This window comes from Apostichopus japonicus, chromosome 22 (genome assembly GCF_037975245.1).
Source record: "Apostichopus japonicus isolate 1M-3 chromosome 22, ASM3797524v1, whole genome shotgun sequence".
In the NCBI taxonomy this organism is placed as follows: Eukaryota; Metazoa; Echinodermata; class Holothuroidea; order Aspidochirotida; family Stichopodidae; genus Apostichopus; species Apostichopus japonicus.
Window position 1 is genome coordinate 8,063,040 of NC_092582.1, and position 259,461 is coordinate 8,322,500.

General features: G+C 36.9%; 5 protein-coding genes across 14 annotated transcripts in view; 4 read left to right on the top strand and 1 right to left on the bottom strand.

Moving 5' to 3' along the window:
• The first annotated feature begins 46,338 nt into the window (after positions 1-46,338).
• LOC139963361 (potassium channel subfamily T member 2-like) lies at positions 46,339-194,105 on the top strand. Of its 7 annotated transcripts, XM_071964035.1 has the most exons (32): positions 105,934-106,270; positions 120,274-120,813; positions 141,483-141,562; positions 142,217-142,316; positions 151,330-151,380; positions 151,966-152,052; positions 155,087-155,195; positions 156,909-156,983; positions 158,694-158,777; positions 162,331-162,425; positions 166,464-166,653; positions 167,263-167,427; positions 168,376-168,512; positions 169,178-169,241; positions 170,028-170,136; positions 170,416-170,524; positions 172,686-172,832; positions 173,957-174,213; positions 174,788-174,916; positions 175,405-175,555; positions 176,825-176,962; positions 177,642-177,747; positions 178,516-178,688; positions 179,019-179,090; positions 180,018-180,152; positions 181,264-181,375; positions 182,048-182,233; positions 182,724-182,852; positions 183,580-183,700; positions 187,054-187,110; positions 188,534-188,624; positions 189,371-194,105. In XM_071964035.1, exons 2-32 carry the CDS (start codon positions 120,734-120,736, stop codon positions 189,528-189,530), a joined length of 3,699 nt encoding a protein of 1,232 aa, XP_071820136.1. In that variant the 5' UTR covers positions 105,934-106,270; positions 120,274-120,733; the 3' UTR covers positions 189,531-194,105. The 7 variants fall into 7 exon arrangements, with proteins under 7 accessions (XP_071820133.1, XP_071820134.1, XP_071820137.1 ...); XM_071964032.1 differs by lacking the exons at positions 105,934-106,270; positions 120,274-120,813 and adding an exon at positions 46,339-46,628; XM_071964033.1 differs by lacking the exons at positions 105,934-106,270; positions 120,274-120,813 and adding an exon at positions 46,339-46,628 and having other exon boundaries at positions 174,797-174,916.
• Positions 193,017-227,415, bottom strand: LOC139963363 (uncharacterized). 2 transcript variants are annotated; one of them, XM_071964043.1, is made up of 7 exons: positions 227,257-227,415; positions 226,185-226,387; positions 224,506-224,677; positions 200,841-200,969; positions 200,322-200,489; positions 198,986-199,147; positions 193,017-196,137 (listed from the first exon to the last, which is right to left on the bottom strand). In XM_071964043.1, exons 2-7 carry the CDS (start codon positions 226,368-226,370, stop codon positions 195,998-196,000), a joined length of 957 nt encoding a protein of 318 aa, XP_071820144.1. In that variant the 5' UTR covers positions 226,371-226,387; positions 227,257-227,415; the 3' UTR covers positions 193,017-195,997. The 2 variants fall into 2 exon arrangements, with proteins under 2 accessions (XP_071820144.1, XP_071820145.1); XM_071964044.1 differs by lacking the exon at positions 227,257-227,415 and adding an exon at positions 226,953-226,974.
• Positions 196,508-218,235, top strand: LOC139963362 (putative D-/L-hydantoinase subunit A). Of its 3 annotated transcripts, XM_071964040.1 has the most exons (13): positions 196,508-198,092; positions 204,550-205,705; positions 209,752-209,932; positions 210,452-210,783; positions 211,141-211,358; positions 212,185-212,267; positions 212,791-212,984; positions 213,358-213,573; positions 214,095-214,205; positions 214,613-214,771; positions 215,312-215,483; positions 216,863-217,078; positions 218,063-218,235. In XM_071964040.1, exons 3-12 carry the CDS (start codon positions 209,767-209,769, stop codon positions 217,027-217,029), a joined length of 1,818 nt encoding a protein of 605 aa, XP_071820141.1. In that variant the 5' UTR covers positions 196,508-198,092; positions 204,550-205,705; positions 209,752-209,766; the 3' UTR covers positions 217,030-217,078; positions 218,063-218,235. The 3 variants fall into 3 exon arrangements, with proteins under 3 accessions (XP_071820141.1, XP_071820143.1, XP_071820142.1); XM_071964042.1 differs by lacking the exons at positions 196,508-198,092; positions 204,550-205,705 and adding an exon at positions 208,452-208,725; XM_071964041.1 differs by lacking the exons at positions 196,508-198,092; positions 204,550-205,705 and adding an exon at positions 208,786-209,359.
• Positions 227,416-229,490: 2,075 nt separating the features above from the next.
• On the top strand, positions 229,491-242,991 carry LOC139963365 (eEF1A lysine and N-terminal methyltransferase-like). The gene is made up of 13 exons (XM_071964045.1): positions 229,491-229,735; positions 230,638-230,843; positions 231,698-231,926; positions 233,109-233,317; positions 234,219-234,339; positions 235,218-235,339; positions 236,200-236,340; positions 237,386-237,572; positions 238,046-238,238; positions 238,994-239,223; positions 239,636-239,786; positions 240,591-240,716; positions 242,207-242,991. The coding sequence occupies exons 2-13, from the start codon at positions 230,752-230,754 to the stop codon at positions 242,497-242,499; spliced, it is 2,094 nt and encodes a 697-aa protein (XP_071820146.1). The 5' UTR covers positions 229,491-229,735; positions 230,638-230,751; the 3' UTR covers positions 242,500-242,991.
• Positions 242,992-247,120: 4,129 nt separating this feature from the next.
• The window catches only part of LOC139963592 (limulus clotting factor C-like), a 25,370-nt gene continuing 13,029 nt past the window's right edge, over positions 247,121-259,461 (top strand). The window contains exon 1 of the mRNA XM_071964478.1: positions 247,121-247,621. Within this exon, the coding sequence (XP_071820579.1) occupies positions 247,540-247,621 (82 nt within the window). The 5' untranslated portion in view covers positions 247,121-247,539. The remainder of the gene's footprint in view (positions 247,622-259,461) is intronic.

The window sequence follows — 259,461 nt, forward strand, 5'->3', positions numbered from 1 at the left end:
AATTAGACGCTGATTTCAAGTATAATTTGTATATATGTATGATGATTTGTAAATAAATACACTAGGGAAACCATTTCCACGGTCAATAAATAGCTATTACCGATCTGCTATAGGCAGTAGCAGTGATTACGTCATCTATCCCTCGTGTCGAAGCTATACAATCGCCATAGGAGAGTTGTTTACGTGTAGATGATGTCCCAATCCTACGTGTTAGGGTTATATGCCTTCGTCTGGTCGCATTTTTGTTCCTTCTAGTCCAAGCAGGCTCGAATGAGCATCATTACGCGTAGATTGCGTTCATAGGGGACGAATTAGACGCTGATTTCGGGGATAATTTGTATATATGTATGATGATTTGTAAATAAATACACTAGGGAAACCATTTCCACCGTCAATAAATAGCTATTACCGATCTGCTATAGGCAGTAGCAGTGATTACGTCATCTATCCCACGTGTCGAAGCTATACAATCGCCATAGGAGAGTTGTTTACGTGTAGATGATGTCGCAATCCTACGTGTTAGGGGTATATGTCTTCGTCTGGTCGCATTTTTGTTCCTTCTAGTCCAAGCAGGCTCGAATGAGTATCATTACGCGTAGATTGCGTCCATAGGGGACGAATTAGACGCTGATTTCAAGTATAATTAAGTATAATTAAGACGGAGTGTATAGCCTATTGGTTAACGCCGGCGTCTCCCAGTCATGAGATCCCCGGTTCGATTCCCCGCCGACAGCAAGGTGTGTCGTCTGGCAAGGGTGTTGTTCAATAAACAACTTCCCGACATGGACGTTAAATGGATGTGTGCCGAGAGATTGGCTTCGGTCAGCTTGCGAGTCTATAAGCCTCCATGGCTTCTTTCGCGAGTTCCTGCTTGTGGGAAGATCACATATACATACATACATACATACATACATAATTTGTATATATGTATGATGATTTGTAAATAAATACACTAGGGAAACCATTTCCACGGTCAATAAATAGCTATTACCGATCTGCTATAGGCAGTAGCAGTGATTACGTCATCTATCCCTCGTGTCGAAGCTATACAATCGCCATAGGAGAGTTGTTTACGTGTAGATGATGTCCCAATCCTACGTGTTAGGGTTATATGCCTTCGTCTGGTCGCATTTTTGTTCCTTCTAGTCCAAGCAGGCTCGAATGAGCATCATTACGCGTAGATTGCGTTCATAGGGGACGAATTAGACGCTGATTTCGGGGATAATTTGTATATATGTGTGATGGTTTGTAAATAAATACACTAGGGAAACCATTTCCACGGTCAATAAATAGCTATTACCGATCTGCTATAGGCAGTAGCAGTGATTACGTCATCTATCCCACGTGTCGAAGCTATACAATCGCCATAGGAGAGTTCTTTACGTGTAGATGATGTCGCAATCCTACGTGTTAGGGGTATATGTCTTCGTCTGGTCGCATTTTTGTTCCTTCTAGTCCAAGCAGGCTCGAATGAGTATCATTACGCGTAGATTGCGTCCATAGGGGACGAATTAGACGCTGATTTCAAGTATAATTTGTATATATGTATGATGATTTGTAAATAAATACACTAGGGAAACCATTTCCACGGTCAATAAATAGCTATTACCGATCTGCTATAGGCAGTAGCAGTGATTACGTCATCTATCCCACGTGTCGAAGCTATACAATCGCCATAGGAGAGTTCTTTACGTGTAGATGATGTCGCAATCCTACGTGTTAGGGGTATATGTCTTCGTCTGTTCGCATTTTTGTTCCTTCTAGTCCAAGCAGGCTCGAATGAGCATCATTACACGTAGATTACGTTCATACGGGACGAATTAGACGCTGATTCCGGGCATAATTTGTATATATGTGTGATGATTTGTAAATAAATACACTAGGGAAACCATTTCCACGGTCAATAAATAGCTATTACCGATCTGCTATAGGCAGTAGCAGTGATTACGTCATCTATCCCACGTGTCGAAGCTATACAATCGCCATAGGAGAGTTGTTTACGTGTAGATGATGTCGCAATCCTACGTGTTAGGGGTATATGTCTTCGTCTGTTCGCATTTTTGTTCCTTCTAGTCCAAGCAGGCTCGAATGAGCATCATTACGCGTAGATTGCGTTCATACGGGACGAATTAGACGCTGATTCCGGGCATAATTTGTATATATGTGTGATGATTTGTAAATAAATACACTAGGGAAACCATTTCCACGGTCAATAAATAGCTATTACCGATCTGCTATAGGCAGTAGCAGTGATTACGTCATCTATCCCACGTGTCGAAGCTATACCATCGCCATAGGAGAGTTGTTTACGTGTAGATGATGTCGCAATCCTACGTGTTAGGGGTATATGTCTTCGTCTGGTCGCATTTTTGTTCCTTCTAGTCCAAGCAGGCTCGAATGAGTATCATTACGCGTAGATTGCGTCCATAGGGGACGAATTAGACGCTGATTTCAAGTATAATTTGTATATATGTATGATGATTTGTAAATAAATACACTAGGGAAACCATTTCCACGGTCAATAAATAGCTATTACCGATCTGCTATAGGCAGTAGCAGTGATTACGTCATCTATCCCACGTGTCGAAGCTATACAATCGCCATAGGAGAGTTGTTTACGTGTAGATGATGTCGCAATCCTACGTGTTAGGGGTATATGTCTTCGTCTGTTTGCATTTTTGTTCCTTCTAGTCCAAGCAGGCTCGAACGAGCATCATTACGCGTAGATTGCGTTCATACGGGACGAATTAGACGCTGATTCCGGGCATAATTTGTATATATGTGTGATGATTTGTAAATAAATACACTAGGGAAACCATTTCCACGGTCAATAAATAGCTATTACCGATCTGCTATAAGCAGTAACAGTGATTACGTCATCTATCCCACGTGTTGAAGCTATACAATCGCCATAGGAGAGTTGTTTACGTGTAGATGATGTCGCAATCCTACGTGTTAGGGGTATATGTCTTCGTCTGTTCGCATTTTTGTTCCTTCTAGTCCAAGCAGGCTCGAATGAGCATCATTACGCGTAGAATGGGACCATAGGGGACGAATTAGACGCTGATTTCGGGGATAATTTGTATATATGTATGATGATTTGTAAATAAATACACTAGGGAAACCATTTCCACGGTCAATAAATAGCTATTACCGATCTGCTATAGGGGGTGGCAGTGAATACGTCATCTATCCCACGTGTCGAAGCTATACAATCGCCATAGGAGAGTTCTTTACGTGTAGATGATGTCGCAATCCTACGTGTTAGGGGTATATGTCTTCGTCTGGTCGCATTTTTGTTCCTTCTAGTCCAAGCAGGCTCGAATGAGTATCATTACGCGTAGATTGCGTCCATAGGGGACGAATTAGACGCTGATTTCAAGTATAATTTGTATATATGTATGATGATTTGTAAATAAATACACTAGGGAAACCATTTCCACGGTCAATAAATAGCTATTACCGATCTGCTATAGGCAGTAGCAGTGATTACGTCATCTATCCCTCGTGTCGAAGCTATACAATCGCCATAGGAGAGTTGTTTACGTGTAGATGATGTCCCAATCCTACGTGTTAGGGTTATATGCCTTCGTCTGGTCGCATTTTTGTTCCTTCTAGTCCAAGCAGGCTCGAATGAGCATCATTACGCGTAGATTGCGTTCATAGGGGACGAATTAGACGCTGATTTCGGGGATAATTTGTATATATGTATGATGATTTGTAAATAAATACACTAGGGAAACCATTTCCACCGTCAATAAATAGCTATTACCGATCTGCTATAGGCAGTAGCAGTGATTACGTCATCTATCCCACGTGTCGAAGCTATACAATCGCCATAGGAGAGTTGTTTACGTGTAGATGATGTCGCAATCCTACGTGTTAGGGGTATATGTCTTCGTCTGGTCGCATTTTTGTTCCTTCTAGTCCAAGCAGGCTCGAATGAGTATCATTACGCGTAGATTGCGTCCATAGGGGACGAATTAGACGCTGATTTCAAGTATAATTAAGTATAATTAAGACGGAGTGTATAGCCTATTGGTTAACGCCGGCGTCTCCCAGTCATGAGATCCCCGGTTCGATTCCCCGCCGACAGCAAGGTGTGTCGTCTGGCAAGGGTGTTGTTCAATAAACAACTTCCCGACATGGACGTTAAATGGATGTGTGCCGAGAGATTGGCTTCGGTCAGCTTTCGAGTCTATAAGCCTCCATGGCTTCTTTCGCGAGTTCCTACTTGTGGGAAGATCACATATACATACATACATACATACATAATTTGTATATATGTATGATGATTTGTAAATAAATACACTAGGGAAACCATTTCCACGGTCAATAAATAGCTATTACCGATCTGCTATAGGCAGTAGCAGTGATTACGTCATCTATCCCTCGTGTCGAAGCTATACAATCGCCATAGGAGAGTTGTTTACGTGTAGATGATGTCCCAATCCTACGTGTTAGGGTTATATGCCTTCGTCTGGTCGCATTTTTGTTCCTTCTAGTCCAAGCAGGCTCGAATGAGCATCATTACGCGTAGATTGCGTTCATAGGGGACGAATTAGACGCTGATTTCGGGGATAATTTGTATATATGTGTGATGGTTTGTAAATAAATACACTAGGGAAACCATTTCCACGGTCAATAAATAGCTATTACCGATCTGCTATAGGCAGTAGCAGTGATTACGTCATCTATCCCACGTGTCGAAGCTATACAATCGCCATAGGAGAGTTCTTTACGTGTAGATGATGTCGCAATCCTACGTGTTAGGGGTATATGTCTTCGTCTGGTCGCATTTTTGTTCCTTCTAGTCCAAGCAGGCTCGAATGAGTATCATTACGCGTAGATTGCGTCCATAGGGGACGAATTAGACGCTGATTTCAAGTATAATTTGTATATATGTATGATGATTTGTAAATAAATACACTAGGGAAACCATTTCCACGGTCAATAAATAGCTATTACCGATCTGCTATAGGCAGTAGCAGTGATTACGTCATCTATCCCACGTGTCGAAGCTATACAATCGCCATAGGAGAGTTCTTTACGTGTAGATGATGTCGCAATCCTACGTGTGAGGGGTATATGTCTTCGTCTGGTCGCATTTTTGTTCCTTCTAGTCCAAGCAGGCTCGAATGAGCATCATTACGCGTAGAATGGGACCATAGGGGACGAATTAGACGCTGATTTCGGGGATAATTTGTATATATGTATGATGATTTGTAAATAAATACATTAGGGAAACCATTTCCACGGTCAATAAATAGCTATTACCGATCTGCTATAGGCAGTAGCAGTGATTACGTCATCTATCCCACGTGTCGAAGCTATACAATCGCCATAGGAGAGTTGTTTACGTGTAGATGATGTCGCAATCCTACGTGTTAGGGGTATATGTCTTCGTCTGGTCGCATTTTTGTTCCTTCTAGTCCAAGCAGGCTCGAATGAGCATCATTACACGTAGATTACGTTCATACGGGACGAATTAGACGCTGATTCCGGGCATAATTTGTATATATGTGTGATGATTTGTAAATAAATACACTAGGGAAACCATTTCCACGGTCAATAAATAGCTATTACCGATCTGCTATAGGCAGTAGCAGTGATTACGTCATCTATCCCACGTGTCGAAGCTATACAATCGCCATAGGAGAGTTGTTTACGTGTAGATGATGTCGCAATCCTACGTGTTAGGGGTATATGTCTTCGTCTGTTCGCATTTTTGTTCCTTCTAGTCCAAGCAGGCTCGAATGAGCATCATTACGCGTAGATTGCGTTCATACGGGACGAATTAGACGCTGATTCCGGGCATAATTTGTATATATGTGTGATGATTTGTAAATAAATACACTAGGGAAACCATTTCCACGGTCAATAAATAGCTATTACCGATCTGCTATAGGCAGTAGCAGTGATTACGTCATCTATCCCACGTGTCGAAGCTATACCATCGCCATAGGAGAGTTGTTTACGTGTAGATGATGTCGCAATCCTACGTGTTAGGGGTATATGTCTTCGTCTGGTCGCATTTTTGTTCCTTCTAGTCCAAGCAGGCTCGAATGAGTATCATTACGCGTAGATTGCGTCCATAGGGGACGAATTAGACGCTGATTTCAAGTATAATTTGTATATATGTATGATGATTTGTAAATAAATACACTAGGGAAACCATTTCCACGGTCAATAAATAGCTATTACCGATCTGCTATAGGCAGTAGCAGTGATTACGTCATCTATCCCACGTGTCGAAGCTATACAATCGCCATAGGAGAGTTGTTTACGTGTAGATGATGTCGCAATCCTACGTGTTAGGGGTATATGTCTTCGTCTGTTTGCATTTTTGTTCCTTCTAGTCCAAGCAGGCTCGAACGAGCATCATTACGCGTAGATTGCGTTCATACGGGACGAATTAGACGCTGATTCCGGGCATAATTTGTATATATGTGTGATGATTTGTAAATAAATACACTAGGGAAACCATTTCCACGGTCAATAAATAGCTATTACCGATCTGCTATAAGCAGTAACAGTGATTACGTCATCTATCCCACGTGTTGAAGCTATACAATCGCCATAGGAGAGTTGTTTACGTGTAGATGATGTCGCAATCCTACGTGTTAGGGGTATATGTCTTCGTCTGTTCGCATTTTTGTTCCTTCTAGTCCAAGCAGGCTCGAATGAGCATCATTACGCGTAGAATGGGACCATAGGGGACGAATTAGACGCTGATTTCGGGGATAATTTGTATATATGTATGATGATTTGTAAATAAATACACTAGGGAAACCATTTCCACGGTCAATAAATAGCTATTACCGATCTGCTATAGGCAGTAGCAGTGATTACGTCATCTATCCCACGTGTCGAAGCTATACAATCGCCATAGGAGAGTTCTTTACGTGTAGATGATGTCGCAATCCTACGTGTTAGGGGTATATGTCTTCGTCTGGTCGCATTTTTGTTCCTTCTAGTCCAAGCAGGCTCGAATGAGTATCATTACGCGTAGATTGCGTCCATAGGGGACGAATTAGACGCTGATTTCAAGTATAATTTGTATATATGTATGATGATTTGTAAATAAATACACTAGGGAAACCATTTCCACGGTCAATAAATAGCTATTACCGATCTGCTATAGGCAGTAGCAGTGATTACGTCATCTATCCCTCGTGTCGAAGCTATACAATCGCCATAGGAGAGTTGTTTACGTGTAGATGATGTCCCAATCCTACGTGTTAGGGTTATATGCCTTCGTCTGGTCGCATTTTTGTTCCTTCTAGTCCAAGCAGGCTCGAATGAGCATCATTACGCGTAGATTGCGTTCATAGGGGACGAATTAGACGCTGATTTCGGGGATAATTTGTATATATGTATGATGATTTGTAAATAAATACACTAGGGAAACCATTTCCACCGTCAATAAATAGCTATTACCGATCTGCTATAGGCAGTAGCAGTGATTACGTCATCTATCCCACGTGTCGAAGCTATACAATCGCCATAGGAGAGTTGTTTACGTGTAGATGATGTCGCAATCCTACGTGTTAGGGGTATATGTCTTCGTCTGGTCGCATTTTTGTTCCTTCTAGTCCAAGCAGGCTCGAATGAGTATCATTACGCGTAGATTGCGTCCATAGGGGACGAATTAGACGCTGATTTCAAGTATAATTAAGTATAATTAAGGCGGAGTGTATAGCCTATTGGTTAACGCCGGCGTCTCCCAGTCATGAGATCCCCGGTTCGATTCCCCGCCGACAGCAAGGTGTGTCGTCTGGCAAGGGTGTTGTTCAATAAACAACTTCCCGACATGGACGTTAAATGGATGTGTGCCGAGAGATTGGCTTCGGTCAGCTTTCGAGTCTATAAGCCTCCATGGCTTCTTTCGCGAGTTCCTACTTGTGGGAAGATCACATATACATACATACATACATACATAATTTGTATATATGTATGATGATTTGTAAATAAATACACTAGGGAAACCATTTCCACGGTCAATAAATAGCTATTACCGATCTGCTATAGGCAGTAGCAGTGATTACGTCATCTATCCCTCGTGTCGAAGCTATACAATCGCCATAGGAGAGTTGTTTACGTGTAGATGATGTCCCAATCCTACGTGTTAGGGTTATATGCCTTCGTCTGGTCGCATTTTTGTTCCTTCTAGTCCAAGCAGGCTCGAATGAGCATCATTACGCGTAGATTGCGTTCATAGGGGACGAATTAGACGCTGATTTCGGGGATAATTTGTATATATGTGTGATGGTTTGTAAATAAATACACTAGGGAAACCATTTCCACGGTCAATAAATAGCTATTACCGATCTGCTATAGGCAGTAGCAGTGATTACGTCATCTATCCCACGTGTCGAAGCTATACAATCGCCATAGGAGAGTTCTTTACGTGTAGATGATGTCGCAATCCTACGTGTTAGGGGTATATGTCTTCGTCTGGTCGCATTTTTGTTCCTTCTAGTCCAAGCAGGCTCGAATGAGTATCATTACGCGTAGATTGCGTCCATAGGGGACGAATTAGACGCTGATTTCAAGTATAATTTGTATATATGTATGATGATTTGTAAATAAATACACTAGGGAAACCATTTCCACGGTCAATAAATAGCTATTACCGATCTGCTATAGGCAGTAGCAGTGATTACGTCATCTATCCCACGTGTCGAAGCTATACAATCGCCATAGGAGAGTTCTTTACGTGTAGATGATGTCGCAATCCTACGTGTGAGGGGTATATGTCTTCGTCTGGTCGCATTTTTGTTCCTTCTAGTCCAAGCAGGCTCGAATGAGCATCATTACGCGTAGAATGGGACCATAGGGGACGAATTAGACGCTGATTTCGGGGATAATTTGTATATATGTATGATGATTTGTAAATAAATACATTAGGGAAACCATTTCCACGGTCAATAAATAGCTATTACCGATCTGCTATAGGCAGTAGCAGTGATTACGTCATCTATCCCACGTGTCGAAGCTATACAATCGCCATAGGAGAGTTGTTTACGTGTAGATGATGTCGCAATCCTACGTGTTAGGGGTATATGTCTTCGTCTGGTCGCATTTTTGTTCCTTCTAGTCCAAGCAGGCTCGAATGAGTATCATTACGCGTAGATTGCGTCCATAGGGGACGAATTAGACGCTGATTTCAAGTATAATTTGTATATATGTATGATGATTTGTAAATAAATACACTAGGGAAACCATTTCCACGGTCAATAAATAGCTATTACCGATCTGCTATAGGCAGTAGCAGTGATTACGTCATCTATCCCACGTGTCGAAGCTATACAATCGCCATAGGAGAGTTGTTTACGTGTAGATGATGTCGCAATCCTACGTGTTAGGGGTATATGTCTTCGTCTGTTCGCATTTTTGTTCCTTCTAGTCCAAGCAGGCTCGAACGAGCATCATTACGCGTAGATTGCGTTCATACGGGACGAATTAGACGCTGAATCCGGGCATAATTTGTATATATGTGTGATGATTTGTAAATAAATACACTAGGGAAACCATTTCCACGGTCAATAAATAGCTATTACCGATCTGCTATGAGCAGTAGCAGTGATTACGTCATCTATCCCACGTGTTGAAGCTATACAATCGCCATAGGAGAGTTGTTTACGTGTAGATGATGTCGCAATCCTACGTGTTAGGGGTATATGTCTTCGTCTGTTCGCATTTTTGTTCCTTCTAGTCCAAGCAGGCTCGAATGATTATCATTGCGCGTAGATTGCGTTCATAGGGGACGAATTAGACGCTGATTTCGGGGATAATTTGTATATATGTGTGATGATTTGTAAATAAATACACTAGGGAAACCATTTCCACGGTCAATAAATAGCTATTACCGATCTGCTATAAGCAGTAACAGTGATTACGTCATCTATCCCACGTGTTGAAGCTATACAATCGCCATAGGAGAGTTGTTTACGTGTAGATGATGTCGCAATCCTACGTGTTAGGGGTATATGTCTTCGTCTGTTCGCATTTTTGTTCCTTCTAGTCCAAGCAGGCTCGAATGAGCATCATTACGCGTAGAATGGGACCATAGGGGACGAATTAGACGCTGATTTCGGGGATAATTTGTATATATGTATGATGATTTGTAAATAAATACACTAGGGAAACCATTTCCACGGTCAATAAATAGCTATTACCGATCTGCTATAGGCAGTAGCAGTGATTACGTCATCTATCCCACGTGTCGAAGCTATACAATCGCCATAGGAGAGTTGTTTACGTGTAGATGATGTCGCAATCCTACGTGTTAGGGGTATATGTCTTCGTCTGGTCGCATTTTTGTTCCTTCTAGTCCAAGCAGGCTCGAATGAGTATCATTACGCGTAGATTGCGTCCATAGGGGACGAATTAGACGCTGATTTCAAGTATAATTTGTATATATGTATGATGATTTGTAAATAAATACACTAGGGAAACCATTTCCACGGTCAATAAATAGCTATTACCGATCTGCTATAGGCAGTAGCAGTGATTACGTCATCTATCCCTCGTGTCGAAGCTATACAATCGCCATAGGAGAGTTGTTTACGTGTAGATGATGTCCCAATCCTACGTGTTAGGGTTATATGCCTTCGTCTGGTCGCATTTTTGTTCCTTCTAGTCCAAGCAGGCTCGAATGAGCATCATTACGCGTAGATTGCGTTCATAGGGGACGAATTAGACGCTGATTTCAAGTATAATTTGTATATATGTATGATGATTTGTAAATAAATACACTAGGGAAACCATTTCCACCGTCAATAAATAGCTATTACCGATCTGCTATAGGCAGTAGCAGTGATTACGTCATCTATCCCACGTGTCGAAGCTATACAATCGCCATAGGAGAGTTGTTTACGTGTAGATGATGTCGCAATCCTACGTGTTAGGGGTATATGTCTTCGTCTGGTCGCATTTTTGTTCCTTCTAGTCCAAGCAGGCTCGAATGAGTATCATTACGCGTAGATTGCGTCCATAGGGGACGAATTAGACGCTGATTTCAAGTATAATTAAGTATAATTAAGACGGAGTGTATAGCCTATTGGTTAACGCCGGCGTCTCCCAGTCATGAGATCCCCTGTTCGATTCCCCGCCGACAGCAAGGTGTGTCGTCTGGCAAGGGTGTTGTTCAATAAACAACTTCCCGACATGGACGTTAAATGGATGTGTGCCGAGAGATTGGCTTCGGTCAGCTTGCGAGTCTATAAGCCTCCATGGCTTCTTTCGCGAGTTCCTGCTTGTGGGAAGATCACATATACATACATACATACATACATACATAATTTGTATATATGTATGATGATTTGTAAATAAATACACTAGGGAAACCATTTCCACGGTCAATAAATAGCTATTACCGATCTGCTATAGGCAGTAGCAGTGATTACGTCATCTATCCCTCGTGTCGAAGCTATACAATCGCCATAGGAGAGTTGTTTACGTGTAGATGATGTCCCAATCCTACGTGTTAGGGTTATATGCCTTCGTCTGGTCGCATTTTTGTTCCTTCTAGTCCAAGCAGGCTCGAATGAGCATCATTACGCGTAGATTGCGTTCATAGGGGACGAATTAGACGCTGATTTCGGGGATAATTTGTATATATGTGTGATGGTTTGTAAATAAATACACTAGGGAAACCATTTCCACGGTCAATAAATAGCTATTACCGATCTGCTATAGGCAGTAGCAGTGATTACGTCATCTATCCCACGTGTCGAAGCTATACAATCGCCATAGGAGAGTTGTTTACGTGTAGATGATGTCGCAATCCTACGTGTTAGGGGTATATGTCTTCGTCTGTTCGCATTTTTGTTCCTTCTAGTCCAAGCAGGCTCGAATGAGCATCATTACACGTAGATTACGTTCATACGGGACGAATTAGACGCTGATTCCGGGCATAATTTGTATATATGTATGATGATTTGTAAATAAATACACTAGGGAAACCATTTCCACGGTCAATAAATAGCTATTACCGATCTGCTATAGGCAGTAGCAGTGATTACGTCATCTATCCCACGTGTCGAAGCTATACAATCGCCATAGGAGAGTTGTTTACGTGTAGATGATGTCGCAATCCTACGTGTTAGGGGTATATGTCTTCGTCTGTTCGCATTTTTGTTCCTTCTAGTCCAAGCAGGCTCGAACGAGCATCATTACGCGTAGATTGCGTTCATACGGGACGAATTAGACGCTGATTCCGGGGATAATTTGTATATATGTGTGATGATTTGTAAATAAATACACTAGGGAAACCATTTCCACGGTCAATAAATAGCTATTACCGATCTGCTATAAGCAGTAGCAGTGATTACGTCATCTATCCCACGTGTTGAAGCTATACAATCGCCATAGGAGAGTTGTTTACGTGTAGATGATGTCGCAATCCTACGTGTTAGGGGTATATGTCTTCGTCTGGTCGCATTTTTGTAGTTCCTTCTAGTCCAAGCAGGCTCGAATGAGCATCATTACGCGTAGAATGGGACCATAGGGGACGAATTAGACGCTGACTTCGGGGATAATTTGTATATATGTATGATGATTTGTAAATAAATACACTAAGGAAACCATTTCCACGGTCAATAAATAGCTATTACCGATCTGCTATAGGCAGTAGCAGTGATTACGTCATCTATCCCACGTGTCGAAGCTATACAATCGCCATAGGAGAGTTGTTTACGTGTAGATGATGTCGCAATCCTACGTGTTAGGGGTATATGTCTTCGTCTGTTCGCATTTTTGTTCCTTCTAGTCCAAGCAGGCTCGAATGATTATCATTGCGCGTAGATTGCGTTCATAGGGGACGAATTAGACGCTGATTTCGGGGATAATTTGTATATATGTATGATGATTTGTAAATAAATACACTAGGGAAACCATTTCCACGGTCAATAAATAGCTATTACCGATCTGCTATAGGCAGTAGCAGTGATTACGTCATCTATCCCACGTGTCGAAGCTATACAATCGCCATAGGAGAGTTCTTTACGTGTAGATGATGTCGCATTCCTACGTGTTAGGGGTATATGTCTTCGTCTGGTCGCATTTTTGTTCCTTCTAGTCCAAGCAGGCTCGAATGAGTATCATTACGCGTAGATTGCGTCCATAGGGGACGAATTAGACGCTGATTTCGGGGATAATTTGTATATATGTATGATGATTTGTAAATAAATACACTAGGGAAACCATTTCCACGGTCAATAAATAGCTATTACCGATCTGCTATAGGCAGTAGCAGTGATTACGTCATCTATCCCTCGTGTCGAAGCTATACAATCGCCATAGGAGAGTTGTTTACGTGTAGATGATGTCCCAATCCTACGTGTTAGGGTTATATGCCTTCGTCTGGTCGCATTTTTGTTCCTTCTAGTCCAAGCAGGCTCGAATGAGCATCATTACGCGTAGATTGCGTTCATAGGGGACGAATTAGACGCTGATTTCAAGTATAATTTGTATATATGTATGATGATTTGTAAATAAATACACTAGGGAAACCATTTCCACCGTCAATAAATAGCTATTACCGATCTGCTATAGGCAGTAGCAGTGATTACGTCATCTATCCCACGTGTCGAAGCTATACAATCGCCATAGGAGAGTTGTTTACGTGTAGATGATGTCGCAATCCTACGTGTTAGGGGTATATGTCTTCGTCTGGTCGCATTTTTGTTCCTTCTAGTCCAAGCAGGCTCGAATGAGTATCATTACGCGTAGATTGCGTCCATAGGGGACGAATTAGACGCTGATTTCAAGTATAATTAAGTATAATTAAGACGGAGTGTATAGCCTATTGGTTAACGCCGGCGTCTCCCAGTCATGAGATCCCCGGTTCGATTCCCCGCCGACAGCAAGGTGTGTCGTCTGGCAAGGGTGTTGTTCAATAAACAACTTCCCGACATGGACGTTAAATGGATGTGTGCCGAGAGATTGGCTTCGGTCAGCTTGCGAGTCTATAAGCCTCCATGGCTTCTTTCGCGAGTTCCTGCTTGTGGGAAGATCACATATACATACATACATACATACATACATAATTTGTATATATGTATGATGATTTGTAAATAAATACACTAGGGAAACCATTTCCACGGTCAATAAATAGCTATTACCGATCTGCTATAGGCAGTAGCAGTGATTACGTCATCTATCCCTCGTGTCGAAGCTATACAATCGCCATAGGAGAGTTGTTTACGTGTAGATGATGTCCCAATCCTACGTGTTAGGGTTATATGCCTTCGTCTGGTCGCATTTTTGTTCCTTCTAGTCCAAGCAGGCTCGAATGAGCATCATTACGCGTAGATTGCGTTCATAGGGGACGAATTAGACGCTGATTTCGGGGATAATTTGTATATATGTGTGATGGTTTGTAAATAAATACACTAGGGAAACCATTTCCACGGTCAATAAATAGCTATTACCGATCTGCTATAGGCAGTAGCAGTGATTACGTCATCTATCCCACGTGTCGAAGCTATACAATCGCCATAGGAGAGTTGTTTACGTGTAGATGATGTCGCAATCCTACGTGTTAGGGGTATATGTCTTCGTCTGTTCGCATTTTTGTTCCTTCTAGTCCAAGCAGGCTCGAATGAGCATCATTACACGTAGATTACGTTCATAGGGGACGAATTAGACGCTGATTCCGGGCATAATTTGTATATATGTGTGATGATTTGTAAATAAATACACTAGGGAAACCATTTCCACGGTCAATAAATAGCTATTACCGATCTGCTATAGGCAGTAGCAGTGATTACGTCATCTATCCCACGTGTCGAAGCTATACAATCGCCATAGGAGAGTTGTTTACGTGTAGATGATGTCGCAATCCTACGTGTTAGGGGTATATGTCTTCGTCTGGTCGCATTTTTGTTCCTTCTAGTCCAAGCAGGCTCGAATGAGTATCATTACGCGTAGATTGCGTCCATAGGGGACGAATTAGACGCTGATTCCGGGCATAATTTGTATATATGTGTGATGATTTGTAAATAAATACACTAGGGAAACCATTTCCACGGTCAATAAATAGCTATTACCGATCTGCTATAGGCAGTAGCAGTGATTACGTCATCTATCCCACGTGTCGAAGCTATACAATCGCCATAGGAGAGTTGTTTACGTGTAGATGATGTCGCAATCCTACGTGTTAGGGGTATATGTCTTCGTCTGGTCGCATTTTTGTTCCTTCTAGTCCAAGCAGGCTCGAATGAGTATCATTACGCGTAGATTGCGTCCATAGGGGACGAATTAGACGCTGATTTCAAGTATAATTTGTATATATGTGTGATGATTTGTAAATAAATACACTAGGGAAACCATTTCCACGGTCAATAAATAGCTATTACCGATCTGCTATAAGCAGTAGCAGTGATTACGTCATCTATCCCACGTGTCGAAGCTATACAATCGCCATAGGAGAGTTGTTTACGTGTAGATGATGTCCCAATCCTACGTGTTAGGGTTATATGCCTTCGTCTGGTCGCATTTTTGTTCCTTCTAGTCCAAGCAGGCTCGAATGAGCATCATTACGCGTAGATTGCGTTCATAGGGGACGAATTAGACGCTGATATCGGGGATAATTTGTATATATGTATGATGATTTGTAAATAAATACACTAGGGAAACCATTTCCACGGTCAATAAATAGCTATTACCGATCTGCTATAGGCAGTAGCAGTGATTACGTCATCTATCCCACGTGTCGAAGCTATACAATCGCCATAGGAGAGTTGTTTACGTGTAGATGATGTCGCAATCCTACGTGTTAGGGGTATATGTCTTCGTCTGGTCGCATTTTTGTTCCTTCTAGTCCAAGCAGGCTCGAATGAGTATCATTACGCGTAGATTGCGTCCATAGGGGACGAATTAGACGCTGATTCCGGGCATAATTTGTATATATGTGTGATGATTTGTAAATAAATACACTAGGGAAACCATTTCCACGGTCAATAAATAGCTATTACCGATCTGCTATAAGCAGTAGCAGTGATTACGTCATCTATCCCACGTGTTGAAGCTATACAATCGCCATAGGAGAGTTGTTTACGTGTAGATGATGTCGCAATCCTACGTGTTAGGGGTATATGTCTTCGTCTGGTCGCATTTTTGTTCCTTCTAGTCCAAGCAGGCTCGAATGATTATCATTACGCGTAGATTGCGTCCATAGGGGACGAATTAGACGCTGATTTCAAGTATAATTTGATTTCAAGTAAAACCAAATCCCCAGTACAGCCATCATCGGTACTTTCGACGTCACTTCTCTGTACACTAACATCCCTCATGCTGAAGGTATCGCAGCCACGTGTGCAGCCCTGTCTAAGAAGGTCCACCCTTGTCCACCCATCTCTGACATCAAAGCTCTCATGCAACAGGTTCTCACCAAAAACAACTTCACGTTCATGGACAAGCATTACCTTCAAAGACACGGGACTGCCATGGGAACCAGGATGGCTCCTTCCTTTGCATGTCTGTTTATGTCTAGCCTTGAAGAACGCATGCTCAGTACGGCTCCCTGCCGTCCCCTTATCTGGTGGCGCTACATTGATGACATCTTCTTCATTTGGACCAGTGATGAGGATAGCCTGCTCACCTTCATCCATCACATCAATTCTTTCCACAGCACCATCAAATTCACCTCTGATTACTCTCACCAACAGGTTAACTTTCTCGATGTGACTGTTCGCAAGGAACACGGTTCTCTCTCTACAGACTTATACACCAAGCCCACAGACACACACCAGTATCTCCATTCTTCAAGCTGCCATCCCCGTCACTGCAAGTCTGGAATTGCCTACAGTCAAGCACTTCGTCTTCGTCGCATTTGCTCTAACAATTCCTCTTTCATTCGCCATACAGATGCTTTGGAAAAACACCTTATTGCCAGGGGCCATAGTGCCAGAAGGGTGCGTGAAGCCATTCAGAGAGTCCGCTCCCTTTCCAGATCATCTACTTTGGCAGTGAAGGACAAAAAGGGACGAGATTGCGACAACAAGCTGCCCCTGGTTGTTACTTTCCACCCAAATCTTCCTCCCCTTCAGAAAATCACCTCTAACAACCACAACATTCTCCTCACTTCAGATAGACTCCAACGAGCCGTCCCTGAAAAACCCATCATCGCCTACAGACGACCACGCAACCTACGAGACCTTCTTGTACGTGCTGCTGTTCCACCTCTTACTTCTAACCCCACACCCATTCAGCATGGTACCTTCAAATGTGATCGTACTTCGAGATGCATCGTCTGCAGCCACCACATTGTTGAATCCAATTCCATCACCAGCCACAGCATGCAACTCACACACAAGACTAAGGGTCACATCACTTGCACTACCACCAATGTCATCTATCTGATCTCTTGTAGAGTTTGCGGCATCCAGTATGTTGGCGAAACCAAAACCACCCTCAAGAAGCGATTCTATGGTCACAGATCCACAGTCAACACCATGAAGACTGAGACCCCAGTTGGAGAACATTTTAACCTTCCCAACCATACCATTAACGACATGTCCCTACAGGGGATTGAATCCTTAGGTAGCCGTCCTGACCTAGTACGAATCAGCAGAGAGAGGCTCTGGATGCAACGCCTTCGTACCATTCAACCTCATGGGCTGAACATTCAGGAAGGACATGACTAACTTTCCTCTGTTCCCTACTCCTTCTCCCCTTTCTCCCTCCCCCCCCCCCCCTTTCACTCTTCTTCTCACAGCTCTCTTCCCCTCCATTTTTCTTCACACCTTTCTGTCTTTGTCCCTCTCCAGTTTATTCCTTACCCTGTGCCTTTAATCCTCTCTTTGTCCCTCCACAGTTTATCTCCTTCCTCTCCTCTTCTCCTGTTGCTTTCTACTTATAATCCCCTTTCATCCATCCCATTGTGTTCACCGTGCTCATTAACCTGTCTGTATTCTGTGCGTGTTTTTGTCCCCTCTGTTACTGTAACTTGTCATTTAGCCTCTGAAGAAGATCCTGCTAGGATCGAAACGTCAGGCCAACTTTCTTTTACACAAGTATAATTTGTATATATGTATGATGATTTGTAAATAAATACACTAGGGAAACCATTTCCACGGTCAATAAATAGCTATTACCGATCTGCTATAGGCAGTAGCAGTGATTACGTCATCTATCCCACGTGTCGAAGCTATACAATCGCCATAGGAGAGTTGTTTACGTGTAGATGATGTCGCAATCCTACGTGTTAGGGGTATATGTCTTCGTCTGGTCGCATTTTTGTTCCTTCTAGTCCAAGCAGGCTCGAATGAGTATCATTACGCGTAGATTGCGTCCATAGGGGACGAATTAGACGCTGATTTCGGGGATAATTTGTATATATGTATGATGATTTGTAAATAAATACACTAGGGAAACCATTTCCACGGTCAATAAATAGCTATTACCGATCTGCTATAGGCAGTAGCAGTGATTACGTCATCTATCCCTCGTGTCGAAGCTATACAATCGCCATAGGAGAGTTGTTTACGTGTAGATGATGTCCCAATCCTACGTGTTAGGGTTATATGCCTTCGTCTGGTCGCATTTTTGTTCCTTCTAGTCCAAGCAGGCTCGAATGAGCATCATTACGCGTAGATTGCGTTCATAGGGGACGAATTAGACGCTGATTTCGGGGATAATTTGTATATATGTATGATGATTTGTAAATAAATACACTAGGGAAACCATTTCCACGGTCAATAAATAGCTATTACCGATCTGCTATAGGCAGTAGCAGTGATTACGTCATCTATCCCACGTGTCGAAGCTATACAATCGCCATAGGAGAGTTGTTTACGTGTAGATGATGTCGCAATCCTACGTGTTAGGGGTATATGTCTTCGTCTGGTCGCATTTTTGTTCCTTCTAGTCCAAGCAGGCTCGAATGAGTATCATTACGCGTAGATTGCGTCCATAGGGGACGAATTAGACGCTGATTTCAAGTATAATTAAGTATAATTAAGGCGGAGTGTATAGCCTATTGGTTAACGCCGGCGTCTCCTAGTCATGAGATCCCCGGTTCGATTCCCCGCCGACAGCAAGGTGTGTCGTCTGGCAAGGGTGTTGTTCAATAAACAACTTCCCGACATGGACGTTAAATGGATGTGTGCCGAGAGATTGGCTTCGGTCAGCTTGCGAGTCTATAAGCCTCCATGGCTTCTTTCGCGAGTTCCTGCTTGTGGGAAGATCACATATACATACATACATACATACATAATTTGTATATATGTATGATGATTTGTAAATAAATACACTAGGGAAACCATTTCCACGCTCAATAAATAGCTATTACCGATCTGCTATAGGCAGTAGCAGTGATTACGTCATCTATCCCACGTGTCGAAGCTATACAATCGCCATAGGAGAGTTGTTTACGTGTAGATGATGTCGCAATCCTACGTGTTAGGGTTATATGCCTTCGTCTGGTCGCATTTTTGTTCCTTCTAGTCCAAGCAGGCTCGAATGAGCATCATTACGCGTAGATTGCGTTCATAGGGGACGAATTAGACGCTGATTTCGGGGATAATTTGTATATATGTGTGATGGTTTGTAAATAAATACACTAGGGAAACCATTTCCACGGTCAATAAATAGCTATTACCGATCTGCTATAGGCAGTAGCAGTGATTACGTCATCTATCCCACGTGTCGAAGCTATACAATCGCCATAGGAGAGTTGTTTACGTGTAGATGATGTCGCAATCCTACGTGTTAGGGGTATATGTCTTCGTCTGGTCTCATTTTTGTTCCTTCTAGTCCAAGCAGGCTCGAATGAGCATCATTACACGTAGATTACGTCCATAGGGGACGAATTAGACGCTGATTTCAAGTATAATTTGTATATATGTGTGATGATTTGTAAATAAATACACTAGGGAAACCATTTCCACGGTCAATAAATAGCTATTACCGATCTGCTATAAGCAGTAGCAGTGATTACGTCATCTATCCCACGTGTCGAAGCTATACAATCGCCATAGGAGAGTTGTTTACGTGTAGATGATGTCCCAATCCTACGTGTTAGGGTTATATGCCTTCGTCTGGTCGCATTTTTGTTCCTTCTAGTCCAAGCAGGCTCGAATGAGCATCATTACGCGTAGATTGCGTTCATAGGGGACGAATTAGACGCTGATATCGGGGATAATTTGTATATATGTATGATGATTTGTAAATAAATACACTAGGGAAACCATTTCCACGGTCAATAAATAGCTATTACCGATCTGCTATAGGCAGTAGCAGTGATTACGTCATCTATCCCACGTGTCGAAGCTATACAATCGCCATAGGAGAGTTGTTTACGTGTAGATGATGTCGCAATCCTACGTGTTAGGGGTATATGTCTTCGTCTGGTCGCATTTTTGTTCCTTCTAGTCCAAGCAGGCTCGAATGAGTATCATTACGCGTAGATTGCGTCCATAGGGGACGAATTAGACGCTGATTCCGGGCATAATTTGTATATATGTGTGATGATTTGTAAATAAATACACTAGGGAAACCATTTCCACGGTCAATAAATAGCTATTACCGATCTGCTATAAGCAGTAGCAGTGATTACGTCATCTATCCCACGTGTTGAAGCTATACAATCGCCATAGGAGAGTTGTTTACGTGTAGATGATGTCGCAATCCTACGTGTTAGGGGTATATGTCTTCGTCTGGTCGCATTTTTGTTCCTTCTAGTCCAAGCAGGCTCGAATGATTATCATTACGCGTAGATTGCGTCCATAGGGGACGAATTAGACGCTGATTTCAAGTATAATTTGATTTCAAGTAAAACCAAATCCCCAGTACAGCCATCATCGGTACTTTCGACGTCACTTCTCTGTACACTAACATCCCTCATGCTGAAGGTATCGCAGCCACGTGTGCAGCCCTGTCTAAGAAGGTCCACCCTTGTCCACCCATCTCTGACATCAAAGCTCTCATGCAACAGGTTCTCACCAAAAACAACTTCACGTTCATGGACAAGCATTACCTTCAAAGACACGGGACTGCCATGGGAACCAGGATGGCTCCTTCCTTTGCATGTCTGTTTATGTCTAGCCTTGAAGAACGCATGCTCAGTACGGCTCCCTGCCGTCCCCTTATCTGGTGGCGCTACATTGATGACATCTTCTTCATTTGGACCAGTGATGAGGATAGCCTGCTCACCTTCATCCATCACATCAATTCTTTCCACAGCACCATCAAATTCACCTCTGATTACTCTCACCAACAGGTTAACTTTCTCGATGTGACTGTTCGCAAGGAACACGGTTCTCTCTCTACAGACTTATACACCAAGCCCACAGACACACACCAGTATCTCCATTCTTCAAGCTGCCATCCCCGTCACTGCAAGTCTGGAATTGCCTACAGTCAAGCACTTCGTCTTCGTCGCATTTGCTCTAACAATTCCTCTTTCATTCGCCATACAGATGCTTTGGAAAAACACCTTATTGCCAGGGGCCATAGTGCCAGAAGGGTGCGTGAAGCCATTCAGAGAGTCCGCTCCCTTTCCAGATCATCTACTTTGGCAGTGAAGGACAAAAAGGGACGAGATTGCGACAACAAGCTGCCCCTGGTTGTTACTTTCCACCCAAATCTTCCTCCCCTTCAGAAAATCACCTCTAACAACCACAACATTCTCCTCACTTCAGATAGACTCCAACGAGCCGTCCCTGAAAAACCCATCATCGCCTACAGACGACCACGCAACCTACGAGACCTTCTTGTACGTGCTGCTGTTCCACCTCTTACTTCTAACCCCACACCCATTCAGCATGGTACCTTCAAATGTGATCGTACTTCGAGATGCATCGTCTGCAGCCACCACATTGTTGAATCCAATTCCATCACCAGCCACAGCATGCAACTCACACACAAGACTAAGGGTCACATCACTTGCACTACCACCAATGTCATCTATCTGATCTCTTGTAGAGTTTGCGGCATCCAGTATGTTGGCGAAACCAAAACCACCCTCAAGAAGCGATTCTATGGTCACAGATCCACAGTCAACACCATGAAGACTGAGACCCCAGTTGGAGAACATTTTAACCTTCCCAACCATACCATTAACGACATGTCCCTACAGGGGATTGAATCCTTAGGTAGCCGTCCTGACCTAGTACGAATCAGCAGAGAGAGGCTCTGGATGCAACGCCTTCGTACCATTCAACCTCATGGGCTGAACATTCAGGAAGGACATGACTAACTTTCCTCTGTTCCCTACTCCTTCTCCCCTTTCTCCCTCCCCCCCCCCCCCCTTTCACTCTTCTTCTCACAGCTCTCTTCCCCTCCATTTTTCTTCACACCTTTCTGTCTTTGTCCCTCTCCAGTTTATTCCTTACCCTGTGCCTTTAATCCTCTCTTTGTCCCTCCACAGTTTATCTCCTTCCTCTCCTCTTCTCCTGTTGCTTTCTACTTATAATCCCCTTTCATCCATCCCATTGTGTTCACCGTGCTCATTAACCTGTCTGTATTCTGTGCGTGTTTTTGTCCCCTCTGTTACTGTAACTTGTCATTTAGCCTCTGAAGAAGATCCTGCTAGGATCGAAACGTCAGGCCAACTTTCTTTTACACAAGTATAATTTGTATATATGTATGATGATTTGTAAATAAATACACTAGGGAAACCATTTCCACGGTCAATAAATAGCTATTACCGATCTGCTATAGGCAGTAGCAGTGATTACGTCATCTATCCCACGTGTCGAAGCTATACAATCGCCATAGGAGAGTTGTTTACGTGTAGATGATGTCGCAATCCTACGTGTTAGGGGTATATGTCTTCGTCTGGTCGCATTTTTGTTCCTTCTAGTCCAAGCAGGCTCGAATGAGTATCATTACGCGTAGATTGCGTCCATAGGGGACGAATTAGACGCTGATTTCGGGGATAATTTGTATATATGTATGATGATTTGTAAATAAATACACTAGGGAAACCATTTCCACGGTCAATAAATAGCTATTACCGATCTGCTATAGGCAGTAGCAGTGATTACGTCATCTATCCCTCGTGTCGAAGCTATACAATCGCCATAGGAGAGTTGTTTACGTGTAGATGATGTCCCAATCCTACGTGTTAGGGTTATATGCCTTCGTCTGGTCGCATTTTTGTTCCTTCTAGTCCAAGCAGGCTCGAATGAGCATCATTACGCGTAGATTGCGTTCATAGGGGACGAATTAGACGCTGATTTCGGGGATAATTTGTATATATGTATGATGATTTGTAAATAAATACACTAGGGAAACCATTTCCACGGTCAATAAATAGCTATTACCGATCTGCTATAGGCAGTAGCAGTGATTACGTCATCTATCCCACGTGTCGAAGCTATACAATCGCCATAGGAGAGTTGTTTACGTGTAGATGATGTCGCAATCCTACGTGTTAGGGGTATATGTCTTCGTCTGGTCGCATTTTTGTTCCTTCTAGTCCAAGCAGGCTCGAATGAGTATCATTACGCGTAGATTGCGTCCATAGGGGACGAATTAGACGCTGATTTCAAGTATAATTAAGTATAATTAAGGCGGAGTGTATAGCCTATTGGTTAACGCCGGCGTCTCCTAGTCATGAGATCCCCGGTTCGATTCCCCGCCGACAGCAAGGTGTGTCGTCTGGCAAGGGTGTTGTTCAATAAACAACTTCCCGACATGGACGTTAAATGGATGTGTGCCGAGAGATTGGCTTCGGTCAGCTTGCGAGTCTATAAGCCTCCATGGCTTCTTTCGCGAGTTCCTGCTTGTGGGAAGATCACATATACATACATACATACATACATAATTTGTATATATGTATGATGATTTGTAAATAAATACACTAGGGAAACCATTTCCACGCTCAATAAATAGCTATTACCGATCTGCTATAGGCAGTAGCAGTGATTACGTCATCTATCCCACGTGTCGAAGCTATACAATCGCCATAGGAGAGTTGTTTACGTGTAGATGATGTCGCAATCCTACGTGTTAGGGTTATATGCCTTCGTCTGGTCGCATTTTTGTTCCTTCTAGTCCAAGCAGGCTCGAATGAGCATCATTACGCGTAGATTGCGTTCATAGGGGACGAATTAGACGCTGATTTCGGGGATAATTTGTATATATGTGTGATGGTTTGTAAATAAATACACTAGGGAAACCATTTCCACGGTCAATAAATAGCTATTACCGATCTGCTATAGGCAGTAGCAGTGATTACGTCATCTATCCCACGTGTCGAAGCTATACAATCGCCATAGGAGAGTTGTTTACGTGTAGATGATGTCGCAATCCTACGTGTTAGGGGTATATGTCTTCGTCTGGTCTCATTTTTGTTCCTTCTAGTCCAAGCAGGCTCGAATGAGCATCATTACACGTAGATTACGTCCATAGGGGACGAATTAGACGCTGATTTCAAGTATAATTTGTATATATGTGTGATGATTTGTAAATAAATACACTAGGGAAACCATTTCCACGGTCAATAAATAGCTATTACCGATCTGCTATAGGCAGTAGCAGTGATTACGTCATCTATCCCACGTGTCGAAGCTATACAATCGCCATAGGAGAGTTGTTTACGTGTAGATGATGTCCCAATCCTACGTGTTAGGGTTATATGCCTTCGTCTGGTCGCATTTTTGTTCCTTCTAGTCCAAGCAGGCTCGAATGAGCATCATTACGCGTAGATTGCGTTCATAGGGGACGAATTAGACGCTGATTTCGGGGATAATTTGTATATATGTATGATGATTTGTAAATAAATACACTAGGGAAACCATTTCCACGGTCAATAAATAGCTATTACCGATCTGCTATAAGCAGTAGCAGTGATTACGTCATCTATCCCACGTGTCGAAGCTATACAATCGCCATAGGAGAGTTGTTTACGTGTAGATGATGTCCCAATCCTACGTGTTAGGGTTATATGCCTTCGTCTGGTCGCATTTTTGTTCCTTCTAGTCCAAGCAGGCTCGAATGAGCATCATTACGCGTAGATTGCGTTCATAGGGGACGAATTAGACGCTGATTTCGGGGATAATTTGTATATATGTATGATGATTTGTAAATAAATACACTAGGGAAACCATTTCCACGGTCAATAAATAGCTATTACCGATCTGCTATAGGCAGTAGCAGTGATTACGTCATCTATCCCACGTGTCGAAGCTATACAATCGCCATAGGAGAGTTGTTTACGTGTAGATGATGTCGCAATCCTACGTGTTAGGGGTATATGTCTTCGTCTGGTCGCATTTTTGTTCCTTCTAGTCCAAGCAGGCTCGAATGAGTATCATTACGCGTAGATTGCGTCCATAGGGGTCGAATTAGACGCTGATTCCGGGCATAATTTGTATATATGTGTGATGATTTGTAAATAAATACACTAGGGAAACCATTTCCACGGTCAATAAATAGCTATTACCGATCTGCTATAGGCAGTAGCAGTGATTACGTCATCTATCCCACGTGTTGAAGCTATACAATCGCCATAGGAGAGTTGTTTACGTGTAGATGATGTCGCAATCCTACGTGTTAGGGGTATATGTCTTCGTCTGGTCGCATTTTTGTTCCTTCTAGTCCAAGCAGGCTCGAATGATTATCATTACGCGTAGATTGCGTCCATAGGGGACGAATTAGACGCTGATTTCAAGTATAATTTGTATATATGTATGATGATTTGTAAATAAATACACTAGGGAAACCATTTCCACGGTCAATAAATAGCTATTACCGATCTGCTATAGGCAGTAGCAGTGATTACGTCATCTATCCCACGTGTCGAAGCTATACAATCGCCATAGGAGAGTTGTTTACGTGTAGATGATGTCGCAATCCTACGTGTTAGGGGTATATGTCTTCGTCTGGTCGCATTTTTGTTCCTTCTAGTCCAAGCAGGCTCGAATGAGTATCATTACGCGTAGATTGCGTCCATAGGGGACGAATTAGACGCTGATTTCAAGTATAATTTGTATATATGTATGATGATTTGTAAATAAATACACTAGGGAAACCATTTCCACGGTCAATAAATAGCTATTACCGATCTGCTATAGGCAGTAGCAGTGATTACGTCATCTATCCCTCGTGTCGAAGCTATACAATCGCCATAGGAGAGTTGTTTACGTGTAGATGATGTCCCAATCCTACGTGTTAGGGTTATATGCCTTCGTCTGGTCGCATTTTTGTTCCTTCTAGTCCAAGCAGGCTCGAATGAGCATCATTACGCGTAGATTGCGTTCATAGGGGACGAATTAGACGCTGATTTCGGGGATAATTTGTATATATGTATGATGATTTGTAAATAAATACACTAGGGAAACCATTTCCACGGTCAATAAATAGCTATTACCGATCTGCTATAGGCAGTAGCAGTGATTACGTCATCTATCCCACGTGTCGAAGCTATACAATCGCCATAGGAGAGTTGTTTACGTGTAGATGATGTCGCAATCCTACGTGTTAGGGGTATATGTCTTCGTCTGGTCGCATTTTTGTTCCTTCTAGTCCAAGCAGGCTCGAATGAGTATCATTACGCGTAGATTGCGTCCATAGGGGACGAATTAGACGCTGATTTCAAGTATAATTAAGTATAATTAAGGCGGAGTGTATAGCCTATTGGTTAACGCCGGCGTCTCCTAGTCATGAGATCCCCGGTTCGATTCCCCGCCGACAGCAAGGTGTGTCGTCTGGCAAGGGTGTTGTTCAATAAACAACTTCCCGACATGGACGTTAAATGGATGTGTGCCGAGAGATTGGCTTCGGTCAGCTTGCGAGTATATAAGCCTCCATGGCTTCTTTCGCGAGTTCCTGCTTGTGGGAAGATCACATATACATACATACATACATACATAATTTGTATATATGTATGATGATTTGTAAATAAATACACTAGGGAAACCATTTCCACGGTCAATAAATAGCTATTACCGATCTGCTATAGGCAGTAGCAGTGATTACGTCATCTATCCCTCGTGTCGAAGCTATACAATCGCCATAGGAGAGTTGTTTACGTGTAGATGATGTCCCAATCCTACGTGTTAGGGTTATATGCCTTCGTCTGGTCGCATTTTTGTTCCTTCTAGTCCAAGCAGGCTCGAATGAGCATCATTACGCGTAGATTGCGTTCATAGGGGACGAATTAGACGCTGATTTCGGGGATAATTTGTATATATGTGTGATGGTTTGTAAATAAATACACTAGGGAAACCATTTCCACGGTCAATAAATAGCTATTACCGATCTGCTATAGGCAGTAGCAGTGATTACGTCATCTATCCCACGTGTCGAAGCTATACAATCGCCATAGGAGAGTTGTTTACGTGTAGATGATGTCGCAATCCTACGTGTTAGGGGTATATGTCTTCGTCTGGTCGCATTTTTGTTCCTTCTAGTCCAAGCAGGCTCGAATGAGCATCATTACACGTAGATTACGTCCATAGGGGACGAATTAGACGCTGATTTCAAGTATAATTTGTATATATGTGTGATGATTTGTAAATAAATACACTAGGGAAACCATTTCCACGGTCAATAAATAGCTATTACCGATCTGCTATAGGCAGTAGCAGTGATTACGTCATCTATCCCACGTGTCGAAGCTATACAATCGCCATAGGAGAGTTGTTTACGTGTAGATGATGTCCCAATCCTACGTGTTAGGGTTATATGCCTTCGTCTGGTCGCATTTTTGTTCCTTCTAGTCCAAGCAGGCTCGAATGAGCATCATTACGCGTAGATTGCGTTCATAGGGGACGAATTAGACGCTGATTTCGGGGATAATTTGTATATATGTATGATGATTTGTAAATAAATACACTAGGGAAACCATTTCCACGGTCAATAAATAGCTATTACCGATCTGCTATAGGCAGTAGCAGTGATTACGTCATCTATCCCACGTGTCGAAGCTATACAATCGCCATAGGAGAGTTGTTTACGTGTAGATGATGTCGCAATCCTACGTGTTAGGGGTATATGTCTTCGTCTGGTCGCATTTTTGTTCCTTCTAGTCCAAGCAGGCTCGAATGAGTATCATTACGCGTAGATTGCGTCCATAGGGGACGAATTAGACGCTGATTCCGGGCATAATTTGTATATATGTGTGATGATTTGTAAATAAATACACTAGGGAAACCATTTCCACGGTCAATAAATAGCTATTACCGATCTGCTATAAGCAGTAGCAGTGATTACGTCATCTATCCCACGTGTTGAAGCTATACAATCGCCATAGGAGAGTTGTTTACGTGTAGATGATGTCGCAATCCTACGTGTTAGGGGTATATGTCTTCGTCTGGTCGCATTTTTGTTCCTTCTAGTCCAAGCAGGCTCGAATGAGCATCATTACGCGTAGAATGGGACCATAGGGGACGAATTAGACGCTGATTTCGGGGATAATTTGTATATATGTATGATGATTTGTAAATAAATACACTAGGGAAACCATTTCCACGGTCAATAAATAGCTATTACCGATCTGCTATAGGCAGTAGCAGTGATTACGTCATCTATCCCACGTGTCGAAGCTATACAATCGCCATAGGAGAGTTGTTTACGTGTAGATGATGTCGCAATCCTACGTGTTAGGGGTATATGTCTTCGTCTGTTCGCATTTTTGTTCCTTCTAGTCCAAGCAGGCTCGAATGATTATCATTACGCGTAGATTGCGTCCATAGGGGACGAATTAGACGCTGATTTCAAGTATAATTTGTATATATGTATGATGATTTGTAAATAAATACACTAGGGAAACCATTTCCACGGTCAATAAATAGCTATTACCGATCTGCTATAGGCAGTAGCAGTGATTACGTCATCTATCCCACGTGTCGAAGCTATACAATCGCCATAGGAGAGTTGTTTACGTGTAGATGATGTCGCAATCCTACGTGTTAGGGGTATATGTCTTCGTCTGGTCGCATTTTTGTTCCTTCTAGTCCAAGCAGGCTCGAATGAGCATCATTACACGTAGATTACGTCCATAGGGGACGAATTAGACGCTGATTTCAAGTATAATTTGTATATATGTGTGATGATTTGTAAATAAATACACTAGGGAAACCATTTCCACGGTCAATAAATAGCTATTACCGATCTGCTATAGGCAGTAGCAGTGATTACGTCATCTATCCCACGTGTCGAAGCTATACAATCGCCATAGGAGAGTTGTTTACGTGTAGATGATGTCCCAATCCTACGTGTTAGGGTTATATGCCTTCGTCTGGTCGCATTTTTGTTCCTTCTAGTCCAAGCAGGCTCGAATGAGCATCATTACGCGTAGATTGCGTTCATAGGGGACGAATTAGACGCTGATTTCGGGGATAATTTGTATATATGTATGATGATTTGTAAATAAATACACTAGGGAAACCATTTCCACGCTCAATAAATAGCTATTACCGATCTGCTATAGGCAGTAGCAGTGATTACGTCATCTATCCCACGTGTCGAAGCTATACAATCGCCATAGGAGAGTTGTTTACGTGTAGATGATGTCGCAATCCTACGTGTTAGGGGTATATGTCTTCGTCTGTTCGCATTTTTGTTCCTTCTAGTCCAAGCAGGCTCGAATGAGCATCATTACGCGTAGATTGCGTTCATAGGGGACGAATTAGACGCTGATTTCGGGGATAATTTGTATATATGTATGATGATTTGTAAATAAATACACTAGGGAAACCATTTCCACGGTCAATAAATAGCTATTACCGATCTGCTATAGGCAGTAGCAGTGATTACGTCATCTATCCCACGTGTCGAAGCTATACAATCGCCATAGGAGAGTTGTTTACGTGTAGATGATGTCGCAATCCTACGTGTTAGGGGTATATGTCTTCGTCTGGTCGCATTTTTGTTCCTTCTAGTCCAAGCAGGCTCGAATGAGTATCATTACGCGTAGATTGCGTCCATAGGGGACGAATTAGACGCTGATTTCAAGTATAATTTGTATATATGTATGATGATTTGTAAATAAATACACTAGGGAAACCATTTCCACGGTCAATAAATAGCTATTACCGATCTGCTATAGGCAGTAGCAGTGATTACGTCATCTATCCCTCGTGTCGAAGCTATACAATCGCCATAGGAGAGTTGTTTACGTGTAGATGATGTCCCAATCCTACGTGTTAGGGTTATATGCCTTCGTCTGGTCGCATTTTTGTTCCTTCTAGTCCAAGCAGGCTCGAATGAGCATCATTACGCGTAGATTGCGTTCATAGGGGACGAATTAGACGCTGATTTCGGGGATAATTTGTATATATGTGTGATGGTTTGTAAATAAATACACTAGGGAAACCATTTCCACGGTCAATAAATAGCTATTACCGATCTGCTATAGGCAGTAGCAGTGATTACGTCATCTATCCCACGTGTCGAAGCTATACAATCGCCATAGGAGAGTTGTTTACGTGTAGATGATGTCCCAATCCTACGTGTTAGGGGTATATGTCTTCGTCTGGTCGCATTTTTGTTCCTTCTAGTCCAAGCAGGCTCGAATGAGTATCATTACGCGTAGATTGCGTCCATAGGGGACGAATTAGACGCTGATTTCAAGTATAATTTGTATATATGTATGATGATTTGTAAATAAATACACTAGGGAAACCATTTCCACGGTCAATAAATAGCTATTACCGATCTGCTATAGGCAGTAGCAGTGATTACGTCATCTATCCCACGTGTCGAAGCTATACAATCGCCATAGGAGAGTTGTTTACGTGTAGATGATGTCGCAATCCTACGTGTTAGGGGTATATGTCTTCGTCTGTTCGCATTTTTGTTCCTTCTAGTCCAAGCAGGCTCGAATGAGCATCATTACGCGTAGATTGCGTTCATACGGGACGAATTAGACGCTGATTCCGGGCATAATTTGTATATATGTGTGATGATTTGTAAATAAATACACTAGGGAAACCATTTCCACGGTCAATAAATAGCTATTACCGATCTGCTATAAGCAGTAGCAGTGATTACGTCATCTATCCCACGTGTTGAAGCTATACAATCGCCATAGGAGAGTTGTTTACGTGTAGATGATGTCGCAATCCTACGTGTTAGGGGTATATGTCTTCGTCTGTTCGCATTTTTGTTCCTTCTAGTCCAAGCAGGCTCGAATGAGCATCATTACGCGTAGATTGCGTTCATAGGGGACGAATTAGACGCTGATTTCGGGGATAATTTGTATATATGTATGATGATTTGTAAATAAATACACTAGGGAAACCATTTCCACGGTCAATAAATAGCTATTACCGATCTGCTATAAGCAGTAGCAGTGATTACGTCATCTATCCCTCGTGTCGAAGCTATACAATCGCCATAGGAGAGTTGTTTACGTGTAGATGATGTCGCAATCCTACGTGTTAGGGTTATATGCCTTCGTCTGGTCGCATTTTTGTTCCTTCTAGTCCAAGCAGGCTCGAATGAGCATCATTACGCGTAGATTGCGTTCATAGGGGACGAATTAGACGCTGATTTCGGGGATAATTTGTATATATGTATGATGATTTGTAAATAAATACACTAGGGAAACCATTTCCACGGTCAATAAATAGCTATTACCGATCTGCTATAGGCAGTAGCAGTGATTACGTCATCTATCCCACGTGTCGAAGCTATACAATCGCCATAGGAGAGTTCTTTACGTGTAGATGATGTCGCAATCCTACGTGTTAGGGGTATATGTCTTCGTCTGGTCGCATTTTTGTTCCTTCTAGTCCAAGCAGCCTCGAATGAGTATCATTACGCGTAGATTGCGTCCATAGGGGACGAATTAGACGCTGATTTCAAGTATAATTTGTATATATGTATGATGATTTGTAAATAAATACACTAGGGAAACCATTTCCACGGTCAATAAATAGCTATTACCGATCTGCTATAGGCAGTAGCAGTGATTACGTCATCTATCCCTCGTGTCGAAGCTATACAATCGCCATAGGAGAGTTGTTTACGTGTAGATGATGTCCCAATCCTACGTGTTAGGGTTATATGCCTTCGTCTGGTCGCATTTTTGTTCCTTCTAGTCCAAGCAGGCTCGAATGAGCATCATTACGCGTAGATTGCGTTCATAGGGGACGAATTAGACGCTGATTTCGGGGATAATTTGCATATATGTGTGATGCCATCATGTTTGTAAATAAGTACACTAGGGAAACCATTTCCACGGTCAATAAATAGCTATTACCGATCTGCTATAGGCAGTAGCAGTGATTACGTCATCTATCCCACGTGTCGAAGCTATACAATTGCCATAGGAGAGTTGTTTACGTGTAGATAATGTCGCAATCCTACGTGTTAGGGGTATATGTCTTCTTTTTGTCGCATTTTTGTTCCTTCTAGTCCAAGCAGGCTCGAATGAGTATCATTACGCGTAGATTGCGTCCATAGGGGACGAATTAGACGCTGATTTCAAGTATAATTTGTATATATGTATGATGATTTGTAAATAAATACACTAGGGAAACCATTTCCACGGTCAATAAATAGCTATTACCGATCTGCTATAGGCAGTAGCAGTGATTACGTCATCTATCCCTCGTGTCGAAGCTATACAATCGCCATAGGAGAGTTGTTTACGTGTAGATAATGTCGCAATCCTACGTGTTAGGGGTATATGTCTTCGTCTGTTCGCATTTTTGTTCCTTCTAGTCCAAGCAGGCTCGAATGAGCATCATTACGCGTAGATTGCGTTCATACGGGACGAATTAGACGCTGATTCCGGGCATAATTTGTATATATGTGTGATGATTTGTAAATAAATACACTAGGGAAACCATTTCCACGGTCAATAAATAGCTATTACCGATCTGCTATAGGCAGTAGCAGTGATTACGTCATCTATCCCTCGTGTCGAAGCTATACAATCGCCATAGGAGAGTTGTTTACGTGTAGATGATGTCGGAATCCTACGTGTTAGGGGTATATGTCTTCGTCTGTTCGCATTTTTGTTCCTTCTAGTCCAAGCAGGCTCGAATGAGCATCATTACGCGTAGATTGCGTTCATAGGGGACGAATTAGACGCTGATTTCGGGGATAATTTGTATATATGTGTGATGCCATCATGTTTGCAAATAAGTACACTAGGGAAACCATTTCCACGGTCAATAAATAGCTATTACCGATCTGCTATAGGCAGTAGCAGTGATTACGTCATCTATCCCACGTGTCGAAGCTATACAATCCCCATAGGAGAGTTGTTTACGTGTAGATGATGTCGCAATCCTACGTGTTAGGGGTATATGTCTTCGTCTGGTCGCATTTTTGTTCCTTCTAGTCCAAACAGGCTCGAATGAGTATCATTACGCGTAGATTGCGTCCATAGGGGACGAATTAGACGCTGATTTCAAGTATAATTTGTATATATGTATTATGATTTGTAAATAAATACACTAGGGAAACCATTTCCACGGTCAATAAATAGCTATTACCGATCTGCTATAGGCAGTAGCAGTGATTACGTCATCTATCCCTCGTGTCGAAGCTATACAATCGCCATAGGAGAGTTGTTTACGTGTAGATGATGCCGCAATCCTACGTGTTAGGGGTATATGTCTTCGTCTGGTCGCATTTTTGTTCCTTCTAGTCCAAGCAGACTCGAATGAGTATCATTACGCGTAGATTGCGTTCATAGGGGACGATTTAGACGCTGATTTCGGGGATAATTTGTATATATGTGTGATGATTTATAAATAAATACACTAGGGAAACCATTTCCACGGTCAATAAATAGCTATTACCGATCTGCTATAAGCAGTAGCAGTGGTTACGTCATCTATCCCACGTGTCGAAGCTATACAATCGCCATAGGAGAGTTGTTTACGTGTAGATGATGTCGCAATCCTACGTGTTAGGGGTATATGTCTTCGTCTGTTCGGATTTTTGTTCCTTCTAGTCCAAGCAGGCTCGAATGAGCATCATTACGCGTAGAATGGGACCATAGGGGACGAATTAGACGCTGATTTCGGGGATAATTTGTATATATGTATGATGATTTGTAAATAAATACACTAGGGAAACCATTTCCACGGTCAATAAATAGCTATTACCGATCTGCTATAGACAGTAGCAGTGATTACGTCATCTATCCCACGTGTCGAAGCTATACAATCGCCATAGGAGAGTTGTTTACGTGTAGATGATGTCGCAATCCTACGTGTTAGGGGTATATGTCTTCGTCTGTTCGCATTTTTGTTCCTTCTAGTCCAAGCAGGCTCGAATGAGCATCATTACGCGTAGATTGCGTTCATAGGGGACGAATTAGACGCTAATTCCGGGCATAATTTGTATATATGTGTGATGCCATCATGTTTGTAAATAAGTACACTAGGGAAACCATTTCCACGGTCAATAAATAGCTATTACCGATCTGCTATAGGCAGTAGCAGTGATTACGTCATCTATCCCACGTGTCGAAGCTATACAATCCCCATAGGAGAGTTGTTTACGTGTAGATGATGTCGCAATCCTACGTGTTAGGGGTATATGTCTTCGTCTGGTCGCATTTTTGTTCCTTCTAGTCCAAGCAGGCTCGAATGAGCATCATTACGCGTAGATTGCGTTCATAGGGGACGAATTAGACGCTGATTTCGGGGATAATTTGTATATATGTGTGATGCCATCATGTTTGTAAATAAGTACACTAGGGAAACCATTTCCACGGTCAATAAATAGCTATTACCGATCTGCTATAGGCAGTAGCAGTGATTACGTCATCTATCCCACGTGTCGAAGCTATACAATCGCCATAGGAGAGTTGTTTACGTGTAGATGATGTCGCAATCCTACGTGTTAGGGGTATATGTCTTCGTCTGGTCGCATTTTTGTTCCTTCTAGTCCAAGCAGGCTCGAATGAGTATCATTACGCGTAGATTGCGTCCATAGGGGACGAATTAGACGCTGATTTCAAGTATAATTTGTATATATGTATGATGATTTGTAAATAAATACACTAGGGAAACCATTTCCACGGTCAATAAATAGCTATTACCGATCTGCTATAGGCAGTAGCAGTGATTACGTCATCTATCCCTCGTGTCGAAGCTATACAATCGCCATAGGAGAGTTGTTTACGTGTAGATAATGTCGCAATCCTACGTGTTAGGGGTATATGTCTTCGTCTGTTCGCATTTTTGTTCCTTCTAGTCCAAGCAGGCTCGAATGAGCATCATTACGCGTAGATTGCGTTCATACGGGACGAATTAGACGCTGATTCCGGGCATAATTTGTATATATGTGTGATGATTTATAAATAAATACACTAGGGAAACCATTTCCACGGTCAATAAATAGCTATTACCGATCTGCTATAAGCAGTAGCAGTGGTTACGTCATCTATCCCACGTGTCGAAGCTATACAATCGCCATAGGAGAGTTGTTTACGTGTAGATGATGTCGCAATCCTACGTGTTAGGGGTATATGTCTTCGTCTGTTCGCATTTTTGTTCCTTCTAGTCCAAGCAGGCTCGAATGAGCATCATTACGCGTAGAATGGGACCATAGGGGACGAATTAGACGCTGATTTCGGGGATAATTTGTATATATGTATGATGATTTGTAAATAAATACACTAGGGAAACCATTTCCACGGTCAATAAATAGCTATTACCGATCTGCTATAGGCAGTAGCAGTGATTACGTCATCTATCCCACGTGTCGAAGCTATACAATCGCCATAGGAGAGTTGTTTACGTGTAGATGATGTCGCAATCCTACGTGTTAGGGGTATATGTCTTCGTCTGTTCGCATTTTTGTTCCTTCTAGTCCAAGCAGGCTCGAATGAGCATCATTACGCGTAGATTGCGTTCATAGGGGACGAATTAGACGCTAATTCCGGGCATAATTTGTATATATGTGTGATGCCATCATGTTTGTAAATAAGTACACTAGGGAAACCATTTCCACGGTCAATAAATAGCTATTACCGATCTGCTATAGGCAGTAGCAGTGATTACGTCATCTATCCCACGTGTCGAAGCTATACAATCCCCATAGGAGAGTTGTTTACGTGTAGATGATGTCGCAATCCTACGTGTTAGGGGTATATGTCTTCGTCTGGTCGCATTTTTGTTCCTTCTAGTCCAAGCAGGCTCGAATGAGCATCATTACGCGTAGATTGCGTTCATACGGGACGAATTAGACGCTGATTTCGGGGATAATTTGTATATATGTGTGATGCCATCATGTTTGTAAATAAGTACACTAGGGAAACCATTTCCACGGTCAATAAATAGCTATTACCGATCTGCTATAGGCAGTAGCAGTGATTACGTCATCTATCCCACGTGTCGAAGCTATACAATCGCCATAGGAGAGTTGTTTACGTGTAGATGATGTCGCAATCCTACGTGTTAGGGGTATATGTCTTCGTCTGGTCGCATTTTTGTTCCTTCTAGTCCAAGCAGGCTCGAATGAGTATCATTACGCGTAGATTGCGTCCATAGGGGACGAATTAGACGCTGATTTCAAGTATAATTTGTATATATGTATGATGATTTGTAAATAAATACACTAGGGAAACCATTTCCACGGTCAATAAATAGCTATTACCGATCTGCTATAGGCAGTAGCAGTGATTACGTCATCTATCCCTCGTGTCGAAGCTATACAATCGCCATAGGAGAGTTGTTTACGTGTAGATAATGTCGCAATCCTACGTGTTAGGGGTATATGTCTTCGTCTGTTCGCATTTTTGTTCCTTCTAGTCCAAGCAGGCTCGAATGAGCATCATTACGCGTAGATTGCGTTCATACGGGACGAATTAGACGCTGATTCCGGGCATAATTTGTATATATGTGTGATGATTTGTAAATAAATACACTAGGGAAACCATTTCCACGGTCAATAAATAGCTATTACCGATCTGCTATAGGCAATTGCAGTGATTACGTCATCTATCCCACGTGTCGAAGCTATACAATCGCCATAGGAGAGTTGTTTACGTGTAGATGATGTCGCAATCCTACGTGTTAGGGGTATATGTCTTCGTCTGTTCGCATTTTTGTTCCTTCTAGTCCAAGCAGGCTCGAATGAGCATCATTACGCGTAGATTGCGTTCATACGGGACGAATTAGACGCTGATTCCGGGCATAATTTGTATATATGTGTGATGATTTATAAATAAATACACTAGGGAAACCATTTCCACGGTCAATAAATAGCTATTACCGATCTGCTATAAGCAGTAGCAGTGGTTACGTCATCTATCCCACGTGTCGAAGCTATACAATCGCCATAGGAGAGTTGTTTACGTGTAGATGATGTCGCAATCCTACGTGTTAGGGGTATATGTCTTCGTCTGTTCGCATTTTTGTTCCTTCTAGTCCAAGCAGGCTCGAATGAGCATCATTACGCGTAGAATGGGACCATAGGGGACGAATTAGACGCTGATTTCGGGAATAATTTGTATATATGTATGATGATTTGTAAATAAATACACTAGGGAAACCATTTCCACGGTCAATAAATAGCTATTACCGATCTGCTATAGGCAGTAGCAGTGATTACGTCATCTATCCCACGTGTCGAAGCTATACAATCGCCATAGGAGAGTTGTTTACGTGTAGATGATGTCGCAATCCTACGTGTTAGGGGTATATGTCTTCGTCTGGTCGCATTTTTGTTCCTTCTAGTCCAAGCAGGCTCGAATGAGTATCATTACGCGTAGATTGCGTCCATAGGGGACGAATTAGACGCTGATTTCAAGTATAATTTGTATATATGTATGATGATTTGTAAATAAATACACTAGGGAAACCATTTCCACGGTCAATAAATAGCTATTACCGATCTGCTATAGGCAGTAGCAGTGATTACGTCATCTATCCCTCGTGTCGAAGCTATACAATCGCCATAGGAGAGTTGTTTACGTGTAGATAATGTCGCAATCCTACGTGTTAGGGGTATATGTCTTCGTCTGTTCGCATTTTTGTTCCTTCTAGTCCAAGCAGGCTCGAATGAGTATCATTACGCGTAGATTGCGTCCATAGGGGACGAATTAGACGCTGATTTCAAGTATAATTTGTATATATGTATGATGATTTGTAAATAAATACACTAGGGAAACCATTTCCACGGTCAATAAATAGCTATTACCGATCTGCTATAGGCAGTAGCAGTGATTACGTCATCTATCCCTCGTGTCGAAGCTATACAATCGCCATAGGAGAGTTGTTTACGTGTAGATAATGTCGCAATCCTACGTGTTAGGGGTATATGTCTTCGTCTGTTCGCATTTTTGTTCCTTCTAGTCCAAGCAGGCTCGAATGAGCATCATTACGCGTAGATTGCGTTCATACGGGACGAATTAGACGCTGATTCCGGGCATAATTTGTATATATGTGTGATGATTTGTAAATAAATACACTAGGGAAACCATTTCCACGGTCAATAAATAGCTATTACCGATCTGCTATAGGCAATTGCAGTGATTACGTCATCTATCCCACGTGTCGAAGCTATACAATCGCCATAGGAGAGTTGTTTACGTGTAGATGATGTCGCAATCCTACGTGTTAGGGGTATATGTCTTCGTCTGTTCGCATTTTTGTTCCTTCTAGTCCAAGCAGGCTCGAATGAGCATCATTACGCGTAGATTGCGTTCATACGGGACGAATTAGACGCTGATTCCGGGCATAATTTGTATATATGTGTGATGATTTATAAATAAATACACTAGGGAAACCATTTCCACGGTCAATAAATAGCTATTACCGATCTGCTATAAGCAGTAGCAGTGGTTACGTCATCTATCCCACGTGTCGAAGCTATACAATCGCCATAGGAGAGTTGTTTACGTGTAGATGATGTCGCAATCCTACGTGTTAGGGGTATATGTCTTCGTCTGTTCGCATTTTTGTTCCTTCTAGTCCAAGCAGGCTCGAATGAGCATCATTACGCGTAGAATGGGACCATAGGGGACGAATTAGACGCTGATTTCGGGGATAATTTGTATATATGTATGATGATTTGTAAATAAATACACTAGGGAAACCATTTCCACGGTCAATAAATAGCTATTACCGATCTGCTATAGGCAGTAGCAGTGATTACGTCATCTATCCCACGTGTCGAAGCTATACAATCGCCATAGGAGAGTTGTTTACGTGTAGATGATGTCGCAATCCTACGTGTTAGGGGTATATGTCTTCGTCTGGTCGCATTTTTGTTCCTTCTAGTCCAAGCAGGCTCGAATGAGTATCATTACGCGTAGATTGCGTCCATAGGGGACGAATTAGACGCTGATTTCAAGTATAATTTGTATATATGTATGATGATTTGTAAATAAATACACTAGGGAAACCATTTCCACGGTCAATAAATAGCTATTACCGATCTGCTATAGGCAGTAGCAGTGATTACGTCATCTATCCCTCGTGTCGAAGCTATACAATCGCCATAGGAGAGTTGTTTACGTGTAGATAATGTCGCAATCCTACGTGTTAGGGGTATATGTCTTCGTCTGTTCGCATTTTTGTTCCTTCTAGTCCAAGCAGGCTCGAATGAGCATCATTACGCGTAGATTGCGTTCATACGGGACGAATTAGACGCTGATTCCGGGCATAATTTGTATATATGTGTGATGATTTGTAAATAAATACACTAGGGAAACCATTTCCACGGTCAATAAATAGCTATTACCGATCTGCTATAGGCAATTGCAGTGATTACGTCATCTATCCCACGTGTCGAAGCTATACAATCGCCATAGGAGAGTTGTTTACGTGTAGATGATGTCGCAATCCTACGTGTTAGGGGTATATGTCTTCGTCTGTTCGCATTTTTGTTCCTTCTAGTCCAAGCAGGCTCGAATGAGCATCATTACGCGTAGATTGCGTTCATACGGGACGAATTAGACGCTGATTCCGGGCATAATTTGTATATATGTGTGATGATTTATAAATAAATACACTAGGGAAACCATTTCCACGGTCAATAAATAGCTATTACCGATCTGCTATAAGCAGTAGCAGTGGTTACGTCATCTATCCCACGTGTCGAAGCTATACAATCGCCATAGGAGAGTTGTTTACGTGTAGATGATGTCGCAATCCTACGTGTTAGGGGTATATGTCTTCGTCTGTTCGCATTTTTGTTCCTTCTAGTCCAAGCAGGCTCGAATGAGCATCATTACGCGTAGAATGGGACCATAGGGGACGAATTAGACGCTGATTTCGGGGATAATTTGTATATATGTATGATGATTTGTAAATAAATACACTAGGGAAACCATTTCCACGGTCAATAAATAGCTATTACCGATCTGCTATAGGCAGTAGCAGTGATTACGTCATCTATCCCACGTGTCGAAGCTATACAATCGCCATAGGAGAGTTGTTTACGTGTAGATGATGTCGCAATCCTACGTGTTAGGGGTATATGTCTTCGTCTGTTCGCATTTTTGTTCCTTCTAGTCCAAGCAGGCTCGAATGAGCATCATTACGCGTAGATTGCGTTCATAGGGGACGAATTAGACGCTAATTCCGGGCATAATTTGTATATATGTGTGATGCCATCATGTTTGTAAATAAGTACACTAGGGAAACCATTTCCACGGTCAATAAATAGCTATTACCGATCTGCTATAGGCAGTAGCAGTGATTACGTCATCTATCCCACGTGTCGAAGCTATACAATCCCCATAGGAGAGTTGTTTACGTGTAGATGATGTCGCAATCCTACGTGTTAGGGGTATATGTCTTCGTCTGGTCGCATTTTTGTTCCTTCTAGTCCAAGCAGGCTCGAATGAGCATCATTACGCGTAGATTGCGTTCATAGGGGACGAATTAGACGCTGATTTCGGGGATAATTTGTATATATGTGTGATGCCATCATGTTTGTAAATAAGTACACTAGGGAAACCATTTCCACGGTCAATAAATAGCTATTACCGATCTGCTATAGGCAGTAGCAGTGATTACGTCATCTATCCCACGTGTCGAAGCTATACAATCGCCATAGGAGAGTTGTTTACGTGTAGATGATGTCGCAATCCTACGTGTTAGGGGTATATGTCTTCGTCTGGTCGCATTTTTGTTCCTTCTAGTCCAAGCAGGCTCGAATGAGTATCATTACGCGTAGATTGCGTCCATAGGGGACGAATTAGACGCTGATTTCAAGTATAATTTGTATATATGTATGATGATTTGTAAATAAATACACTAGGGAAACCATTTCCACGGTCAATAAATAGCTATTACCGATCTGCTATAGGCAGTAGCAGTGATTACGTCATCTATCCCTCGTGTCGAAGCTATACAATCGCCATAGGAGAGTTGTTTACGTGTAGATAATGTCGCAATCCTACGTGTTAGGGGTATATGTCTTCGTCTGTTCGCATTTTTGTTCCTTCTAGTCCAAGCAGGCTCGAATGAGCATCATTACGCGTAGATTGCGTTCATACGGGACGAATTAGACGCTGATTCCGGGCATAATTTGTATATATGTGTGATGATTTGTAAATAAATACACTAGGGAAACCATTTCCACGGTCAATAAATAGCTATTACCGATCTGCTATAGGCAATTGCAGTGATTACGTCATCTATCCCACGTGTCGAAGCTATACAATCGCCATAGGAGAGTTGTTTACGTGTAGATGATGTCGCAATCCTACGTGTTAGGGGTATATGTCTTCGTCTGTTCGCATTTTTGTTCCTTCTAGTCCAAGCAGGCTCGAATGAGCATCATTACGCGTAGATTGCGTTCATACGGGACGAATTAGACGCTGATTCCGGGCATAATTTGTATATATGTGTGATGATTTGTAAATAAATACACTAGGGAAACCATTTCCACGGTCAATAAATAGCTATTACCGATCTGCTATAGGCAGTAGCAGTGATTACGTCATCTATCCCTCGTGTCGAAGCTATACAATCGCCATAGGAGAGTTGTTTACGTGTAGATGATGTCGCAATCCTACGTGTTAGGGGTATATGTCTTCGTCTGTTCGCATTTTTGTTCCTTCTAGTCCAAGCAGGCTCGAATGAGCATCATTACGCGTAGATTGCGTTCATAGGGGACGAATTAGACGCTGATTTCGGGGATAATTTGTATATATGTGTGATGCCATCATGTTTGTAAATAAGTACACTAGGGAAACCATTTCCACGGTCAATAAATAGCTATTATCCATCTGCTATAGGCAGTAGCAGTGGTTACGTCATCTATCCCACGTGTCGAAGCTATACAATCGCCATAGGAGAGTTGTTTACGTGTAGATGATGTCGCAATCCTACGTGTTAGGGGTATATGTCTTCGTCTGGTCGCATTTTTGTTCCTTCTAGTCCAAACAGGCTCGAATGAGTATCATTACGCGTAGATTGCGTCCATAGGGGACGAATTAGACGCTGATTTCAAGTATAATTTGTATATATGTATTATGATTTGTAAATAAATACACTAGGGAAACCATTTCCACGGTCAATAAATAGCTATTACCGATCTGCTATAGGCAGTAGCAGTGATTACGTCATCTATCCCTCGTGTCGAAGCTATACAATCGCCATAGGAGAGTTGTTTACGTGTAGATGATGTCCCAATCCTACGTGTTAGGGGTATATGTCTTCGTCTGGTCGCATTTTTGTTCCTTCTAGTCCAAGCAGACTCGAATGAGTATCATTACGCGTAGATTGCGTTCATAGGGGACGAATTAGACGCTGATTTCGGGGATAATTTGTATATATGTGTGATGATTTATAAATAAATACACTAGGGAAACCATTTCCACGGTCAATAAATAGCTATTACCGATCTGCTATAAGCAGTAGCAGTGGTTACGTCATCTATCCCACGTGTCGAAGCTATACAATCGCCATAGGAGAGTTGTTTACGTGTAGATGATGTCGCAATCCTACGTGTTAGGGGTATATGTCTTCGTCTGTTCGCATTTTTGTTCCTTCTAGTCCAAGCAGGCTCGAATGAGCATCATTACGCGTAGATTGCGCTCATAGGGGACGAATTAGACGCTGATTTCGGGGATAATTTGTATATATGTGTGATGGTTTGTAAATAAATACACTAGGGAAACCATTTCCACGGTCAATAAATAGCTATTACCGATCTGCTATAGGCAGTAGCAGTGATTACGTCATCTATCCCACGTGTCGAAGCTATACAATCGCCATAGGAGAGTTGTTTACGTGTAGATAATGTCGCAATCCTACGTGTTAGGGGTATATGTCTTCGTCTGTTCGCATTTTTGTTCCTTCTAGTCCAAGCAGACTCGAATGAGTATCATTACGCGTAGATTGCGTTCATAGGGGACGAATTAGACGCTGATTTCGGGGATAATTTGTATATATGTGTGATGATTTATAAATAAATACACTAGGGAAACCATTTCCACGGTCAATAAATAGCTATTACCGATCTGCTATAGGCAGTAGCAGTGATTACGTCATCTATCCCACGTGTCGAAGCTATACAATCGCCATAGGAGAGTTGTTTACGTGTAGATGATGTCGCAATCCTACGTGGTAGGGGTATATGTCTTCGTCTGTTCGCATTTTTGTTCCTTCTAGTCCAAGCAGGCTCGAATGAGTATCATTACGCGTAGATTGCGTTCATACGGGACGAATTAGACGCTGATTTCGGGGATAATTTGTATATATGTATGATGATTTGTAATAAATACACTAGGGAAACCATTTCCACGGTCAATAAATAGCTATTACCGATCTGCTATAGGCAGTAGCAGTGATTACGTCATCTATCCCACGTGTCGAAGCTATACAATCGCCATAGGAGAGTTGTTTACGTGTAGATGATGTCGCAATCCTACGTGTTAGGGGTATATGTCTTCGTCTGTTCGCATTTTTGTTCCTTCTAGTCCAAGCAGGCTCGAATGAGCATCATTACGCGTAGATTGCGTTCATAGGGGACGAATTAGAGGCTGATTTCGGGGATAATTTGTATATATGTATGATGATTTGTAAATACACTAGGGAAACCATTTCCACGGTCAATAAATAGCTATTACCGATCTGTTATAGGCAACTGCAGTGATTACGTCATCTATCCTTCGTGTCGAAGCTATACAATCGCCATAGGAGAGTTGTTTACGTGTAGATGATGTCGCAATCCTACGTGTTAGCAGCGACGTAGCCAGGAATTTGAAAGGGGGGGGGGGGTCAATTTTTGCGATTGATATAGATTTGCAAAGTTGTAGGCACGACTATCTGAGCGGAGCGCCACCATCGGTTGGCGCGGAGCGTACAAGAAAATTTTTGATTTTACCAACCCACCAGATGGCCAGAAACGGCCCTTCCCGAGTGTTCATTCTGGTTCCCCGGCCTCTTGCTAACTTGAGACACCTCATTCAATATCACTTTTAAACCCCAAAAACAAACGAGTTAAATAGTACGTAGTTCAATACTACATAGTGTATTAAAATTAGCAAGGTACACGTACAGAGTAGTCTTACTTTTCAACTTCTGATACTTGTAGATACAAAGATAGGCCAGAAATGTCTTTGATACAACTATAGCCAGTATCTTTGATACAACTGTAGCTAGTAAATGTTTAAGTTAGCCTAATAAGAGACGGCGAGAGCTATCCGACGATTGCCATCTAATGCAAATTTCTCAACTGTTTTCTCAACTGAAATATTATCTGCGTAAACAGGTTCTTAACTACATGTTAAAAAACTGACAAGATCGGATCCTAGTCTTTTTTGGCGGGTAGAGTGTTGAATGAAACGGCACGCGATAGAAATGACAGCCTAGATGACAGAAGAAAAGGTCACCTAATTTAGCCATATTCTTGCTACGTTCATTTCAATAGTTTTTCCTGTCTATAGACTCTTAAACTCGTCCAGCAAGCTTATCGATTTGAATTATGGGTGTTTTTTTAAAACAAGATATCTTGGCCAAAAAAAATGTAGGCCCGGGCCAACAGTGCTACATACTGGCTACGCCCCTAATCATATGATATCATTATCATCAGATTTTGTTTCCTGTTTGAATTCCTTTACATTTTCTTTTACATATTATATTAGAAAGACAAACATAGTGCTCTTTTACAATATTTCCAGTAGGATGATTCTTGTTTATTGTCCAATGTCTGGACTTTAATACACTTGACGAACTTAACTGATGGACAATATAAACTTTCATATTTTGTAATATAGCCAGATATGCAGTGGCCTAAAAACAAATATCGTTACCGCAGTGTATTAGCTGTGTAATACTTATTATAGGAAGTGCGTATCACGTACGATTGCTAGCTTAGCTTCATAACATGCTGTTCGTGCAACAACTTAGGACGACTCATAGAACGACGTTGTCGACGTTACAGTTCGTGACATTCCATAGAGTGCGGTTAGGTAGGCAATATGTATTTTATAACGCAGTGGCCAACTGTAGGCTTGTAATTGGCTGTAAGCTAAATTTATCTACTTGCATCTGCCAAACTAAGTAAGTAGTTGAATCAGTAGGCGTGAATGTTACTACGATTACAATCAAGTTAACGGAGCTGACGAGTATTCAAGATCAAAAGAGCACTGACAAAATACCATGCTAAAAAACGACAGTTTAAAAAAAAAATATCGACACTGAAAGTGGGGGGGGGGGGCGGTCGCTCCCCCTGCTCCCCCTGGCTACGTCCCTGCATGTTAGGGTATATATGCCTTCGTCTGGTCGCATTTTTGTACCTTTTAGTCCAAGCAGGCTCGAGTGAGCATCATAGCGTGTAGATTGCGTTCATAGGGGACGAATTAGTCACTGATTTCGGGGATAATTTGTATATATGTATGATGGTTTGTAAATAAATACACTTGGGAAACCATTTCCAGGGTCAATAAATAGCTATTACCGATCTGATATAGACAATTGCAGTGATTACGTCATATATTCCTCGTGTCAAAGCTATACAGTCGCCGTAAGGGAGTGTTCTACGTGTATTACTTGTAAGCTCTGATGAATTTTATTCTTGATAAAACAGATTACAGAGTTTAAGACACATTGGTCTCTCACTCCAATCCCTCTTATAAATGGGCTCAACCGTCACTGAATTCTATTGTAATTTTTCTTCTCAAGTCAGCCCCGCAATAAAGACCCTTTGGACAATGGGCAAGGACAATAACAACACGGCGTCCAAAGATCTGTTCATTAACACTTCGCTTCTATCATTTAAAATCAAGAACAAAGTACGTTACCATAAAAGGATTTAAAACGACTTCACGTGGGTTTGCTACCCTGCACAAATATAACTGTAGTCACTCAATTTCCGCCATTCAGGGGAATCCCGCAAAAGGAACGGGATTTCCCCTTTTCTCGATCCCCACGCACTTTTACGAAGGAGCGCCATCGTTTCAATTACTGTCAAAACTGATAACGCCGTTACCAACGTACTCTGAAACTCACGCTGTACGGTTAGAAACATTATACGCTACTGATTTGTTGAAGCTGTTTGATTGCCTACCAAAGACGTAAATGTATTCTATCACTATCTAGCTGTCGGACAAACCAGTTCTGCAGTGAAGAGGCTGTTTAGCAGAAACACATTCCGTTTACGTTCGTCGTTGCAAGTCATTATTTTGGGAAATCAGAAGTGAAAATGGTTGATGATTGTGATACGGTACCACCATTGCCGCCTCGGTTTCGGTTCAGAGATTTGGTTTTAGGAGATACATTTGCCGAAAACGAAGACAGGTAGGAAATAATCTTCTTAATTCTGGTTGCTAGCCTAGGCCTTACGTCATACTACCACTGAATCTTAACTGAGTGGACAAGTGACCGTGTCTTAAATTGTTCACATCAGAGTATTCACGAAAAGGATGCATGGTAAGTGTTTAAACAGGTTCTTTCCAATTCCACAATGGTAATTTTCGTAACTTCATAATATTTCACATAAGTCATAGGTTACATTTCTGCTTTAAAAACATTATGAAACATGCTGGTAGCTATTTTGATATCCTAGATTTACAAGGCCTAACGTTAGATCATTCAGATAAAACTTAATTACAGCCTACCACCATATACAACTGGAACAGTGGAAGTAACTTTTACTAGACCTACTGTAGGCCTAAGTTAAAGTGTTAATTGTAACATAGGCCTAGGCCAGCAATGCGAGGGCAAATGACTATGAACTCCTTTAGGCTACGTGTGGATAGTTCAGGACCAAGCTATTTGTGTAGTGAACTTTTTGAATGATATGTTCCTAGCTAGGTGTACTTTAAAGGTTAAGATCAGAACGTAATTTTCAAGTGACACATTGTCTTTGTTTAGGTGGTAATGATAACTGTTTACTTTGGTACATATGGTTGCCATTGAAAATCTATGTCTCTCTTGTGATGTTTTTTCAATGTTGATGTTAAACTTCTCTGTTTAACTTCTGCTTGTACTTCTTTGCATTGGAAACTTCATTAATAATTTTGGGAATATATCACATTTACTCACTTATGATTAATTGTTATTGTTGCCATTTTTGTTGAAGTTGTTAATTTGCCATTAAGAAAGTACACAGCTATTGCACCCAGTTGGGACAATTTTTTCCTATACTTTAGTGTTACTGTATGTTCCGCTTCATAGCACTTTTATTGTCAGTACGAGCGGTATGAATAGCAGATCAAGGAGTACAGGGAGTACAGTTTAGAGAGGTATTAGCATTTGGAAATTGTCCCAACTGGCTGCAGGCTATTAATTGCCTTAAAATTTTGGATGTTATTATGATTTGTTATTATTACATCAGATTAGTGTCGATGGCATTCAAATCCCTTGTGACAGTAGTATGAGTGGATAGCAACAGCCATGTTATGTACAGTATTATATAGTCAGCAGGAATTTTGCAGTTAATTGCCAAATATTTGGCCTAGCAACCATTATGATAACCATTCACAGTATCTAACTTAGAACTCACTTGGATTAAAAGTTAAAAAGAGAGACCGAAGTGAAACTTCTAATATCTGACAGGGAATTTGTTCACAAATTGCATTGAGTCAAACTTAATAAAAGAATATTCATCATGTAGGATTTCAGTGCTATGGCCGAGTGGATAAAGGCGATGGCATTTGAAGCAATGAGGCTTAGCAATCGGAAGGTTCCAGGTTTGATAACTGGCCGGGTTATATAAGGTGGGTTTTTCATCCAAGAGCAATCTACAGTTTTCCCATCTGAATGACTTTCTAAAATTAAAAAGATTCCAAATTTGGGTTCAAATGTTGAATTGGAAGCCACCTGGCGTGTGAGCTGAAATCCATAAGCCCTTGCGGGTTTCTCCCACATTTGTGGCCGCTTAATCGTCGTAAAAATAACTGCTGATTTTAAGATAAGAGTCAAACTTAATGAAAGAATTTTTATCATGTAGTATTTCAATAAGAGTTATGTAATGACAAGAAGACGGTTATAGATGATACAGAGACATCTGAACAGCTGATGTGGATTTAATTAACATAATGAGAAGTACTTTTCACATTGTTTTGCTCCTTTCCACGACACATGACAATTTGTAATGAAGAAACATATATAGTTGACCTATAGGGTCAATTGTACACATGGGACTATACCAAATGTCAACATGTTGTTGCTAGGATACTGATCTCTGGAAAAGTTCTTGGTGGCAACAAAACTCCAAAAGTTTGAACTTTGAAATAAGAATAGCTCTGTGTTGCAAACCTGCTCTACAGTACGTAACACTTGAGTTTATGGATAAATGACAGAGATTAATGGTTAATCTTGACTTATCTCATAACATAGTAAATTGTATTAGTAAGTAAATAAAAAGAGAACCCTGATTCTTGTGATGTAAGGTCTAATGTATTCATATATGTATGTATTTTAGAACCTCCTGTAGCTCAGGCACTGCAGGCAAAGAAGCCTCATTGGCTTATCAAAGCCGCAAGCTGACCGAAGTCAGTCTCTTACATTCATATTTAACATCCATGATTATGAATTGTCAATTGTCAACAACTCTGTAACTGGACGACATATATTAATTTTGGAGTGACTCGAACTCGGGACCTTATGATTGAAAGGCACCGGCGTTAACCACTGAGCTAACACTCTTGAATGACTACTGTACTGCACTTACTCAAAGCTGCCTGGCAAATGGAGATTTTAAAATTTCAAACTGTGGTTTTCAAAAAGGAACTACTTTTGGATATGTGATTTTCTTGTTTTTTTCTTCCACAAACTCTGTAGCATGTTTTCTTTTCATTACAATCCTTGTTGTAACCTACCTGTGCAGTTAATGTTTCAAGAGTTTGGACAGCATGATGTTTACTATTAAAGTTCTTCTATATCAACTGATCTACCCGTGTTTGTATGTTAATCAATCAAAATGTACTTAAATGTATTACTGCCTGGGGTTCAAATTACTTTAAAGCCACTAACAGTCATGAATCTGTCAGGTCTATTTTTGTTGTTGTTGTTGAGCATCTCACTGTAGTATCCTACAGTACACTATTATAAGTGAGTCTAGAGGGCAAGTTCACTTTATCTGACTAGCATTAGAAATCTTGGGAACAGAAGGGAGGGAGAGTGGGGGGGGGGGGTTTATTGCAGTATATTTAGGTCAAACATTAGCCACATTATTGGGGAAAAGTTATGATTCCTTTTTGCCTTTTGACTACGCTTTGACCTGCTGGAGTTTATCATGGCATCTATTGTATGCACTAGCTTTTCATCCTAATTTAGAGAGCTAGGCCTTTGTTTTTATACTGTACATAAATGTCCCAGTTTACAGGAGGTCAATGAGTCTTGGGAGAGTCTACCACTCTTTCATAACCTGAAGCTAGTACTCCTAAAGATAGTAAATAAAGATAAATTTTATTTTAGCCAACACAAGGATTTAAAACTTTCTCTGTTTTTGAAGCAAATACAGTAATTGTGACTGACTCACAAACACTTTAGCTCTGTCCCGCAGGAAATTTTTTAACTTGGGCAATTATGTCAACATGAGATTATGACCTACTTGACACTGTCTTGTGGAAGCAGGCTTGATTGATCTAACTTGTCGGAATAACAGGCTTCTGTTTGTCTTAGAGCTACGGTAGTCCGCTGTTAAAAAAGTGAATAATTTATCCAGTACGTACAGTACTGCATAACAAAATGCAATGCAAAATGATGGAGTTGCTGTACAATTGTAAAGATGTAAAACAGTTTGTTTTACACAGGAACCTTAATAAGACACAAAATACAGACTGCAAAGCAAAGTTTGAACATTAAATTATTTGCTGTGTAACGACGCCGAAACATTGTTTATAAACATATTCTTCCAGTTTATTAAATATGTCATGATTGTTGTTGTTATATATCACAGAGTGTAATAAAAAAAGGCTCTAAGTGTAAGTATCAGAGAATTGCACAAGCTGATCGCATTTACTGTACAGGAGACCAGTAAGTACTGTAGTACTGTTGCCATTTAATATATAACAATATATGTATTTAATGCACAAAAGGCTGCAAATTTGTTCTTTTCTAAAAAGCCAAGGGGGGACATCCAGACCCAGTGAGGCACATGAGGTTGCCTCCCCTGTGAAAAAAAGAAGAAATAAGAAAGTTGATGAGAAATATTCAGAGTTAAATGAGAACCAAATAATATGCAAGTACTTACCTTGTCTGATGATACAGTGACCTGTTATTTCCTTGGCATTTGTAAGATTGTTATGACTTACCCTGACAAATGATACAGTGGCGTTTGGTCTTCAAAATTGGGTACATTGCTAATCAGAAGAATAATCAATTAATAATTACTGCTGATCAATTTGGTAAAAACTATTTCATCCCTTGCCCAATTATATTAAACTCAGTTTTTGATGTACTGATGACACAATAGTGATCATAAATATATTCACCACTAGTCGTGTGCACCATGGTGACAAACTGACAGATAAGTACTGTAACAGTAAACAGTAAACAAAATTGGTTTGGTAATATTATATGCAGAGTTCCATCATACAAAGTCTGTACGTTCACAAAACTTAAATGGTGGTAAATAAAGTAAAATGCTTGTTAAAGTTTTGCCAGCATATTGAGTTACTCAGTATTCATTACTTGATTTTCTAGTTTATTTTGAAGTTATACTGAATGTTCTTCAAAGTATCATGGAATATATACATTTCTTGTGAGGTCTGTCAGCATCAGCTGTGCATCTTACAAAGCTGCTATTAATTTTGTAATTGAACCCTGCCAATCCCACACACACACACACCGATCTCCTTAAAACAACCCGGGTTAAAGAACCCAAAATAAGTTGGAAATTTCACCCTTTTTTTTGTGAGAACCATCCATGAAATTTATGTATAGGTTTTCAGCTTCCTGATCGACATTCAGAATGAAAAGTGGAAAGAAAAAATCTGATGCGTTCCCTGTGATTATGATCCATGGTCGTATCACAACTCAAAATGACATGCACAGTATCGCAGGCAATTATGAGGGTTGACATACGTGCTTGTGAGATTTCTGCATGTTTCTTGCATTAATGGACGATTGCACGTTTACATCAGTTTAAAAATTTACTACAGGTTTGATACTTTTCAGGGAGGAATTATGTCCTAGATTTACCAAAGTACTTTTGAGGTTCACATTCATTTTGTTAGTTCATGAATTTAAGTATTCAGAGAATGTGCGCATAATTTGAACCAATTTGAAGAGACAAAGGTTTTTAATATCATTTGAATTTTTAAAGTTCCATTACTGTACATAAACAAACTATAATATGTGTATCATGTCCTTGATTATACTTCTTAATTTCTGCATATAGAACAGCTATGAGAAGAAATAATGGAATTTATTTTTAAAAAAAAGAGAGAGAGAAATTAAAAAGGGAGTAAAACATTCAGAAGCATAATAAGGCTGGTAACAACTTGAATATACTCAACCTTTAAGATATTCCTCTTCAAACTGAATATTTATATTCTAACTGATATATTCCTATTTCTATGTACATGTCTTTTGTGTAACATCATTTTGGTGAAATTTCTCTCTCTCTGTTTAATGTCGAAATATGTGAGGATATTCACCTTACAATAATGGAATTGCCATTCTCCTTTGAATACCTTTATATTTTGCAGTTTTTTTTCTAGTCTTTACGATAGGCCCACAGGCATTTTATAATTCTCTATTAGTAGTACAGAAGTTGCAGTTCTTACTGTAGCTGAGCTGGTTCTCTTTACCATTAAATATTGCTCAAATGCTCATTTCTTTTCCTTACCTTGCTATATGTTTTTGTATCCTTAGGATAATCGAACACAGCTCTTAGCTTCCCAGAATAAATCTCTCCCTACATATGATGATAAGTTTGATCTACATATATGCAGATCCATCTACCTACCAAACCCTTATTTGTGCCATCAATCACACACTGCCGTGTGTCTCCTTTCATCTTTGGTCGTACGGCTACAAGGTGGATATTTCGGTGTACTTTGTGTCGGTATATTTGAGATTTCCCGACATTTAATTGCTACCGCTGACAACTCTATGAGATCTTTAGTTTCTCTATTAAATCATGCAGTACTGTTCTTACCAGGGCAGGTCTCATGATTCATTGATATCTACATAGACCACTCTACCTTTTTGCTTTAACAAGCTTGTCGTTTCCATGGTAATGCCATGACTTTGTTTTCTTTAGGTAGTTGTGCTGTGCAGTGCTTTACAGTTTGTTTATTTCAACTGTTACAATAGAAATTGATTTTGGTACTTTGTATAGTCTTATTTTAATGAGCTCCATTTTATAGGACAAATCAATTTTCTATTGTGAGGGTTGCAAATTGTCTATATCATGGGTAAACATGATAATTTTGCATAGAGTATATGTATAGCTACCTGCTGTGCTCATTTACATTGTGTACATGTATATATACAGGTTCACTTTTCAAAGTAGTGTAGTTGCACAATATGTGTATGCGGAGGGAATAATTTATCTGATTAGTATCACATAGCTAAATGCTACATTTAGAAGGGTTTTAAGTGGCCAGACCAAATGCAAAGACGTTTAAAAAGTGCTTGTTTCTCAGAAAACAAAAATATTTAAAGTATTTTGGTGTAAGTAAAGTTAAAGTTGAAGGTTTACAGTCTTGTTCAAGTCTAAGACCCTCTCACATGACTTAAAAACAATTAACCCCTGGTCCTTGGTAACTTGTCACACCCACTCACCAAAGTGTGCACAATTAAAACAATCCCTCCTGGGGCATTACAGTGCACCACATCTACGTGTCCCCTGTGGGACTTCCCATAGGGTGCAGCCACAAACTGCACAAGCAACTATACAGTATTTGCAAGTAACTCCCCAAGTCCCTATAGATACACCTGGATGAACCCAAGGACACAATGTAATGATCTGGCCAGCACTCTAACCTGCAAACCTTAGATAACAAGTCCACTGTCTTAAAAGGTCCATGTTGCATTTATCTGGAATTTTTAGCATTCCTTTGTCACTTACATTCATTTACATATCACTAACTTGCGATTGAGGAAAGAGAGATTACTGTGATAGAATTTTTACCTGGTGAACCCTAATTGGCGAGTAAACCTTTTCGTAAAAATTGACAATTTTTTGTCCCAAACAGTTACAGTATGCATGCACACCACAAAATCAACCAACCAAATCATCTCTATCACGTGACATCAGACAATAACAAACCCCTGTTTCGCTCATTTTATACGTACATTGATGTACTAGGAATATATACTAGTAGTTCAGTAACTGAGCTATGCGTTTTCCATTTCCTTTACACATAACAATATCTGCTAATCAAAACCTTGAAAAATAAGTTCTAAATAGACGAATACAAGTATTCACTATGCATATTGAAGCTTTTGTTAACACGAACGAGCTAGCTCTAGAGCCTAACATGGGCAAATCATAGGTATATTATTTGCAGCTTGTACGTACTATTAGTGTACTAATGAGTAACGTTAGTTGGTGTATTACATGTTCATGAAAAGAATCAATCATGGCAAATAGAAAGGCATATTAATACAATAAATAATAGACTAGACATATATGCTATAGTCCTAAGGAATTTGGGCCTTCGATGTAATCCATGGTTTGTTCCAAACATTTTGGTATCTGTCCTCCAAATTGACCAATCAGTTTGTGGGTATTTTCTGTCACGTCTGATTCATGATTGACAACATGTTATAGCATGGTCAGTAAATACCCACTTTGTGCTTAATTGGACTTTCCATAAACTAATGATGGCTTTATTCATGATTTCTTTGTTTATATTGCAAATTTTGTTGAGTTAGGTTTCATTTTACATTTTGAAGGGATAAATGAAAAGCCGGTATGTTTTGGTAATTTAACAGATTTTCAAAGCAATATGCAAGCTCTTTTTATAACGTTCGTATAGGACTATGATGCACTGCACTGTACTATATCGTTCGCACACTGGTATAGTATATGGCACAGTCAGTAATCCAGATATACTACTGCACGTATTGCGCAGAACTGAGGCAACCCAACGTGACCTGTATGCATGAAATGCATATAGAGAGAACTTTCTAGGCTTGGCTAATCATTGGATAATAGCCATTTTGCTGAAGAAAATGTTCATCTTTTTTGCTCAATTTTGTAAGATCCAGATGTTTTTTGAGCTAAATATGTCATGTTTGGAGTAGCGTAAAGATCACAAACTTCAACATTGCTACACAAAATGTGAACATTAAGGTTTGTGAAATGCTAGTCAAACTTAGAGTAATTTGACATAAAAAAGAAAAAAAAAAGAAACGAAGAAACACTCCAAAACCAAAAAATCAATAATAACAATTAACAAGTTTATATGAACATTTAACTATTAAGCTTAACACTAAAAAAAAGATCTATCAGGTTGTCTAATGTTCTCAATAACTTTTCGCTATGCATTTGTGTGTTAAGTACCTTGAAAATGCTACGAGCATCCATAGAAGTAATTATATCCTGCAGTACCTTCAAGTTCATGTATTTCTTTTCCTTATCATAAATCTTAACTAAATATCATACAAAACACTCATAATTAAACCCAGCTTAGAGCTTCATAGATGAGGGATACACCACTTGTGGAGTTGTGACAGTTATGAATCAAGTTTTTGCATTAATGTTACAAGTACAACCTTTTCTCAAAATGTTCTTGTTTTTAACAATCCTTTTCAACTCTTGTTTCAAGTGGCTTGATTCACACAGCTAACTCCTTGAGCAGTTCTCCTTGAAACTAAGTGCGATGATAACCTTCCCGTGGAGACGTGGAATTATAGAATCATTCATGTCTATCTATACAGACAATCAAGGAAAGGTATATGAAGTTACTTTATATAAGTGAAACGCTTAGTACCAGCTGACAACCTGTCCTATGGATTAGATTTAAGAAGGGATTAGATTTAAGAAGGGATTAAAACTAAAACTTTTACATTCTCATTACAGCGTTATAAAAATGTTGGCTTGATCTGTTTGAGGATCATCAGAGTCCTATGAAAGAGTCTAAACATTAGATTCCCATTTAAAAATAAATTGAAAATATCATCAAACAGAAGTAAAGAAAATTAGAATTTGAGAGGAAATTTTTTTGAAATCAATGTCCATGTGGACAACTATGACATTGACCGAGCCACTCTTGTTAGCTTGAACATCTTCAAATTTATTACAAAATGATATCAGCGGGCATTGTGTTAAAACTTAAATCTGGGAAATCGTAACATCCCCCACAGCATACTGTAGCTTAGTATTTGTGACAAAGAGTCTGTCCCAAAACTACATGTTACCATGACGATACAATTTCAAGGTTACATATGACAATTACGGAACATAGCTTCAAATTGGCTCCGGCCATCTTTGCTGACTGTCAAGTACTGCAGCTTGCCACATTGCCCTTCTTAAATGTGCAAAATATGCTAGCTGTGTCCTCATCATTACTACAATTAAAGTTTTACAAAGTAAAGTCTTGAACAATCATTGCTCTCTCTTTTACGCTGGTTGCCCAATCTCCCTGAAGGTATCCCATCGTACTGCAGTCTGAACAGTGTTAAACCTTTCATGCACAGTGAGGGCACCTCATATTTGTCATGTTTAAAGATGAATTAATGTTCACTTACCAAATAATTTAAATAAAACCTTTTATCCTTGATAAAACTTACATAAATGGCATTATTATACAAGGACACTCTGTTATAAATGTCACATTGGCCTTTACATGGGGGAATAAATGAGTTAAACCTACAGTATGTTAACTGCCTCTTAGGGTTGGGAATTTTGCTTGCCAAAAAATACCAAAGGTAAATAACGGTGCTGTGTACAAACAAAAAAATAAGGAAAAGGGCAAAAATCTTTTAAATTGTGTTGTAGCAAACTTGCTTCATTTTGTCTAGTATGCTTTGGAATGCTAATACTCCCTGCTATACAGTGTAGTAAATACTGTGCACATCAAACTTTCAAAATATATTTGCAACAAATTGTCACCATATATATTACATACAATAGCCCACATCAATAGGGTAAGTATTACTCAAAAGTGGGTGGGCGAAACATATTTGTTGGGTCTCTGAATTTGTCCACATGTCAAAAGTGATCTAGTCTTCAGAGCTTGCCACCACAGATAGATAAGGCTATATTTTTACATTTTGAGCATGGATTTTGAGGTGCTCATGCTGGAGAGAGGGGGGGGGGGTCAGTCTCCATTAAAGATCCTTGGTTGTGGACATAAATGTTTGCAGAGCCCTGTTAGCCTAGCTAGCTACAATATGATTATCTTTGGTGAAGTAACTGAAAAGTGGATGCATGACTGTATTTATATGCTGTACTGTAGCTCTTATATGTAAGCCTTTGCATTGCACAAGTTATGGAATATATTGGTAGAATAAGATGCATTTACAGTACAGCAGATGTGATCCCGCCAGCTAAAACTGCCCATGGATTAACTAATCATCAAAGTTGGTTACATAAAGTAGTCAGTTTAACATATAGTATATACTGCACACATGTATTATAAAGTAGTAAGTAAAGCATACAGTATGTTGCACAAATAGCATCATAAAGTAGTCAGGTAAACACAGTATATACTGCATAGTGCACACATAGGATCATAAAGTAGTCAGGTAAACATACATATACTGCACACATATCATCATAAAGTACAGTAGTCAGTTAAACAGATATAGTATATATACTGCACACATAGCATCATTAAGTAGTCAGTTAAACGTATATAGTATACTGCTCACATAGCATAATAAAGTAGTCAGTAAAGCATACAGTATATGTTGCACACATAGCAGAATGTGTTTATTGTGCAGTTCAAATCTGTTTCCTTGGCTTAATTCATCTCTTAGCCATGACAAAAGAATCTAATTTGTAGTAGACATATTAAAACAATTATAAGGTATAATTTGCTAGCTACTAGAATATTACAGACTAGAAGCAGTGTACATGGGAACGGTTGTATATCTCGTCATGCATGAAAATTGAGTTTCTGCCCTTTGGATGGATACTCCGAGGCTGAGGTGTAAACAGATCATTGTAAACTGTTAGTTTACAAAGAAAATGGGAATAATTGTTAATATTTTAATATCTTAGTGGCAATAAAACATAATTAATGGAGAGCTGTATCTCACATGACATTATGCAGTATATTATATATTTCTTATAACAATATACAATTTTTTCATAGCTCTTGCATTTTAGTCCTCCATTTACATGAAAATCTGCATAAATATGAAGTCTTTTATTTAAATCACGTCTGGAGAAGAAAGGTTTAGGCTTTCACGGAGTGACATTGATTTAATTTGCAATTCATCTCGTTGCAGCTTTGCAGTCGGCAAGATTGACATCTGTATGTTTGCGTATCTCTTTTAGCTTGAAGCAACCGTACTCATGTCCCGTTTGACTGACAAGAGGTTTAGAGAAAGGGTTACAACGATCGATGAATCCATCTTCATCTGAATGACATTACATGGCAATGTTAATATGATCATGTTTGTAAATGTCACAGACTTTAAACTCGTTTTGAAATAAAAGTGTATAAATGTATATCAGACACATCCAAGTCGGATGTGGCCAACAATGTAGATCTTCTGTGTAAAAATAATAGAGAAAACAAGGCTGTTATGATGTACAAGAATATCTTGAGTTTATAAGTTCATACTTTGCTTCATACTTGCTTAACAATTATAAAGTAAATTGTTAGGCTCTCTGTCTTCTAGTCAGTTTTGTCGTAATTGACTTTGTTGTAACTGAAGACATTATTAACGGTCCTTGCAAAACCCCAGGATTCTTTTTTGTATATCGAAATGGAACACTATGGATCACTCTTATACGGACTTTGAAAATTGTGAGGGGGACGTACACAGATTGCAAAGTCGGCAATGACTATAAGGAGGGTTGCAAAGTCGGTAATTACTATATAACGCAAATTCGGTATTTACTATTACTGTTCGATTTGTCCAACACGGCAGCAAACAGAAACGTACTCAAAGCCAAAGTCAAAGTGATTAATCAGGTCACACATCCGGAGTCTATGCATGCGAAGTTCTTCAATACTGCCCTCGTTACCTTTCGGGGAAACATTTCAAACTGTAGTTTTGATTTAAGTATCTACACATGAATTTGGCAAAATTATGCATTTAATTCTGATGCATTATACACTATATAAAGTATGATCTGCTTTACAATGTGGTCAATATATTGTACGGTCACAATTAAAGGCATTGAAGACTCGCCCCACACCGTGTGCGGCCATCTGTAAAAGTTAACTTCTCGTTGCTTGCAAGTGACGTTTTGTTCGTGTCGCTACAAAATGCTGACAGTAATGAAACGTGATACCTTGTTATCTTTAGCTGGACCTGAGATGTCCATCTGCATTGTTTGTACACTGTGCTGTGGGTATTGACCGCAGCTATATGTACTGACCGTACACTAGTGTCTAATTACCGACGGTAGCAAGCTGTGTATGTTTTTTCTGGGATCGATGGTGGTGTCTAACACTTCTGTTACACCTCATTCGAAACTAGGTCAGAATACCGGCATTAGACATTTCTTCACACCCTTTAATGTTTCAGAGGCACCGAATACGTACATTCATTGACCATTCAGCAATATTGTAACACTTATGCCTACATGGTATTAATCTTCAAACTTTGCAATCCTGGTAAGATGTTCTATATTATGTGAATCCTGTCCACAATAGACATATTTTACACACTTCCTGGTAAAATGCTCTACATATTATGTGGATCTTGTCCACTGTAAATGTAGACTGCATTTTATGACCTTCAGTTTATTTTGGCAATATAGATCCTTTGATGAGAAAAACTATTATTCTACAAAAACCAATCAATCTGCTCAACCATTATCATTATGGCAACTCATTTATTTTCTGTCAGAAGTAATCAAGAAAACCGCACCACTGAAAGTAATGTGTGTATAAAGCAGAAAAAGTGAGTCAATATTAATAATTAGATTCCATCGCTGTTGGACACTAACTGCTTTTATTGTCATAATGCAGTTTCTGACATATGGCTAATGTATGTAGTCAAATTTGATGGTAAATAATGACTTAAATGCTGAAATGTTGTTAAGTTGCAAATGTTTTAATTCCTTAACATTAAATCCAATAAAACCACAAGTGGTACATGGTGTCTCACTCTAGTTTAAAAAATTTTTTTTTTTTATGAAAGAACAAAAAAGAAAAAAACTGCAATGTCATCAGAAACTGGGAATCAGCTCCTGAATACATATGCATTAAAGCAGCTTTTATGCATTAATTCACCTTTTGTGAGAAAAAAAGGAAAGAATTGTAACAAAAGAACGACAAGTTGTCAAATTTTCAAACTGAAAGAATCATGTAAAGTAATTAATCATTAACATTTACCTTAATTAACAATTAATTGATAAAGAAAATGCCTGTAAATATCGGAGGTTGTAAATTACTGTTTTAATATTCTGTTCAATTACAATCTGACTTTGAGATATATACTACTGTAAGAATTAGTTTGGTATTAACACTGCCTGAAATCTGTGACCAAATTTAACTTATAAACTGTTGCTTTAATTTGTTCATTATGAAAGCCTATATATTATTCTTGATGAACTTCCACTCATAATTGGCCTTGTCAAATCCACTGCTGATGTTTTTGTTACCTCTGATACAGCTAAGTGCATGACCAAATTGTCAGCTAAAGAACCAAGTAGTCATAGATGGACTATATAGTTACGAGCGCGTATGAGCTGGATATATAAAGTGATTTATATGAAAACTGTCAAAGTTTCCTTCTTTAGAGCGATCATCAATTCTCAGAGAGGATAATAGAATCTATCGCATATATGTCCAAGAAGAAGTGTTAATATAGCCGCTTGTGCATAAATGTCTGAAATCTGGCTTGATGGTATTTAGATGGGAAGATGTCATTTGAATGAAGACTTATTCAGCACTCTATGTTGTTACTGACATAGCTTTCTTAGGTACATGCAGATACAATGCAAAGGACTTACATGCTGTAAAGTAGTAATGCAAGTAAAATTGATCTTGTGAGTGAAAATGGGAGAAATTGTGATTTTAACATTATGAAAAGGATGGGAATCTTGAAAAAATTTGATGTTAATACATAGATTACTGTACTATAGGCTGTTGTACTGTAATGTTCTGTATTTTACTGCTCTGTGCTGTGCTGTACTGTGCTGTACTGTATTGTATTGTACTGTATTGTAGTGCTCTGTACTGCATTATACTGTACTTTACTGTACTGTAAATTTTATTGTACTGTTACTGAATTCATCTCACATCATTTGTGGTTGTGACATGAAGCTAAACTGACTTTTGACAATACATTGCAATGGATTCACCAACATTCTACACACTTTAGATTTTAATGTAACTTCTCTATATAAAGCCTCAATTATAGTTACAGGACTTCACATCAACCAGTGAAAGTACATAGTAACGCCATTAAACTTTCAGTAGATCTGGTTCAATTTCGTATGCATGAACCACCCATGCATTTGTCAGTATTACTATTCAAACTCCTTGACCTCTTCACTTGAAGCATGTTTCATTCAAATCTGTTTCCAAATATGTTTTTTGGGTCTTTTACGATCAATGCCTACACTGTATCGGAAAAATTCACCTAAGTATTTTAAAACACTGCAAGCCTGAGTACTCATACAAGAGATATCAACAGGGATTTTTGAGTATCCATGCATGAATCTAGCAGTCTTTAATAATTAAAGTATCACCAGGAACTTTCTCTATTTACTGAAGAAGACTGACATTTCCGAGGACAATCCAAGGAAATATTGAAGACGGTAAATTATTCATCAGTTGGAAGTTTGATAGTTATTTCTAGGGATAAAGTAGAGAAAAGGGAGCTATGTACTATATGTGTCCCTCCTGGTCCCCACTCTTCTCTATGTACTCTCTCAGATATCCCTACACCTCTCTTCTAGGAATTACCTTAGAACCCGCTGTCGAAACTGTTAAATTCATCCACCTGAGATGAATGACATTACCATGTATTATAGTCTACCTGTATTTGATGCCACTTATAACTAAAGTATACACATTACATTATGATATTATGTACATTTAAGATCTTTCCAGGTAGCATTTGTTATTAGGTTTCAGGCAAAGAACTGTACAATATATATGTTTGTTGTAATTTATAGTTAATTTATGATGCCCTTGGGGAGGAATCTTTATTTACAATGCTTGCATGTTTTGTAACTTATCAAATCATACAGTTCAGATTATATTAAGGCGCACTAGATCTTTAGCAGAGAAAAAGAAAAGAAGGTTTAATTAATAGAGAGATTCTGAACTGCATGTGCACATTTGAAGGGATATTTTATGTCAATATGTGCTGCACACAAATTTGATGTGTACTCACCACAAATGTTAACATGTTTCCATTTGTTTAATACTTTTTTACCAGCAAAGTAAAGTTTTTAGACATTCATTTTGTTGTCAGCAATATCTATGATTCCAGGCATGTTTTGCTTATAAAATCAATCTCATTTTATTTTGCCACATGTCTTATTTTTGAGTTCAAGGTTGATATTGAAATTATTGTGAAATCTTTTAGGCTCGTTTGGCAAACGATTTATCAGGAGTAAACCATTCATGTCGATGTTGCAGTATATCATCACCACTATATATTTATGTGGTTAGGTCAACTTTAGACAGTCTAACAATGCATGAATAAGTTTGTTTGCATTCGCCTCTGTGATTTGCATAATTTCAACTCAATAGTTACTCTACAGCTGTACGAATGTCACACATCTAAGTTGTCCTTTGCCAACACTAAATCCATCTGCAGTACAAATATACGTTCAGAAGATCTTTGTTTCGCTTGAAAGGATGACACTATCCTATCTAATACCTCCTCCTTTAAAGCATGTTAAACTTTAATCAATAATACGAAGCAATACTGTAAGTAAAGATCTATGCTTGCTTGAATGCTACTTTACAATAGTTTGACATTAATATGTAAAGTAAAGTGTACCTCCTTCTTTATTATGCATTTAAAACTTTAATTATTAGCATGACAAAGCAATAAGTAATAGAGGCTTGACATTAACATAATGTAACATATCTCCTTCATATATGAATTTTTAAGCTCAAATTATAAAGCACTAGAAATGCAATAAGTAAGGATCTGCAGGAATGGACGGGAGTCTGCTTTGACATTACAGTACTACAGTTTTGTAACATTTCATCTTCATTATGCATTTTAAACTTTAATTAGTGTAAAAAAGCAATTAAAGAACTTGTGCATGCCTGGGATCATAAATACAATACTTACATCTTAGTTAAATAATCTATTTGTGCACAGACAAAACTGTGTGTACATGTGATACGCCATACTGACCTTTCGACTTTACTGAATTATTAAACTTTGAATGTATCACAGTCTGTTCTATACTAATTAATGTGTCTCATGTACACATATCTTACAACAGATGAAAGAGCTCCACATGCATGTACCTGAGACTATCATGGTGCTATATAACTTCCGTGGAGGTTTTCGAGATGTCTACGTTGGCAGTTTGTGTACTTAATTTTAATTAACTTCTTGGTCATTTTTTACCTTGTAATGAACGTTAAAGGAATCTAATATTTGTTTCCGTTTTATCAGCATACATTCCAGGGCTATAAGTTAACATTGGATCAATACTGACTTCATCAGTATGTATAGCTTGATTTTTAAAACTTTGATATTGCAGAAACAAATTATCAGGGAATTCTGTTTAAGAAATAATTCATAAACAGATAATAACCAGGGGGAAACAGATCTCTAGACTTTTTAAGTCCCTTTTTTGTATACATGAAGGATTGTCAACCTGCATTCATACTATATAACCAAAGTGGAAACAAGTGAATTTGTTCTCACATTGTCTACAGATGCAATGGTTGATCTTAATTAGCATCATTATCATGGTTATGTTTCTACTGTAAGTTGAATAATAATGGTTCCCTTTGCCAAACTTTAAGATACATAATTGTGTAATGTAGTATGGAGTTATGTCCCCTTTTTTTATCACTTTAAGAATGTATGCCTCTTTGTCTTAAGAGTAACTAATTTCCTCCATGTTCCTGAGTTTATTCACCCCTCACCCACATCATAGTTGTACAAGCTCCCTTTGTCTTAGCTCCATGAAATATTCATGATTAACCACAGATGACAACCTGTTGCATCTCTTGTGTATAAAGATGTGGTTAGTCATAGCCCTCTTCTATATGTGCCTTAGTAATTATAAGTAAAAGAGTCTGTGACCAAGAGTCTATGTCACAGAGAGGTTATTGTCCTTACTTCTCAGGAAGTTGAATGAGCATTCCAGACTTCAGAGAGTGCAGTTCAGATACACTATTCTGGATCTGCACGCCATCAAAAATATTATCTCAGAAGAAATAAAGTTGATCGATATTCTACAGTTATATCCATGTCTGAGTGTCTCTTTATCTGGCACTGTTAATTCTACTTATGTAATAATGGAGTCCTGAACTTATTCAGGCCGGAGAAACCCCAACCTAACATGGCGCCCTCACGTCACGTCTTGTTTTTTACATAATTTTATTGGTTTAAAAGGAACTTATATGGCTGTTCATATAATTTAACATTTATGTACAATAATTTTGGAGGTTTATGAATTTTCGTCTTCACAAGGTACTGGAAACCACTCACAATGTGTGGCCATAAAAATGCTACACATCTTTGTACAAAAAACATTATGTAGTACAATATCAGTCTGGTAATTTTGTGTAGGTGCATTTTACTAATTGCTACTCCATACTTGTTATCCCATACATACATACTGTAAAGTACATTACTGTAGATTTTATTGCAGTGATTCAGCTAAAACTGAATCATCCTAGAAAGTTTGTTCTCCGTTTTTCCATTTTGCATAGAAAGGCCAGAACTGTTCGAACTAAATTAGAAACTGTACCTAGACTACTTTTCTCTTTCTGAACGGTTATTGATTTGAGATGGAAGAGAATTACACGGCTTGTTGACATCCCACTTCTTTTACACTGGTGCAAAGACTGAACTGAAGGAGGAGGCAGCTGTAGTTAATGAGATCGGAAACTCGTCTTCTCTTACCCGTATCGTCACATTTCCTGTTTTTTACAGTGACTTGGAAATTTTCCGGAAGCAGAGAAACTTGCCTCGTCGATTGTTGTTAATAATGTAATCGTTGTTAAACATATCGGTAAACATCAAATCTATAATATGTGTTGTCTCGTTCACATTTAGGGCTGAGATATTGATTTTAAGTTGATGAGAAACAAATATTGCCTTGAAAGTGTGAGGTTGTGGTGTCTGTACCCAGAAGTGGGTCTATGAGTAGGTATTATGGTGCTAAACGTGTACTAGTTTATAGGCTACTGTAGGTAGACGGGAAAAGTTCAAAAGTAGAGTCAAGACAGATATTTGATTCCATTGCTTTGAATAATAAACCAGGAAGAGTTGGGAAGTGGCGTCACCATGAAGGTGGTTGGTGGGGGTGGGGGAAGGGTTGGTGGAGGGGGGAGGGCTGGAGCAGCCTGTGAAAAATAAAAGTAAATGAACATAAAAAAAAGGCAGGAAGATACACAAATGTTTTACTTGGCTACCACAAAAATTTTGTTGATTTGAAGCTGTTATAATTCTGGAAATTATGCTGAAAAGTGCAAAGCTTCAGGGGGATTCGCCAATTTCTCCCCCACTAGGCACCCACATCGTTATGGTGTCAGGCTCAGCACTCGCAGTGATGCCTGCCAAACCAATTAACACTGTAACCCTCATGTAGACTAGCAGGGAAATGCTATCATTTGTAATCACCTCTCCTTTGTATTTTTCGTCAAAGATGTGAATATTTAGAATCATATTCCGATAATTTACTTTGCTCCTCGCTTACCTGTCTCCCCACAACCTTAGCACTACTATTCTACCGTGCCTAGAATGAACTGCACGCTCTCGATATCCTTCCTTCTCATTCTACCATCCAAAGTGCCAGCATCGTGCGTTTCTTTGTCTGGTTCTTCCTCATCGTTAGTCGTACGGAACGGTAATTCTATTCCGATATTTCTTGTGCCACTGTCTACACATGTAATGTCCGACAGTAGGTAGCTTATTGATTCTGTGTTGTTTACACTAAAATCTCTCAGTAGATAGGTCAGCAGGTTGACAAACGGTCAAGTTTCATTCGAAATAGTTTTGAACACCTCAGTGAAAGCGTCCACACGACAAATTATTAATATAGGAATAAATTTCAGTAATTAGTCAGTCAACATTTGCCTTTGGTGACAAAACCTGTTTTATGTGTAAAAGTAAGTTGGCCTGATGTTTCGATCCGAGAAGGATCTTCTTCAAATGACAAGTAACAGTAACAGAAGGGACAAAAACACATACAGAATACAGACGAGTTAATGAGCATGGTGAACACAAAGAGGGGATAAGTAGACAAGGGATGGAGAGGAGAAAGACAGAAACCAACTCTTCCCCTGTTGGTTTCTTTTTTTCTTCTCTCCATCCCTTGTCTACTAATCCTCTTACATCTATCTCTTTGTGTTCACCATGCTCTGTATTCTGTGTGTGTTTTTGTACCTTCTGTTATTGTTACTTGTCATTTAGCCTTTGAAGAAGATCCTGCTAGGATCTAGTGGATAAGCAGTTTGCTAACAGTTTTATTTTATTTTAAAAGCTGTATTAAACAGATTGTCTTGGTGTGATCAATTATTGCTACCTGCTCTATATAATGCATCTAAAATCTGAATTTTTCTTTAATTTTTTCTTTTACCAAGATGTCACAATGTCAGTAGCTGTACTATAGCCTTTAAATTTTTTGTTGTAAATTTGAAATTTTGTCTGTGCTCTTTGTTTTGGTCTTAAAAAGTTAAATAGCCAGTTTTATATTAAAATTATATACCACAGGATGTGGTTGATGACTTTGTACATTACACTAAATTGCAAAAGATTCCAAATTTGAGTTTGAAAATGTTGAATTTGGAAGCCACCCCTTGTGTTAAAGTTGTAATCCATAAGCCCTTGTGGGTTTCTCCCACATTTGTGGTCCCTTAAGCATCGTTAATAACTGCTGATTATGATTATTATGATGATTATTACTGTGCATTATTAGCGCAACATGCTAGTTATGGTGCAGAACAGTTACTCGATCATTCTCTATAATTACCAGAGTTTGCCAAAGTCATTTATCAAAGAATATGATCTTCATTTTTCATGACGTGACTATATTTATGTGCTTCAAATCAACCTTTCCATGTACCTTGAGCTCTGCTTATCAAGATTCCACCTGGCATATTCAGCATCAATATTGTGTTAGCTCAGTGGTTAACGCCGGTGTCTTTCAATCATAAGGTCCCCGGCTCGAGTCGAGTGGGCGACATACAAGATTAATGTATGTCGTCCAGTTACAGAATTGTTGACAATTAACAATTCATAATCATGGACGTTAAATATGAATGTAAGAGACTGACTTCGGTCAGCTTGCCGCTTTGATAAGCCAATGAGGCTTCTTCGCGAGTCTTCTATTGATTACATTATATCTTTACAATCTCATGTTACATTCATCTTAGAGGATAACATATCTTGAGTGACAAAGTTATTAACTACACTCTATGATATATATTTAGCACATAAATGAACACTGAAAACACCTTACAGTTGAATACTTTTAGAGGGAATAGAAGCTTTTAGGTGGAAAAGAAGAAGAAGAAGAAGAAGAAGAAGGGAAAAAAAAGGTGTGACCCTCTAACCTGGATGTATTAACCTACTCAGAGCAAAAGATGATAAAAAAGAAAGCTATTTTAGTGTTTTGAGACCGGTACTAGTTAGATGGAGCTTGCATCTACAGTATATTTTTTTATTATATATGTTATACAGTGTGAAATATATAATTGTCAATACAAAGAAAATATTCTTTTACATAAAGATGGTTATATTTTGCTGTTTGTTTTGAACACATCACTTCACATGCAGTCAACAAATTTTATTGAGAGGGGGGTTGGGGGAGGGTGGGGTGACTAACTGAGTGTTATAATTACTCTTAATACAATTTACATGATTTAAATTTTGTCCATGCTCATTTGAATTTTTCCCATCGTAATGTTGTTAGATAAAAGGACATAAATCAAAAGTAATTCTGAATGACTCTGGGTTTAACTAGCTACTGTATTATATTTGCTGGGTTAATAAACTCCAATGATTTCTTAATTCTCAGATTTTTGCCTATAATGAGGCAATGAGGAGAGGCTAATACACATTCGGGAGAAGTTTAGTGTGACATAAATACAGATATGTGTAGACTTCATTGAAAATTAATCCGTCTTTCCATGAAATGAAATTGTCACACGCGACTTTGATCTTTCCCACACTTTCACACATTCACAAACGGTTAAAATATGGTACGTGTACCAACTTTAATATTTGACCAATATTGTCTGACACCTTGCCAAACACCTGTAAGACCGGGCTATATTTTCAGGGCTGTCTTTAAGACTCATCTTTCTAATAATCAATATAGGGTGACATATTGCTAGATATTTGATGGGTTAATTTGATGTCTGATGTTTGCCGAGCCTTTTGTCCAACATGTAAATTTTCTCTTGCTAGCTGCTGTTAGTGCTAAGAGATGCAAGTTAATAAATATTAGTCTGTACATTGTTAAGGACTGTATTGATGTATCCCTTGTTTTGTTGTTATACTTAATATATAACTCTATGTTAATAGTGTATGATGTACTTAACACTTTATGCTGGAACTACTGCAGGCTTTGAAGCTTAATTTTCAGTACATATATGGTACAGCTCACCTTGAACATACAGTACATTTAAACCAAATTAAATCATAATCGCAAGAGGGCCTTGAGAATGGAGAAAATTACGGAGGCTGGCATGAATGCATGGTTGTAGATGTATGCTATGGACTTAATACTGTCCTTAACACAAAGCTTTATGGTGGAATATAATTTACTCATGTGTGGGTTGGTAAAGACCTTATTCTGCCAACCCACTCAGAAGTATGTTAATGACAAAGTAGACATACTCAATATTATGTTTTGCAAACATATATGCAAATTAAAGTCAGAATGCTATCTAGCTGGTTTTTCTATCATATTTTAAAAGAATGCTAATTAGTAATTGTATAAATTAATGGCTGTTTACTGTGCTTTTTATGCTTTTTTTACTGGCAAGAGCATGTAGTCTCCACCACTAAGTGGCTGATTTGTGGTGTCTAGATTCCTTGCTGGAAGAGGATCGACTAGGTAACAAGATGGTGAGGAGGGGGAGGGAGGGACGGAGGGGGGAGGAGGAGGGGTGAAAAAAGGGATTGTGGCTACTAGGCTGGCTGTAGTCGGCAGTCAGTATAACGTGTAAACTGCAGGATCAACATGAGTACATTAAAAATGATGTACATTAATGATCACGCTATATCCATTTTCGTGGAATTCGATACTCACAAAAGTAGTCAAAAAGCGTTTTTTTCAGAAAGGGTGTATAACGGTTTTGTAATATTGGTCTGATAGGGTGGCAAAACCTCTCTGAACAGGGCAAAACTTTACTGAACGGTATTTTTTTTACTTGCCTGTTCTTATTTCCACTGCCTTTTCAGTTACTAAGTGTTATGAAAGTGACAGACATACCAGACTTTGGGAGGAAAATAATAAGATACTGTAAATTAATCAGCTGTATCCTCTTAGGTGTTGTTTCATAACTTCCAGTCATGACCATTTCATATTATTCATTTCATATCAGACTTAAAACCAGCAAAGAAATTGAAAAGAAAAATGACTATATAGTCTTCAATTTGTTCTATATGCTCTTTTCATTTGTTTTCTTTGTTGTTATGATTTTCTTATATAATATTTTCTTTTATAATATTCTTTGCATTAATCATTCCACACTACTGTACTTGCCAAGTCAAATAAGCTTTAAACTGAAACCGAAATGACAAAACATTTGCAAGCGATTAACGTTAATATGAGTATGTCTGTTATGACATGAAATTGATGGGTTCTTATCATGCATGGTTGTTTGTTCAGGTTTCATACTGCAAACTTCAAACATGTCTGCAGACTTCCATTGCATCAATTTGCACCGTCCAGTGCCTTTTTAAACTTTTTTTTCTGAATCTATAAAATGTTTGCAACGACCATAACGACCCAGTTTATCGGTAGAACTTTTTGAACATTTTGTCTAAGTTCTCATATTGGCTAATGTTATGAACAAGTGATCGAGGCTGTGAGTGTTCACACACGAATGCACCATCGATATTAGAAGAATTATATTGACCAAATCAGATGGAAAATAAGAATTCAGCATAGTTTCCAATCAAATTCCAAATGGTTTAAAATAAAAATGTTTTCTGCTGCACCAAGGTCATTTTTTCCCCCACATGAATTACTTATTTGAAGTGCATGCATGCAGTGCGGCAAAGATGAAAAGTTATCAAAGAGAGGAAAGGATAATATTAAGAGAGAAAATGTCAGTTGTGCAATGTGTTTCTGTAATTATATGTCAGTCTATTCTTCTGGAAAATATTGAAGATTTTCTTGAATTAAATTTTTTAATTAATAAAAATAGTCACAAATATTTCTTTTGTTAACGTTGAAGCAAAGTCTAACAACATCGTATTGAGAAAATTTCGGATAATGTTTTTTTTATTGTTTCATGAAATATACTGTATATATGACATTAATTAAGCTTTCTTTTGGATCAACAATTTTACCAAACTTGTAGGTAGCTACTGAAAATAGGACTGCAATTGTTCAAGATAATGCACCATCCTAAAGTATCTTTGAACAAGCTTAATTTATTAAAGGAATTTTTATCCTAATTGTCAGTATTTTGTCACCCACACACACATATTTCATGTCAGGAGTTTAAAATATGCAAAAAGTGAAATTGTAGAACATTGCCATCTTTTGACACATATAGGCTATAATATCATTAATTGAAAATGAGATTTGACTACTCAAGCTAATGAGCTACATCGTTATGGGAGCTACATTGTCAATATAGTATTAACAAAGTAACAAAAAAAGTAGGCGGTTCTAATTAAGTTACTGTTTAACAACTTAACTAGTAATGACTAGTGTTACATCATCAAGGTCATAGGTTAAATCTCTATATCTGTATATTGCATCTATCTTACACATCTACTTGAATCAAATTACACCTCTAGGGAATAATTAAAAGTTCAATATTTGTGTAGCATTTTCAAAGGCTCAGAATTTTTTTTTCTCTCCTTGAATACTAATAATCCTATGAAGAAAACTGCAGCTATATTTACATACATGTACACTTGACAGCATTAGCTTGAACATTTTGTATAAAGCATTTGATTTATTTATGTGATACTGGATTAATGATGCCTTGCAGTGTGCCTGCCAGCTGTATTTATTATGCCCAGTGTACCTGTATAGCAGAGAGAGAGAGAGAGAGGGGGGAGAGGTGGAGAGAGAGGAGAGAAGCAGATTTAGAGCATCATTTAGCAAACTGTACTGTGTCCTTCCCTTTCATCTAAAAACCCTGGTTTGGTCTAAATATCTCCTTTTATAAGAAGCAACAAGATTTAGGCATGCAGACTGAGTAATATAACCATTAAAGGGTGTGATGACTCGCGCACAAAGAAACGTCTCATGCCGGTAATCTGACCTAGTTCCGAATGAGGTGTAAGAAAAAGTGTTAGACACCAGCATCGATCCCAGAAAATACACACACAACTTGCTACCGTCTGTAATTAGACACTAGTGTACAGTCAGTATATACAGCTGCGGTCAATACCCACAACACAGTGTACAAACGTTGCAGCGATGGACATCTCAGGACTAGATAAAAGATAACAAGGTATCACGTTTCATTATTGTCTGCATTTTGTAGCGACAAGAAGAAAACCTAACTCGCAAGCAACGGAAAGTTAACTTTTTTAGAGCGCGGCATGCGATTTGGGGCGAGTCTTCAATGCCTTTAAGAGAAGAATGTTCTTCAGGGATGTCTTTTATTGTTAATTTGTGTCATATTTTTTCACATAAAGAGTATCCTTATTCTCACAAAGCTTTACTACTCTGGGGATTAGACAGATAAATATTTGAAACATAAATGTCAATTTAGCCTACATGTTAATGGTCTTACTATAAACTACTCTGAACTGCAACCTTTCCCCACTCCCCCCACCCCAATTTTATTCTGATTTTATTGAATTGTTTTTCCTAAGGGATACATTTGCAATTACCAAAGTGAAGGATATATTTGTAAAGCTGACAATTTGTGACCAGGGAGTAGTTTGTATGAGTCATACAAGGAGGGTTGGGATTCAATGTTTAAAAGCAGAGTTGTAAACATCCATTTCAAAAACAGAAAAAAAAAATACCTTAAATGGGTTCTGACAAGAAGCATGAATGTTGTTATAAATTTTGTTTCATGTAGCCTCTAGCCTGAGTTAAGAAAATAGTCACGTGCTTTCTATACGGTATGGTGTGAGAGGTATATATATCCATTCATGCATTTGATCTGTATGATAGAATTAAGCTATAATTACATCAAATGTCATTAGTATGAGTACAAGATGTATTTTACGAGTACAAACTTGTACGAGTACAAACTTAAGTACAATGCTCTTTAGAGTGGTACAGGTATTAAATTCTTGCAGTATATTATTTATACACCGTTTCCAAAACTGCCACAAGTACCTGATATGAGTTCATTAATCCAGGAGGATAAAGTACGAGTACAAACCAATTATAAATACTAAAATAATAATATAAATAAATACTTAATATATAAAAAAATATAAATACTATAAATACTAAAAAACAATTATAAATACTCAAATAAATACATCCATACCTACATAATATATATGCCAGAGTATGAGTATGAACATGCAGTATGGATGCAGTACACAGGTCTGTTGCCAGGTTCACCTGAGACTATATGGCAGCGTGCCGATATACACTTAGCAACTGGTGTAAATTAACCTTTTGATCACCTTTGCAAAATAACCTAATACTTTTTGTAAAAATATAAACAACATAAAATAGTAAATTTCATCATCTTGCAAATTACTATAATCACCGATAGGTTAATGATGGAGAAAATTTTCTTCCTCCTTTTTAGAAATTCTATTTTTAACCAGGCCAGCAGCTGAGCTGGTAAAATCTGAAATAATGAGGTCACATGATTGACTTGATCCATTCTACTCATGCAGGCTTGCCTCTTCAGAAGGGACAAATTATGGGCTAATTAACCTATCTCTTATTCCTGTAGATGGTGATTAACACGCCAGTGAAGTGGAGATGCCCTTTTAGTGTTTCCGTGCAAGGATCATATTTGTTTCTTAAATGAGCTTGCCCAGATCAGACTGCAACCTTTTTCTCCCTTAAAATTACCCGTCGGAAGTTTGTAAAGTATAATGAGATCTGTAAGGAAATCGCTATTGGATGGTAAAAAGGAAGATTGCATGATCGTGATAAAATGTAGCTTAGGACAGTTTTTTTCTCCTTTCTTTTATTTTGTTATATTTGAATATATGCAGCTATTTGTTACATACCATTTGCCGCTCGTTATTACATCAAGCGAGTATATCAGTTTATAGTGAGTTTTCATTATTTTGAAAGCTAGAAAGCCGATTCACATCCATTATTAATGGGAACACTAGAAAAACTAAAACACGGCAGAAAATGTCATCTTTGTTGGTATACACATCTGATATGCACTGATTAATTGTCCCATTGGCTAAACGTATAGCTGTGGGACAAAACTATAAGTGCTTGAGTTTCTTATATTATCAACATGTCATTTGAGACCATAATAGTCTTATTTAATGTGTTTTCCCCCATATATCTAAATGTCATAAAAGTCCCAGGTTCGTATGCTAGGTATATACATCTCATCCTAGGCCAGGCCCGACATCATCAGCTATATGTCTCTTATATGTTAATTGTTCATGAATATCATCCTTATGTGTCGATGCACCACATGAATGTCTATATACAACTCGAATGATCACACTTGGGTTTGTTTCAAACCTGCAGGCTCTGAAAAAGTATGGAGTTTGTTGCAAAGTTCTAAACAAGTTCATTTCTCATGTTACGTGTACCCAGACTCACCTGACATATAGCAAGCCTACGCAGCCTGGAATCATGATTTATATAGCATCTGCAATGTATCCACCTGTTAATTCTTAACAAGCGTATTATGTTTTAATGTTTAATATAGCTTTCTTCAATGAGAATTTTACTTGTCTCCTTTGGCTCTTGGCGAAATGCAAGAGGAACAATTTCTGATGACTTGAATATCCTTGAGAAGAGAATAAAAATTGGGAAATTCTAGCAATTTATGATTACATTTCTTTGCAATATAACAGTTGATCTGTTCAAGTGTTGTAAACATTGCAAGCTAGAAGATCCAGTTATTTGTAGACTGTGGAAGTTTAAAGACAAAAAGAACCTTTTGCTATTAAACACTGCCCTCCAATGTTATGCTGAAGGAAAAGAATTAAGATAAAACACAGATGCTTTCTTTTGCAGTTGGCCCCAGCTGCTTGGATCAAGGTCTACTGCCAAGAAATAGTGAACAATTAAAAAGAATAAATAAATAAATAAAAACTGCTAATTTTTACAATAACAGAATTAGCAGATAAATCCTTGCAATATTCTGTTAATTTTCAAACCAAATATTGACACTAGAAGTTTTAATCGGTCTACAGCACTCTTATGGCGGAACAAATTCCTCGATCAACTCCCTGATCAAATTAAACTTAACTGTGGTATAACTTCAGGACTCTGGGTGGAAATCCTTATGTCATAGAGTCAGAATATAATAATATAGATTTTACCAGCTCTTGAAGGCCACCATCTTGGTGAAAAGCAATTAAGAAAAAGTAGGTTACTTATAAACTAACATTTTCTATGCTTTGCCAACACTGGTTAACATATATCAAACATGAGAATTTCAGACTTTTTCTAATTTGAAAAGATAATACCTTTATCAAAAATGTAATTTTTCAGATTTTTAACACTGTGCAGAGAAATGTAAGTGTGCAGAAACATTTATCTTCAGATAGAGTTATACCAGTTTACCATGAGTAAGTGAAAGTCATCAAAGCGACTTATTCCTTCTGTACTTTACTAGTCTTTTACACTCTGAAGAGAAATGTAAGTGTGCAGAAACATTTATCTTCAAATAGAGTAATACCAGTTTATCATGAAACAGTGTAAAGGCCCGGTCACACTGTACCGATTTTTTATCAGAATACTATCCGATTTTCCCAGAAGAATCGAAACAGACAGTTTTTCGTTCGGGTCTTCTAGCCACAGTGATAAAGGACCTGATTTGCTATCTGTTGAGCCATTCCGATGTGGAATAGCCCTCTCCTAACTTTTGATATTGACTCTGTTTCCTTTTATCGGTAAGCTATCCGATTTCTCTTCCGATTTTTATCGTTTTTCGATGTGATGTCACTTCAGAATGTAGTCCGTTCCAGAACCCCTCAGATTTGGAGTAGGTATTCGAATACTCCACTGCATTCATTACATTCACTACCACAAACCTCTCTCTTCGTCCTAAAATCGGAAAAATCGGACCGTATTCCGATAAAATATCGCTGTAGTGTGACCAGGCCTTAAGTCATCAAAGCTTCTTATCAGCCTTCTGTACTTTACTAGTGTTTTACACTCTTAAAAATGTAAGTGTGCAGAAACATTTATCTTCAGAGAGAGTTATACCAGTTTACCACGAGAAGTATTCAGTCATCAAAGCGACTTATTCCTTCTGTACTTTAATAGTGTTTTACACTCTTAGGAGAAATGTAAGTGTGCAGAAACATTTATCTTCAGAGAGAGTTTACCACGAGAAGTATTCAGTCATCAAAGCTACTTATTCCTTCTGTACTTTAATAGTGTTTTACACTCTTAGGAGAAATGTAAGTGTGCAGAAACATTTATCTTCAGAGAGAGTTATACCAGTTTACCACGAGAAGTATTCAGTCATCAAAGCGACTTATTCCTTCTGTACTTTAATAGTGTTTTACACTCTTAGGAGAAATGTAAGTGTGCAGAAACATTTATCTTCAGAGAGAGTTATACCAGTTTACCACGAGAAGTATTCAGTCATCAAAGCGACTTATTCCTTCTGTACTTTAATAGTGTTTTACACTCTTAGGAGAAATGTAAGTGTGCAGAAACATTTATCTTCAGAGAGAATTTACCACGAGAAGTATTCAGTCATCAAAGCGACTTATTCCTTCTGTACTTTAATAGTGTTTTACACTCTTAGGAGAAATGTAAGTGTGCAGAAACATTTATCTTCAGATAGAGTTATAACAGTTTATCACGAGACAGTGTAAGTCATCAAAGCTTCTTATCGGCCTTCTGTACTTTACTAGTGTTTTACACTCTTAGGAGAAATGAAAGTGTGCAGAAACATTTATCTTCAGATAGAGTTATACCAGTTTATCACGAGACAGTGTAAGTCATCAAAGCTTCTTATCGGCCTTCTGTACTTTACTAGTGTTTTACACTCTTAAGAGAAATGAAAGTGTGCAGAAACATTTATCTTCAGATAGAGTTATAACAGTTTATCACGAGGCAGTGTAAGTCATCAAAGCTTCTTATCGGCCTTCTGTACTTTACTAGTGTTTTACACTCTTAGGAGAAATGTAAGTGTGCAGAAACATTTATCTTCAGATAGAGTTATAACAGTTTATCACGAGACAGTGTAAGTCATCAAAGCTTCTTATCGGCCTTTTGTACTTTACTAGTGTTTTACACTCTTAAGAGAAATGAAAGTGTGCAGAAACATTTATCTTCAGATAGAGTTATAACAGTTTACCCCGAGACAGTGTAAGTCATCAAAGCTTCTTATCGGCCTTCTGTACTTTACTAGTGTTTTACACTCTTAAGAGAAATGAAAGTGTGCAGAAACATTTATCTTCAGATAGAGTTATAACAGTTTACCCCGAGACAGTGTAAGTCATCAAAGCTTCTTATCGGCCTTCTGTACTTTACTAGTGTTTAACACTCTAAGAGAAATTTGTGCAGAGGTATACCAGCTTATCACGAGACAGTGTAAGTCTTCAAAGCACTTGTCCCTTTTATGCTTTACTGTTGTGGTATACAGATGTGCTGGTATAACAAACAATTAGTCCATGTTCTATAACATAGACTAATACATTGTATATAAATGTAGGCCCATCTGTAGTGTAGTTCATGCATGTATTAAAAGCATGTACTTGCAAAGCCAGAAAGTTATCTATTCATCTGATACATGATAAAATCACATCATTGCTGAACATTGGCCATAGCGTGATTGTATCATGCACTTGCGGCAATTTATCTGTTTATAAAGGCATATTTACAAATGTTTTAAAAGATATAGATAGATAAAATATCACATGCATACAACATATAAAATGTCACCAGGAGATGTTACCTTGGATACAGAGTCTAATAATTGTCAAGCATGTGAAATTATTCATAATTTCATTATTTCATGGTCTAGTTATTTCTGACTTTGTCTTAGACTGCTCCCTGTAAATATCACATTTTGAAAGTTTAAACGTCAGAACGATATGTTTGATTTGTTTCAGGAATCAAATTTCATTTCACTGACTATCTTGGTTTTTCCTTGGTCTTGTTTTTCCATTTGTTTGGACAGTTGATTTCTTCTTGTCCTTGGCAAATATTTGACAAACCTGATTAAGATGTTAAAGCAGACATTTGAGTTTATTGGTCAGCAGCTCCACATCCATGGTATTTTATGATAGCTAAGTATTTGAAAAACCTCATAGGTTGTTAAAAGTTTGGTCAGGCAGTCCTACATCTGTGGTATTAATGATAGCTAAATATTTGACAAATTAACACATATATGTATTTCTTGGAAGTTTGAGAAAAGCTGGGGTATGTGTGAGGGGAGAAATTATTGCTTCAACTTTGATTCTTAATTGTGCATCTTTGCCAGGGTAGTCGATAGCTGCAGTATAATCCTATATAATAAACATAGCTCAATCAGCAGTGCTTGCAGTCAATTGTATGATCAATAGAGCAACATCTATGACTTTTGTGACTCAAATTTAGAACTTTAATAAATGTTCGCTCTTGCCTTAGATGAAAAGTAGACAGATCTGATCATTCCATGTCAGAAATGTGATTGTCACCTTGTTATGTGACAGCCAGAATGATTTTACATAGGAAGTAAAGATCAGTTAAATTTGATTTATGAGCATGTGAGAAAAGAATAGGATGATGAGAAAGGTTTGTTCATGTTAATCATGAATTAATTTTGTTGTTCTACTTACATGCAATTGATATTAACACATGTTGTGTGCATGTTATATTGCCAATGATGATGTTGCGATATGAAAATTAGTACATATTATTAGGTGTACTGTATATGTCGACATGAAATTGAATGCACTATTATGAAGGAATATCATAAGTTTCCTAGATAAAACATTGTTTTGTCACTGTGCATAAATTTTTGATTATGTTATTCTGTTTACATGCAATTGATATTAACACATGTTGTGTGCATGTAATATTGCCAATGATGTTGCAAAATGAAAATTAGTACATAACATTCGGTGTGTATATATGTCAACATGAAATTGAATGCACTATTATGAAGGAATATCATAAGTTTCCTAGATAAAACATATTGTTTTGTCACTGTATATAATTTTAAGGTAATGGTATCCACCATATATGTGCACCAGAATTTCTGGAAATAATCATAAATATAGCCTTTTGTGTATTTATGGTTGGCACGTCTATCTAATACCGTCAAATATAGGAGAGATTTAATAGGTCGGTATTATTATTAAGCTTAATTTGGTCCCATCATAATAAAGAATACATGTCTGGAGAGCAGATTGTGTCATATCCCTTTGATAAACCACATGAAATGATTTGTTAAAGTCATATATCTGGCCAGAGGAAATGTTATTTGAATATGGGAAGAAATGTCAGTTACTATTATTCTCTCCAGCTTCACTTCAATTTGTTTTAATAGATACTCTTATTTTTTTTTTATTCTTAAGAAACCTACATACTCTCCTGGTTGATAATTGATCCATGAATAAAAAATGGTCCCAAAAATATACATCACATAATAATATACCGTATTTTTTAAAGCTGTTTGAATTTAGGACTTTGCTCATGAACACTATGAACTTTCAAAAGAATTATGATAAGAAAAACTCAAATAGATGTATCTGAATATTAAAGTTTTCTCGTACCACAAAATGTTGCTCACAGCTGATAATTAGATTTGCAAAAATTTTTTTTAGGGAAAGAGCTATAGTATGTCAAATATGTCAAATGCCTTACAAAACAAAACAAGAAAAAGCACTGCAGGCAGTCAACCAGTGGCAGAGCTTCCATACAGTCAGGGGGACGTATGCCCCCCTGACGGACTCAAATGGACTGCTGATGCCCTTTTCAGCTTTTTACTTATTCATGATTATTGACTTTTTTATTGCGCTCTCATCTACCTATTGAAATTTGTCACGTTTTGTTGGTGTAATTTTCTGACAAAATGGCGATGACACCTATTTAGTCTTCTTTTACCTGCAAATTAGCAAGGCCTGGAAAGGGTCATTTCCGGCGATCTAGGGAGTATCTTTACTCCAAAAATGTCTGTAAGATCCGCCCCAACCTATGGTGGCACTCCGCTTAGATAGTGTCGAAAGCGCCCCTACAGACCATTCTCGCCCCCCCCCCCCTTTGACCAATACCCCTAGCTCCGCCACTGCAGTCAACTAGCTGGGTATGCTGAAACAGGCAATCATGTAGGGAGACTCAACGTACTCCAGAACAGCTGAAGTTCTGTATAGATATAAGTTACACATCTTGAATCACAAGTTACAATTGCACATGTATCTTAGCTATATAATTGCAATGGTACTAGAGTAGCTATGCATGTGTCAGTTGCAATCAGTGGAAAAGAGGCTGCAAACAATACATAGAGTACACAAATATAGTTTTACTATATCCACATGCAGTGCACTTCACATATATTGTGTCAGCCAACAGAAATATCACTTTTACCAACAGACATACTCATGCAATGACCTCAGAGGGATTATAAATCTGGTCACAACAAATAAGCTCAACTGGTTATGTTTTCATAACAATTAATTGGGGAAAAATACATCTTCAAATTTTTCCAGTCATTCAGTAAATTTTCTAATTTTCAGCATAAATTCTATCCATTGATGTATATTAAACCTTCATATTAACACACAGCAATTCATACCGAGAAAACAGATGCAAGGTCATTATATCTTAACATTTTTCTTTCTTTCTTTTTTTCCCATCTTAAAAATAGACGTGACCGTATCTGAAATCGAACAGCCTTGAAATATATAAGAAAACAATATTTTCTCAGTGCTTGATTACAATTTACAGCCAGCTAGAGCATTCAACTCTTAGATTCGATCCTTTAATTGAGAATTTCTATCAACATCAGGCTTCAACGTACTACCAAATAAGCTCGAGAAGCCTCCCTTTGTGAAAGTTTGCGGCCTGGGCATATTGGAAAGGAAGAATGGTCATTTGAAGATGAAATTTAATTTCCATGCCCCTGGGAGGATTGGGGCTCATGCAAATCCTCTGTTGACCCGCCCAGAGTAGCAGATATAAACGTAGTTAGTTCTGAGATTGCTTTTATTTATTTTTACTCTGTACAAATCAATTGATTCTGCCTATTCATTCTTAGTATAAAATAAATCAGATTTATAGTGCAAGTATATGCCAGATCATATAGAAGTAGAAAGATAAAATAATTCAGTGCTAAAATTTTTATTGATTTTAGTTTCAATTGATTTGGAATCAGAAATAAGAGGAACACTTGATTCCAATTTTGTTGTACATATATTGGATTGGAAGTAATAAGACTATAGCAAAGCATTATTATAGGCTAGTGGAAGGGCAACAGTGCAGGGTGAGGAATTTGAAACCTAGGTTTGAAGATAAATAGCTGTGCATATTTTTTATGTAAGTTGGAAATGTAAAAATTAGTTTGTATAAAATTAGCAATATAGCACCTGAGTGGTTATGGATGAGTGAATTTTAAAGTGGATGGCTTTTGAAGTAACATCTGGCAGGTTCCTTAGCTAGCTTCAAACAGCTGATCATGACAGCCCTGGTATTAGTAAGACTGCCAGCAGGTTTTTATCTAGGAGAAATCTTCTTCCAAATAGTAAAAATTTCCAAAATGAGCTAAAAACTGTGAAATATTATTATAATATAAAACAGAGTGTACGTGCAGTTACAAGTCATTTGAATTGATTTCCTCACATATATTTTGGGCTACATTAATATTACTGCCACATAAATGTCTGTCTTCCAGGCAGACATTAATGGTCATACAGTCCAAGAGAAGAAGGAGAAATTTAAGTCCTCTTCCTAATGTTTCTATAGCAAGTCTCGCTTTTGTGATATATCAGCTTTTAAATCCTGCTGAAACTCTGGAATGTTCCTGTTAGGCTACTGTTGATTATCCTAACTGCTTGTTAGTACTGACCCAAAAGTAACAGAAGGGACAAAAACACGCCCTTCTGTTACTGTTACTTGTCATTTAGCCTTTGAAGAAGATCCTGCTAGGATCGAAACGTCAGGCTAACTTATGTTACACATTCTCCTACACAGGCTCTCTAGTGGATAAGCAGTTTGCTAACAGTTTTATTTTATTTTGTAATTGATTGGTATATGTATTGCTTATAATGCATCACTGATTCCCATCTTATACCGTTACTAACTACACTTAAACTACAGATATATCTGTAAATTCAGCTGCCATCTGAAGTATTTGGTGTTTACTTCTGAATGCTTACTGTACATATGATGAAGTCCTTAAATTAGTTGATGTACCAACTCAAGGGCCCTTCACTAGATTACAAGCTACCAGGATAATATATTAAATCACATCTGTGTAGCAGATTGGCCACTGATATCCGCTGATGTGATTATTCAGCTTTAAAGTAACACCCACAGTTAAAAACCCTTCTAACTAGTACTTCACATGAAGAGGTATTCATATTTTAGAAAACAGTGCTACTACAACTAACAAATCAGTATGATTATATATATTGTGCAGAATCTGTTTCTTCCCAAAATAACTTGTAAGAGCATTTGACAAACTACTTGTGTGTAAAGGAACCTCGTGAGAACCAATTGGCTGGAAACTGTACTTGTGAGTACGGTAGATCTACAGTAGGCTGAAGTTTTAACGCAATTAGCTGTAGCAAAGTGTGGGTATTATTATACAACGTGACTGGGGAATGACTTTAATTTGTCAAATAGCGGTCTGTAAAAATGAACTTTGGGGGATTCTTTCATTGAAATGGTATTTTCAAATGTAGAGAGAGTTACATCTTAGAGCCGCAAAAGTTTTGTGGCGTTGTGAGACCAGGTTATCCCATCAAGTAGTTTAGTTTGGATTGTTTCAAAACTTAGATGAAACTTTGCCGCTCTCTGACAGTAGGTATAATAAGCTGGGCATGCAAAAGTGTCTGTATTATACTCGCGTGTCTTAGACCTACTTCAAGCACGTTTTGCCAGCGTGGATTTCTCTTAGTGAGACCGCATTGCATCGCTATCATAAACAGCAGATTCATTGCTACACAAAAGTGCATACATGTATTATTATATATGTACACACACATGCCATTCAATCCATTTTCCTCGCAAACCGAAGCATTTGTTTCAAAACCTCAAACGTGCTATAAATATGCAGTATTCTGTATCTCCCCCTCCCCCATCTGTACATAGACTGTTCCAAATTATTGTGTGTAAATGTAACCCATCAGAGCCAGTGCGCGTGATTGGCCGATTATGCTTAATAAGGTGAATACGCAAGAAACATATATTTGCCCTTTCGTTGACCTTTGTCCGTTACAGTACAAGCAGCAAGAATGTTTACAGTTGGGGACTGTGGGGATTGGTAAGTTATACACGATAAACAGTAGCAGTGGGAATTTTCCTCAAGTTCGCGTGGATTATCTGGGTCGGTATTTTATCTGGTATTATTTTACCGGGTATTCAATGTTTGTTTCGGATATACAGGTACCTGGTATTTTCAGTATATTTGTTTATGACATATTTCAATACTGTTGGTATGGGTATGAATGAAATACCAGGTATACCTGGTATATCGATATACCTATGCACCCTAGTATTTGGATATACATGTACATTTGTATGTATGTATATATGTATGTATATATGTATGTATGTGTGGGCGTATATATATATATATAGATTGTAACATTTTCCTCTGTGAGTAGCGCCGACCAGCCGATTCAGGGTCCTTGGCCTAAGATGTTGTATTGTAATTGGCCAGAGAATGAAGATGTACACAAAATACATCCAGAGAGGTGATGGTATTTTTAACAGCGATATATTGAAAAGAAAACTTCTTACAGTAAGTTTGAGTGTGTTGTACTGGATGTGTTGTACAAACTTGAGGCTACGTGGCCCTGAAGCCTACCATCAAGAATGTTTTTCCACAGCAACCAAAGTAGACTGTCCTTTCCCTCCCAGGTAATGCATTTTATAAATCCCTTAACAATACGTGGAAATACCTTTTATACAAATGATGAACTTTACCATACAACTTAGCTTAAGACATAATACACAAATACTACAGTGCATTCCTACCATCCCTAACAATTGTTTCACACGAGTATCCCTAGAAAATATCACATGTGTTACATCACAATCCCAGGATAAGCCTGATACCACATGCCAATCCATAGAAGCAGCCCCAAAAGCCATAATCTGCCAACAATTACAACTGGTTTACTTAATGCCAGGAGAGATAACCCCTATATAATTCAAAGGGGATTTAAACTACCACAATGGTTCCACACCATCCACACAGAACTCCCATTGCTCCACAACTTTACAGTAACAGTGTTACAATATCCTACCTATCTGCATGCTTGTTTCTGTTTCAGACAAATCATATAATTCCAAGGGGATTTAAACTACCACAATGGTTCCACACCGTCCACACAGAACTCCCATTGCTTCACAACTTAACAGTAACAGCGTTACAATATCCTACCTACAGTATCTGCATGCTTGTTTCTGTTTCAGACAAATCATAAAATTTCTTTCAGATATTTTTGTAAGTACAGTGCAACAGACTTTGCTGATAGGATAGCTGTAGCAGGGAGCTGCTAATTTAATTTCCCGTCTGCTCACTCGCAGGAAAAGGGGGAACACAGCTAGGTGCCTGAAAAGACCCGTATTGGGAACAAAACATCGTAGATAGACACCTTATCCCTCGTCACCCTTAATGTGAATGGGTTGAGGGGTACCCCTCAAAAAGGCCTGTCGTCTGCTGTCGGGACGGCGTTCCCGGGGTGGGGTTTGGAGTGAGTTGGTTGTTGGGTGTGGGGGTTGTGTGGTCGTTACATAATATGGGTTGGTTTTTTCTGTTTGGTTTGGAGTTGCCTTTTTTGGGCCGGTTTGTAGTGTTTTTTTGTTTTGCTGCTGTTGGCCTTTGGGTCCTTGTCCTTTTCACGTCACGTTAAATGCTACGTTAGTGAGAGATTTGTGTTTGTGGGTTTCAGTTTGGTTTTTGGTGGTTGTTTAACAGGTGGTTGTTTTACAGACTGAGATTGCTTTTGGTTCTGTTGACCTTTGGTCCGTGTCCGTTTTCTTTGCACGTAAAAAGCACCTTAATTTCCCGTTGCTTCCATTGTGTTGTACATAGAGCAGTGGATGTGTAGTCTGACATTACATTGTGTGGGGACACTCAGCTCATGATCTAAGACTAAAAGTCAGGATTCCTTGATAATAATTACACTAACAAACTACCTATTTCAGTCAGTCTCTTCAGATGTTAAAACAGAAAAAAATAACCTTTTACTTACCTCATGTTATTAGCATTCAAAATAAACAAGCAAGACCAACTGTCCCACTTCCACCCCCCCCCCCCAGCCCCAATAGAAAAAAAATGATATATAAAATACTGCCTTTATATAGTATAAACATATTTGTTTTTTTATCTCAGGGGATTTTCCCTGTTCTTTTCTTCATGAAATATATTCGTTGGTTGTTTCAGGTTTGAAAATGCATCAGGCAGTAATTACTTTTGAGTATATACATTGGGGAGATCATTAAACTGCATGGGTTGGTGATATGTGACAGACTCTGAAGTAATGTTTAAAAGTAACAGGATACTTCTAACAGATCTGGCTGGAGTGATTGTATACAAACCAATGTATTTTCCTAAACGGAAAATAACCACTATGATAGTCCAATTAAAGGGTGTGAAGACTCGCGCAAAAAGAAACTTCTAATGCCGGTAATCTGACCTAGTTTCGAATGAGGTGTAAAAGAAGTGTTATAGACACCACCATCGATCCCAGAAAATACACACACGGCTTGCTATCGTCGGTAATTAGACACTAGTGTACAGTCAGTACATACAGCTGCGGTCAATACCCACAGCACAGTATACAAACGATACAGCGATGGACATCTCAGGTCCAGCTAAAGATAACAAGGTATCACGTTTCATTACTGTCTGCATTTTGTAGTGACACAAACAAAACGTCACTTGCAAGCAACAGAAAGTTAACTTTTTAAAGATGGCCGCACGCTGTTTTGGGGGAGTCTTCAACGCCTTTAACGTAGAAATGTTTGTGTAATTTGATGTCTTGGCACCTTTGCATTTTTATTCCTAAGCCTTTGATAAATTTCACAATTTATGAAGCAATGTTTTGGGACTTCCCATCATTGCATACAATGCTGTTGAGTATCTAATGGCAGAGTATGCTATCTCATGTATGTGACAGATTCAAATCAAATTGCAGCCTCCTTTAGCAAGCTAAATGTGAGGGCAGTATGTATTAAACATAAAACTGTTAATCACTCTCGATAATTGGATTTTCATTAAGTCCTCCCTCGAGGGATATTTTTGGTATAGCTTTTGTAAATGGAAATGTTGAATGCAGGTGAATACAGTGTGAAACAGTATCTCTGTTTTTGTCATGCTTCAAGGCAAGCTATTAAAGATTTGAAAGCTTTTGTCATTGGCTTCAGCATATATCATTTGTTACAGATATACCAATCAATAATTAAGAAGTAGATATAATAGTCATGAATTTGGTAAAAGTAGCAAAGCAGGTCATAAGCTGTGCAAGAGCACATATATGTGGATCAATATTTCATACATAAAATTTTCAGTATATTAATAACCTGGCAAATATAGCCTATATAATTCGTCCGCTGGTGACACAAAAGTTCTTTGGTTTGTTAAAAATTTTAGAGAAAGGTCTCCCTGATTGACCTTGTATGCTCGTGCCCAGAATACTTAAGCCTGGAGACATTATCAGGCCAGCTTTTTGTTTTGCTCATCTCTCTCTTTTGACCATCCCCTCTCAGGACTGCACGCCTTCTTGGCTCATTTGCCTGCTTCAATTCCTGCATTTTAAAAGTCATCAACTTTATTAGAACCCCAAATATATATGCTTGAAAGACCTAGCTATAATGCTTATGAATATGCTCAAACCTGTGACAAGCATTCTACTACCTAAGCAATTTCTACAAAGCCACTCGAGAAGTTTCCATTATTTGCTATAAATCTCTCAAAATTGCTTGGGTAGTAATTTGGGGAAGATAATAATCTCCAGGAAAACTTATTTTTTAAAAGAAGTTTCAGCAATTTTTAATATGCTAACATGGGAGGCCATGAATACTGATGATGTCATGAGCTTAGGTACAGGTAGACCACATTCACTAAACAGTACAGTATAGAGTACAGTATAGAGTACAGTATAGAGTACAGTACAGAATAGAGTACAGTATAGAGTACAATACAGAATAGAGTACAGTATAGAGTACAGTACAGTATAGAGTACAGCATAGAGTACATTTAGAGTACAGTACAGTATAGAGTACAGTACAGTATAGAGTACAGTATAGAGTACAGTACAGTATAGAGTACAGTATAGAGTACAGTACAGTATAGAATACAGTATAGAGTACATTTAGAGTACAGTACAGTTTAGAGTACAGTACAGTATAGAGTACAGTACAGTATAGAGTACAGTATAGAGTACAGTACAGTATAGAATACAGTATAGAGTACATTTAGAGTACAGTACAGTTTAGAGTACAGTACAGTATAGAGTACAGTACAGTATAGAGTACAGTATAGAGTACAGTACAGTATAGAGTACAGTATAGAGTACAGTACAGTATAGAGTACAGTACAGTATAGAGTACAGTATAGAGTACAGTACAGTATAGAGTACAGTATAGAGTACAGTACAGTTTAGAGTACAGTACAGTATAGAGTACAGTAAAGTATAGAGTGGAGATTTAAAGGTCAGCCCCTCAAATATGCTAGACAGACAAATACTGGTCACTCATGTTTGAACAGACATCAACAAAACAATTTACTGTCGCCCCCCCATCCCCCTCCCCCCCCCAAAGAGAATGGTTCCTCTCTTGGACACTGTCAAAGTGAAGATTTGTATGTCTGGGTGCAGTAAGCAGGATCAGAACCTATAGGAGACAATATTTTGAGCATATTTAAATTGAGGGCAGTATTGATGAGCTTTGACACCGCAAGTCTCAAAGTATCTGGCAGTAATTATGAGGCTCGGAATTACCTCCATGATTGTTGTTTTAAAAAGTTATAGCAATTTGTAGCAATGCTACTAAAATCGGGGACCCCAGTACTGCAGATGACGATTGAGTCCATGTGTAGGCTATAGCTATAGGTAAAGGTCTTGTATGTATGTATGTATGTACGGTAGTATATCATTTATGGTGTGACAGTTAAGATTGGGCACTGCGATCATCTGTGGAAGAATCCTTTGGTTACATCTGTTGTGTAACCATTGCCTTTCATCATAATATTGTGATGTCACTGCCAATCAGCAATGGTAAAATGTTGAGTTCGATCGTTCTAGTAAATGCTCACAACAGTTTAAAATAATAAATATAATAACACATGCATATGGAATCTCGAATGCAGCTCATAAACAGCTGTACAACCTTCAGTTGAACCAGATTACAGTTGCTGCAGGGCATGATGTGACAATCCCTGGTAATTACTAGGTATGTTCTGCATATATATACATAATTGTGCTTAGCGAGCTTGCATGTTGATGAGCAATGCTACAATATATGAATCAATAAAGGCACTTCTTCTGTACATGCAGGCATGCTGTGCGTCAATTAATTGTTGAAAAATTATTTTTCCGTTCGTAATTACTTGTCCTCATATGTTCATGATAGCTTTACCTGTGTTACAGTGTAACATGATAGTTTTAACAGATCTTTGTTGCATGATAGTCTTACCTGTGTTAAATGATCTATGTTTTCCAGTGTTATATAGTCTTACCTGTGTTACGTGATAGTTTTACCTGTGTTAAATGATAGGTTTACCTACAGGTGTAACATGAGTCTTTATACCTGTGTTATGTAATAGGTTTACCTTTGAGGTCTGATAGTTCAACCTGTGTTATGTCATAGGTTTACCTTTGTTACCTGATAGTTCAACCTGTGTTACATGATAGGTTTACCTGTGTTACATGATAGGTCTACCTGTGTTACATGATAGTTTAACCTGTGTTATGTGAGTCTTACATGTGTTACATATAGTCTTACATGTGCTACATGATAGTTTAACCTGTGTTACATGATAGTTTAACCTGTGTTATATGATACTGGTTTAACCTGTTTTACATGAGAGTTTAACCTGTGTTACATGATAGTTCAACCTGTGTTACATGATAGGTTTACCTGTGTTACATGATAGGTCTACCTGTGTTACATGATAGTTTAACCTGTGTTATGTGAGTCTTACATGTGTTACATATAGCCTTAAATGTGCTACATGATAGTTTAACCTGTTTTACATGATAGTTTTACCTGTGTTACATGTATGATAGTTTTATACCTATGTTACATGTATGATAGGTTTACCTGTGTTACATGATAGTTTAACCTGTGTTACATGTATGATAGTTTTATACCTATATCATTGTCTTTAATACCTGTGTTACTTGATAGTCTGGCCTGTGTTACATGATAGCCTTACATGTGTTACATGATAGGTTTACCTGTGTTACATGATAGTTTTTGCCTGTGTTACATGATAGTCTTACCTGTGTTCATAGTTTTGTGTTTATAACTACTTGTCTTACATGATGGTTTGACTGTTTGAAATCTTTTGAATTCAACAAAGTTTACAAGCAGTAAAATCAGTATGTTTGACTGTAATTTTGGCAGATCCAATCTGTATGTAACTGGCAGAGGCTAACTGGACATATGGAAGAGGTTCTCTATGTTTGGAAGATAATTTCTTACGTTGATTAATTAATACAGAGAAAGGTTAGATACTTTCTAATTGTAAGCAGCTGAAAAAAAAGGAAGTATGCACTTCTGTAACATATTGTGCAGGTCTTGATTAATTGTTGCACTTTCTTTTGGGGTTTAAATAAAAAATGAGTTTTGGAGATGAAATGTGAATTCTTAATGTCATCAGTTCCATTGACTGTACTTCCAAAAGATAAGAAGAAGAACAAGAAGTAAAAAAAAAAAAAAAATTGTTGTAGTCCTGGAAAAAGGTTTCCTTTAATCAATTGATAGGATACATCAAACCAATGAGTCAAACTTCAGTATAGGCCGACAGTAATACACCCATGACTGCTCTTGAGCAACAGTTCCAATTTCGTTACTATATATTTCAACATCAAACAGACTTGAAAGTTCAAAAATGTTGAATTATTAACTAACATTGCTGACAGCTCAAATATTGTATGTAGACTAAACTACTAAATAGTAAAAGAACTCACTATCGGCAAGATCTCATTTCAGACCTGACATAACAGATGTGTGGCATGCATGCAACTACCGTGCATTAATTATATTTATAGGCTGGCAACTACCATGCATTAATTATATGTATAGGCTAGCTTCTCTCTCGCATTGTGGTCTCATTTAAGTGATGTCTCAAATTAGAAATTTAAAGTTAATGCATGCCCATAGTCGGTTGGCTCTAGCGTGCAGCTCTAATGGTGTCATAAATGGCATCTCATAGACACATTGCATGCATCCATGCGTCCAGCTCCTTTGCCTTTCTACATGAAGTGATCGAGGTTATATATGCATTTGCATTTCTCGAGGGTTATTTCGATTTCTTTCAAAAGGTCAATTGCTATCAAGAAAGGAACGCCCAAGCATTTCAAACAAGTTTAGGGATGGACATATATCGGTTGTCACTCATCGTGTAGGATTGTAATCGGGATCAGAGATATGTTGCGATATCGTTACTGGCAAAAAGAAATAAGGATAAATACTTGGAATATAGTGAATGCATACATGTACAGTTAGCTTGAGCATGGACATATGATCAAAATATAGGATACCGTAGCTCGTAGTTGGTCAAAATTAACGGAAACCAGAAACCTTCAAGATGGAAGGGGAACAAGAATTTGGGAGGGATCTTATCAGAAAACAATGAAATTATTCAGAAATCTTCAAGTGTGAACCCATTTGCCTGTAACTACTCTGGGATAAGGGGTGGAGAAGGGGGCTGGGGAGGGAGAGGGATGCCATACAAGTAACAACTATCAATAAGTTTAAACAGAATTTGTATCTCATCATAATGAATATGTAACACTGGCATCTGCCATATACAGAACTAACAACACAGAATTGCATGATTTTACTTAATTCTCTGTACCAGCATAATATGCAAACATTTTCAATAGCTATTCATAATTTCTATTTGTGTAGATTATCTTGTGGAACAGAAGTACCTGTACATTTAATGGAGTGGTATGTCTGGTCTGTTGACATGTGTCATTGGCCTACAGTAGAAGGCTAGCACTTGATGTGTCAATTGTGGTTTAAATATAAATTTCATTTATGTAAACTATCCCTATGGTATCTATAGTGTACATCTTAATGCTTACGCGGCCATAATACATGTACCATCGCATTTTCATATTTATTGCATTACAATAATAACCAGCCTATATTTAGTGCATGACATCATTGGTACTTAATTTATCAGTTACTGATTGCAGTCACTTCTATAATTGTCTAAAATAATTACCAATTGATTTGGTCACACATGATGTCAACCTTGATTTCACCGAGAAAAATTTGACCCTTCTTCGTCTCCGTCGCTAAGTTTAAAACTGACTGTGACGATCATGTTTCCAAGGAATATCTGTATTTCTCACGTGAGATGTATCAATAAAGTCTCAACTTACGTAGGTACAATTGTAGCTGATAATTAAATGGTTTGATAAGTCATATGATCATGCATAGCTATAAATAAGGATGAGGTATTACTCCCTGCCTCTGATATTCAGAGGGAAAGTTTGTTTATCTTATTTTGACAATCTGTAGGTGGTAATTATTTATCCACCCTTCACTTGGGTTCTATTCTAGTCTCATCTTCTTATCAGTGATTATTGCTAAATATAGATCACATCCTGTAGTGTCAGGGTTATTTTTAGTACTTGAAGGTAAAACTGTAACGTGTAGAAGCTAAATATATCTATTGTCGTGTTTATTATTATAATGTGCCATCATTCTACATTTAATAATCTCAACGATTTACTTTGGAAACTTAAAGAAATCAGTTCTATTCTTAGCAACATTTGCACCTCAATGGAAATATTAACAAAATTAGGTTCTTTGGGAGCTGCTGAGATCTGCTATTTCAAAACTGAAAATAATTATTTTAAGAGTTGATGCTTAAAGGAATGCCCCACTTATGATGAGAGAGAAGCTATGTATTTTAGTCTATTATTAGATATATTCATAGCAGCAAAATTATAAATAGTTGTAAGAACTCATATAATTTAAGTTCAAAATTCAAAGTTCTTTCAATAAAATTGCAAGCACTACTGCATTAATAAACACTATATTACAAGTTCCTACTTTTCATACTGTATGCAATCTGAAATAAAGCTCAATATGAGCTACCAAATGTATTAAGGAAAATTCATTAGTTTTCCTTCAGATTTATTGGACTTTCATTAATTATAGGTCCCTATGTACATGGTATAAACAGACATTAATTTACGGATCGAGTGTTTGTCATCAATATTGTAGACTTGATGAGATGAAATGATGACCTAGGCCTGTTAGTCTTGAATCATGTTTTGAATTAAAGCTTATTTGAAGCACTGCCTAAACAGTACTTCTAAATGTACTGCAATGAATAAGGAAGTTAATATTATACAAATAATGAATGGTTATGAGTGCAATAGTGCAAATATTTCATGAGTTGAAAGATGGAATGTTCCATTCAACGAGGCACAGCCAAGTTGAATGGAACAAATTACATCTTTCAACGAATGAAATATTTGCACTATTGCATGAATGGAAACCATTCATTATTTGTTTTATACAATATATTATATTAAGATGGGTAAAAGGCACTCATGCAACAGATTGTTTTGAACAGACAGGTTTCTCTGCTCTCTAATTACCATTGAAAAAAGTGCTACCAAAAAAGTATAACCCATGGTTCTATTTCATAGAGTGGAATAGAGCGGATTTTGCATGCAATCAACAAGCAATTGACCAATCAAATGACCAGAATACAATTAGGTGTTGTATAAATGATCATATTAACTGTTTAAAATGGCTCACTTGCACAGTAATACTACTACTGTATGAACATGTTCAGTACAGTGAGACAGATTCATGCACGGAGGCCAACATATGTAGTACAGCTACAATTAGAGCTTTCAGAATGTGTAGCTGTAGGATTCCCTAAATATCAAATGCCGATTGTTTAGTTCTGCTCCAGGTACTCTTTATTAAAAATTGTCTGACAATGATATACACGCACCCAGTAAAAGGTTATGCGGGATGTAGGACAGCTGTGTGACATTGTACAGGTGATGTATCGTGTAGCTTAGTTTTAAAGTTTTCATTCTCCCTTTTTAATGTCACATCTTATATATTTCTACATTGCTTATAAATTCTAATACATAACAAAACAGTACTTGGCTATTGCTCAAATTGATTTAATTCAGAGATGAGCAATGACTGTTTTAAAGGTCACACAGGAGTTAAAGACCTTTTTTAATTATTACTGCAGTGTAACATACAGTAACAGTGTCGGCACTGATGTTTCTTCAATTGTATGTGTTTATGTATGTATGTATTTAAGATCCTCCTGCAAGCAGGAACTCGCGAAGAAGCCATCATTGGCTTATCAAAGCCGCAAGCTGACCGAAGTCAGACTCTTAGATTCATATTTAACGTCCATGATTATGAATTGTCAATTGTCAACAACTCTGTAACTGGATGACACACATAATCTTGGAGTGACTCAAACTCAGGACCTTATGATTGGAAGGCACCGGCTTTAACCACTGAGCTAACACTCCTTAAATGACTTTTTTAAAGATCACTTAGGAATTGAAGACCTTATTTTAATCATTACTGCAGGGTAACATACAGTTACATTGTCGGCATTGATGTTTCTTCAATTGTTCGCCTATTTTGTACAATTAGTCTGTCATTAAAATATATAGCATGCGTTCCTGCTTGACATTATATACCAGGCATGAGACTCTTCCGCGGAAACGCGGATTTCCGATTTTTTTTCTTTTCATTTTCGCGTTTTTTTTCGTAATTCGCGTTTTTTATTATTTTTTATTATTATTTTTATTTAATTTTTATTTTTATTTTTTTTTTTTGCCGAACATGCTGGACTGTGAAGGGAAGGAACACCGAATTTGACCAGTGGTGAAATCAAGTAGCACAAAGCAAGCAAAAATGCCTTTTTTTGGTTCAAAAAAGCTAATGAATAAATTATACAAGCAGAAATTCCACACTTTTTTGGCGAGTTACGTGATGTGATAGATTCCATCTAGAGTCCACCATTTTGCATTTAAGCCCTCCTTACCTGACAAAAAAATTCTAAATTCGGTCGATAAATTTCAGATTTTTTTTCCCCGGCTCAGTCTCATCCCTGATATACTGTCATCTTGGTGTCCACTTTCTTTCTCAAAGCAGATAATTTCAAACCCTGGCTGCTTTACGTTTTAAAGTAATATATTTTTCATAGATTTGGACGACTTTGCCACATGCTTTATACTTTGATTAAAACTTGGCTCTAAATTGACATAAACTGCAGTTACTATTAGCTGGCCAACTTGTATTTGAAATTACACGTAGCAGCAAAATTTGTTTCTGTTAAACTAAGGATCAGAGTTATACTGTGGGCATACATATGATGGTGTTTAACAATAAAATGTTATTTATTATTTGGAATGGCAGATTTATCTGAATGGACCTGATTCAAAAGACTCCTTTAAATCAGTAATTTTCTTTGCAGACATCATGCATGTCTTAGAATCAAGATAATAGTTAACCTCGAAAAATGCTGGTAGAGCTGCTAATTAAAAATTTGTGTATGTATATTTTAACAAAGATTTTCACTTGTTCTCGTAAGTTAATCTGCTTTCTTTGTAAAGCGCCTTGAGCAGTGACTTGTGTCTACTGATTTGGCGCTATATAAGTCTCATTTATTATTATAATTTTTATAAATGAAAACTAAGCAAGAGTGAAATGCACATTTTGCTAGATGATACCTTAACAGTAATTTTAAGTTTCCCTCGAACTGAAGGAATCATTGAAAAAAGGAGGTAGAATTCCGGGGTTGGTCATGTCAAAAAGTTAAAAAAAAAGAGGGGGGAACAGGACTGCCAAGATATCTAATATTTACCAGTTTTTTTTAAAAGTTGATGATAAAAGTAAGTCGCTAAACTGAAAGAGGCAAAAAGCTGTATCAATAAGAAGAAACATGATCAGACCAGTTCTATATAAGTCGAATGTGAAGTTTTGTAACAATTAACTGTACATTCTGGTATGTGCATGTAAACCGTACACAACAACTATAAAAAGCAAAGGTGAATTTGGTCTCTGAAAATATAGTTTGTGTAATTACTTCTTCCTATCATATATCACACCCAAAATGTCACACACTTTAAAACTCAAAACTAAATTAGAGTAAAAAAATGGTTTCATCTACTTGAATCTCTGAATCTCTTAGTTTGATGGAGAGGTATTTTTTGTTAATTTTAGTTTGTTTGTTTTTTTGTTGGTATAATTTGTTTGGGCATGGGCTCACAACCATGTATTAAATACTTCTAGGGTGGGTGAGAGGGGAGAGAAGGGCACTGCCAAACAGAATATTACTTCTGGGATGGGGGAGGGGGAGGGAAGGGCACTGCCAAACAGAATATTACTTCTGGGATGGGTGAAGGGGGAGGGAGGCACTTGCAGACAGAATATTACAAAAGATCCTGCTTAATAATACATAAATATATGTAAGCTATACAAACGAAGAAGTTTATAAATTCTTCAACATAGTCAAATGTTGCAAATTAGAAGCGCCATATTGTATCTAAACATCCTCCATTTCACCAAACTTTCTTAACAGGGGATAATGCACACCCATCCATTTAGACCCTCCACCTCCCTCCCCCCCCCCCCTTCCTGGGGTTATGGTCACCCGGAAAAGTTTGTTAAACATCCTAATTGTCAATCATCCTTACAATAAATTATATAAAAATGATATGTTAAATCTAGGCAGAAGAACATTTATTTGTTGCTATTATTTAGTGTTTACAGCCAATTATTAAAAGTCAGCTGAAATGGCATGTGTTAAAGAAGTTGGATTGCAATCATTGCATTTTTTATTCTTTCTCTGAAACAGTGAGATGGCAACATTGGCAATATTTTTGCGAGGCAGTCGCAATAACAGAGAGGCAGGTGCACCTCTCAAATGAATACCAGGGGAAACCCTGGACTCCATTTAGTTTATGCCACCTTTAATGGGTGGAGTAGTGCATATTTTTCAGAGTTGCTTGCAATATTAAGTAATTGAGCTCAGATAAAACTATGGTAACAATGAAACAATTTTGCACCATCACAATAAACTGGTAATAGTTATGAGTTTGCAACAAAGTCAAAGATATACATTCATTATGCTAAGTAGTTGACACCAGTTTCTCAATTTCTGAATGTTAAGCTAAGTAATTCCACATCATGAAAGAAATAAATTTATTTATGTGGAATGCTTAAATGTTTTCCCCATATTTTTTTTTTATGCAGAATTTATTTTTAATCAAATTTATAACAGTTTTAAAACTATTAATAGCATTATATCCTCTGAACTACTTAAGGCTCTCAGAAAATCTTGAAAAGTTAATAAACCCAAAAAAAAATAAGGAAATGTTTCAAGCATGACTGCTTGTCTAAAAAATTTAAATTATTAGATTCCTGCATTTGACTGAAAACCTGTATCCAAATTTGTCAGAATAATCTGGTTTTTAATCACCCAACTATGAGGTTTGCTTTTGATTTTTGTTCTAGCAGAAATGAGGCCTAGAGTGAATTATGCATACAATTCAAAGCACGACATGCATTTAAAGGTCAGTGATATGTATTTATGGACTCTAATGTTTAAGTATATGCTTGCTTTAATAGTATATTGCTTGCTTTAATAGTATATGCTTGATTTAAAACAAAAATAATTTCTTGGATATTTGGATCATCTAAATCATTTTCTGATATTGAGTAGGGGTTAATTGTGATGACTAAATTGATTCAATTTAAAAAGGAAAATGTTACATACTGTATGAGAACAAGAAAAATACTCACTGGTTTCAATTTAATGTTTAGCGAAGCAAATGTATATATGTAGGTGAACCACTGTTGACTGCATCATGGGTGTCAGTGATGGTATAAACCATGTATCAGTAAACACTATCTAACATTGGCTTTGTTTAGTGGAGTTAACAAACCTTTCCTCAATGGAATATCAATGGTGGTATTTATAAACCATACATAATTATCAAACACTAATCTAACAATTGCTGTGTTTGTGGAGTTCACGTACCTTTCCTCAATGGAATATCAATGGTGGTATTTATAAACTACATATCGTCAAACACTATCTAACATTGGCTGTGGTTAGTGGAGTTCACATACCTTTCCTCAATGGAATATCAATGGTGGTATTTATAAACTACATATCGTCAAACACTAATATCACATTTGTTATGTGGAATTCATGTACCTTTCCTTAGTCATTTTCATGAGATATTTGCTGTATGCATCTTCATATTTCCTCGTTACTAATTCCTGAAAACTTGGTGTAAAATTTGTTTTTCAAATGGTCAGGAAACTCTAACAAACGTTCTTATTAATAATGATAGTCTGTTTATTTGTGTTCCTTTAATTGGCAGTGGTGTCCCTGTTACATTCTACATATATCATTATGTTCACTACGCTTGTCCTCTCATTTCTAAAGTCTATATTGCTCTGATTACCCGACATCTCATGTCCGTTTTGATACCAGATATCTCAAAGACACGTAGACTACTTTAATATCATTCTTCCCCCCCCATAGCTATAATGGTACAGTATATCTTAAACAGGATCATATTTAAATACTGCGTCAATTTCTTCAAATTGCCTGTCTCTGTAACAGGAACTGCTTCCCTTTTTATCTGGATGATTTACACGATCTCAACAACGAGGAGCTAGATTTAAATAAAATATTAAGCAAAGATAAAATAGCAAACTGTTACTTGAGAGGTTTGGACTTTGCCTCAATGGTTGAGATTGGAGGCAAGTCTCGCCAAATATTAGTAACCATGCACGAAGACAGATTTAGAGGAGATTTATTTTCATTCATGGTAATAAAACAATTCATTTTGTTCTTATCGTCTACTCGTAGAGTATTATTATTATTAGAGTAGGACCCTTGCAATATGAATATAATATATATGTGAATTAATCAGGGCACACATCCAGAGTCTAAGCATGCTAACTTCTTCGATTTCCTTTTTCCGGAAACATTTCATACTGTAGTTTTTGATTGGTAATGTTAATCAAACATTTCTGTAAAGTTAATGCCATGACATATGATAACACTCTTGAAAATTCTGTTTATTGCTCCACAAAGCAAACACAAGCACTTTAGCCTTTAGATCGCCTACTTCATTTTTATAGTAGAGTTCAATGTCTATATACATAACCACCCTCTTACCTACGTAATAAGAACCAGGGCGAAGGACTGTTATCATTATAACTCTTGACACAAAAAACTAACCCACTTGTTGATGAAGAGAAAATATCATAGATTCCTCGTAGATACATAATTCGAGAAAATAAGTTAAGTGTGTCAGCTAAGTGATGAAAAATAAATATGAAAGTTACCCGTCTTCTACGTGTATATGATTAACCAAATATGATTAACCAAAGACTCCGAATTCTGTGAACATTTTCTTTGATAGTTGCCAAGTATACTGCAGTTGTATTATAATATGTACGTTACTGCAACTTAATTAATGCATAACGCATCATGTTGTCAGAAACGTGAGTAGATTTTCACAAGCACAAACTTTTTGGTAAGAGGTTGTCATATTTTGGGGATTTGAAATCTGCCAGTTACTTGCACAGTGATACACTGACCTTTTCATGTCTTTGGGGAATAGGCATCCTGGAGATTCGGTCTGTCATTTAGAATTGCTGATGCTTAGCTGAATAAACAAACAATTTCTGAGGGTATTTTTGTGACCTTCCCACCAGCAAAAATATCCAACTCTTCATCCTGTTTAGAGTAAGGACTGTGTTATTTGTTTATGGTCAAGTAATATTTTTAGCTAGCTGGATAATGAAGATACAATGTTATGATGTCATATATGCCATGGTCAAAAGATATTGGGAAGAGGTTAAGCCACCCAGATAAAAACACTCTACTTCATCTAAGCTAAGTGTCTGTGCTGCAGGGACAATAGATTGGATCATGGAAATAAGAATTTAGAAAATGATGCTGTGGTAGAGATGAAGATTAAATGAATTTCCTGATGACAAGATAAAATTGTTGTTGAAGAGAAAATATTCCACATTGCTGGTTGAAAAGCCCATCTCAAGATCTAGCCCCTAACTCAAGATATGGTTCATTGAATATAAACCATTTTTGACAGAATAAACCCTCAACCACTACTCCTGGAGTCCAGGAAGTTGGATCATAGCAGGGGGTCTGTGATGTCATCTGGGCAAATACTCTTCTAAACCTTTAGTAAGGATATTATTATCATCTTGTTGATTAACCCTTGAATCGAAAACTGATACATTTAGAAATGTTTTACTTAACTGTCAAAGTGCTCTCTGTACATAGAATTTCATCAAAATATGTCTGTGATTTTCAGTAATTTTGATATTAAAGTAATCAACTTCGACCGCCAGAAAATCCTTTTAAATTGAAGCGGGCAACAGTCTGGTGGACAAACTTTTTGTGTGTGTGTGTTATACCTACACCTTTTGTTACGTATTGTCTTTGCATTTTGGTGTGAAATAAATCAAATCACATCACATCAAATCAAATCAAATCAAAACAAATTATATTAAGAGAATGCAAGTTAAGTACCAGAATTATGCAACAACTGGAAGCATTTCACAGTTGAATGAAGAATAATTGTCACAGTAGCAGTAATTTAGCTAGCTTTCTGCACACATGTAGTAATGGTTGTCTTTTCTGTAAGAGCTACTGCAGACCTTAGTAGAATTTTAGGTTTTGTAAAATAAGTCACTTCATAACAATTTCTCAAGCACTGTGCACCCATGGAGTTGAATTTCTTTATATCCTTAAACCACTCTTTCTTCCTCTCTCGCCCTCTCTTCCAATCCATCCATGTTTTGGCAAACATGTAGTTTCATTTTATTTTCAGTAGGCTAGGAAACTAACTATGTCACTAGAAATTGATACATTTAAATTATAGCACATTATTAAAGACTTCAATTACAGCAATTTACTATTGACTTTTCAAGAATTTACATTTTGCAACAAATAGATGGCTTCTCAATGTTTGTCACATTAAAATACCAGTTGATAAATGAAATCTCCATCTTTTCAGAATTCAAGCAAAGATACTACAGATAGCACTGCAACTGGCAGCTTTGTTGCCTGTAGCAACTGAGTGAATTTTGAAGTTGAAGTTCTTTATTACTAAAGACTGCCCTCTATTATGTTCAAATCCTAATATGTTATAGCCCCCTCATTTTAATATATTTATATGTTGCATTTGCCCTATAAAATGTAGACTTTAGTATTTAACTCTAAGTCGTATGATAAATTAGAAGAAAACACTTTTGGTGGTTATAATGGATGTTTACATATATAGAGAATAAATAACTTTGGAGATGATTTAGCAATCTTGTACAGCAGTTCAGTTTTGATGCATTCACAAAGATGTCATTCACATATCTGATGCAACGATTGAGTTCAATCTTTTCATCAATCATGACCCAATTCTTGAGAAAAGATTTTTCTTTGTGACACTCTCAGGACATTAAATTATTGCTTTGTGGCAACAACCATATGCCTTAAATTTGCATATATTGCAAGTTTCATTGGCAATAATGCAATGATTATGGGTCAAACTTAATATACAGCAGAGCAACAGGAGATGAATTCATGATATGGTCTAGAAGTTATTTTAGAATTTCTATATCAACATAAGCAATGGTCATGCACAAAGTTTCACTGGCCATGTTCAATCATTAAGATCTGTCAATTAATTGTCAAATTCATTTGATTTAACAAATTGCATGTAGACTTACTTCATACATGCCTGTGTAGTATATATATTTAACAATCCAGCAATGTTGAGTATGTATGTATGTATTTTGGATCCTCTTGCAAGCGGGAACTCGCAAGAAGCCTCATTGACCGATGTCAGTCTCTTACTGTAGATTCATATTTAACGTCCATGATTAAAAATTGTCAATTGTCAACAACTCTGTAACTGGACGACACACATTAATCTTGGAGTGACTCGAACCAGGGACCTTATGATTGGAAGGCACCGGCGTTTACCACTGAGCTAACACTCCTTACGAGTGGTTCTTGAATTGGGTTCACGGCTAAAATTAGATACCTTTCTTAACAATTCAATTACAGCTCTATTCTCATTTCTCACATATTGAAAAAGATGTGATGAAAACAAACTTTTCAGAGAGACTGTTGTCGGTTCAAATAAATGCATGTAAACATCCCATTGTTTCCCAGCATGCAGAGGAAAGGTCCTCCAACCTTTCATATATAGCTGCCTCCAATAATGATTGTTTTGTTTTGTGCATCTGACCTCAAGAAATGAAGTTAGTGAGATCTAATTTTGAAGTGCACAATCACATTTCATCTTTTGTTGTACTTTAATTGCATAAACTCAAAATTGTGGTTTGTGAAACCTTTTAAGGTATAGCAGGTTATATTACATTGCAACCCTTAATTGTATTACTAGACCTCTCTTGTGAAAACAAGTTTCGTATTCAATTACCTCCTCAATTTTTCCAATTTGTAAAATGGTTTGCTTGCACTATGGGACAGATTCAGCTGGAAAATTAAGTTATATTGCCATGACGACCAGAGAAAATAGGTTGACAGCGTTTTTTTTCATGAATATACAGTGTAATTTTACTACATAAACTTGTGTTTGAAGGTGGTTAAGTAATTTGCATTTGCTGTGGAGAATTTACATAAATATCAGCTGAGAGGTAAATCTTTGTCCTTGACCCTGGCTCTTTGAAAGCATGTAATCTAGCTGGAGTTTATTTTATATTAAATTTATTCAAAGATTGGATTCAATAAGCTTAGTCTTTCTTATCAGTTCTTAGAATGTTGACACAATTTGGAGATGATCTGTTTTTCGTCACCTGGAAAGGTGTTTTCAAGTTTTGCCAATAACTGTGTCACTATATGTAATATTATACGATACGAATGAAAAGATTTTACTTGAACAAATTCAGATTAATTGTGTAATGCTCGAAGTTGGAGCAATATATTGTGAGCTAGGACACACTATTTCTCTACAGTATTGTGCCAATGATATAATAGTTCACATTTTATTAATATTTACTGCACGTTGGTACCATTTTCTTGATTTTTTATCTGTATTGACAGAAAAATAAAAAGAAGTATCCATGAAGGAACTCTCAGTTTAGTTTGTGGACCAATTCCACTGTAACAGGCACTCATATGTAGATGAATGAGGTAATACTATCATAGTGCAACATACAATGCATACATTAGGAGTGTTCTAGCTTAGTGGTTAACGCCGGTGCCTTCCAATCATATAAGGCCCAGAGTTCGAGTCACTCCAAGATTAATGTATGTCTTCCAGTTATAGAGTTGTTGACAGTTCATAATCATGGACATTAAATATGAAGCTAAGAGACTGACTTCGGTCAGCTTGCGGTTTGATAAGCCAATGATGGCTTCTTCGCGAGTTCCTGCTTGCAGGAGGATCTAATATGTACATACAATACATTCAAAGAGGAGTGAAGACCCAGCTATGCTGAGACACAGGGACAATCAAACCTGGCTCCCTTGTTGCACCCTTTGATTTCCCTTGATATGAAAATAAGAAAAAATTGATCTCATTCTTTATCCCATATGTATTTCCTGCACCTCCTCCATATTTGCTCATTCCCCTGAATTGATGTCGGGTCCTAGGGATGTAGCCTCATTTTTTCAAAAAAATATTTTAATTCATCACCGATCAATAGCCATTTGTAATTACAAACCTGCAATCATTACCTCTATCGATTGTATTGAAAATTAATGTGATATTGATTGTGTCGATTATTCCAAATCGAGGTTTAGCGCTAAGAGAGCTAAATTTGATTAGTATTGCCCTCAAAATCTGATCAGTACTATATGTCATTCCAAACCTTCATAATATTGATTAAATTAAAACACACTGATTAAACGGCCAAATCCCAAATCCTGTCCATTAGTCGTTATAACTGTTTGAATTCCTGCTATTACAAGTACTATTAAACAGCCCAGAATAAATATGTTTACTTAACTACATAAATATGAATTGCAGAGTAAAAGTTAAATGCAATTGGGTCACCCTGTTACCGTTGAAATATTCATTGGCAGCTAGCCAAACTGACTAGGACAAATTAAGCTTCATTTCATACGTCAGTCTGTGAGTTTGGCAAACTTCCAATAAAACCCTCAGTTTTTGACAAAATGCAAGAAAAGTTAAGAAAAAGTCTTCACTGGGCTCTTCACTGTTCATTATTTTTAATATCATTTAGAATGACAGATGTGACCTGGCAATAAGGATTTGTAGAAATGATTATTTATTTTTGGTAAGGACCACAAAGTGAGCTACAGTTATTTTTATCTGAACAGAGAATTTCATATTACTTTGTAACTTTTTTTGATACCCTTTTGATTTCTGTCTTTGTAGTTTTTTGAACAAACTAACCCCACAACACATTCTAAAATGACAAGTTAATTGGTGCTGTGCATGAGTCATAACCCTATAAATCCAATCATAATAAAAGGGAGATGAAATCTATAATAATTTAATACTTACAAAAAGTTTTGCCTCAACATGTTTATATATTTTCAGCCCATTCTATGGAATCTTTTTTTTTTTTGGGTACGAGCCAAAACTGTATAGTAGATTGCAGCCACAAAGTCATGTCTGTTCCGGTTGTAATCTTGTTCACCAATCTTGAGACATGTATGTCAACAGCTTGACTCATCTCGTCTGATGAGACTTGAGACGCACGTATGCGTATGAGACGTCATCTCGTCTGATCATATGAGACGTGGCAGGCCTGACATGATGACTGAGACGGAGGCTTCGTTATCCTCTTCATTAATCCTGATACTTCCAAATCATTTTCAAACATGTCCATGTGATCTTTCATCTTATCACCCACTTATCTCTAATAAATACGCTGTAAAACTTCAATTTTTGAAACTGAATAAAGACCCAGGAAAATTATTGATGTTGCTTCATAGATTTGTGAAACTTGATTGTGATTGTGAATGTGAAAGTACATATAGACATACTAAACAGTTCAATATTGCTTTGAAACTGCTTTAAAACTTCTGTTGAGACATTGACAATAAGTACCTCAAGTTTTGGGTCACTTCCTGTCCTATGTATAATAATAATAATAATCAGCAATTTTTTTATGACGCTTAAGCGACCACAAATGTGGGAGAAACCTGCAAGGTTTTATGGATTACAACTTACACGTTGGGTGGCTTCCAATTCAACATTTTAAGTCAAATTTGACATTTTGTCAATTTAGAAAGTCATTTCAGATGGGAAACTGTAGATTGCTCTTGGATAAAAAACCCACCTTACTATGACTCGTGCAGACCTTAACATTGTTATTAAAAATATGCCTCTTAATTTTATTAGACAAATTTTACAACCAGCAAGTTGACCTCATAAATTTAAAAGAGGCATTAATTTTAGGAAACTGAGTATATTTCAAACAGTTGACAAGAATGAATTCAAATAATTTAATAAAATGCTTTTGGGGTCACTCAGCAGTGTTAAGTTTGAAACAAAAGTTATAGGAGTAAGTGAATGTAACAATTGCTTCTGTACCTGAATTGCTGCCAGATAATAGCTCCTTTGGGAGGGGGGGGGGATGGGGAGGGGATTGTCTTTTGTTAATGTTTCAACAGTGTATGATGCTAGAAAGACACCATAATGTAGATCATTAGCTGGAAAAGTTTAAATTACTTTTTATCTCAAACAGTGAAATTTAGAAGTCAACAATTATTGAAATTTCCTAGTTTTTACTTTTTAACCTGATTTATATGAAGAAGTGTCTTGGCAATAAAATGTTGACATTCAAAATCAAAAGTCTAAATAAGAGTGCCTGTTGTTGATAATAAATCTTACAGATTTGTCTTGGATGGTTAATTGGATGGTTAATTGATCAATATGGTTAATTGATCAATATCTTATTTAGAACAATAATTAGTATTCTCAGCCTAGTTTTGGTCAAAATTCTACCCAAATCAAGGAATAATTTATACGGTATTGCATCACAAAAATGCTATGCAAAATGGCTCTACGAAGTGCAAAAATGTATAGCAGTCTTTGTACACAGGAAATGTAGTATTTTTATAAAGGACAAAAAGGTTGAGTGCTTTTCAAAACTGCTATGCAAAATTTAAACACTAGATTATTCTCTGCTAATAGAATCTTGCTTTAACTATAGTCCTTGTATTACATTGTTGTTGTTTTAGTTATGCAAACGTCGCCCTCTACAGTAGTCTATGGCTGAGATTTATTATGAAAATTGATCTTGATCTTGTATGGCCAGTTGTAATTGTATAAAATGACATGCATGCGTGAAAAAGCAATATCGACCTCCATTTTTCATTGAGGGCTTCCGTGCCAAATAAACAATCCTGTAAGGTCACGCTGTGTCCCAATTTGACAAGTTCCACAAGTAAAGATACTTTACAGTAGAAAATGTTACATGTTGTATGGAAACCAGTTCAAGATGGCCAAGTTTAGTTTAAAGCAGGGAGTCTTCCACACTGTTAAGCTTTTAAGCTTTGTGGAAGACTTCCCTCTACTTTGTACTTTTGTGGAAAAACAAATAAATAAATATAAATAAATAAAAGCAGATTTCTATTCAAGTTGACTGAGAAAAATAAAGGAAAATTTCACCGAATGAAGCTAGGTTTACGAGAGAGTAATTGATATACCCTTAACAATTATTTTGTCAACCAGACACTTTTTCATTTATTTATTAAAAGAACCTTGCAGAAAGCAATTTGGAAGTTAAAACTGCAAAAGTTTAGACTTTTTATATATATATCTGTATGTTAGTCATTATTCTTTATATATTAAAATAAATAAACAAGTATATATAAATATTTATTTACTTGAAATTGTAAATATTAATATTTCCCAACAATTATAAATTATTTATTTATATGTATTTACACATAAATCCACCTACACATTATTTTTGTGTTAAACTAAAGACTTTAATATAAAGTACTATATTTATAATACATGGACCGGAATACAGTGGAAAGATATTCATCAGCCATGGTTTTCTCAGGATTGATGTTGAAAAACTAATGTTAATAACAATCCTGAATTTTATACGTAAGTTAACAGCCCATTGTTTCAGCTTCATGTAACATTATTACCTTTTTAGTCTTGCTTAAAATGCTATTTCTCTGATCCTTCCTTCCAGATGCAGTCTTTAATCAATATATTACACAATCAAACTTTTACATTGTCAGTTTCATAAAGCACCAGGGGAATATGAGGAGAAGAGGAAAGAATATACCTCACATAATAGTTTTATTGGTTGGTTGGAAACAATGTTCACCCATATCAGCCAACTTTGATTTGGTAATATTAATATCTTAGCTGTTTATTGATGAAGTACAGTCAAAGAGATCATGTGAATCTGATTGATGCCAAACTTCAATGAAGCATTATACGTGGCTGTTTTATTAATATTCCCTCTCTTTTGTTCTCAGCGAACAGTATCGAAATAAATTAATATATAAAAAAAACTGTGTTTGACCTTAAATGTAGTTATATATGCCCTGGGACTGATTATTGCTTCAGGCACCAACAGGTTTTTATTATTATGAACTTAAATCTTTCTCGTTTTAAAACTGTGAATATCGACGGCTGTACGTATGAACAAACCAGTAGTCGTCAATACATATATATAAATACACAGGTCCGTGTGTCTGAATTAAGTATCTGACAACTCATCTTTCGGTAGAGATCGTGATTCGTTAGCAGCACATGTAGTCTGATTGTGGTTCAACTATAAGGTCTTATTAGGTGCTGCAACTACAGCATCCTGTTAGTCAGTGCACGCCGGCATGCTTAACTTATTACTCGCATCAAATGTGTCTTGATTCAAATGGAGAAAAGCGTCTGCTAGCTTCAGCTATCTCTTCTTTCACTCTCGCTAATGGAGGATAGTGTTTCAATCTTTGTGCGTGGAAGTATTTGCATTATTTGAATCTGCTTAGATGTTTCTCAGCGGTGGTTTTTTAGATTCGAGGAAGGTTTGAGGAATCAGTTCTGTTTTAAGCAAGCATTTAGATTTAATTGTTTCTCATGAGGAATTTGTTTTGTTAAGATTTGATCTTTTGAAGAGAGTGTATCAGAGCATGTTGTGTGTTTGACTTTGATTTTCTTTTGGGGAGGGGGAAGGGGGGAGGGGAGGGGGAGAGTTTTGTGAAAGGTTGAGGTGTGAATAAAGGCCTATGTCAAGCTTCTATATTTATAGTGACTAGAGGTATTTTAATTGGGTTTGATTTGTATGTTTCTATTTACAAAGGTAATTGGGATTATTAAGTTGTCAACTTCCAAACATATACACTCTACACACACTATATTTAGAAGACTAGTAGTGAGTCCATATTGATACTAGTAATCTGGCATATCCACAGTATGTACACTTACTCACCATGGATGGATTTGTACTCATACTTGTACTCAAGGTATTTTGGAATCTATAGTGTACACTCTTTAGTATAAGTACTCTATTAGCACTTAGTGCCTTATACTCGTTTTAGGTACTCATACAACAAGTCTGGTGTGTTAGTTTCATTCACTAACAAGGGTTCATGCACATGCATAAAACTAACACATTAATGTAAATAGTTAAAAGAAATAAAGAAATAGTACAATTCTTTATTATGAGATGATTCATCTCATGTGGATGAGTTTGCAAGGTATATATCCATGGGCTATCATTGAAAATGTCAGAATTGTTCTTTATTTTATGATTATGCTGCAAAGGAATAGTTTAGGATAGATTAGGATATGTTTGTATTTACATACATTCTTGTATATTTACATACATGTTTGTATTTACATACATGTGTGTTTACTGATGAAACGACAGAAGTTACTGTATGAATTATATTGAAGTGTGTGCCATTTCCCTGATCTTGGCAAGTAGTAGCTAATAATACATAACAAAATAAAATGCAAGTCTCTGTAGGCTTCTCATATAATCTATAGTCAGAGCATTTCATTCAATATTTAGCACTGCAAGCTTAAATGCATGCAATTGCCCCTCATATAAAGTACCCTCTCATATAGCCACTTGAAGTTCATAAACATACATATACTACACTATTGTAATGAAGAAGATTAACAATTGTATGATATGATATAGTATAAATCCAAATAAAACAGTACATTGATAACAATAGAATGGGGAATATATATCAAAGTTGTTATCTGGACATTATTGTTATGTACATACTGTATGTAGTACATAAATAGTATAGGTAATTACATTGACTTTCTTACTGTTACATTGCATTGTGCTGTTGTCATGCAGTTATATATTTAATATTTCTTGTGACATAGTACCAATTGCCTGTCAAAGCAGTTGACAATCTCAAGTTTGATTCTTGGTGATTTGCAAGTCACATGATGCATCTGTCAAGAAATTTGAAGAGGATACTAATTTTCATAATTTGTGAGTGGTTTAAATATTATATTTATATTATATATACTTGATATATAACTAAGAGGTGCCATCTGTTCTGTGATTGGCCGCACGAGATCTCGGAAGATTATAAACTTTAATACAGATCAGTGACCAAAGGTTTCAGGTAGGCTTTTGGTGACTCCTGATATTTTGGAGTCAAGTACTCAAAGCCCTACGCTTGTATGACTCTGAGTGACGTCAAGACTCTTTCGGCATTCAAAACACAATTACACAAAACATAGAGAGAATAATATGTTCCGTTGGCTCATTATGCAGTAAGGCATAGTACACTGGGCCTAATTGCTTCACACTAAAATATGATAATGACAGAAGTTTGTGATTTAATGCATCATTCTTCTTTACCATATTATACCCGTTATAAAACTTCTCAAACATTTTGGTCATTTTGTGAGTGATCGTATGGGAATAATAATCTTTTTAAAACACAAATGGAGAGCTTAATGCATGCCTCCACAGCCTGTAGCAAGAGAATTTAACCAACATTGTGTGTAAAACATGTTGTTGTGATGTGACAAATATATCTATTTCCACAATCTGTGAAAGCCTACAAAATATGAACGTGTGGAAATCCCCTGGTACACATACGGGCAAAACAGCATGGAATCAGATTGAGCTTGAACAAGTTGGACCTGCATATTCTGAGTTTCAGCTACTTAAAATCCATGGAGTAATGACCCAGAAATGTTTTAAAGCAGATAAGAATCAAATCCTCGTGACACCTCATTCTTTACCATTTTAGTAAACATGTTTTCGATTGAGTGGTTATGCTTAATTCAGAGGTGGTTAGGCTTCATCGTGATATGAATTAACAAGGATAGGATAGTTTCATTTGTGACATTTTGGACTGTCAAAGACAGTTATTTTTGTGTCGGCTGAACAGTACATGTTAGAGGTGGTCAAACATTTCGTGCTTGATTCAATGACAGCATTTTGTACATTTGTTATAATACGCACAATGTGCCTGAAATATGGAGTAACGAAAGGTGTTTTCTGTCCTTTCTGTACAAGACTTTTGCAACAAAACTGTCGGATGCTCATGCGAAAAGCGCTGAACATTCATGATAATACCGTGTCTAACACTTTTATTTTTCTTGTACCACTTGGTTTTAGTGAATGATACTTCAGTACTTGGTTAATATTGTTAACATGCAACATCCATGATGATCATAACTGTACAAGTCTCTGGGGAGATAAAGTTGTTAGGGTTGACCTAATTTGGTAGATCTTGTTCTATTTATTGTTAATCCCTTCCTCCCTAGAGCTAGATCTACATCTGATAAAGTAAACTGACAGAGAATTGAGTGATCATTCAGTTAGGTGTATCACCCTGTATATTTAATGGAATTCATAACAATGAAAATGACCATGATGGAAAATTGTATTCTGAATGTGATCAGAGGAATAATTTGTAAGGCAATTGTGTCACAGGCAAACTATTTCAACAATGTGAGTCTATATCAACCTTAGATGGAATTATTATTGTTTTGTTTAGTTTTCAAACACAATGCCTATTGAGAGCCCCATCTCTATAAACACTCCATCTAAAACAACCAGAGATGGTTTTTCAAGAAATTTATGCACATTCACACACTTTATGTACTTATGTACTATGCTCAGACACTTAACCAGAAGGCTAGCTTGTAGACAAAAGTCCTGATATTTCAGACATTAATGCTTCTTGGGATTTATGTTAGGATTTATGTTACCGAAATGTGCTTTTAAAAGTCTTACCCTTAATGGATCATAATGTTCACTAAATCCAGATTTGCTAGTCAATTTCAAGGTAGCATACAGTAGGGGTACATTAGTGCTGTTCAGAATACATCACATCAATGTATGAATTTTCCACGGTGTACATTCAATACATTAATACAAAGAAATATAGGAAATAAGTCTTTTTTGGTGGCATTTGAAGACCAATTCTTGTTCTGAATGTATGTGGAACTCAGTCAACTGGAAGTCACCCTTTACTGTGTGATTTCTGAAAGTCAAAGTTGTTAGATATCTGTACTACTGTAGCTAGCCTCAGTGGTTTATAGTCTTGTAAGCCTTTGTTAGAGACATCATGTACAAACCAATCTAAATACAGTGCCTACCTAATTGTGAAGGGGATGCTTATTGATTTGATACTGTATTTAGCTCATAATTAACAGTTTCTTGACATGTTTCTACCTTTCAGTCACAGTTTACTCAATTTTAAACACAACTCCATTTTTAATCAAAAAATATCTCAGGCCAAATGCATGCTTGCATTTACAAGGAAGAATCTATATGGGACCACATGTTTTTGCTAGTATCTTGTATATAACATTACTGCACTGTTTTTGTGTGTCTATACATGTATATAACTGAACTGAACATGGCAAAATGCTACAGTACAAAATGCAAATGTTTATAGCAGTTTATGTACAGTCCTGGACCAATTATCATTTGCAGTAATTTATGGAAAACAAAAAGAATTGATTAGAACCTCAAAAGCTGCTACTCAAAATGTGAGCAACTAAATTGTTATTCCATGCAATTAATTTTGGTTTCTCTCGCATCTTGATGGAATTAATCGTTTCTGATAAAACTCGTTACCAGCTGATATCACACTTGCACTCAAAGAGTGCTGATCGACTGAGCTTAATTCAACGACATAAATAAATCGTTTTCAAACTCATTAAAAAAAAGATCTTCTGGTGGTTGCAGCTCATTGCTTTAACAGAGTTTTACCAACACATTTTTTTGCCGTCTATTGTCAAAACCACATTATCACAGTATGTTACGTAGTGTAGATGTGAATAATTTTTATCCTTCCAGGTATATATTTACTCTTTTTATCAACTGGTATATGACACTATATCCTTGGTATATTTTTGCCTAACAATATGATAACCAAATCCCACTCTCCTAATCCCCCTCACTCCCCTTGGCAAGACATTATTAAGAAAGATTGGAGTGAAGGATGAATTTCATGTTCTAAATTCTATTTGCTTCAATTAGTTCATATCATGAACTTTTTGATTATAATTATAATGAAAACTTACGATACCTCATATAATAAAAACTGACGATACCTCATACTGTTATTCATACAAATACTCAGGATGTAGTCTTCTGTTTTTATCAATTTATATTTAATAACGTTTTATCCAATTCTCATTTGGGAGTAATTTAATCTGCCCATGAGGCAACCAAAGGAAACTTACTAAAGATAAATAAATGTTAATACCTGAGGGAAAGTGTGAGACGTTAATGCCATTTGGGGGAGAAAAGACACTTGCAAAAGACATACTTTATTAAAAACCTTGTGGGCACCGTTCCTGACAATTTGACATATTCTTTATTGTTGTTGTGAGTGCAGTTTTCATTCAGTATATATGCTTATAGCTGGAATATATGCTGCTAGCTGCTTGTGATTAGTTTCCACTTTCCAAGCTAAAATAGTCATCAAGACTGTTCCCAAATATGCTAGAAAGTTAAAAGTAAAAACGAGGTGAAATAATATTAAAGGTGCTTTGATGTCAAAAACAGAACTTGGGGGATGGGGAGGAGGAGGGGGGAGGGGGGAGGAAATAAGCTACAGCAGACTGCATAGAATGTACCCTTTGTACTATTTAGTTTTACATAATAGGTATTGCATCTGGTCTGCCTGGGTAATTAAGCAGCTTGTGTGATAATTCAACCTTGCTGCAGGGAAATTGCATTTACGCCTCTCCGTATGTTCATCCGCTACAACTTTTCATTTTGACATAGTATGCTTGACTCTGTCTAAATTCAGCTTTTAAAGCAAAATTCTGCTGGGTGATCCCAAAGCCAATTTTGCATCTTTGTAGTTACAATTTTGTATGATTCCTACTCATTTCAAGTCACTGTAAATGTAGGTAAAGGACCTGGAAGATCAGAAAGTCTGGGAAACCAAGTTGAAATTGAGCAAATATTTTTATATAAATGCTAGATGTAGCGGGGACACTTATATCGTCTTATGGATGTGTATTTCGGGGAAACAAGAAGAAGCTAGTATTTCTTTTTATAAAACTTGATGTGCTGTAATTTCTAAGCCAGCTTTTTACTACTAACCTCCTCCCCCTCTCTCATCCTCCCCTTCTCGCATCCTCTCCTCCCCTTCTCTCTACCATTCTTCATTGTTGTCCACAATGCACCAGCTGTGGATGACAAAAACAAAATCAGATACACAAGAGTGGAAAAACAATTATCAAAGGATCTAAATTGACTCACAGAAACTTATTGACTATAAACAAAGCTTACAGTTTTCTCATCTCAGCTTCATGTTGCTAAAAACCGCAGATAAACTGTCCCCTTTTATCTGGTGAATTTTTTCTAAGAAGTAATGTTAACAATTTATTTACAACTACATGGCATTTAAGTTCATTGCAATTATTTCTTCTATCATCTTCAGTATTGTTGATGATGGTCTGAGAATTTGTTTTGAACAATGTTTATTTATTATAAATAACCCTGATTTCCCTGTGTAGTAGTACCCTATGGGATTATTTTGACTACCATACTTACCTGAACAATTTAATTGTAAAACTGCAAGAACAAGATAAAAAATAGTTAAGGTTGTGGTCAAGGTTTAAATTTACAAAGTAGTCCTGCTAAATTGAGAAAAATTGACGTCAGATGTCAAACGCACTGGGCAGTGCATGATGTATTCAAAATCCTTGAAATATCCTGCTTTTGTACAACGAACAACAACAACATATATTCAGAATGGAGAAAAACGTCCCTAATGACAAAAATCTGTTCATAATCCACGTATAATGTTTTTAATTTTTTGTGGTTATTCCGGAGCAATTAAGATTCCTCTGGTAGTTTGTCCTTCAATGCTACGTACAGTAGTTCGATAAGGTTATTTGGTAAGGTTAAATCTTTAAATGTTGCCATGAAGAAAATATTTAAAAATATCACGTACATACTCAAAGACAAAAAGCTTTCAATCGTGATGTAAAGAATGAATGAGATTACAATATGTTAGTGAAAACTTGTAGAGGGCAAATTGAGGGGTTGCAGAGGGATACATGAGGGATGGGGAGTGGGTAGCGTAGGAGTGTCGTTAAATATCAGTAGAAAAATCTAATATATAATTTATTAGCAACTTTCATAGTCTTTGTACATAATGATTTTGATATGCAGCGATTTGTTGGAAGTTGGCTTAATAAAAAAAGTAGTGTAACAGTTATTTGTAGTAATCCATGGCTAACCAATTATCCACAACCCCCGCTAGGAAATACACATGATGGTATGAAGTGTGTCCTCCTTTTGCTCATGAAATTAGCTTTCTATGATACTGTATATCCTAATAACAATTAAGCCTATAAACTCTGAGCATAATGTGCTTTATGGCATACCTGTAGTGCTCAGCCAATTTAATAATAATAAATAACATTTATGTATAGATGTGTCCATGGTCTGGCTCCAGATAACCTTCATTTCATTTATTAACCTTACTGATAATACTATTCTACTGAGAGATAGCCATTCGTACAGAACTAGATCTAGCTGCTCTAATAATATTCTACTTGCTCCTGTTAGATCTGGGAATGGTAGAAGGTCTTTTAAGTTTTCTGTAGGCAGGTGGAACAGTCTTCCCCCAAATTTGCCGTCCTTTTTGTGCTTTTGGATGTTTACCATTTTCTACTGCATAATATTGTATATGTATTTTGTATAGAGAGCTCCTCAGGAAAGCAGTGCTTCTGCACTGAGTAGGACTACCCTCATTAAAGATGACGATAATATAATAAAAAAAAACTAAAAAAATAGGTAGCGCCTAATGCAAAAGTTTCAAAGCGCTAATTAACAAAGGAAAATAGATACAAAGCAAACAAACTCTAAGCAGAAAAAGATATGTTTTAAGCTGATTTTAAAAATTTCAAGGTGAACGAGTCACGCACATGGATCAGGAGTATTTTTCAGGGCAGGTGCAGTAACAGAAAATGCGCAATCGCCCTATGGAGTCCTAGTTTAAGGACCAGGGGCAAACTGTAGGTAAAAAGGGGAAAACTCATATTCACTTTATACTGTACTTGCTCTCATATTCTAGCATTGTTACCTGCATGTACTTGTGCTCATACTTGGGACATTTTGTAAAATATGCTTTTTTGAAATCAGAACAACATGAAATACTCCTATTCATGCTTAGATAATTTGTATTGTCCGAGGGCCTGACGTTTCGATCCTTGCAGGACCTTCTTCATAGGCTAATTTTGTTTTTGCTCCAAGCATTGCCGGTGTAGCAAACACGCAGTCCTACTGTATGTGTCAGCTTTAATGCCAACCAAATTTAAAAAAAATTGAATAATATTGTTCCTTTTTTATAATGATGGAATTATTTATTACACGCTGAAACCTCTCACTTCATTGACCAAGTGTAGACTGCAGTGTCAAGCAATTGGTAATCTAAGTTGGCAAACTTAATCAGTTTGTCTAACGTATCAAAGCAAAACGTAGGAAATTTGTGTAACCAGATTCAATAACTCAGTGAACAAATGCAAGGAGAGTGCCAGCGACATTTTTCAGAGAGAATTAGTGAAACTCTAAAGGGAGTCTTAAAATGGCAGTTTTAATTTCCCTGGCAGCTCGTGCAAGGGCTTTTTCTTATCCTTTCATAGCTGTAACATGAGGAAGGAGCTTTATGCATTGTCTTATAAGGACAGATTAGACATTAGCTATTTTTATCTTTTTACTAAGTAAAGACATGATTTTCAAAGGATCAAGTAAATTTTCAAGATAAATGACAGGAGAATGTTTATGGACATGTTATTTTTAAGTTGTACAGTATATGCCCAACGAACACACTATTATAATTAAAATGATTTATGGTACAGTGTGTAAATTTACCCAAGAAAAGGTTACTCGCCATTATTAGAAGCTGTTAAATTTGAAAAGGGTGAAGGTGAAGAAAAAACTATGTCAGACAAATAATGACGGAACTGGTTCATAACATGTTGCAATTGTGATCACTATATATATATATCACTATAGAGAGACCTTTGAAGAAATAAAATCAAACTAGATATGAAATATGATTGACATAACATTATAAGGACCTACTTTAATTAATCTCAATTTCTCTTCAAAAGACTTCCGTTAAAACGTAATTGTACACTAATACTAAAAGAACAAAGATATCGAATTGAAATCATCAACATCTTCATGGATAATTCAAAATATTGTATCTAAAAATGAGAAACCGGAATTTTAATCAAATTAAGTTTGAAAGAAATTTTCGAAAAATAACGATGTATTTCCGTTAAAATTTGATTACAACAAAAGTTGCTGTTCGATTATTATCATCGCCAGCACAGAAACCTATATAATTCCACCCCGACATGATTAACCTCTCAAACAGTAGCATTGGAGCAACACGCACAAGTAGGATTCATGAAGAGTGCAATTTAATTGCATAGCGAATCCAAATCAATATCGTTTCCATCTGTTGAGTGTATCTCAATAATCAGTTGTATACTACGTCGTAAAACATCTCCTTTCTAATATATTAGAACTTTATAATCAGGTTGTCATGGTCTTGAACACGGCCGTGTGCATGCAACTTAGAATCTGCTCCGTATTAATTGTTCGAGATCCACTTTAAATATTGAATACAGTACATGGAATTGTTGTCGTTACACTTCTTGATCGTCAGAAGTGCTTCTCAGTATCTGCAGCTGTGGGTCTGTGCGGTTTGAAGAGTATATTTTCTCCCAATTATACAAAGTGGTCATAAAAGTTAATACTGTTTGAGGACATGGATCCATGAATGTGAGCACATGTATAATATCCGACCCAGATCTTACAGGAAATTTAATCATGTTTAATACTCAACGAACATCGAACTCATCAAATTTGTGCCCAAGGTCTGAATGCTTGTTGACAGCATGCGTTGTCACTGCTCCGCGGTCATTATCGTTCATGTGCCAAGGTTGTTTTATGTTTTTGTTAGAATGAGTGGAATACAGCTGCCCTTGATTGTCTAGTTTTCTTGGAATTTTCGCTGCCATTAGAGCTGTATAATTTACTTCTTACCTGGGACATGGCACATGTTGAGCTCGTACATATTTTGTTTGTGTAGACTGCATTTGTTTGCTTTTGGAAACAAATTTAAGGATCACCATAATTGTAATAATCAGTACGTGTCTGTTGTTAATTAAATGGGTACCGAGATGGAAATCAAATAATTAACTGCAGCTGTTCTCAAATTATCCTGAGACAGAGAGTATGAAAGTTCTAAATTTGTCTAGTACAATTACTTTCAGCAAGTATATAGAATTGCTTCTATCGTTCCAGCGTTGCCTTATATCTATACGTATCAATTATTTTTATTATGATTATTATTATATTGAAGCACAATTTGCTTTAAGTTTGGTAGTATATTAGTGGACAGATTATTAATGAAATAGTTTATGTCAATTGATAACAAACATAACATGTTACATTGTGAAGTTACCAACTTGTACGAGAATAATTGCTAACAAACATAACATGGTACTGTTGTGAAGTTTCCAACTAGTACTAGAATAATCTTTCAAATGAAGTAATGATAACAGATAGCCATAGATGAACTTGAAAGGAGTTCAAACTGAAATATTTGCCAGGTGTTAAATGGAAAGTTCGAATTTCAGATGATAGCTGTGACTCAAAATAGAGATTTAATTCAGGTGGGTAATTATGTATTTTGTCAAGGGCAGTGATATCCATTTTCTCATAAGGTTGTTTGCTGAGGTTCTCATGAGAATAGTGTGTTTATAGAAGTACTTTGCATTTGTAAAGTAAACACTAATTATTCATTTATGATGCAAACACAGTATGCTTCTTCTATCTGCACGACTTGATAATTTCAATGAAACCTATAGCTGCAACCAGACAATAAAAACTACTTGGAAATTGCCTTCCGAGTTGAGAAGAGTAAATCGACTCGAGATTATTTTTCATGAAATGTTTCCCATGACACTGAGAAATTGTGAAAGCTTATGTTTAGTTTCCTATAGTAAAGAAATTGAGCTCCTCATAGTGAGACATTTTGAGCAGATGCAATAGTCAGATGAAGATGTTAGGAATTTAGAAGGATATGGATGGGAGGTAAATTTATTTTTGAAATTTAGTGATCGAAAGAGTCAATTCCTATTTACCACTTTTGGAGATTTGAGTTCCATGTTAAAGTCATTATAGTTTGTACCAATAATGAACTTAAAGCAAACAAGTGCACTGTTACAGATGTGTAACCACAGAACAGGGTTTTGTGTTTCTGCAATAGTCGTTTTCAATATTCTGATTTAAACATTCGTGCCATAAATATAGATATATATCCATATTAATGGCATGCATGTTTGAAGCAGAATATTGAATATCGAAATATATACGACCACGTTCATATTTTACAAGCCCTGCGGTGCAAGAACAATAACCGTATTCAATCCAAGGTTGAAATTAACAGCTGTAGAGTGATATCGAAATATAGGAAGAAGACAAAACAGTATAGTTGTCAATTAACATCTAGATAATATTTCTACTGCAAAAAGCTTGCTTAGACTGCTCTTGTGAAACATTATTCAGTAGGAATTGCATAGCAATGTCACTGTGATGGCCTTAACATAAGTTCACTTTTTAAATGCCCCGCAAATCAATTCACCTCTGAAAGAAAGGAAAAATCTCTCTTGTCCATTTCATGCCAAACAAACATATAGATAGAGAAACAACAAAGGAAATGTGGAGGTTTGTCAGAAATGTTGTCAATTTGATGATATATCTGTTTTGACTTAAACGTCATAAATAAATCGCACTGGATATTTAGCAATCCCTAAAAATAGCTAGAAGTTTTCAAAAAGTATACTTTTCTTTATTTGTATAGAGGCTCTGATCCTCCAACTTAGTCCCAGCCATTGAGGATATAATATTAACATAGAGACAATTCAATATCTCAATGTTGCCGGTAACTTTACGTTTGTTAGAGGAGCAGTAATCACTCGTTGACATTTGAGCATCGGTGATCGTTGTCTGCCTAATTCTAGCATATTTGGGGGCCTTAATACTGATGACCCTTAATCAGTGTCTTTAGTGCGATCATCAAGGATATCAGACCAAGACATAACCTTGGAAACTAATCAACTAGTTTCCCCAAATATATTTACCCCATATATATATTTCATAAATATAGAATTTACTCAACCTTGTAAACGCATACTCATGATAATTCATGTTAATCAATGTGACATTGAACATTCCCATCGGTATAATGTCATTACATTAGAGATTGTTTACTGCTGTTGGTGTGGATCTCACTGTAAGAATTAAGCTGACAATAATTAATGATGAATGTGCATCATATTGACAGTGAAGGTATCTTATAATTAGAACATGGATTAATGCTCTAAAAAGCTGGGTTGTGGTTGAAATTTAAGTCCCACGTTTAATAGGAGGTGGATTTTTTCTGACTAAACCTCTCGTTATTATGTACAACAGGCTGTAGGCAATTGGGACCCTCAAGCTACGCCCAAAATCAACTAGAGGGCCCTGTCATGTTCATCCTTTTTAGTTCTGTAAAAACTTGACCAGCTGCAGTGATGTCATAATTAGTGGTATACCATGAGTAATTCATTAGTTGTATGTATGCAATTTCATTCGTAAGTTTTGAAGAAGAGATCTTTGGCAACATACTATTCAGTTTCAAGAATGAGCTAATTGTCTTAATCACCTTAAACTGAATTGTGTTTTTAAAAGGGTGGAACCTTGAACTAATCAATCAGCCAGCGCATCTGTATGCAAGTCAATCCGGTGTGTTTGAATGCTGATGTGCATTTCATGCGATTATGTTAATTGGATTCAGAGATTATATATGTTAAACAGTACTTACTCAGATAATAGACATCAGTGCATATAAAAAGAAAGTGTGCCTGCCCTCTGTACAAATGAGCCCCATGCATGTAGAAATTTCTAAAACAGTGTATACATATTGAAAGACATTATTTATACTCAGCAAGTACCTTTAATACAGCAATGGAAAGTAACTTGACAACTTATAGCCATATAATGCATGCAGAAAGCTGGTTATAATCAATCTTCATGTATGCCATAGTATCTGGCACATACACATGAAACCAATTACAGTGTAACCAAAATATGAGGCACTAGATACAGCTGATGATGTCAGACAATGTGCAAGAAGTATTAAAGAGGAAGGTTGACGTAACATGATTACAATGTATTTTGTATTGAGGGATCCTCTGGAAAGTAGTGCTTCTGCACTGAGCAGGACTAACTTCATTAAACATGACAATAATAAAAAAAAATTAAAAAAATGTGTGTGCTTGGATGGAGCATTGTATCAAAATAATCAAAAGAAACCAAATATGGGCAAAAAATCAAATGTGCTGCAAGATTAGAAATGTGCTGGCACTGAGTAGTTGACTATCAGTATGAGAGTCTGACAGTTTCAGTCTGTCTCACAAAGTACAATTTACAATGCAAAAATAATGTATTGTGTGATAGCTACTGCTGCAGTACTGTATGTACCTGCTTACAATCCTTTATAAGAATTGTGTAGCATGTGTACCTATATACTATGACATATATAACGATAACTTGTAAATCTGATTACAAACCCCTTTATTATTCACAGGCAGTATGAAAGATAAATGAAAACTCAGTTTTACTTGCACAATGAATATTATATTCAGGCTGTTTTAAAAATTTAATATTCTATGTCACAGAAAAGGTCACCTGATTCCATTAAAAGTATTTTTGATGATTTGTTTGCATAAGTGAATGTAGGTGTGGATACATGTACTATGTGTGTTCATTTACATCAAATATTTTACGATTTTGGCATATACATACCAAAACATGATCAAAAAAAATAAAATAAAATTATCAAAATCGCAAGAGGAACAAAGCTAAAGACAAAATAGTCATACTCTCTCAAAAGTTTGCATAATAAATCAGTACCATAACTTTGTGGGATACAAAATTTACTGTCTTGTATTAAACAATATATGATAATAATTAACAAATGACACACTGGTCATGCATCATTGGCCACACACTGATCAGTTAAAAACTGACTTTAATTTGGTAAAATCCAAAACTCCAAATGGTTTTTTTTGTACAAAGACATATAAAAATGCTTTAGTTTTATTCAGGGATACATACCCCACACTTACAAGTAAAATTCATGACCTGGTTTAGAATGATATCTATTATTGTTACTACTGCACACGTACAATATGCCACAAAGCAATAATAATAATTTACCTTTATAATAAGTAGTTGATATTATAGTCCATACATGTGGATGTGTGGTTAAAGTAATTTATCTTTGGTATCAACTGGCATTACTTGTTAATATGTACTGAGTTGGTCATGCTATGGTACAGATGTTGTATGTTGTGAATTTACTTGTTATACAGTACTGAGTTGATCGTGCTATCGTACATACGTATGTAGTGAATTGTATGCGTTTGATTATGGAAGTGCACAGTTGTTTATGGAAAGGTTCAGTTCAGTTCAATAATTTATTGGCCAATGTTCTTTGGCATTCCATAGTTCCAAGGAGATCGGAATCCCAGAGGTGCTCTGCGAGGATTGAGCACATGTTTGTATTATAAATTCCAGTAAGGTGTAGTAAGTACTGTAGGGACTTGGAACTTACATCTCTGCAGTGCAGCTCTGCATAAATTCATTCAGTGTGATCAAGTAGCCTACGTATGATGCATTTCGGGAACGGTCTAACATCTAGGGATAGCAAGTGATATGTGCATCAAAGTGTTCGTGTCTGTAGTCATGAACTAAAGTGAGATACATTGGGAAGCCATATGTGTTAGTGCTAGATTAATCTCCAGGTACCGTGTATGAGGAGGAGGAAGAAGGTGACATTTTAACAGAATCGTGAAAACATTGCAGATGTGGAACTATTCTTGAGGAGATTGAACTCGGGGATTATAATGAATGAGGCTTGATGTTTCGTAACATTTTTGAAACATCTATTTAATCTCTGATTGTAACCATGGAAACCAGCCCCACCGTACAATGCAAGTATTCTCCTCTCTCCGCTGGAGATTTTAGTGACAAGGAATCGAATCAGCAGTAAGTACATATTAAATGAACTTAAGTGTAAAAGACTGTATTATAAAAAAAATAATGTGTTCTTTATATAAAGAAAAAAGGAAGAGATATCTATGTTACATAGGAGATTAGAATTATATTTAAAAACCATTTGTGAATTCTTTGTATGTAGCCAATCTAATATTCTTGTTTATATGCGTTGCAATTTATAAGGGACTATGTGCGTGTTAGGCTAAGCCGCACAGTTTTGTGCTGACTTCATTATGATGTGATGGCAACTGACAGATTCCACTCATACAGACAAGATATAGTGTATTGTATATGTTAAGTGCATATTGAAGTGTTAAACAAAGAACAAATCAAATAACGGTATATAATGAAGGGTCTGTCAATGTCAAATTAACTTGGCCTTGTATTTTAGTGCAACTTCCTGGGAAATATGAATCACATGAGGTAGCAAATATATCACACTGATTTACTGTAGTTCATAGAATGTAGTCTTGAGTTTATCCAGTACGATACTTAGAAACACATGCTCAGAGTAATTCACAAGGTAATACCCAAATGTGCAGAAAGGCAGTGTACATAATTGCACTGGGTAATTGCAGGATATTTTAATGTGTTATAATATGCTGTTTGATATGTAGGCCTAACTATAGGAAAGTACTTAGAGCCTGAAGGTGGACTTATTTGTCTGTCTCTCTCTGTCTTTGTACCCCCAGCCTACCTTCTCCTTTTTTTTTTTATATTATTTAATTTTGTTTTGGAGTTTGTTTACTTTTACCAATTTCTCTCCAGTATATGTATGTATTATATTCAAATGGGGAAAACATTCTATAAGCATTGCGCTTCTTTTTTTCTCCTTTTCCATGCATTTTTATAGCTTAAATATTGTATATCATTTAACATGATGAAGGTTTTTCTTTTTCTTTGTACCTGTCTCTCTAAATTGTATTGTATATCAAAATATTTGTTCATATTTTGTTAAACATTCATGTACTGTACACAATTGCTGGAAATAAATTGTCATTGTCATTGTCAAAAGAACTTCATGGACTTTACTTTTGGCTGAATTGGCCTCCACCATGCCAATTTATGTGTTCAAATATTGTGACTAGCAGTTTTGATCAATTTTGCATAGCAATTTTTGTTGAATGCTTTTACCAGATAAAATTATTCACTGCATGCATACAGCTAAATGAAAGATAAATGATTTGCACTAAAAACTTGTTTTCATTTTCTAGTACCAAAATCTCCCTAGGAATGATGAAAACTAACCACAAACTAAGAAAAATAATTAAAAAAGAAATTGATAAAACTGCATTGTGGGACATGGAATCGTTGGTATTTTGGACGATTATAAAATGGTTTACCTAAATTCTTATGGAATGTTGATTCCGACTGAGACATTTGAATAAGAAAAGTAGTTCCAACCTTTCAAGTACATACTTTACAGTACCTTTTCATGGTTAAAGGTATGCTGTATTGGCCCCAAATATGCTAGATATTCAAATATGGTCACCTTTGGTCAAAATTCTTAAACTGTTTTTATTACAACCTTCAAAGAAATTTTCCTCACAGTCACTGGGACATTCAGTCTTCTTGTGTTTTCCTTAAAAATGTCTGAGAACAATTTGGAGAGTCATGACCTCCAGGAAAGTACTTTTTGAAAACTTCTAGCAATTATAGGGTGCTTAATTTGGGGCCTATACTGACTACCTTTAAGTATGTGTTACTACGCAGTGCCATGTAAAATGAAAAAAAAAAGAAAAGAAAAAAAAGCTAAAATGTAAATTACACAGAGATGAATTATCAGAAAGAGCAAAAATGGCATTAAAAGGTTTTTTTTTACCAAGTACATCATTTTACTAGGCTAAGCAGTTCTATAGCTTGGCCATCAAAGGAGTTTCTCTTTGCTGCATGTGTGATTTAGAGACATTCTTAAACATCAAGCTTTCATCAGTGTCCATAATGAACACATTTAAGACATAATGCCCTTAAAACTCATAGCTGAACCCTTAGAAAAGATCGCTTTTTGCCGCATTTAGCAAAATTATACATGCATTTGCTAAAATGTGGAGCCAAGTAATGGCTGATGACCTTGAGAAACTAAGACGTCTCTGAATTGTGAATCTCATTTAACCAAGGTTTAGATTTGTATCAAAGTCAAATTTTGACAAGAAAACTTTAATAATCCAATTATTCAAGAGAAAAATCTTGCAGTTATGTTCATATACATATCTTAATTAAAATATATTAGAATCATGTTGCTTAATTGATAATTAATGATAAATATCAATCATCAAATATTTGAAAACTAAATACCGATGCTAAGTACCATAAGTTGCTCTATATAATTTCAAAATTCAGCTAATTTGCTAAATTCGACAACAATAGAAATGCTCTATGGATAATTCCAAATTTAACTGTACTACAAATTGCGTACAATGTTTGCACGCTAATATTGTGCTTCACAGTTAGTTTGAGCTAGTATACATCTAACTAATAATGCCACATAACTTTCACCATATTTCATGTGATTAGTGGTGTGTGGTTGTAAAAAATTTCAAATCATATTTTTTAATTGCCTTAAAATACTATAAAACAAAGCAAATTTAGCAATTAATTAAGTTGGATTTGTATTGAAATTGCTGTATGATTAATGTACTAATTAATGCTTTTGTGCATCATGAGTTTCAGTCTGTTGTAATAGCAGTTATCATTTTACTTTCCTTCATATGTAAATCGGGGCTTGCATGCAAATTGAAATGACTGCTTATAGCTTGAAGCTGAATTAACTTTGGGAATAGCCTGGAAATGTACATGCCGCGTAGGCCTCTGGTAACTGTTAATATATGTATGAGCAATCAGATATTTACATGTAAAGCACCATGAATGATGTACATTTCCCCTTCAAATATAGTTAGGATTAGGCCATACTGAAAATATGATCCCTAATATTATGATAGCTTAAACCAGCAGATATTATTTGCACTTCAACTACAGTTTAGTCTGTTAATGTTGCTTTGATTTGATATGCATTATTTTAGCACTAAAATTATGGCTTCTTTCTCACTGATAATTTGCATGACAGTAGTTTGTGGAAATCATTTAAAACTGACATGACATATGTTAGTGATAGCATTCTTGGTCAGATTACAATGAATTAATCATTCATCTATATATATATATATATATATATATATATATATACATACAGTATATGTAAAAATAACTGCTTGATTATTATTATTATCATTATTATTGTTTTTGTTCTTGTTATCGAAAAATGACTGTAAATGTCTCACTCATCATTTTATGAAGCACACTGGAATTGAATTTTAGCCAAAACCCAATTACAATAAATTAATCATTCATCTATATATATATATATGTAAAAATAACTCCCTGATTATTATGATTATTATTATGATGATTGTTGTTCTTGTCATAGAAAAATGATTGTGCATGTAACACTCATCATTTTATGAAGCACACTAGAATTGAATTTTAGGCAAAACCCCACGATTGGCCTCGAATCTTATGTCGTTAGAAACAGACAGTGTTCTTCCTATATGACAGTATAATTGATTAGTTTAATATCTTTGAATATTATTTGACAGTAAATCATTTTTATGAAAGTTCGTGGTAGGAATTCAAGTTGAAAATTATATGTGATGACCTGGACGAAGCCATGCAAAGATTAAAACAGATGAAATGTGACGGATGAAAGAGAGGCAACCTGGAATCCTAAGTATTTCTTGAATACTTTTAACACTGTCCAAGTGTTATGCATGCTGTATTTCACAACTCTACACATAATCGATGGTACAGGCGACAGAAAGCCGCCGTGCCCTTGATGTTTGTCGAGGTGTCCCTGAAATATATAGTGAAGGTGTCCCTGAAATGCAGCGAAGACACCATTTAAACATCTTATATTACAGTTTATCACAGGGAATGGATTGAGCTTACCCAGTACATAATGTGCTTCAAAAGCATTCATTAACATGTTGTGTTCATATGCTCATTTCTAAACCAATTAAAAATTCTGTTGAACATCGATATCATGATGGATTGGTTATACGCAGGCAACCCATACATGTGCCCTTGATGTTTGTCGAGGTGTCCCTGAAATATATAGCGAAGGTGTCCCTGAAATGCAGCGAACACCATTTAAACATCTAATATTACAGTTTATCACAGGGAATGGGTTGAGCTTACCCAGTACATAATGTGCTTCAAAAGCATTCATTAACATGTTGTGTTCATATGCTCATTTCTAAACCAATTAAAAATTCTGTTGAACATCGATATCATGATGGATTGGTTATACGCAGGCAACCCATACATGTGCCCTTGATGTTTGTCGAGGTGTCCCTGAAATATATAGCGAAGGTGTCCCTGAAATGCAGCGAACACCATTTAAACATCTAATATTACAGTTTATCACAGGGAATGGGTTGAGCTTACCCAGTACATAATGTGCTTCAAAAGCATTCATTAACATGTTGTGTTCATATGTTCATTTCTAAACCAATTAAATAGTCCGTTGAACATCAATATCATGATGGATTGGTTATGTGCAGGCAACCCATACACAGTAGCGTACATAGTACTAGCCGCTCAAGTAGACTACTAGGTCTAACACTATAACCATGTGGAAATCCTCATCTGAACATAAAATATAAGGGCACTTAATTACTAAAGTATACAAAACTTTTTATAAAGGTATAACCACTTTAATCCGAGTTCGTAGTTATTAAAATCCTTAACCACCAACACCCCTTTAGAGCTTATATGCAGAAAATCGTATCCAAAATATGCGATTATCTGCAATTTTGGTAAAAACTATTTGCTGACAATTAAAGCATGGAACTGCCGAGTTGGTTAGGCTTCACTGTGCCTTACACTAACAACGATAGGATAGTATTAGATTCGTAAACACAAAAACGTGGAAAAAAAATATTTGGTGTCAGAAGACCAATAAACTTAAGGTGGCCAAACACGTAAATTATTTCATGAGGTATTTTCTACATGCTATATCAGCCATAATTTGCAAAATATACAAATTTTAAGGAGTTTTGAGAATGTTTGTGTAATTCACTGCCATGAATTTTGGCAAGGTTTTTCACTCCACTGTGCTTAAAACTGTAAATAAAACTTTCATTCTGGAAAAATAAAAATTTGTAGCTTGATACTAGTTTTTTTTTTACGGTATCCATAAATCCATAATGAAATGGTCTGATTAGACACTTTAACTGCTCCTCTAATGACGTATAGTGATGCCTAGATGATAAAGTGCCCTTCCACAGAATCATTTTTGCTGTCGTGCCCTTCCCATTTGCCATGATGCCCTTCTACATTGGCATCTACTAATGACATTTTTACTGTGCCCCTTTTTGAGACTAATGTTGAACAATTGGCCTGCTGTATATTATCTATCTCAAATGATCACATTCCAGTAAAAGAACTAAACTACAGTCTATTGTGTAATGCTCTCATGAATAGTTGATGTAACCCAATACGTATCATTCATTATTCATGCATAAGGGCACTGAGTATGCATGAGCACTAACATTATATGTATGTATGTATGTATTTTAGATCCTCCTGCAAGCAGGAACTCGCAAAGAAGCCATCATTGGCTTATCAAAGGCTTATATTGGCTTATATATTACTGTATGGTTCAGGTTAAAATTCTTGCTGGTACATAATGAGTATATTTTTTCAAGATTATAACAAGCATTGAACATAAATTAATGTACCGTAATATAAAACTGAGTTTAAAGCGTGGTTTTCGGGTATTTCCTTATCAGATGTCGTCAGTTCCCAAGTAAAAAAATATGAATAATGGATAAGTATTAGAAACCAAGCTACATCTTTATCTTCTGACAGAGATAATGTTGTGATGATCAACAATTCCCCAAAGTATTTAAGAAAAAATGTTTCCTCCATCCATTTTGAGGATATTTAGGACCTGACTCAAACTTACAGGCATCATTAAAGAGTTCATACATGTGTACAGTTGGTGAGTCGAGACTGTGATGTGGATATGTACGTATGTATTTTAGATCCTCCTGCAAGCAGGAACTCGCGAAGAAGCCTCATTGGCTTATCAAAGCCGCAAGCTGACCGAAGTCAGTCTCTTAGATTCATATTTAACGTAAATGATTATGAATTGTCAATTGTCAACAACTCTGTAACTGGACCACATACATTAATTTTGGAGTGACTCGAACCAGGGACCCTTATGATTGGAAGGCACCGGCGTTAACCACTGAGCTTACACTGCAGGAAGAGAGCACATATGCAGATTATATATCTGTTGGTATAAAGAGATGAATGCACCCACCATCATGATGAGTTAAATTAGTTAATTTGAAAAATTGCTTTTCACTCTAACATCTATGCATGCCCTCTCAGAGGACATGCACTCATTACTCCTGAATCATTAATCACCATTTTTTGACTGTACATAGTGAATTAATTCAGCTGCAAGTGTAAACTAATTAATATGTTCGCCACAGGAAAGAGTTACATTGTTCATCATAATTTAATCACAACGGAGACATGGCAGTCATAACGATGACGATAAAGATTGGCAAACGGATTGGATATCGGCCTCGTCAGGAAATGAAGGCTGTTATATTTATGAAGCTATGATAACACATGTGTATGCGAATGCAGGCTTGAAGTTACAGATACTTCACATAGGGTGGCTATCTGATTGACAGGTTTTTAGTCCTCTTTGGAAATTTTTAAACATTTCAGAAGACCATTTCAGATGTGAAAACCGTTGGGTCCTCCTGGATGAAAAATTTACCTTCATTACTTTGTCCGGCAATGGATGGAACCCACAACCTAGCAGATGCAAGGTTTTCTTGCTTCAAAATGCCAATGCCTTTATCCTCGACCATAGCACTGGTTAAAAATATTAATAAATAGGTAAAATGATCATGAAACACTTGTCATTTTGTGCTATGTAGGAATGTACATTAATGAACCACATGTATTTTATCATTGCAATATTCTTGGAAAACTGCAGTATATATATTTTTTTATACTGTTTTTTCTTTCTTCTAAAACTGTTAATTATATCAGTGCAGGTTTATAACATTGCAAATCTACTTTAAATCTTAATTTTGTAATTGGTTATATAATGCAACTTGTAATTTTGTATTATCGTCACCAAGACTTCTTAATATTAAAGGAGACACTAACCCAATATTTAATTTTAGGAAATATTATAGATATATTCAAGTTTGATAAACAAGTCTCTCAAAACAGCTAAGAAACATCTCTTACTCCTTTGGGAGATTTCCTGCAGTTCTAGTTCAAAACTTTGAGATGTCATCTGTAAAGTTGCATGTGTTTTCACAGCGCCATGACGATGGGAAACATTTTACCTGTCTTTTGTTTTACTCTCATATTCTGTCAAGGTGTATTACCAGTATGTAATTACAGCATGTTAATAGTAACACGGTATCAGAATAATAATAATGATAATAATAACTAGTCTTATATAGGGCAGACTCCAACAAAAGTTGTTCAATGTCGTCACCAATGTCGTCACTAGCTCATGAATGTTAGTAGCCATGAATGTTTAAGAGTTAGCATGTAAGGCATTATATCCTATATAAAAGATTATACACATTTGTGAAAAAAATATGTATGCAAAAAAGGAAACATAAAAATTGGAAGCACATGTATGTGACTCAATGATGTCCTATTTAGACTTGGTCGAGTCTTTAACTTTCGGTGTGAAGAAACATTAAACCTGTGATATCTCCCAAACGGAACTAGATATTTCTTAGTCGTTTGAAGGATAACTGGAAAGTTTTTGTATCTCTGTAAAATTAAGATCCTTGAATCTAAAGATACAGTAAGTTTCATCCATTTTGGCTGGTAGAAGTAAGAATGTGGAAACATGTTGACCGCTGAATTGTATATTATATGAGAATGTTTGGACAAATAGAGATGATGTAGTGGCTTGGTCTTTCATTTGCAAGCTTTTAAAATTGGTCCCTATTTTCATCATGCCTGTCATGATGGATGTGATTTTGCTGAACTTTATGTGACAGAGACTTCGTACCTTACTTCACAATGTAGATTTGTGCTACCAAATTGTGACAAAACTCAGGCTTGCACTGACACTAAGGAATAATGCAGTGATTATCGATAACACTATCAAATTCATAATTCTCCAAAGAATTATCAATAGATTCTGTATGCGAAAGTGTTGTTGCATAACTCGACAGTTGTTAAATTAATTAACCACCTCATTTGTCCTAAAAATGTTCTCCGGGTCTTCTCCCCTTCCCCCCTCCCCTCTTCCCACATGTTAAGTTGCAACTTAATATCAATCTTAGCTAGCTGGCACTGTTATAATATGACATAGATATTTCAGTATCTCTTAAACTGATGGATCTAGGCGGTGTGAAAAGAGCTTCCTCTGTACTTGAAGAGCTAGTTCCATGATAACTCTTCTAGATCCACTTTCTAGAGGATAATGTACGTGACTGCCACAGATATCTGTGTTTGTGCTTGTAAGACTTTACATAAAGCAAGTGAATAATCTGCTTCTCAGCAAGTCTTCTATATAAAGCAGGAGATAAAAAACAAAAGAAAACAAGAAGAATAGACAGAGCATCAGCATTCATTAACCTAGAACTGCAGTTACAAGTCACTATTCTAGATTGTAAAAGCCGATAGGGAGAAGTCACTTTTAAGTCTCAGCATCTGGAGATTTAAACGGGAGATGGAGTGGAGGGATTCTGTGTCTTGAGCATAATCTTCTCATCAGGGTCATGCATGTAATTGTTGGTCTTTTACTGAAATTTATTTGAATAATTTAGTTTTATATGAGATAGAGAGATATTGCGGTGGAGGGGGGGGGGGACGAAACTGTCAAAAGAATGATAATTATTGCAAAATTCCTGTTTTAGTTTGATATGATTTAAGCTGATATTATGACCCAGATGCTCATTTCCCAATCTGATGAGAAAACCTTGGTTTTGCTTTACATACAAGACGAGGAAATCCGCCCAGAGCAAACTCAGATACCAATCATTTTAAGCGAAGCTCTACAAATGCATACAGTTTATAGATAGCTTGTATTATCTAAGCATTTCTAGAACATTGCTTCTGGCATTATTTTTTCCTTTTAAAAGTTAAGTTATAACTGCAATGTCGTGTTACGTATAGATATCTTTTCATACATGTACATTCTTCAAAACAAAATGTAATTACTTGATAATTTTTTGTCATTCGTGAATGTCTCAAATAAATTGTCTTTAAGTGCTTGACATTAGAAGTAAGTTGAGTCTCGCCTATCCGACATGCTCAGTGATCTACCTCCGCCACATATCACGATCTTGCGCAAGGTTTATTGCTTCCTCGAAATTCATTTAGCAATATCTAAGGGATGGAGATACTGTTTTCATTTTAAATTTATTCACTGAAATAAAAAGAAATTAATGTAATAAACCATCTTGAAACCCATTTTCGTGATGAGGGGTAAATAATGGGGTACAAATCCCAGCATACATTCAGTGAATAATTTACCTGGTGTCGCATTGCAAAATGCTATGTAAAGAGGGGCAACATGCTGTATAAGTGCGAAGATGCATAGCAATTTTTTGTTCACAGAACCATAATAGTAATTTATAAAGAGGCAAATTTCGTAACCTTTAAAAGTGGATTACAATTTTTTTACAGTACAGTATTCCCTGCACTTTTACTGCTGATATTGACTTTATAAGGAAATTTCAATTGATCACGACACATCTATATTAAACATTTATTCATTATTGTTCATAATAAAATTACAATGGCGTACTTTTGTGTAATGCCTGCATGCACACGTAATCTATAGTCAATGGAAATTTCATGCATGATTCTGACCTTTCAAAGCCAAATATAGTCATTGTATATATCCACAGCTGCACTAATAAATACAAGTTAATCACCAAAATTGACAAATACATAACAATTTACAATGACCACATCGTACTCAACAATGGCAACTTTGTTTTTAAACATATAAATTTACTGTTGAAATAGTATTGAGTAGAGATAGGGATATGATTGCATGATAGTATATTTGTTAATATTAGACTTCTAGAAACAACCAAAGTCGGTTCAGTTGATGTAAAAGTTGGACACCACTGTTGGTTTTGAATAATTCATAATTTCATACATCGATAGGCAGTTCATAAAAATAAAACTGTCTGGATTAAATTTATATGACTTTAAATTAGTCTCAAAGTTTACTATTGCGCAGACTAATAAAATATATTGCTGGGACTGCTTGTTGGATTTCTATGACACATTTAATCTTTGAGAGATGACTCTTTAAACAGCTGAGGTACATCAGTTAAAGTGACTGGACTATAAAGTCTAATACGGAACAGTCCATTAGGTCAGGTCACACAAAACTCAATAGGAAAAACAAGAGACTTTCTTGGCCTCAGAGGACATGCTTACAATGTGTTACATATACTTCAAGGACAAATGGTGTGGAATTCATCTATGGACATGTTTTGGTTGATTGATTAAAACTTAAATTAAATATAAATGTACTTAATTATAAAACATTTATGGCTCCACATAGGAGCTGGCATCCACCATCATAAATTTTGATAGCCCCATAAATTTGTATCATGAATTTTGATAGCCTTAAAGGAGCATTATTCCAGAGATTTAACAAATTTATATAAAGGTAAATATCCTGAAAACTGGAATTCAGCTGTAGATAACCAAGATTCTATTTTCTTGGACTAATATCATATTAAGACTAAAATTCTGCCTAAAAGTCATCTTTTAATGGTTGTCGGTATAGGCCCCAAATTATAGCATGCTATAATTGCTAGAAGTTTTCAAAAAGTACTTTCCCAAAGGTCTTTAATCTCCAAATTGTTCTCAGACATTGTTAAGGAACACACAAGATGACTGAATGTCCCAATTAGGAAAATTTCCTCGTAGGTTGTAATAAAAACAGTTTAAGAATTTTGACCAAAGGTGACCGTATTTGAATATCTAGCATATTTTGGGCCAATACAGCGTATTTTAATCTAACTTTGCAGCATATATCAGTCTATGCCTATTTATGTCAGCTTTTCATGAACGATCAATATTTAGCAAAGTAATGCTTTGTCTCAAATAACAAAGGATGTTGGAATTGAGTTATTGACTCTGTAATTTGACAAGCTATTGACAAGCTATTAAATGCATTGTATTGTTATAATGATTTTAGTCTTAGAGAGTTTGTCAAAAATTAAGCAAATTCATAGCAAAAAAGGAGCTTTATAATGACTTAAATTGTCAAGTTTAAAAAATCTGTAGATAATGCACTTTGCATGCATGCAGGCTGGTATTATAGACAGTATTATTATCTGTCCTCCAAGCAAGAATGTCAACAGTTTGTTCAGCTAAGGACTTCTTGCATATAGAGATAATGCATACACACTCAAAAAAATTAATATATCTAAAAATAGAGTTATAATACACTGTGATGAACAGTGTAGCAAATGGTTGATATTTGTCTCTCATAGTGGACATTTTGTGAGGGGCCACAGGGTTTATTTTTATTTATTTGTTTCATTTTGAAATGTTTTCATAAATTTGGAGTGATTAACCAGCAAATATTACTACTGATATGATGTCATGAATTGCTATATTGTCCTTCAACATTCAGCTATAATGGTTGAAAAGAATTTTTTAAACCATTGATACCAAGTTTTGACCTAGCAGTCTTTAAGTCTTGAAGCTTGGAAAATTATCCTACACTAGTACAACTACCAATGTAAAACATGTGTAATAGTGTCCTGTTTTGTCACACAGGGCTCAGAAATAATGAAAACCCACTGTGGACATGCATTGCAAGTGTTTTCTCAAACAACAAAGGATGTTGGAATTGACTTATTGACTCTGTAATATGACAAGCTATTGACAAGCTATTAAATGCATTGTACTATTATAAAGAATTTAGTCTTAAAGAGTTTGTCGACAATTGAGCAAATTCAAAGCTAAAAGAAGCTTTAAAATGACTTTAATTGTCAAGTTTAAATAATATGACAAGCTATTTAATGCATTGTATTGTTATAATGATTTTAGTCTTAAAGAGTTTGTCACCAATTGAGCAAATTCAAAGCTAAAAGGAGCTTTATAATGACTTTAATTGTCAAGTTTAAATAATATGACAAGCTATTAAATGCATTGTAATGTTATAATGATTTTAGTCTTAAAGAGTTTGTCAACAATTGAGCAAATTCAAAGCTAAAAGGAGCTTTATAATGACTTTAATTGTCAAGTTTAAATAATATGACAAGCTATTGTCAGGCTATTAAATGCATTGTATTGTTATAATGATTTTAGTCTTAAAGAGTTTGTCAACAATTGAGCAAATTCAAAGCTAAAAGGAGCTTTATAATGACTTAAATTGTCAAGTTAAAATAATATGAAAAGCTTTGGACAATCTATTAAATGCATTGTATTGTTATAATGAGTTTAGTCCTAAAGAGTTTGTCAACAATTGAGCAAATTCAAAGCTAAAAGAAGCTTTAAAATGACTTTAATTGTCAAGTTTAAATAATATGACAAGCTATTTAATGCATTGTATTGTTATAATGATTTTAGTCTTAAAGAGTTTGTCACCAATTGAGCAAATTCAAAGCTTAAAGGAGCTTTATAATGACTTTAATTGTCAAGTTTAAATAATATGACAAGCTATTAAATGCATTGTAATGTTATAATGATTTTAGTCTTAAAGAGTTTGTCAACAATTGAGCAAATTCAAAGCTAAAAGGAGCTTTAAAATGACTTTAATTGTCAAGTTTAAATAATATGACAAGCTATTTAATGCATTGTATTGTTATAATGATTTTAGTCTTAAAGAGTTTGTCGACAATTGAGCAAATTCAAAGCTAAAAGAAGCTTTAAAATGACTTTAATTGTCAAGTTTAAATAATATGACAAGCTATTTAATGCATTGTATTGTTATAATGATTTTAGTCTTAAAGAGTTTGTCACCAATTGAGCAAATTCAAAGCTTAAAGGAGCTTTATAATGACTTTAATTGTCAAGTTTAAATAATATGACAAGCTATTAAATGCATTGTAATGTTATAATGATTTTAGTCTTAAAGAGTTTGTCAACAATTGAGCAAATTCAAAGCTAAAAGGAGCTTTATAATGACTTTAATTGTCAAGTTTAAATAATATGACAAGCTATTCGCAAGCTATTAAATGCATTGTTTGCTATAATGAGTTTAGTCTTAAAGAGTTTGTCAACAATTGAGCAAATTCAAAGCTAAAAGGAGCTTTATAATGACTTAAATTGTCAAGTTAAAATAATATGAAAAGCTTTGACAATCTTTTAAATGCATTGTATTGCTATAATGATTTTAGTCTTAAAGAGTTTGTCGACAATTGAGCAAATTCAAAGCTAAAAGAAGCTTTAAAATGACTTTAATTGTCAAGTTTAAATAATATGACAAGCTATTTAATGCATTGTATTGTTATAATGATTTTAGTCTTAAAGAGTTTGTCACCAATTGAGCAAATTCAAAGCTTAAAGGAGCTTTATAATGACTCTAATTGTCAAGTTTAAATAATATGACAAGCTATTTAATGCATTGTAATGTTATAATGATTTTAGTCTTAGCTATAATGAGTTTAGTCTTAAAGAGTTTGTCGACAATTGAGCAAATTCAAAGCTAAAAGGAGCTTTATAATGACTTTAATTGTCAAGTTAAAATAATATGAAAAGCTATTGACAAGCTATTTAATGCATTGTATTGTTATAATGATTTTAGTCTTAAAGAGTTTGTCGACAATTGAGCAAATTCAAAGCTAAAAGAAGCTTTAAAATGACTTTAATTGTCAAGTTTAAATAATATGACAAGCTATTTAATGCATTGTATTGTTATAATGATTTTAGTCTTAAAGAGTTTGTCGACAATTGAGCAAATTCAAAGCTAAAAGGAGCTTTATAAATGACTTTAATTGTCAAGTTTAAATAATATGACAAGCTATTAAATGCATTGTAATGTTATAATGATTTAAGTCTTAAAGAGTTTGTCGACAATTGAGCAAATTCAAAGCTAAAAGGAGCTTTATAATGACTTTAATTGTCAAGTTTAAATAATATGACAAGCTAAGTTAAATGCATTGTAATGTTATAATGATTTAAGTCTTAAAGAGTTTGTCGACAATTGAGCAAATTCAAAGCTAAAAGGAGCTTTATAATGACTTAAATTGTCATGTTTAAATAATATGACAAAGCTATTCGGAAGCTATTAAATGCATTGTATTGCTATAATGAGTTTAGTCTTAAAGAGTTTGTCGACAATTGAGCAAATTCAAAGCTAAAAGAAGCTTTAAAATGACTTTAATTGTCAAGTTTAAATAATATGACAAGCTATTTAATGCATTGTATTGTTATAATGATTTTAGTCTTAAAGAGTTTGTCGACAATTGAGCAAATTCAAAGCTAAAAGGAGCTTTATAAATGACTTTAATTGTCAAGTTTAAATAATATGACAAGCTATTAAATGCATTGTAATGTTATAATGATTTAAGTCTTAAAGAGTTTGTCGACAATTGAGCAAATTCAAAGCTAAAAGGAGCTTTATAATGACTTTAATTGTCAAGTTTAAATAATATGACAAGCTAAGTTAAATGCATTGTAATGTTATAATGATTTAAGTCTTAAAGAGTTTGTCGACAATTGAGCAAATTCAAAGCTAAAAGGAGCTTTATAATGACTTAAATTGTCATGTTTAAATAATATGACAAAGCTATTCGGAAGCTATTAAATGCATTGTATTGCTATAATGAGTTTAGTCTTAAAGAGTTTGTCGACAATTGAGCAAATTCAAAGCTAAAAGGAGCTTTATAATGGCTTTAATTGTCAAGTTTAAATAATCTGTAGATAATGCACTGTGCAGGCTGGTATTAGACAGTATTATGATCATTATTGGTCCTCCAAGCAAGAATGCCAATAGTTTGTTCAACTGGGGACTTATAGAGATAATGCATACACACTCAAATAAATCAATGTACCTAAAAAAAAGTAGGAAAAAATGATCAAACAGTGTGAGGAACAGTGTAGCAAAAGATTGTTACTTTACTCTCACAGTGGAAATTTTGTGAAGGGGCCACAGTTGTTTTTCAACCCACTTCTTCCACCCCCCCTAACCCCCAAATAAAATTACAATACATTGCTTGCATTGTTCATTTAAGGATATCACATACAGTATATGCAAATATTTACTGGATTAGACATATCAGTTACTTTACCATACACATGAACAACATTACATATGATGACAAAATTGAACTATGCATTGATATTACATTGTATGTAATGTTACACAATTATAAATGCCTGTACTGTATGACTTGAGATTATTATTGAATTATAAATGTCTACAGTACTATATGATTTGATATTATTATTGAATTATAAATGCCTGTACTATATGATTTGAGATTATTATAGAATTATAAATGCCTGTACTATATATGATTTGAGAATATTATAGAATTAATAATGCCTGTACTATATATGATTTGAGATTATTAATTATAAATGCCTGTACTATATATGATTTGAGATTATAGAAGTATAAATGCCTGTACTATATATGATTTGAGATTATTATTACAGAATTATAAACGCCTGTACTATATATGATTTGAGATTATTACAGAATTATAAATGCCTGTTCTATATGATTTCAGATTATGATAGAATTATAAATGCCTTTACTATATATGATTCAGATGATTATAGAATTATAAATGCCTGTACTATATATGATTTGAGATTATTTCACTGCAATACTTCAAATGAAAGTTGCCAATGCATGGACTGCATTGTTAAATGATCAAAGTGTCACATGCAAACAGCATAGAGATATACTGTATAAATCAAAAAGTTAACTCAGAATTTAGATGCTTTACATTTTTTTTTTATAAAAGACCTTTAGCTGATGGTGTTGATTGGTTGGTGTAAATTATTTCAGCTCAAATAAATTTGCTTGAGTTTAAGAAGTTGGTCTATGGACAAAAAAATTTAATGAAAAATAAAGCTGTAACAAATCCTTGGCAACAGCCATGACTCATCTTGTACTTTATAACATTGGATGACATATTGTACTTTTCATGATATATACAACAAGATTCAAGTCATGCAAGTCAGTCTTATCATGACAAATACATCAGAATGTAAAATCTGACAACCGATTAGTTTTTAATCGAAATCTAGAACAGTTATCAGTAGCCAATGATAGATATCCTAACATTTATGCTCATTATAAATTCATACCATCATTTTGTTAAATACAGTTTACAATTAGCTGATATTTCAAGGTATCTGATTCGCATCTTAAAGCACGTCTCTGCCTGCGACTGATATGGCTTGCAATTCTCAATCATGTATATATCCCCTCCGAGCAGCTGAATATAAATTGTAACTATTTATTTTTGATTGTTACCTTCAGCACATGTTTGGTATTTATATAAACAAGACACAAGTTTCTGTATTTATGTGATTCGAAGTGATCATCAGACCATGCCAGTGATGTTAATAATGTCTGGAGGTATGATCTATCGTATAGATCTCATTGACACTGTATAAGCAACTTATATACCGTGTCGCTTTAATTATAATATATATATGTGTGTGTGTGTGTGTTTAAGTCAATAATATTGATACAGCAAGGATTTTAATAACAAAAGTGCCGAATGCTTCAGGCTTCAATAGCGAGAAATAAATATTTGAATGGCGACTTTATACTGGGATCAACTACCACTGAAGTCTCTGTGACAATTATTCAAACAATAACAACAACGTCTGTTGAGCTCATCAAAAATTTCTATCGATTTTGGAGTCGATTTTAGACTGTGAATCATACAGACAGTATGCTCATAATTATGATGCTTTTCAGGAGTGTGAAATATTTCTTATAGTGTTAAATCAATTTAAATATTTTTCTTGTAGCCTTGAGCCTGTCACTGGCTTTTGTCATGCGTAATCAATGGCATTATAGTGAGTGGTAGTATGTCAGGACCATGCAATGCTGTATACATACAAATTATATCACAGAAATATATAACTTCGACTGAGCTGTGAGATTGTGTTTCCGTATCGTCCTTCTGTGTTGGAAGCAACCAGCAAGTATATAGCGTGTGTGTTTTCGTAATGCACGTAGCAATCTATGCTGATTTGATCGGATTACAGTAAATTTTTGGCGAAATGTATAGTTCAGCTAGGAGTTTGGCTGCAATAAAAAACTACCATAAATGTTTGAAATTAATTTAGAATCTTGTGTTGGAATCTTCTTCTTCTCCTCAGTAATTTAATATTTGTACAACTTGTGAAAAATATCCGTGTGATGGTAGTATAGCTGTGTGCACTTAGTGTACATATACTGAGATCTGTTGTTCTTTGACCTTTATGAGAATTTTATAACCTGAACAGAACAAGTCCCAAGATTGTTGGTTATAATTACCTGGATGTTTTGCTTTTGAATTTATCCAAGGAATATTATATTATCTCACTTTTACGCTAGCAAATTTTAATGATCTTTCGCTCTCAATTGAATGGAGGAGACATTTCTTAAGACTACAGAACACGGCAAAGATTGCCTCTTTATGTAGAGACATGTGACACATTTCCTAGTCTAAATGACCCAGGATGTTTATTATTGTATATTTATATATTTGCCATGTAATGTAGTAAAACCTCTGCAGCTCGCTGGTTCAGATCTATGATTTATTTGGAATCAACTAACCCTTAATTTGCTTTAACAATACAACATGGCAATGGATTCCAAGTAAGTTATATTTTTTCAAATTATGTTCGAATTATGTTGCATGAGTGAATTAATCCATCAATTTAAAGTGAATTGGAATCATTCATTCTCACTTTCTTCAACAGGAAACACATTGACAATAATAGTAATTACCTCTATGGCAAAAGATTTAACTTTGAGATCAAATGTTGAAGCTGTTGAGATCTAATATGAGAATTAATAGATAATTGGAAATTGATTGGGAAACTATAAACAAAACTGGAAAAGATCGATAAAGAATGTTTTGGTTAGAATGGAATATTCAAATCAGCCAAGGACACATGGTTTGTATCCCATAATAATCCCATATTTGCTCATTCCATACATGTTAGAAATGTTGGCTCTCTTACGAATGACACTGGACACAAAATTAATGTTGATTTGTTGTAAACAATTGAAAAATGTCACTCTTAGTTCTGGTTGTACTTGTAAACCACATTTAATATTTGAGAAATGATCCTTTAAACATCAATTAAAGTGGCTGAATGTACTAGACTAAATTCTAATACGCTGACAGCCCATTAGGTGCTCCTTACATGCAACAACATAACTCAATGGTAGAACAATTATGCATGGCCTCAAAATGACGTTTTACTGTACAATACATGCATTACGAATTTGGACATGTATATGGTGTTACATTATATTGATGGAATTTCTCCAGTGTTATTTACATGAAGTAAAAAGAACATATTTTGGTTAAAGTTATGTAAAATTGATAAAACAATGGATTAAATACATTTACATTTAGTTAGGCCTACACTGAGGTCGCCGAAATCATCATAATATATTTAACCTTAATGGAGCAATCCAGAGATGAAATATATTATAAAGGTGGATGTCATCTTTGAAAACTAGTCGTTGCTACTGTATATTGAAACATTGCTCTACGTACTCAATTTTACTCTTTTCTTGGACTATGACATAAATCTATTATGCCTATAAATTCATCCTGGTAAAGCCCTATATGTTTACCAAGCCTGGCTTTTTCTTCCGGGGAAAAGGGGGGGGGGGGTTCCGGATGTGCAGTTTGTTGGACAACGTAATGTTTGTGTTCTCAAAGTGTAAACATTAAAATGCAGATTCCATGATTCAATCTAGCTCTCGAGAGAAGCCGAGAAGCCACTTGTACGTTAGCTAGCTGCGTTTAATTTTACTTGGATGCATCTTGATTGATTGTCTTAATTTATTCTGCTTTTGGCAAACTTATCAATCAAAGATATTTAATATATTTCAAAAGCCAAAAATTAGGGGTAGCAAAAAACCATAGTACCTGGAGAAAGTTAAGTGCATGCATTGTATATATCATTAAGTTGCTACATACATACGTACATGATGATATGATGCGTGATATTTACCGTATATTTCTACTAACAACATATTGTGTATATGATCTCATTCTGATCAGAGTAGATCAATATTTCTTGTTTTGTTGGTAATTTCTCGTGAGAAATTCAACCAAACAAGTAACTCTTTGAGGTTGAAGGAAGAGCAAGAATTAGTTCATTGCAAGGCCTACGTGAAATTCTACATTGTACCCTATACATTACTTTAGGTCAACTGAAGGAACAATTGAGATAGGAGTTATATACTGTAGCTACCATGCAAGGCATTCAGGAGTTTCAGGGGTGCATGGCAACAATGAAGGAGGGGTACCAGAAAATTGAGGTGGGGCACTTGCAATACTCATGTGGGCCTGTAATGTGACACTTTTGTACACATGATGGTCGCACTGATGAGGAGGGGGGGACTGGGGGCACAGGATCTCCAAGGTGGGCCATTGGGCTCCTATGTGTCATGGCCAGGCCTGGTCAATGCTCGCTGGATTCAGTTTGCCCAAAAATCAAAGCTAAAATTAAATTTATAAATTATTAAATCTTGAAGATATATATGCTGGTTAAGTTGACAAATTTTGCTTTCAAGCCTGTTAATTTTTTTTTTTTTTTGAGTATCTGCTTTTTTTTAATTTCTTTTAATTAAATTACATATTGGATTGTCATTTTGTCAAAGTCAATTATTTCTCATTTCGAAAAATAAAATAAAATTGACAAATAAATTGGCTCATCTTTGCTTTATTTCATTTCTACTATGTAATATACTCACAATATATGTACGGTATCACACGATTAATTTGGTGGACTATGTCCCTCACTGACTGCTTTTATCCTAAAGGAGATGGGGTGGTGGTAGATTACTAGAGGGTGACATGTGGTCTGGAGAATAGGTGGAGGATAGGGTTAGGGGTGGAACACTTTTAACTCTGATGTATGTATTTTAGATCCTCCTGCAAGCAAGAACTCGCGAAGAAGCCATCTTTGGCTTATCAAATTGCCGCAAGCTGACCGAAGTCAGTCTCTTAGTCAATCTCTATATTATAGCTAATGGGAATTACTTTTGCAATAGTCAGTAGTTGATAAAGTTGATACAGTTGCTGGTATACTGCACAGGTAGAATCTGGTCAGTTTTGCTACCAGTGTTTTTTTTTTTTTAAACATGTTGTTTTCCTTCAACTTTCATGCAAAAGAGGAAGAGGAAAAATGTATGTAATATAACACAAGAGTGGTTGGGAGGAATGGCAGGACAGATAATATTATCATCACCTCTATAACTTTGATCAGAACGTTGTCCTATGAATCAGATAATTTGTGTTCATGAAGGGGAAAGAATAAAAGAAGAGAAAGTGCCATTTATTATGCAAATTCATTGGATTTATATTATATTTTAGGTGAATATGATTGTGGTAAACTTTTTCCATATAACCGAAGGTCCCTTGGTTCATTTAACATTAAATGATGCAGAGAATTATATTGGTTTCTTCTTTTCCTTTCCCCAGGGTCCAAGTTGAATTTTATGTACACGAGCAGACATTTAAGGAGCGGCTTCAGCTATACTTTATCAAGAATCAAAGATCAAGTAAGTCAGACTTTTTAAGAACTGAAGTACAATATGTTAATTATGTTGCAATGAAAGTGTACTGGCAACGTGTGTAGTATCAATAAACTGCATGACATAAAATATCTTGGGTATTTTTGGTGCTAACTTTTGCCAAAATTTGGCGGTACCAGGGTTCCCAACAATAGGAATACTAGAATCTAGGTATCCGTATGGTATCTTATAGGTATCCTTACTTTCCTCCTAGAGGCCTTGGTCCTTCAGGAAAAATGAGGAGAGAAATTAGGGGGGGTCACACGTAAACTTAAAGGGGGAGTGGAACATATGTGTATGATTTTAGTAAGCACACCAAAAAGTTATCCAAAGATCCTCTGACAAAAAATAAATCCTATGTGCATTCTCTTGCCCAACTTGCAGTATTTGAATGATATTTTCAGCTAAATCACACTTTGCTATTACATCTTTTGTAATTTTTCACCAACAGCTCACTTTTTATAACTTTTCACTTTTCAATGTGAGGAAAATTTTCTGACAGAAAACAAGTTTTGAGACAACAACCTTTTTGTATAGATCGACATTTCTGTTTGATTTTGATAAATATTTGTGGCTATATATCAATTATGAAACCCGATCGATCAATCACCTTTAACCTATTTTCTGATTGTTTTCCTCCAGGTGTCCGTATTCGTCTTTTCAATTTTACCATCAAGTTGATATCATGTGCCCTTTACGTAGTCAGAGCCTGCCTAGACACAAATCCAAGGAATGCAAACTGGTAAGAAAATTTCATATTTGAAAATGCACCCTTTAATACCAACGCCATAACAGTTTACCTTACTCCATTTAATAGGCTCTCGTGTGGTAGCTCGCGGGAAATTTGAGCTGTATAAGTGACTTTTCCACGCCCATTTCCTTTGCTAGGCTTGTTGAATTGATTACGTTACACACAGGCTAATGTTCCAGTCTCATAACCTAGTAAGGTGAACAATTAAAGGCAGTCTTACTAAAGGGCAGATTTTCAAGTGAAATAATATCATGTTGTCAAAAGTCTACATTAAACAATTTACATCCAGATTGAACTAAGGAGCAAAGATATTTTTTGTGATTCTTATGATTTTTCGAGTAATCGCAAACTGATTTTGCAAAATTTCAGAAAATGTGACATTGCGTATGCTGAAGTACTTTTAAGATTTGTAGGATTGGTATTATCCATACCATTATTAATTTGTACATCATAATTAAGATCTTATGTTTTGCAATTAACATATTTTCTGTGCCAAAGCACTTATATATAGGTATTACATATTCTTTTAATTTCAGCATAAATATATGCAAACTTGAAAAAAATATGTAGTTTGCTGATTGTAAAATAAATATTTCTATATGGAAATAGGAGATACTAAACATATTACAATCTTTATATATTTCACAAACATAAACCAAAGTCATTCCCCCACCTCCCCTCCCTCCCCACTACCCAATCAAGCACTGTAATAAATGAATTTCCTAAAATGACCTTTAGTTAATCAGACCCATGAAAAGTTGAAAAAGTGCACTGCTGCCAGGCGCGTAGCCAGGAATTTGCCAAGGGAGGGGCGAAACTGTAGATTCGGCATTGCAAACTATCTAAGCGGAGCGCCACCATGGTTGGCGCGAAGCGTACAAGAAAATTTTGGCTGTAAATGCCTCCCAGATCGCTGGAAATGGCACTTCCCAGGCCTTGTAAGTTGCATCTTAGCATTTTCTCTTTTGAAAATACTAGCGATATCATAAAAACATTAAAAAACTTTTTAAAAAATATGCTCAAGGGGGGGGGGTGGCTGCCCCCTTCGCCCCCCCTTGGCTACGCGCCTGACTGCTGCAGTGTGCATTGTGTAGGAAGGGAAACAAAAATGTAACAAAATAAAGGTGTAGGAGAGATGACAAGAGGACAAACAAATTCCATCTCAGAGACTGTAATAAGAAGTTACGTAGTTGACGTATATGTAAAAGTAAGTTGGTCTGACGTTTCGATCCTAGCAGGATCTGCTTCAGAGGCTAAATGACAAGTGACGTATGTCAGAACATTTGTTCTTATCCCTTAAGTTTAAAGGGCAACTATAGGCAAACTTCTGGTGTAGATATGTCATAGTGCAACCAAAGGGGAAATTGTAACACAGATGAACGAATAACAGAGCAAGTACCTCATGGATGACATTAACACCAAATACATTTTGAGGCCATAACATGTTTGTCTCTCTGTTGAGTTTTGTTTTCGCCCAAGGACCAGCTGAGCTCATCAGCTAACAGCCCCTTGATCTAGCTAATAGTCTCGGCACTATAATATATATACAGCCTGTGTTCAACTATGTATACATGAATCAAAATTGAAGGAAAGTATAGAAAATGCCACTGGAAGTGATGTGCATGTCTATCAAATGTTCAAATGTTGGTTAATCCTAACCTCTTGGGATTCCCTTGGGAACTAAAACAGAGCGGAGAGGGCTAATTGTTGAAGCCAGTGTAATGGCTCATACTAGATCATCACAGAGATAGGGTTTTAAATGTTGGCTAATTCTAACCCTTGGGATTACTAAACTAAACAGAGTAGAGATGGCTAATTGAAGAAGACGGTGTAATGGTCCTTAAAGATCATCAGAGAGATTGGGTTTCAAATGTTGGTTAATCCTAACCCTTGGGATTACTAAACTAAACAGAGCAGACAACCACAAGCTTCTTCAGTTTTGTTGATACCTTCGTTAATTAAGGTCGAAATACAACAGTGAGTTTGCAAGCTATCTGTCATATCAAAAAGTCATTAATTCAATATGGCTTATAAAACAGGTCATGTGCAGAAGGAAATTTTGCTTTGTTGCAAACCTAATTTATATGAAGCCCCATGTTACCATGGAGACTGTTACTAATGCACAAAACGCTCTGTGTAGTCAATACGTAGCTCAGCTCTGTCTGCCTATATAGTATGTACACTGAGGTTGCTTTTGAATAGTTATTAGCATAAAAATCCCATGATACAAACCATCAAATGGGTCATAACTGTAATTAACTGTCACGAAAGCTACACTGAATATGCAGTAACCAAATTTCTGCAAACGGTTGTTTGCACTTTGGAGTGCAATTGACCCTATTCTGTCCAAATTGCTGTGTTGTCAATTGTTGAGTCTTAGTCAATGGATTTGGTTTGCAAATTAGGAACTGCATGGGGTCTGACTCTGTTCTTTCAACAGTTTTTTAAACAACTCTGTTCACCCATGGAGGTAAAAAATGGTCCTACATGCTGTTTTACCTCCATGGTTCACCTTAGCTGCACATACTGAAGAGATGATGAATGAGGTACGACCTCCATGAGTAGTTTGAGAAAGTGTTCAGACGCTGTCCATCTGACTGAGGGAGCCTGCCTAGTAACTCTCTGACATTTGAAAATGCGCCCTATTATACCACTGCCATAACAGTGTACCTGTCTCAGGAATTTTAATAGGCTCTTGTGTGGTTCATCGCGGGAAATTCAAGCTGTGCGAGTGACTTTTCCACGCTGGTTTCCTTTGCTAGGCTTGGCGAATTGATTACATAACACACAGGCTAACGTTCCAGACTAATAACCTTGAAAGGTGAAGAAGCTGGCGTGGCGAAAAATGAACAGCAGTGTTACTAAAGGTCGGAAATTCAAATGAATACTCACCAATAAGAGAAGGTTTTCATTGTAGTAAGACGGTACATATTTATCCAAGATCATCTCACGGAAAGGGTCTCAAATCAGCTTCTGAGCTAATTCCCAGTTGACCCTAACTGGGAAATACTAACTTAAACTAAACACAACAAAGTCATAAATATCCAACTAGTTGCATATAAAAATTGGGCTGATAGTTGTTATTGTTGTTGTTGATCACTGCTTTGGCTATTGACATCACTGCAAGCTCTGGAAATGATTTAACATGCATGTGTACAAAAATATATATATATATATATATATGTATACATCTTTGCATTTTGATCGCAATTTGTCCATTTCACAATACCAGTTTTGCTATATAAATGATACAGAATAATCTTATTCTCTGTCAAATTATATAACACCTATGAACGGGGAGAAATATTTTGTAAGATCTGTAAAAAACATAAAGCACTGGTGAAACATTTTAAAAATAGAATCACATGTGGCTTGATGATGTCATATTTCTACTTGATCAAGTCTTCAACCTTGCATAATAATAATAATAATGATAATAATAATCAGCAGTTATTTTTACAACGCTTAAGCAACCACAAATGTGGGAGAAACATGCAAGGGCTGATGGATTACAACTTACATGTCTGGTGGCTTCCAATTCAACATTTTAACTAAAAATTTTAGTATGAAGAAACATTAAATCTGTGACTATCTCCCAAATAGAATAAGATATTTCATAGCTGATTGACAAAGTTTGTTTATAGGACAGTGTTACCTCTATCCTATCAATATTTTCATGTTTAGGTTTGTGTCACGGTTAATGCTTTTTTAAACTCGGTTAGCAGGGGAAATAGAATTTATCTGCTCCTGATTAATTCCGTAGATTAAATTTACCAGTCCTAAGTTAATTATTTAGTATGGGTATAGCCGCTATAATAGGGTATAGCCGCTGTAAAACATGCAGCTGCTGGATGAGGTCAAAATCAAGGGAAAGACTATAGCTAAACATGAGGTATTATACACACTAGAAGTACATCGATCTGAATTATTAAAATTATTTCAAGTCCGAACAGTAATGACTATTTTTGGTCCTGATTAGTTTAAAACAAAAGTTATGATCCTGCAGGTGTTAGGTTACTTCAGTCTTGATTAATTGCATGCATGCTCTTTATGTTGTGCATCAATAGCAGCGTGCGAATGAAGTATAGTATTAGCCTAAAAAGCAGGTCACATTTTTAACGGTGGACCGAGCACGGAGCAGATTTCTATTGGGACGACCAGCATCTGCTCTGGCTCGAGGTCGTCCAGCAGACAAATAGTTGTTTATATCCAATGCAGTTTACAACTTAAAATAGCACAGATAGGTAACAATGATAAATTGTTATCATACTCTTCAGCATTTTGGAGAATACTGAAAATGATATAAAACAAGAACAGTGATATATAGGCCTACTGTATGTACTACTCATAGGGTAGCTTTACCAATCCAAAGTGTTGTTGCTCCATTCAGCATCTCTCATATCATGAACATATATTGGTCACTCAGTATTTTGCTACATTTATTTGGACAACCACATTTGCGGTTTGGATAACCAAAAATAAGACCTGCAGGTTGTCAGACAAAAATCCTTTAAAAAAATTTGCCCTGCTGCCATAAGCAGAAAGATGATAGTACTACTAGCACAGACACTGCTACACCACTCATAGATATATACTGCTTCAGATGATCAGTTTAATTTACCGGCTTGCTCTCACCGGCTTAGGCTGTGCAAAATTAAGATGTCTCATGACAAACTAATTATTGCTTGAGATAGCATTGCCATACTGTAGGCTATATGTTTAGCTTTATTGATAACTTCATAGCTTTAATTGCTTCTAAGTGTAAGTTTAATGAACATTGAGAGTTGGACACATGATATATAGTTGATGGATTGACAAGGGATTAATTGCTTATTGATTAATGTGAAAGCCTTCTATACAGAATGGGGACTTTTTATTATTATTTTCTAACACTCCTGGCAAATTATCTATTCATCAAGCTGTTATGAAGTAATAATATTCCACATGTATCAAAACACTTCTGCTAATTAATGTTGTTCTTTAATTGTAACATGAACAAAGCAGCCACTAGCTGATCTGGCTATCTTTGATATATCACTTTTGGGCAGCTAATTTGCACCAGATTGTGTCTGTATAATTAGGATGGGATGATCCTGTGCCTATAATTATAGTGAGTCATTGTGGTTAATGTTATTCTAAAATAGGACGGAATGATAACTACGCTAGTGATCAAGTACAGCCTGAATGGGCAATATTCCAAGGTCAAAAGTTTGGAATAGAAATTTACCTGGGTGAAATGATATGTGCAGCTTTGAATATATATGTATTAGAATATGTATAATCAGGCTCTGACCATGCATGCACATATGCATTTGTATGTATGTATGTACTTTAGATACACATAAACAGATACATATAGATACACATACATAGATACAGTTTTAATTACTTATTAGCATTATAGCACAGGTCTGGCTTATATCCTTTCCACATTTGTAGATCTGTAAACAGCCTTCAAATGATCTTTCAGTCATCTCGATCAGTGACAATAGAGTAAATAAATGTTGCTGTGCCGGACAACAGCTACTTTCATCAACTTACATTGTCATCGTCATACTGTATATGATTCTCTTGAGTGTCTGTAGCTATCTCAGTGGAGGTTCCTGGATTTCAGGAATGTTTTGATGGAAGAGGTTGTGTTTAACCAGCTCGAATTGTCACGCAATGCGATGTCATGAATATACAGAGCTGCATACATGTATGCAGCCTCTTGTGTTTCATTTGAAGAGCCATTAGCTATTAAAGCTGCCTGCGGCATCATGTACATTTTCCAAAGGTAACACTTGAATGCCTTGATGCTGTCACACTGTAGTCAAACCTGTTATCATTTTGAGCTTGCATAAACAAAAAACAGCTCTCTATGATGATTTGTATTTTAAGTTACAGTTCAGTTAGCTAAGCCAGATCAGCCAAATATAATAATAATAATAATGGAAATTTAAAATGCGTCGGTATCTGTCAAAAACAGACGCTCATGGCGCAAACATGCCCATAGCCAGTAAAATTCTGAGTGGGGGCAGGAGGATGGTGGCACCAACAATTTAAGGAGGGGCAAAGTGTTGGTGTCCTATAGCTTGTCAAGTTAAATTGTCCAATTGTACAAAAGGCAGGGAGCGAGAGGGAGGGGGGGGGGGAGGTCACATCCCTCTTCTGGCCCCAGCCTAGCTACATAAGCATGCATGCAACCATAGTGGTCTGTAGACTTGGTCACATTTGAGAATGATGCAAGGAGGATCTGATACTGCAGTTAAGGGAGGATTAACTTCATGGTGTGAACCCAGTCACATACCCAGGATCAGAAGTACCCAACAATTGTAATTTCCCACTTTCGGAGAGGGTTGCGAACCTGTAACAGTGATCCTGCAAGACTGTGGGATCAACTCTTGGGAGATCACATGAATCAAGACCTCCAGTTACTTGCCCCAAATTGCAACTCACACAGACTGTATGTGATATAGCCTTAATAAGGGCTAGCACACAGTAGTAATATAACTTACGCTAATTGGTGTTGTTAACTTCTTCATCATGTTTTTTTTGGTCCTTGGATAATGCTCTTTCGTTTGATATTGATCCAACATATATCCAATCCGAACTAAAACAATGATCCTGATACCTCTTACCATCTCAAATTGTGATACTTGTTCTTTTGTAAATTACTCTGCTTTCTTTGTAAAGCACCTTGAGCAGTGACGTTTGTCTACTGATTTGGTGCTATATAAGTCTCTTTTAATATTATTAAAGGTGTAATATGTGTTGCAAGGACACCAAGAATTTGTAACAAGTTTGAACCCAGAGGTTACATATATATGGACTGATTCCACCTAAGATATCACATCATTAGCAACTCATTGTGTAATGCCTCAGTACTGCAGGGTAATAATATAGCCACGATACTTTTTTGCACTCATTTTCTTCCCTGACTGAAATATTTCAAACTGTTTAGATGAACTTTCAATTTATGAACATGTCAAGATTTCTAAACATCTTGTAGAAATTAAAAGTAAATACTTGAAGCAATGTCCTCTGCATAGCCCCAGTTTATAATGAGAGTGAAGCGTTGACATAGCAGTCTGTCACTTTGCAGATTATAAAGGACACCCATGCAGCTACCAGCCAGTAGCATCATGTTTCAATGTATAGATTATTTATTTGAACAAGTATGAGAAAGGTTTGTGCCTACAGAATTTTGGTTGTTGTTGTAATCAGTGAAATTGGTGGGCATGTATGTTTTGTTTATTTGCATTTATCTCCTTGATGGAAAGTTAAGAGGATTACCTGTCAAAACAAAGGAAAGTAATTTAAAGGGGTTAATATATACTGTGAGCTGTATGTTTGCAGACGATGTTCGCCGTGGAAATGAATAACCTAAAAATGACATCTGTAAGCAATTATGGGTGGGAGGGGGGTGGGGGGCACAATTTTTGGTTGCCCGAGCAGCATTTTTCATCACATATCCAAATTATTTAATCTCATAGATGTAATATCAGCTGGTGTTTATAGGTGATGTTTTTGACCTATAGCCTTCTTATGCACCTGGCAACATTCTTTAATACATTAGAGAATGAGCCTCACTGCCTAGCTTTCCCATTTCAAATCTATCATTCAAAAGTATCTGTAACATGTTCTCTAGCTCAGGCTTTTATTGGGGGTGTGCACTGTTCAAGAATGTTACCATCTGTTATAGATTATAGATAGATCAGAGTGTTTTTGCAATTAGTAGACAGGTATTAATTAAAATAAAATAAAACTGATAGCAAACTGCTTATCCACTAGAGAGCCTGTGTAAGAGAATGTGTAAAAATTAGTTGACCTGACGTTTCGATCCTAGCAGGAGACGATCTGAAGAAGATCCTGCTAGGAAGGAAACGTCAGGCCAACTTACAGGTATTAATTAAGTATCGTTTTTGGTGGATAACCAAACCAGTGAGCTAGTTTTCAGCTGATTACAGCAATCAATTGTAAGTAGGTTAAACATGATGGTGTGAAATTACACATCATGCAAGGACGTGAATTGTGAATGTCTTAATTCTGTAACGTTAAAGGTATGCTGCATTTTCCCCAAATATGCTAGATATTCAAATATGGTCATCTTTGGTCAAAATTCTTAAACTGCTTTTATTACAACCTTTGGGGAGTTTGGGGAAATATTCCTAACTGGGACATTCAGTCATCTTGTGTGTCCCTTAAAAATGTCTGAGAACAATTTGGAGAGTAAAGACCTCCAGGAAAGTACTTTTAGAAAACTTCTAGCAATTATAGCGTGCTATAGTTTGGGGCCTATACTGACTACCTTTAAGGTTCTGATGCCTATTACATATGAAGCCAACTCAGTGTATCTGGTACTACATTATTTATTGCTAACACAGCGTGTTAATTAATTGGCAGAACTAATTAAATGTCAGTGTCTATAATTTCTCTTTGAATTGATATATACAGGTACATGAAACAAGTAAACAAGTTTGGCAATAAAAGTGTAATAATCGCCAGCTATGTATATTCATCATTTAGTTGGGTGTATGAGCTACTGTATAATATCACAGTTTGTGGCAAACATTTGTATAGCATATTGTAAAGTTATGTGCGATATTGATGCTGTATTACATATGTTATATTATCTCTCAACAATTTTTCCATCCGTGGACTCCTAGGGAAGTGGAAGACATGTTCACAGATTAGGGAGAGATATGTCACCTGCAGCAACCTCTGCCCCATCACGACTTTGGACAGGAAAGTTTGAGCCTTCTTAGCAGAAGTTAAAGACACTTTCAGACTTCTTCTGACTATCTCTATTCATCTGCTAGTATTAAAAGTCAGCAAAACAATTTGCCCGACCCATTTGGCATTTCAGAAACCCCCAATTTTTCCATGGACCCCCTGCATACCCCTAAGTACTGTAAACATACAGAGATCGATGGTGTTGATATATAAATGAATGGAACTGAGAAAATGAATGAATACATCTTAGACAAGATGACAAATGAGACATTTTCTTTATTTTTCCCAGCTATGGATGTAATGAACAAGACGGCTTTGTGGAGCCTAGCAACACAACTTGGTGAGTAAAGAAATAAAGGGTGATTGTGAGACATCATACCTCTATTACATTTTATGACAAAGTCTGCAAATGTAAAAAAAATATGCTGAAATTTAGTAACACCATTGATTATTTCTGTACCTCTTTACACCAAGTTTTGGGTTGTTATTTTACAGTAATTATTTACGGTAATTATTTACAGTAATTGAATACAGTTTTAATATTAAGTACAGTAATTATTTTATTATTATTATATTTTAGTATTGTAAATATTGTGTAATTATTGTGAGTATTTCTAGTATTGTAGATATTGTGTAATTATTGTGAGTATTTTTAGTACTGTAGATATTGTGTTTCTAAGTATTGTAAGTATTTTTAGTATTGTAAATATTGTGTATGTAGTATTGTGAGTATTTTTAGTATTGTGTATATTTAATGTTGTTGTGAATATTTCTGGTAAACATTGTAAGTATATATATATTGTAATGTATGTTGTATGTACAGTATATTATCAGTATTGTTAGGTACTATTGTATGTTAACTGTGTGTGCTGTGAGTATTCTAAGTATTAATCCTACTTCTTGCCTGTGTTTATTTTCTCTGCAGTTGTGAACCCTGTGGCAGCGTACCTTCTATTGGATGCATGGAATCCCCAGAAAATATAAACTCTGATCCAAATGATCATATTAGATGGTAGGTAATACATACGTACATGTATACAAACATACATGCACGCATACACTCATACATAGGTGTACTTTTGTACTGCAGCAGCTTACTATGTTGCCATACATAATTGTCATCCTTGTAAGGCCATCATTACTGTCCTCAAATTTTAGTGTGATAAAACTCGCTCATACTGCTCAAAGGTTCTGGAGTTTGTGATGCTAGAATTTTTGTCATACGTTGGAAAAATGTACCTTAAGGGTGTTTTTGAAATGCTTTAATGGTGAAATTTAAACATGGGTAGCATTTATTTGGCTTGCTAGTATTTGTAAGGGCAATAATGGAGGACTAGTAAAGTTAATGGTTTTTTTATAGTTAAGTCAAGATTTCTAGTTTTTATTTTTTTAGTAACTAACTGTGCTCAACGGTACATACTTTTCAGGAGTTTATGAGGCTAGAATTTTTTTTCTTCAGACATTGGCAAAGTGTATTTTAAGGGGTGTTTTTGAAATGCTTTAATTGTGAAATTTAAACTTGGCTAGCATTATTTGACTTGCTAGTACTTTTAGAGGCTATAACGGACGACTAGTAAAATTAATGTTTTTTTTAAAGTTTACTCAAGATTTTGGTTTTGTTTATTAACAAATTTTACCAAGCTTCTGTAATCACCAATGGTATAATCCTGGAGCAGAACTTTATATGAATTGACATATTTTTATCAAATATTTCATAGTTTATAAAAGTCTTTCTAATGTGTAGAGTAATTTTTATAATGTGCGGTCTGACATTTGTTAAAAAGTTGCAATATGAAAAATAGAAAATGAATTGGGTTAAATTTGATAATGACGGCAATTTTTCTCTTTTATGGTGGACTTTGCATATTTTCAGTTTAATGCCATTTAATGATGAAATGATATATATTATGATGGACGGGACATCATTACCCTCAAACACGTACATTATCTTAATGCGTTCGAATTTATCTGCCTGAATAACTATCCAAAACTACAATAACGATCATCAAAAGATTTATTGTACAACATTTTATGAGTTTTTTTTTAGTATGATCAGGTTTTATTCTGTAAGTTCATCAGTTATGTAATTTATACAACCGATGCAATTCTGGATAAATTCATCTCTTCTCAGAGACTGTGATATAATTTTAGAAATATACATGATACTCTAGTATCTTACTAGTTAACTTTCAAAAAGGTGCCAGGTCAACTTCATATCTTTGAGTCAAAGTTTGGTATATGATCCAGGGAGGGGGAGGGGCGGGGTGGTGGGGTATTATTTTATGGGTTACTAAATTCATAATTTTTAATAGCTGGATAATAATGGGGGGGGGGGGAGGGTAGGGGAAGGTAAACTTTTTTGGTGGAATGTAAAAAGTCTGTCATGTTATTTCACACTTGTACAATACATTTTGTATCATAACATTGGAATACATTGCAAACAATGCTCACACTTCAAATTTAGGTGACATTTGGTTAACTTTTCATGCATATCAATTAGATTATATTATATCAAAATTACCTTAAAGAAATATAACAAATCGATCATATTTTATTATCAGTTTATACTGATAGTTTACCACCTCTAATCCTCATGTGTCTCTCTTTCATGTCATTTCAAATTTGAAAGAAAAGGAAAACACATTCCATTAAAATCGATTTAAGTGTAAAATGAAAATTGACATTTAATAACTGAAGAAACTTAACCTTTTTCTTAAGTTGGCAATTGTAATTCCCAGCTTTTTTCTAGCCTGCTTGACATTTTCTTAAGAAAGCTTTTGATAACGCTTTGCAGGCATTGGGGCTTTATAAGCCTGGAGAGTTCTGTCTGTAGGTCTTAAATTAGTTTCAGCTCTGTAGAGCCTCATATATTGTTAAATTATAAAATACCCTTCCTCATTTACACACTTGTGTGCCTAAAGCTATCTGTTGGGAGCTCTATTGGCAAAACATTTCTAATTTGGTGTAAAAGTAAGGTACACTATAAATAATGAACATTTCTCTGACTAACTATCAAAGAGAATTAATGCAGTTATGAAAGTAAAGTTTAATTATTTTTATTCCAAAAGTGAAGAAAACAATGAAATATAGGTCTATATTTATGGTGACTATAGGACTATATGGTTGTATATATACTACATCCAAACTCTGGCTTGGTGTTATAATGTTAAAAATGACTGGACATTTCTTAAAAGAACTTTTAATTACTGATATATGTTCCAACTGGACAAGTATATGAAATAATCGGTAACACAAAGAAGTACGTCGGGTAAGGGCGCCAGCCAATAAGAAATGCTCAGGTAATATGACTTTGTGAGAAAAGTCAGCAATTTTGATCACCATGGTGATACAACTTGTCTGGTCTTTTCCATATTTAATCCGATGGGAATGCTGATGTTAATGCTTTTTAAATCTTACATGTTATGTCGGTATTCAGTGAATCTTTCAGTGAAAATTGGAATTACAGAAATCTGTCCAGTAATACTTGAATTGTACAATTTGCTTTACAGTTTAATTGTTTGGATTTTGAATTAATTTGAGTTCAATTGAATCAAACTTGTTTATTTTTTGTTTATTTATTTGTTTTATCACAAAAAAATACAATGTAAAAGGAAGTCTTCTATATTAATTAAAATTATTTATGATAAAAAATTCTCATTATAAAAATTAAAAATATAAAAACATAAAAATTAAAAATAAGAAAAAATTAATTAAATATTAAATTAAACACATATTCTTTGACTGAAGACCCCTTTAACACCCCTTTCTGCCAGAGCAGATTGGGATTGTTTCCCACAAAGCTATTGATCGTTACAAGGAAGTGACCTTCCTTTTATATATAATTATCAATATATATGTATATATGTAATATGATTATTGAACCCATATTACAGTAATTTAACCTTTTGGGGAATATTTAGTATACAGGTATATCATCATACTAGCATTTGAATGTCCTTTAACCAATATTCTGTGTTAGAAAACATTTACAGAAAATCATGAATATATATAGTATAACCGATCGTACTCTCTCTTCCCCCGTACAGGGTGGCCTTACTTTGGGTTGAGAGACACACTTGGCTTTGGGCTCTTCAAGTAGCCATCGCAATTATAAGCCTGTTGCAAGCAATCCTTCTTCTCTGTCTTCAGTATAAGGTAAGCCGTTTCATGTTTCAATTTGTAGCTCTCCATGACTTTCACTCAAACTATTTGCAGGTAGCACTGCATGTGTAAATGTCTCCCCATCGCCATTTAAACATGCAAGACTAATATTACTTTGTGAGATCGGTTTCAATCATCAGAACAATTATTTAAAATTTAAATGTTTGAGAAATTTAAATCTGTCAGTTGCTTTTTCAAAACACTTAAGTCTAGCTCCTACCACATTCAGTATCAGAGTTTAATGTAAATCTAGTCTACTTTGCCTGACTGTATCACGGCCGTTAAAGTCAGTATTAGCCGAGAGATCAACTGTCGTAAATGGCTGATTGAAATCTTTTGGGTAAAGCAGGCAGGCTCCTAGCCAGGAATTTGCCAAGGGAGGGGTTAACCTGTAGGCAAACTATCAGAGCCGTAGATTCTGCATTCAAAACTATCTAAGTTTAGCGCCACCATGAGTTGGCGCTATGCGCACAAGAAAATTTTGGCTGAAAATGCCTCCCAGATCGCTGGAAATGGCACTTCCCAGGTCTTGTAAGTTGCCATGTAAGCTTGAAATTACTAGCGATATCATAAAAACATACAACAACAAAAGATCATGGGGGGGCAGTCGTCCCCTTTGCCCCCCCTTGGCTACGCGCCTGAAAGCAGCTTTGCGATATTGTCGGAAATTCGAACAAAATCAAACAGAGTTTCGATCTGAAATACCACATTACCCTTAATACTTCATTCACGGGCACGTCCTGTATTGATCTGTCTTTTAGATTTTGCTATGCACTGCACGTCTGGCCATTAAGTGCCCAAGGCATCTATGTCTGGTGAATAATAATGTTCTTCATCACGGGCGTGCATGTAGTTTACTTTACCACAATAATGTTATAGTAGAAGAGATTGTGAAAAGCTATATTTTGCGAACCACTGCCCACACATCTGAAAACGAATAAATCATTCTAATGGAACGTTGCCTTTATTGTCAAGTGTATTGGATAGCATCGTTTCCTTTAACCAGAGGGTTTTTATGTAGTTAAAGGGCTCGATGTTCCAAACTTCAGTTTTTGTTTTGCAATTCCGAGCAAACTTCAAGGCCAATTCTTCTTACTGTCTTGTCCATGACAGTGCAGATGTTTTAATAATGCACTAGCATTTCAATTTCACATGAAAATGCTGCCCTTTGCAAGAATAACTACTTTATGGATGCATTTCATGTAGAAACAGCTAATATAGTTTTTATGGGCATGCATCTACAGCGATTAATTAACAGAGTTTATTTTGTGTGCATGTAAGACTTTCATGTGATGACTACATGCAATATAAGCCTAAAGGTTATTTTCTGGCATTATCAGAGTTATCTCACATTTTTGTTGTAAAATATACAAGTCTAACATCATGACAATGGTGCTGGGGAATTTTACATTGCCTGCACAGGTAGGCTACACTGGCCACGAAAATGGCTTAAAGTTCATGGAAGCTATAGATATCACATTTCCACAGATCTTTTTTGTCATGAAAGTCATAAAAAGTTTGAATTTACTACTTTCTTGATGAAAATCACTCCTATGCGCAACTTAAGGTGTAGTAGAGTAGAATAAACAGGTTGTACATCATTCTGCATATGTATCAAGAAAAAAAAGGTTGACATGCAGTGGTTAGAAGAAATAAGGAAGTAATTTCTGATAATTTTACAAAAACTTCTTTCTCTCTTTCTTTCAGGGAAATCTTCTTAACCAAATACTGAGTGTTTTTCTCATCATTGAATTTATCAACTCTGTACCTTTTATTTTCACTGTAAGTAATTTTCTTTGTCTCTCAATTCTAGTATGTTTGTCACAGGGCAGGAGCAGAACTTGTTTTTGTCCACAGCCCTCTGACCTTAGTTATGTAAATTTGGGTTATGTAATAGTCAGGATGATCCTATTGTTGGAGGTATGCAGTTGCAGGAATGCAGATGATCCCTCCATGAGAGTTTTAATTAAAGCAGAGGGAACAAAGGGCGTGTGAGAATGTCAGTGTGAACTAAGAGTTCAGAGTCCACATGCCAAAGGAGAAAATCTTCTGTCCAGTTAGTCAGGAACTGATTTTAATTTATCATTATTAAATAGTGGCTGAGGTGCTCCACAAACAAAATATAAAAAAGTTAATGAAGTAACTAAACTGTCTAGATGTAGTTCATGTCTGAACAAAATATTGTAATGTCAGGTAAATAACAGGTCAAAGGTCAGGCATAAGTGAACTAAAACTTGATATTGAGTTTGATTTTCTGCAAGTATGTGTATCATTGCATTTTTTGACACTAAAAATTTCTAGAAAGTTTTTCAAATAAAAAGTACTTTCCCTTTGGACTAGTTGGGACTCCAGATTGTTCCCAGCCCCTTCAGAGTTTTAAAAGAGACAATTAAATATCTCAGTGGAGTGTCGAAACTACTTGTGAAGGGGCAGAAGAGTACTGGTTGAAATGTTGATTTGAAAGTGTGCCCTTTAATACCACTGCTATAACAGTTTACCTGCCTCGGGCATTTGAATAGGCACTCGCGGTAGATTGCGGGAAAATTGAGCTGTGCAAGTGACTTTTCCACGCTCGTTTCCTTTGCTAGGCTTGGCAAATTGATTATGTAAGACACAGGCTCAAACGTTCCCTATAACGTTCCTAATATTAATAATAATAATAATATTAAGGCATTTATATAGCGCCATAACTAAAACGATATATTCTATGGCACTTTACAAGGAAAAAATAAAAACATACAAATGAACAAAAACAGCAACAAGACAGAAAAGAGAAAGAATAGTATTTCTTAAATGCCTTATTAAAGAGAACTGTCTTCAGAGCTTTTTTGAAAGAGAGAAATGTGGATTGATCAGCAACCGAAGACGGCAAGTCGTTCCACAGCCTGGCCCCAGTTACAGAAAATACATGGTTGCCAAACTGTTTTGTGCGGGTGGCGGGAACGTTGAAAGTAGAAGCAGATATGCTTCTTATGCGGTATGACGAAACACACTTAGTAAACATCTTACACAAATAATCGGGGGCCTGTTTATTAATATATTTATGAATCAAACAAAGAGCCTTGAAAGTAATGCGTTGCTCAATGGGGAGCCAATGTAAAGTGAAAAGACAGTCCCTGGCACTGTCATATTTTCTTCTGCACAGAATCAATTTTGCAGCTTGGTTTTGTATAGACTGTAAGGGAAGCAGGGTGAGCAGCAGTTGAACCGATCAGTAAAGCATTATAATAACCTTGAATGGTGAAGAAGTGGGCGTTGGCGAAAAATGAACGGCAGTCTTCATAAAGGGCGGATTTTCAAATGTAACATAATTGATCATTATCTGATTATCTAGCATAATTGTGGGCAATATTCATGACCTTTGAACATATAGCTTTAATATTTTGTTAACAATTCTGCAAACAAAAAATGTGAAAACATTAATTCTTTCAGCTGTTGTGTCAAGCAATTGTTGATAAATGTAAAATTCTTTTCTCCCATTTTATTTTCCAGATATTTTCCAAACCGCTTCGAAACTTATTCATTCCAGTATTTCTCAACTGCTGGCTGGCTAAGAATTTGTTACAAAATCTCTTTGTAAGTATCATTAGTGTAAAATGAATGTATTATATTGGCCAACTATATAGGCCTAACCTTTTGCAACAAGTCTGATATTTTGCACACAAAACTCTGTTATTTGCTTGTCAGAGAACTCTGCCTACAGCTCTTTTACTACCCTAATTCTTGCATTTTATCCAAGAATACGAAAAGAATGAATGAACTAAAACTAAAAAAAATTACCCTATTGATTATCTGTATTTTGTCAACCTACCGATGATTGCCTTGAGGAACCGAACATATCGTGCCATCTAAACTATCTTATGTGGACTTAAATGAGGCACCTGGCAACTTCCTTTGCCACTGGGGTTTAAGCATGACCATCTGGTCAATGAACCGCAAACTGATGTATCTGCGCAGTAATAATTTGTTCTGTCATTTGAGTTAAAACTGTCTGCCTCAAGTCTGCAGTGTATAATAACTCTCTCTGTACAACTGCACAAGTTTGATTTCCGTTTAAATTTAGTGGTGATGACTGACTCAGTAGAAGATGTAAAAGCAGTTTTATTAATATGAAGGAGAGGACCAGGAAGGGGGTAAGGGGAGGAGTGGAAGAGAGGGGGTGTTTGTTAATGATAATTTATCAGGATATGTACATCACAAGGATATCTCCAGGGTAAAATAATAAGGTTTTATTTTAGATTTCAAGTGAACCATTTGATGTGGGATTTGGGGACTATTAATGTTTGACGATAAATGAACCAAAACGTGAAGGAGACTTTAAAGAAGTATTGAATGTACCTTTAGAGTACGGGTTGTAAGCTCTGCATCGTAGGACCAAGATATTTATTTCCATTGTTTAGAATATAGTGGTTTGAAGTTGATTAATCTCCAAAGATTACTGCATATGAAATGCAATCTAAGGCATATATTTAAACTACCAAAAACAATGCAATCTTTGGTAACAATTGCTGTTTAGAAAGAACAAAAGGATTGTCTAAAATGGAAATGTTAATTAGAACCACTGAGGAAAGGGCTGGAACATAACCTAGCCATCCTAGTGAAATTAACCTTCTGTTCCTACCCACTGTTTGTTTTTTTTTTCTTCCTTACAATATGGACAGTTAAAAATATATCAACTTCACACTCAGATAGGGCCGATCTGAGCTGAACAACAAGAACACGATTTGTGTAAAAGTAAAAAGAATCATTGTGTTTAGTTGTAGAGATGATCAGCATACCATATTTCCAAGTTTTCACGGAAAATGCTGCCAACGTACCCATGTATATTCTTGCATTTCCTCTTTCTTACCCTTTCATCCCTTATCCCTCTGTTCCTGCATGTTCCTTCTCTTCTCCTACCTTCCCCCTCCCTTCTCCCTTCCCCTCCCCCCCTCTGCTATTTTCCCGTCACTTCCCCTCTCTTCCCCTCCCTTCCCTCCACTCCTCCCCTCTGTTATTGTCCCCTTACTTCTCCTCCCTTTCCCTACCTGCCCCTCTATTATTGTCTTGTCACTTCTCCTCCCTTTCCCTCCCTGCCCCTCTGCTATTGTCCCTTCACTTCTCCTCTCTTATCCCTCCCTTCCCCCTTTCCCTACCTGCCCCTCTATTATTGTCTTGTCACTTCTCCTCCCTTTCCCTCCCTGCCCCTCTGCTATTGTCCCTTCACTTCTCCTCTCTTATCCCCCCCTTCCCCCTTTCCCTACCTGCCCCTCTATTATTGTCTTGTCACTTCTCCTCCCTTTCCCTCCCTGCCCCTCTGCTATTGTCCCTTCACTTCTCCTCTCTTATCCCTCCCTTCCCCCTTTCCCTACCTGCCCCTCTATTATTGTCTTGTCACTTCTCCTCCCTTTCCCTCCCTGCCCCTCTGCTATTGTCCCTTCACTTCTCCTCTCTTATCCCTCCCTTCCCCCTTTCCCTACCTGCCCCTCTATTATTGTCTTGTCACTTCTCCTCCCTTTCCCTCCCTGCCCCTCTGCTATTGTTCCTTCACTTCTCCCTTCTCCGTTTCCCCTTCTTCCCTTTCTTCCTCCCTCCCCTCCTTCCCCTCCATTTCCTCTGTTCTCATCCATTAACCTCCCTCCTCTCCCCTCCCTCATCATTCCTCCTTTCTTCACCTTTCTCTCTCCACTACCTCTTTCTACCTCTTCCTTGCCTATAAGGCACTCATGACATTTCTCACTGGATGAAGTCATTTTCTTCCCCTTATATCCGCTCCTCACCACTTTACCAGTTTGAAATATTGATCATGAAGTCTAATGCTGATTTTCCCAAATAATTCATATCGTGCCATTTTAATCAACAGTTAATTGCAATTTTTGATGATTCTCAACGCCAAAGTTGATATTAGGTCTCTCATTTCAAACCTTTTTATTCATGAGATTTCACAGCAAATGTGGGAAACAATCAAAAGAGTTGGTTTTGATTGCTAGCTTAATATAGCCTTCAGGCATAAAATTAAAAAATGTACGATGGATTTTCTCACTTTAATGTTGTCAATGTATACCGTGTTAATTCCAAAAAGAAAAAAAAATAGATTACCATAATATGCAACTCTTTCGAATGCATATAATTATAACTACTGTTCTGCCTGGAATGTAAATTTAATGACTTAGCTATGACATATTTATTGTTTAACATTGGCTCACATCGTTACGGTCGAGCAGGTCATTATATCCCTGCTTATATCGATTTGTCTGAAGCAACGCATCGTCAGCCTCGACAACTAATTTATTTACACCTTTTCACACATATATAAAGCCTTCCTGATGGCGTACAGAGGGGGGGAGGATAATGAATTGACTGTGTAATGTACATGTCCTTCCATAAATAACTCTACCATTTTCTGACAGTTTGGACATCCCATGTAGTTCAGCATTGCAACAGTGAAACATTTTGTTTGTCATCAAAATACTTCTTCTGTAAAATGCAACAAAGACAATTTGAAAGTTAATGTGCTTGATCACACCATGGAGGTAAAAACAGACCTCCATGATCACACTTTGGGTAGGTTCCCCACTTGTGTGAATATTGGAGGACTAGTTGTTGTTCCCTGGTGGAGTGGGAGGTGAGATGAGAGGGTGGGGAGGGGGGAGTCTAAGTTGAATTTTTATCCCTTCTCTTCTGAAGGAAATTATGATTTCGATGGGTACCTATTTGACATTTTAACCAGATTTGAAATTAAATAGCAATACAACTTGTGTGATCAGAGCAATTGAAGGACTGTTACCATAACAGCAATTTATCCAATCAAATTTCTGTAGCTTTTTGACCAAATCATGGTTGAGAAAATATTTGCCCTGTAGTTGTCTATGAAAACTATGCTGGAATTAACTGCCTACATATCTCGATATCGTATAAAATCTTGCAGTCCCTACATCCTCCTGGATGCTGATTGAAGGTACCAGAGTAGAAATGAGAACAAATTTGGATAAATTCTGACCTGTGATATGATGCTAAATTAAAGATGCTTCAATTGATAGGAGCTATAAAGCTTGTAAAAATTTCCATTTTTTTCCCAAAAAATTACATGTCAAAAATCTTTAAAAAAAATCAAATCCAATGATATTTTTGTCTCTGCCTCTTCACCCAGTATGATCTTCATCGTGTGATGCAGAAACAGCATTCGGTAGTAACACAGAAGGTGATGATCTTAGTAAGCACCATATTATGCCTTATATTTACAAGGTAAGTTTCTCTAAAATCATCATCATCCTTTTTTGAGTGTATTCTTATTTCTTAATTTACATTTTTCTTCCCCCTTTGAAATAGCAAAATACTCTGCTTTAATTTTTTAAAATTTTTTGGAAGAATATTTTTGTACTTGAAACTTTACATTATTTGAAAATCTTGACGTAGAAAATTAGGGTAAAACTACGCATTCTTTGACATAGGCCAATAGTATATTCCTTTTTACATTAAAATGGTATTTATTGACAAATTTCAATTAATCAAGATTTTAAATGTTTATGCTATAATGGCACCAGAATTTCAAGAGTGTGGATGGGTGGAGGGGGGGGGATTGGTGGGTGGGTTATCACATGGTTGGAAGTGTTAACATGCACCTGTATAAAAGTGAACATCAGAGGCAAATTTAGGGGGATTAACTGCAGGAATAAGCATCATGATTTCTGTCTGTTTGGGGGGGGAGGGTTTCCCCCACCCCCTTGTGCCACCAACGTACCTGACTGGTTCAATTCAAAAGAAACCAAAAATGGATATCACCCTTGTATTTTATCTTCTTATATGTTTGGGTCAGAAGATAACCATGAAATCATCTATAATTCACACTTTTCTCTCTTTCTCAAGATTTGGTGGCAATGTTGTAAACCTATATGTTGTCTGCATGGTACCTGCATCTACTATTTGTGTTACCTTTGGTGTTTTGGTGTTGGCTGTCTGAGAAACTCTCAATCTTTAATCGGTTTGTAAATTGTTTACAGTGCATAAATACAGCTTTTCTCATTTCTTTAGTTTTCATCATTTCATATTGTATGGCATGCAGCACACCTCCACCTCTCAATCCCCCCCCCCCCCCGACTCCATTCTTCACCTCCTCTCTCCTTCAAAAACCATAACTGAGACATATACTATGTTCAATATATATATTAACTGAGAATATAACTGTTATAGAAGACTTTTATCTTCTCTTCATATCTTTCAATCCACCCCCCCCTTTCCCTGTCCCTCTCCCATTCTCACTAGCTCCCTCCTCCTTCACTACCACCTCCTAGTCCTCTGAAAATCCAAATTATTTTGTCTTTCTTATTGAAAAGACACTTTCCTCAATCGAAATGTCTACATATTTAGAACAGCAGCATTCTTAACCGAGAACACGTTTGACAGTTTGTTGGCATTTCTGCATGATAGTTGAAAGGCAATAACTTTTGCAATAACTTCAAGCAATATTATGGTATGAGTGACTGTAGAAAAAAAATATGTCGACAATTTGCATCATTATCAAGTGATTGGAACAGGTATTAAAATAAAAGATCTGTTTACCAGCATTCCAATTGTGTCTAGGTATAACTATTCATGCTGTCTAGGGTAAGCACTTAAAGAATTTGAAATGAACCTGAAAAGTAAAGCATAACATCTCCACAGCCCTGGTTGTCATAGCAACTAGTCTTGTGCATAAAGCTGATTCTGCCTGCAGTGAAATGCATGCTATGAGGGAGGGATGCTTTTTTCAAATCTACCCTGTCAGCTTATTTTATTCTTTGATGCTTGTGATGAAATGTTTCAAGGAGAGCTGGAAGTGGAATTTTTATTTGGTAATATGTTTCAATGAAGCTGTCACTCCTTCTATTCATGTTTTCTCACCTCATTCACCATTGGCCATTACTGTCATATATACAACATCCAATTGTTTATTGTGTATTTATTGTTTACAGCTTTTGGAGGGAGGGGGGGGGGGGCGGTGAAACCTGTTGGTATGGTAATGGAATGTGTATGGTATGCATTATGGAATGATTGAATTATTTTCATTAAAATGACATCACAAACTGTTGCTTTTTTTGTCAAGATGTAGTTTTGTTTCAAAGTGTCAATAAAAATTGTGTCGTTTACGTGTAAAAGAAAACTGTAGTTTTTTGTTCAAAAAGGGGTCTAAAAAAGCAGAATATGAGAAACCAACTTATTGAGATAATTCCAAGGAACCTACAAATATATGAATTCAAAATAAGGTTCTAATTAATTGCACTTAGACACCCTTAAATACTTTATCCAATATAAACCTTTAATGAGGAGAAAATTATTGCATTCCATTTGGTTCTCATTGTTTTATTTCCCAGACAGTTTCTTTTTATGAGTGAATAAAACACATTGAAGAACAAAAAGTAAATGTCAAAAATGTTAAAACGAAGGGGAAAATGAGAATAATTCACAGCTGTTTTCTAATAGGCAATTGTGGTGTACTTCAGATAGCACCATAGTGCAGCTTCCTTTACCTTTACTTTGAAAAGCACTTGCCAAAATATGTTGATAGCTCAATGTTGAAAATAAGTTGAAAATATATCAAAAAATGGGGGGAAGGGAAAAAAAATTCAAAGTAAGTTATAAAATTACCACAAGTAAAATGTCGCACTTACATTATAGGCACAGTGTTTTGTAAAAACAAAGTTACTATGTGAGTAATGTTTTAAGACCAGTGATTTACAGTAATTATGAGCGGCAGAGTGCTTCTATATAATCAATCACTAGTGTATATAGCGTGACAGCTTTCTGCTGGAAATTAAAGTCTTCAAGGTGTAACCTTGAAGAAAGAAAAAATCTAGGTCATTGTTGATTGATAGTCATTGAATGAAACAACTATAAAATAAAGGGAAGGAATCTGCACAACTCATGGGAATAAAAAAGTAAACTACTTTTACTTTTAGTGTGACCTTGACATTAATAACTTGCTTAATATCATATCTATGCTTCAGACAAAAACTATACAATTACTCTGAATTTGAAGAAAGAAGAAACTTTAATACCACCCTTGATATTGATCAGAATATGTGTTAATTTAAAGTACTGGCAATCTTTGCCATACAAATGACATTCAAAAAAAGGAATATTATAATCAGTAATAGATGAACATTATGTGATTTATTGTTGGCCTTCTGCAAAGAAGTAATGATTTTTTGCCCATAAGGATCTCTCTTTGGAAAGTTCACTTTCACTTTAAAAAGGCTTACATTCACTGGAGGCCTAAGCTGTTCATTCTAATAGATGTTTTCATTTGAAAGGTGTGCATTAATCATTGCTTGTGATGAGTTGGTCAGAAGGAACTCTTTTTATTTCATTGTGTGCTGTGAGTTTTTAAGTTATTACATTTCAAAGGACTGCTAAACCTTCTATATCAATTCAGACAGTTACACTAGTGTAAATTCTACGCCTGTTAATCTAATCCTTCCTTAATGGAAAGTTTTAATTTCTTTTCCAATTTTGCAACTTTCCCCTTTTGCATGCAATTAATACACTTCATATTTTTCTGGTTATGTTTTTGTTCAAAATATGTAAGTGGGGACATCTTAGTTTAATGAGTGTCTTGATTGAATAACTTGAGTGATTATTTGAGTGACTTAAGTGAATTATTGAGCAATTATTTTCTTGAGGGAATTACTGATAAGTCTTCATTTTGATAAATTTTTCAAGAAATTGCACAACAAACTGCTTTCAGCCAGCTCTGTCAGCGATTTGCTTAACTTTTATGGAGTATTTATCCTCAAAACAAGATGACAGCTTATCAGACAAAGAAACCCTATTAGACTTGTCCACCAAAATGATGATCAGTGAACTTAAAAAGTAGTTCATAAATTTGATCTGATCCTGAACTTTTTGTTGTCCGGACACTTTTCAAACTTCAAAGTATCATATCAACTACATTTAAATGCCAATTTAGAATATTTTCAAACTATTTACTTCCATCATGATTTGGAAATATAAAATGACAAATCAAGCTAACATGATCTACATTTGTTATGGGACTTTGGTATCAAACAGTATCGATCAATCGGTTCATCATGATCAAGAAAAGATTCCAAATTTGAGTTAAAATGTTGAATTGGAAGCCACCTGATGTGTAAGTTGTAATCCATAAGCCCTTGCGGGCTTCTACCACATTTGTGGTCGCTTAAACGTCGTAAAAATAACTGCTGATTATCAACTAAAGAAATAAAGATGTTTCTCTTGATTTCCCTTCATCCTTCTTCTTCTTCTCCCCCTCCTACTTCCCCACAGTGTGTGTGGTATTCACCATATCCAGAGAGCAGATGGAGATGCTAACGGCATGTCCTTCTTCGTGGCTATCTATTTTACCATCGTTACCTTCTCCACCGTCGGTTATGGGGACATTCAGGTCTACATCTGGCCTTCCCAGTTTTACATTCTTTGTATGATAGCAAGTGCAATTGTTGTCCTACCGATACAGGTACGTTATCTCTACGTTCGTTAATACACAAATCGCATGTTTTTAAAGTCAGAGTTTTCTGTTTATTAATTAAGCTTTAAAAAAAATGGTCACTTTTCCTGTTGGTAAATATGGTAGTACCCCGGCACCGAAATGTTTATAGCAAATTCACCACGAATTAGATATAAAATATCCTCAACGTGCATGAAAATGCCAGTGGCATGTTACATCTATAACCCGTAATGACGAACAATGAGAGTTGTGGTCGTGATTTGTCTAGGCTTTTGTGCAATAATTGTGCGGGTTGGCTCCAGAAAAACCCAATGATTATTAAATCTGATATTGAGTATCCCATCTGCTGGAATAATCCAATGGAGAGAGAAATAACTTTTTTTTGCTGTTATACGTTTATCTTTTTACTTATTAATGCAACCACCGTTTTTGTTTATCAAAAAATATTGGAAGAGATTGCTTACGTGATGATTGATAGACAGAAACAAGGCTGGAATAATCCAGACAGAAACAAGGCTGGAATAATCCAATGGAGAGAGAAATCTGTTTTTTGGTTTCTTTTATACCTTTATCCTTATTACTTATTAATGCGACCATTGTTTTTGTTTTCAATAAAAGTTGGAAGAGATTGCCTACGTGATGATTGAGAGGCAGAAACAAGGTGGCACGTACAGCAGACACCGAGCACAGAATGAGAGGCACGTCGTTGTGTGCTCCACGACCTTGCATTATGATCAGTTTATCGATTTTCTCTACGAATTCTATGCACACCCTCTTCTACAGGTTAGCAATGTTTTATTATTTAATTATTTAATATCTTATGATATAACATTTATAGAAAACGTAGTATTCAAGATAAAACAAAACTGTTAGCAAACTGCTAATATCCACTAAAGAGCCTGCATAAGAGAATGTGTAAAAGTAAGTTGGCCTGACGTTTCGATCATAGCAGGATCTTCTTCAAAGGCTGGATGACAAGTAACAGTAACAGAAGGGACAAGTACACACACAGAGAATACAGATAGGTTAATGAGCATGGTGAACACAAAGAGATAGATGTAAGGGGATCAGTAGACAAGGGATGGAGAGAAGAAAGAATTCAACAGGGGGAAGAGGAGAAGTAGGAGATAAACTGTAGTATAAAAAGTAGTATTTTTGTAAGAATTTTACAAAAACTTCATAATTACTACAAAAGTTAATAACACATATACAAATGATAAATGTAATCAGTCTACATAAAATACTGGAATTGCTTTGAGCAAGTTTATAGATCACATGGATTGACAGAGTATTGTTGCTAAAGTGAATCAGTCGGCAGCAACTTGCTGAATTTGCTGTTTATCAATTTTTGATGTATTTTCGATGTCAAACTTCCAAAACAGTTTCAGGTTTATTAACTTGAACTAGTCAAATTTCATGTAATTTCCTGATGAAATCAAACTTGGTTAACTTTAAATTTTTTAATTTTTTTGAATCTTAAAATGTTTTTTTCAGAATCTGAATCATAGTCACTAATTTATAACTCATGGAGAAAGCTTATGACCATGGTGTCTGAATTTGATCGAATGGATTCTTGGTTTGAGTTATACCCAGCATTGTCTAATAATAGTACTTTGTTTACCAAAACACAGATGGATACTTGATGACTCAGGAAAACAGACATTGAAAGTCAAACTTGGTGACAAAATGGATCTTCTTAAAAATTTGCTTTTTTTGCTTTTTGACCCACAGGATTATTTTGTGGTGCTACTCTCACCTTGTGAGTTGGACCTGAGTCTCAAGACGTTACTCCAGGTCCCTCTCTGGGCCCAGCGTGTGATTTACATTCAAGGTTCTGCATTGAAGGACCATGACCTGAATCGGTGCAGGTACGTATATTGAGTAACAATATGGAGCCAACCCTAAGGATTAGAGATGTAAGAATAAAAACCTACTTCATGTTCTATCAGTAATAGAATAATTTGTTGTTGACTTTAATTGATAGTTATTTATCAAGTTTAGACTGTTATGCAGTTATTTTTACACAGTTTGTTTTTTTTGTCTTTCAAATATAACATGTACATTGTTAATTGGATGGTTCGTCAATTATTACCGGGCTTTGGATAAGTAGGTAGGAATCTTGAGGTTGTGGCAATCTGTAGTTGTTGGAGAATTCGTTACGGTGACATTTTAAGAAAAGTATGTTTTTCAATGAAAGAGTAATATTTGAGTTTACTCTTGGGTATACCAACTCAAGGAAAAGTAACTTAATTTCTGAAAATGTGATAAACCTTTATATAGTGCAACTTTTCACTTTGCTGAATTATCCCATATGCAGATGAAACAAGTGACCCCAAAGTCATTGGGCCTATGTGAACATTTCCAGACAAGATGTACCATCTGTTTGGGGGTTGTCCTTTCAGAACTTAATAAAATGGGGGAGCCAGAGGGAGGATTTAGGGTGGGGCATACATATGGTGAATTTGGGTTTCAGAGGGTGTTAATCTGACAATTTTATTTCCTCCTTAACACTTGTCATACATTTTGTTTTTAGGATGGATGATGCTGAAGCATGTTTCATCTTAACCTCGAGGAATTCAATGGACCGAGGAGAGGCGGTGAGTCAATCCACAAATACTTTTTTTTTGCTGTGATATCCTTTTGTGTCCTTAGGTCAAGGAATATATGTAGTTCTTTCTTTCCTGTGTTGATTCCTGTTTATGTCAAAGATTGCTATGATGTCCTGATAATTATTATGAACTTATCTTTGAAGAAATATGCACAGGATGAGATGAAAGAAAGCAAATGGGAGAGAATCGATTCATTAATCAGAAAGATATAATGTTTGACTCTCTTAGAACTGAAATGGAGGAATTTGACAACAACCTCAGAAACAATTATATTATCTCTTGTTATTAGAATATGAAATTACCTCTGCAGCATTTACTCATAACAAAAAAATCCATAAAATATGTAAATAATAATAATAATAATAATACATAATTTTTATATAGCTCCAAACAAACTATGAAATAATTCTCGTAGCGCATAAAAACATGAATGTTTCTCAACGGTTGAAGTTCAATGCTAGCCTGTTTTCCCGATACTCCCGAAACACAAAGTTAGACTACTTGTATCAAACTTCAGTAATATTTTGCATAATGTTTGTATATCTTTCAGTATTAGATACCCATATTAACATGTTTTCACATGTAATTAGACCCATGGTTGCACATTTTTACCCCTAGATCCCAGGGACTAACTGGCAAATCTAATGGACTAGCCTTAAAGATGTTGGTCAGGACTTCTTTGAACCTACAGTAAATATTCATGCAGTGTAAGTTGCTCTAATGTAAAAAGCAAATATTAATATTTTCAAAATCTTTGACTTCTTGTTATTGTAGGACCAACAAGCTATTCTGAGGGCTTGGGCAATCAAAGATTTTGCCAGGCAGGTGCCTCTTTTTGTACAGATGCTGAAACCAGAGAATAAATTCCATGTACAGTTTGCAGGTAAATATGATTATATACCTTACAAGTAGCTTTCTTGTGTTGGTTTTGTTAAAATTAACATTTCATATTTTGCTTTGAATACTAATGAAAATGTGTCTGTTGAGGATGATATTTCAAGAACTAAAAATTATATTCATAAGTTACTCTCTGCTTGCAATGAATGCAGGAAAATAAAATTCTAAAGAGATTGGAAAATTTCTCACTTTCAATCATATACATAATATTTCATTATTCTATATAGCTTTTGCAATCTCTTACACATCAATTTTTTTCCTCCAGAATATGTTGTCTGTGAAGATGAATTTAAATATGCCTTGCTTGCCAACAATTGTCTTTGCCCGGGAACCTCAACGTTTGTGACTCTGTTGATTCATACCTCGAGAGGAGTGTAAGTATTATATACACATCAGTTTAATACTGCAGGTTGCTATTCTTAAACACAATTTAACCATCTGCATTCTATCTCTAAAAATACACTAATATTTTCCATTTCCATCAAAATTCACTCAACTTGATGAATAATACAGTATCCGGTTTGAAACTAGAGTCGTATTATCTTCTCATCCCAAAGTGTGCAATTAGCTAGCATTAATTAGTCTCTACATTAATGGCAGTAAATAACTTCTGACCTGATTTTTAAATGCAACTTACTTGATGGTTTAATACTAGCTTCCACCCTAAGTTAATTTAACTGATACATCGAAGCATCACAGTTGTGTTTATTTCAGATCCTGCAGCATGTATTGATGCTGGTCTATAGTCTCGCTTGAAGATGTTCCGGTTCTCACCAAGGCAGAAATGATCTTGTGTAATTTGACAAAGCTATTACATTAGGGACTTCACAAAGATCTTTATTTGGCTTGGATAGTCAGAAATTTAGATATTTATTTATGTACTTTTCAGAATTGAAATAAACTCACACAAATTGACAATTCTTCAAGATAAAAATTAAGTGATAACCAAGTGTAAAAATTACAGATACTCTTTAAACCTGTTAGTCATTACACAACGGGAGTAAACTAATGATTTCCGTTCTATTATGGATACTCTATCGATTGATTCAGTGTCACCATGGCAACCGAAACAGGTAGTTTTAATATGAAATAAGTGTAACTTAGCATTATTGTATGATCACCATAAGGTAGATAGAGCTAAACAAAAGAGTAGACATTTATGAAAGCAAGTAAACCACCCCCCCCCCCAAAAAACAAAAAAACAAAAAAAATTTGTCCATTAGTCTATATTTGGAACTACTAGAGTTGGTTTAGAATCAATAATTTATATTCACACAGCATTAAAAATTTAATTTTTCAAATTAAAAACTTCTTTCTTGATCATTACATACAGCAGAAAGTAAATTTTGGTCCAAAAATGTTTCGTTCATGCAGAACTATATTGGTAGAAAAATAATTTGAAGAACAGAACAACTTGAATATATGAATATTAAGAACATTAACACGAAATGCAAAAACCAGTCCGAGAGAGAGAGAGAGTCAGAAGATTGGAATTGATTGTCGGCTGCAGCTGATCTCCTTTAAGTCTTTGTATATTTCCTGTACATTTCCTGTTGTTTTACGCTACTTATGTAAATACTCATCCATCAAGAAAACCTGCCCTGCAGCTCGGCTTCATCAGTTCTAGACTATATTAAAAGCCATCTAATGTCTATTTATGCTCTTATTAATGCAGTGTTTTTAAAATTATGCGATGGCTCAATTGTTCTCTTTCATGTTGATGTGCTGGTTGCTGCTGCTTTTACACTGCTTCGGGGGATATGGAAGGGAGGTGGAGGGGGGGTGGATTTAAAATGGTGGAGAAATTTTTTTTTTTTTAATTCACCTAGTTTCTGTTTGAGATATAAATACTTTTCACAAGAAAGTAGTAATTGTGTGAACATGAGATGGCCCTCATAATTATTTCTCGCTGTTACACTTATAGTCACACACCAGTGTACAATAAGTGGTGTGGGCAAAGGTCCCCCCTAACCCCCCCCCCCCACGTCCTCCAATGAGAATTGCATTCAACAGCCACACCCCTATTTCATAACATTCTTTGATCTGCCAATGGCCCGTCCATTAAGGTCATTCCCAAACATTATCTGTCAGGCAAATTGAATTTTGCTCCTCACTCCCCCCCCATCCCCCACCTCCATACCTTTGAAATCCATGCCCCTCCATGTACATACATTTTAATCCAATGTTACTCCATAATAGTAAGGAACAGAGTTACAGGGAATACATTATATCTGGTCACATAATCATACTTTTGTTACTTCACTCTGTACAGCTCTGCAGTTGATCAGAACCTGTTATTCCCAACAACAGTGACAATTTGTAGCTGTTGTCCTCAGAAACTACAGAAGATATTTCCCAATAATTCCTACTAATTCTGACTGCATTGAACCAACCGTTTCTAAGCTCAATGATTTATTCATGTTTGCCTCGATCCTTTGATTAATAATTATAGCTATAGATTTGACCTTTACATATAGCAGCAGGCACAAAAAGAAAGACTTGGTCAAGTTTCATTCTATTATTTTTATTTTCCAGAGAGGGCCGTGACACGGATACCTGGCATCATATGTACGGAAAATGCTCGGGAAATGAGGTCTACAACATCACTTGCGGGTCAAGTCGTTTCTTCGGAGAATATGAGGGCAAGAGTTTCACCTTCGCCTCTTTCCACGCTCATAAGAAGTAAATTTTTGTATTTTATTCTTTCTTTTACTTGAGTAGCATATATAGATAATACAGGAGGACTTTGTCCAGAGAATATGAGGGGAAAAATTCACCCATATAATAATAATAATATATATACCAGCGATAGGTCTCAAAGCGCTTTACAGACGTTATATTACCTCTGGTAAATGGTAACCTGTCCCAGAGACAATTCCTCCAGTCGGCAGCAGTTATATACTGCGCCCAGTGACAAGTTACCTCACAGGTACCCATATAAACCCCTGGGTGGAGAAAGGCAAGTGAGATAAAGCATCTTGCCTAAGGACACAACGTAATGAACTAGGCAGGAATCGAACCAGCAATCTTTGGATCACGAGTCCGAAGCCTTAGCCAATTGGCCACCACGCTCTCAATCTAGTCCATGAGGCTCTAGCTACGACGGCGTGCATAGGATTTCAAGGTTATAGGGGTTGAGGGGAGGGGGTTGCAAGGGGACAAAAATTGACAATTTCCTCTGTTTGAAGTAGCTAGGGGCATGAACCTTTATGGAATGGCCTGAGGCAGAACCAAGTAGTGGGCATCATCCTGGGATTCTTGAAGCCGGCTCCCATGTGGGGGTAGGGGATGGAAGTGTGAGTTTTCATTAGGTCATTCTGAGGCATATTTAGACTGTTAATTAGGTCAACAGTTAGATCTTATTGCAAATATGTGTTAATAACTTCTTTTGAATCTTCATGACATTGGGAGTGCACATTCCCCCACCCCACCCCTTCGTCTCTGCTTAGGGCTTCCTGGGCTAGAAGGTGTGGCCTTATTTTCTCTTGACTAAATGTCAAATTCTTCAGACTGAATGCTTTCACCCAACTGACAATGGAGGTGTCCTGCTATCCCCTCTCCCCCACCCTCCCCTCCCCCACCCTCCCACTTCCTTAGCACATACCACTCTTTAGCTACTAATTCATTACTTATTCAATTGTGAGCATCTGTAATGGAACTAATACAACAAACTAAACATGAAAATGGAGCTTGTTTAAACTATTAAAGCTGATCACAATTTGAGAGCAATGAAGGCAAACAGCTGCTTTGAAGGTTATCTTAATTTAAAATTTGATTTTGTTTTTCTTTTCCTTTCCTCTCACCAGGTATGGGGTTGCCTTAGTTGGGCTTCAAAAAGCCGAGCCCTCCGCACGGATTATGTTAAATCCAGGACCTAGACATATCCTGAAAGCAACGGATACCTGCTTCTACATGAACATAACTCGAGAAGAGAATTCAGCTTTCATCTCACACAGTCCAAAAGATGAGAAACAAAGAGAAAAATGCCTGATTGGTAAAGCTAATGACCACTCACCATCTGACGGTGACCCATCTGCCTTTCAGACCGCAATTGCTGGTGTTGGTAAGCTCGCTGCTTTTCTGTGAGATATATAGGGTTCCATTTGACATGCACTCACCAAGACCCATCATGATAGCATAAGTCCTTCTCTCGTACTCCTCGGAATAAGGGGAATCCCACTTTCTCTCTCTGATGTACATTTCGGTCGCTTCTCTACCTTAAATGAATTCCTCCCAGGATTCCCGTAGTTTCTTCGTTCAACTTTCTTTTTGGGAATCTCAATAGTCTGTCATTTTCCCGTTTGTACGTTCTGTTGTATCGCTGTCTTTGTCTGGTCCTTCTTTACCTATACTTCCTTTTTCTGATCTATGAATCTTTGCACATGAAAAAGATTGAAATATAAGGTTGAATTCAACTATGAGGTACTCACCCCTTCCCCCCCCCTCTATCTCTCTCTCCCTTCCCCCATGCCCTCCCCCTCATCCCTAACCTTCGCATCCACTCCCCCTCATCCATAACCTTCCCATCAACCATCATACCGATCTTACTATTTTGTATCTGTTATCTTTGTCATATCCAACACTCTCAAGTTTCGATGGATGTGCCCTAACGTGGCCTGTCACCTTTGATCTCACAGGTACAATAGCACTTGAGTTGCACCATATTGGAGGCTCTAAGAGTCCAACCACCAGTCCTCACCATGTTCCCAACGCAGATAAAGAGGAAGATAAGAGTCATACACCACCCCTCGGGAGATCAGCTGCAGGTAAGAATTTAAAAAAATTAACAGCAAGTTCAAGAAGTAACATAATCAAATATATTTTAGTTTTTTTCCATTAGCCTCACTCAATTTCCCCACAAAAAACCTAATACATCGGCACGGTGCACACAGTACCTTGTATGGTATGGATCCAACTGGGTAGGAATGAGGGTCAGAGGTGAGCCAGGGCATATTTCACATATCTCGCTCGATTCATTTTCTCTGTTTTTAAAATGTGACACCTTTTGTATGCATTTGATATTATATTCATTTGTGATAAGCCTACACACCTTACACACCCCCCTCCCCCATATCTCTCCCAACCAGTAAGGAAATGGTCTTTCAAATATCTATTTTTTTAATTTCTTACCTCACTTCATGCTATCCAGGAAATGAAAATATATAATTATTTTCAGTTATTAATTTCTATCAAGGTGTTTCTATTAAAAATTATTTTATTTAAAAACACTAAACCTATTACTGATGTTTCACAGAGGGCCTTCATATAAAGATGCCATCACGGTCCTCTGAGATTGGTGGAATGGATAATAACCACCTGATGCCCCCAAACATGGATGAGCAGGAACCGCAGAGGTTACCCATCGAGTTACCGCCAGAAGCGACAGGTTATAGGAGAGAGAGAAGGTATTTATTAATACTGAGATTTTATCTTTAACATATGTATATAGGATTGATGGCAAAGAAATATTCGTTTTTCACTTACCTTTTTTTGGTGTATGTGGGAGAAGTAGTCAGTAGTTTGTCAGTTTGGAACCATGTGGAATTAGTGGCGGAGCGTCCATACAGTCAGAGGGGGCAGATACCCCCCTGACGGACTCAAATGGACTGCTGGCGCCCTTTTCAACTTTTTACAACTTTTTACTTATTCGTGATTAATGACTTTTTTAGTGCGCTCTCAAATACCTATTGACATTTGTCACATTTTGTTGGTGTAATTTTCTGACAAAATGGCGGTGACACCTTTTTATTCTTTGTTTATCTGCAAATTAGCAAGGCCTGGAAAGGGTCATTTCCGGCGATATAGGGATTATCTTTACTCAAAAATTGTCTGTACGCTCCACGCCAACCTGTGGTGGCGCTCCGCTTAGATAGTGTCGAAAGCTCCGCCACTGTGTGGAATGATATGTACTTTTTGAATATGTGAGGTTGAAAAGCAGTTTTCATTTAAAGGATACCTTGGAAATTGTGTTTTATGATATATTGTGATCATTATCAATGTAATAATACGGTTGCATTCTTTACCCAAAAGATTGATGAGGTGCTTCTGATATCATAAATATCTGAGTTTTGGTCAGGTGCTGATCCAAAACTCATCATCAGCTCTTAGCGAGATATTACTTTGCCGTACCCATTTTGCATTTTCAATATGTCAGTAACTTTTAATTCAGAAATACAACATTTCAGATAAAGCATGTCTTTTGTATAAAACTTAGACACCTCATATAATTGGCTAAAACTCTTCTAATTTTAAAACTCACTGAAATTTCGATTCTATGTGATGTAACTTGATTTTGACATCAGTTTGCTGTTCTGTACCATTTAACAAAAAGAGTAAGGTTTATGCCATGTGGACATGTACCCATTGGCAAATAGAACGACCGCTACCAGGTATTGCATATTTTACCCATGATATATTGGTCATCATTGGTCATTATATACAAATTTTGCTGTCGAGGTTAGAAAATAGAACTTATTGACTACAAAATGCTCATGGCAAATATTTATTTCATATCTAAAGTACCTATTGCTGGTCCCTGCAATACCCGATTTTTACTCTGTAGCTGGTTGAGAGTTTTGTATTTAATTTTAACTCTTTGATTAAATTAGCTTCTAATTGGTTTGTATTGCTGTTTCCTTCTGATCAAGAAACTTGATTTTTTTCCTTCTCATCAGACCATCCATCATGCCTGTACAAGAGGTTATGTCGTCGGACCCAGAGGACGACCAATTAAAGGATGAGAAGCCACTCCACGCTCAGAAGCAGGTCGCCATAGAGGCAGAGGATGTCTCCATCTGGGACGAGGAGGATCCGTAAGTTCTCTCATCGTAAGAGCCATCTGTCACACACTTGATCCCCAAAACGTGACAAACGTGACATACATTGAAAGCAGACTTGCTTCATCACTTAGAAACGTATCACATCATCTTTCCCCAACAGAACCACTCAAGTTTCTGTTGTAATGTATGACACCAATTATTTTCTGTGATTAATGATGACCAGTGACAATGTTGACTCTGCTAGTCGAGCAAAGTATTTCTAAAGTAATATCTGATCTGGAGAGAATCAAACGTAGAACTCGTACGGAAATTTGAGTCTCTGGAAAGTATCAAACATCTGTTCTGGGAATATCGCACGAACACAGTCATTAAAGTTTTGTTTGGCGTAGTACGTGAGAAGATGTATATTTTAAACAAGAGAAGAAGGTGTTTTGAAGTTGAGAGAAACATGATTCCTCTATCAGCTTTAACCTGCACCTCCTACAGGTGGATGAAGGAGCTACCTACTTCCCATCAGACCCTACAGTGACTTATATGCTCCTTCCATATGCCTCCTCTCCTCACGACCAAAGGCATTGGTAGAAATCTTTGTCCAAAAATTTCATAAATAGAAAAACTCAGAGTTTGTAAATCACAAGATGTAAGCTGCTTCAATTGATATAAAAAAGCCACACAATTCCTCTTTTTGCTGTCACATGCGCTTCTTTACCAGGTGGACGAAGGGCCTACCTCCCATCACACCGTACATCGGCTATTCTCCCTCCTACTGTCACCTCCTCTCAAAACCAAAGAACATCTGCTGTCTGGAGTTGGACCAGGTAAAATATTCTTTACTTTTAGATGATCTAACCTCTAGAACCGTCTTGATCTTGGCTTTGGTAGATGAAGTCATTATTGTATTAAAGAATCATAGATGCGGCTCTAGTACGGCAGTTAGTAGAGAGGTACACCATGATACAGAGAGACACCATGATAACATCACACCATGATACCATGATAGAGAGGTACTCCCTCTGGATGTAGTTAGCTTTAAAAGTCAATAATTATATTTGGTCCGAAAATGTTAGAATGAAGTGAATCCCACTAGGTGCATTGGTTAATTATTTTGCCTACGTTTGAGAAGATAACTTCTTTTTGGAGAGGAAAGGAAAAATACGTGGGTGGGGGGGGGGGGTGGAGGGAGATGGAAAAAGGCAACTAACACACAAACAAATAGTTATGGTTAGAAAAGGATTTTATACCCCAAATGGACAGAATGGCAGCAAGATTTCACACTTGTTGCCCACCAATGGCAGTGGTGAGAGGGAGAGAGAGGTGGGGAGGGTGGGGTGGGGGGTGATGGGGAAGAGGATGAAGGTAGGAGGGTCATTTATTTTAGCAATTCTGTTGATCTCTCTGAATGAAAAAATTGAAGAATAGAAAGTATTTAATGCAAACAAAATAAATTATTAAAAAGTGGACAGAAAAATATTTTTTAAGTTCAGAATATTTTTTTTAAGTTCTATCATAATTTCGAAATGATATTCACGGTAAAAACAGATTTCCTCAATTTCAACCCTGTTTGCTCTTTCTTGATCTTGCTGCAGCCTTGTGAACACAGCAGTTGGAGACACGCCGCAGAGTATAACTGGCCTAACAATAACATCATCCTGGCTGCGGAGTACGCCTCAGTCGCGATGGTCGACTTTGTGGTTCCGCTGCGCACCCATTGGAGACCAAAGCACAGCCTCAAACCTATTGTCATCATCATTGAGAAGAGGCAAGCATATTAAAAATTAAATAAAATACAAAACTAACCCCTTAAATTATTGATTATTATCAGGATCAGGCCCAAACACCGCTCTTCTGTGACTTAAATTCCTTTTGTCTTTTCTCATTATAGGTGGTGTTTAGTTACAAAAATATGGTGCAAGGGAGAATTTAATTTGAGGGAACCTTTTACTGATATTAACTTTTCGTGCATTAAATAGTATAAAAATTGGCTGCCTTGCATGAGTTATGTTCAAATCGTATACTTGCACATTTTTAATTGGTATTAAAAGTTTCTTCCCTTATATAGTTTTTTATTCCTCTGACTTCCCTTCGACAGGCCTGACACCTGTTTTCTGGAGAGCATGGCTTGCTTTCCGATGGTCTACTACATGATGGGATCTATTGAAAAGTAAGTCATGTGAAGAAAAGTTTTTGATCTTAAATTATGTCTGGCAAATCCAACCAAATTAAGGTACTGTAGTTTAGCATTTTTAGCAATCAATACAGGATTTTTAGCAATCAACACAATTAAGGAGTGTTAGCTCAGTGGTTTACGCCGGTGCCTTGCAATCATAAGGTCCAGAGTTCGAGTCACTCCAAGATTAATGTATGTCGTCCAGTTACAGAGTTGTTGACAATTGACAATTCATAATCATGGACGTTAAAGTATGAATCTAAGGAACTGACTTCGGTCAGCTTGCGGCTTTGATAAGCCAATGAGGCTTCTTCGCGAGTTCCTGCTTGCAGGAGGATCTAATATACATACAATACAGATGTATTAAATTTGGTATTTTAATATGAAGGTCCCATTGCTTACCCCAGTCCTCTTGCAGTTTGTTGAATGTGTCTATTGCAGTGGAGAGGAATAGTGAAATTGACATGACTGCTCTAAGTTTTTTTTTAATTTTATTATTTCCTCACACATTTTTATTATCTATTGCTACAATGATCACACTCAGGGGGTAGGAAGCTTCCAAAAAGTGGGGGGGGGGGCACAACATCAGAGGGGCACCTTCTCATTCCACAACTACCACTCGTTATGCTATAACCGATACACACCGTCCAAATCACTTGAATATACATGATGTGTTAGTATGCTATCAATACTATTATGGTGCATGTGAATAATTAAAATAAAATATTAAAATTAACAAAGGCTTAAGATATCCAATAGACAGTTTGTCATCAAAGGGGCAAATTTTATTTGCCAGTAGGGCACATTTGCTAGTTTGGAAAAGAGTGGGGGGCACGTGCCCCCCCCCCCGTCTCCTAACCTACTGATCACACTTCACCATCCTTGAGGTTTAATTTTTCTTCCTTGCCTCCCTCCTTGCAGCCTCGATCACATGTTGCGGGCTGGTATCCTGCAATCAGATACCGTGGTCGTTGTGGACAAAGAGAGTTCCAAGCTAGCCGAAGAGGAATACATGGCAGACGCCAACCAGATTGTTGCCGTACAAACACTATTCAAGTGAGAGAAATATAGCAGACAGTTGCGACAGTTTTGTAATGCTAATACCTCTCTAAACTGTCCTCCTGTATCATTCTTCAAAGCACTAGTATTGACAGTACAAACAGTTCCTAACCTATATCTGATAGAAACATGATATTCATACTGCTTGTACTGACAATACGAGTGCTCTGAAAGCGAGACATGACACTACGGTATAGAAAAATTGTCTCAACTGGGTGGAAAGAGTCATACATATACATTAATAACATTAGACTAAAAACAATCACATTATTTTATGTTTGTACAAGTTTGTTTGTTGTTTTCATTTAGCTGTATGATTCATATGAACCACAGCACAGGGAACCCCAACAGAGATTTGAGATTGGGAGTTAAAAATCACATTAATGTTTAATGTCAATTTAAAGTTCTGCCTATGGCAGCACAAGTACCAAGTGAAAATAGATAGCTATAAATTATTCCTCCCCCCTCCAGTGTCAGATGGGGGGGGGGGGCTTGGTAATACTAATCCAGAAGTTTTAGCAGTATAGTCTGTCTTACCAACAAGTAAATTTATTTATATATGTGAAGTTCTTTTCCATCATGAATGTGGTTGAAAACTTCCAGAGTAACCATTTGATGATTTCAGGGATTTCTAGTCAGCTAAAGGTTTGGATCAGCACCACTCAAGCATTATCAGTATGCTGTATTGGCCCCAAATATGCTAGATATTCAAATATGATCACCTTTGGTCAAAATTCATAAACTGTTGTTTATTACAACTTTCGAGGAATTTCCTCACTGCTACGTTCAGTCATCTTGTGTGTTCCTTAATAATGTCTGAGAACAATTTGGAGAGCAAAAGACCTCCAGGAAAGTACTTTTTGAAAACTTCTTGCAATTATAGCATGCTATAATTTGGGGCCTATACTGACTACCTTTATATCTCAGTATCTTTTAAAGTGTGTAACAGACAATCCCAGTGGATTCTACAATCTGCAAAGTGGCAGGAAAAATGTGAGAAAGTTAGCTTCAAAACACTCATTGATGCGTTAAAAAGGGAAAAAAAGCCAGATTTGGTAGCATCCACAGCTGCTGAGATCGAATATCTTGAGTTTTCTCTACATTCCAGATTGTTCCCACATGTGAGCATCATTACAGAGCTGACCCATCCATCTAACATGAGATTCATGCAGTTCAGAGCAAAAGATTCATATGCACACAAAATGGCTCTGAAAACTAAAGTAAGTAGTGTATCATTCTAGATATAAATTGTGATTCAAAATCGAGGTTCAAGTTTAGTATGAAAGAACATGAATTTCAGTGAGAAATGCAGACCCATGTACCATATATCCCCGATGTGATGGAAACAAATGTGTTCCTAAATCACCCGTTTTTATGTGTATCCAGTTTGGTTCTCTACGCCCTCTACGTCACTTTGACGGTAGAATATATACTTTCAAAAGTTATTTTGCACCTTGAGAAAAGCCCTCTGGTATCCATTCTTCATTGTTATATAAGGCCTATACTGATAGCATCAATACACTTTACTATCAGAATATATACCTAGCTATGCCAATGTTAAGTCATATAATTTCTAAAAATGTATGCGTGTATGTATGTATGTATTTTAGATCCTCCTGCAAGCAGGAACTCATGAAGAAGCATAATTGGCTTATCAAAGCCGCAAGCTGACCGAAGTCAGTCTCTTAGATTCATATAACGTCCATGATTATGAATTGTCAATTGTCAACAACTCTGTAACTGGACGACATGCATTAATCTTGGAGTGACTCAAACCGCGGGGACCTTATGATTGAAAGGTACAGGCGTTAACCACTGAGCTAACACTCCTAAATGTTTCTTTTTGTTTATAATAGTTTTTAATAGAAATCGTAATTATTCTATTTGTACAGGAGGAAAAGGAGAAAGGATCCCAAATAGCCTACATGTTCCGTTTGCCGTTCGCCGCTGGTAATGTCTTCAGTGCAAGCATGTTGGATACGTTACTCTATCAATCGTTCGTTAAGAACTACATGATCAACTTCTCGCGGCAACTGCTCGGACTTGATCAAGCACAGGATTCAGGTTACTTATGTGAGGTTAGTATATAAATATCTCTCACGTTGATAACGATAACATCCGACTGAATCTCTAGAAAAAATATAGCGTACATTTCGAGAGTAGAGTATCTCTGTATATGATGCACAATATGTTAGGTCTGATTACACGATGTGTAGGCTGCACTTTGAAGGACATCTGGCTACATGATGCATTGTGTGAGATGCAATGTGACATGGAAGGCTGGTATTTTGTGAGACTAGGCTGTCACAACCACCTCCCTCCCTCCCTCTCCACTCAAGCAACCCTGCCTCTCCTGCACCCCTCCCCCTCCCCACCAAGGAAGTAAAATTGTCTTTACATCCATGCACACCACTTTCCCTATTTTTGACTGAAATTTCAACATGATGTGTTGAACTGTTCATAATGCAGTGTTTGTAATTTCCCTGTTAATTTCATATGTGTTGTATTTTACTGTCTGGTACCTTGCATTCAAAACACTTGGCGATAATTTTCATCTTTGTGTAACAGTTGAGAATCACGAGTGAGGATATCTGGATACGGACATACGGAAGACTTTACCAGAAGCTTTGTTCAACTACTCATGAGATTCCTATCGGTATCTATCGGACAGAATTACCAACGGATAATAAATCAGAGGTAATGCAAAGTACATTGTATCATCAAATTATGACAACATCTATGTAATATTAATATCCAATACAAAAACATAAATAAATAACAATATTCACGAAAGCAAAGTAATACCTTTAGGCCTATTTGTTAGTAACAGATTTAGAATAACATCATTTAATTTAAAGCAGCCATGTATTTTACATGTTAATAAAGGCTCAGTTACTACTTTAATGAGAGAGATAATTATATTGTTGCAGTAAGCAGCTTTAATGTGTTAACAGATCGATCATTAGCTTAAATCTTTACAAAGTCTTCCTTACAAAAAAAAAAAAAAACCTGTTGGTTCATGTCAAATAAACAACTCTAGGTAACAATGATTTTTACTAAGTATGTCTGATGCTATGTATCAACATAAAGTACATTGTACTAAATTAAAGAGAAAATATGGAAATGAAGTTGAAGTTGTGACTTAGTGTTGTCAAGCATGAAGATCAATACTATTATTGCTATCGATAGTTCATGCATTTGAATCATAATTAACACAGTCTTCATCATCAATTCTTTCAGATATTCATTATTACTTAATAATTAGTCAATAAACATGACACTAGAGGTTCAAGCACAATGGTTGGAGGTTGGTGGATTGCTGTTGCTATGGTTACTTTGTACATGGTATAGAAAAGCAAAAAGAAATGACAAATTTGCCAAGAGAGGGTCATAGTTAATTCTCTGTTATTCATTTCCATGGCAGTGCTCAGTATCAATGGACTTTGAGGAAAATTCTTCTTGTGGGAGTCCAGAGGAGAAGAAAGAGATTGCAAGCATCATCAGAGCAAAGATGAAGAAACTTGACCTACCGGAAGAGGAATATGGTATGCAAAATTTAGTGCCCATTTGCTGGTGCCAGTCTATTGAATTAATGCCCATATGCTGGTGCTAGGCAATGGAATAAGTGCCCTTTTACTGGTGCCAGTTGATTAAATAAGTGCCCATTTGCTGGTGCCAGTCTATTGAATTAGTGCCCATTTGCTGGTGCTAGGCAATAGAATAAGTGCCCATTTACTGGTGCCAGTCAGTTGAATTAGTGCCGATTTGCTGTTGCCAGTCTATTGAATTGCATGTTGAAGATATTGCACTGCTTGCAATATGCAGCAAAATTCCAATAAAAAATCAAGAGCAGATTAAATGAGATTTGATTTAGAATAATTTAGAATTGTTTTCTTCTGGCATTGTGAGATAAATTCAACTGCTTGCACTAACAGATATAAAAATAAAGACATAAATTGGCACCATGCCTAGAACTGTCCAAGAGGGAACCTTAGGAATGTATGGAGAGTGGGGAGGGTGATGGGGAGGTGTTTTGTCATGCTACACATGAGTTATGCCGTCTTAGTGTAAAGATTTCAAGAAAGCAACCCGAATAGTACCTTGTAATTCTTAAGAACTTATACATGAGGACAAGGCCTGTACTGTAAAATCACAGCGGCTGAAAGGTTGTGTCATAAAGGAATCTCTAAGCTGTTGCATTATTTTATTAGAAGGCTTGTACTTCACTAATCAGCTAACCATTAAACATGTACAAAAGGATGGTAAATATAAGTTGTCAATCAAGTCCTGATTGAAACATAATTTATCCCCAGACTAACAAGCTTAACCAGACTGTCAAACTTATAAACTTCTGTTTCTAACTAAACATTTTGCTTTGTGTTGATAACTTTTTAATAGACTGTAAAACCTTTAAACCAGGCTGCGGTTACTTACTTGTGAACCAGTGTCTGAGAGAGTTTTATACAAATATATATAACTTCTATGAAGAGGAGATTTTTGTTAATTTAGTAACCGACACTCACTGGTAGTTCTCTTTGAGTAACTTTCCATTTTCCTCATTTTTGGCCATTTTTTTTTGGACCAAACCTGCAAGTTATTATTGAAAACCAAATATACACAAATATAAGTTCATGAATATGTTACATCATAGAAACTTTGTCACCCAGAACCGTTTTTATACATAAAATTAAACACATACCAAAAAAGAAAGAAATATTCATGATATTATTAACTTCCTTCCCTTGCTTACTTGGACTGGTACATGACTATTTCAGCTAAAATTCTGCATATGTATATTTGGGATTGTAGTAATAATATCAAAATTCTGTTCATTATTACCCCAAAATTGATGTAAAAACTGCTTTTATTTCAACTGGACTGCCCACAGTAAGTTATTTTATCATCCTAAATCACCTAGCTTATAATGTATTTCAGAATTTCATTCATATCTCAATACTTTCTGCCTGATTCATCACTATGGGATACCATAATGCTAGGGGGGTATGTGAAAGCTTGTATTGCATATTGTGACTGAAGCCTTCAGTCTGTGGAGCAAGAGTTACTTATTACCACTAACCAGAATCTGCCCCCACCCCCTCCCCCATCACATTGGGATCTCCCACCCATGTGATCTAATGACATGCACATTTGTTTATGAGAAGCTATTGATGCATTATAGGATGACTTGAGTCACAAGGTTAAACTTATATTTAATATGTTGTTGACAGTTTGGAGGGGAATGGTCGGGGTGGGGGAGATGCCCTGTAAACTTGACAGAGACTGGTCAACTAAAGTGACTGGACTACTTAGTCTAACACACATGTCATTAGGTCAGTAGCATCACAAAACCCAATGGATTAACATTAAGGCTGTGCAGGGAGGAGCCTCTATCATGTATCCAGTTAGCCTTAAAGGAGCGTTCCATACATTTTGCATATGTATAAAGTGAATATATTGAATCCTGGCTGTCAGTTTATTAGAAACATTTAATAATGGCACTCTACTTTTTTGTTCTCTTTTAGACTGCGACATATCAAGACTAAAATGTTTCTGCCTAAAGTCATTCTTTAATAATACACTTCATTTATCATTTATGAATAGTGTATATGTAGGTGTCGTAAAATTAATTATAGCCAGACCAAGAAGATATAGTCATATGAAGTGCCGCATTCCATGGCAAAAGTTGACCAACCTTTCTAATTTATCTGCCACACAGAGTTCAGGCTCTGAAGATTGCTATGCATGGCCTGCACACTTTACTCACATAGTAATTTCACAATCATGCACACATTCCATAGATTTTCTTCTCAAAACTTCCTTACTTCTAGCATCTGTTTACCATTTAGTGTGTAGATCATCACAGGTTTACTTTCTGTTTGGCACACTGGTCTGTTTGAATATTTTCCCATGTACATGCATGTTAATGATGAAGCTCAAAATTTCAATCACAGTTTAAAGATAGATACTTGTGTGTTAAGGCAAGTTTATTTCCTGGTAAAACTTGTTGTGAAATATTTTGAAGTATATTCAGTGAGACTAGATTTGTTAAGTTTTTATACATTTCTGCATGAGGCAGTTAAAAACTGCACTCATATAGATAGGGGAGGTCTGAAGACCTGATAGTAATCTGCTTAGATCCATAACAAAAATAACTCTTTGCAAGTACACACCTAGTGAGTTGCATAGATCTCCATATACTAGCCATATGAAATCTATCTAACTACATAGGGTCATGAACTAACATCTTTAACTGCATAGATCCAAATCAATATAACACACTTAGTTAACAGTGTAATAAATTACTGCACCGTATGTAGACAATTTACATCCATGCAGTCATTGTACCGTTTGTACTACATGGGTAGGAATGACATCACCAGTACTGAGGAAATGAACTAGGCTAGGTAGGAGAACTTAATTGGTATCTTTCTGAGTATGTGGGCACCCCACTCTCCCCTCCCCTCAAACACAGCATGAAAACAGTGACATGTATATTACATGTGCTGGCGCATTCATTCTCCTGTTTAATTACAAATGTAAATCACTCCTAAAAATTCAAATTTTTTATTCCTCTGACACAAATCTAACAAATGGTTGATAACGAATATTCAGCCATCAAGCCGACATGTTTCAATTAATTTAACAGTTTTATGACTCCATTTTGTGGACTATTTTAGAGTTAAACATTTCTAGTTCTTGATAGGATCATTACTGATTACATAACAGCCCTCAGTTCATTAATTAGCAGCGTTCAACATGCACATATTTATTCTATAAGGATGTGCTCAGTGTTGAAATATTCACTCTTCGATACTGGATATGTATACACCATTCACCTCATTATCATCATCTTCCTCCACCACACCTTCCCCCCAATTTCTCTTTTTAACGTCTGCAGAGGAGTTGTATGGATTTTCAAAGTACAAGGGTTCGTCGAAACATGGGCAAGCCTCAGGTACCAAAATTGTTCGCTTACGGCCTGCCTTGAAAGATAGATGAATATAGAGGATATTTAAATATCTCCCTGCATCCACTTTATTCCTTTATTTATGCAAGTTTCCACCCCCCCCCCTTGTTTATCTCCCCATGTGTCTTAATTTAGAAGATGTAACCCCAGATTATCCCTTGGTGATGGTCAATAAATACCATATTTTGTTTATTTATCCCTCGGTGACGGTCAATATCATAAAGGTTGACTTGTATGCTTTTGATGCCTTCTTCTTCTTTCTAAAGTGTTTATCAATGTTTACCTCTTTCAGGTGCATGCAACTACATACAATACTTTTCTCTCTCTATATATATATATATATCTATGGTTTCTTCAATATCTCTTCAACAAAAAATCTCCTTGGATGATTATGAAAAAGACAACATTAGCAAACCTTATACCTTCATTGCCTATCATAATTTCGTTTTTAACTGGGTTTTGCAGATAAATCTTTCACACGGCATCACTTTTTGTAATTGTGTAACTTGGCATCAAACTTATACTTGTGTTAAATGGGCAATAATGTGAGGCAAAAAATGGAGCATTGCTTGATGGCACTCACAAATTTGACTGCCTTTGCTCAATGTCTGTGTAACTATAGCAACATTGAAACATAAAGGATCTCATAAGGCAAGAAAAACATGTAGACAAATACTCAAAAACTAAATAAAAGGTTTGTTGTTAGTTTCTCAATTATTGTAAATTTTCTTTTTTTACCTTCTTTTAACTAAGTTGATGAACAATTTTTGCTGTTTATTTGCTTGTTTACATCAAATGTACTTATCTTTAGTTTGTATACCAGACAACTGTTTTGACTTTGATGTAAGAAAATATGATTTGAATAGTTTCCGATGGAATTACACCCACATCCAAACGGTAGTCGACCCACTGCAAGCATTCTGCACTAGCGCCACCCGTTTAAACAACTACACAAAAATGGCGTTTACAATATATAAGATATGTATGTATACAGGATTTCCACTATGACTGTAAGATTAGCTATGGATTGGTGGTGTATGTACAGAGGTACAAAATTTGGCACATAAGAAATGGAATCATGGTGGAAATGATAGGTATAGGTCTGCCAAAATTCTTCAGTTACAACAAGCAGGTTTCATTGTAACTTTTGATATTTTCAGTTTAAATTGAGCTGAAGGTATATATCATTTCCTGTGTGAATAAAGAGCTTCTTGCATGTTTTAGAAATATTGCTCCATTAAGTGTATCCATTCCCCTTTTCATAAATGTATCAGATATCAGTATATCAAAATTGAATGTTCTTCGGGGTCTTTTGTATCCCTGACGACATTCGCAACGCAATATGATTTTTACTGCATGAAATGTACAAACCCTAGTTTTCACCATCACTTGGATCTGTTTCTCTCCACAGACAACGAAGGAAGCGGGAAAAGAAACAGGGAGGTCTCGTACGTGCTCATCAATCCCAGCAGTTCTCTTGAACTTAGAGTGGACGATGTCGTGTAAGCATTTTCATCTCAATTTTGCTGTTGCTTTTGCAGTGTTAGTGAATTTAATATCTTTATGACAACATCAGGGATGGTTCATCTTTGTCACACAAAGTTAAATATTTTAGTAATTTTTTTTTTTTAACAAGAGAAAAGAAAAACAACTTATCTAGGGCAAAAGTCTGTGGTAAAATATGTAAAAGTTTAATAGAGGGCCTGATGTTTTCGATCCTAGGAGGATCTATTTGAGAGGCTATAAACTGAAATCAAGACAGATTAAGAACACATTTAAGATAGATAAACAGACAGAAAGACAGACAGACAGACAACTATAATAAAAACCATGTGGGGATACTTTACCAACCTGTACTGCATACATGTAATTAAAGGTAGTCAGTATAGGCCCCAAATAATAGCCCGCTATAATTGCTAGAAGTTTTTAAAAAGTATCTTCCTGGAGGTCTCTACTTTCCAAATTGTTCTCAGACATTTCTAAGGAACACACAACATGACTGAATGTCCTAGTGAGGAAAATTTCCTCAAAGGTTGTAATGAAAACAGTTTAAGAATTTTGACCAAAGGTGACCATATTTGAATATCCAGCATACTTTAGGCCAAAACAGCATACTTTTAAGTCTTCTTAGGGATATCGAGAAATTAACAAAATCTGATAATTTTGCTCTTTTACAGTTATTATACTCTCATGGTCTAAACTTATCTAATTTTGGCAGTTAAGTATTCCTATCCATTGTTTCTTCCAGTTTTATCATCAGACCATCTGGTGGACCTAAGACTCCATCTCCCATGCCTCCTAGGAGGAAATTCAGCAGCCGCAGAAGACCATCGAAGAAACCCGTGGAACCCAAGTTAGAATTTCAGGCTCCTTCACCAGTTAAGGCAAATCTGGACACAAAGCTCTGAACGGCTCATAGTCAGCAGCAGCTGATCGAGTAAAACTTTGGAAAATGGAACCAGAGGAAAGATTCAAGGAGGATGAACAGACATACAGATGGAGTTCTCACCCAACTAGATGACAGAGATGAATGATGATGAGGCCAGAGTAACACCATCACATCTTGGTTTGTGTATTGTCTGGTCTCATTGGCTTCGTTGGCGATATATCGAGTGTGTATGATCATCGAAAGTCAGTCTCTGTAATGGTTACGTCACCCATCGAATATGTTAATCTTGGAATCACAGAGAAGCCTTTTATTGTGTTGAAGTGAAATGTGTGGTGAAGAACATTGATTGTTGTTCGTACTCATCGGAAGTCGTACCCTTGATGTTTCTAAAATATATCATGATGATAGAAATATTACATTATAAAGACTTTAAAGTACTTTTTATTTCTATTGCAACCACTTGGCACAAAAACAATCCCAGGAAACATTTTCCAGGATTCCATCTGTCTATGTGCATGTCATTTACATGTTATTTACATGCCGTATGCATGTCATATGGTTGCCATATGTATACCATGTGATAGTTTGGGGACAGGACTGCAAGGACAAACCTAGCTAACATGTGTAACATTAATCTCCGAACCTACCACAGTCTCATACCTAGGAAAGATACAGAGAGGCCTTTTATGACTCTAACAGCTCCCTGGCACAACTGCCATGGACAATCTACACAAATTAAGCATGGTGTTGTATTACGTATTGGCCAATGATGTTCGTAGCTTTTAAATATTCATATTATGGGCGAGGTTTATTTGGATCCCAACGGAAAATATCTTGGAGAAAGACAAAGTTGATAGTTGTAAGTTTTTCGACTTTTATGCCACCATTTGAAGTAAGGTTTGAATAGATATTAGCTAGTTACTGTATGTATGTCGTTATGGGATCGTGGAATCAGTGAGGTTGAGAAAAACCATAGAAAAGGACGCAAAATGCTGCTTTAAAAATGTTTGGATGAGTAGACTAAATTGTCTGACATGACAAATACCAAGATATCAGGCTTCATCACCTGGCAACACTCATGGTTTTACAAAATGTATCATCTCATGCAGAGTGGGATCTCCAAATCACATATGCAAGAAATGGTTAAATATAGTCACATCAATTCCCAGAATATGGTCACTTGTAGTTAGTAAAAGTCAAAGATAGTTGACAAGAAATATGATGCTGAACACATATTACTTGTTAAAATGTTGAAAAGAGGGGATTTTATTTGCCTTTAGAATGGTCTGTTTTGGGCACCATCTGTTTTGTTTTCTTACACCTGGGAAGAGGTAAGGGGCGGGGACAAAGGTTATTAGCCCGCCTGTCGTATGGTCAATGATATTGAAGCGAACCGCGGATGGCGGGGGAAATTACCGGGTTTGGGGTCCTTCGCTTCGAACTCATAAGTTATAAATGAGGAAGCAAGAGTGTTCTTGCGTTGAAACAACGGCTGACATTTTATTACAAACTCTACACAATATGATAAATGAAAATATACATATGAACAAATCATGATACATGACAGTATACAGTAAATGGCTCTTACACTCTTAACGACCTAATAAACTGAGGGAAAACCTATACTCAATACAATAAAATATTCACAGAACCTACTCTCAATCTAAGTAATATTCATACAACATGAATACAATTAAAGAATCAATACCCGCAATCAATCTTGTACTCTTACAATACTGTACAACAATGCATAAAGTGTATAAGGAAAAATGTAAAATGAACATTATGAAATAATCTGCATAAATAATACAAAACGTTTGCCAACAGGTGAGGAATTTTACACCTTCGTAATGGCCAGCCTAGGGCAACACATGCCAGCTGCAACACATTATAGGCCTTTTCACCTAAACTGTTCCTAGACAGCAGGAATTTCCACCTCCTGAACCCACAAACTCTCAAGAGACTTGGCACTCTATAGCTATCCATAAAGGCTAAGATTAAAAGGACAAGCTCTGAGACAACTCTATAAGTAACAACAGTAAACAATCATGTTCAAAATACGAATACGTACACTCTTTACACTGCGAGCAGTACAATACTAAAATACAGGTACAAGAAATAGTCTTTCAATACTAACTCAACTGTCAATACAGTACAATACAATACACTGTTAATAACTCTCTGTATACTAAACTCAATATATACCAGTACTGTAACACTACAGTATAAAAGTACGCAATACTACTAGCACCCATGTGCTTAACGATACACAACCACTGATCTACACAGTGTACGCAACAAAATTTCACTTTACTACAATATAAGTGACTCACATGAATGAAATCTTATATCACAGCAGGTATAAATGAGTGTCGTGTTAGTTTCACTTACAAATTCATATCGTGAACCTGATTGGAATCACTGAACAGATCATTTGCATAAAGTGCATCCCTTAGTTTTTGTCTGATATAAAATGCTTATATAAATGTGTTATTACTTAAACACTTGTCTGATGTACAATGCCTATGGATGTGTTATTACTTAAATACTTGCAGGTCAAGCTATACCATCTTGAGAAGGCTACCATATTGCCAAAATATTCTCTAGAAATGGTCACTCACGTGAGTGCTAAGTTACAAACATCAAAAGTATCTTGAAATTTACATAAAACAGTAATTGAATTATTTCATTGAGTTTTTTGTAAAGTTAGTATACCAGTTAGAAACTAATGAGTCAGTTTCATATATCTGTAAAATAATGACATTTTAATCAAGCCTTCTTAAAGAAAGAAAAACTTGAAATATTAAAAAAATACTAAAGCACAAAATTGTGAAATCATTGATCAGTATTTCCAATTTAAACAAGTAGCACAGCACATTGAAAAAAAAAACACAAGCATTGTATATTACTGTTGACAAGAATAATGTAATTATTTTTAAATTAACTCATCCATTCATTATGTAACAAGCAAACTGCTTTTAAATTATGTTGTCCTCTTGCTGGCATTTTTTAAATCAAAACTTCAAGAAGCCCTTAGCTTCTGGTAAGAGGCAGTGGAAGAGGGTTCAACATGGAGGGGCACACTGAGGGGCAGTTGGACATTTGACTTTGATCTTAGCTACAAAAAGGCACATTTAAGTTTAGAAAATTGGGTACTTTTTATTACCAAAAGGTGAACCTACATGAAATGAGGCACTTAAATACAAATATAAAAATCCCTTATATGAAATATAGGTTTTGCACAAAATGGGGGAAGGGGGCGGTGTCCCTACCGACTCTGCTAACGTGTCAAGCCTTTGAGTTCATTGATCTTAATAGGACTTTTCACTTTTATTTTAAGCATTTTTTGGGTTGTACATCAAAAATATTCTTGCCATCAATTTGTTTATAAATAATTAATGCTTCAGGACTTTTTATTTATATCGAATAGTTTAAAACTGATATTTGTTAATCTTCTTTTTATTTATTTACGGTTTCCTATTTGAATGATGAAGCAATCTTTGTCTTTTGTTTTATGTTCACTTCTCACATCATGAAAATAAATAACACAGGAAGTATGAAAAGGATGTACATGTTTTGAAACTTTAGCAAAGAGAAATGGGGGTACCCACTAGATCTGTCAGTTAATGATAGAATGTCAAATATCATTGAAACAAACACAGTACACAGTACTGCATACCAGAACTTTATGAAAACTAGATAAGGGTTCTGGTTATGGTCTAAGGGTGTACACTAAACATTTATGGTATCTCCAGCCAGGCTCGGGAAGAGTTAAAGGCTGGTGGAGCCATCTCATATCACACAAACCAAGCTGATAGACACCAGAAATTGCCAACATTTTGATTGTACAGTTTTGGATATTTTGAGATGCTGTTTTTTGCTTCATTATACGCAATTGGCTGTGATGATAGGATAAGGATTTCATTAAGCATAGTTAAATAGTGCTGAATAAACAATTGAATGTCAGCATTTGACTTTTAAGTCTTTAATTGATAATAGTTTTGGTTGATTGAATTTCAATGATCCATTGCAAAGGAAGGCAAATATTACATTACAGTGCAAGTTAATGTTGCCTTAAGAGGCTTTCATGTTTAAATCTAATGATAAATACTTGTTGTTTCACAAGTCAATTATTTAATTCAAATAATGGTCAGGCAAAAGTTTTAAGGGGAATGACTTGTCATTTGATCCTTCTTCTTCATCATCATCATCATCAGACCTTAATCAATGTTACCGAACATTGGTGAGTTTCTCTGAAGACTTAATTGCTTTGTTACTGTGTGCATCCTAATTTAACGAAAAACTGAGAATTCAAAGTTTGGAGAGGGGTATTGGAAGAGTTATCTTAACCTTCCCCCCAACCCCCTGCCCACCAGTGCGGCCCAACTATGCCTCAGTCATTTGCTCAAAATGCCTTTCACCTCGCTCTGGCCCTCACCTTTAACCTATAGGCTCCTCTGGAAAGCAGTGCTTCTGCACAGAGCAGGACTTCCCTCATTAAAGATGACAATAATAAAAAATAATAATAATATCATGCCAACATTTGGAGCCCAAACTGATAATATATAAGCAAAATAGACACACACAAAAACAACACATGGACACATTTTTTTTTGCTGACACTACAGCTGAAATATAATAGTATGATCACAAACAATTACACTAATATTTCTTGAAAAAATTTACTAGTTAATAATGTTATAAAAAAAATTTCACTCAAATATGTATGTATTGTAAAAATCTGCAACAGTTGGAATTAGTGCCACATGATCTTTTCAATTATTTTACTTTTTCTTAATGTTATTGGCATGTGAATTTCACCATTTTTCTATCATTACAAAATGTGTATATTGGAAGTGTAATTAATGTGCCTCCATTCAAGCTGATTATTACGAAGATCAGAAATAAACTTTTAGTAAAATGGAAAAAACAAATTTGCAGCATACCTCACTTATTTTGTCTTAGTGTTCATTCGTTACTAAATCCTCTTAGTTTGCAGATATATATATATATTGGAGTATAGACTCAAATATGATTTGGACACAACGATAAAACACAACTGTTTTGTGGTACATCGGTTAGATTTTTCGTAACCTGTAATCCTGTAACCGCAAAGACTAATATATGACTGTCTCTGGTTAATTACACCAACACCAGTCTGGTTTGGGATTGTTGAACACTATAAAATGCAGTTTAGTCTCACCTGAGAAACTTAAAGCTGTTATTTGTGGAGAAATTAAAATTCATTGAGATAGGAATTATGCATAAATACAAATCAAAGCAAATAATTAATAACTCCAGATAAAGTTTGTTATGTCCATAAAAAATGTCATCAATTTAAATAGCAGATCACATATCAAGGGAAAAGTGAAGGTTTGCAGACTTGCATCAAGGTCAGGGTCTTCTCAAAAGTCATGTGTATATACCAGACATGTACAACTTGAGCCAGCAGTACTCACACTTGAGTACATTTACATTTTTATTTTTTATTTCCATTTTTTTATTGATTAAACTATCCAGGTAAGTTTTTAATATAATATAAATTGAAATAGGACTTATAAATATATACCAAGCGAAATTATCTTGAAAATAAATGGAGAAACTGACCGGTGTCTTAAAGCAAACATTTTTAGGTTAAATGATAGGTGGAATCAAAAAGATTCTCTCACGCAGAGAAAGCCTCTTTCAGATCTCAGTAATTAATGTGCCGCTTTGGTATTCTATCAGTCCAATAAAAGATGGAAGATGGGCGAATTCAAAACTTGTAAAAGAAATTATCAATATTAGGCAAACTGGAAAGCAATTTGCAAGAAAATAAGTCGAACTTCATATGTAAGATCAAACAATTGTAAGGATGGCAATAGATCATACTGAAAGCCGAAGAAAATATCTTGCTTTGAAAACACAAAATTGCTTATTTAAGAACCTACGCCCTGCATCTAAATAAAATGTAGAGGTAAAAGTGAAATCCCAAAAGAGATGTGGGACCCTTAATAGGCGTTTCTTTCTTAAATTGCAATTATGATTACTTTATGTTGCATCCAGCATATCAGCATGGGATTTTTGTTGTTGCATCCAGCATACAAGCATGGGATTACTTTTTGGTTCATCTAGCATATAAGCTTGGGATTACTTTTGTTGCATCCAGCATATCAGAATGGGATTACTGCAGCTACTTTTAACACATCTTGAAAAATACAGAGAGAGGGAGAGGACTAGGAACTAAAGGTGCAACATACAACTTTCTCTCTACCCCCTCTCGAACCCCTCTATCTCTGGAACCCTTGTCCCCATCAACTTATTCCTCCTAACAAAACAAAACTTTGGCAGTGCATAGTTAAAAAATTATATTTCTTAGTGGCAACCAGCAAAGGAGACAACTAAATATGAAAGCCCTGCATCTCCTGAGAGTAGGTTTGTTACTCCACTCAATCGCCTGCATGTCCAATACAAGAGAGCCGATATTAACCGGCTGTACAGACGTACTTAAACTCCGAGGTCTTTTGCTGCTTGGTACTTGACCAGGTCTGCACTGACATCCCACAGCTTCTTGGCTTTCTCCGTGTCACGTGACTCCTCCGAAGGTTCAGTCTCCTGGTAATCGTTAAAGTACTTGCCAGTGACACCTGCATTGATTCATGAAAAAAAAACATCAAAAATAGAAAATATATATGAAAATTAAAGGAGTTTGTGTCAATTGGGATTCGAAAATTGACCAAAGCTAGACAAGACCTCTGCCTTTTTAAATGTAATTCTTAATTCTACAATACTGTCAAAATTGTACCGTAACTTGATATGTCACATTTACATATATTTTAAGTTACTGCCAGACAAACTACTTTGTGACATATTAGAGTTATTACACGCCAACTGGAGGCAACCTAAGACAATGTTACTCTGAAACATTTATCTTTTTGTGATGGAATGTGATTATATATATATATATATATATATATATATATATATATTCAATTCTAATGTCTTGAAACATTATATATATATATATATACAGGCGCGTATCCAGGATTTTCAAACCCGGGTGGGGCGAATTACTATCTAAGCGGAGCGCCACCATTGGTTGGCGCGCAGCGTACAAGAAAATTTCTTGTTTTGAAACCCCCCAGATCACCGGAAACGGCACTTTTCGGGCTTGAAATGACCAACCAGATGCACACTTTTTGCCTGAGAACCAAGTATTTCCTAATAGTTTTTTTTCCATCCATAACCTTTTTGAAGTTTGTCAACCCGGCACACATCATGTTCGACCTGATCGCATCTCCTGTGGGTCTTTGCTTTTGTAGGTGATTCTACGTCGCGGCCCACAATACCCGTCAGCCCCACTTTTCAAGGTTGTAAGCCCCATATTTGTTCAGAATTTGAAAATTCACATTTCTCGTGAATAAACTTCCTTCAAAACATACCCATAATGTTGTACAAAATTTCATCTATGGACAATCAATATAGAATAAACTTCCTTCAACCCCTAACAGACCGGTCAAAATTGCAAGAGTAGAGGGAAGTGTGATGTAGAATGTTGGTCAGAAATTTTCGAAAATTCAGACACAGTTAATTTATTGGTGTAGAAATATTAAAACCTGTTATAACGGCTATTATAAAACTTGGTTGAAGGAAATGAAAAAATAACAGATATTTCCGAAACCGAACACTACACACATAAGCGTAGGAGGCGCGGCGGCAGTGGTGGAGCTAGGGGTATTGGTCAGGAGTGGCGAGAATGGTCTGAAGGGGCGCTTTCGGCACTATCTATGCGGAGCGCCACCACTGGTTGGCGCGTAGCGTACAGAAAATTTTTGAGTAAAGATACTCCCTAGATCGCAGGAAATGACCCTTTCCGGGCCTGGCTAATTTGCAGATAAACGAAGAATAAGGTGTCATCGCCAAATTACACCAACAAAATGTGACAAATGTCAATAAGTAGATAAGAGCGCAATTAAAAAGTCAATAATCTAGAATAAGTAAAAAGTGGTAAAGAGCTGAAAAAGGCGCCAGCAGTCCATTTGAGTCCGTCAGGGGGGGGGGCATCCGCCCCCCTGACCATATGGACGCTCCGCCACTGCGCGGCGGGGGTGCAGGCCCTAATTCGCCATTACTAATGTAAAAGAGAGTTTTGACATAATTGGACCTCCATGCTTTTTATACATCTACATGAGACATGTCGTTGTTTACATTAGCATCCCGCGGTATACTGCGCAATTTGAACGGACCGTACGGTACATGATGGCATGCGATGTAATAACCGATGCTTGCTTATATGATATTGACATGAACACGTTGAACGAAGCGCGCGAAAATTTTTGGTTATTTTTTCAGGCAAGTCGGACAGATTTGAGGCTTTTCATCCTGGAACACCATTTTCATGCTCACTGATATGATGTGATATCTGCTGTTTGCGTTACAAATTCGAACAGGCACATAGCGAGGAATTTGCCAAGGGAGGGGCGAAGCCTGTAGGCAAATTATCTAAGCGTAGCGCCACCATAGGTTGGCGCGAAGCGTACAAGAAAATTTTAGCCGAAAATGCCTCCCAGATCGCTGGAAATGGCACTACCCAGGACCATTTGTTAGCGAGAAGCATACAAGCAAATTTTGGCCGAAACTGTCTCCCAGATCGCTGGAAATGACACTTCCCAAGCCTTGTAAGTTGCCTCTAAGCACTTTCTATTTTGAAATTACTTAGCGATATTATTTAAAAAAAATGCTGAATGGGGGGGGGGGCGGGCGGTCGCCCCCATCCCAAAATGCGTCATGTTCCCCGACGACACGGTCGAGTTCGAGACCAGCCACAGTTGGTTTCATAGCACAATTCTACACACGCGTTATGATAGACCATAGTATATATATAGATCATTAGTGAGAGAGGAAAATGGAAACGTCAAAAAATGGAGTTGTGTAAGGGGTAGGGTGAGTCACACTTTTACGAAATCATTGATCCGTCACTGACTACCCTTCAGCGCTGTAATGATGTCACTGTTCCTCTTTCTCTTCCCGGTGTCTTCGCGTTTTGCTTTTACTCCCTCTTTTTCTCCTTTTTCTCTCTTTCTTCTTTTTCTTTTCCCTTCCTTCCTCTCCTCCTCCTCTTTTTTCCCCTCTTTTTTCTTCTCTTTTTTTCTCTTCTCTTTTTCTTACCCGGGGGGCGCGCGCCCCCAATGCCCCCCCCCTGGATACGCACCTGATATATATATATATATACAAATTCATTACATTTAGAATTATAGGCGTCTGTAAAATGATGGGAATAAATTTATGGGATGTTGGATGGAAGGTAACACAGTAGTTGTTCCATCAGTAAAAAAGAAGTTGTAATTTTCAGGTTTTTTTTATCACATCTGACTTGGCACTTCTTGAAACATTAGAATTAGGTATAGCAATTTCCTTTAAGATAGGTTTGTTGTCTGTGTAAAATGTAGTATCCAATACTTCTATGGCAAAAGGAAACTTAGTAAGTTTACTAACCTTTGTACTCTGGTTTGGTTGCCAAATCAAAGATCATCCCACTACCATGGTCTAATGTTCTGGTTACATTGAATAGTCTAAGCACATAATACAATACGTTTCTAAGCATGAACTTAGACCACCCAGAAGCACCTCTCAATAATTCCGTATCTGGTATAAAACCTGAGGATCAAAATTTCAAATATGATCAGACAATTGGTTATTTATGGACATTTAAAAGTAAAATGTGTAAAAGTAAGTTGGCCTGACGTTTCGATCCTAGCAGGATTTTCTTCGAAGGCTAAATGACAGGTGGAGATTTAAAAGTGTTAAATTATATTCAGATAACTTCATCTACATAAAAATTCCAGCTACAGTTATTGCATACTACACCAATTGTTCCCTAGCTGCAAGGGCGGCGGAAGCACTTTTAATCTGGGGGGGCACCGACATCAAAAGGCACTTTGCAGAGTTCAATTGGACTGATGTAGCCTTATATTTAGTCACCTTTATAACTCTTATTGTATTATCTTTTTCGCGTATACACATCACTCCATCAACGCCCCCCCCCCCCCTTTCATGGAAAAAATGCATACTAGCACTGCAATATCCAAAGTTGTATGCACGACATTCTGAGCGGAGCGCCACCATCGGTTGGCGCGGAGCGTACAAGAAAATTTTTGGTTTTACAAACCCGTCAGATGGCCGGAAACGGCCCTTCCCGAGTGTTCATTCTGGTTCCCTGGCCTCCTGGCCTCTTGCTAACTTGAGACACCTCAATTTTTATGTAGAAAAAGGGCACATTTTTAACCCTGAGGAAAAGTGGGGGGGGGCACGTGCCCCCTGTGCCCCCCCCGGTTCCGCCGCCCTTGCCTAGCTGTATCTCTTTGAGAAGAATCCTACCCCAATCTGCATGTTATATTGCACCTGGTTGCACCTACCCTTCCCTTGTATCGCTTTCCCAAGAAATGTGAAGCAAATGGTAATCCCCCCTCCCCCCCTCCTCCATTGACGGTAAAATAAATTCCTAGATATATAGCTCTTCCACATAACATTTAATATCGTACAAGGCACTGTTCTTTCGACAACTATTTTTTCCTAGTGTTTTACATTATTCATCCATTTATCCAAGTCTGTTTAAATTCATTTGTCTGTTCATTGAAATGCATCAATCTTTTCTATGTGATTATATATAGTAGTCATACATGGCAATAGATGGCAGGCGTTTGTCTAGTATATTACTACAGTAGCCGATACATGCCATTTGATTGAACATCGAAAGTAAGTATGTTCTATTATGATATTTGACAACACATTTCTGCTCCTACGACTGATGTGGAATGTAAAGTATTCTCACCAGGATTGAGGGCTGTGGCAGTAACACCTGACCCTTCCACTCTTCTTGCTAGCTCATGCATGAAGAAAACATTAGCAAGCTTGGAGTTACCATAGGCACGCAGTCCGTTGTATGTTTCGGCTTTTTCAAACTGGAGATTATCAAACTCAAATGGAAACTCGATGTCATCTAACAGAAAAAAAATAAAAGAAACATGCACCTAAAGGCCTGGAATGCAGGTACATTTTATTAATGGAATTAGGTAGCCATATTCTAAGCCTAGCTTCTAACAGGTTCTTCATTCAAGTGCTGTATTAGGTACAAGAAGTAGTAAGTATTTCTTCCAACTCAAAAAAGGGCAACATGTTGATCAACTAACTTACCAAGTAATCATGCTAACAAATTCTACCCTATAGCTGTATCATATAAACTATAAGAAGCATCAAGTTAGCATGTGGCCTCTGCCCCTCCCGGTGATTATCTTACATGCATTTCAAGGAGAACTTTATTTGCAAGAAAGGGTATTGACAGAAGCCTTACTTTTCATACGATGATTAACTGTCTTTGGATCGTGAAGTTCTGAGGAAACGATCACCACTCTGGCTTCCCCATCTTTGCTTGCTGTTTGCTTCAAGTCTTCAATCAGCAGGTTTGTAAGCAAAAAATGACCTGTGGTACGAGAGAGGAATTGGACAATTCAGTCAGGAATATGGAGACCACTTGAAAATGTAAGTTCCAAGACACTTTTAATGCTGTGAAAATGATCGAGCTGTCATCTGCAAGAAACCTATGCCATTTACTCAGTACTGTACGTTCAACACTGCTATAATTAATGTTCTAAAACTCAACTGTAACTAATTTAAATGACATAAATATGTCAATTTGTGCAAAAATATTTATCTGGAATTTATTAATTTGTTAGTGAATCAATTCTATAGCTTGGTAGGTTTAGGTCAAAGCTAGCTAACAATGTGTAGTTTATTTATTTCTAAAATCCTACCAGTCGACTCCAATATAACACAGTGCCAGGATCAGGGCGGCAACCACCATTTTTGTCTTACGGGGGGGGGGGCAGGGGGTGATATGATATGTTTTCCGCTAAATTGTTGCTATAATATTGCGAATTTTGAAACAGAGTTAAATATTTTTAGACTGTGTAGGTGTACGATTACATGTAACATATTATTAATGTGCTAGGATTTTTTATAAGATGGGTGTTCGCAGCATGAAGTATATGGATATGGGTATATGTAGGCTGACTTTAATATATGCTAGTACAGTAGGCTACAGGTACAAGTACTGTTTTAACATCTGTATTTGTCGATTATTTCGGTTTGTTTAAATACTTCTTTTCAGACGTGCCGGGCATAAAGTCCGGATGGAGGAAAGAAAATTAAATTACTGGTATGCCTTATACCGGGCATCTGCCATACAGACCCCGCCTACCAAGTTTTACAACAGTCGAAAGGCTTCCATTGATCAAAAGTTAAAGCTCCCCAGTTGTCGTTTCCTGTTTAATGTGCTGCTATTAGAATTCACAGTCTGCCTTTTACAATGATAGGAAGTTTAACCATTTTTTCATCCCAAACAAATCCGGAGATTTAGGGGGATATAGGGTGAATCTGACTGAGTAAAGTCGGCAAAAAATATAAGCTATGACAGTGGCGTAGGAAGGTATTTTTGAGTGGGGGGGCTGAAGACTGATGGCCGGCCTGGGGAGGGGTCTAAGGGGAGGGGGTGTCCCCCTCCCCTTTGGAATTTTTTGCATTTCCAGGTGGCCTCAGATACAATTTGGTGCAATATAGCACACTTCAACACCCACTTCATTTTGTAAACTTAATTTTGTATTTTCACCTGGCCTTAGATGCAATTTGGTGCTCCAAATGAGATTTTTGTTCTCATTTGGAAATGAAAAAGGGGTTTTCTGACTTGCGGAGCGGGGGGCGGAATGATACTTCCGCCCCTCCACATTTTTCACTGGGGGGCTGGCGCCCCCCAGCCCCCCCGGTTCCTACGCCCTTGAGCTATGAGATAACAAAACAAGAGCTAGTTAGCTTGTCTTTGAAACATTCTTGACTAGGTGCATGCACAATGTCTGATGACAAAGCATTCCAATCTTTCAAAGTACGGTGAAAGAAGGAATATTTATATAAATTTTTTCTAGCGTAAGGAACTTGGAAATTAAGATCATGATTATTTCTTGTGTTAACAGTTTTTGTTGGGATTATATTGTCTTTATCAATTGATATAAGATTGTTATTGATTTTATAAAGCATTTGTAGACGTGTGTGCTTTATAGAAAAATAAGTAACACGGAATACGGTACATGCTCGGCCGCATACGTAAAGGTAGTTAGGCTATTTGTCGCGGTAACGTTAGCCCTGCATAACACAATGATATAGCCGAAGTACTTTATATCATAATTTCGTAAAAATTAACAAGTGGATTTTCTCCACGTTCCGGAGTACGCATGTCAAAACATGCAAGTTTGGTAGAAAAAAGATCGTTTAACCGGGAGAAAAATTAGCACATAAATCAGAAGGCTGGGAGACTTCGGGTAAGACAGTGAGTGTTGGAAAGTCAGTATACTACTACCATGTAAGTATAGTAGCAAACATTGACTTTTCATGTTCATCACTCGAATGAGATACAAACCTGAAAGTTTACGTTCAGTATAATTTCATATCATTTGCCTAAACATTTGTTGAAAATGTAATTCTGACAGTTGAGTACGCTATGACGGTACCATATCAGGCGCGTATCCAGGATTTTCAAACCCGGGGGGCGCGAATTACTATCTAAGCGGAGCGCCACCATCGGTTGGCGCGCAGCGTACAAGAAAATTTCTTATTTTGATACCCCCAGATCACCGGAAACGGCACTTCTCGGGCTTGAAATGACCAACCAGATGTACACTTTTTGCCTGAGAACCAAGTATTCCTAAAAGTTTTTTTTCCATCCATAACCTTTTTGAAGATTGTCAACCCGGCACACATCATGTTCGACCTGATCGCATATCCTGTGGGTCTTTGCTTTTGTAGGTGATTCTACGTCGCGGCCCTCAATACCCGTCAGCCCCACTTTTCAAGGTTTTAAGCCCCATATTTGTTCAGAATTTGAAAATTCCCATTTCTCGTGAATAAACTCACTTCAAAACATACCCATAATGTTGTACAAAATTTCATCTATGGACAACCAATATAGAAAAACTTCCTTCAACCCCTAACAGACCGGTCAAAAATGCACGAGTAGAGGGAAGTGTGATGCAGAATGTTGGTCAGAAATTTTCGAAAATTCAGACACAGTTAATTTATTGGTGTAGAAATATTAAAACCTCTTATAACGGCTATTATAAAACTTGGTTGAAGGAAATGAAAAAATAGCAGATATATCCGAAACCGAACACTACACACATAGGCGTAGGAGGCGCGGCGGCAGTGGCGGAGCTAGGGGTATTGGTCAGGAGGGGCGAGAATGGTCTGTAGGGGCGCTTTCGACACTATCTAAGCGCAGCGCCACCACTGGTTGGCGCGTAGCGTACAGAAAATTTTTGAGTAAAGATACTCCCTAGATCGCCGGAAATGACCCTTTCCGGGCCTGGCTTATTTGCAGATAAACGAAGAATAAGGTATCATTGCCAAATTACACCAACAAAATGTGACAAATGTCAATAAGTAGATGAGAGCGCAATAAAAAAGTCAATAATCTAGAATAAGTAAAAAGTGGTAAAGAGCTGAAAAGGCGCCAGCAGTCCATTTGAGTCCGTCGGGGGGGGGGGGGCATCCTCCCCTGACCGTATGGACGCTCCGCCACTGCGCGGCGGGGGTGCAGCCCCTAATAACGCCATTATACTAATGTAAAAGAGAATTTTGACATAATTGGACCTCCATGCTTTTTATACATCTACATGAGACATGTCGTTGTTTACATTAGCATCCCGCGGTATACTGCGCAATTTGAACGGACCGTACGGTACATGATGGCATGCGATGTAATAACCGATGCTTGCTTATATGATATTGACATTAACACGTTGAACGCGCGCTTCGCGCGCGAAAAGTTTTGGTTATTTTTTCAGGCAAGTCGGACAGTTTTGAGGCTTTTCATCCTGGAACGCCATTTTCATGCTCACTGATATGATGTGATATCTGCTGTTTGCGTTAGAAATTCGAACAGGCGCGTAGCGAGGAATTTGCCAAGGGAGGGGCGAAGCCTGTAGGCAAATTATCTAAGCGTAGCGCCACCATAGGTTGGCGCGAAGCGTACAAGAAAATTTTGGCCGAAAATGCCTCCCAGATCGCTGGAAATGGCACTACCCAGGACCATTTGTTAGCGCGAAGCGTACAAGCAAATTTTGGCCGGAAAAGGTCTCCCAGATCGCTGGAAATGACACTTCCCAGGCCTTGTAAGTTGCATCTAAGCACTTTCTATTTTGAAATTACTTAGCGATATCATTTAAAAACATGCTGAATGGTGGGGGGGGGGGCGGGCGGTCGCCCCCATCCCAAAAATCGTCATGTTCCCCTACGACACGGTCGAGTTCAAGACCAGCCACAGTTGGTTTCATAGCACAATTCTACACAAGCGTTATGATAGACCATATATAGTATATATATAGATCATTAGTGAGAAAGGAAAATGGAAACGTCAAAAAATGGAGTTGTCGGTGTAAGGGGTAGGGTGAGTCACACTTTTACGAAATCATTGATCCGTCACTGGCTACCCTTCAGCGCTGTAATGATGTCACTGTTCCTCTTTCTCTTCGCGTTTTTCTTTTACTCCCTCCTTTTCTCCTTTTTCTCTCTTTCTTCTTTTTCTTTTCCCTTCCTTCCTCTCCTCCTCCTCTTTTTTCCCCTCTTTTTTCCTTTTTTCTTCTCTTTTTTTTCTCTCCTCTTTTTCTTACCCGGGGGGCGCGCGCCCCCAACGCCCCCCCCCCCTGGATACGCACCTGCATATAAAGGCACGGTTTGAAATTTGATTCCTGATCACTTTGATCCTCCCATTTCGTTTAAATCTGCAGCTTCCTGATCATAGGAGAGACTTAACTGAATTTATCCTGTGAGATTTTACTGCCTGTTGCCTATAAAAAAAGCAATGACGATATGTGAATTACTGATATTAACAGGGAATGGTATTATCTCTTATAATTGTTCAATATATTCTAACTGATTCAATGGCGTGCTGCAATACATGATATGCTATGATTGCCCACTTTCACTTCAACAATTGACCTCAACCATTTCGAATCGTAAGGCTAAGGATAAAAGAGTTCAACGATAAGGTCAAGGTCGTAGCAGCTCCGTGGTTTGACCACAACTGTACATGTCCACCCGCAATATCGTCGTAGTCATACAACATCAGAAGGAATAGGTCTGAAGTAACGTTATTGTACTCGTGGTCGCAAAGTAAGTTGATATTATACACTTGATAATTTTGGTAGTTATCGTCGCAAGACAAATGTTGCTATAACAAACAATTCGTATCGCCACAACGGCATTAATTGTCACTTCAATGTTATTTTAATACAAGGAGCTACCAACATCTTACTGAAAGTTAAGATTTTTGTTTAGGTTTGCATCAGATATATGAGTTGGCCTAGCCGTTAGGTTCCATGCAACACTGTGTTAATGTAATGATGACAAGCACGACTGCGAAAGGTTACTACTGAGCCTTCAGCATCGTAACCAAACCCCCGTTTTTTACCGAAATAGCCGGATCATTTATGAAATGCATTTACTGCATTAATGGCTTAATTTCGAATAATGGTGATTTGTTCACTTTCGAACTCTTCGATGTTCAAATTAAGATGTATTATGGGCTTAATTATCAATGCTACTGTATTTAAATCCTTATGGAAGGAATAACTTAAGAATCTTGATTACACACTTATTAATCCTGTCAAATAACTTTTGTCTTGTATTGAACTCCAGGGATAAACTTAGTTGTAAATCTGTCTACAATATCTTAGTCCACTCTCTCGCAGTGACAAACAAATTTTTGCTAATAGGTGTCGTTAAAAAGCTTAGTGTGGATTTCTCAAATGAATCTTGATGGAGCTCTGTATGGTTCCATTAATTTCCAATTGTTCTCAAGATATTAAAGGGTGTGAAGACTCGCCCATAAATGCCGGTAATCTGGCCTAGTTTTGATTGAAGTGTAACAGAAGTGTTAGACACCACCATCGATCCAGAAAATACACACACAGCATGCTACCGTCGGTAATTAGACACTAGTGTACAGTCAATACATACAGCTACGGTCAATACCCAAAACACAGTGTAATGTGATAGCAGCGATGGACATCTCAGGTCCAGATAAAAGATAAAAAGGTATCACGTTCCATTACTGTCTGCATTTTGTAGCGACAAGAAGAAAACCTCACTTGCAAGCAACAGAAAGTTAACTTTTTCAGAGTGCGGCACGCGGTTTGGTTAACTTTTTCAGAGCGCTGCACGCGGTTTGGGCGAGTCTTCAATGCCTTTAAGCCAAGGTGGTTTCAGTATATAGAGTTATTCACCGGCTAATTCCTACAAATTATGCTTATCTCTATAACGTTAATACCCTAGAATCTAACCCAATGCAATCAGTGTCATAACTAAGCCATGGATAAGAACACATTTTTGCTTACTGCCAAGGGCGGCGGAACCGGGGGGGCACAGGGGGCACGTGCCCCCCCACTTTTCCTCAGGTTAAAAATGTGCCCTTTTTCTACATAAAAATTGAGGTGTCTCAAGTTAGCAAGAGGCCAGGGAACCAGAATGAACACTCGGGAAGGGCCGTTTCCGGCCATCTGAGGGGTTTGTAAAACCAAAAATTTTCTTGTACGCTCCGCGCCAACCGATGGTGGCGCTCCGCTCAGATAGTCGTGCATATAACTTTGCAAATCCTGGCTACGCCCCTGACTTTTAATGAATTTCTATGGGTCAAACTCAAAGCTATTTCAAATGGAAAAATTGGATAAGATATTAACAAGGAATAAACTCTACTTCGGAAGATTCCTACATTAGCAACTAGCATGATTTCACCTCATTTTGTCTCAAAAGAAAACTTGTTCCTTGTTTTCCAATTTGCACATTGGATATTGCAGTACTAGTAAGCATATTTTCCTTGAGGGGGGGGGGGGGGCGTTGATGGAGTGATGTGTATACGCAAATAAGATAATACAATAAGAGTTATAAAGGGTACTAAATATAAGGCTGCATCAGTCCAATCGAATTTCTGCAAAGTGCCCTTTGATGTCGGTGCCCCCCCAGATTAAAAGTGCTTCCGCCGCCCTTGCTTACTGCCCATTTGTTCATGTGTTGTGGGAATTCCTAGTACACTCCTGTTTGCAAAATAGAGAAATATGATTTTAATCTCCATGACACAAAAATGATGATACTACGTACCTAGGATGTAAACTGAGGTGATCGTGATTCTATATGTTCAATTTAATGCCTATTATCCATAACATTAATGACAGCAGCCACACAGTGGTGGGCCTATTAGTAATAACACATAAGAAATATATATCGGAACACCCTTACAAACAGTGGCATACTAAACCAGTGGAGAGGGGGGTCCACCCTTGGGTATCAGTCAGGGGGGGGTGTTGCCATGCAACAGCCTCCCCAAAAATTGATACGTGAAATAAGACTGGGAATTCCTAAAGAAATAGCACCATTTTGCATCTAGGCCAACTTACATAAACAAATGTTCTCAAAAGTTCAGACCCTCCCCCAAGACAGCATTCCTTGCACAGGGTGACAAAGGCAGGATCCGCAACGGGTGCCAACTATTCTAGGTAGGCCCCTGCTTGCATGACAATACCAATAGAATCAAACCCACAACTGACATCAGCATGTTCATGCCGCTGGTGTAGTAAGATTCGAAAAATTCAGGCAAAAACTTTCTGCCCCCCCCCCCAGGAAAACAAACCATTGGGACAGTCCCATACATCCATGATAATGATGTTAGGAACAAAATTAAGCTTAATATATTGCAGATCGTTACTAGCCACTGCTGTTAATACATGTTGTATGTCTAAAAAACTGTTCATTTTTGAGAAAGAACCCTTCAAACAGTTAACTTGGTTAATCAATTTAAGTGAGCAAACTATGTAGTCTAGTACACGGACCGTTACGTCAGTTCCTCAAATGCAACAGAGAACTCAATGGGCTAACATTAGATTTAAAAAGTTTGGGGTGAAACTAAATGATTGCTCCATAATTTTCTTGCAAGGAAGCGAGGTTTAGTATAGCCTGCAGTAGAGTGTGGAGCTGGTCAATCTTTACTTATTTGCCCCTGGGTTACCATATCGGCTTGGCAACAGTTTTGACATATATCTCTGTGATATTGCTTGAGTCTACAATTTCCATTTAATCTTCAAGTCCAAGTGGTCTACCAGTCCTTGGACAGGAGATGTCACCTCCTGACACTATACCAGGTAATTAATAATGCTGATCAATGGTATTGCAGACTTTATGCTGATACATGTACTCAGATGTGAAAAAAACTGATGACTCTGTAATTACACCGGGAAGTCTTTCACTGGTATCCTAACACCACACTAAGATAATGGGGAAATCTAGCCTAACCATCTGTTTTTTCGCTGAAATTGTGATGCAGTTATAAGATATCTATGGATTACTTTCATTACTGCTGTTATCTTCGACCACATGGTAGCCTAACACCCCACAAATGTATGTCTAGGGCTCTGAGATGGTAATAACTTGTTCTGATCTATTTTCACCAAACTCAAACGTATGTTTATGGCTCTGAGATGGCTATAACGTCTTCCAATGTATATTCACCAAAATCAAATGTGTGTCTAAGGATGTGAGATGGCAAAGTTTTGCTACATTATGTCAGACTTTAATGGGCATTTGGCTGGTTAAGTTGTGCCAGGACAAACTAGGTCGGGTGAACAGGTAGTTTAAATTGTGGTATGTTACTGAATACATACGCCAAAACTGAATGGATTTGTTCACTAGGTCAGTCCTTTGTGTTTCTATGAATGGTCGAAATCATACTAGACTGAGAAACAGAAGCAATAAGTTGTGACAACTACCACCTACCAGGTTACTCTACTACTCTGTCCTGTCGTTTTTTACTGTTGTGTGAATTTCTTCTCTCTGATTTAACTACTGTAACACAATAAAAGCTCATTATCATAACATCATGGAAGTAAAATAGTAACCCCTGGGAATGTTAAGCGAGTTAGCCATTTGGCTGAATTGTTCCTTTCCATCATCGAAAAGAATGAACTTAAGTTCTTGACAGTTTCAGGACACAAGATGCATGTCAACAGATTCTGGGGTTGGGTATGGTAGTAGACCATATTACATGAAGAGTTGAGACTGGTAAGAGAGAAGTGAAATGAACATACTGTAAAGTATACATCTGTAGCATTAACAGCAAGTTAATCTTAAAATGTACTACACTATCGTCTTTATAAACACCCACCCACCAGGCAAAACTAAGAAGGATGAAGTCCCTGATTATTGGAGCTGATGTCGGAGGGACAAACACCGATGTAGTCTGTATGCAGGACAAAACCGTTATAGCTTTTGAGAAGGTGCCCACCACTGATGATGTAACAACAGGTTTACAGATGGCCATTAGCAACGCTCTCAGCAAGTTACCTAAAGGAGGTCAGCTGGTTTACTTCAAAGCTATTCATCTAAAAAAAACAGAATATTTGCTAATTGTTATTAAATTTTCAAAGACTATATGAGGTCACAAACCCAACTATCATCTTTGGCAACTATGAAAGAGGTATTTGTGTGGAACAATTCCCCGTAGATGACAGTCAGTTTGTAGTACAGTTAAAACTACTGGAGCGCTAATTGCTAGACGTGGTGCCTGAGCAATGGGGGGGACAAGAACTAAATGTGCAGTAAGTGTGAAGGGTGCTGGCATATTAATTTGACCATCAGCATGTACAGGCAAATTTGTTGTATTTTTGACACTGTGCATCTAGGTTTGGCAGAATTTCTTCAATGTTGTCATTCAAATAAATTCCTACATCAGTTATTAAGTACTGTGCAGCAGGACGTAAAACCCCTAACATAAGCTTTTTGAGTAACTATAAGTCCAACAATTGTAATGCTATGGCCTATCAGGTCCCTGCACTGTGTCTGACATAAACCAAACAATAAATGTTTCAACAGAATGGTCTGTCACCATGGTGAATATTGGCACAACACATTTTGTCAACGCCTTGGTCCAACGCGTTCAACTTGCCCCTGTTGCTGTAGTTCGACTCTGTGGGCCTTCATCCGTGGACTTTGGCCCTTTTGATGATTATCCCGATGATCTGTCAGCCGTGATTGGTGCTAAGTGCTACTTTGTGAATGGTGGTTACCAAGTGGATGGTTCCATTATAACAGAGGTACATGAAGAGGAAATTATTCCTGTCATCCAAGAACTTAAAGACAGCAAGATTGAGAATATTGTAATTTCAGGAATATTTTCCCCAGTGAATAATAACCAGGAGAAACAGGTAAGACAGATGTGAATGTATATGTTGATACAAAGTTAGAAGTCCAATCACTTGTACATCCCATCCCTACCTGCCCTGGAATGGTGTAATATCCAACACATTACTATATTATAATTAAACCACTGCCGTCTATGCTACTAACATCACTCTAACCTGAGGCCAATTCATGGCAGATATTACCAAGCTTATTGCCTGCATTTGGTTGTGAACACTGAACATGCCATTTAGTTCCAACTTACCTCTCCTTGCAAGCATGCAAGAAAGGAGAAAGATATGAAGGTAATAAAAGTTCAACATAACACAAAAGTGTGACATTCTTTTTATGGCAATTTCTGTTGTTTTACTATTATTTTTAAGGTAGAACAAATATTCAGAAAGCACTATTCTGGAGTAAGCTTGACCTTGTCCTCTGATGTTGGATCCATTGGTTTATTAGAGAGAGGAAATGCTGCCATTTTGAATGAATCATTCAAACCACTATGCAACAGGATCATCTCTGCCTTGTCTCTGGCACTCAGAGAACTGAAATTGGATTGCCCTTTCTTTTTTACTCAAAATGATGGCACATTAGTCAGGTATGAAATTTTGCACGTTGTAAATCCAGAGAAGGGGTGTGAGATTGTACAAATCCCCCCTCCCCAACCCCCAATCTAGATCGCATACAAAGTAGTTTAATTACCATAACCATGTGTGTATATAAACCCCAGAATCACCATTTCCCATCTATATATTTTTGTTGCTGGGGGAGGCCACAATCTACATGAGATGAAGTTTTAGTAACTGTTAATTAAATCATCATTCTTGATAAATGTTTTCCATAATGTATCCTGTTGTAAGATAAATGTTGTCATGCAGTAATTAATAAGAAGAAATAACATGCATCCCTCCAAAGGTGTTCTAAATGGTATGGCTTCTGTCCTTTGGTATATAAATCCAGGAACATTGAGCAACTGTGATTGCCCACTAGCAGGACTGACATAATTTTCTACATCATTGATGAAAGCAAAGATCCTCATGATGGTACATTTAACTTAATAAGTCAGTTTAATTACAACTTGTGTAATTTGATACAGAAATCTGGAAACAGCCAACAGGATGAGTTTACATTAATTACCAATACGCCAGACAAATCAACCTTGGGTTAGGTTTGTATCAGAGTCATTGCATAGCAAACATTTCAAATGCTCAGGGCCAAGAAGTAATCTGTATTTGTTGTCTTTAAATTAGCCTTGAACTTTAAAGATGGAGTTACCCTTCTAGCTTGTATGTTGTATTTGGGTTTTCTTACCCCTGAAAATAATTAAATGATTAATTAAAATTTCATCATTTGAGGAGAGAAACCTTCTTTACCAAAGTATACTTTGTTAAAGTTTCTGAATTGGTTTACATGTGTCATTGCAGTCCTGTAGAAGCTTCAGACTTCCCCATCAGGATAATGGGATGCGGTGCTGCCAACAGCATCCGAGGAGCATCTCATTTATCTGGTACGTCGAGTCCAGCTGTTTGTTCACATTCATGAATATCATTATAATGTGTTAACATATTTTGCAATTGACTGTGATCAATCAGTATGTATCTAATTTCAGGACATCCGTTACTCAACTGCCATAAATAAAGTAGGTCATTAGCTTGACTAGAGAAGTTTTACTTGAACAAAATATTGGTAGAATCGATCAATTCTACATGAAACAAATCTCTTGGTGACAATTAATTTCTCTTTCCAATGAGCTCTATAATTTTGCAATGCTTCTTTCCAATGGTGATATTGCTGTACAAGCCTTATGAATTATGATCCCTATTTTTTTTATGAACAACATTGTTCTTCATCCACCATCCATACTTATGCTGCTTCAGGTTTCTTCCAGGTGGTTGTCAGGTAGAAGGGTTGGTCATCATCTCCAAGGTACACCCTGAACATGATTATATCTTCTATAGTTTAATCACTTCTTACATCTCACTACTTCAGCCAGATCCCTATATATAGAATTTATCAGTTTAATTCTTCAGGTATCCAGAATGGATTAGTGGTTGATATCGGAGGAACCACCACTGATATTGGGTCCCTCAATGGAGGCTTTCCTAGGCAAACATCATCCGTTGTTAGCAAGGCTGGTCTAGATTTAAACTGCACAATGCCAGATGTGTTGAGCATCAGATTAGGTGGTGGATCAGTTGTATGTCCGAAGCCATTGATAAATTCTGTAAGTACATACTACAAATTTGTCCCTCAACACTGCCAGGGCATAATTAGGAATACTACAGTGGAAAATGTATTGTACTACAAGAGAAGAATACAATATTTGGATATAAATTTTTAATTAGACTTGTTGTATGCTTGTATTTGGAAACAAACTTACTATGTAAGGTATTAAGGAAAAGGCACAAGGAGAGTCAAACAATCACAAACACACAAAAATTATCGTTTTACCAGAAACATACATGTGTCAACAATCGATATGGAGTTTTTATCTAATTTTACAGAAAAAATAGAGAACTTTAGTAAAATGATGTTTCCTTTGCTTGGTGATTGGTTTCATTTATGTAGTTTCACTGCTTTACAATATTTGTCCTCAGATTAAGGTTGATGTGGGTCCTAAAAGTGTTGGACATACACTGACTGAGGCGGCTTTAACATTTGGTGGATCCACTCTTACAGCCACTGATGTGGCCTCTGCCTACTTGAAGGTGGATGTTGGGGACAGAGACAAAGTGAAAGTGACCACATCTGTTCTAGAGGAGGCAAATGAAGTGATCCAGTGTATGCTGGAAGAATCTGTAGATCGCATGAAAGTAGGACATCTTTGTATTTAATTAATTTCATAAATCAACCAAGTATAGAATTATCATCTAGAGCAATAATGCTTAACTGGTCTATAAGGATTTAAACTGTAACATAATATGCAGTGTACCACAAGTACTGCACAGTGACATATACAAACGAGTTGATGTAGAGAGTCATGTAAAAGTATTTTATCTTGGGGGGGGGGGGGGTATTTCCCCAACATTCCTGGTACTTCCAGTTACATTTATTTAACAAACATTTTGGAAAACGTATAAAAGCTGTATAGAAATGAAAAACTCCTATCCATCAACTTCAAGTAACAGTCAATTTGATGGTGTCAATACCAAGAAATTTTGAACATGTTTACCAAAGTTTTTACTCTTTCAAATATGCCATTTCTATGTTCATTTCTTAACAACATTTGTGACAAAGGAAGTATTTTGGAAAACCATCAAAAGAAGATAACCTTTTTAGATACAACCAAAACTTTGAATTGTCTTGATATATTTCTTATTATTATTTACAAAAGCTAAGCAAAGAAGCTGTTCCGGTAATATGTGTCGGTGGTGGAAGCATTCTCAGAGACAAAAACAGAAAAGTTCCTGGAGTGACAGAGTTCATCCAACCTCCATATTATCAGGTAACCAAACCCTTGCCTCATTATAATAATAGAGTTAAAACAGAAAAACAAGTGAGAAGTTCATCTAGAGGCCATACCAAAAAGCCAGCACAATTCCTAGCTTACCTTAACTGCTTGCTTGATAGAAGTAGTTTATGGTTTACTAACGATACATTAAAATGGCCAAATTTTGTCAAGAATGATACAGTACTAACAATTTGTAAAAATTTGCATAATTACAGCAAGCCACAGTTAATCCATTTTTTTAATTATTTTTTAATCCATGGAAGAAAAACAAGCAGAAAAACATTTTGGCAATAGCTTGCTTCAAAGCAGTGAACTTGGTGTTACAAGCAAAAAATTTTTTTATTTAAATGGTTTTTATAAACTGAAAAAAACCCTAACTGATAACCATTGTTTTTCTGCAGGTTGCTAATGCAGTTGGTGCAGCATTGTGCCAGGTGAGCAGCTGTGAAGAAATTTTACTGAATATGACTGGATTAAGTAACACAAAAGCCTTGGAAAAGCTGTGGACACGTGCCTTTGAGAAATGCTTGATGAATGGAGCTAAAAGAGAATCCATAAGGGTAATTGACATGTTTGATGTTTTTTTGTACTATCAACCTCAGGAAAACCACTATGAAGTCAGGCTGTTTAGCATAATCTTTCGTGTTCCATAGTTTCAACAGTAGGCACTGCTAGACCCAAGAGGTTATCCTTGTTTGATATGATGCAGCCTCGTATTTGTGAGGGATTTTGAAGCTAATGTGCACCTTTTCACTTTGAAACAAAGTTTAAAGTACTGACCAGTTATCAAACAGCTGATTGGGGTTAACTTAATACTTGAAACTTAAACATGATCTCACCATATTCTACTGTTTCCTACAGTAGTTAAGTAGCTTAAATATTGCACACATACTACATGAGAAATTTCTTCTCACTGAAACATCTTCTTTCTCAAAAAATTTCAATAATGTGAGAACCTTTTGAAAGAAACCTTTCGAAAGGGGCACTTTATGAAGACAGAGTTTACACAAACCCAGAAAAGCAATCAGTCATTTGCACGATACTGCTGTCACAACAACAAGTGGATTGGTAACAGCTAACAAAGTGACTTTGTTTGTTAGGTCATCGAGGAAGATATTGGGAAAATGCACCTGCCAGGAAACATCACTGGTGCTAAAGTGAAAGTTGTTGGAGACTTCACTGATGAGGCCTTAATCAAAAGCAAGGAAACCACCTCTGCCTTTCTTCGTTCAACTCGTAATCTTGAAGCTGCAGTCCCCAAGTTTCAAAGAGGTGAGACAATTTAGCATGTATATAATTGAATGTGTTTATGCACTTTAATGCCGAGAAACATCACTGGTGCTAAAGTGAAAGTTGTTGGAGACGTTACTTATGAGGCCTTAAAGGCATTGAAGACTCGCCCCAACCCGTGTGCGGCCATCTGAAAAAGTTAACTTTCTGTTGCTTGCAAGTGACGTTTTGTAAGTGTCGCTACAAAATGCAGACAGTAATGAAAGGTGACACCTTGTTATCTTTAGCTGGACCTGAGATGTCTATCGCTGTATCGTTTGTATACTGTGCTGTGGGTATTGTCCGCAGCTGTACAGTATGTACTGACTGTACACTAGTGTCTAATTACCAATGGTAGCAAGCTGTGTGTGTATTTGCTGAGATCGATGGTGGTGTTTAACACTTCTGTTACACCTCATTCGAAACTAGGTCAGATTACCGGCATTAGACGTTTCTTTTTGCGCAAGACTTCACACCCTTTAATCAAAACCAAGGAAACTGGCTTTCTTCGTTCAGCTCGTAATCTTGAAGCTGCAGTCACCAATTTCAAAGAGGTGATACAAAGTAGCATGTATATAGTTGAATGTGTTTATGTATGACTTTAAAGTTGAATACATATATATTGATTCACAACATTTAGAGCAAATAATTGGCATTCATAAGATCTTTTCACTATAAACCACTTTGCAGCCAACTGAATCAGTATTGGTTCCAAATCTGTTACTACCAAAACAAGTCACAAATTGTGCAATCACCAATCAAACTATTAAAATGCTCTTGTTATTCCCCTCAGGAAACTTTCTTTGACTAGCTTGTCCCACTTCACAGATATAGATACCTACAGCAAGTTGTCTCAAATATAAGAAAGTGGAAATCTAAAATTTGGCACCTACTAGATAGAAACTTTAAAATAAATTCTTTTATCCTAACAATTCATTAGGCTAACCAATGAGAAATATATAACGATGGAATGCTCCTTTAGGAAATTTTAGGAATCAAGAGTTTTTTGGGTGCTAGTATTAAATGTATGCATACAGCCTTATAGATACCCCTACCTCTATTATCAGTATCTGACATTATAATATATGTAAGAATTGTCACTAATTATATCAAATTAATATTGATATAGCCAGGTGTGGTTTTGTGTAAAGTTACAGCACAAATGGAACAAATGTAGCACACTGAATGAAGTGTTACTGCTGAAACACCTACTTCTGTAATTCACTTTATACAACACATATTATAAGCTGCACTAAAATAACAAACTAGCCAGATATTACAGGATACTGAATAACCGATTTTTGTTTTGCTATGGTATGGACAAATCCAAGATTTACTTAACTAGACATTAATTGGTTAATTTTCTCTTTTCTTATTGCTAGTCTCTCAATTCTTAGATGAAGACCCTATTCAGCCGCAAGTTCCACAAGTTGATGAAAAGACTGGGGAATGGATTCTATCAGAGTATGACGTGCAATGTATCAGCATTGGAACTGCCATACTTGGTTGTGTGGCGGAGGAAACCCAAGAATCGGAGGGCTTAGAGTAAGACAAGCAATGAAAAATGGACACAAAGTTCGAGTCATTCATCCAGAGAGGTAGTGTTCCATATCCTAAATATTTACAAATGCCAGCCTTAATTCTCTTTCGATTGTCAGGGGTTCCCATACGACCACCTGCAGGCTGTGATGAGACCCACTTGAACTCCAAACTGTCCCACATGCACCTAAAATACATACCAAAATCCTAGAGGATGCAGGCAATACAATTTGGCATCTGGATGTTACATATGGCAATGATCTATACGAGTACATATTGAAAGCCCACCTGTAACTTGAACATCACACATCATTTGTGACAAACTGTCACTCTTCAGTTTAAATTAAGTATCTGATCACAAAGCTTATATATATTTCATTCAGTCCAGCAGGGGGTATATATGAGTGCAGATCATGTGTTCCAGCTGGGCTCTAAGCTGTGCGCTTGTGGGTACATACAACACTAGCGCACAGCTTTTTACTAGCAGTGTTTTATGCGCACGTACTGTAAGTCAGACACGAGCCATTTATATATTTCTTCTTGTCTGTACAGCTACAAATACATATATGCCTAACAGTGTTTTTTGCCACAGTCACAGGTATCGATGCAGAGCTGTTGTAAGTTTTAAGAACCTAAATAAACGTAATAACCAGGTACAAGTGGCTGTCAGGTTTCAGGTTTACATACACTTATGAATTTTGCAAGCAGATATGTTGGAAACTGGAAAAAAATTGCCCTAATTTTATGTATGAAAGTAAGTTGGCCTGATGATTCGATCCTACCTGTAGCAGGATCTTCTTCAGAGGCTAAATAACAAGTCATTTAGCTTGTCATTTAGCCTCTGAAGAAGATCCTGCTAGTATCGAAATTTTAGGCCAACTTACTTTTACACGGGCTCTGTAGTGGATAAGCAGTTTGCTAACAGTTTTATTTTATTCTAATTTTATGTAAATAGTAGTTATCCAAACAGATTTTTCCATTGATCATTTCATCAACTATATTTTTCATAACTGTATGTTTTGTTTTTATTGTTTCACTTCTAGGCTCAATGCACCAGCATTCAAGGATGGAAGAGTCGCAATGCCTGCATTGATGGGTGCTCCAGGTGTTTCGACTGAAAAACTATATAGCGGGAAAGATATTACAGAGGCACTTACCTGTTTGGAAAAGATCATGAATTCGGACCTGCTGGAAGAGGGTAGCCAGCAAAGGAAAAGTAAGATAAGGGAGTGTTAGCTCAGTGGTTAACGCTGTTGCCTTTCATTCATAAGGTCCCGAGTTCGAGTCACTCCGAGATTAATGTATGTCGTTCAGTTACAGAGTTGTTGACAATTGACAATTCATAATCATGGACATTAAAAATATGAATCTATTGACTGACTTTGGTCAGCTTGCGGCTTTGATAAGCCAATGATGGCTTCTTCGAGAGTTCCTGCTTGCAGGAGGATCTAAAATACATACATACATACACATACACGCATACATAATTCAGTAATGCCAACAGAGTACAAATTTCAAACACACTGGTTACATTATCACTGAATATATAGATATGAAAATGCTTATTTGGTTCTGCTCTAAGGTTGAAAGGTGTGCTTCATAAAACGTGGTCAACCATATTGTTGCTGTACTGCTGTACATTGCTAAAACATGATGTGTTCACACAGTACTGTGCCACAATGCTAATTATAACCACTCTACACACTGTAGAGGGATAGTGCCAATACTGTGAGGAGACAGGTAAGAGAGGCAGTGAAGTAAATATGGTACACCTGTTGGTTAAATTAAGATCTTTCATGGACTAATCCACATAGGTATGAACTTGAGGAAATTCAATTTGTGGAGGTTTCATACTGTACCATTCTAGTTAGTCCCCTAAAGACCAAAAAGTTTAACTTTGTTGTGCCCAGCCTCCAAACATCTGACCAATACTCAACTCATTGTCAATCACAAATAATGGTCAGATTCATCCATTAGCATTAATAATTCAAATATAAGAGCTGTTTAAATGATATAAACACCACAATGAATCTCTGAACAGAGTGTTTTGTTAGACTCCCTTTAAAGCTCTTCAGAACTGCTTCAGAAAGTCAGGGTAATGGTCAATCCTGCTGAAATTTCAACAACCATCTAACAACCACCCTCAAAGCACTTTGTCTCGTTGTGCGTTATGTCTAATGATAACATTCTTGTCATTGCCTTCGGAAATATTTGGAGGATCAGATCCTCTAGCAAGTACAAATTTTTAAATAACATTTTCTCAATCTTCAGAACTAAAAGTACAAACAACTGATGAAATACAATTTGTGACGGACTTTGATCCGGCCATCGTGGACGAGACTAAAGCTAATGCAAAGCGGCTGATAGCTCTGATGGGTGTGGAGATGGGTGGTATCAACGCTATGGAACCACTTTGTACTGGAGCACTCATGAACCTCCCTGTTTTGGACTGTGATGGTATGGGACGTGCTTTCCCAGAATTACAGGTACTGATATTGGGTATTATTAGGTTATCTACAACGACAACGGTAAATGATGATTTTGGAGCTTGAATCAAGTTTTTCGAGCCCAGATATGTAACCAGGTGACTGGCATGCATTTAAGATAATTTCCATACAGTAAATTCATTGCCCTGTTAGAATTTCAATATTACAGGAAGACCTTGTACAGGACTTGACAAAGTAATAACCAGACTTTCCCATATGTTCTTGTCTTAGTTTTCTATTGTAATTCCTTAATTGACTTATAAAATAAAGCAATTTCTCTACAACAAAAATTTTTGTTTAAATGTTAAACTTTAATATAATAAAGAATTTAACTAAAAGTTTGTCTGTCACATGTGAGTACAGCATTTAACCACTAGCAGTTGCTAGCACGTACTGTAATATATCTGTGTTGTGGATGTTAGAAAAACTGTACTCCTTTTCTTTACTTCTGAGGTGTATAAGCTATAACCTATAACCTAACCTTTGAAGTTGATTTCCACCGCAATGGAACAAGCTATGCAGATCAACATTTGAAAAATATGACCTATTTATGTTAAAAGACTTCAACATCCCATTGACTATTCGTTAAGTACGCAATCTCTCTTTCCATATTTCTGAATCCATTCCACTATTTCATATGAAGTGTTTTCATATTTTTATCCAACAATTAAGATGTTGGTTCCATCTATTCTTGGTAAGCGTCTACATCCAACAGTCCTAGTAGACAATAGTCACAGAGAAGCAATCCTATGGGCTGACGGGCCAAAGTCTATTGAAAACCAGTTTAGAAATGTTCTTGGCAGAATAGGGTGAGCATCACATTCAGAAGAGCTACATAAATTACTCTAATTTACGTATATCAATTGAAAGTAAGAAAAATAACCTTAGTTAATAATACAGTACATGATCAAAACTACAGTATACAAAATGTTTCTCGAAAGGTAATAAGGAAGCTATTGAAGAATCTTGCATAGACTGTGATTAACTTCACTTTGTTGTGCGTTTCTGTATGCTGCAGTGTTGGAATCTAACTGTAATAGTAATTATATACCATTTTTGCAATCCGTGTTATGGTCATTGCCAAAAGTTTGCATCATAGTTAAACTTGAAGGAAACAGGTACAGTATGATGTCATAGTTGCACACTAAATGTTTTGTTTTTCCTTTACTTTTCAAATTTTTTGTTTGTTTTGACCTTGGATGAATTGGCTAGAATTCAAATCCCTAAGGGGATGTGAAGTTAACAATAAACCAATGACTAACATACCTAGAGTATTCACATTGAGTGGTAGCTCAATTGTTTGAAGTAGAAAATGTTGATGTCAAGTTTGAAACAAAATGCAAGGAACTTGTCAGTGTGATTCTATGACATAACACCTGTTTGCTTTAAGTTCACTTTTGTCACAATACTTGTCAGCTTGCAATGCTCTATCTGCAAAATGTAGGAATTGAATGCTAATGCCACTAGGAAGTTTAGAATCTTTCCTCATTTTCATCAGTCAAAAATAATGTATTAAAAGGTTGCAATAGTGCACAATTATACTAAAGTGTTGTATTGATCTCTTCTAGCTATCATGCTGCGATCGCCTTGAGCCCTGTGAGCCCAGCCGAGGTATCAGAGACAAGCATCATGTTCACAATAAGTCGGTGTTTCAGGCTCGGTGATGCTGTCTTGAAGGCACGTAAGGAGCAAAGGGATACCGTAAAGGCTATCTGTGATTACGAAAATGGCATTCATCTCATCTCCGGAAAGGTGAGTGCTTTGAGGGTTATAACCTATTAACATTGTTACTTCGTGAGACATTTCTTCCGAAGATTTCAGGGAATATTTTCACTTATGAAAAACAAATGATACCAGACAGAATCGGCTTGATTCTGTTGCTGACTGTTTGACGATGCTTTCTCTTCAATTTCAGTTGATATGGTAGATGTGATCGTTAGATAATTCGAATTCGAAAATTCTCATGCCAAAATGAGACCAAACTCTTTGAATTCTGGCGAATAAGAGGAAGAGTAAGGTGGGTGGCCAGTTGGGGTATGGTAGAATTTGCCAGAATGGGACTAGTAGGCTAGATAAGAGGGGGCGCTGTGTAAGCATGAGATAGGTAGAGGAGTGAAGTAGACCCTATTAACATTGTTACTTGGTGAAACATTTCTTTAAAATGAATAATCTTACAAGTGCACATGAGAGATTATTTGTGGACCTGCTGCGTTCATTGTTTATTTAAGTCATGAAAAATCTGGCGATAATAAGTGCTAAGTTTCGTAAATGTTGCGGCTTGAATTCTGTGATATAATTCATGGTGTACCGAATTTGGGTATACTTTGACATTTAACTACCAATTTTTTCACTTTCATGAAACAATCCCCTTAGTTGAAAATGAAATTTCAAGAAGATGAAAAGGGAGATTGGAATTTAAACTATTTTGTTTCTGTCTTTGTTTATTTCTTTTACTGACTTTGACAAATTGCTGATGTGAGTAGGGACACCTTGGCCGGTTTTGATCGTGGATTTGCAGTTATTGGAGGCACCGGCAAATTTGCTGGCCAAGAAGTTATCGTGGAATTTCAAAACGAGAATGTTAAGGCAACTAAGAGGACCAATGGAGTGGAAAAGGTATTCAAGGCTTCTTTTAACTTAATAATAGCTTAGGGGGGCCTTTAATTGTTAGCTTAAATGTGTAATATCTGTAACCAGAAATTGCCAAGGTTTTTTTCTTCTTTTCTTTCTTCTTTGTACTTTATTGCTTTGCTATGATTTTATAGGAAACTGAAGAAATATATATGTACCTGGACGGAGTACCAGATGGAACTTTTGAAGTGGTCCTTTTAAGATATAGTTTGCAAAGTTTCTAAAATGAGCAATTTCTCCTCAACTGAACATAAGTCACTTGACAGTAGACTTACTTGTAGTACAAAGTACAACAGGATGGATACATGGATACAAGTACAAACTCCCCTTGGTCTTGGTACAAGTATGAGTACAGGCTCTTAGTATACGTTAAGTTTAAGTACCGAACCTTACATTGGAATCAGCAACAATCACGAAATGCCCCAAGGAAAAGTATTCATTCCATTTAGAAACTTGTACAAATCCATGTGGGCAAAATATTTTTTGAGTAGAATTAATTTCCTTTGAAGTGATGGATAGTTTCTCCTGATCAGATCACTTTTGTCGTATCTCTCTGACATATATACTGTAATACTGTATATATTACTTTACATTAAGAGCCATTGAATGCCTTGACATGATCATTGTTATAAAATCTATATTTTCTTTTCCATCTTCATCTTGTGTGAATTTTTCTTGTCAGGCTTTAGTCACCACTCCAGATCTGATTACAATAGTAGACTCTGCCATGGGTACATCAATCAGTACCGAGGATGTCCGGTATGGACTTCGAGTTGCAGTCATTGCATTTGCATCAGCGCCACAGTTGAGAACAGAGGCTGCCTTGAAAATTGTCGGACCCAGGGCATTCAACTATGATCTGGATTTTAATCCCATTGGAGAATACAGCTTTTGTGACCCAATTCCTACTCTTCCTTAGTATTGTAAAAGAATTACTTCACACAAAAGGGTAAACAAATTGCAACATATCATTGCTTTTATAGGTTTCTGCTAGGTAGTTGTGTAGATATCCTCAGCAGAGATACAGGGGTTCCTGACAATCACCTTTAGTACAGCAGCTTTCAGTTAATCACCTCAATCATTCAATATAGACTATATTTGTCATTCTTTGTATAAATATTATCTGTTACAATGGCTGAAATGAAGTTGAATCTAATTGAATTGAAATTGAAGATCTAATGATATGCTGCTATCAAATACTTTACAGGTGTAGAATTAGGGGGTTCACTGTACCAGGGCGCCAGGAACGGTCGCCTATGTATATTAAAGTGTTTTATGTCACTTCTGAACAAATTATTTCTTCAAAGTTCACACATATGTCCAGTTCAATACTAGATCTACTGTATTATGGTTCATTTGCTCTAATCTTATATTTATAGCATTGTATCAAGTGGACTTTACAGGTACTATGAAGTAAGGGTGAAAGGCTGTAGCTCTCACTCTTTGAAAAGGAACCCCTGAAACTCTAGCTATGCCAGTGTTTGATACTGTCAGTCTCCGAATATCTAAGCAGACGCATACATGCCCTGCTGTTCCTATTAAAACCAAAGGCAATTTCTAACTTGCCCTAAAAAGAAGCCTTGCTCCCCCCCCCCCCCCGGATCCTTAATTGCAGCCCTGAACTATAGGCCTAACCCACGATTTTGAATGAATATTGTTAGAGTCAGAAATACAACAACTTGTCACTAGTTTAATAACAGGGTAGGACATCCTCTTGTCCAAGTGTATTTTAACTGCCTGTGATATGATGGTGTGCTGTATATATAACATGTTTTACTCAACTCATCTCATGTACAGTTTGCGTGCCTTTAGGTACTCATGAATATGTATCAGTATCATATGAATATGTATCATACTGTCTTCTATTTTGATTCTACCTGTATGTTAGTTAGAAGTGGAAAGAATAGGAAATAATATTAAAAGCACATTTCAATATTTAGCAGATTTTAATACTGAATACCTTGAAAACCAGAATAGATACATCGGTATAATCAAATGTTACTTCTTTCTTGGTTTTCTTAGCTGCATTGTACAGGGATGTGCTCACACCGGGCGGCTGCGCCCAGCAGTTTTGAATGCCGCCCAGCACAAACAGTATTTTAAACATTTCCACCCAGCTCTTTTTTTGATATTTTAATTTTTTATACCATAACCATAATCTGGGAGAATACATGGCACAGAATAGGAAAAATAGCACTACCTAAGTATACTTCATGTGCAAAATTTGTCCAGTGGGGAGGGGATACCCCACCCACGAGATCCCTCTCCCAGGGTGTGGATCACAATACCGCACAATCTGCCCGGCACTCAAATATTCCTGAGCACATCCCTGGTACAACGAATGAAATGAAAATAATTGAACTTCTTACCCAGATGGTTTGTTCCAAAGGTCAGCTCAAATCCATCTTCAGTGTGGTTTACTGTGGTGTCCCTAAAATCACATGCAAGGCCTGCATTGTTAATGAGGACATGTAAAGGCTTTCCGGTGTCATGGAATGCATCTACGAATTCATGAATGGACTTTAGAGAGGCAAGATCCAGCTGCAGTAATAAAATGCAAATGTTAAAGATGATAGCCAGACTAGTCAAATACTACAGTATGAAGTGGTATATACTTTGCTGTGCACTATGCTAATATTGCACACCAGTCATATAGAAACATCGAATCAGAAGTCATTTGGTCTTCAAATGTCACAAATTCAGTTTTTATCCGAAGTCAGATCCACATTTCTATATAATACTTTATAAATTTTTTTTGAACGTTCATTATTATCTTAATCTCATAAACTTTTATGTCTTAACCTGTATTTTTTATGTTCTGTATATTGCTATGTTTTTATCCTATTTATAAATTTCTCTGTAAATTTATACTGGAGTAAAGAAATGGTATGAAAAAAATGGAAATTATCATACAATCCCAAAGATTTTAGATGATGTGTAAATTAAGGACCATGATACAGAAATAGTATACAAAATGATTGTGGAGTACATACAGTATGTGGAACAAAACTATATACACAATGTGGTACTCCATAACTGTTTGCCTAAGTGTAACATTAATTGAGTTCTAAAAATAATTCTCAATTACCCCTCCACTCCTCCCCCCCACCCCTCCAAAGAAAAAGAAAAGGTTTCATGTGTGTGGTTAGTTAACTAAGTCAAATAAAGGCCAGTTAATATTACATTCGGAATACAAATTACATTAAATGATTTAATGAATACAAAAATATCAGGTACAAAGCCAATTAGCTGAGATGTGAGGATTCAATGAGGCAATCTCGTCAGCTATGTTTGACACCATAGTACATTAGGAGCTCTGCCTTGTCTAACTAATCTTTCCTAACAGTTTCAATAGAAATATGAAACAATATGTTTTGGAGGGTGGGGGTGGGGGATTTACTGAAACCTTTTTCTGGATGGAAGCTCAGATCCTACTAAAATATTCTAAGACAAGTTAAGGGATTATTTTCTCCTCTTGACTTACAAAAGTAAATACGGCTGTAAGTGGAAAAAGCTTGTTGCAGTTTGTACAAGGGTAACCATTATGTCTAGCATTATGCTGATGACCCCTAAAACTATACTTGGAGCTGCAACTTTGGTGTGACTTTGACCAAGCTGGCACATAATATTCATAGATAAAAATTTAACTATTTTCACTTTATTTTAAATATTAAAGAGATCTATCTACAGTGTGTAGTTACAATCACTTTGTTGCTCCTATTTAAAGCGTTAATTAAATGTTTTATCCAGAACAGTAAAATTTCCAAATGTTTTGTCCAATAAATCTGATAAATATTGTTCTGTTTTTCACTTTGCAAATTACCTTCTGTTGTAATTTTCATCCTTCCTGGTGCAACTTTGGTGGACAGTAAAGGTTTACACATACCCATAGTCTTTTTTACTTAAGATTGTAGCAAATTCAAGTACAAATTGATGCAGTTTTTAAGTTTTCAGTCATGAAGAGTTTTCTATAAATTAGTATAGGGTTAGAAGTTTGTATAATATTCCTTGGTTACCATATATTGAATTATCTCAACTAAACACTGACCTTCATGAACGATGCAGACACATCTGGAACTTTTGACTTCAGCTTCTCTACTGCCTCATTTCCTTTGGCTTCATTCCGGCAGGCAAGAATCAGATCAAAACCACCAGCCTGGGCTAGCATTTCTGTGGCTCTGTAACCAATACCAGCATTGGCTCCTGTGATTATGACAGTCTCCATCGTGGTCATAAACCTTCAACTTTGATCTGAGAATGATAAGATCTTCACTTTAAACAAGTGATTTAATGTGCTTTGAGATTTCAACAAAACATTTTGACAGCTGGTATTACATATCATTTTACTTAAAGCTATATGGATTGACCAAAACAGACATATTTGAATTACAAAAAGAATTATGTTCAACAATTCCTGGCCAACTTTTCTTCTATTTAAATTAAATTTTCTGATCTATTAAGTGTACCAGTATGAGATACATTAGAATTCTTTCCAAATTCATATTACCGATGATCTTACAAGTTTGTTCCATGATGAAAACTGACCCTTAAGGGTAGGCCTAAATGGCTATAAAAGGGCAATGTCTTCACTTCTGTATTTGAAAGACAATCTTTAACATTCCCTATATGCAGAAAGATGAACTGGAAATGATCTTAATTGTCCATATCTTTTCCATATCACTTGAAATAAAACTTGACTTGTCAGGTCAATTCTAATGACTGCCTTCTTGGAGACATGCATGCAAGGACTCTTTTGCATGAATGCGAGAATTTGAGAAAAAAAAGCTGAATGATTTAAAACAGTTCATATGGTTACCATATTTCTTTTGTAAAAAATTGGGGCACTGCGTCTTGCGGAAGAGGTGTAAAGGCAGTGGTAGCCTTTGAAGAATTTGTAAATATCAACCCAACCTCAAGCCGCGCCCTCCTCCTCCCCAACCAGACATACTAACCAAATACTGTACCGTGTGGTACACGTTGTAGTACGTGGGGTCTCTACAAATTTACAATGAATCAGAAAGGCGCTCCGAGCGATAGGCCTTTGCTAAAAGTAGTAAAACTAGTTAGGCCGTGTGTTATCGAACTTTTGGCCCACATTAATTTCGACTGTCGTGATTTACCTGAAGGTAGGCTCGAAACGGTGCCGCTTTTAGATACGATTCACACGAGATTGTCCTGCATCCGCCCCTATAGGTAACAGTTAGGTAATAACTGTATTCACCGGTACCTGTATTGGGTAATCAGCTGTGGCTTGTACACCATCGGCTCTCTGGGATACGATACCGATTTGAAGCTAGCAGGCATTAAGAGCAGACTCTAAGAGCAGACTGGCAACCAGTGGTTATACCTTATCGTTGTGCACGACTGACCTCTTTAGTTAGTACGAAGATATACTGTTAAATTGCGAAAGTTATGCCTGTAAATTCAAATATTGCGGGAATGACGATCTTGCTGGGTTTGCTCAGTGCTTTAGTTCTATCATTTAGCTATATGATTTCATCGATAGTTTGACTAGATTTCACCCAAAACGCAAAGAGTAATATTAAGTTCGGAGTAAAACTGCTCCAAGCGAAAAAAAATGCCCTGAACTTCACACAGCGTAGTTATATTGTACACTGTTAAAAGCAGGGAGTTGTTATGGAACAACTCCCTGGTTAAAAGGGAGCTACCAGAAACGTTCGAAACGTTTTTGTTCGAATTTAGCATGATTCGAATCTGAACTTGCGCTAGAATATTTATTGTCAATTTTTTAGACTTGCTTCCATTACCCGATTTATTCAATTTTGAAAAGAAAAATCCAACAGCTTGCTTGCGTGATAAATTGCCAGTAATCCAATGTGACCGCTGTTGTGGCACATCGTTGATGTGCTATAGTGTCATTATTGTCTGCTTTTTAGTAGGGTTGTTAATGTCTGTTGCTAATGGCTGCTAGCTCCAGACAGGTGTTTTCTGTAGCGATTGCATAATGTAAACAAACCACTTTGCCATAATGGTCTACGATCTTATTAGCAAAATACGCAAACAAGAACTAGCCTCATTTTGAAACAGTCGACCGCATTTTTAGCTCATACCAACATGCTGGTGTGAGCTATTGTTACAGTGCGGCGTCTATCACTCTATCACTCTATCCGTCAACAATTGGTAAAACCGCTCCCACTCGCACAACGTTTGATGGAATTTCATGAAAATTGGACACAAGGACCATTGGGTATAGGGCCATCAGAGATGGTCCGAAATATGGGGTCAAAGGTCACCTGTGGGCCGTAATGGGCCATTTTGTGGAAATACGCAAAACGCTTCTTCTCCTACAGATTCCATGGTACAATGTTGAGGGTTTGTCACGATAGTACTATGGAAGTTTTACCTTCAGGGTGTTCATGAATTTCAGATGAAAGATCAACTAGGGGTGTTTTTGTGGCCCGGGCCGCGGCCCAATATTTTCAAATTGCTCCTGTTCGTACAGTGTATGGCCAGTGATAATGAAACTTGGTCACAACGTTCCTCGGGATAGGAGTTACGAGGGGTGTTTGGAAAATTGAGGTCAAATGTCATTTAGGGGGTCATCGGGGGTCATTCTTTGTAATATTTTCAAATATCTCAATCTCCTCAAGATTTTGATGGATCATATTCAAAGTTGAACTGATGATTGTTGGATTGTGTATGAATAAGGTGATGCCTAATAATTTTGGGTCAAAAGTTATTTAATAACAATTAATCCCCATTGTTTAAAAAAATCTGAGCCTTCACCTTTTGTCAAAGCTCCTTTAATTTGTCTCCCAGTATCTGCAGTGTTTGTTTACATTTGTGGTTAAGCTCTGCCATGGAGCTATAAACAGATTATAGCTCCATGGCTCTGCAGAGGCTGTTAGTGGAATTTTAAAGCAGGACTGGGAGTTGTTATTAACTGTTGAACTGTAAGCGTGAGAGCCCTACAGCCAATCAGCACTTGCCGATTCTTAGAAGTCTTTGAGCCTGAGGTATGCAGGCAGCCAGCCAAAATTTTGCCAAGGAGTGCTTCAGGTCTGCTCAGGTAGAGGGGAGAAAGTTTAATAGGGTAGGTCAGTGGTATTGTTTGAGAGAGTGGGTAAAATAGGATTTAGAGGGGGGAAATCGGAATTATAGCCAGTGGTGTGGCCAGGATTCTGCTAACGGAGGGAGGGGGGGGTATCCCTCATGGGCCCAAAATTGGTGGAATCTGAAAAATGGCCTGAAATTTGGTGGGCCATAAAGTTTTGTGGGCCCTACATTTTTAAGCTCGAAAAGGTATGAGCTTCTGCACCATTGGTGCTCTAGTTTCTTTTGTATCCAGAGAAATTTTTTATGTTTTTTTAAGTTTTCGTTCTTCATCTGTTCAGGTTTTTTTCAAAGTTCCATTTTAGTCAGGGTCGACAAGCTTTTTTTGCGTTAAAATTTCATGTGCTGCTCTACATGCTATGAAATATCAAGTAGCGTTTTAGTCTAAATCTGTAGGTCAACCATGACTAAGTTCTGCATGTGGTTGAATGTACGCCGATGAATATGTCAAGGTAATGCAGAGGGAAAAAAAACATATTGTTTGCAACAGTTGCAGTAAAAGCTTTCTATCACCTTCCTTGAAAGGTAAATTTTGTTTCGTTCGTTCTATTATTTAGCTTTTATACGACTAGCACCATTTGTTATCGTCCTAATTGTTAACTAGTGACAGTATGATTAATATACAGGCCAAATGAAATACCCAATTCTGCGAGAGAAACGTGGAAAGTCGGAGATTTGTTTGTTTATTATGTTGCGTCTTTCGCAGTGACAGTAAACACAGCTTGCCCCATAGAGGATACCAATTGTAATTAGTCAATATTGTAATCAATCCAACATGACACCCTGCATGCTATCAATTGATATTAATAATACAGAGCAATGTAATATGTACAACTGTTTGGTTCTATGGAGTACAGTATGGCACTGAGGTATAATTTGAAATATCACAATGTGGAAGATAACTAACTAGAGGTTGAATGGGAGGGAGGGGGGGGGGGGAGGGATTGGGTGAAGATTAATGTATCGCCAAGGAAATATATCCTTGAGTACACAACTTTGTACCCCTCTGCCAACCATCTGTAAATGACAGATAGGCCTACAAGTTTGATTAACCCAGTGTTACCAATATTTAATCGATATCAGTTAAAGTTTAAAAAAAAATTGTGAGCATTGAATCGTCATGTTCACTATAAATAGCTAGAGGTTTGTAATATTTGAAAATATTTTAAGGAGAGTTAAGTGCTTTTAGAAGTGTTTTAGAAGAACATAAGGACATATCTTCAAAGCAAATCTATGTTACTAAGTAAATCTTAGTCTCTAAAGTTACATTTTGTCAAGAAGTTTCTAAATCAAGTGCTGTGTTCTATCATGGAGTTGTTCCATAACAACTCCCTGGTTCTATCAATTACCACAATGTATGACTTTAATGTAATCAATTTCTTAGTCTACCATGCCATATCAAATGTTAACACTCCTCATACTTACAGTATACATGTACTGAGTGAACAGGCTGTCCAAGTAATCTTCTGCAGGCATCTACAAGTGACTATGATTCCTCTATAGTAGATTACAACAATGTGAACATCCTCTTCAAATCAACTATGGATCTTTTGCCAAAATCTCACCAAGAGTTCAGTACATCTGATTACTGGAACTCCTTTTTTAAGAATAGAGGGAAAAAATTGTTTGAATGGTAAGGTGCTTAAATATTAATTTTTTAGGCTTGTATGCATAGAAGCAATTAGGACAAGTTCATGTTCATTTGATTGATGAATTAATTTGGTTAAGTTCTGTATTTATTTGTAATATTATTAAATTGTACAGGAAATCATGACTAAACATGATATAAAGAATATAGTGAAAATTTAAAGCCAGTTGTGTTTAATGGTGAGTCATATATGGTACTGGCTCAAAGGATCTAGATCTTACTTTAATATTGTATAAATCTATGGTCCAGTTTAATACTTCAAGACAGTTTCCAACAACTTGGCAAGTTTTTAAGATTACTCAATGAAACAATGTTACACTGTGGTCTGTAAATACATATGTATGTATTTTAGATCCTCCTGCAAACAGAAACTCGCCAAGTAGCCTCATTGGCTTATCAAAGCTGCAAGCTGACAGAAGTCAGTCTCATACAGTAGATTCATATTTAATAATAACATCCATGATTATGAATTGTCAATTGTCAACAACTCTGTAACTGGACGACATGTACATTAATCTTGGAGTGACTCGAACTCGGGACCTTATGATTGAAAGGCACCGGCGTTAACCACTGAGCTAACACTCCACATATGAAATTAGATGGTTGAAATAGCAAATTTATAGCAGAAATAACAGTGCAACAATAGTCGTCTTTGTTATGCATATATCATTTCTAAATTTGGTATAAATAAATTGAGAAAATTGTATCAAACAACAACAAGATTATACAGACTTGTAGTGACTTTTATTAAAGTGAATTTAAATTGACTGATTAATGGCCATTATGTGATAATCGGTAATTAGAGACTAATTATTCCTTTCAACCATTGTACAATTTAGGTATGGAGAGTATGCTGAACTGAGTGGGATCCTTCACAAGTACATCAAACTCAAGGACAAGACATTAGTGATTGGATGTGGGTCGTCTCGCCTCTCAGAAGATTTGTACGATCTTGGATATCGTAACCTAGTCAATATTGACATAAGCGATGTGGTCATCAAACAGATGAAAACCAGAAATGAAGCTAACAGACCAGACTTAATCTATGAGCAGATGGATGTCTTCAAGGTTTAACTGAATTTTTTCCTTCAAATTTGGTCAAGAAATTCACCACAAGTATTACTCAACTATTACTCAAGTTAAGATTAGAATTGATCAAACTAAGACACCTCCCTTGATTATGTTTTCAAAATAACTTAGGTTAACTCGTGCATTAATGATTTAATTTTGTGGGGCTACTTTGCACTCAGATACTTTATATTCGTATTAACTGTGAATAAAACTAACCCTCATGAAATTTTTTTTATAACTTTTCCATCATTATTTGAAATTGAAGTTGACTTTAGTCGTGGCAGTTAATGACCTAGATGGTTATGGGATTACACTATTTAGGTTATCATTTAAAACAGTCGACTGAATATGCTATTTTTCAAAAGCAGATGCAAAGTAATGTATTATCCACATGCAAACATAGTACAAAATGGCATCGTTAAATAATTTATCTGCAGAAAACAATTCTGTATAATAACTTGACAAGTGGCTGAAAATTTTTTAAAAAGATATGTAGCAGTTTGTGTACACTGAAATATAAGCATATAGTCAGTATTTTATGGCAGATAAAATTAAAATCCTTAAAAACTAAAGTATCACACGGTCAGGTAATTCACCTTGGTAGCAGAAAATATTTACATAGTTTGATTCAGCTAAACATAGGCGTAAGATTTTTATAATCATACTCTTCAAGTAAAATTCTCGTCAATGTCATCTATTTTGTCAATTTATTAGATAATATCGGGTAGATAGTAAAAGCCCTTTGTATAGATAAAAAAGCACTAGGTTGTTTGTCGTTTTTCGTAAAATACCAACGGCTCTCGAAGTAAATACAATTGGTTTGTGTGACTTGTCATTTTTCCAATGACTTGTCATAAGTGAGGTAATTGTTTGCTCAAACTGTGAGGTCATGTATCGAAAGACCCAAAACTATGGCCATCGGTTATATATTTAATGATGTCTGGTTACAGTATATGGAGATAAAGTATGATTACTTTGTGTACATGTGCATCCAGATTGTCCTGCAGATTTTTCATATTTTAATCCCTATTATAATTAAGAAGAACACATATATCTGTAATATTGAATAATGTTGGATACTTATTTAATTTTTTAGTATTGATTATATTACTTAGGTAATTAAACAGATAAAGAGAAGATAGGCTAACAAACGAATCCATTCATATTGTCTTCTTGTAGATGTTATATGATGACGGCCAGTACAGTGTGGTTCTAGACAAAGGAACGTTGGACGCCCTCCTTCCCGATGATAGTGAATCGTCGACTCAACAAATCGTGGGCATGTTTGAAGAAATTGAGCGGGTCTTAAAGCTGGGTGGTAGATACGTTTGCATATCGCTCGCTCAGAAGCATGTGGTGGACAACGCCTTAAAATTCTTTGTCGAACGGTGAGATGTGTGATAGCTATGAATTGATTTATCGAAAAACTATGACAAGATTAATCACGAAACTAAAAGTAAAACAATGTACTAAGTCATTCATCAAGCAAACTCTTACATGTTCTTTCAAAGTTAACAGAGTGGAGTTGCAGGGTGGGGGTTTAGTGTCTTGCAGTATTGTGCCAAAAGGGAGGGGTAAGTTTTGAAATAATTTTCAGATACCTGTATTTTGCTTCAAGATAGCCAAGTAAATTCACTTTATTTGACTTTCCATCCAGATTTTATCTCAAGCTGCTCATGCAATGCTCTCTGTGAAAGAATTTATCAAGTTTCTGTCAAAAAAACTCTTGATTTCTGCATAAAAAGTAGATGATAGGTTAATTTGGTTGATGCTTGATTTGGAAAAGGAACTGACTAATCATCTGTTTACAGAACCGGTTAGACACAGATGCAGCAAGTTAACATCCAAAGTTTCTGTTTAAATCTTTAAGATGGCCAGAGAAGTTACAATGCAAACCTAACATGTGGCATTTAACCAAGCATTTGGATGTCTTATCCATTAGCCCATGTTTGTATTGGAACACATCATCAATCTTCTTACAATCTTCTTATTATGTGCTTAGCAGCCCCCACTACCTGTATCGTTTGTGTGTTGCCAACATTTTCACGCAATTCATTTAGAATTAAATCTATACTTAAGTTTTAATTCATTAAGAATGTAGTCTTATAGATACTAAAATGTTAAATAACTGAATCACCCTCTCGCAGTACCTACCACTGTTGTATGAAGAAAACAAATTCTCAGAACTTGAAGAATATCACATATTATATCATGATTTTCTATGCTTTCTTGTATTGAATATTTGTGTTAATAATATTTTGTTTTTCATTTTCTTTGGTCTGATTAAAGAGGATGGATGACCAGAATTCATTGCCTTCCAAAGGACGAATCTGCTAACGAGGATGATTTTCCTCTCCCAGTTTTCACTTTTGTCTTTACAAAGTTTAAGAAGATACCAGGAGCAGATCCAGTGAGTGATCAGGAATATTTTGAAAAGTTTAAAGTTGATTGGCACAAGTCACAACCTTTTATAACCCCTTCCTCCCCCAACCCCCCCCCCCCCCCCTCAAGTGATACAAATATGTAAAGTGGTTCCTTTTCCCATTGCTGTAAAGGAAACAGAAGGTTATGGATCAAAAACTTTGATATTGTTCATCTTAAGTTTTCTTTTTCTGGTTAGATATCAATGTTAACATGATCATACCTACTCATTCATATTTTCCAAACGTTGAGCTTGGACATGGTTAATCTTTAATTAAATTATGGTTATACATATTCATGTAGTTGTGGATTTCTCCAGCCAGTTGGGAGAATTTCCTAATGCTAACACCTCTCTAAACTGTTCTCCAATATCATGCTTCAGAGCACTCATATTGACAGTACAAACAGTTCCTAACCTTGATCTGATAGAAACATGATATTCATACTGTTCGTACTGACAATATGAGTGCTCGGAAGCGGGACATGACACTACAGTATAGAAAAATTTGTCCCAACCGGGTGATTTCTCTTTGCATTTGATGGTTTAGTTTTCTCTGGATATCAGAACTTACAGTAGATCTGTTTATCTCTGTGATGTGGAGAGTTGCATGAAAGAGAAGTAACATAAGACAGATAGGTGTCTCTTGTTGTAATGCTGAGACCACAAGGACATTCAAAGCTAATCTAGTTTATTTAGTTTTCTTCAAGGTCCTTTGGACCAAGAAAAAAGAAATGAAGAAACATTCCTTACCTGCAAGATACTCATTTTGATCTGTTAATGGTTTGTTAATGCAGCACTGAAATAGACTGAAAATACTGCAGTAATGCACTTGTTTTATTTACCTATTTGATTTTTATGTGGTGCAGATTTTAGAATTCACTATGGGAGAAGATGGTAAGGTTGGCAGATATAACTCAGCCGCCGAACTTACGCAGATAATTGAAGAGACACAGAACTACAATTTGCTTAAAAGGAACATTCACAAAAGGTAAAAACCATCATATTCGATTAAGGAGTAGAGTAAAAAAAAAGCAGTGGTTCATTTATATTTAGTCTTATACACTGCCTGCATTTTTTAAATGGTACAGTGTATGACATATTAAATGATAGTGTATACCACATACAGTATATACCACATAAAATGTATATTATTATTTGTAAATGTGGTGGTCCATTTTAACTAAAGTCTCACACATGGCCAGCTTGTTAAATGGAGGTTATCTTACTCAGTGGAATTCTCTGACTTGCATACTTTTTTCCTCTGAAAATCATGCCAAAGATACCGCATGCAAATTGTCAATAACATTATTTTTCAGCTTATATCTTTTCTAAATTATTCAATACTGTAGTCAACATTATTGTCGCATTATCCATGTGCTTATAACCATTTCATGTTGTCTAGTTCTAGAAATATGATGCAAATTTCTATTTCTACCATCGATGTTCTCTCCATACTTGATCATGTATTGAGCACAACCCCCCCCCCACTTGGCCCCTTACTACTTACTAAGTTTGTTCCATAAAGCCACTATTTCACATTTGATACAAAATAATTTCAAGGCTTACTGGTCAGATATAATCCTGCACTTGAAGTGATGCATTCCACACTATATACACAATGACATGGCTTCAAAGTAAATCACAGATTTAATATGTTTTTATAAGTATTTTACAATATCCAAACCCATCGTCAGTCCTTTCTCAAAATAAATAGTAGTATCAGGCTCAATACTGTCGAATAATATTGTTACATCTAAGTCAAAATACTTTACCCTTCCTTCTTCACATCACCCTCCCTCCATCTTTATAAATACAGATTAAAATACTATTTACTTTATTTTTTCGTAGATTACAATCCGATGAGCAGATTCAGTTGGATTTACAACCACCAGGATCAATGTCCCCAAGGTTTACTCTCACGGTCGTGGACAGAGCTAAAATAAAACAAAGAGAGAACAAGTTTGCCATTTTCATTGTTCCACAAGGAAGGTAGGTATTCTCGCTGACATATTCTATCAACACAAACCCTTGGTTATATTAAGGAAGTTTTTTTTTGTCTTCTTTTACACATCTATGGGTACAGCTTTGCACAAATGATTAAATGCTATGGTATGCTAATGTTGCTACATAGGTGCCATCTTGCTTCTTGTGCCTGTAACAGAATATATACTGAGTGCTGCCAAGCATATTTTATTTATTTCGTCTTAAATTTCTGAATTTTATTGCCTTAACAATTATATTTGTTTATTTTGTCATTTTTATGATGCAATATTTTTAGGCTGTAATATTATTAAGCTGTAATAATTTTAAGTTGTAATATTTTATGCGATTTTGTGAAGTGCTTTGAGATCATTCTTTGATGTAGAGTAGCGCAATTAGAATAAATTATTATTATTATAGAACCTTTCAAGACAACTTTTGTTTCCATGACCATCAGTATTGTAAGCAAATAATAATAATAATAATAGGAATTTATAAAGCACAAAAAAGAAAAAGCCTCTAAGCGCTTAATGTGGAAACCAATGTTAAATTTCGTTCTCATTTCTCATTTTAGCTTTACCGAAATTTACTTGGCTCCTTTGCTCCCTATAAAACTTTCATTCAACTGTATTTTACTCTGTTGCAGAGGATTAATTTGAAGCATGTTCAAGTTTAAAACATGCATTAGTGCTGTAGTTAGATATGGAGATAACCATTTCAGTGGAGCAGTGATAGGTTCTTTCCTAGCTGCATATCATTATGAAACCACAAGAAAGCTGAAGACAACACGAAACGACGAATGAAAATGATTAAAAAGAATGCTACGTTATATTTAAAATCAATCAATTAAAATTGTAAATATAGAGTACATCATTTTAAATAATTAATATCATTTAAAGATGTTAAAATTAAGTAGTTTGTAAGTATCTAGAAGGAGCTGGTATTGGTGCAAATGTATTTATTTTGAAGGGATTTTGGTAATGGAATTGTGTTATTTATGATGTTGTTTCATATTGTGATGTTAGCGCGTTTCGTTTTTCTTGCATGCATTCAGGGAAGTGGAGTGGTTGTTTTCTTCCAATGCTGGAAGGATACAGCTATCTGAGACTGCAGGATTTAAACGTCTAGTGGTGGTCTGTCTCCATAGAGGGCAGACTTACGGATCTCTCAAAGACATTCAAGATGAACTCTCTGAGAAAGTATTGGAGTTGGCACCATCCGATTTGGAATCGAATGTGAAGGTGAACCAATCTGTTTTTTTTTAATAGTTCAGTCACAGTGTAAGAAATCCAGGTTTTCATGTAGTTTCAATTCAAACTTTCATGCATTCACAATGGATATAACAAAAAGTGGTACATTCTGTACTCTGTATGACAGAAATATTGTAAGTTCAAAGAAATAGTTCACTCCAACAGTACAGTGTGTTTGGTCATACTGTTAAGACTTAAATTCAGAACCCTACAAGTTTATAATACTGCTTGTATCTTGAAAATCCTGCCAAAAATATGATAACAGAGACACTTTTCATCCGCTGATGTTACTTGACCAACAAAATGAGACCATTAAATACCATTTGGTTGTGACAGTTGTTAATAGTCCATTTTACTCTTTATTTTAGGATAACAAATCTACTATTTGCAATCAGTTTTGTGCACAGTTTCATTTGCTGGGAGACTTAAATTTTTCTACATTTGATATATTCTCGTCGAGACAGGTACCGTTCTTGTCAGCAGGTGAAGACATCGGTGAGAGGAAAGTGCGATACGAAGGAGAAAGTGAAATTAATGGAAAGTTTTTGGTTGAAGAAGTCAAACCTGGGGACGGAGCCATCTACCGTCGCTTGATATTTCTCTCCGTTGAGAATCTTGTCCAGTCTGAAGTGAAACTGAAGCAAACATCCAACAGAGGTATGGAATGGTAGTGTTTTAAGACTGCATTAATTCAAACTTAGTAAACTATAGATTAACAAATGATCAAAATGAATTGCAAGGAAAACAGAGATTATAGGAAGGGAGGATGTTATACATCCTATTTTTTTCCGTCTCCAATATAAAATGTCTTAATGAATTTAAAATATGCATAATGAAATGACTGATAGTAGGTGTAGAAATGTCAATGGTGCTAATATGATTCACACTTCCTACCCTCCCATCCCACTCACTTGCAGAATTTGCTGAATACACAGCAAAACAGCATAATCAATTTATGATAATTCCTTTTCATTGAACCTCGGTCTCTGTCCCACTTTCATTCCTAATATCAAGCTATTAGGTTTCTGTTTCCACCTGGCTGTATTCTGTATAAATTGCGATAGTTTTTTTCTGTGAAAGGGTCCTTTTCCCAGAAGTATGTGTTGAGTTACTGTCCCAACTTCCCCCCCCCCTCACCTCAACCCCTCCCCATCGCCTTTGGTAATGCTTAATCTTTTAAGGGATAACAAAGTTTCTAGTATTAAAAGCAAAAGTAATCATATATATATATATATATATATATATATATATATATAAATATTATACGTAGCAAGAAATACCAAAACAGTTAGATCAAGCTATGCTTTTGAATCAGTCTGCTTTGTATTTTAATAGAAGCTTCGGTGTTATCTATGTGTTTAAAATCTCGAATATTGTTATCCTGTTAAATAATCAAAAATCATTTTATGCAGCGACTGCAGGAGGAAAGAAGAGAAAGAAGAAGAAACCAGTCAGGAGCTCGGAGGATGGTGAGCTCATCATTGATGAAAGCTCACTGTCCATGGACTATCATGCTGGGTTTGTACTAGCTCTGGCTATGGTGGAAGATATTCTGACTAAAATTGATGATGGCCTCAGAATATTACTGATAGGTCTTGGAGGAGGAACCTTGCCAACATGTTTGCATAGACATTTCAAAAAGGTAAAGTACGTTTACCCTTCCCCCCTCCTTAATAGTAAAATGATAGACAAATTGACCTTGGATTCTTATTTTGGGGGGTGGGGAAGGACCCCAGTTTTGTTGAGTAGGGCTGTACAATCAGCTGTTACTGTGTGTGCCAAGTCAAGACTATGGTTGTGTCCTTAAACATTCTTCTTAAGAGTCAGGACTGTTGTTGGAATATATTCCATCTGAAGTGTTACATATTTCAAAGATAAGAGATCAGTATATTTCAATTTTTTTTCATAGATATGTTTTAGTTATATGATTGAGCTGCATCCACTAAGGGTCAATGTTAAGTGTAAGTTTATCCTTTAGTAGGTAGAGTGTTTGCTTTAACATTAATTTTGAGAATCTTCCTTTGATTTTATTTACATTCTCCATCTTTCTCCAGGTTCATATCGATGTAGTAGAGTTGGATTCAGCTATGCTGAAGGTTGCTACCAAATGGTTTGGTTTAAAGACGGACGAACGCCTCAAGGTTTACACAGATGATGGGATCAGATTTATAGAGGAGAAAGCAGCAAATCAAGCTAGTGAAGAAGGTAAGTAGTTTATTACAGAGAGGGGGATTGGAGGGAGGCATTGGGGGGGGGGGGGGGATTAGCAGGTAATCCCTGTGGGCAGTATCTTAACTTGCCTTGGATACCTACCTTCATTAGACTTACAGTTGTTTTCAAAATTTGCCATTGTTGCAACAAGTAGTATTTACTTTCCATTTTATTGTACTGTTTGATAAAGCAGTAGCATACCAAGTGTCATTATTATTAACAGTAATTTTGTTTTTAAATGAGATGAGTGGTAGAGAGGGATATTGTGTTTGACTTTTTCCTGGTCTGAAACATGGAAACAGGCCCCATTTGCAACCTTTGCTTGTTATAATTATATTATATGGATTTAATGTGATAAAATATTAAAGGAAACCCCAGTTTGTTGGTTTATGCCTGACTGGTTAAGATTTACTGTCTTCCACGATAAGCTTTGTAAGTAGACTGGTGCGCACAGTGTACTATAGTGCCAAGGGTATATGTTATAACAAATACAACATTAGCTGCTTGAAGTTTAGTCTTATCTTCAGTTGAGGGACAGTTTGCCTACGCACAGTTTATGGTGAAAAAATAGAGAGAGAGAAGAAATGTTTTTCATATTTGTTTTAGTTGTACCTGCAATGGAAAAATGAGATTCCAGGGAATCCTTACACCTCCCGTGGTTTTTGCTCTTGAATGTTTCAATTAGCTTATTATCGGACAGTTGAATCGAGATGGAGAATGATACTCTCTGATTAAGCTTGGACCTCATGAATTTCAAATCGCTGTTGTTCAAATTTTTTAAATTTCTTTGGTTTTCAGACAAGTATGATTTGATCATGTTTGATGTAGACAACAAAGATAAGTCAGCCGGTAGAAGCTGTCCACCTGAGGCCTTTGTCAAACCAGAGTTTTTAGTGAAAGTGAAAAGTATTTTGCATCCCACTGGTAAGTATCTGGATGTTTTCATCAATGCTGACCCCTTTATTGTTTGGTTAAAGTAATTGTTTTTTCTCTCCTTGTTGTAGTGTTTGACATACAAGAATGCTAGCAAATTGTTTTCGCTATGCGTTGCATTTAATCAAGTCTATGAAGCATATTAAGTGTAATTTAAATTCGTAAAGTGTGAAAGGGATGGCTTAAAGCACAAAATTAATTTTGGTATGTTAGAGGCCGTTAAGAAACTGCTATCGGTCCAGTTTGTATTTCGATAACAATTTTGAGAATTTTGAGAAATCATCCTTTAAACAACTGAGGTTCATCAGTTAATGTGACTGAACTATATAGGCTAATACCCAGAACCTTAGGTCAATTCCCCAGATGCAAAAAAAACACTCAATGGGGAAACATAAGACTTTCATTCATGACCTTAAAGGCATTGAAGACTCGCCCCAAACCGTGTGCCGCGCTCTGAAAAAGTTAACTTTCCGTTGCTTGCAATTGAAGTTTTCTGCTTGTTGCATCAAAATGCAGACAGTAATAAAATGTGATACCTTGTTATCTTTAGCTGGACCTGAGATGTCCATTGCTGTATCATTAACTCTGCTGTGGGTATTGACCGCAGCTGTGTGTACTGACTGTACACTAGTGTCTAATTACCGAAGGTAGCAAGCTGTGTGGGTATTTTCTGGGATCGATGGTGGTGTCTAACACTTCTGTTACACCTCATTCGAAACTAGGTCAGATTACCGGCATTAGACGTTTCTTTTTGTGCGAGTCTTCACACCCTTTAAATGACATGTTCAAAATGCATCACAAATTAGTCAAGGACAAATGGTACTGAATTTCATGGGTGCTGTGTGATTTATATGAAATTATTCTGAGTGAGTTATCAGAATTGATAAAATGATAACATCAAGGCCTTCACTGAGCAGCCAATGTCATCATCAATTTAGCCTTAAAGGAACATTCCAGAGATTTAGCATATATCTTAAAAACTAAATATCATGAAAACCAGAACAGCTATAAAAACACTACTAGCCCTAATTTTGGTAAACGATGACCTTCCACAGCTAATATTCTGCCTAACTTCATCCCGTATTAACCTGACATTCGTTGTGGCCTAACTACTTCAAAAATTAGGAATCCTACTGACCTTGAAATGAATATAACATACATTCTTGTCAATCGTGATGTAATATTTCACAAACTATTGAAAAGAATCTGTCAAAATGGGGAATTAAAATTTGTACTTTTCATAAGTTTTGTACAAATGCTCCAGTTTTCAAAAATGTATCTATAAAACTTGAGAATTAAATATATATATTTTGCATGATTTTTGTACAAATTTTTATCAGTTTTCAAAAAAGAATCTAACAAAAATTGAGAATTAAAAATTTATATTTTGCATGATTTTGCACCAAAATTTCATCACAAAAATCATATATCTTGTGTAGTATGCTATTTTTCGTTTTCATCTATATTTTATCTTCCTCCAGGTTTTCTCGCTCTGAACCTGGCCTGCCGCAACCAGGAGATGAAGGATCAGATCCTCGCCGACATACAGGACTGTTTCGGCGTAGTTGCATCGTTGAAAAGCGACGAAAACGTGAACCAACACGTCTACGCGACTCGTAAGAGGACCGATGAGGAAAAAGGCAAGCAGTCATGGAAGTCAAACTGGAGGAATAATGCAGTAGACTTAAGTAAAATTGCGGCAAAAAATAACAAACAACAAGGGACATCTGACTTAGATCTCAGTGAATATATGAAGGACTTGCAGATTATATGAGCATTTCGCTAGGAATGTGTGGTAGTGTTGAGAGGGACAGAATATAATATCCTTTGGAGACTGATGATGAATTTTATCTATGCCCAGTGGATTCTAAGAGGTGCTGGTGAAACCGTGTGACATCAGTCAAGCTCGTATTATCCGAGTTGAAGTTTACCAAAGAGCGACTCGGCAAAAAGTGGAAATTTCTTTGGGAGACTCTGTGGCCAACTTGGCTGTGTTGTTATGTTCAATCCTGTGTGCAATGTTATGCCTACTCAGTAAATTTCAAAAAACTAGTACACTAGGGTTTTCCAAGATGCCAGCATTCAAATGTAGTGTACATTCTATGTACATGTGAATGTTCTAGGTATTCTGGTATCAAAATGTTATCCCTAAAAACTACTGAAAAAGGGTGCATACCTTCAATGATTTCTTCTCTTGTGGTAAATGCTTTGACAATGCTTAATGAGGACAGGAAGCCAAAAGAAAAAATGGTGGTGAGGGTGGAGATGGGGGTAGGGGGGGGATGGACAAGGGCATGATCCCTAAAAGATAGACATGTCTGTAATAGTGAACCTGGGTTTTATGAAGACTGACAAATGTTTGATCAAGATGGGAGTGACAGGATAATCTAAGGATAGAAAATCATCACCAGCAAATATATCGAAAGGTATGAAGAGATATCCTAAAAGGGAATGTTGTTTTCATTAGATCTTGAAGGGATCACTTTAATAAAGGTAATATTGTAATTTGTGAGGTCAATAGATCAATAACCAACAGGAATCTTCTGTGATATTGAAACAGCTGGCGCCTTTCTTTGAATGTAATTTTGTTTCTTCCATTACAGCAATAAAATTACATTTACAAGTCACAGTACATTTTTGACTTTCTTCTTAAACAAATTACTATTGCCGTTGTCATCGCATATGTATTGCGACCGCATATATATTCCGATGGCGTAAGTTCGTTGCGACTGCATATGCATTGAGATTGAGTAATTTCTTTACAAATGGCGTTCGATAGTAAGAAGTGGGTGTTCGGTGGGTCACTGGGCCCTAACAAAAAAAAAAGAAACAATGCTTTAATTTTGTTCCATCATATCCTGAAATGAAATCAACATTAACCCCAGTTAATTCTCATGCATGACCACGTCCTTCCATACCAAACATTTTTATTGATTCGTTTGTAATCTTCGAATCTTTGGAAATAACGAATTTACTATTATCTACAGTGATACAATGATTAGGGGCATTTCGCAACGTGACTGAACTTTTTAAATTTGTGTGCTATCCTGAACCCTCATTAATATTTCGCGGAATGACGATTTGTTTTAGATTTAGTCTGTAGAAAGCCCAAGTTTTTCTTCTCATTTTTCTCTTCTTTTGTGTTTTTTCTAAAAGAAGAAGAACTACTGTTGATGTATATGCATGTATTCGAGTCAGAGTCAAGCCTAAAATAGAACATGTTTTGATGTCTATCTATACTAACGAGAATTTAGAGAGCAAAAAACATAAAAAACAGCAACCCAAAGGGAAATGAAATCACAAAATGTTTAGAGGCGCCATCGAAATTTCCTTAAAGGTCACCAGTATTACTTCCATATATGCTAGGAAGTCAAATAAATGGTCACTCATGTCTAAACCTCAAACAGAATTTATTTGCACCCACCCTCAGAGCACCTGTTCCTATATTATACATTTCATTGTCAAATTGAATACTCCCCTCTATGTTTGGGAATAATAGACTTCAAAGAGACAGAGAGAGTAAGGGTACTTTTGAAAACTTTAAGCAATTGTGTTATGCATGATTGTGACATCATTTAAACAGTCATTCGACGGCTGTCGGCTTTGGAATACTATACAAGCGACGATGCTTATATACGTGTCCTTCATATAAGTAGTAATCAGCAGTTATTTGTACCATGCGTAAGCGACCACAAATGTGGGAGAAACCCGAAAGGGCTTATGGATTACAACTTACACGTCGGGTGGCTTCCAATTCAACATTTTAACTCAAATTGGAAATCATTTCAATTTTAGAAAGTCATTTCAGATGGGAAAACCGTCGATTACTATGACCAGGCCGAGAATATCGAAACCGGAACCTCCTGATTGCTAAGCCTCATTGCATTAAATGCCATCGCCTTTATCCGCTCGGCCACAGCACCGGTATTATAAGATGAACGGAGACAGCTAAGAAAGGGGCGAAGTCAAGACCTCAATCTTACCTAGTCAGGGTCTTTACGGACGACAGTATACTTACCTACCACCTACCCACGTTCCTCCTCCTAATTTAAATTACGCCAGTCTTTGTTTGTTTATATCCCATGTAGCCATGGAGATATTAATTACAATTTGGTTTGATAAATTTATTTAAAGCAGTTTATTATTTGGCTTGAAGCCAGATGGCTCAGAGTATCAAACTGACTTTTCTTCTTTTAATTTATTTTTTTTTCTTCTAAATTTCATAACCCTTTGACCCTCCTACTTGCCTCTTCTATCCGCAAAATAAGTATACAGCGGTTATCTTTCCCGGTCATTAAGCAGACGTGATTGAAGAGGGTTCGATTTGAGTGGGCGAGGGGAGGGGTGGGGGTGGGGAAGGTTGGGGATTCTGCACAGGTACTAGGAAATGTGTCTGATTGAGGAGGAGAGCTAGAAACGATGTCCTCGGGCAAAAGTCTGCTGCCCGCGAGAAGTTTTTCATTAGCTACTAATGCGGGGCCCGCACGTCTCATGTCAAGGTAAAACAAAATGTAACTATAGGGGAATTTGTATAGAGGCCAAGGACCTGCTTGTGATAGGATATTAATTTCAACATTTTATATTCGCATTTCTCATGTAGAAATTTAATGATGATTATTTTAACATAATATTGTATTACTCTCATCTCAAGGGAGTAATCAGGTACGTCCTTCAGGACTATGAGCCGCGTACTTGATACAATTCTAGACAATCGTCCTGGATGATCCATTTTATACCACAAGTGTAAAGGGTACACGTATAATTCGGTTTCACAAATTTATTACAGGTTATATATTTAAGGCCGCCTGTGTACGTATAGAGGGCGCAATTCAAGATACTTATCTCTATCACATTGCACTCTCCGGAGTTTTTACAGTAGGCCTGACAATAGACTGGAAATGCTTAGAATCGACATGATTTATACAGGAGTTTGACAGGAAGTTAACAATTAAGTTCGATTTCAATTTTTTTCAAGTCACTTTAGATAAGTTTTTCTTCCATAAAATAATTACTGCATTAACTATAAAAAGAGGTGAAAAAAGAAAGGAAACAAGAACACGAATGTTTTCTCAAAACTGTTATCATGAAAAAGGTTTAGTTGTGGGTGCGGATCGGTGGTGGTGAGGGTATGGTTAGGTTACCTCAGAATATATATTTCACATCTCATCTCGTGTCACGGTCCCGACCATCCAATCTCCCGCTGTGCCGCAAACTTATGAAGTTATTTATCGATGTCGGTCTGAATTGAATGTCAATGAATTCAGAATTGGCATATACGAAGGTTTTAGTTTTTTAGGGGGGGGGGGGGAGGGGACCAGACTAGAAACCTCATGGTTATTCTGGTTCCTCTGCCATCACATTATCTGTTTTGTTCATCCTACATCAGCGCCAGTCTGAGCAACTTGACGACCTAAACCATGTCTTAGCTATGCACGTATGTAATGAAACTTCGATTGTGTTGTATGCTGTAAAATGGTAGATATAAATAAACTAAACTAATGCCATATACAGCAGATATCGTGTCCGGTGTGGGCTTTCTCCTCGTTTTCCACACTGTTACGTGCAGAATATGGACGTCGATTGTGGGTGTGGGGAAGGGGGTCGAGGAAGTAGACATGTCTCCCAACATAGTGGAACGTTTGAGATAAAAATAATCATATTTGGATTCGAAATTTTAAGAAACATGCCGATACTTTGCAAGGCATTTGTCGGAAGTTTGAGATACAAAAAAAAACAGTAGACAATTTGGTACGAAAGACCAACATTTCGAGAAAAACCCTAATATATTCGAGATAAAAAAGTGTCCAATTGAGCCATCGAAGTATCTTCAAAAATTTCGCCTTTAGGGATAACGTCCAAACCCTTGCCGACCCCCCCCCCCTCAACGTACACTTGTTTAGATGGCTTCATGTCCAAAATGTTTACAATATCTAAACCCCGGCCCCCCCCCCCCCACTTCACATACTCACACGTTTAGAAGCAAATCAACTCCCATATACTACAAACCCCACATACCCGTCATGACATATCAGCATCTATTTTATACCAGTGATGTCAGTTTTTTTCCAATTCAATATTTGGGAACCAGCGTCTATACAAAGGCAGTATAGTATATTTTTGTTTACATACCACATAAGGTAACAAACAGTGCATCCACGATTGAAGACAAAAAAGTAATACTAACTGACAGGAAAGAAACCAATAAACAACCTCTCAGAGAGAAATTACTGTTGTTTTTTGCTGGTTGAACTTTCAACCCCGATGTCACCGGTAAAATACGCAACCATCAATATGTTAAAGATCGGTATTAAGTGATATAACAAAGGGAATTAACGGAGCTGTAGAACTTTCCTGAGAATATCCGATATAGTCCGAACGCATCCTGTGATAAATTATTGTGTGAGGAGTTGAAATTAAGCTATAAACCGTGTCAATCAGGCCACTGATTCACATAAGCTGGATTTGCCAAGCGCCCACTGTCAGTAGCGCACCTGCTGTCGACTTTGTGTTGCAATATGTGTGTATATATATAGATACATCTTAACTTGTGTTATAAACCATTGTATGATCAGTCGTGATGAGCATGTCAGACGGATAAGATTGTAAATATATGTATAAAGATACGGACCAGGTTTAGTCTTTCGCTGAGCATTCAAGTATAACTTAATTTAAGAGACATACTCGTCGATGGTTTTGTATTTTAGTGATTTGGAGACTCAACGTTAAATCCAGATTGTTTACTATCAAGAAGAATTTTTTATTACCATTATTTTATTTTGAGGCAAAGCAGCGATTGGAAGACAGTTTCAAGAACATGTGGTTTGGACAAAGTTCCAGCTTGATCGCACAATGTGTTGCTATCACAGTCTTATGGAATTCAGTCGGTGCAGATTTACGTAAGTAGTCTTTTGTCAAAGTTTATATACCTTAAGTGCAATACGAAAAATTATTACGTATCGTATGTGATTTTACCCATGAAAAGTTGCTCTAGCTTTTTTCTACTTTTAATTGGCTTTAGGCTGACAGTTGCGGCTGATGCAAAGGGAGAGAGAGGGGGGGGGGGCGAGGAAGCGGGCTTGGTTGATGAAGTTGTTGAGGAGTTATCTGCATGCTAACTCCTAACAATGGACATTATTTTTAATCGGAGAGGACTGAACGCGTGTAATTCTTGCCATGAAATATTTTATGAAGCTGTGGGTTGGTGTAAACTCTCGATATTATGATTGAGACTCAATTGAACTTTAAACTAATATAGACTTACCAATGATGAGTACAATGACATTATTAAATGACAAGTCACCAAATCCGGGCTTCCTACTTTGAAGTTTGTTTTACGTCATGCTGCATATTCAAATGAGAATTGTTATACTAATTGCAGGTATATGAGCAAGTCAATGGACACCATTTGCAGCTTACACTAGAAAAGTCGTTCATTGTAATGTTTTTTATTGTGATGTTTAGTGTCCGCCAATCATTGGGCGCGGAAAGTATGTGGAACATGAGTTCCGTTCAATAGTGAGAGAAGATATAAAACTGGTTTATGTTAAAGGCACTTATGATATTGGATGGGAACACATCGGTCTTGTGACCCCCCCCCTCCTCCCGTCCCCATTTCCTCGCCCGTACATTCCCCCTCCCCGGACACACTTCCCTTTAACGACTTGAACAGTGCCATTCAATTAGGCCTATACGTGAACTGACCGTCATATTGATTAATAGTGTCCATAGACCATTTCAAACGAAAAGTAGGTTAAGCCATCGTTAATTACTTTAATTTAATATTCCATCATTTACAGATCATTCAAATTTCTATATAGTTCAATAGATATATAGATAGCTCGATACTATCGGATTTTTTTTTTTTTTTTTTTTTTTTTGTGAAATAAATTGAGCAACCTCTGTTTATTCATTCTGCGCTTATCAATAAACTATATTCCTGGCATGGTTTATATTCTTATCGCATGCCTCTTTATAACCGAACAATACCCGGTTTAAACCTATTCATTTCCGAATACGCGGCCTAGACAATAAACATGGTAGCTTGCTAATTATATATTGAACTAGCAGCGTCTATTGATCACTTGAGTTATTGCTCTTTTCCTTTTCATATATAAGGTGAATGGGTGGGGAAAAACAATTATCTAATTTTAATTAACTCTTAACTTCTTTGCTCGTCTGAAGCGGGGACAAAAGTTATTAGGTATCTGATCTATTCTGCTTACAAGTAAAAGGTTCACCGTGTGTCACGTGAGGATATTATACAGTATAATATGCACAACTAGTGCACGGCGGGACGGGATTCGCGCGGGGTGCGCGGTGTTCCAATACGCAAAAGTGCCTCAAAGTTTTCCGACAAACTCTGTGCGTTCCGTTCCCATCTAAGTGAAAGCTCCCAAGTTTACGTTGACCTGCTAACACAAATTCCAAAGAAAATGGATGTACAGTAGGCTATAGATATACCATATAACGTAACCGCTGTAGATTGAGTGTATAGGCGGATGTCGAGGGGTTTCCTCATGAGATTTAACGATTTGATAAAGGCCAATATTACCACAGTTGTGACTTATAGTTGATCACTGTTTGGTACTTGAGGCTCCACTCATACCCCGGTATCGATCGGAGGATGTTTAACTAATGGTATTATTAGTGTCGTTTTAGAATGATAATCGGAAAACTGGCCTATAGAACCACAATGTAAGTTAGATTGTTACACGGTTTGTTTATGCAGATATCGGTGAGGACATTATACGTGTATGATGTACCATGTGGCTATATTATAAGGTCATGAAGCATTGGCGCCTTAAAGATTGCTAGAATGTTTCAAAAGGAAAATTTTCTAGAGAGGTTCTGATTCTCGAATTTATTCCCAGTCATTAAGGAGTAATAAAAACGACAAGTTTAATATCCCAGTATGAGTAACATATTATTTACAGAGGCAGTAAAAAAAAGTTTAAAAAAAAAAGTTAAAAAGATGAGCATGGGTATAAAAATCATCTGACTGTCTAACAGACTTGGGGTCAATATTCTGATGACCTTTACATATGCATAGTTTGCTACATTATGGTGGTATCGGACCCCACCATTAAATAAGAGGGATATTCTACAGTATTTGAAGGCAAGTTGTAGACTGTATTCTGTTACTAAGTACAATCATCAGAACCATACATTGATGATAAAAGTAAGAGACCGTTGGTAAAACGACAAAGACTAAAACAAAACATGAGCTTCGTGGTACAAATATATGTCACTTATTAGATTTGACAGTTAAAAACTCATGTAATAAACAAAAGCAGCAAAACGTCGGTTTTAACCACAACAATTGAATCTCTATAATGGGTCCTAGATAGTTACTGCTAATGAGTTTCCAGTTAACCTGAACATTATATATATGATGACTTGGTTATCGAGTCGGCCACTAAGTATCCAACCCAACGAGAAATTCAGTTTGCTGCTTTTATTGTGGTAAATTTGTAACAATTTTTTAATGTGGTTAACCACTACCATGAAGAAAATGTTTCGGCGATAAAACAAATTCCAAGTAAAACAGAAGGATTCGAGCTATGCTAGCTATATAGTTAATGTTTGCTTATTGGAAAACCAACTCTGTATATCGATATCGTACACATACCCCCCCCCCCCCACGCCCCATTCCTCCCCTCGACAAAATCTTGATAGGCCTTGTTGACTTGCACACAACTAAAAAATACCATTATGAACCCCCCCCCCCCCCCCACCAAACCAGGCCCTCGTCCTGTATGGTTATGGTTCCTCTCCCCTCTGTTTTCCGTTAAATGATTCGTATTTGTGTCAATTGTTATATTCTTTTCCTTCCATTAAACGTTTAAATAATTATTAAGATCTAGATCACAACAAGGCGTGTGCACTATTCTCTTATTTGTCCAGTATTACTACATACACAAGCAGACATTCGTGGGAAAAACGGCTGGTACAGTGAGCCCAATCTTTATGACAATTTATATTTTCATCTTGAGGTATTATTCTTTCCATCTGGTAAAACATCAAAGTAAGAGGTTAGAAAACAGCTGGTTTTTAGTGATGTTATTCTGAAAAACTTCTTCAGAGCATCAATAGCTCCCCAAGGAATTCAGAGAAAACGGCGCTAGAAATATTCCTTGAATTACAGAACGACATTTGTGACAGTAATCTGCTGTATCGCGTTCAGTATATACGGTACTTATTTATTCGGTTCTATTGCGAAGAGTAAAACATATATATAAAACATATCTGTCCATCCGGTTACACGAATTATTACACATATTCATGCTAAGTATGGGATTATTGCACGCGAAACAAGCGCACAATTAAATCTAAGCGATACCTTCAAAGAAAACATTTTTTTTTATGTTTACATACCGCAGGATTAAATCAACACGAAAATGATAGAAACACGATAAAATGTATAGAAGTTTATATATTTCAGGCAGATTTTGAAGAATTGGTCGCTGTGATATTACCGTGACCCTGCTAAAGACATTTGCTTCGTTTGATGCTTGGACGTTTTAATAAGTATTTTGTAATGGGAATAGTACGGTAATGAGTATTTCATATATGTTTTTCATATGGGAAGTTATTTCATAGCATACAATTGAAATTTAGGAGCACAGTAAACTTATCTGGCATTCAGTGATAGCATTGAGAAGCAACACGTTGCTAAACACCCACCCCAACCCCACTGCTTTCCGCGCTTGACCTTATAGAAGTGGGTGTTTCTTTATGTCCAGCCTTAATCGAAATTCCTTTCTTTGCTTATAGGGTTTGTATTACTCACTGTTTAATCATATGAATGCAGACAGCCTATAAATCTATAGTCTATTGAACTGTATCCTTCCGGATACGACCACTTGGTTCAACACCGGAATCAGTTTATGGTCATATTATGTGTCACCTGTTAAAAACTTAAGACTTGGCTCAAACAATGGATTATGCATGGATATTAATTTCAACCACGAAAACTTCAGGCCAATCAGAGTGCACTACCAAAAAGAACTATATACGCATGCGTAAAAAACAAACGTGAGTGAAAAATAATGGCTTGCGAAAGCTACCGTAGCAACGAGGACATGCGCATTCATCACAAAATGTGTTGCTGAAGAAACTTGAGGCTAAATGTTACAGACAAGTTTATGAAGAACGTCATCGGTCACACTCCGGGTCTTCATTGCCTGATCCGTCGTTTTACTTAGTACAATAATTGAAGTTGTCCCGTAGAACTCGCATTTGTGCAATCTACGTACAAGCACTATACATGTGGTATTGTCGTAGTTTTCTTGGGTGCGGAGGGGGTAGGGGGCAGTGGTGGTCTCATACACGGGTTTTCAGCCGTGATGGTCTTTTTTGACTAAAATCACATACATCTGAGCAGCATACAGTGACGTGCTTCGTTGGCGAAAAAAAGGACCCGTCTTAGCAAACGTTTGACTAAACACATCGCCATCCAGAATATTCCTGTTCTAATATATAACAAAACAGTCTGAACGTCGAGTGTAAGTTATATATAACAGATAGATATAGGATGTATATAATATACAGATATATATCACAATATTTATATAAGAGATCCGTGTGAATGTGTAGTGTAAATTCGATGAAAGCCACAGGATGACAAATAATGCGCTGCTCGGCAATAGTTTGTTTACACTTCCGTAACTCGTTTCCCTTTCTAAAGTACTAAAGCCAGGTATTGACAACATTACTCGGAAACTGTGTATAGTACATAATGCGTGTGAAAGACCCTCGCATATGTGTGTCTGCATGTGTGGGACGGCATTACCCGCAGTGGATGCATTTGGCCCATTTATATCCGTTACCCATCCGGTTCACTATAATCTGTCTTTGTGGCTGCTCTTTAGCTCAAAGTTCACCCAGTTTTACCCCACAGGCATATAGCAATGAGCGGTTGGGAGCAGGAGGAGGGGGGGGGGGGGGTCATTGAAGCACGGCCTCTAATATCGGTAGACCCCATTGTAAGGACTGGGCACGGAAATTTCAAGATAGTCATAAATAATATGTTTGTGGAAATTTATATGAACATGCAGGGAAGACCTTCCTATACTTTCTTATATTCATGAAAGAAGCTGATAAACTATGTTGCCGTATTCTAGTGTACCAATACACACACACATATATATATATATATATATATATATATATATATATATATATATATATATATATATATATATATATATATATATATATATATATATATATATATATATATATGTATATATTCGCAGCTAGCTTGGATTTTGTCAGAAACGAATTTTGTATCTCAAACCTCAAAATCTATTTACATCCCAGTTAGCCCTAACTGTAACACTGTTTTTTTGTTAGCTTGCCTTTAGCCAAACCACACATTCAAAAGGTTTGTGAGGATATGTGCTCGTTCCAGCTGTACGGGGTGCAACTCCTTCAGGGTAAATTTGGGAACCGAATAACAGAAATGACTAATACATAGAACTAGGATATAATAACAAAAAATGATGAAAAAATGAAAGGCTCTAAAACAAGCAGTATAATTGCAGGAGGCCGAGGGAGAGACAAATACTTGACTTATAAGCCGAGGGCTTCCCCAGACCGGGCACCACCCTACCCTGGAAGATCCCTACTAAAATGTTACCCCCTCGGTGTTTGTACTGCCCCCCCCCCGGACGGACGGCTATATAGGGCCTTTACATTTAATAAAAGGAGGGTTATTAGGTTGTTCAAACATAATTTATGGTTTCATAGCTAAAATAAAGTATTCAGATTTCTTCAGAAATCAACAAAATGGAATATTATAGTTTTCTTTATTTTAATACATCTTGTATCTTTCTTATGTATCTGTAACGCGGCATGTATAAAGAGTTGTTACTATATTTTCTCATATATTTTCCATCTTAATATAATATACAGTTCACGGCATTTAACGTAGCAAAATAAGGAGAAAATAAAATAAATCTGATTACAAACCTCAACTTTATTTAAACTGTACGGATACAGTTTTTTTCCATTTCAGTTTATTACTCGTTTTACTCAAATGAGATTCACTTTTTACGCTATTGTTCCAACGGGAATATAGTCCCAGACATCTGGTGTTATTTTTATTATCTAGACATAACAAAATGGAAAAGGATCTTCATGGATTATTTTTTTCCCTTCACATGTCACATCGAATAAGACTTTCTCAGTTAAATTTTACAGTCGATATCATTTAATAACTCTACAATTGATTTGTCTCCACTAGTAGATTTATTCTAACGGATTTTTTTCCGTCATAATGGTCCCGAGACTCGATTATTATTATTCATTTTTTTTTATCTTGCTTGAGGCATCTGTTCTAGGGACAGTGGCCGCAACCCTGTAACATAGGTGATATTCTTGGGTCATTGGCCGTTGAATTTAGAACACACAGCTGAACTTGTCGAAAATGATCAGTTTCTGTATTAGGTGGGGCGGGGGGGGGGGGGGAGGAGAGACAAAGAAGAAGAAGAATTTTAATAAAATGTTGTTCAAAGGCGTTCGCGCATCCGCTACTATGACGACAGGCCGTGTGCACGACACATGCAGCTTACGAGCTGAGCGGAACGAATGTTATTGTATGAGTGTATACAGTGCAAAAAGTTGTTCACGCTTGAATAACAAATTGTTCTTTATATTGGATTGAACACGCACACTGTAGTTTTAAGTTGCTGGTTTGATTGGCGAAGTTAATATTCTCACACATGAAAAGAAAACAGTGTATCTTTGTAACACCTGTCTTTGTCCCACCATATGCTTTCATACGGTACAGTGGAAAGATAAAAGAAAAGAAAAGCAAAGAAAAACTATTCAGAATGATTGTCAATGCAGTCATCATATATAATAGGGTCCCACATCACTTTCACGACAGGATTATGCTTAAAGGCTATAAGCGAAACTTACTGTAGTCTACAGACTAAAAACGGGGTGGGTGAAAGTTGTTTTTTGTTAGGAATTGGGTGGTGGTCGACTGGTAGTTATCAGCAGTTGAGCTGAGCGTGGTATACAGTTACGCTGGGCGGAAGGCTTGAGCGGGGTGTCAACATTCATGATCCCAAACGAACATGTTTTGGGGGACTATACGTACCTTTGTTTCTCCTATATCGCAAGGACCTTCTCTTCGATATTATACAACAATATCAGTCATATGAGTACAATACAGACACGTTCTCATACAGCCCTCAATTGCTTGGTGATAATTGTCCTTTATTGGTATCTTTTTGATTAATTAAAGACAACGACACCGAGTGCTAATCACCAATTAATTTCACGTAACACGAACAGTGTGGCATGTATATTGGGACCTGATCTTGAACAACTGTTCATAACTAGGCTGACTGCTACTTTATTGAATTGATATCCAGTTTCTATTTCGAAAATTCCTTGTTTCTGAAATTAAATGAATGTCCGTAGTTTCTTTTCTGGTCATTTTACAAGTTGCAATTGTTGGGGGTCGAAAATATCGGTCTTTAGAGAACTGCAGGGCATGGACTGACCGAACTTTAACAAGATGACAAAAGTTGATTGTTTTTGAAGGCTTTAGGTCAGAGGTCAATCAAAGTAAGTGAATTTCTTTGATCTCTTCGGACGGTCTTCATAATAATTAAGAAGCAATTTACATAAAGTAGGTTTTAACACCTCCCTGCGAGAATACTCCAAAGGAAAGGTTACAATTTAAGGTGAACTTTGTCCGCCAATGGCTACTGTAGAATTGTCACGTCCAATTGGTTGGATTAACCTTGTAACTTGTTAAGATCCAGATAATTTTCTCGACAGGAGTGTCCCGTGAATTCTCGTGGGATTCAATCTATAACAACTTTTTTAGAATGAACATATATGGTAGAGACGTTCTCCAATGCACCAATCACTGCACTACTATATATAAGAAAAGGAATAACTGGGTCAATTAAACTACAATTTACTCGTTAATTGCGGTTAATTATCACCCTCTCACAGGGATGCTTTTAATAATTTGGACAACCGAATCCTTATTAATTTGTAGCTTTCAAGTTCAATTTTAGGTTTTTATTATTATATATAACTTAAAGCTATATAACCGCAACGGAGTTGAAAATGCAATATCTATAAATTGACCAAAAACAAGTCTTCAATGAACAATGTTTTCAATCCGCAAAGTATTTCGTTTACTGATTTACAAAGCAAGGATAAAGTCGAATTTTGTGCTGCTAAAATTCCTCAAACGAGATATTTGAAGGATGATTCGGAATCAGGAATTTGTGTATCAAAAAGGTTTACGATACAGTAGGTACATTAATAGCCATATGTGGGAGGAGTTGGGGTGCGTTGCTAGGTGTGTGTGTGTGATTGGGTAGGGGGGGAGGTGGCATCATGAAGAAAATGTATACAAATGTAGGGTTTAATCCAAACATGACCCAAGGGCGTAGGAACCGGGGGGCTTGGGGGGCGCAAGCCCCCCTCCCCCAGTGAAAAATATAGAGGGCGGAAGTATCGTTCCGCCCCCCGCTTCGCAAGTCAGAAAACCCCTTTTTCATTTCCAAATGGAAAAAAATCTCATTTGGAGCACCAAATTGCATCTTAGGCCAGGTGAAAATGCAAAATTATTTACAAAATGGAGTGGGTGTTGAAGTGTGCTATATTGCACCAAATTGCATCTGAGGCCACCTGGAAATGCAAAAAAAGTCCAAAGGGGAGGGGGCACCCCCTCCCCATAGACCCCTCCCCAGGTCGGTCATCAGTCTTCAGCCCCCACTCAAAAGTACCTTCCTACGCCACTGACATGACCTAAGGATGTATTTAGAACATGTGAAGTGTGGTTGCCCCGGGCCTTGTCAGCGGGGTGCGCCGACAAGGGACATGCGCATAGGGCGCCAATGGGTGTGGGAACTGGAATAAATATAACTTTGAAATCGTAACAAAATATTTGTGATGTTATAGAGCCACAATATCAGGGAACGGCTTTTCATAACTCTTTGCTTTCCTTTTCACAATTTCAGGGTAAAATTGTAACAGTGTTAAGATTGAAACCAATGCCATCATGTGGTCATATTAAGAATAGTCTTTTTTTCAATATTTAAGGCTAACCACTTTTATACCTCATCTCCATTTACAGAACACAAACATTGTAATTAGTCCTAAATATAGAAATGTGTAAAACAATGAAGCATATGAGGCCCAGTGATGTCATATTTATACTTGATCAAGTCGTCAGTCTGTATGTAAAAGGAATATTAAATCTAGTGTGATATCTCTCAAATGGAATAAGATGTTTCTTAGCTGTTTTGGGGAAATTTGTTTATGACATTTATATACTATATCACATAGACCAATGACGATGATTGGTTCGTGTCTCCTTTACTTGTCATCACATGGCTATATCTGAGTTGGATGACTTGGGATATACTGCTTATACTGTAAGTGAAATTTATGACAACAGTATATACAATAACAAAGAAGGCACGATAAGCCTAAAGAGAGTAGGCATACACATGACCAAAAGTCATAAATAATGTCAATGTTACTATTTACAATTCGTATAGTAACTATTAGGTTTAATCTTATATCACTTCCAGAATTCGAGGAGGCAATTCGTCTAACTTAATTTAGCTTCCATCTTCCATACCGTATGTGTATGTATAGTATACGTTCAATGTCGTAATACTAACAGTATCTTACATGCCTGACCTCTGACCCCATGACTTGTAGGCTTGTACCAACGTGAAGTCTTTCCAAAATGTTTCTCCGGTTTGTTTTGCCACATGAAGGGGGGGGGGGGGGGAAACTACACGGCGGAAGGGAATCAAAGATATACCGTCAGAAAAATAACACAACGAAAGAAAAAAAAGAGATGTCGCTTTATGCCACCGAAATTCATAGACAGCGGTGTACATCAAATCTTTCTTGGTTATGTGTAAATTTTGATGTGTAATTTTTGAGGCAATATTCTGTGTGCAGGACAGCTGTTAGACTGTTACTGCTTTGTCATTTCAAGCACTGGCTAAGCAGGGAGCTGTAACACATTAAATGACCAATCACGATTTTGGATTTAAGATATGTCTTCACTGTGTTTTATACTTAAGGCTGACGGTGAATAGAATGTGGAAATTGTCCTTCGTTAAAATTAGTTATAAGATTGTTAATCAAGCCGAATGACAAATTGCTATCGTTGCATTAGCAACTTCAACCCTCAACAAAATTAAAAAAAATAAGGGGTTTTGTCAAATCTTTCGAAATTTAATTTGATACAAACGACACTTTTCCCCTTTAATTATTATGATAATTGACGGTTACTTTTCTGTTTTCGACAGCTGATTTATGTTTCCCTGAACTACAAAATATGGCATGGGTGGGTGATATAGGGAGTCAACTGGGGAAGTCACGAAATCGAGTAACCCTATATGTCTAAAACGCGAAAATGCATCATAAAAAAACAAACTTACTTCGATTGTGGTAAGTTAAGGGATACTAAAATCTCATAATGACGTCATTTACTAGCTTTATTACAGTCATGTGTCATTTCAATAATAATGAATGAAAAGAAGACATGTTTTAACTTACTTTGTACCTGTGGATTAACACTAGCATAAAAAAGTGTCTGCGGGCGATGAAATGTTGTGAATCAAGTCGAACTGCATTTAAGCACTATCATTAGGTGGCAAAAACAAATATCTGGTTAAGTGACACATATCCAGTCTTGAGAAGAAGAGAGGAGGGTGTGGGGGGGGGTAACGGGGAGGGTAACAGCGCAAGGGGCAAGCTCGACTGGGGCGCCCGCGGAGACAGTTTTTAAATATACTTAAGAAAACATGAAGATCTCCGGAAGGGGCCCTTTGACATACTCCCCCCCAGGGGGGGGGGGGCTTGGCACCCGACGGCATTGTATGCCTCAGTTTCACCAATTGCAGTTCTTTATCAACTGTTACAATATTAGTCTTGGTCCCACGCCTTATAATGGGTATCTCTGTTTTTCCAGTATCAATACTGAGCCTATACTCGGTTTACACATGCATGGTTGATAAATGCTTGGCACACACCGTAACAAAAGTTCACTAATACACAATCTGCATTGTGTATATAATAATAGACTATGGTATGGGCTTTTGTTGAAGTAATATTCCATGCGTGCGACGTTTCTGCTAACCGGCTACCTTTCTGTACCGCCCCCATCCCGGTTAGCAGATTCCCTGCACTTTTCATGAACTTTCCCATTTCATATAATGTAATTCTATAATAAAATTGATGTGTAACAGGATACTATACAGTGTTACAGTGTATATTTTTTATTCTGCTTTCTACCTTTCCAGACGGGTGCCTCTTTTTTATATATATACAAAAGGAAGCCGTTACTGACTTATATAATATAATATCCCCCATAGACACTTGACAACTCTCGGATAAACAGTACCAGGGTACCGTATAAGACACTAAACAAATTCACAGTTACATCCCACTGTGAGCTATGGCTTTATAAGTGACATAAATAACACAAAGTTGATAAAGTTCGCATACGGACGGTTAAATGCGCAGAAGAAGATCCGAAGGTTAACTTATGCGCTCCCTATGCGGTCCTTATCGGTAGACAAAGGTTCCATAGGCTGTCGCAAAAGTTCATAGAACTGTGTGAGTGTGTGTGTGATTTCATAGATACGGTTTCACGCTGTGTTAGTCAATCTGAGTGTTGAAGGTATACAAACATCCCACCAATCACAAAAACGTGCGATTACGTGTCTCTCTGTAA

Coding starts and splice junctions, on each gene's coding strand:
- LOC139963362 (XM_071964040.1), top strand. CDS start 209,767: ATGAAGTCCCTGATTATTGGAGCTGATGTCGGAGGGACAAACACCGAT. Junction 210,784..211,140: donor ATAATAACCAGGAGAAACAG/GTAAGACAGATG, acceptor ATTATTTTTAAG/GTAGAACAAATATTCAGAAA. Junction 211,359..212,184: donor AATGATGGCACATTAGTCAG/GTATGAAATTTT, acceptor GTGTCATTGCAG/TCCTGTAGAAGCTTCAGACT.
- LOC139963365 (XM_071964045.1), top strand. CDS start 230,752: ATGGATCTTTTGCCAAAATCTCACCAAGAGTTCAGTACATCTGATTAC. Junction 230,844..231,697: donor GGGAAAAAATTGTTTGAATG/GTAAGGTGCTTA, acceptor TGTACAATTTAG/GTATGGAGAGTATGCTGAAC. Junction 239,224..239,635: donor TGCATAGACATTTCAAAAAG/GTAAAGTACGTT, acceptor ATCTTTCTCCAG/GTTCATATCGATGTAGTAGA.
- LOC139963363 (XM_071964043.1), bottom strand. CDS start 226,370: ATGACCACGATGGAGACTGTCATAATCACAGGAGCCAATGCTGGTATT. Junction 224,678..226,184: donor TGTCTGCATCGTTCATGAAG/GTCAGTGTTTAG, acceptor TTATTACTGCAG/CTGGATCTTGCCTCTCTAAA. Junction 200,970..224,505: donor CTTTGGAACAAACCATCTGG/GTAAGAAGTTCA, acceptor CTCGTACCACAG/GTCATTTTTTGCTTACAAAC.
- LOC139963361 (XM_071964032.1), top strand. CDS start 46,534: ATGGTTGATGATTGTGATACGGTACCACCATTGCCGCCTCGGTTTCGG. Junction 155,196..156,908: donor TTCTCTGTCTTCAGTATAAG/GTAAGCCGTTTC, acceptor TCTTTCTTTCAG/GGAAATCTTCTTAACCAAAT. Junction 168,513..169,177: donor CATGACCTGAATCGGTGCAG/GTACGTATATTG, acceptor TTTTGTTTTTAG/GATGGATGATGCTGAAGCAT.